The sequence below is a fragment of the Onychostruthus taczanowskii genome, unplaced genomic scaffold (genome assembly GCF_017590055.1).
Source record: "Onychostruthus taczanowskii isolate IOZ18803 unplaced genomic scaffold, ASM1759005v1 scaffold122, whole genome shotgun sequence".
Lineage (NCBI taxonomy): Eukaryota > Metazoa > Chordata > Aves > Passeriformes > Passeridae > Onychostruthus > Onychostruthus taczanowskii.
In genome coordinates this window covers 1-288,358 of record NW_024498374.1, presented here as the reverse complement: position 1 = coordinate 288,358, position 288,358 = coordinate 1, and the positions used below count along the sequence as shown (strand labels likewise).

Below are 288,358 nucleotides of genomic sequence, written 5' to 3'. Positions count from 1 at the left end.
TTATATCCTTCTTCATGCCTTTAACTAGTTTAATCATGAAATACAAGTGCAAAGTAATGAAGTTCTGAGACCATGTTATTCATAAAACATTTTAATTAAAGCCCACAGAGAGACTTTTCCCACTAGAGAGCAAAAAGTGTCTGTGAACCACAAAATTAGAGCTGGCTAATGATATGCTAGAGTACTTAGAATACCTGGAACAACACATGAAAAGCTGATCTAGCTGGCAAGACTCTAATGCTGCCTCTGGTATTACAAACATCCAAGAATCAGTGGAAGTCAAACATTAAAGCAGACTTTTTCAGCTGACAATCTTATTTTAAATTTGTAAAGTTACAGGTGGGCAAGTATTTATTGGATCAGGGTCACTTGGTTTAAAAAACACATACTGGGCACTGTAAATACTTTTAAAAATAATGCATTACACAGACCAGTTTTTAAACATGTTACAGAACTAGAGAGGGGAGTTGTTTACAGCACCACACCAAATAGGTATGGAGAAGTAACATAAAGATGTCTTTTTCTAATACAGGGTATGCAAGAGCTAACTGTCAACATTTTCTCCAGCTGACAGACATTTATGGCTCACACCATAGAAATATTAGCACACTTAACACTTAGACAGCCTGGTTCAAATACTCAATTGAATCAGCAGAAATCTTCTCCTACTTAGGGCTGTACCATCCCACTTCCTTTAGAGCTCTCTACTCCCATTCCCCTGATCCTACTGTACCTTGAAAGACAGACTGTAAGGGTGAAGTCTGGGATGTACCATACACCAGAACATGAAAGTATCAAGCATTGAGGCTCTAGTTCAGAGCACGGAGACAGTTGCATTGCCTCAAATGAAGGCAATGTGACATCTACGAGGGTCAGCATGAAGCCACTGGATAAAATTCTGGTCCCACTGAAGTCAATGGCAAAACTATCACTGACTTCAATGGAGAGAGGATTTCATCCATTGTGTAGGTCTGTAGGGGCTTGAGGTTGGTTGAGGAGAGAAGGGAACTTAACTGCTTCAGAAAGGTCACCTTGGGTTAAGATAAAGAGCTGTGCTTTAAGCCAACTCTTCAAAGAACCAGCTCACCCATCTTTAGTAAATGCCAACTGTCATTTAACAAAAAAAAGAAACACTCCAAACCATGTTTCAAATCTACTTTAAGTCCTCTCACAATGAAAGCTGCTTATTTTGCTTGAAATTTCTCATTTCTGAACTAAGCAAACTGCTTAAAATTTACATCTAAAAGAGAAATCTAATTCTATTTTATTCATGCATATAATTTTAAATAGTCTGCTCAGGTTGTAAGCCTATGCTCTGTCACCACCTTACTAGACTTTTTAATTTTTTTTGTTTTCAAACAGCTCAACTGGAAGGTTTATTGGTTTATTCACAGACTACAATACAATTCAGCATGAAAAAATGATGGTGGAACTTGTTTGGCTGCAGAGGTAGAAGAATGTAGCAGAATCAGAAAGAAAATCTCACGACTTAAAAGTTAAACCAAGACGCTCTTGTTCCATTTCCAGTGGTCTCACCTGTTTAAATCTTGTGGTTGGATCTACTCCTGTTTGCTTCATTGAGTCCATAACAGATTTCATCTCCACAGCCTCCTTTATAAGCTGGTGGTTTTCCATTTGTTTGGCTTTGAAAGTGTCAGACTGAAGCTGCTGCTGGTGATTGGAAAGGATCTGTGATTTGCTTGTCTCCTCACCTTTGTTAGGAACTGACGGCCCTATTTTAGTGTTATTTTTGCTGGACTCTGGAGTTGAAGGGGCCTTTGAAATAGTAGCAGATGGAATATTCTTCTGCTTGTTGTCATCCTTCCCAATCTCTTTTAAGGGGGGGTCATTCTTCCTTTCACAGTCCCTCCCACTTTGTGCCATTTTCTGTTCTGCTAGTCTCTGGTCCTCATAGTATTTTTCATACTGCTGTCTGTAAGCAGGGTTGGAGGCCATTAAGGACTTTTGGTCCATATAGAGCCCATAGGCATACTGTCCATAATAAAGTGACTGAGCAAGTGCAGGGTGTCTTTGAGTTATTACTGACTGATGTTGTGGCTGCAAATTAGAGGAAGTGCTTTCGCTTTTCTTGGCATCTGACAATTCTGCCTTCTCTTTCTTTTCAGCCTCTTCCTCAGACTCTTTTTTAATCTTCAGCCCCTGTGAGGTACCGCTGTTCCCAGCTGCTGGGGCACTGACCTGTCCAGAGTGCAAGTAACTTGGGGAATAGTAAGGATCATAGCCATGGTAATAGGGAGAATGAGACTCTTTTGCTTGAGCTGATTGTGCTGTGGTTGAAGAATGTCCTTTTACAACACCATCTTTATTAGAAATAATATCTGATGGAGAGCTGGCCTTTGACCTCATGCCCTCTGACCTGCTGTCACAGCCACCATCATCAACTGCATCAGAAATATCTGAGTAAGCAGGGCTGTTGGTTTTAGCGGTCGCGCTGTCTGCGCCATTCTGTGTCAACACGTGCAGTGGGGCCATGGCAGATTGTCCATTCACCAAAGTGCTGCATTCCATCCTGGAGGCACTCCCTATGGAAGGGCTGGGCGCATTGTCTGTGAATGTGTAAACTTTATCAGCTTCAGCCTTAATACTTGCCATCCTGCTCTCTTGAGACTCTGACAGTCCATTAGCTAGCACTTCATTCTTGTTGAGATGGTCCTTTAAAAAATGTCCAGATAAGTCTTTTCCAGACCCTTTTGAATCCTCCAGCTTCCCCAGCTTAGAATCCATCTTGGGGCTGCCCGTCTCTTTGCTTTCTTTGTCCTTCAGCTTTCGCTTCTCCTTTTTCTTTTTGTCTTTGAGTGATGTGAGAGCTGGGTTTACAGTGCTTGGCTCTCCCATAATTGTGGGCTTTGGTTGAATGGGTTTCAGTGGAGGGCTCTTTGGTGTAGCCTGAACAATAGTAGTTGTTAGAGAGGGCAGTCCTGGTATTGTCCCTGTAGTGGTGGTTGTAAAGGCTGTAGTAGGTATAGCTATTAACTGGGGAGGAGTTGGTGCTGGTGCTGGGGCAATGGGCCTAGCTGTTTTCAGCTTGGAAAGGTTTTTATCCACTTTGCAATTGTTCGATTTCTTGCCTTTATCACTTAAACTCTTCTTGTCAATTAACCCTTCAGCCTCCAACTTCGGCATTTCGGTTTGCAAATTGCCATCTGTAACTGAGCAATTATCCAGTGTGGCTGCCATGTTAGAAATTACTGGAAGGCTGTTCAATTCACTGTTCAGACCCTTCTTTTTGCCAGAATTCTTGCCAGTTTTGGTACTGATAACTGAACCAGGGCCATTGCTGGTCAGTTCCCTCTTTCCTTTGGGGGTCCCTGGGGTAGCAATGGAGGAAGGAGATGTTGGTGCTTTTAGTGGATCAAAGCCTGGCAAATTTGTGCTTTCCTCACTGCATTCAAGTGCCACATTACTCAGTGCTTCCTCACAGTCTGAAATTTTGTCTTCACTGTCAGGCTCAAACTCCAGTTTGTTTTCTGGGTCTAAGTGTGCATGAGCCTGATGGTAACGTAATCCATTAATGTGCTTGTACTTCTTGTTGCAGTTGGGGTGAGGACAGTCAATCAGCACTGGGGAAGAGCAGCCTTGGTCCAAAAAAGTAGTCTCAGGTTTCCCCTGTGGGGTGGTAGGAGTGCTTCTAGAGTTAGTACGAATGCGTTTTCCGGACTTGTTGTCCTCTGAACTGGAGTTCAAATCCAGCTCCATAGGAGGCTTAGTTTTCCTCTTGTTTGTGGATGAGGGGCTGGCTTTGACTTCATCCATGGCGCAGTTTGGGGGTGTTCTGCGCCCACTTGAGTTAAGGCTGCCCCTCCTGCCCTTCCCATTGGCACCGCCTCGATTTTTATTCTGAAGTCCTCTGGACTCTGCAAAACTTGCATCATTCCCAGGCACAGCCGCAGCCGCAGCGGACCTTGCCCGCTTTCCCCTGCCGCGTCCTCCGCGCATTTCCAGGTCACTTGTTGGCGATTCACAAAACCTGTACAAACAATAGGTTTCATCAGCAGCTGCCAGGAACAGAAAAAATAAAAACCACCACCATGTCCCATAAGAGAACCTTCACACATGTAAAAGGAAAGATGTCCAACAAATAAGAATGTTACAGTGTCAAAGGCAAAGTCATTAGAAAAGGACAAAAATGATAAGGACATATCCACCTGGTTAGAACAATGGAGCAAAAAATTTTCCTGACTTAAAAGAAATGCATTTTGAAATTAACTAGTCTCTGACTGAATCCCATGTATTTCCCCTTCCCTCTCAAAAATACAAAAGTAAAATAGAGAAGAGCTTCCACCCCACGTTTCACTCTGGAAGACAGAACTACTCATTTCACTTGTGCATGCTTTCAATTATAACCGGTTGTGCTTTATTAATCTCTGTACAGTCTCTTGCCTGAGACTGGGTGTTAAAATGCAGCAGAGAAAAAACAGACTCAGAATGTTTACCTACCTAGGAGGGGCCCAGTCATGTTTTGTGCAGTCCAGCAGTGTTCCCACGTAAGTCTTGTTCCTCCATGTAACGTTGACCACCAGGACACCTGTCAGTGAGCAAAAAATAAAGTATTATCACACATTAGAACAATAACTGGGATAGGCTTTTTGTTTTGATCTTTTTTTTTTTTTTTCCTTTTTCCTGCCCTTCACTCACAGAGTATGACATTTACTCTCATTTGCTTTCAAACACTCTGGTCTATATTCTTCCTCTTTTCTGGCTTCAGTGACCTAAAGTTAAAACCGACAGGAAAGACTGCAAACGACAAAGAACAAGAATGTGTGCACACATGTATGTGTGTGTAAGACAGCTTGCCTGTGAGACGGTGTGTGTGTAATCAAGATACAGCTGACAGAAGGAAATGGGTTTTGCCATGTCCTGCTGTAAAACAGCAACACTCACCTCTTAATTTTGTTATTATTGCACATAATTGCTTTCACTTGGCCGCCAGCCAGCATAAACTAAGCACCAGTTACAGTGTTTAAATCAGAAGGTGACTGAGAAGAATAATCTGCTTTGCTTTGAACAATATGATAATGATGCTTCTATTTACTTGAAATTACTCATATCCAAACACACAAACATATACACGTATGTACTGCAAGTTTTATTCAGCAGATATAGCTTGAAGAAATGTATTATTTGCCTTCCTTTTGCTTCTGTGGAAAGTGAGGAACTAGATATGAGACTTCAACCATACCACAGTTAAGGTAGGAGTAATTGCAATATATATTTATATAGGAAGAGGGATCCTTCAAAAAACCTACTGTAATTTAATTGCTTTTCCAGTTATGATTTTTATTAAATGCAAATTTGCCTGCCTAAAGCAGAATTCTAATTTCATTTTATTTGAATTATCCCTGTAAAATTTGTGAGTGTTAAGGTTATTGTAAGTAACAAGAAAATAAATGTGAGGAATGTCATTCAAATGTTTTCAGGTTGCCTTCAAATGCTTCTTCATATAATTTATCATCACGTTTATGGACTAGCCAGCATAATGACCCCTTTAATTCATTAACTGCCACAGATAAACAGAAGGTAGTATTATTGAACCAGACATCTCTTCTCATTAGAACACACACTGAAATAAGAAATACATTTTGTCTAAAAAAGAAAGGCACAATACAAAATGTTCCCAATTTATGAGACGCGTGAAGGCACCAACTCGCAGCTGACAGCCTTGTTTTCCCTCTACACTTCCCTTATTCTATCTGCAGTGACTCTGTAATAGATATGATTGTGGCATTGTGCCAGACTGTTTCCAGCCTATCTTTTTGCTTTGTCTTACCAGTGCAATTTCTAATTTTGCACTACGACCATCCCTCTCTGCTGCACTGAGGTGAAGTTAACACACAAGCAGCAGCTTATTTCCTCAGGGGTCTTTTAGCAGCAGGGAAGTATTTTAAATGTTGTTAGCAGAAGAACCAGGGAAGAAGGGATTTCCTTGAAAATTCTCTGTAACAGATTTGAAATTTATCCTCCATATGGTTTTTCACTGCAATTAGGCAATTGGAATTTTACACACTGGAATGTACTGGTCTGAAGCATGAAAGACAAACTGCGCTTCCAGCCAGTGTCAGTCAGGTCCTAGAGGGACCATGGTGAAGATGTTTAAGGAGAGACTTATGTGGCATTTAGTCCCATGGTCTACTTGACAGGGTGGTGCTGGGTCACAGGTTGGACTCAATAATCTCAGATGTCATTCCCAACCTAACTGATTCTGTGATTCTGTGATCTGGGTTAAAATGCCATGCTGTATTTTTATGACCTATGTAAACTAGGCAGCATGCAAAGACATCAAGGCTGCTTTACATTGCCCCTTGCTTAGGAATGGAGGCAGCCAGGAGGTGCTGGGGTCCAGGGAGGAGGAAGAGGAAGAGGAGAACAACTCAGTACATCCAAGAGAAAAGATCTGTTGGTAGAAATGGGCTTTCTTACAATAGCAACACTATGTTCCCACCTGCCATTCACAGCCTAGAGAAAAGAGATTTTAAAGGTGTTTCTCTGGCAGCCTTGATGCCTTTCTTCCACTATAACAGCTTGTCATCCGTGACTCTGTAAGACTCCAAGTGAAAATCATTAATATTTTCCACTGGTGAATTGTATTATGGCATGCAGACCATCTATCTGCAAGCAGCACAATTGATCCCTCCAGCCCACATACCAGTGCTCCTAAAAGTACCAGGCAAAGACAACTCTCTGATATCCCATGAAGTATTACTGAAGAACTATCTTTGTCATTTATTCTTTCCCAGCTAGTTCACTTTTATCTTTTTTTTTAAGTAATTGTTACTTTGTGGGGATTTTTTGAGTTTCGATTTATTTATTTTTTTTTTTAGAGGGTGTGGTTTGTTTGGTTTTTTTGGGGGGATGTGTTAATAAAGATTTATTCTCACCTATGTCTCCATCTTCCTTGATATTTATAATCCTGCCTATCTCTAAGTGCACTTTATTCATTTATTTATGTACCAGACCTAGGGATAGTTTGTTACCTATTGACAGAAAAGAGGGCAAGGTAGAAGGAATAGAATAGTGAAAATAATAAAAGCCCCTGCAATCAATACCTATTCCAATAATTCTACAAAGGCATTTAAATGACCTTCGCATGCAAGAAAGTCAGTATTTCAAAAGCAAACATAAGTAAGTTTCTCCCTTAAATCTGATACATATAGCATCTAATTAAATTTATTAGGCTTAGTAAAGGTCCTGTGCAAGTAGGAGAGAATATTAATCTCCATGCTGTTTTCGCTGCGGCAAGGAATAGATTTCCTTTCCCCAATGGACAGCACTTTGCTCAGCCACATGTAAGACTCCACAGAACTGGCAGGGAAGGTAACCCATTTACTCTTCTAAGATTATCACAGAAATGGGTGAGGAGAATATAAGTGACATGGGATGTGGGACTGATCTAAGGAAATGTGCAACTGGGAGAGGCTTACTAGGCCAAAGGACCAGAACAAGAAAATGGAGATGACTGAGTTGGTAATCCGTACAATGTACTTGATGCTGTGCTGAAAATAAAGGATTATTCCTCTAAATCAGGGTGTACTGTTTGTCCGGGCACAGCGTTCAAGCTCAAACCAAGAAGCTCTGCTGAGCCTGCTCTGTCCCAGAGGTAATGCTAGAGCAGTGTCCAGCTCACTCCCAGTATCACCTTTGAGTACACTGGCCATGCACTCAGGGATGCACTAGACCTTCTCTGGATCATTCCAGCTCCTCTCTGTGCTACCCCCTTCATATTGTGATGGAACACACCACACATAGGACCAAACCTCTCGGGGGATGTGTCAAATCATAAGAAGTTCCTGTAATGAGACTTCCTATTACATCAGACTACACATAATGTAGCAATAACTTATTTAACTTTGCCTAAACAAGAAAGAAAATGCAAAGACAGTCTGAGGAACCCACAGGCTTCATACTATCTGAAACAAGAGATTAATTTTCACCTTATAAGAAGCCCAAGAGGCTAAACTTTTTAAAATACACATTACTGAAGAATGGGGAAAAAACATCAGGAGCTTGTAATGAAATGTACCTGAGGGTATTTGGACTCTCTAAGATTCTAATTCGGGAGGAAACTTAGACAAATATCTAATTATGTTCTTGTGAGGTTGGATCAAAAACCAGTGAATATATACTATACACATATGCTACTTTGAGCAACTAAAGATGTCATCTCAAAGAGTTTGACCAATTACCAGAGCACAGTTCACAAGAATTGGATGTAACAGAGAAAAAAACAAAATACAGATATAAATTTCTTGGTTTAATTTGGTTGATCATTCAATTTGCAAACTATATAACTATTCACAGTTACAGTATATCCAAAATCAGCAATATTTTCTGCAGTCTTCAGTGTCGTATGTACTACATTAAAGCAAAAAAAAGACTATGAAAATCAAAAGTTCTGAAGTTATCACCCACTCTTTTTCCCCTGTCCCTTCTTCCTCCTTTTCAGTGGCTGCATAACAAAGGCCAGAACCAAAATTTGCTATTTATTATTAACTATGTCTCATAGAATGAAATATGTCATCACAAGTTGGAAATGAAGTAAATAAACCTGTTGCTAAGAAATGCAGATGTGCTATTTTGACATAAAAACATCACAAGCAAAGGCATTTTCACTACCAAGTAAGGGTATTGTTCATATGGGTTCCTCTGGCACTGCACGTTTAGGAGACACATCTACACTCCTGCAGACATTCCTTCAATTTAAGACCAAAAAACCCTGAAGTACCTAGCCTAAAACAAATACTAATTTCTTTGTTTACTTTACTCTGTTTTCTGCAATGATTATAAGAATGTTTATGTTTGTATCTAAAACTTTGAAAATGAGATCATGTGGTGAGGAATCAAATGATCACATCACTACCTTAAATGTGGGCACCAGCCTTTAAAAATACTGTCTTTAGAAAACAAACATGTTCAAATTCCAATACAAATAAGCACTACTCAATTAATCAGATTGGAAAGCCTGAATTAATTTTTACAGCATAGGCTGCTTTTGTGTTCAGATCACAGCAAATGCTACAAAATCCTGGTTTAGTGCGAACTGATTATTTCACCAGAGAACTCAGCAGACCAGTTATGTGAGAGTGTAAGCCTTCATTTTTGCAAAAGGAGCTGCTCCCTCTACTCTTAGTAGAGAATCTGGCCGAAAGTATCTGTAAAATTCTGGAGAAACCAAATCTGCACAAAATCTTTCTGAACACTTTTGTAACTGATTTCTTGAAGAATATTTATATGATCTTTCAAAACTAGGAATGATTTGTCTACTTTTCAGTCATCAGAAGTTATGTATGTTTAAAAAGCCACATATATTTTAAAAATCACAAAAGTCACTTACCCTAAAACATAAGTGGAATCCTCTGCGGTCAAAATTCCAAAAAAAATAGTTCTGCCTAATACCTTTACTATCCTGAGTATCATTTTAAAATAATTTCTCCTGATGTCAGAGGAAGATCTCGAAAGTGGACTACACTTTCCAGAATTATTTTAGTAAGATTACTTCTTTAAAAGGTTAATATGATAAATACTTGTAGCAAAAATCTCTGTGGCATAGTAGTTCTTAAAGGTTGAGATGCAATCCTTGGTATAGAGAAGCATCACATCACTACTGTTACAAGTATTACTTGTAACACTACAGCATAATCAATTCCTTGTATCTTCATGATTAGTGAATCCACAAATATGTTTGCAAGTCAAATTTGATTTGCCTCTTGTCCCTGCCATGCCAAGTACAAATAATACAGACATGCCTGGGATAGCCAAACCATGGCATATCTGTCATCAGTGAGTACACCACCCCCTTTGATTAAACGGTTTTACTCCACATCTGGCACTGCAATTTTTTTGGTCCCACACGTATCTATTTGACGTCACTCTCCAACAATAGCTAAAATATATGAAGTGCAAAAAGCTGAAAGATGAAAATCTATATTCTTAGGATTATCTCAAGAATTTTGTTGCCACTGGTTTAGTAAAAGCAGTACAACTCATTTGCCTCACAACCACCATATCCGCCACATCATCATCTATCCCACATCTACATATACACCTGCAATTCATCCGGACATAAAAACACAGAACAATTTTTATATTAGACTTGCAATGCAAGTGGCTTATTCCTCCCTGATTACTTCCATCCAGAAAGTAATCTAAATTGATCAGTAAACACTCTACGTATGAAGCCACATCTCATACACTGACTGCTGATCTGGGAGATGTACAGGTTGTTTACTACTTTAATCACACTCTCTGTCTTGCATTGCACAAAAACTTAACTACAGCAGGTGCACATGTAACCAGCATCAACATCAGGCAGCCTGAGAATGTAATGATTGTCAGGTGGCCTGGAAATGCAAGACTGGTGGGTTTGCTTTTTTTGTTTTGGTTTGCCAGTGGGATTTTTGGGCCTTTTTTTTTTCTTTTTCTTTTTTTTTTCTTTTTTCCTTTCCAAGAGCCCTATTGCAGCACAGAATGTTTGAAAAGTCAATTTAACCACATCCTGTAATCAGACCATCTGGAGCACAGATCTGCAATTAGTCATCCTGGGCACTGGACTTTATCTGAACAAATACTGTACAGCAGTGAAGATGAGAAGATTGGATAGCATCAAGGAAAAGAAGCATAATGAAGTACTGCTGGTGCAGTCATAAACCACTGAGGTGCTTAGCTGTGGTGTTAATTCTGCATTCTGTACTTTATGAAAGCATAGCAAGTTTAAAGGTTAGATGGCTGAGAGGCTAAAGCCTGCTATTTTAGTTAATGTTGCCCTGATGGTGGTAAAAGCTGGGTTGTAAACTACAGTGGCTTCTATATCAGCCTAACAGAGTAAGATCACATCTGTATGATTTTCAGTAAGTTCTGAGTAATGACAACCCACATTTCATGGATACTTTGTTTGAATGTCATACCCTTTATTTTCTTTTAATTATTAAGTCATCGGTAAAATAAAGACAATATTGAAAGTGAAGGAGCTACCACTTTAGTTTAAAAATAGCTGTTATATAGAACTTATTCCCTGGACTTGCATTACATACCCCCATTTGCATTCAAAAAAAGAAGCCACAATTATACAGTGAGAAGTAGCTCTTGGAAACATGGAGCTGGGTCATCAAGCACACAACTTTTTAATCCCACCTAATAATTACTGTAATAGATTTTCTTAATCTAGAAGTTTATCCCAGTACTTATAAAAGAATAAACACTGCAATAACTGAAGAAATCCTGTTTCCCCATGAGCCCATGTGCTTAATACACAAAAGAACACAAGCTACTTCCATCACTGTCATGTCTCCCGCATCCTTTGTTCTGAAGCCTCATGGGCTGCATTGATTTGGGAAAATCATTGAACTTCTTGGAAAACTAGACTCTAGCTTATTCACCACCATCTATTTCTTTCTCATGAAGACAGCTGGTCAATATTCAGTTGAACGGTCAGTTAAAAGAAGCTCTGGTTTCATTTTTTTTTCCTGCCTCCCTAGCAACATTACCCTTTTCCAGCTTTAGTATAAAAAAACCCCAGCATGTTAGGAAGACATGTAGCTGAGGTTAGCTGAAATGACAGTTTCTCCGGACAAAGCTATGATTGAAATGCTGGGGGCAGGTTGGTTCTGGAAGACAGGACAGTGTCTAATCTAAAAGCCCATGTCCCTTATTAGTTATAATGATAACTGTTGCATTTTTTTCAGTGCATATATTTCTTCTAAAGCTGGTCTGACTAACAAATAACCAGTGACCAAGATATAAATACAAATTGAAACCCAAAAGAAATATGAATGGTCCTAATCAAATATAAGGCTAAATTTCACATTCATTAGAAGACCAGTAAAAGTCTCAATGAAAACTGGGTAATACCCCAGAAATTACATCAGATTGGACCCCAAATGGCTTGTTGATTTGTTGACAACTAAATAGTTTGACTAAAATATGAGCTACTTAGAGTGGTGATTTTGAAAATTATGAAGCCACAGCAACCCACATAATTTCCTCCTGCCAAATTTTTATCAAAGTGATTAGAATTTGGCAGGATTAGGAAAACTTTTGGATAAACTGCTGTTACACCTCTTGAATGTCAGACCACATGATTGCAGTGTTTACAAGAAAATGTGCACTTAATGTTATTATAAACTAACCATAGGCTTCTGACCTCTGGAGTACAACTAAAGAGCTAGTTTTTGTGCAGCCCTTACCTTTTTTTTGGCTGGAGTAACTGAACAACTTCACTGTTTCACTGCAGCTTGAGAATAACACTGCAGTCTTACTTTATTTCAGCTGATACTAAAAATTCAATTTGAAAATAATTTAACATCTGTGTGTTCTGAAGAAAACTGTGTCTGTTTCAGAAATAAAGTATTCTGTTTCTAGCAGGTTTTTTCTTTTTTACTTCAGTAATCATAACTGTGATTCACATACCCTGACACTGAAAAGTGTCATAGACTCAATTTTAGAAGAAGGAAATGCTGTTCTGTAATCCCCTGAGTTTCCACTCACTTCTCAAGGAGTGTTATTTCAGCTCCTATGTTGCTGGCCTGTTGAACACATGGACACTCTTCTGATTTCTTGTGGAGCAAAAGAAAAAGAAGCCCCACAATCCACTGCCTTTGCTCATACTCCAGGACCATATGTCACTTGAGATAAGCAACAGAATACAGGGCTTTTCAACTAATCTGTCACACTTGCTTCCTGCACTTTATATTAATTACAGGAACTCTTCAGCTACTTACTTCTCTCCCAAACTCCTTCTCCCTTAAGAGCAAGTAAATAGCAAAGCAAAACAAGTCTGAAGCATGGGGGAAAGAGCTATTGTTTCAATACAAGAAGTAGGGACAAAAAAAAGGAAAACCAAAACAATTTTTTCTCACCCAGACAAGCACTCAGGAGTTCCTTTTAAGAATTATCTGCCTCATTTCCATTCTTCTTCTCATACACCAGACCACAGAAATACTGTTTGCATCAGCAGACTGTTGAGAAACAGCTGCAGAAATGGGGAAGCTGGTATAAATTTACGTGTATATGCATGTGTGTGTGTATCTATTAGAAAAAAAAAAATCTGACAAAACCCCCAAAACCTCTTAAGGAGCTCAGATCTTTTTTTTTATTTCCTAAGGCAAGTATTAGGGCATCTCAATAGAAGTGTGTTTCCCAGCTCTGAACTCTGCTACTGTAGGAACTTGATGAGTAAATCCCAAGCAAGAAACAGATGCCAAAATGCACCTATAAACCTTCAGGTGTCTTTGGTGATTTGTTTCCCAGCGCTGTGCATCATGGTAAAGAGCTGCCAGGTGTAAATACCGGTACAATTATTTATCAAACAATAGAGTAGCTAATGAAACATAAAGAAACGGAAGACAGAAGAGAGACAATTTATGGAAAAGAAACAGCATGAATAAAGAAACAATTCCAATCCCAAACCATGAAAATTCTTCCAAATCTGTAGACTGCAGATACCAGAGTTGCAGTCGAGCCAGACAGACAATTCTGCTCAACCTCAAAGAGCTGCTGCTGATCCATGTACCTCACTGGGACTGAGAAGCAGAGCCCCTTATAAATTATGATGCTTTATTTAAAGTCAAAACATTTATTTGCTTTTGTGCCAGCTTTGGATCCTTTTCATCTCTAGCTTCCAGGCCCCAGAGAGAACACACTCCTGTAGCTCTGCTGGCAGCCAGCTGTGGGCCTCAGTAAATCATAAAGCCTCCTAACAAGCCATTCTTTACAAAGGCCAACTGCAGTTAGTAGACATGATAACTTCTCTATTATTCCACTCACTAGAATTTAAAACAGCAATTTAAAGCAGTGGCTGAAAACACTGAAATCTACTGAGCTGCATTTTACATCTTTCTCTCTCTCCCTTTGTATTAAGCTTCACTGATTTCATGAAGACTTCATTGTCTTCAGCCTGGGAAAAGGGTAAGTAAACACCTACAACAGACACATCCAAGACAAAGGGGAGGGAAATAAAAGCATCTGGGATTTCATCTGCAGAACTCCCTCAGGTTTTCTTACAACAGCTAACGGAAGACAAATAACTCTTCTTTCATTTAGTGTCACAGGGACACATCCTTTATATTTGGGGATATAAACTGTGTTAAGATTTTATACAGCAATATGCCATCAAGAAACCTCATGGCAAAATACATAAAGATGAAAGTGGTGTATAGTCAAGCATTAGGCGTACACAGCAGTTCTATGAAAACTGCAAGTGTGAAGGATTAATTCTCTTTCTTCTAAATCTTTCCCACTAATGCACCAAAAAGGCATCATTTGGTGTGGCCAGGCCCAGCACTTCCATTTTTCCTCTGTATAAAAAAGAGCAAATAAAGAACCTTACAAATCTCTTCTTCCTACATAATTGCTATGGTTTAGGATTTGGTGTAACCTAATTTTAAGGTATTTTGTTACTATATCTAACAGATTATAAACCAAACTATGCTTGAAACTTCACCTTCTAGATTTGAAAACCATGAAACTACATAATTTTTTGCACTTCTTATACCACAAACTAGTAATTTTCTTTGAAAAATAGTAGGTAGTGCTATCCTTTCTGTTACTAAATTCTTGCAATTTTGTGGTGGAAAATATGCCTCCAGCAGTCAGAAGTGTTTCAGTTACACACTTAAAATACCAGTTCAGTTTTGTAAACAAGCCTAATGAACTGTGACTAATAGTGTTCTCCTTGAGCAGAAGCAAGGTAAAAGGGCTTTTGTTAGCATCAGCTGAAGTGAAGTAGTAATTTTGCCGGGACAGAAAAATAGTGAACTACTTGTCAGCTAACCTATTTCAGTGGTATCAGAATTCTGCAGAGAAGTTCACCATTATTTTCTTTTGTATGTTTTAAATTATCTTCCCAGTGGTTAAACTAGTAAAGCATCTAGTTAACCAGCTGGCTTACTCCAGGTGCTTGACAATACTGATGCAATACAAAGGCAAGGTACCAGCAAAATGAGTACCCACTAGAGATGAGTATACTTTCTGTGAGACTTTCCTTCTCTTGTCAGCAATTGGTTCAACAATTTTCCTGTAAGTATCCTTTGTGCATGCTGTCCCAGCTTCTTCACTTATTAATAGCAGCCTGGATAGTTTACTCAGGCCTGCTGTGATGTATGTCTCTACTACAGCTTCTCTTGGCTTTTTCATGCACTGGAGCTGATCAACCTTTGACCCTCATAGGTCTAGAAACAAAACCATTTAGACACTGAAGACAGCCCAGTGGTGCATAAAATGTAGGCAAAAATGTAGGATGCTAGGAAATCCAAAATAATCAGCTAAAAATCTCTATGTTTCTTTTGGCATAGTAACATCACAAAAAGGATTATCATAGGCATGCTCTCCCTCATCAGAAGTACAACCAGCACAATGACAGAAACGCGTATTTCTATACTGGGAGATTTTTTTCCCATGTCATTAAGGGGTGGGGGAAGGATTGGACTTTCAGACATAACTTAATTATTTCTTTGGTCAGACAAACAGTTTCCAGATAAAGCTTGCTTTAGTCCAGAATCTATACACAAATTTCTGTATAAATTATTGACTGTATTTTGGCCTCATGTGAAATGCTGGCCCCTGAGGCTGATAAGCTCTGACCTCAGGTGACACATCCACCCCTCTCACAAGAGGCAGGAACATTATTGCTTTGCACTGAGGACTGCAGCCCAAGAGCCAATCAATCAAGCTCCCTGACAGCTTTTACAGCCTCCTCACATTAGGCCTAAGTCAAACTCCAGGGCTCCTATTGTTCACATTATTCTTTTCTTCCTCTGCTCTGATGAAGTTAGAGCAAGTCCAAGGCTTCAATGAGAAAGAAAGGCTATTATGAGCAGCTCAAATTTTATTGACTCTGAGCTGTACAACAATGGCCCCAAAGCCTTTTTCTTGAAAGCAACACATTACTAATTGCTCATAATCATAGGTAACAAAGACTAGTCCTTAGACTCAGACTTATGTAAAAGAAAGGTGTAACACTGAAACAGACAGAATTGTCATCTTTAAGAAAGATTTTGGAAGATAATTCTATGCACACCAAGAAGAATAACCTTTCAGTCACACGGAACTGTCATACATATGTTGTCATGTACCATAATATAGCTTGTGTATTAGAAAACCAGTGTCCACAACAGATTTGATTAAAAATATCCCTAGTAAAGTTGTGCTATGCTAAATGTGGACAAATAGATATTTTCTTCTTTAGTTACGCTGTAGTATTTCAAGACCAATATCACATTGTGCTCAAAATGGAAAAACACTTTCAGAACTGATCATGATGTCATTATTTTTCCTAGTGTTGTTCTGAGGTCTGAAGATCTAAGTGGGACTTCTACATGCGTGACATGGAAGAACACTGACTTGTCTTTGAAAACATTTGCCCTTCATTATTACTCTTAATTTTAAATAACTATGATTTCAGCTGCATGCATAAATCTTAATACCACCACCAAGTGCTGTCACCACATACACAAAAACCTTTTTCCTGTAAGAATTTCAACAATTGTGTAACATGACTAGATTTTGCAGTTGGTAAAATCTTCCTTCCTTTTGTGGAAGGGGGTTTTGTGGTGTTTTGTTTTGGTTTTTTTGGGGTGTGGGGTGGAGGCTGTTGTGGTGGTGTGTGGGACTTTTTAAGTTAACTTAGCTATAGCCTTAGATGATTCTGCCATTGTAACTACAGCTTTTAGGAAAGGATCATCTTGTATTAAATTACAGACAAGAAATTGGTAGCTATAAGTGAAGAATTATTTACTTTCTCAAACCTGAACACCAGTACTAAGGCAGTGAGATGTATTTTCAATATACTGTTTCATCCACATATTTTTAGTGCTCCGACTTCACAAGTGCACTGAACTGGTATAAGACCCAGAGAGCTTTCTGGGAAGGTGCTGGCTGAAAGAACAGCAGTTTCCTCCTGCTAAATCCTCTGACACAGCAGCTTGCCTTTTCAGCTGTCATTCAATCCAATGTGGCTTTTCATACAGAACCAGAGGAGATCAAGTGCAGACTAAAAGCTTGTTTCAAATGAAGGATTCCACTGCCTCCCTGGCTTTCAGCTGAAAGCATATTTATGCCCTGAAGAATGAGAAGAACTCATAATTCAGAGTCCATCAAATAGCTTGTTTTCAGATTGTTTCACAGTTATTTTGCTGGACAGTTATGAAGTTTCACAGTTATTTTGCTGGACATCTGAATAAACAGAGCACTGATGGTGCTGGAATAGCATAATAAAAAGTAAAAATATAGCAGACCTTTCAATTTATTTATGCAGACACTGTGGATCAAGCAGTCACAGTATTAGTAACTCAAGTTTTTACCTTTACAAATGTTCTTTTATTTCCTTGCTTTTATATAGTACTGACATTAAATTTCTTGTCCCTACAGGGACATAAAACGTGACTGAAAAAAAGCAGCCAAGCACTGTGAAAAGGTAAGCACTGCAGCACCTGGGACTGTACAGGACTTGTAGTGTGCAAGGATTCCCATTTACAGTGCTGTCAATTAGCTCTCACTCTCAGGCACTGTGTTAGGCTTGAGCGGGTTTTTTTCAGGGAAATGAATGTAATGCTATTCTTGTCAACTTACAAAGCCGACAAGTAATGCTGCTATATTTAAGCTAAATGCTGTTTTTCATGGGTACTCTGAATGATATATAATTTGGAAAAATGACAGTGATTTTGCTGAGCTTTCCAAAATCAACACCCATTTTAGCTGAACAAAACAAAAGGCTGCTGAAGCACATTTATCTCCCTGATGATGTATATTCACTAAATATTGCCCATAACCCACCTACTCAGAGCAGCTTTAGAGAGCTAGCCTCACCTACAGACCCTTGCCATTTAATGAACAATCACAGCCAACAAATCTTTTAACAACAGCCTGATGGCTGTTCTTCATTCATACTCTGGGCCCAAAAGAGAAATTTGTCACAGCTTAAATAAATTTTACAGATGTAATAGGTAAATGCAATAAAGAAAACAGGGCTTTTATGAAACAAAAATTGACAGAGCAGAAAGCTGCTCCTCAAGACTGTGCGCAGGCGCATGGGGCTTCTGCTGAAGTGAAATAGACAATGAAGGTTAGGAAGCATGAAATGACAGCCTTCTTTGCTTTTCAGGGAACGTAAATTTTATTCACAGAACGTAAATCTCAAAGTCATGGTTTTCAATCTGCATGCATGAACACACAAGATTGATTTCAAGGAGATTTGGAAGTATTTAACTCATTGCTCAGAGATGCAAATCCCATCTTGTACAATCATTATTGTAAAAAGAAGAGGAAAAAATGGGTGATGTTTCAAGATCTCTGCCTATACGTTTTCATTTTTCAGATAGTCACAGATCATTAAGCTTCCATTTCAAATATGGACATATCTGTATTGAAGCACGCACATAAAGCTGTGTAAGTTCTGCATGTATTAGGGTAGCTGAAAACTGTTAATGAATAATACAGCTTAAATGAAAGACAATCCTGAATATGTTTGCCCCAATATAAGATGTCCATGACTGAACAGTCCTCCCTAAATGAGCATGAAAACATAGTTCAAATGCTTCAATAAATATGGCAGCAGACCTAATATGGATCCAGTGCTGAAAAATTTTTGGAAATGCAGATAAATATTTTTTGACTTTGGCACGTCTGTTGCAGCTCAGAGTGGTTTTCTTATTATTCAGTACCTCTTTCAAGATACTGCACTGCTTATCATAAAAAAAATCAGGTAGAAAAAACCGTTGTTGCTAAATTAAAAATCCCAAACCACAGATTCTTAAATATGGTGTGTCAAGTTAATATATCATGCTGTTAAAAAATTCTCTGCAGTGCAGCTTTTTCCAACAGAAAACAGATCTATTCTTATACACAGATGAGCTTCCCCTGTGTCAAAAAAAACACACACTGATTCTGTTCAAAACACAGAGGAAACTGGTTAATTTCTATCTCAATAAAATTTATAAAGCAATAAAAACTTTGCCGTACAAGCTGTGTGGTTTGTTTCACTTCCTTTCATGCGAATTAATGAGGAAAATCCTTCCCTTCATTCTGTTATGCAGATTTGTGCTGGTCAGATTTGGTCATACACTGACCAAAAGTCCCAAGGGCCTAATTCTGATTTCCACACCTCACCTGCTACTTCTTCATAAATTTTGGCAAAAAACATGTTCATTTCCCATCTTTGTGATGACAGTGCTTGTAAACTCAATCACCACTACATTGTGAGTGCTTAGTAATGCAGTATAACTGATGGGGGGAGGGGGGAAGGAAAGAAATGTCATGTCTGAACTAGGGTCATACTAGTATTATCCTTCACTCTCTATTTATGATACTGAAAATATCGACAAATTTGAATTTTTGCAACCCCTGCCTGGTAGCAAGAGGGAGGGGGAAACGAACTGAATGCCTGAAAATATATGCCTGTAACAGCAGGAGCAGAAAAGACTGATAAAGACTTTATGTAGAGCATTTAGTCACATTAAGTATAACTCCTCACTCCATGTTTTATTGTCATTTGTGTTCTTTCTGGCCACACAAACAAAGCTGCATCTGACAGGCCACAAAAGCAAGGCTTCTGGGAGTGTTTTGTTCTTTCTCTTCAAATCCTCTAATGCATTAGTTTTCTGATCTCTCTCCTAATATAAAACTACAGCTCACTCCTTACATGATCGTCCTTGTCAGAACAACTTCCACTCAGACAGCAGCTAATCCACTACAGCTAATGGTTTCTGTCAGGATGGAAGCAAGGGAAATGATGCCATCATTTACCACATGGAATAATCTGCATATCTCAAATGGACCTCCTCTTTCATGAAATGCCAGTGTGATATGTCAAATCCTTATAAAATCTACCTCCCTCAGTCCTAACCTGTGAATGCGGTTTCATAAGTACATTTAGCCAATGCATTTTTTCTTATACCCCTGGAGATTGTGGGGGTTCAGTGGGGTAGATATTCACCCTCCTACTGGTTAGGAGACAACTGCATGGTAAGACCGCTCTTCTCCTCTTGGCTCTCCACACTATTTATATAGTTAGGATCTTTCAACTCACCTACCGCCTTATGAAGAGGAGTCTTGTATTTCAGAATTCAAGGTTGCCTGAAGAGATTGGTAATCACCCACCATAAAAAGTTTAACAAGAGAAAGTTCTGGATTCTGCATCTGGGACAGAACAACCCTGGATACAGACAGACTGGGGAATGACAGGCTGGAAAGCAGAAATGAGTGCAGGAAAGGGAACTGGGGATCCTGGTGAATGGCCAGTTGAACAGGAGCCAGCAGTGCCCTGGCAGCCAGGAGGGCCCCGTGCCCGGGGGGCATCAGGCACAGCATCAGAGCCGGGCAAGGGAGGGGATTGTCCTGCTCTGCTCTGCAATGGGGCAGCCTCACCTCCAGTGCTGGGGCAGTTCTGGTGACACAACACAAAAAGGACATTGAGATGTTAGAGAGTGTCCAAAGGAGGGTAACAAGGATGGTGAAGGGCCTTGGGGTGAAGCCATGTGAGGAGTGGCTGAGGTCCCTTGGTCTGTTCAGCCTGCAGAAGAGGAGACTGAGGGGAGACCTCACTGCAGCTACACTTCTTATGAGGGAAAGAGGAGGGGCAGGCACTGATCTCTGCTCTATGCTGACAGTGACAAGACCTGATGGAGTGGCCTGAAGTCGTTTCAGAGGAGGTTTAAGTTCAGTATTAGAAAAAAAGTTAATTCACCCAGAGGTTGGTTGGGCACTGGAACAGGGAGGAGGTCATAGCACCAACCCTGACAGAGTTCAAGAAATATTTGGACAATGCTCTCCGGCATGTGGTGTGATTCTTGGGATGTCCTGCATAAGGCCAGGAGTTGGACTTGATGATCCTTGTGGGTGCCTTCCAACTCAGCATATTCTATGATTTTTATGAAGATGACCCTCTGAAACCACAAAAGTAATCAGCAAAAACTGGTACTGTACTTGCTTTTTGTTCCCTTATGCTTCCTGTGCAATATTCACCATCAGATTAAGGCCACTTAAAAGAAAGGATAAAGTAGAATCTCTCAGATTCAGGGCATTTCATCAGGTAAAAAAACCAGCACTGACAAAGAAAGGGTGGCAATGGGGAAAAAAAAGTGAGACCTCCATATGTCTCCACCCATGAGCTCCCTGTTGATGAACTGCATCTCTGAGCAGTAGACAAGCAAATGCAGTAACAACAGATGCCACAACAAGAAGTTTGTAACACTTCAGGAAGGTGTGAAAGGAATGACAGTTGGCTGCCTTTTTCAAATCTCTGGCAGAAGCCACTCTCCTCACCCAGAAGGCAGCCAAGGCTCTGGCACCTTTTCCTCACAGTTTCACTGTGTTCAGAGGCTCTCTCAATGATCTTTGAGTATTTTATTCAAATAATTGCTTAGATGCTGCATTTCTTCTCACAGACTTTCTCCTGTGACAGAGACAGAGAAGTGTACCAGAGATCAATGTAAGGCCACACATTTGTTTCAAGAATGTAGATATCTTTTGCCTCTTTTGGGAGCTGAACAAAATTAGGACTGGTGTCCACTGGTAAAGGGATGTTTTCTCCTGGAAGACCTTTCCAGTTCTGGTGGAAAACCTTCTATAAATGTCATATTGTGAAAGAAAATTACACTTATCTATGAAAACTCTAAGGAAGGAAGAAACTTGACTTTGAAACGAGGGAGACTAGTGACGATTTGAAGACTGCAGATTTAATAACAAAGATTCTTATTAACAAAGATTTGAAACTACATAAAATGGCTACCAGACTATTAAAAAAACACAAAAAAACACAAAAAACTAGGATTTTAATGTGTTAATGGAATACATTTGTAGAGGGTTTGTCTTTTTCCCTTCACCAATGATATTAGAGACAGCCCAAATCCAGTTAGCATCTTACTTTTGAGAAGCCTTATTTCATTTTGCATAGGCCCATGCAAAATCAGAAATATTTGCTTTTTAGTAGGAAACCTTCTGGGGATAGACAGATGAAAAAACTGTTTAGTGAATTGAACCAGATTCCAAGGAAGAAGGCTGGAGGACACACAAGAGCTATACCAAAAGAAATCCACATCAAGTTGTTGTGATCTCTTACCAGCTAGGGATTGGTAGGTTTGTAGAAAGTTATTACCTTTACCGTTCATTTGGATGTTTTTAAAACAACAGAATTCCATTGAAAAACTCTCTAGGGCAAAGATTCACTGTTGCCCAACAGATGCATTCTAACTTTCCTATAAGATTTGCAAGGTTATATTACTTTGAGTTTCTGTTCTCTGAAAAGGCCCTTTTTTCCCTTGATAAAACTGCCAAGTGACTAAGAACTATTTCTAAGAACACCAGAATCTGCATTTTTTCCATTAGAAATGCAAACTTGACCAAAGAGTACATAAGGACTATATGCATGTTGTTTACACTCATACGACCCTGAAGTATTAAGCACACTCATGAAACAATCTGTATTTCATAAATATCAATTTAACAACTATTCCTTTCAAAAAGTTTAATGTACTTTTTCTGAATTTTTTTATTATTTTTAATCACTTATAGACTAGTCCAAAGACTTGACTCTACTTCAGACAAAAAAAAAAAAAAAGACAAAAGGCAAATGTGGTAAATTTGAAAAACTGGCTATTGGAAGTAAAACATCCTTAAACCAAAAAAACTGCAAAATTACTATCTCAGTAACTAGACTAAGGTAGTTCAGAAATTATTCCATGTAAAATTACATCCACTGAGTTTATTTCAAGTATTTTTAAATTTCACAAGTCAACAGCCAATATTTTAGAAAAATAAGATCTATTTTTTCCTCTGATATGTCTTTCTTAAGGGGTTTAATATACCCACTCTCAGTATCTTTGGGAATTGCTGAAAATGAGCCCATAGACCTCCAAGGATAAGGGGCTGTGCTCTACAGAAGGCTGTCAGAAACACCCAGAAAGTAAAAAGATAATTTATTCTCTCCAATATTTAACCATCATACGGCAGTCAAGGAAGAACACTTCTAGTAAGATTTAAGCCAATTTTGGTCTTTGTGTTTGAAAGCAAAGGCATTTCATAAAGAACCTTCCAAATTTATCGGAATTTCAGAGATTCACAATGATCATAACAATCATTGAGACATAAAGGATGAAATTGTATCTAGATTCTAAACAGCTTTAAACTTACTTTTCTGACTCTACATTTCACCTGTCCTGCCTAGAGAATGCAGCAGGCACAAGTAAAAGCTATGTGCTCATTGCTTAAAGATGGTTTTTTTTTCTTAAAGGTCTTTGCAACGAGAGATTAATAAATTATCTGCCACAGGATTAGAGAAGTATGAGGCTTTCTCTTGATGTCTGTGAGATTACATCCTCTTTCTTTTAGAGAGACTGGACAGAGAGAAATGTAAAGTATTTTAAGCTAGTTGCTCTCTGCCAAGGAGATTCCTGGTTAGATAACAAAATGTCTAATGACCTAACGACTGCTCTTTGACAAAACTATATGGCTGACCATTGAGAAATTAATGAGATACTCAGACTTCCTAAAACTTCAGGAGTGTAAGGGAAGACTAGGGAAAAAACCCTAATGCAGGATGAATCAAAGAGAACATTAGTGGTTGTCTTAGGTAGCAATGCAGGATGTGGCTGGGGGTGTGTATTCTATTACCATTTTTTAGAGGTGGGGTGGTTATCTTCTGTTAATTGGGCAGTTTTCTTTATCTCTTCCACAACCAATCCTCCCTTCAGAAAATATCATCTGTTAATGGGCCATTGAGTCTCACTGCATGACTGACAAAATTACATCATCCCACTGTGAGATGCTCCATCCAGGGGGAGGAGCCAAGCATTCCTACCTAGATATTGTTGGAGATTTGGAAGACCAGGGGAGCCTTTTCCAACTGGATTCCCAGAGGAAGACCAGGCCCATCTACACACCACTGGACCTTCAGAGGAAAACTCCAGCCTTCTACAGGATCACTGCTTGAACAGAACCGCACCAGTCACTGCAGGAGGACTGCAGCCACCATCTAACTGGACTGCTACCAACACCCTGACCCACAGGGTGTCAGGTTGTATTCTGACTCTATCAGTGTTGCTTTGTATTATTGCATTTTTTGGTGTGGTTTTTTTTTTTTCCCTAATAAAGGACTGTTATTCCTTCTCCCATATCTCTGCCTGAGAGTCCCTTAATTTCAAAATTATATTAGTTTGGAGGGAGGGAGTTTACATTTTCCATTTCAAGAGAGGCTCCTGTGTTCCTTAGCAGACACCTGTCTTTTCAAATGAAAACAGTGATAAAGCTCACTATTTACTATATTTCTGTCACAGGGAAATCAGCTACAAGGAAAACAACACGAAACTAGAAAAACATTAAATACTATTACCATGGATGGTAGGAAGAATGAGAAAAATGGGAAGACTAAGAGTGAAACTCTGTCTCTTGAAGGCTGTTTTCCAACTGTCTTATGGACAGCATAAATAAAATAGACTTGGCCATATCTTTGAGACCTTGAGGAGTTGGTTTTTTTTAGCTCTCTCCAAGCAAAACTCAGCATACAACCAATAACTCTTGAAGAAACGAACAAGAACAAAAATGCTAATGAAGAATGGAATGTTTTACTGCTAGAAAACATTCCCTTGAAAATAGTTTGGTAAACTGAAGAAGAGCAGTATATCCTCATTACTTTCCCAGCTGAAACTAATTGGAGATTAGTGTTATTTACGTGCCTCCCTCAGCCTTGAGGGCATTCCTGTATCTCAGTATGCTGTACTATGTTTACAACACTGCCTTCGCTCACTCCTCCTAATACAGCCTAGAAAGATTATGTTGCAAACACAAAGGTTACTGGAGAAACATCCTTCAAAATGATGAGGTATTTACTAGGGAGGTAACTGGTATGAAAAATTAAAGCTGAAGCCAAGCACAGAGGTAACTTCCCAGCAAGGAGTACCTGCACTCACTCCTTATACTTCCTTTAGCTGTATGGATTCAACAGTTGGTCTTCATTAGGCTGTCCATAAGAGAATTGTTCTCTGTTTCATATTTGGTTCCCACGAGCCCTTGATTAATAGCTGTCTGCTATAATTTATATAAAGTCCTCATTTAGGCAGAACAATTTCCTTTTTATGCCCTTTAAAAAATATTTCACTAATGCTGTTCAACTAAGTTTTAATCTAAGGGGAAAAAAAGGGGAAGGTGACACACCATGTCCTGATTTCCTAGGAAATCTCCACGTAAGAAGCAAAAAAACCCAAACCAAAATAATACAATAAAACAAAAAGCCAAAATGAAAACTAGACCCAAAAGTATTATGCTCTCAGAATTTGACTACAGAGAAAAGAGAACTTCAAGAGTTGCCCAGTCCACCCCGCTCCTACTTCTGAAGCAGTATCAGCATCTATCCTGAAAATGTCCATATAGGTTTTTCTTTAATGGAAGACTCCACAAGCTACTACACAATCTACTCCACAGCCTTATTATCCTTGTTGTATCTCTCTTGTTAATACTTAAGATCATTGTTTCCTGTCCTTTCTACCGTGGTCACAAAGAACAGAACAACCTGTGATAAACAAGATCTCATCCAGCTTAATATCCTCTTCAAACCAACTAAAAAAAAAACAACAAAACCCCCCAAAACAACAAAAAACCCAGACATGAAAAAAAACCTAAAAAATCCTATGCCAATAAATACTGTTTTATATTTTCTAACCTATGCTGTGAGGTTCTATTCTAGCCTTTTCCAGTCAAGATTTGAGTTTGAATAGAGCTGAGGGCAAAATGAAACGTATTAAATCCTGTGATTAGAAACGTAATGATATTTACTAGTCTATTTCCACCAAACCATAAATGCACTGTGGCTGACCCAGGCATTCTATCATAAACACGTTGTGTTACAGCAGCAGTTAAGTATTACGTATTTTCCAAAAAGTATTTAAAGTAATGTGTGTGGAGAGTAGGGATGTTTTTAAGGACCAACTAGGAAAGACTATTTTGCATTGCTTGTAATAGAAACCTCTTGTGAGGTCTTCTAAAACAACAATTCAGCAAAACGTGAATGTGAAGACAGAGTCAGCCCCTATAAGCCTCTTTTTTTTTTTTTTTTAAAGGCAGCTTTCAATGAATCCATTTTAAATGATTCTCATTCCCCTTCCCCTGTTATTCTTATATAAAAACTCTGCCTCCCAACCCTTTCTCTTTGGAAATTTGGTAACCATAGTTTCTGTGTCCTGCTGAGACTTGCTATGTGAAGCTGTATTATACCTGCTATTTAGCTGCTGATAGCAGTGTTTCTGTTGCAATTTATGAGAAATGTCAGTTGAAGGCAGAAAGTATTGTACACACTATATTTTCCCAGCAGGATATCTCCGTGAGCAGAAAGCAAAAACATGAATACACATGCACCATACACTTGGGGGAGGGTAGGAAGGCGACTGCAGGGGAAAAAAGGCTGCAGGTTAGATTTGATGTTGGGTGGTCTAAAGAAAATGAGCTTGTCAATGGGAAGGTACATCTAATATTATTAGAGAACACCAGAGGTTTTTAACACAGTCCTTGTTGCTATAGCACCAATGCAAAGACCACACTGTTGACTCCACAGTGTTTTTTTTTCTTTACACATGGGAGTTGTACTGTGGCGTTTTGAAAACAGTCACATTCAACTATCTGCTTCTCTGACTCAGATATGTAGGTTCTTGTGTGATGTTTAGCACAAGGACATTTTAATCCTGAATACAGTTTAGCCACTTGAACAGTATTTATACCTGAGGGTGTTTTGGGGTCTCCCCAGAGAAAAATGAAAACCAAGTCACGAAGCACAGGAAATACAGTTGAGTCTCGTCATGTTCTTCAGTAGTACTTTACTTACTATGATAACAGTGGTATCATATAGCAATATGTTCCCTTGGGAAGCTGTCTTTCCTGGATAACAATGATAGCAATTTTCATGCCACTTCATTGCACTGACAGCTGAAGGTGTTTAGACTTCACAAGAGAGGAACTGAAGTCCAGTTCAGGGAAGAGTAGGGATTAAAGCAAAATGTTGGCTCTGTCTCCCAAAGACATGATGTAAAAATAATTTTTTCTTCACCAGAAAGTACTGAAGATTACAATAGAAGGTATACACCAGAGCTTGCTAGTCTTCAAGCACCGCCTCTCTGAAGATCAGCACTTCATGGCCATGACATTTTCTTGAGAGTGTACTGTATTAAACCAAAGGTTTGCAGGCATATAGTTTTAAAAATCCCATAATTTGTACATAATTCACAGTCCACACAGTACAGAAACACAAATCTGTCAGTAAGGAACTGTTCTAGAAGTAAAAGTCACCAGTAAAGAAAGGACAAATTATTAGAGCAGCAAAATCATTCATTATGGAGCACATGTTGTTCAAACAGTCTACGTGACTTCCTAAACTTTTGGCACTAGCAACTAGCTTCCAAATTTGCAATTAATCTTTGCCATTGCCCAGATCACCTCCTCCATTAGACACACAGAACTGAAAATACGAAAACTCCAAGTCTACTGAAGATAAAATACTCACAGTCGAACTGAGGATAGATCCAATTACCATTTAAATAACAACATTAAATTCTTTGAAGGAAAGGCCTTTTGATCTCAAAGATCCAAATGCTGAGTGAGCAGTAAAAAAACTCAGTTCTTAAAATTTCCAGGGAAAAAGTGATGACAAAAAAAAAAAAAAAAAAAAAAAAGGACTATGACCCAGGCTGTCAGTCATGTGCTTAAATTTCTTTTTAATTTTTTACTGTTAAATGTAGCTCTCTTGGTGTGTAATTAGTGGCTACATCATCATCAATACCAGAGTTAATAAAAGCTTTAGTATCTTTTGTTTGCAGGTTGTTCTGGCGAAGAGGTGTCAAGAGTAGCATGAAGTAGTGAGGGACAGCCAAAAAGTGAAACATGGGTTGTATTTTTCTTCTTTCTCCCTTGCAACTTTAAATTTAGGATATCCAAGTTTTGATCACCTTACACTTGATTATTACCACAGATTTTGAAAATATGAATGACTTGTTAATTTCAAATACAAAACAGTGCAAGGTCAAATGCTATTAAAAATCTCATTTGGGCAGAATTACAAGCCCTGTGCCTTTTGAATGGCAAAGAAAAACAATAAAAGTGTACTGAACTGCAGTTCAAATTTATATCATTTTTTAATTCTTTCTCTGGAGAGCTGTGAATGAACGATGCTTTGAAAAGTGCTTTAGCCTTTGACAGTCTATGGAGTTTGCTGATGTCACTTTTCCTAATTGACACAACACAGGTTCTGCATGGCACACTGCTACAACATTTGTTTTACAAGTGCACGTTTCACAGGAAGCCAGTGATTAATTTCCCAAAGACTTACAGGCATACATTTCTAAAAAGGGAAAAATAAAACTGTTACATATCCATACAAATCAAAATTTACAGAACCATGGCACCTAGCCAGCAAAACCACTCCAGGTCTGCTTCCCCATCTGTTTGGCCTGTTAGCTGAAAGAAAATAAAATCAAATTGCTCCTTCTGTAACTAATTCTCAGAACTCCCAAAAAAACCCAGCTTCCATGACCCAATTTTAATAACTCAGAACACCTTACAACAATCAGTAAACTTTGTAAGCACTGTATAATGTAGACAAAATAGTTCAGAAAGGGCTACTGAGACAAGGAGAGTTCAATCCTCCCCAGTGCTGAAAAGGTGCCGTGCCAAGCCACTACTGCTGGTCACCAGAGTGACCTCTTGACCCTTCCAGTAAACGGTGCCCTCCAGCAGACCAACGTGGCCAAATCCTGGTATAGGGAATGCTACACCCTCCTGTACGTCAGCGCCTGTCCTCTGCTTGAGGCCCTGGACCTTGAAACAGTGAAGGTAGAAGTAAATGTGTGTCAAATGGTAGAAGAAATGGAAGGCAGAAATACATTTGTGTCAGCTCCTTGGTCACCCGCAATCACAGCTTTAATGTAAATGAAACTAGCACTGGCTCACGCAGGTCTGTGAACACGCTGGCACCGGGAGTGCGCCCAGTCCCTGCTGCTGCCTCTGCTAAACAGGAGGCAACTTACACAGATCAACTGGCTGAGCAGCTGAGGTCAACAACGCCTTCAGCTATATGTCTGCTGGAGCCCTGACAAGTGGTTTTCATTTTATGGCAATGTACCACGTCAAAATCATTACTTTTTCCTTTTAATCTTTAATTTATAAATTAAAAACCCGTCGTAAAAACTTGCACAGCTTTTTTCTGTCTACCACTGGAATGGTATACAGTAATTAATATACTACAGGTTTCTACTTCACAGATTAAAAAATAATTTGACTAGGAGCACTTTCAACAGCTGCCCATAAATCAGCCCACTCTCAAGAGTTCAGCTCAAGAGTTATTGTGTCTATTGTGCATCTTAAGGTTCAAAGAGAGATTATTCATGCATTCATTCATAGCCAAGAATGTATCCCAGCAATGAAATTTACCCTTCAAAGCTGACCCAAGCTTAACCACTGGATTGATTAAATAATTTAATTGCTCAATGATGTGATAAATAGGTGTGACAGGGGCCGCGGATTGTGTGAAGAATCCACGGGAATCAGGAGCACCGGGGAACTGTAAGGAAAGTTTCCTGGAAGGGAGCATTCCCCAGGACAGGACCCTGGGAGTGATGATAAAGTTTTGGGATAATTAGGAGTCCCGAAGGGGAAAAAGTAAGCAGAAAATGATTAAGTATTGTATGTTTGAATGGACAAAGGAGATGATCCAACAAGATAATTTATATTGGCCTAAGTTTGGATCATTTGAGGATTGGATTTGTCAGGCTCTGAATATATGTGAATTCAAAGGACTCTGTTAATCAGGAGGAGAGTGAGTATGCTGCCCTGTGGAATTTTAGTGGCAGCAATCCAGGAAGCACAGGCAGCTTTGAACAAGGAGAAATCCTTGGAAAAGAGCAAACAGCGGATTTCAGGTCCTGTTTTTAGAAACACAGGACCAAGGTGCTTTTCCTGCCAAAAGAGGGGACACCTACAAGATTCTTGCCCTACCTCTAAAGGTACAGAACCCACCTGTTTTTATTGTCATAAAAAGGGGCACTTTGTGACCATTTTTTTTTTTTAGAAAGATTTTATGAGTGTGTAAGGATATTCAAATTGGAAAACAAGTCACCCAGGGATGTCTCACCTGTCAAATGTGAATAAAAAGGTGTTGAGAAGCCCTCCCTCTGGGGGACGTAAAACGGCCTATAGGCCATTTGAAAAGATCCAGGTTGGCTTTATAGAATTGCCAAAAGTGGGTCGGTGGAAATACTTATTAGTTATAATAGATCAATTAACTCAGTGAGTTTAAGCAATTCCAGCTGTTCGGGCTACAGCTCAAACAGTAGCTAAAATATTAATAGAACATGTAATTCCAAGATTTGGACTAGTGAGGATAATTTTGGTTTTGGCATATATGATATTAGCTTGGTTCGTATGTGTAACCCAAAGGTGAAATAAAGGACACCTGAGGAAGGGGAGCGGCCTTCATCTGGACGACCCCCAAAGAGTGGTGCGACCCCCTAAAAGATGGTGGCGCATGCGCGGTGAAGATGAAGATGAGGGTGGAGATACCGGAGTGATGAATTGAAAATAGGAGGAGATGCTGATAATAGACAGTATAAAGGGGGGAATTTTGGGCTTGGCAAGCTTGTACGTGAGGTGGCAGGGGTCCCAAGGCCCTCGCACTCTGTACCCCGCGGTAATTTTGCTTATGCGTCATTACCCGAACCAGACTTTATTTTATTATAACCAAATTATACTGCCAATTTATTGAATGTATTCAATTTTATAATTTTCAACTATTTCATTTAAATTTTATTAAAATTATTGTTACATTTAATTTTGTTTGACCTTTTATTTTGTGATTGGATAATTGGGCAAACATAACAATGACGTGCTACATCCCTTTACTGAAGACTGTAGTTTTTAGTGAATTGAGCTAGTTTTGAACCAGTGGTATATTAATGGCACATATTCCAAAAGCGTAAGCAGCTGCTGCCCACCAACAATGCCAAACTGAATAATAGGAATGCAAACAAATCTCCTGGTGCACAGTTAGCTTTTTTTGCAGTACATAAAAATTGTAGTGTTACAAAATTACTTCTGTGAAAGAAAGAGGCAGAAAATAGATGAAAGCAAAGCTGTTATTTACAGAGAGCCTCTAATAACCGAGTAATGTTGCCAGTGCAAGAACATTAGTTCTGTCACCTCCTTTTCATACCCCACAATTTATTTTCCATTCTGCTTAAAAGGGTTTCTGCCACTAGATGCAATGATGAAAAGAACAGCCAGTGTTCTTCTCTCATACTACAAAGTCAAGAGTGCTGGAATAACTTCCCCTCACCTGTTAGGGTAAACTATCTGGTGCAGCTAATTCAGTCAGCATTCCAGCCCTCTTCTAGCCACATTAAGCCAATGCATCTAGACTGAAGATTAAGGGGAAAGGACACAATTACATTGTGTGTTACTGCCAAAGATGCAAGGACTCTAAATCTCCTGGTCGCTGAAAACAAATTAGCAGCTTTGCCCACATCAAGCTGTCTGTCCAAATGGAGATTTCTTTTCACAACAGCATTACTAACTGTGCTTCTCAAAGATAACGCTTTGGGGATACAAAAACATTTTCTCTAAGTTATTTCCTGTCATTTGCTTGTCTAGACCAACAGAATAATTTGTAATGCAATCACCACCTACTGCCTTGAAGCAAAACCAACTACAGATTTACTCCTGCCCCTCAAGAGTCCCTCTTCCCGCTCATTTATACTAATTTCATGTGGCACTTGTGTGGGTAGAATCAAAGTAAAAATAAATGGCATTAGCCTATCCATTCATATTTCATATGAAAATTCATCAGTTATTAAATCTGGACCTCTGTGCTGCCTTTAATCTTTATCTGAGGGAGAAAGGGACTGTCAGTTCTTGCAGAAGTACCTTCAGTTCATCAGTATATGAACTCAAATCACTAAAATGAATAATAAATTCAAACAAATCAATAAATCAAATAAATTACTAAAATGTTATACAAATTCACCACCACTGTCAACAGGAAGGTGTTTGCAGGGGAGGTGCAGTCATTCAAAACCCATATCCAATCAGCTGGCACCTACAGCTTCCCTGTTCAGCAAGTGGCAGTACCTTGGCACAACCGCACAGTGGCTGGGGCCCACAGAAGTTTAGGTGCTGGAAGAAAGAAGGTTCAAGGAAACCAGTTCTGTCCAGCTTTTGGGATACATAAATCCCACTCCCCTGCCCCTCCCCCCCAGTAAAAAAACCAACAAAACCCCCCAAAAACAAAACAAAAAAACCCACCAAAAACCCACCACCATCACCAACAGATATATATATATATATGTATATGTATGTATGTATCTCCAGCAACACTTCCACCACCAACACTGCTGCTGCCTTTTCTCCCACCTCTGAAGTATGTTTGTACATTTTCCCAGACAAATCTGCTTTTAAACAACCTTGACTATGCAGTTTAATGAAAAATAAACTGCTATGTAATTATGTTTCAGACCCCAGATCTTTCACTCCCATCTTAAGTAACCTGCACCCTGAAAGAAATGGGGTCCAGGTGGGGTTTGCAACAAATTTATAAAGTTAAAAAATCTCAGATAATAGATACTGTCAAAGGACTAGATTATTTTTCCATTGAAGAGTCACGTGTGTTTAAAGATACTAAATTTTAAACTTTAATAAGAATATCAAGGATTTTGTTTTCTTTCAGACAATAACAGAAAAATTAAAGACTTTTTCAAATGTCTTCAAACTATGTGGGGATGCCATTCTCTCCAGTGAAAAATAATCTGATTTTCATTAAAGGAATGAACATTAGTAGCATCTATTGGCCTTCTGCCTGGTTATATCACCTTTAAATAAAGGTGTCTGGCTGGAAATTGCTGGAACCCTGAAGCTGTTTTTTGTTTTGTTTTGGGGTTTTTTTAACTTTTTTAATTGCTCAGTCTTGTAACCAGTGGTTATTCCTAGTCTGAAGCTATGTGAATTCTATCAACAGCTAGTGATACTTCTGGATGAAATTGGCCTGGATGCAGACAAACTTGTACTGCTTTCACTGTCAAAGGTGAGAGTGACATTTGAACAAAATTCCTCAATATTAATTCATTGCAAAATTTTCTCTACAGAACCTACAGTCTTAACTTTTAGGACTTTCAGAAAATTGTGGAGAATAACCTAGAAAGTAAGCTTCTTTTTAAAATCTGTAACATACTATAAATCATACTCTGCTAAAAGCTGACATCAGCTTCTCTCTTCTCTGAGGAAAACAGCTCTTTTAGAAACCTGAGACTCTTCTTACTGTTTCTAAATCCTAGCTAGAGCAGGTCACATAGCCTCAGGGCTTTCAAAGATCTACAAAAGCCAGCTCAATATGAATGCAAGGTTAAGAACTACAGGTTCGGCCACTGCAGGGGAAAGTAAACAGGCAGTAAAACATAATTACTTGCTTCAACCGACTTAAACGAAGAAGTTTTAAGTGATGGGGAACACCCTCCCCCCCAGATTAATTGAAAACTGATTTGTAACTACCCCCGCTTGAAACTGATTTTCCACAACACTTATCCTCAGTGTAAGGGGCTGGCAACAGAATTGCCATCTCCTGATAACTAATGTCAGTTCCATTTTATTAACCGAGATCATTATACTGTTAGCTAAATTACTACAGAAATAGCAAATAGCTTGATCTTCCTCTAACACTCCAACAGAAACAACAAAACTCAAACAAAACAAAATCACTTAAATGCACAAAGTACTGATCCAAGTGATGGCCGAGTAAACATCCCAAATAAACTTAACTGACATCTTAAAACAGAAGGAAAGGAAGAAAGTTGGGGAAAAGAAGGTGCTTAAGGCTTTTCTTAAATATTCTTCTTTATTCTGGTTAAATCTTTAACAAGGATGGTAAAAATAATCTGCCCTTAAAAATTAATTCTACAGTCTTTTATTTCCATAGCTATATCCCCTTTAGGTTCTATTAAGATTTAAATTTACAGCTAGTATACTCAAACCAATGCTAATTTTGATGGATGTATGTTTTGCTTTAGTTCATTCTCCTTAAAAAAAAAACCCAAACAAAAACAAAAATCAAACCAACAACAGCAACAACAAAACAACAACAAAATAAAACCAACCCCAAAAACCCAAATTGAAGCAAAATGCTCTAATACTGGTCTTCTGTTTTTCATCCCAGATCTTTCTAGGGGATTTTATTACCCTAAATTTCATAGCACTTGGGGATATAAAATTGATGAACTTCAATTGTGCTTTCCATTGCAACATCAGCTTTTGTAAATCCAGACCTACTTTTTCAGACTAAATCAAGAAAGCTATTTCCCTTGAGCTTTTAATTTTTATATATATTCTTTTTCTTCTCCCTCACCCTCTACATTTTCAACCTCTGTGTTTCCTGTCTTCCTCTTCTAGAACAAAAACATAAGCAGTAATCTTTTATTAACCCTGAAGGTCAAAGGGCTCTTCACTGTTCAAAATTTTTAATTGAGTTTTTCCTTCTGCTTTTTGGATTGCTACTCGCCACCAAAAATTCCAGATTAGTAGCTAATTACTACTACATCAGTAGCAACTAGAAAGAATTACAAATATGCCTCAGGATACCAAAATGCAAGTGTCTACTCTTTCTTTAAAAAATGAAAAGCTGCTTGTTAGGGCAGACACTGATCTGATACTGGAAAATTAGTCCCGATGCCAAAAGCAGCTTTTCATGACGTAGCCTCAAACAGTGGAGAAAAGGGATTATTTTTTAAATTTATATTAATCTGTATTAGTAAAAACATACAATGTTATCAGCCAAGAGAACCTCTCATTCACCACTGCACAAGATTGGAGCCAATTAGGAGTGTAGTAAAACTGGAATACAACAGTTTTTCCTAGCTATTTAAACTATGTACAAAATTAGTACTAACCAAGAGAACATCTTTAAATAAGTGGGTTAATCCCTGAAGCACACCAGCTAAAGATGCCATTACAGTTGTGCTTTCATTCCCTACTCCAATGGTATTTATTTAGTAAGGAAACACTTGGATGCACACACACTTCATTAGCAGTCATCTCTCCCCCTGCTATCTACAGATCCAAACACTGCATGTTCCAAGTATTTTGTACTGGAACAGTCTCACTTCTAAGCAATCTGCTGCTACTGAGATTTTGCTTTTGAGCAATAAATGCTCAAAACTGTTGCTTTTCTTTAAGCAGCTCCTTCAGTGTTCATAACCTCACTGCTTGAGCAGGCTCAGTTTCACATTCAAATAGCTCCAAGCAAATGTTTCCAATCTCAATTATCCTCCTTCCTTTTTCTAGGCACCCTCCCTGCCCCCATATGCTTGTTTGTAAAAGGGATAATTTTCTATGTATGTACAAGCAGCGCAGGGAGTCTTCCTCTGCAGGAGTCTGGCAATATGCAGAGTTTTATGTAAGCACTGTCTGGAATCTGTTAAGTTTTTTCATTCTCTGCTTTGGGTTATACCAAGAGAATTACACCCAGATTCTCACTCAGTTGGAAAATGTGGCATTTGCCAGGTCCCTTTAAACAAGCTGCCTGTTAGTACCCAGGGAAAATATGACAATTCTGATGTTTTTGGTCAGTTATTGGGACTGCATTGTGGCTACACTTTGCTTAACATTACATCAGTATATTAAGAGTGTACCAACAAGAGAAGCACTAGGCAGTACAGAAACCACACATTCCTCCATGCAACAGAGGCATACAGCCTCTGTAAACAAATCTGTAGGACAAGCACTGGTTAGAGCCTGTGGGGTGTTTATGTTCAAGGAGGAATGCTGACATTTAAATACCAAATTAAACATTTAACAGCACAAATTTCCTAAGTGCTTTTCTTCCAATATTGGTCTGCAGTCTTCAAAAATCTGAAGCAATGGTACTGGGAAGAAATGGAAAGGGTGATGAGCTAGCATAATTTCTCTGCTCCACTTAGAAAGCCTGGAAATTAACAAAGGTTCTGTTTTTACCTCTTTTTTTTTTTTTTTTTTTTTTTCCTTTTTACACCTCTTCACTAATCTGTGGTGCTTTACATCACCTAATCAAACAGCTTCAAACTTAAATTTATGTTTTTATGAATGACTAATTGAAATTTTTGGGAAAAGGAGCTCTTTGCAACAGAATCAAATTTAAAAGTCAAGAAACTAAAAAACATCTTCCATCTCCCTTCCTCTGCCAGCAGGGACCATCCATAACCTTTTTTGAATTTCTGCTTCACTGATGTTTATACTGACATGATTTATGTACTGTTTGCTGAGAACAAAGAGCCTGCAAATGTTTGGTTATTGTGACCTAGCTGATTCAGGGCAACTCACTGAAGCAACATCACAACCTGTGCACCTGGTTCATAAACTCAGTCCCAATGGTTTAAAACAAATTGAGGGGCTTCTGTGGATACTCTAAAATTACTATTTGCTTCATTTATTTTAGATGAAAATGGCATAAAACAGGCTACAAGTAGTAGGCACTCCTAACACTAGCCAGCACTCTGTGTTTCAAAGAAGTTCACAATGAACAGTGTAGAAGCAAGTTAGAGGACAGTGCCAGAATTTATGTCCCTAAACAAGTGCATATTCTGATAAGGTCAGACAAACAGCTGAGATGATCAAAATGGCCCCTTCAGACATTACAAATCTTGGTTTAGCTACAGCTAAATCCATCCTGTAGTCTGAATTCTACAACTCTTTAAACTTGTTTCAGACAATATGTGTACATCCCAGATTCCTTCTGTAAAGTAGGTAGAGCTCCCACAAACTACAAACATTTTTATGCAAGACTGTGGCTTTCCATCGTGAGATGCAGAGCATATCTCTTCTGATACAAGTTTCTATGTAACACATAATACCTGTCAGAAGCCAGCTGGAAGTCTATTAAAAATCACATACTTAAGGCTTCCTTAAATCCACTGATTTAATGGGTCTGGCATCACATACAGTAGAAAGAACAAAAATTAAACATAGTATGTAAAAATATAAATACATGTAAAGGCTTTTTCTCGGCAGATGGCATTTTGATAGTGGGTGATGTTCATACTGGGTCAGCAGACGGCCCATGCAGCAGGAGAAAACAAGTGGATTTTAGGTGTTCTGTTAATGTAGCTAGCCCAAAACCCTACTTATCTCCACAGACCACTTCTCTGTAGTGCAGACATAACAAAGCCTGATTTTTGAGCAGTAGTTCTCTTTATGCTTCTGTCATATAAATAGACAATTCTGAATAAAATATGGTGGTTAACAATACCCAACACCTATACCCAGCAAGTCAATGGTCTACATCACACAGAAATGTAAATGCACCCAGTATAAAAGCGAACCTGTTCTTTACAACTGTACCACTTGGTTTAATAAAGGATATGGCCTTTCACAATAAGCCTTGCTTGAGTTCGAGACAAAAGTGTGATTTAACACGTTTCTCTAAATTTCTATGAAGTGTTGTAATGTTCTTTGATAAAAATCTCCAATTGCTACATTTGTTTCCTTACATATTTGACATGGCTTTCACCATTAAAATTTCATTGTTTGATCATGCCTCTGTATTTCTGAAAGTAAGTTGTTAAACCACAAAAACTGCTAACAGGAATAACAGACAGCCAGACTACTCATTCTTCTAATTTTATTTCTGTTGACACATACACACCCTTACTTACACACATGTACAAACACGTATCTAAACAAAGATTTTTAAAACAGACTGTTGTTTTAAAGTAGGCTTTAAAACTAAGATCACATAGTAAGGCAGAGAGGAATCCACATCAGCTCTTGTGCAATAGATAACATTTTCAAAACAAACTATGCATATTAGTTGCAAAAGTGGCAGGCTGGAAATCCGTATACACAGCATGCTTCTTTGTCATCCAAGCCTTCTCCTTTCTACTAAATTTCTCTAAAAATTTTGCAAAATAGTGTCAGAACTGATGTTATGACAAATTTGGAACACCCTAGAAATGATCCCATCAGGTTTCTGAGATTCTCGTTTCTTCTATTTGGCAACCAGTCTCAGGTTATAAAGACCAACAAGCTATCACTGATTAAAAAACACAACTCATTTCCCCATTATTTTCACTGTACAACAGCAGGTTGCACCTGTTCTGCACAAAGAGGAAGAATGTCACCACACGTAGACAGCTTGTTCTGCACACAAAGGCAGCAAGGGCTGTCTCCTACGCAGTTTTCAGGAAAAGAAGACATCATCAGAACTACTGGTTCCCACCTAAAGGCAGACTCTACTACTAGATGCAGAACCAAAACCAGGACGTGACCCAGGGCAACTGCGTGTGAGAAGCTGAACAAAAACGGGAGCTCTAAGCAATTCAGAAAGTTGGTTGGTGGTTTCTCTTTTTTTCTGGGTCATTTTTATTTCCTCAGACAGTAAGAAGCAATTATTGCTCACTTAGAAATTGTTTTCCCAGAAGATAATCACACAATTTAGCAAGTACCTGATTCAAGATAAACTTTTTTCTCAGTATAGCAATAGAGACTTTTAGCAGCTGTTTCCCAGCACATCAGAATAACAAACCAAACCAAAACACACAGGGGAGTTAACATTACCAAGCTGCTCTCTGTGAAGGACTTTTACTACAGATAGCTTCTGGTGTCAAATATCCACATCAGCTGCCAGTTTCAGGTTGACTTATCCACATAATAATTTCTCTTTCCTCTCCCACAGGATAGCCTCAGACAGTTCCTTCAGTGCTCTGTTTCACAGCCATTACCACCACTTGGACACACTTCCAAGTTATATTCGAACAAGGAAGGCTGTGATGCAGATGACAATGCCTATGGCATACATACTAGCAATTAAACACTACACAGCTTAGTGGAGCAACTGAGAAACCCCCATGTGAAAACCATATGATAACTCAGTCAATTTAAGAGTAACCACCTATGGTTGGTTACCATCCCCTGTAATTAAATATCACAGACTTCAGATGCCAGCTGCCCTCTACACCTCTAAAGATTAAAACTCTCTGGGAAAAATGGTTTGTCCGGTTTATTAAATCAAGTCAACTAAATAAAGTGGTGTGGAAGTAATGAAAAGAGCTGTAATAATGCTCTTTTTGATCTTTCAGAATTTTGTCTGAAATCCAGTGTTGCTTTCCTCCCTTGCCCCCATCCTTGAAGTGATTATCTTAAAAATATGACTCAAGCCTGAACATCATCCTTTTTCTGACCTCAAAGAACAAATGCAACAAAATGTGACAACTTGCTCAACATCCACAAAAGAAAACTGGTTACTTCAGACAGCTTCATAACAGGAATTCTCAGTATACACCTTCTCTTTTATGATGTATGTTTTACATTTATGCTAATAATGAGTTCTGCATAAACTATTTGATTTTATCTTTCTTCACTCAGGTTACTATTCTTGTTGTACTAACTGTTGTGATTCACCACATTCTTTCTGTATTTGCATTCCCACAACTGGTTGCTGCAGCACACAAAGGCTGCTCAGCAATATATTTGGCTCCTATGAGTATGCAGCCAGCCTACAGGCCTATCCTTATCACATCACAACTCATTTTACAGAGTGGCTAAACTAGATACAAAATAATTCAAATATCTCAAAACACAAGCCAGGATTAGAAATGCTCATACCTTCCTTAGTTTCTTCAAATTGTTTTACGTTAAGAAGCTACGGGATATATATAGAGACAGACAGAGAAATGTCTGTTTGCATGGGTGTTTTTATTTACTTTTGGAAAGCAGTAAAGGGAGTGAAAACTAAAGAAACACATGAAAATCACAAAAAAAAAAATGTATGTCATCATGAATGTCCAGACAGTTTTAGATGTTCCTAGTTACAAAGACTTTGGTTAAAGTAAGGTGGATTAACACCAGTTCAGGAAATGTTGTGTTCTGCCCTAAAGTCAAAATCGGAACTTGAGAAAATGAGTATCCGATAATTTTTTTTTTCTGTTAAAGGTAAAAAGAAGACCCATCTGTATGTTGTTTCCTAGAATTTGGCAGAAATGGCCCCATGCAAGCTTTTATATAGCTGCTTTCATGAACATGTCATAAAGTTTGAAAACATGTACATATATACTTATATGTGTGCTCCAAACATCAAAATTTAATTAAAATGCAAAAATCATCATTAGTGTTATGAATAAAAAGTTATCTATTTTTGTTTAAGGTTACAGAGCTAAAAACCGGTGGGACCAGTTGCTGTTAAATTAGCTTAATTGTTAAAGAGTTCTTTAATTGCCCGTTAATGGTTGGTGATTTAGCCATTGTCCTCCCTGGTGCTTGCCCCGGAGCTACACCTGGACACGGCAGCCCAGGAGAATAGGAGTGGCCTGAGACCACGTATGCAGATGAGAAATGCACTGCTCCAAAATTTTCCCGTTTTCTAGGAAAACCCCTAAAAACAACGAGCCAATATAGAATTAGGGGACCCTAGGTGATGTCTAAGGATGGGCGTGAAGTCCAGTGCCTGCTTGGATCCTTTTTGCTTCACACCCTGACCTCAAAGGATGTTCACTAAGGAGGGGACCCGGAGCGTTGGACTGAAAAGGAGAAATCTGCGAATCTCCCGTGAGGACGCAGTCCCCAGCTCTGCCTGCAGACCAGCGGACAGAGCTGCATCACCCTCCTCCTCCGTGCCACTCTTGGGGACAGCGGCGGCGTGGGCGCGACCCGTCGATTTCTCCCCACCTGAGCTGAATCTCTTTAATAAAGGCATTAAAAAGGAGAAAGATCTCCTGCCTTATTTATGTCAATTAGGAACTCATTTTTCTTAATACGGTGTTGATTGGGGACTCTGGGATAAACCAGTCAAATTTGTATTATTTTCTTCAGTCAGCAGGCTCTGAAACACTCAAACAGAACATAATACAAACCACACAATATGTCATATCACCTATCTTCAGTTCTTAATCTACACTCTAGCTATATTTCTAGAGTATTTTAGAATCCCATTTTATCCATATTTGTAGTCACTCATAGCTCTGGTGTTCACAAAGAGTGTTTGTAAAGCTATGAAAACAGGTACACTCATAACAGCTTCACTCAAACGTGTCAATTGAGTTGTTTCAGAAAATTGTTTTAGACAAAACTAGGAAAAGGTTAAGGGAGTTCATTTCCATTAACTAACAAGAGTTTTTAAACCATTAGAGTGCTGAGATACTGGTAAATGGAATGTCACCCTGACCAGAATGCACTTTTTTTAATACTTCATTTCTGGTGTCAAACCTTTCGCAAGGAAGGCCTCTTAAATTCAGTGATGGGTCAGAAGTTTAGTTTATTCAGCAAGAATAACACTATTAACAGCTACTGTTCTTTCATGTCAACACAGTTAACACCCACACATTCCAACTCTGGTTAATACAGGCCAGTCAAGAAAGATTGGAGTTGCTAAGGGCAGTCATCTCTGCAGGGATATTTTAAACCAGAATTTATACCGTGCTTTAAAAACAATCTAAAAGGATCAATCTACCTTATGAATCTGCTGTAGACATACACAGAGAGAAAGATGGATGGATGAAAGCATATAAAAGCAAGTAAATCTGACTCTCTCTATTGATTTTTGAGAGGACAGCGTAGAGCACGTTGGTGAGGTCTTATATATCACTGCAAAGGATGAAATGCCATTGTGCATACAGCCTGAACCATGTCAGGATTTATCATGAAGTGCTGCATCACCATATTCTGTCATTATATCATTTTGTAAATAATCATGTTTTCACTGTTGAGGGAGGTAGATCACTAAAAATTAAATAATCCTCAAAAGAAAGATTTTCACACAGCTATAAATGAAAACATCTGCTATTATGAAATGAAAAATTGCAGAAGTTTAGTGTACACATGCAGTATTTTTAGCAGGAAATAGCTGGTATTTTAATAATGAGCTTTTGAAATCCAAAATGGAAAAATCTGCATATCACAGAATAATTATCTTCCTACTTTGTTCTAAATCATAGCAAATCATAGCAAATCAACGTTTAGTGCTCCCCAAAGCTCTCCAGCACTCCTACTTGGACAAATGTCTTCAAAGGATATTAAAGAAATCAATCTGGTTTTGATATCACTTCTTCACCACATGGAATGCTTTTCTTCAAGGCTGAAAGCTTTCCTCTTAAAGTATATTTTAGATAACCAAAAAGCAAAAATAATCATATAAAATTGAATTTTTGCAGGGTCTCTGGGGCCTCTATTGTTATGCAATCGTGGCATTCCTTACCAGCTGAAATATTCAGTTATGTATTCATCTAAACTATTCATACGTCCACTCCCATCACAAAAACACCTCCTCACGATGTACATTTAAACAAGACATTTATGCTATTTTATTAGCAACCTCTTCATATGTTTTTCTTAATATAGCAAGAGGAAACAATGCTATTATTACCTGGCATTACATGGTAGGTCATTTGGAAAACACAGCTGCTTTAAATAATAAAAGACCTGCCATTTGTTTTTAAAATTAAAGCTCACTAGCTGAATTGTAAAGCTGTGACTATCATAGCATATCACGGTGTCCCAACAGATTAGCAAGACTTTAGCTAGCACCCAGGCAGATACAGCATATACCCCCTTGCTGACATAGCTCAGAGACAAACCTAATCGAAAAAACAATTTACCTTCTTCAGTTTCATGCCACACAATTCCTTCCAAGTTCACGCTGGTCCCAGGCTCACAGGGTCCAAGGCATTCGGGTTCTGTTACTACTCCAACCTCGCAAGTATTTACACCCACTGAACGTGTCCGTACCAAAAGCTGCTCGACTGGTGCTGCAATATTGGATGAAGATGGGGAAAAGTAGGAAGGCAGAATCTGAGGTGTGATACTGCTGGAAATCGGAGGTGGAGGTGCAGGCACTGTAAACAGGGGATCAACCTGAAAACAACAGACAAACTTACTATAATGGTGCTGTGAAAGTTAAAAAAATAAAAAATAAAATAATATAAAATAAAATACATAAATAATTTTTAAAAAAGTAATAGAAAGTCCAGTTTGCCAATACTGCATTTCTTTATGTAGGGATTTGGTGTATCATAGGTAATTTCAGTCTTAGTAGTTCAAATTTTTTGACATTAGCTCAAATGCTACCCATGAAAAATTAAGTACAAAAATATCTATCATACATGCTAAACAAGGCAACTTGCCAAGTTTCTACTAGACTATTCCCTTTTGTCATAGACTGTTAGTATGAAGTAATAATAAATTTTTAAAACCAGGATTAAGTTTACTTTTTCTTGGCAATGACAGAGACTAATTTGTAGATGGAAATCAATTTTGTGAACTGGGAACTTCATTTTCTATTTACAGAAAAAGAACTATAAAGACAGGTACAAAGACACAAATGCTATTCTTTCATGTATATCATAGAGTAATCAGTAGTTGGAACAATTCTAATATCCATACGGCAGCAAATATAATCTCTTGTCATCCAATCAGTTAAAATACATTAGGATGACCCACCTAATTCCTTCCAGATAACATTTAGATCTTTCTACTTGGAATAACAGAGAGGAATTTTATAAGAATTGAGCCAAACCATCTAATTTCTCAGGGTTTCCAAAATGCATATTTAGAAGAATGCATCTTGCCAGACAATCAGTCTGAACACAAGACAATTCACAGAGACAATATCAACATATGAACTGAAGAAATTGTCTCTCCTATATGACTTCCAGTCTACTCAGGAGCAGATTTTTGTATGAAGATTTGGTTGAGGGTTGTCAATATTTCACTCTGGCTCTAAGGTCCCTTGTCCCGTAAAGACAGCTAGATAAGGATATGAGTGTGCCCAGTCAACTAGCTAAACCACCTGGAACTCATGTTCATTTGGCCCATTTGATCACAGATACCATGCAAAGAAATCACTCTTCAACCTAATAGTTTGGTTTTTTTTTTTTTTTGTTTTGTTTTTTTTTTTTTTTTTTTGTTTTTGTTTTTTGGTTTTTGGTTTGTTTTTTTTTTAATAGCTGATTTTTAGCTGTGTTGAAATAGAGGATCAGATATCATCATGACTATGCTGTTTTTAATTTTGGACCTCATAGGAAGACTCAGCAGAAAGGACAAAATGACTCACTGTACATTATCTAGGTTTTGCTCAAATGTATATTAACACAAATCAAAGTTAATTTTCCTTCTTGTAAAGCACAATGAGGATACAAATAACAGGATAGACTAAACAGTATTACACATGTATCATATATCAGCTCACTTCATCAGATGGACACTTTTTAATGAGAACATAAAATGACAAATTAGGAAGAACTTTTTAAAAATTGTAACAATTGTTACCATTGGCCTTTGTAACAATTCTGGGGTTTTAGCATTATTCATAGAAACAAACTAAGCACCGAGGCTTTTAATCATGTGTGAAAGCCTTATGTATGCTAAATTATTCTCAATAACTTTGTAAAAAATATTTTGCATGATCTTTGTATGACCAGCGTGGAATCTGATCTCAATTACATTAGAATTAAGCAGGAGAGGGCAAGGACCTATAACCACAGTCTTCTCCAAAGTATTCTTCATCTAAAGGGGACTCTTTTTATTGAGAATGAAATATTCAGGTTAGAGGTAAGTAAAAAAGCAAACAAACAAACCCAATTAACCAAATAAAAACCAGAACAAACAAACAAAACAAAAAACAAACATTTTTTTTAACACCACAGACAAACAACCACAAAAAAAACCCCACAACACCAAAAACAAAGCAAAACATAAATACTGAAAGCATTCCTAAGAAGAAAAAACCTAATAATGACCAGTAGAGTTTTTATGGTAAAGCAGAGTTCCTGTGGCATAGAAAAATGCAATCAAGCAATGATATATTTATTCTTCTCTATGACAATGGAGTTGCAAAGTTAAAGCATAGGCAGAAAGCTTTGCAGAGCAGACTTGAATGCACACAGGAAAGTCAAATATCAACCGACCCCCAGCAGCAGCTGTTACTTGCAGTATCTAATAGCACACATCACACAAAACCACAACTTTGGATGCTGTGCGTGGGGAGACACTGATCCTGTGCTCTGCAGCTCCTGCTGCCTGATGCCAAGTGGAGGCACACGTTTGGATGGCACAGAGCCCCACTCTGGCACTGGCTGTGTAATGGTGCTCTGTCAGTGAAACTGGGTCAGCGTGTACCCCCGCATCATTTAGGCGTTCTTAACATACCTTATTTCAAACCAGAAGAGAACCGGGGTCAGTGACTGGCAGGTAAATGGAGCCTAGCACTTAGGAAAAGCTAAACCACATCCCATTATAAACCCAGAACATGCTGATGAATAGCCTGTTTGATAGTTTACATGGTGTTCTGTAAAGCTGTGTAAAACCTCCTACTACACATGCAACATCATTCTTCCATAAAACAGAGTTATCACAAAACCAGAGGAAAAAAATTCCTAAGTGTTTTCTGTGGTCATACTAAATTAGCCAATGTTTTAAATGTTTTTAGGCTAAATTGACAGATATGTTTTCCGCCTTTGACTATTATAAACAGTGAGGGGGAGCTAACGAAAGCATGGATCTGACAGTGTATCCTATTAAGTTCTTTGTTACAAATATTTGTGCTCAGTTCTGTTTTATTTAGACCTGCTAATAAATGCTCATGTTTTCCACTAGAAACATTCACTCAGGACCGGGCCAAATAGGGGCGGGCGCTTGCACTAAATGGGGCTGTTTCTCTGTGAATTAAAACACTAAACCTAAATTAAATTAATTAAAACACTAAAGCTCAGAAATAAGTGGACACTTACTGTCTCTGAGATACATGTTCCTTGCAGGAGTACGACATTAGCCGCAAGAAAAAAAAAAAAAAAGCTTAAACATTGCTCTAGATTTCCATGTTTTAAAATTATCCCATCTTTTTTTGATAATCATAACAGCACTGCAAAGTGGTGGTTCTTAGAGATTATTGTGGTGACACAATTGTTTTCATGAATTCTCCAAAGGGCACTGATGTAAGCTATTAGAGGCAAAGAGAGAGGCAGGAAGGCCGCCATCTCCAGCGGAAAAAAAAAGGCACATAAGACTAACATCTGGTCATGGCAGTCTGTCAAACTGAGGAAAGTTAATGTCAAGAACAGATGCTCTGCAGTTTCTCACTGTTATTTTTCCATTATTATTCCCAGGTGTTGGCGCATACTGAGCAGTAGCCTTGCTGTTTATCACACAAGAGATTCCAATATGAGACTGAAAATCTGAATCTGAAGAAAGCTATTTACATAGATGCTCTCTTCAGACACACAATCAAAGGAGTACAAAAAATCAGAAATATTCAAGCAATATTTTCCTCACCTAATTCCAAGAGCTTTTGAGAGCTGATTGATGACAAAGGCTACAAAGTTGCAATTTTATTCATGGCTGTTTTCCACTGCCAAGTGTTTGATCCTATCAGGGAGCTATGATGCTTAGTAGCAGAAAGCTCACACAAAATGAAGACCGCCTGCCAAGCAATGCAGTCACTGCTCCTTGGAGCAATCCTTTATCTGAATATTGACCAAAAAAGAAAAAAAAAAAAAAGGTCTGTTTTGGTGGCTGCATAACATTCATTAGTAGGAGGAAGCACACATGGAAGAGAAAGGAACTATCATGTGGATAAGAAATATCTCAAAGAAAACATAGATAATATAGTCTACCTATCTAACACCAAAGTGGTCTTACACTACTGAAGTGTCATCCACCAGGGGAATTTGAAATGTACATGCCAAAAAAACCATTTAATCCATCCACCAAGACAGCCAGGAGAAAGGCAGAGGAGCAGGTTTCAGGCTAAGTACAAGGTCTTCCCAGAAAGCACCACTTTTTAAATGGTGAACAAAAGAAAAATCTACTGTAAGCATTCCCAGTGGGAATGTCTGCCCTAATAGAAAGAATGTGAAAGGAATATCTGAATCCTACTATAGGATCTAACTAAAAAACCAAGCCTGGCCCTTTGTAAACCTAAATCCTCCCACTAGAAGACAGCAACATAAAGACAGAAAGGACTAAGAAACTTCCAGCCTTGAAAATTACATTGACAAGTTCTTTAGAGTTATGAATTAATACATCACAGAATCAGTATATCTGCAAAGTAAAACAGGAAATAAAGGAATTCAGCCCTATCTGGAAGTTCTGAATGCTACAAATTGCTTTTTTTAGATTTTACAGTGAAAAGGAGACTAGCTTGTTTATACATAAAGTATACTTGTCTCTATCCTAATTTTCTAAAGTGACTCCAGAAGACTTCATTGTAATCCCATGCATAGAATCAGAAATCAGAAGCAATTTTAATGAAATTAACCTAACTGCTTTGGAAGAGAACAAATACTGGAGAATGCAACATGAGAAAAAGGTCTATGTGCTCTGAAGCATGTCTGCACTTCCAGATAACTCTCCTCATGCTACAGACCTTGTCCCAGAGAATTTACATATTCAAAACTGAAAGCTATTCCTTCATATTCTACCACGTAACAGGAATTACCACTGTGAAGAATCTCCATTTTGTCTGAAATATCTCAGTTCAGTATTTCTTGCCTGTAAATCATATCAGAGGCCAACTCAGAAGCATTGTGACATCATGTTTAACAGAACTGATATTTTGTTTTCTTTAAATATTCTGCATGAAATTGTTGGGGGAAAAAAGGTCAGTGCCATAAAGCACAGCACAGAAAAAAAGAAATACTGTAAGACATGGATGTAGAAAAGAATTTTTGCCATAGGACAGACATATCTATTACATACTTTCATACTTTACATTCAAGGAGGTCAGAGGTACTAAGAAAATTACTTATTTTGTTGAACTTAGATGAGAATCACAAGAGCTTAAATATAAAAGAATGACAAAGGTGATTCAAACTGCCTAAGTTTCATCCAAATATCACACTTTGAAACCTTTGTTTGATAATAGTATTTTTCTTTAAAAATATTTGTGCTTTACAAATATTGTATTGTGAACAAGAAACCTGACATGTAGTTGTGTTGAACTGAGTAACACAAGTAGCATCTATTTGCAGTTTCGGAGTATTTCCACTCTTAAAATTAACTTCTCCACTTCACTCAGCTGAGTAGTTGGAGAGTTCAAAAAGGCATTAGCAGAACTGTCACTTTTTTTCCTAGAAAAGCAGCAAATCACTCACATCTGGAATGATTTCAATATTCTGAACAGTTCCTATTAAGCAAAAAAAAAAAAAAAAAAAAAAAAAAAAAACCAAAACAAAAGCCACTTACAACTTACTCTGCTACTATGCTTTCAATACAGGTAACAAAGAAGAAAAGTCCCCCTTGTACCGAAGATATTCTTTGTCACTCGCATCAGCTGCATTAACCAGCACAAACTCTGCAAACTCATCTTTTCACAGTTGCATCTTCTTTTTATATGGTGACCTCCAGGCCTCCTCAGACTTTATGTGACTACATGACATTATGGATTTGCAGCACCTCCACAGATATGATAATGCTAGTATTTTATTTTTAGAACAGTGTTAATAAAGACTATGATGAAAAGTCAAAGTTCTGAGCATGGTCTGGTCTAATGCAGCAGAACAGTGCTGAAAAACAGGCAAGGAAACTTCCTTGTCCGCTCTTGGATCTCCTGCTCTAGCTCAGATGAGTGGGATTTCCCAAGCCATTCACCCATTTTACTGTAAGAGACATTAGCATTTGACAGCTGCCAGTGTTAATGTTTTGCCAAGGCTGAGTCTGTGAAAAATTGTATGTCAACTCTAATGCTTGGCAGAGCTCTGGGAGGATGCCCAGACCACCACCTGCAAATTTCTTGTAGAGACATTTCTCCTCATTCATCCTATGTAAATCACATTCGTTGAGATAATTGTCTCTAGAATATCTTACTGTATTCAATCTTGATTTCTCCTGGTCAGTCTGCACTTCCAAACTTTTCTTCAGTCACCCACTAATCTTTTCATACACTGAGGTTTAATACAAAAAGAACAAGTACTAAAATTCACTCAAGATATCTATCCTGTGTAGAGATGTACACTATATCACAATCAATAAAGGACTTTATTCTGAATAATAAAGGAAGAAATTTCTCGGTATTGTCTGGGGCTAGACAGACACTGCATAATGATGTCCAGTATCTGTAAGCATCATGCAACTGAATATGGTAAAAAACAAGGCATGTCCACTTGATGGTGAAGATTAGATACTGCTTTATGCGGTTATATGAGCCTTTAGAAGCTTTTCATTTTAACAATGGCAATCACTTCTTTTTATTCCAAAGTTTCTGCTACACTCAACCTTTCAGGGTTCTGAGCCTGAAAATAGATATGGTATTTGCTTACATAGGTCTCATAGCATTATAAATAAATATTGTCCTCAGTTTTCCTATGTGTATTTCTAATACATGTGAGATTTCAACCTGAGAAAAGAAGCACAGTTGCTCTATGACAAATCAAGACTACAAGACACCAAGGAAAATTTTCTCATTCTCAATTGTATATAAGAAGTTAATGTTTAACTTGATGGCATCATCATTTAACTGCTCCACTGCAAATTTTCATTCTTAATGTCCAAACAAATAATGACCCATGACTCCAAAACAGAAGTTCTCCACTGATGGTTTCAGCTACTTGATGATGCAACCACAGTCTGGTGGAAGAGCTGCCATTTCAGCCATTCCAGAATACAGAAAACATTTAATAAAATGTTTCGACTTTTTCCAGGACTCTAGTACAATATATAATAAAGTGGCAACAAAACTCAGAAGAGTTTTTTGACTTTCTGCATGTCAATAGCCCACTGTTGCCTTTTACCAATTTGCTGATCACACCCTTTGTGAGTGCAAAGTTGCACACATTATGACAGGCTGTTGCTTCCTGAACTCAATAATTTTTTGGTGAGAAAAATCGTCTAAATTAATCAAAAGGTTATGAAGGACCTTCTGTAATCCTCCACAACAGAACTGAAATTCCTTGATGTATACCAAAAGCTTTAACAGGCCTGCCTACATTCTTATGGATAGCATTTTTAGCATGTTCCAAAAATTTACCATTTGACTTAATGGCCCCATATTTATTGGTGTCTACAGACCCTAATTTTTTTTTATTTAAAAAAGCCCTTAGGCTTTTTAGGCAAGACATGTGGGGTTTTGACAAATATATTCCTGTATTATTGCCTCAGAGGCCTCCTTCTTGTGCTTTTTCACATGGTGTCGGAGCCATATCAGTTAGGTTTTTTTCTGTATTCCTTAGACCTTAAATATTCATGGTATGAACTACAAACACTACCAAATGTAGGATATTGTGTCCTAATTTTATTTAAAGAAGAAGACAGTATTATTACTTTCAAAATTTGATTACCTACTTGCCTCAACTCTGAGGCCATTCCGTTTGGGCAGAGAAGAGAAACCCAGATTCAGTGTACTCAGTTCTTTTTCATGAGGGCATCTACACTATCAACACCCAAGTTATCTGACTAGAGGCTACCTAATAGACAGACAAATCTTGCTGTTACAGTGGCTCAGAATTCAGGTCACCTTGAGATCTCTGGTTTTATGTCCCTATCTCAACAACATTTTTACCTGTTGATTTTGCCTTAGTACCTCAAGATCCTCATTAGCTTGCTTTCTAGGAGGGCAAACACAGACAGAAGTTTGTATTTTAGACTTTTAGTAAGGATTTTTCATTCTTGCCCTGCTGACAAGAAAGGGAGGCATGCAAAGGACCTGACTTCATCCAGAAAATCCCAGATGCCTTGTTGAAATGCTTTGTGTTTGTTTGCCTGTGTCTTTTCTTATACTCTCATAGACTATTTTTTATAGTGTATCAGCATGACCAACATATACTACAAACAAAGCTCCCTTTCTGTTCAAGTAAAGCAAAAGAAATTGACAGTCCAAGTATTCCGCTTTTCATGTGTTATTTTCTCCAGTTATTTGCACCTTCCAGGGTGATCTGCCCTAACTGTGCATACCCTACCCACTGCATAATAAGCTTAAAAAAAAGACAAACAGAAAGGAACATATTTGAATGCTTGGTAGAAATTCAAATATCTTGCTCATAAAAATAAACCTAATCTAAGCCGTCATGAAATCATGAAATGGTTCTGGCAGTTGTATCAAACTATATAGACATGTACAGACCCTTTGAAGAAATGAAACTGCACTTTATCAAGTGTGATTTATAAGCAACACTGATTTAGCTGGGAGATAACACTGCTGTCTAATCATTAGTAGTCAGACAACAGCCATGTGAACACATCAATTATGGGCCACTGCCAAAAGCCCTTGAGATCCCAGAGATTAACAGCCAATCCTCTGTTTTACAAGCTCACATCAAAAAGAATATTAATAAGAGGAGGGGCGATGTGAAAGCTTGTCAGAGTAATTCACGCACTAAAACAAGGCATTTTTCCCTTTGCTCTGCCTTGAACTGGTCCATGAAAAAAGCTGGCATTAGCTACAAAGCATGAAGCTGCCAATTTCTCAGAAAATGTTTTTCATTAACATATGTGAAGTTGTGAAAGGCTGGAAAAGCTCTATTTGGTGGACAAAGGCGACAAGTTCTGTGTGTTGCTTTCCTGAATGTATCAATCCTGCAGCTATTATTCAGATATTTGGAATGAACATCCATACACAGAAGTGTTTGATGACTTTTCTCATCCTCAAAATCAGATCTATTTACCATTATATACAAATTAGCCAGACTTCAAGGCATGCATTACTCTGTATTGCTAATAATTTTGAAAAACTGATGTAGAAATACTACCAACACGTTTTCAGGTTTATGTGTACCTTCAAATGTGTGGGGGGAAAAAAATCGACAATTATGCCTTTCTTATTGACTTCTGTGGAGTGTGGTTGAGTAAAGGTTTATTCTTCTTGCATATAAATGAAAGGAAATAAGCCAAGAATGTAACTCCGAAGGGAACAGTTATTCCTCTGTACAAAAGTAAACATACCTATAAAGATGGACCTCAAACAACTTGCTGCTGACATTTTAAATGTATTACTTTTAGCTGGATGGTTTAGTCCCTTAACTGTCCTCCCTCTCTGGACTCTGCTCAAGAGTCTAAAAATAGAGAGGTTCCACAGCATGGCTGCAAATAACCTGAATCTGATCCTGCCAATACTGTGTATTTAAGGGAAGAGAGAATTTATTTGTGGGAATTTTCCAGAGCTACCTTTATAAAAGCTATCTCAGTTACTGCCAGTAATTAACCTCTGAGCAAAGAAGGAGCAAGAAGCAGGAACCTTTTAGACTCTTCACTGTCCCAGAGCCAGTAGCTTTAGGCACAGCTCCAGAATATATATTCTGTTCTGACATGAACCAGCTTTAAAGGTTCCCACTTTGCTGTGGTCTTCCAGACAATCATTCCCTTCATGTTTCTTACATAGATACCACACATCTCATATCCTACCTCAGGATGGCATACTGTTAGTCAAATTGACACAGCTAAGAGGGTCTTAACTACTCGAGGAAGCACATTAAGGCACCAAGTATGTCAAGCAAGAGATTGATATTGTGGAACTCCTCCTTCAGTAAACAGCTGGACTAAGGAGGTATCAGTCCCAGAATGTTTGTTCAGGCAGCTATGGTAATGCTGGCTTCCACAGCTTTACTGCTCCAGGGACACCTATAATGACAATTTTAATTAAGGGTACAGTTCTTCATCTTGTTGAATCGGACCTAAATCCCAAAACTCATCTCATACTTTTGGTGGTATTCATCTTGATGTGTCAGTTCATTGCACAAGGTTCATGAGAAAGCATGGCAGTGACAGCCCAGTCTGAAATCAGCTTCTGCAGAGGTGGAACCACAGTCTCCATGTGAGCCTTGCACCAAAGGGCACAGAGCTCTCTCCCACAATCATTCTGTCAGCACATGCAGATGGCAACTGCTGCTAGAGAAATATAACATTCTAAACTCACTTGAATAAGCATCAGTGAGCTTAGTCACATAGTTTAATATGTTGTGTGAGAGTCCCCTTGTTCACTCAAATTTATACTTACCTTCCCATATCAAAAGCAGTGTCTCTAACACAACAGGCCCTTTAAGGACCTGTAGCTTAATGGCTGACACAATTTTAGAAATATATTGTCCTAGATGTGTTTTTGAAATAGACTGGTTTAAAAAAATTATCTCTGAAATACACCCAAAAAAGAACACCATGCTATGACCTTCACCATAAACATCTCAAGATTTTAATTTCAGTGTGTTCTCTCTTTCTGTCATTCTATGATGTGATCTTGCAATTCAATTGCTTAAAAGCTAAACTGAATGTGACAAAACACTCATCAGGCAGACCTCTTCCAAAGCAGTAACTTTATAACTACAGCATTAAACCAAGAAACTGATTCAACCATTGCAAAGCTGCTAATGACCAAAAAAAATTCAGATTCAAAGTTAAATTTATTAAGAGGTCATGTTTTTGTTAAGCTGTCTGAGACAGTAAATTTGTTTTCCAGGTGTTCTCTAACACTGTCTTCAAATTTGAATGATGAACTAATACAAACTAATACCAAATGTTGACATTAATGCACCAAGTGAAATGAGTTTAGTTTCACAGGAGTGGCCTACCCATATCCAGCAAATTAAAAAGGCAATATTTATCTATTTTTAGACTCTTACAAAAGGGGCCAAGACTTTCTAAATCTCCATCTAAAATACGTCATTTTCAGAAAGAACTCCATGAGCATTCTTTGTGTAAAAATATGGTAATTTTCAGATTAGATCTCTTAAATCATCCCTGAAAATGTTAAGAACATGAACAACTAACAGATCACCTAGATCAATGGGATTCTACCAGAAAAGCAGACTTTAGGTGACCACAGTGACTCTTATATTGCTCAAACTATGCTGCCTAAGTCACTACTAATAAATGCAGGACAAAAGAATAAGTAAAAAGAAACCCTTTTATAAAGTGGAGGGCAGTACTTAATTAAGTTATTTTCGTGGCAGCCCTGTACAAAGTGCTCTGCAGGTTCTACACCGCACCACTCTCAAGGAAGTGTCAAAACAGTATAGACAGGAGTGCTGTTAAACACGGAATGCATTAGAATGGAATAATTGGATGACGGCCCTAATACAGAGCTCCTGATGATGCACAGCAGCACAATCTTTACTCCAAGCAACACTGGTTACTTTTCAAATTTACTATTTAGAAAGGTTTTCAGCACTAACTGTGTCAAGCTCTAAACATTTATTTGCTTTAAGATAGTGTTAATGAGTTGGCTAATCACACAATTTTATAGTTCTATAATGTACTGTGCTGTAAAAATTAAATCAGTGTTTATTACACCTCTGCTGCCTTTCCTTCTCATTGGTCTGACTCTTGGATGGATTAAATTGATTAAAGCAGGAATATAAAAAGTCTGCTGGTTGACAACACTTCTCAGTATGTATGTAAACGGTATTTTAGTTCAAAGGCTACCTGCGAACAAAGTAGTTCAAATACTACTTTCAGATACTGAAACTGAGGACGTTTATTTTTCAGTTTTGAGGCAGCTGCTTCGTTTTTTATTTGCTTCTGAAATTTCCCTCCTCTTGGACTTTAAAACCAACCTGCTCAGCTTTCCTTCCCCCATCTCAAATACAAAAGGCAACATAAAACTGAGTTTGTTTCTTTGCAAAATTACACTTTTTTTGCAAATTCTTTAATGTCAACAGTGTTTCTGTGACAGACCTTGACGCTGAACTGTTAAAACGGCATTGAGAACAAAGCTTCCTTTATCACTGGAGAATCAATATGACTAATGGCCAACGAGAAAAGACTGGATCAAAGACACCTGAGGGTGCATTGCTTGTTTGAGGATAGAAAAAGAAGGCACACACATACAGACATTAGAAAAATCATACACCCAAGATACAGAGGTCGAATTAGTGGATCTTTGAATACAAACAAAGAACTTCATACACATTCTTATATTTCAACCTAACTTCTCCATAGAGGAAAAAATAGCAAAAAGAATTGGATAAACACAACCTTCTCTGATTTCAATAGGTGTGATATCAAAAGTTCCCCTCTCTTACATAGCAAAGAAATACATATTTAAACTACCCTAGACTGAATTAATTTGTGTATTTCCTGAAGACTGACCACTTGCTTTCAGTATTATTTATAATTAGAAGAGAATGATCATGTATTTTATTAAAATTAGTGTCACAGCACTTGAATTCTGATGAGTATTTGTTTACTGCTCCATAGAACAAACAAAGTATCTGTTGTTCTGCCCTCAAACAACTGAAAATTATTTTGTATTCCCAAATCATGGTAAAGAGTCTGGTGATTATACAGGAATGGATACAATCATGTATTGCACTATGGCACGGCATGGCAAATTTTCATGCCATAATGTCAGAACTTGCTTTGTGGTCTTAACACCTAAGAATTCTGAGATCACAGACACAGGTGGTTTGGTCTGTATGTAGGCACCAAAAGCCACCTTTGAAGGAAATATTCAGTATCAAAATATACTGACCATTTTCAATAACTCTATGGTCTCGCCATCTCAATTCCACTGACTACAAAATGAAGATAGCTTTTCCCCCCTTCTTCCTTTCCACAGTGTATTGCAAATCTTATGGCCAGACGGTGTACTTTATTTAATTAGAACTTAAACCCCAGAACTGATGCCAGATTTTCAAGATAGCTCACAAATCAGAACAAGGCACCAGATGTTCGAAAGGACAAAGCACATTGGGTACATGAGCTTTTCCTCAGATCCTTATAATGACAAAAGGAGGTGCTAGCCTTTTCTAAAAAATCTTGACAAAGTTGTAGGTGTTAACCACATTAAAAACCTGCCCTTCATAAATGAAGCCATAATGCTTCCAAATGCAATTTGGTCCTTGGAAGATGAGTGAAATCACCATGCATTGAAATATTTAGACCAAAATCCCACTTTTCATTAAAAAAAAAAAAGAATATTGTGCTTAAACTTCCCTCTGTTTGAGGGCAATTTTAGGGGCAAGGAAGAGACTGTTCTTGACATGTTTTTTTCCTTAGTATCACATAGAAAATTTCGGGTGTTTTTGTTTGGCTTGGTTTTTTGCATGTTTTTTTTTTGTTCTAAACAAAATAAACAAAAGACAACTAAAACTGGAAGAAGATAGGATGCCAGTGGATAACTGATAAATTATGCTGTCTTTCCTTTTGCCTAACACAAGCCTTCAGCTTAGTGCAATACATCACACAAGCACAACAGAGAAGGATGTATTGGATTTTTCTGCTACACTCACATTTGCATGAAAAGGAGCAGTCAAACGAAAATTAAGCACTTAAACAGCTTAAAAAAAGCACTGATTCAGAATACTGTACTTCAATAAAACATTCATTGTTATTCAATGCTTGGCAAATGACATTGCCATCACATACTAGTAGAAGAACCGTGAAGAATAAATGCTGTCTGAAAAAGAGGCTTGTACTTATGCAGCGCTAATGACCATCTAAAAGAGCGATTCTGCATGGTTACATCCTCTTTGAGATTCACAGCTGCAGCTTCACAAGAGCAGTCATACATCATAATCTGCAGCCATTTTAGGCTACCCCTGTGCTTTGGAGAGCAATATGGGAACTAAGGAACTGCTAATCTGTAAAGTTACAATCAAAAACAACTTTGTTCAGCGGTGATGAGTGAATGTGATGACCCACCTTTCCCTCAGGGTGGGTCATCACACTGAGGAGGAGGTGGTATTTAAATTTTAATACTGACAACACCCTTGACTGTAACAGCCGTGACACACAGGGAAAAGAGCTCCACATTTAGTTTCACTAGAGAGAAAACATACTCATTATTAGATTTCGATTTCTAATTCAATATAGCAGTGGCACAGAGCAACACACAAGCCGTTCTTTCAAAAGGTCAGATAACTGCATTTTAAGATTATAACACTCACATTTTAATTAATGTGAAGGATTTGCTTATTGAAGAACATGCTGATCCTATAAACATCATTAATTAACTGAGATGCAGTGACTTTTCAAAAAGTTAACAGCTTGGGAAAAAACCAGTATGTCACCGTACTTTGAAACTGTTAATCAAAGGCTATATTATTATCCCCTAGATTAACCACAGATTTTGCAGACAAACCAGAGACAGCCTCCCTTTCTCTATGCTCAAGATTCGCAGGCACACCCATCCCACGAAAATCTTTCCTGCAATTATGCACACTTCTTTAAGCTTAGTTTTATGGAAGTAACTGTGGCTCTCAGCACAATACATGGTGTATAAAACAACTCTCTGGATCTTTAATTAGGCTAGACAAAGGAGAATCGTCTGGAAGCTACTGTCATTACTAGGATTGTTTGCCCCACACATTAAATACTTTTGTCTCTACAACTACTTAAAGCGCATTTCTCAGATCAGGTTAATCAAGCTAGTCCTCCACTGCCCTGTAAATGGCATCTATCATCATCCTAGTAATTCCGACATATCTGTATGTAGAAATTTGGACGAGGAAGCTCTGGAAGAAATGGGGCTGGTGCCACTTTGCATAGTTAAGAGTTCAACCAGAGGTTAACTGTAACCAGGAAGGAAAGACAACGTTTTGATTTCAGCCATCAGTACTTACACAGTCAATACACATCTCTTGTGTTTCTTAGGCTTCTCTTGATGAAAGTAGCTTGAAATCCAAGTAATTACACACATAAACATCTATCTGGAAATGCTGGCATACTGAAGAAAAAACTAACTCTTGAACAATTAGTGCCATAGCTTTTTCTGCACTGTGAAAACACATCTAAGAGGAAGGAATTTACAAATGTTTGCTGATTTATAATCGTTACTGAGAAGCTACATTTCAGCATTAAACACAGAACCACCAATAGTATCTGGCCTAGGCCACAGAGAGAAATAAGGCAAGAGTCACTTTTGTGCTACAAGATGGGCAACACAGTCAGTGGAGAGACTTTCCCTTGACAAAGGCTTACACTCACTTGCTTCCTATTCCTTTACAAAGAGGTGATTTTTAACTTCCTCATCACTGACTATCTTATGGAAAGCTACCCAACATGTATTAAATGCAGAGCAAAAGAATGTCACACCTGGAGCCTTGCAGTTCTTTGCGCTAGTAACTGTATGCTTACCTATTTCCATAGGTTATCATAAATTAATTCATTGGGTACACAAGACCATCAACAGACCAATGAAGGAGCAACAGACTGTTAAATGTAAAGATGAGACTGTTCCTATCTCAAGCCAGCTACAGCAAATGCTTTCCAGAGTCTGGTGGTATGAAAACAGTGGCCAGAAAACAAAACCACAACAACAAAGACCCAAACAACAACCAAAAAACCCCAAAACCACAACCAAACAACAACAAAAAAATCCCAAACTCCTCATGACCAGATGTTCAATCTCCACGCACTGAAGAACTTAAGTGTGAATTTTCATCTGAGCTTCATTTATATCAAATGATTCAAGTGATTCAGTTCCAGCTTCAACTATTATGCCCAAAAAATCTGTCCTTCTAGCCATCTGTGATATTCTTCCTAGTTATATCCAGCACACCTAGCCATCAGACAGCCAGGTAAGAATTTCAAATGTTGCTAAAGAGGTGATGCTACAGAAATGGAGTGTTCCAAAACAGGACAGCAAACAGAGACAGGGATTTCAGCAATTAGGTTTCTACAAGCATGTCTCTGCAGGTTAATGAAAGCTTTTGAAAAAGGAAAGCCCTGACAAAATGTTCCAGATACACAGCTTACCCTCGAGACTTCTGTGCATTTTTGTGGTTTCACAACACATTTTCCTATTAATTGGGAAATACTTTTCTCAGTAGCCAGCTGATAAGTTCACAGAAACAACAGGGGAGACAGACAGAGTACCACATGGAACCAGAGACTTGACTTCATATACAGCCTGCCAAATGAACAGGGGAGTCTTGAGAAAACTTTTCTTCTTACATTCCACCTCTTCTACTAACACTGCATGTAGAATAAGATGAGATAAATATTAAAAGGCACTACAATGTACAAGGAACAAAAGTATCCCACAAATTCAAGAAAAAGTCCAAATAATAATTCATCTTGTGGGAAAGAGAAGAAAGAATTATACATAAAGTAGTGATGGCTTTCATGAAGAAAGCACGCAATGTAATGCTTCTTTTTAAATAAATTTCTCTGTTTATCCAGGAGATTCCAAACCTCAGACTAAATGCCGAAATAATCTCAATAGATTTAGGTTGCAGTTATATATCCTTTAACAGCTGAGGTTAACAGAAGTGAAGGTATCAAAGCTAGGTACTCATCACCAGCCCCACCACACCTATTCTGGAGATCACTGCCTTTCCCTTCACATTGTCTGCGTACTCTCCCCTTTCACCCTAGTCAACGTGGACACGAGATTAGAAAAAGCACACTACTGTGGATCACCCGGACCTTTTCTCGAAGCAGGCTAGGGATGTTTCACCTTGTAGAAATACTCCTCAGTGGAGTATTGGTAGTATTCTGGGAAGATGCTGTTAGAACCCCACATGGGATTACAGCTCAAGTTTGATTTTCAGAAACCTAACAAAACTGTTCCACTGATACCTGCAGGCTGAGGCATGATCTGGTTATCAGCTTCCAGTTTAGTCCTGGCACTGATCCATTCCTACCCATGCCACATATACAGCTTCACTGCTTAACCAGATGCAAAACTAAGGTACAGCCAAGACCTGTACATACACGAGCAGTGAGCAAAACCTTTTACAGAAGAACTGAGCAAAACCATGACTTTTTGTGTCCAGAACTGAAGAAAACAAGATTTACCATAGATAGCCCACTTTGACAGAGGAAAAGGCAACTGAAGAACTTCTGTAGTGCTGTAAGAGGAGTTAGTCTTGAATATACTGGTTCCTCTAAGTGCAGCCTAACTTAGACCAAACCAAAGGAAATGAGTTTTCCTACTTTAAAGACATGTAATGATGTTTTGCTCTCACCCCAAACCAACAAATGCAGTCATTCAACTCTAAAGTGGCTATAGGTTTGATTTTAAATAAGGCCACAATTTAAAAGGAGATTAATTTGACCTCTAAGTAATATTTCCTCTCTGCTCATAGCCTGGTCTGTTAGCAAAAGCTTTACAAATATAGTAACGATTAAAAAATAAATTAGCCTAATTACTTGACAAACCTGGTATACTGACTTGAAACTTCCACATCAACTAACCTTCTCTAAGTCAAAACACTGAAAATACTGAAAGTACAGGAATGAACAACTGAAGCGTCACACTCCTTATCCGCGGAGCTAATTTTTATTCGCAAAAGCAAACACAGTGACTTATTGTGTAACAATGGCAAGCCAAACAGGACAGAGAAAACTCTGCTCTGGCCTCCACACCTAAACTTAGCAAAGGCTTGTTCCCTACAAAATACTGAAATCTGATAGTGCAAATTACACCACTCACTGCCTATTCAATTTTGAAAGTAATATTGTATTAGCATGGCTCTTCCAGAAAGAATTAAAAGTTGATAAACATAATTATAAGAAAGATGAGCTCTTATGACACCATAAATATTATCCAGAGCTATTGTTATCCTAATGAGCTAAAGTATCGGCAACTCCTTTTTACCAACCCCTTGACTTTCAGTACAAGAACAACAATAACAGAAAAATTAAAACAAATTTCTGTCACATTTCTTCAAATCCTAATATTAAATGATTTCTTTGTCTAACTGTTGATTTAGAATGCAAATTTCCTTTTGAATTTACTGAGACTCGCATTTAGGGCTACATTGCTTAATCACTGGTTTTTACCCTGCCAAGGATACAAACAAGTTTCTTAAGTCTATCAAGTACTTGGTATGGTACTACTGATAAAGAAAAATATGGTCCTACTTCACTACATTGATCAAAAATTAAAGACTTACCCTGGAGTGACTTTGTCTACTGGTAATTAAGCCTTGCATACATACACACACAAAAAAAAAGGTGTCATTTCGTTTTCAAAATTTATGAAACTTTATTTGCTATCTCAATGTTATAATTTTTAACTTGCAGTCTGAAGACCAATAGTGTACCTATTAGAAGCAATAATAGCAAAGAAAATTATATATGTAGTCCTACCACATATAAAAAAATTGCTACCATTTTGCCTTAAATTTTCCTACAGAAAATTTCTTATTACAAACTGGTTTTATAGTTCTGCCAGTCATATTATACAGCTTTTAAAGTACAATGTGAACAAAATCACAATACCATGCACATAATGTAAAGTGCTTTAATAGTCACTAACAACACTGCTTTCAATCACTTCAAATATGTCAATGCTCATTTTACCAAACAGCTATCAGATAACAGCCTGGTTTAATGTTCCCACAGACACAGTCATTTCAGAGCCTAGGGAGTATCCAGAGGGGCAGAAACATAAACAAATATGTTTATAATTAATATATTGCATATAAAATACACAATTCTTACATAACCTCTACAGTAGCATTCTTCTCGCAGAGATGTCAATGCTCACGTTGCTGCTCATTTTAAAGCAATCGGCTTCTATGCCTAAAAATGGGATGGGTGAAGTGGCCTGTTACTAGGGAATGCACTAGGAGCACTTTTCTGTGCACTACCTTTCATTCTTGTGATCAGAAAATGCAACTGAAGCTAAACCTGAAGCAAGAAACGCTATTAAGAATACCTTCCTGGAGGTTGCTACTTAGTAGACTCTAGTTTGAGGGAGATATATTCTTAGTAGCACAACTACTGGCAACACACTCTGCATTTGTTTATACCTAAGCAGAGTGCAACATTTTACATCAGATCAGTGAATTTCAATCAAGCAATATGTAAAGAAACAAGGCACAGAATTGCCGAGCACTTAAAATGTCACACCTGAAGCCCATTAACTTTTTCCTTGTCCCCTTACAAAAATTACACAGTATAATTACACAATAAAAACTCTCCTGTTCTTATACTGGATTTCAAATAAGAACTGAAAAGATTTTTTTTTCCATGCATCTTTTGATTTTTTCTTTACATAAACTTGCCACTAGCCAAAGGAGAAAAATGTCAATTTTAGTATAAAATAAGTCAAACTAAAAATGTATTTTATTACTAGAGATGGCCAGACACAACTTATCAAACTCAGCTATATATCTACTATTTTTCCCATGCAATTTACTACAGCCGTTGAAGACAGAAAATTGAATAATTGTTTTACATAGGCCAAACATATTCTTCAGATGGTTTATAATCTGATCAAATCAAAGCCTATTTCCACACAAATAATCATGACTTGTTTTCTGAAAAAGCTTTGATGACCAAGATAATGACAGCAGGGATATTATGTAAAATAAAATGTTTTGTTTTCTATGACCTATGGACCTATTTCCTTATTTTAATTCTGTACATTCATTTTCACAGCAGTGATGAAGAGAAGAAGTCATAGAAAATTAAACTCAGAAAGTAAGAATTTTGAAAGGCTGTAAATTACTGAAAAAGTGAATTTTAACTGAAGAAGCTTAAACAACATTTACTGCAGAGGTTACTCCATTTCTGCTACAATGCTTTCTTGGCTTTGATCTTTAAACCAATGACTCATGAAAATTATATCTTCAAATTTACAGGCCACCAGTAAGTGGGTCTTTTAAAAAATGTTGTACAACAATAAAACAGGAACCACAAGCACTTCTTAACCATTTGAACTGTCAACTAATTAATTATGATACTGAAACAAAGGTCTATTTTAAAAACTTGCTCTTAAAAAGGAGAGAGGAGAAAAAGCATGACAAGAAAGAAAAAAAAAAAAAAAAAAGGGCGGGGGGGTAGGCCGTTCTAGTGAGCAAACTAAACGGCATATTGGGGAGAGAGGTTCAAGAAAATGTATTATGTTTGCTCAAATTAACAGAAGCATTTTTCCCCACGCCATTCAAAAGGAAAACAAAATAGGGCAGCTCTCTTGCCACAGACTGGTGCCCCTTAGCTGGAAGCAGCTCTAGTTGTCAGGTTCCTGTCAGCACGTAAGTGCACCAACACTTCCCTTCTCCCACTCTTTTGTTCCTACTTAATATGTGTGGTTTGTTCAGCAGTCTTTGCTGTTAAACAATTCATTTTTTTTCCTTGCCTCCTCTCCTTCAGGAGGAGGCAAAAATAGCAGGACTAAGGCACATAATATAAAGCTCATTTCCTGTACCTTAGTGCCTCATTTTTTCACCTCCTTGTCCATCGGATTTAGCTACCAAATAGGTCTTAATCTGTAAACAAATGATTTGCTCTACAATTAAGCCATTCACTTCTTTTTCTTTTGCCTCCCTCTCTTTCTTTGGCTGCTTGGCTGCTGTCCAGTGTGGAGGCTCATAGGTTCTTCTATTATTTAGTGCTGGTTAAAAGGCAGTAAGCTCATTCAGAGTTTATAAAACTATAAGCTATCAACAAAAGCATTTAATGCTTCTCTGAAGCACTGTGATTTTTGCCTGAAAAATTAATAATGTGTGGTTGCATGTTTTTATGTGTGTACACACATGTGGATGATGTGTGGGGGTGTTTTTTTAATGTACTGGCCTGGTAATTCACTCGGCATGTCCTTAAAAAGTCAGTTATTGTAAGCTACAATTTCATATATTTCACTCGAATTTTAATTGACTGTGTACTTTTTTATCAACAGCTGACAATCACAGGAACTGTGATTCACCATGGCTACAACCTGGTTCACAAAGCTGAACCTCAAATACTTTGATGTTGTATGAGAAAAACAAATGCCATGCTACTGCGGTATTTCACAATGTTTGCAAATATAGTTTCTTTATAGAACGATGTTGTGAATCACAGGAGTCCACTAGAATAAGTGAAACCTTCAGGGAAGTAAGTAATATGTTAGCTTTTTCATCTCTGCAGTTAAAAGTCACTGATGTCTCAAGAGAAAATAACATCGAGATAATTTTCCTTTACTTCTATTTTTAAGTTTTTGTTCTTTCTGGAAAATACATTCTCAGGGATTAAAACCTGTATGTATGTATTTGCCTTCATGGAGATGTTTCTATATACAACACAGGATTAGCAGGCTACTGCCTCAACGTGGGATAGTAAAGACAATTAAATATTTTTTTAAAAACTTGTCTGTAAGTTTTTAATACTTAATACTTTAAATAAGATAAGTATTGTAAGTGGATAGATAAATTTACAGGTGTAAATCTCATTTAGAAATGACAGGTACTTAGCCATTTCAATTTCAGCAATATACTTCCAATGAAATTCTGCAAGCCTATTTAAAGTCTATTACAGCTGCTGACATCAATCTGCCAGGCTTTACAGTGCTAATCTCCACTAAAGATTTTCACCTACAAGTTTAGCTACTGGTATATTTGAATTAAATATTCAGTGTTTCTCTGTATAGGCAACCACAGACATGAAGCATTAGAGTTGGATGGGCAATAGGGCAGAATTGACACAGAGCACCTAATGTTAGTATTGTCTGAATAAGGAATGAAGTTCCGACTCCCCTTAGATTCCAGTCCTCTCCTCAGTGTTTTAGTCCTGATTTCCACACTTTGCACTCAAAATCTCATTTCTGCCCCACTGAATATAACATATTCCTACTGTAGCTACTCATAGGAGAATGAACACTGCAGAAAAACCCTTTTGATTTAAGGTATCTATTTCAAATGTACACCCATGCGCTCATGCATACGGATGCATAGACAAGCACAGGTCCATACAAAAGGACACACAAAAAGATTTTAATGAGCTGTACCTATTAAGACCCACCAGAGATCAAATGAGTCTCCGTTCCTCCCCCCAACCGAATGACAACTTCTGAAGTTGCTGATAAGAGGTGGCAGCCAGACAGGTGTCAGGTGTGCATGCTCATCCTGAAAACTACTTAAAGGTTCCAAAAAAATTTTTGCTAACCCTACAGAAAAGAAATGCCTCTTATCCTGAACTGACACAACAATCAAATCTATATTTAAGTGTTAATAATGTGTATTGTTAACTTGTTTATCGCAACACAAGGTACCCTCAATAATTACCAACCAGTTAAAAAGGGTTTGTGAAAATTAAGCAGTAAGAGGCATTTGAAACCTTAAGAAATATTTCACTTTGAGAAAAAATATAAATCTTGGATGTAGTTTGAATGCAGTTGGCAACTTTTCCACCTAGAGTAAATCTGACGGCTCAAAAATAAATATTCAAGAGCATTAATTTGTTTCTAGATGTGTGCGTGCAAGTAAAACAGCAGCCATAATGTGGAAATTTGAGTCACATTTTGCAACTAATTGGAAGCAGATTAGAATTCTGCCTCAGGGGAACATTGTCAAACTAGAAGCTGGAGCAAATGAAGAAAGAGGTGAAAGCATCGTGAAGAGCTGACAGATTTACAGTGCTCAAGGCAATAAACGGGTACTAGATGAAAATGAATGTGCTTCACTGTACCGCATGCAGTTTTCAGTCATATCTCAGCAATAAGAGCATACAGCCATGAAACAATTATTTTCAGAGAGATGGTGAAGGAAGGAGCAAGAATGAACAAAACACTACCCCGGTGGCATGCAAAAAAAACCCTATAAATCATACAGTGGCTCAAGTTGTTACAAGAATAATATAATTGGTCATAGTAGGTCCTGTTCTGCAACCTGGACTTATCTCAAGTAAGGGATTACAGAGACATAACACAAGGAACTACTTACTTGAGTTGAAAAAGGACAGTAAGCCCTTGCTCAGTGTAAATAAGAGGCGAAACATTACGCTCTTAGGAAAAAAAAAAACACATAGATTTTACATTTTTAAAGCTAAGAAAAACACAGAACCCTGCAGACAGATAAATCAGAGGCAGAAGGGGAAAAGCCTTTTTAGGGGGTGATTAGGAAAGGTTGGAAGAGATCATAAAATGAAAATAAAGTGCAGAGGCTAATGTACCAATGCTGTAATGGAAACAGCTGCTAGCTTTCTCCTTCAGTGCTTGGCATCCATTGCAGTGTCACAGGAAAGACTATTAAAAGATCTGGACATGAAATGTAAATAAAACTATTAGCCAAAACTCAGTTGCTGTATTCATAAAACAGTAGCAGCTCTTTTTTGTTGTGTATGTACGTACATGTATGTGTGTGTGTGTGTACATATATATACACACACCTCCAGCATATATGTGAATATCTGTATTGATATATATGTACGCACGTATGTGTTTGCATGACTCTCTCTTTAAACAGCAACTGCTAACATTATTACATAATATTGCATCTTACTATTGGCTGAAGTGGATAAGAACATCAATTTTTGTTTTCAGTAAAACTGGGTGTGGAACAAGCACCCTCATTGTTCTCAAAATGCAGCAATATTTTTCCTTCAAATTCCAGAACTTCAGTGCAATACAACATATAGTGCCTAACATTAAACCCGGAGCAAATTAAATATCAAAACTTTATGTCAAATATGTTCATTATATCCATAAATATTCCTGGAACATTAGATCCTTATAGTCAGGGCAAGCTAACTAAACAAGCGCCTCAACGTTTACTAAATCAGATTTAAAACTCCTACCAGCAAAACAAAGTGCAATGAAGTAACCAGGTCCATTTCTAATTGTATTTGCTTCTAACTATTACCTTTTGTTGAAGAGATACAGATCTAGTTTCATTTCCCTCCTTCAAAAAGAAAGAATTGGCAAGAACATGAAACCCTGAAACATGCAAATACTGCCATTACTTCACTGCTACAAGCCTATAATAAAGCACAGATTTGATAGTACTATCCGTGTAGTGTGGCGAACCGCACTCAAATAAACAGTTCTCCATGAAGAATGAAAACCCAAAGACTAAACCCTTCCAGTTCAAACAGTATTGTTGCTTTTAACATAAGCCATCCACAGAAATCAGGCAAGGAGGTGACAGGAAATCCAAAAATAATTTCGTTTGGCCTCGTGCACTGTGAGAAAGGAGACTGCAGTTTGCTTTTCACTCTTCTTACTGGTTGAGGGAAGTGGTGAAAACTATGAAGGCTATGCTTAAGTAGCAAGCAACGATGGTACCCACAGACCTATTTCTACCAGAGTTCAGCACAGCATCACTGAAATTCATCAATAAAGGTGGCATTTGAATAGCATGAACTTGTGTTGCGGGGCGGTGGGCTTAACAAAACCCCTGAATTAATTAAATGGATAATGCAAATGACTAAATGTGTGCAAAATCAAACTGTCTAGTGAACACAGTTAAAGAGGCCAGATGTGCCTCAAAATTTCCTGGGAAACACAGCCTAAACTTGGCGCTTTCTTTTATCAGAATGAAGAAAGCAAGCTCTCAGAGTTTACCAAAGTGTGACCAATTGGAGCTTAGTCTTCTGTTGCCAATTGAAGAATGTAAAAAAAAAAAAAAAAAAAAAAAAAAAAAAAAAAAAAAAAAAAAAAAAAAAGAAGCTCTAGTTTCTGAGGGCAAACTACAAACATACTTTTTATATTCCAGTGCCACATGATAAAAAACAGAATCAAGCTGACTGGTTGAAATTCGACTGGCAACCAAAGACCAACCTATTATTTCAAACTGTTATGGGAAAGCAATAAAATTGCTACCAGGTCTCCTCATGTTACTCTTCAATAAAAAGAAGCCATCAGGGAAATAAGAGGAAAAGAAAACACATCAAAACCTCTAAAGTTTCTTTAAGTAAAAGTACACTTCTGTGTGTTATGCCATCTACTTCTTGGTTAACATGACAAGATAACTGAGCAACTAGAATGCTAGTGTTTTGAAAACACCAAGCAACCACAATCAATGGATTTTATTTTGCTCTTTTGACTGCAAAAACTTCATTCACATGACAGTATTGGCATATGCTTCGAACATCCTCATGAGGTAATTTTCCTTCCAGTATTATTTGGTGGAGTTTCTCTGGAGACAAACACCTCAAGCTGTGTTTGTGCACAAAAGTGAGATTTCAGCTAGGAAGAATCAGAAGCTGTGAGAAGATAAAGGAATCAAAAGTTTGGTATTTTTTTCTGAAGATCGGCTGGCGAAAATTTATCATAAAGGACGTACAACTGAATGTAGCACAATTAGACTTCAAAGTTAGTGAAACAAAGAGCTTCACATTTAATTCCTAATAGTATTACAGGCAGAATCTAGAGAAGTTGATCCTTTCACCTTGAGATTTAGCAGTATTTGTCAACTTACCATAAAAGCAGACATATTATAAATCTCTGTCACTAAATGCAACTTTCTTACTTGCAGTGTTGGCTTAAGATTTCAGAAAATTTAATCAACACCATAGTGGCCCTAGAGCTGGAAAACCTATCTATACAGACATGATTCCTACTTCATTGCATGCAACTTGCCCTGTACGCTCACTTGAGCTGTTTAATCAAGTAGTGTTACACATATATAAGCATATATATATATATATATATATATATATAATGGAAGCATACATTGCGGCCGGTGTCAGAGCAAACTACCTATTCCACCCCTTGATGTTTCTCTCAGCTTTTCCAAAAGAGAAAAAAAAAATTACAAAGAACCTGCTTGTCAGTCAAGCTGCTCTGAATAGTTTTACAACCTTTCATTCAAATGTAAAGGCTTTGTTCCAATTGCCAAGACCATTTTGTAAGAGTTAAAAGAGAAAGTGCAACAGAGAGTGCTTACTGAAATACTACCGCACAACCAAAAGTCATTCTCTGACCTTCCTCTTTGTCCAAATGGCTACTCATTGCCTTCAGTAAATTGTGGTATTAAGAATGTAACAATAAATTTTAAAATCGTGCTTTTAAATCTCATTTAAAAAAAAACCCTCAAATCAAGCTATAACAACTAGTAATTATATTTATTAAAATTATCACATTTCAAACTTATTTTTAAGCAAATTACGAAATGATAGATTGTGTTATTGTTCACTGTGGTGAAAGGCTGCTCTGACAAAAGCTGCACTGGGCGGAAATAGTGTTACAAAAAGAGAAAAAGAAAGAGGTTTATGAAACAGAATATATATGTATACGAACTTTTCTGATTTTTTTAGAAAGGTATTTACGTTTTGCAATTATGACATCATCAGAAATTTTAACGAAAGACTCTTTTGCTGTCTATCACCCAACTCGAAATATTATGTATAGACCATGTTTGTTTTTTCTTTTTTAATCCATATATATTCTGTGACTGTTAAGAAATAAAAATAGTTCCTTGATATGTAAGCACACTAAAACAAACTCTATTTTTTAGCAAAAAATATGGCCAGCACCTCTGTTGAAGACAATCCACAGATCCACAGGTGTGAGCCTACATGAGGACTTAGGGCAAGATGTATTTCTGTTGTAAAACATGAAGCACACTCAAGAAGTCAGAAAATCTCCAGCCATTCAGAGAACAGAGCAATATATCACCATGTGAATTAGAACATGATATAAGTACAATATAAAGCTGGAACAATGTTAAGAATACTATAAAAATAATAACTTCGTTGTTGGATCATTTGTACAAAGTATCTTAGCTCAGACCACAGTAGACTGGTTACATTCAGCAATTCCAACTGTATACCATGCAACAAATCTGGAACGTGCACTCAAAAAGTGAATTCATTCTTTGAGAAATACGGATCATGTGGCATTAACACAAAACAGCCTAAACTGCTGCAGAAGAAATCCAACCTTTTTCAAGGGTGGGTGACAGAAATCCAAAATATAAATATATCCTTATCCAAAATAGAAGTAAAGGTGAAGGATAGCTGAAATGTTAGTACTTCTGCAACAATACTCCTGATGGGGAACATGCTCAATATCACATGTATCAGTAAGAGTGTAAGAGGTGAAGAAATACAGGAGTTTTTTATTCTTTTAGAAATGCAAATAGCATGGATAACACAGGGCACATAAAGGGGAACCTGCATTCGACGTGCAAAAGATGTGTCCATTTAACAGAAAGCAGACCCCAGGCCCTCCCACTAATGTCAGTACTATGGCAATAACACATTTCTTATACGGTGGAGAAAAAAAAAGGCACTAGTTGGAGCACGCAAAAAACCCTGCAGATTTCAGATTTGTGATTTACTTGTTGTCGATAAAATAGCTTTCCAATTATTAAGGAATGCATTCTGTGTTAATGATCACAACCAGGGGTCCAAGCTTTACCCTTTTGTCAGAACTACAGCAGATCCTCCCCGCAGCTTCACCATTAACATGTCTGTTTCCTGTCAGACCACTCAGAGATAATGTCATTTATCGAAGGGCGGCACAAGACCAGTCATTAGCTTCAGTAAAAGACCTCAAACAAAGGCCGGATGGCGTTTTATCCAGGGCTCATAGGCTGCAGCCAAGAATCTCATTGCCTAACAGTTTAGAACAAGTTATCTTTAAAAGCGTGATTTTGTCCCTATCAAGAATTCTAGAACACTTCTCTGAAGAGCAGTAAAGTCTGTATGGAAAAATTTAGTCAATGGTTTCATCATATGCAATTAAGTGCCTGATAGGAGCTTGCTAAAGTTATCCTTTGGGTGGCTGGGGTGGTTTTTTTTTGGTTGTTGTTGTTGTTGTTGGGGGGGTTGTGGAGATTTTTTTCCAGTCGTTTTACTTCGTAAGGAAAGACAGAGTAAATCAGGTTCTACCTCAATAGCAAGACCTTTGAAGAACTGACCCTTATTGTGTTTGCCTGCAGGAGGTGATTCACTATTATAAATTCTTCAATGACTGAGCTTCTGGAAATCTCTAAATGAAAGTGGAACTGGTTAACTGTATGTACGAACATGTATTTTCACAGTCTCTCTTGTATTATTGCATTTCAGAAAGCTTCTATAAAGTGCCAGGTGAACTTTTTAAAATAATGACAATAATAATTAAAAAAAGAAAGAGTCGGAAAAATACAAGCAAATCTCAGCTTTTCAATTCCTGAGCTTATGCTGAAAACTAGGAACAGATGGTACTTTCCATGTTACTTGAATCTGGTTATTGAACACCTCTATGGTTACAGGAGATTTTGCTTAGCACTTTTAACATACATTTCATTTATTGGACTATAAAATGCTACTTTGGAAAAACAAGTCTTTATATAGCTATAATTAAAACAGTCTTGCAGGAAAGCCCTTTAACATAGAGAACACAGTTAACCTCATGACATCTGGACAATCAGTCCTTTCCTCTTTACTGGGTATTTAAGAAGTTATTAAAATTGTAAAATTACTAATGCCCAAAGTGAAATATTTTCCCGTAGTTCTGAATATGGTTATCAGCTTATCTACTTTGTTTGATAGATGCTCTAGACCAGCCTCCATTGTGCTACACTAACTCTTGCTTTGCACAGGAATTCAATAGAAGATCTGGTCATACATATTGGCAGAGGTCAGCAGGTTCACACGGAAAGCTTTCCTCGGCCAAAGGGCAGCACCTCTTCACCCAGCTCAAAAAGCACCGTCACACTACTAGACAGCACTACAGAACTTTAAGAACCTTGAGCGGTGCTTATTGTTAGACACCCATACTTATCAATGTTTTTAACAGCTAAATCCCTTATGTAGCTTTCAAAACAGTTTGCTGCCAAACAACAATAGACTTTGTTCTTTAATTACAGCAAGTGACCTCCCTGCCCTTTTATTTCACAGTGAATAAACTACACACAAGGCCAGCAAGAAAAGTACATGAAGAGCATATCTCCATAACATCATTAATCAAAGCATGTACTTAAATGATTTACATCAATGGGTAAAATTCACTCAGAGATTCCTGACGGCATAAAAAATACTATCAAATCCTAACACTAAAACACAACAAGGAAAGTGAAGATAAAATAAATAATACTAACCAACATGCTAATTTGCTAAAGACGACTTTCGAATGCGAAATGCAATCTTAAGGAGAAGCATTAAGCTAAAAAAAGAGAAAAATTCCATCCTGGAGTATCACTAGGCTGATACATTTAGAATTATAACTAAACCCTTCTGATTACAGCTTTGTATCTACAGCATTAATTTCATGTAAACATACTGTTTTTCATATACTAAATGAAGTTTTCCCATATATCTCAGAGTAAATTATGACTGAATGAATTCCAAAATCTCCTCACAATGCATACAAAGCAAATTTTGTAGCTATTCTGAACACTTTTCAATGAAACAGCTGTTAAAAAACAAAACAACAAAAAAAAAAAACTTAGCTGAAACAGATGAAGGGTTCATGCTGACAAACAGTCAGTAACTGTGCTAAAAACAGTATGGATAAGAAATGGAAAATGGAGACAGGTTTTAACACCAAAAATTTTAGGAGTGGTTAGCCTACCTGTCAAAGCTACTTATTCAGACATGTCACTGTTGGCTTAGCCATAAAATGGACTGCACAAATATAGCTCAAACATCTTAGAATTACAGCACACTTTGACTTTATCCACATATTAGGGGAGTGGCGACTTTTACAACATACTTGCGGTTTCTGCATAAAAGAGCCAGCAGAACACAGTCATTGATTTAATTAGGCTTCATAAGATCCAATTTATCATGTTTTACATGACTTTCTGCAGCAAGGAAACATAATAAATAGACTAAAAATAGAATTGAAGCATGCTGTGAAAGCTAAACAGTGACTACAACTCCTGGGAATCTGCTCCAAGCTTTTCACAAATAGTAAACAAATGTAGTATTATATTCCATACCACATATAAAAACATGTAGATTTTTAATCAGCAGTCACGAACTCATCTGATTCTAAAAGGAAACTTCCAAATTCATGAGGCATGTCTTGCACAACAGTAAGATAACTGAACATTGATTTCAACATGCAGGCTGAAAATTATGTATTTATCTACAGATACAAGTTGCTTTGTGCAAGTATGGCATATATGTTCTAGAATATAAACAGTCAAAGCAATAACACTTCAACGATCTAAAACCTTTAAAGAATTCTTTCCAATAACGATTAATCATTTGGAGAGAGAAAAAAAAAAAAAAAAAAAAAAAAAAAAAAAAACAGAACAACAAACATAAAACACTCAAATGTTACTAATGTTGCCACTGGCTGGACTTAAAATATCAACCATTATCAGCAACAAGCAACATTATTATTATTATTATAAAAGGCAACATTATTGGCTCAGAAAAACGCTAAGGGACTTTACTTAAGATAGCAAGCAAGCACACCATTGTGCCAGACAATGGCCAAGGCTGCACGACTCTGGTGTGCAGAGCCTGTATTGAAGTCGGTGTGTGCCAACAGCAGCGGCTGTTGCTGGAAATGCAAGCTCCAGACCTCCTCCTGGAGCGACATCTACAACACACAGAGTGTGCCACTGACGCTGAACTCCTCCATACGTGTTTGCTCTGAATTTGCATGCCATCCCATTTACATTGCACCTAAGATTACTCGCACGTATATAGATTCTTCATACAATTTCCTGTGTGACTAGAGAGTTGAAAGAATACAAAAACGGGAGAAACCACACCACCCTCTAATCTCCGTTGCCATGGCAGCAGCCTTTGAGATACTGAAATGTTCAGATTGCCAGCTAAACAAAATTGTTGAATGTGAACATTTGGCTGAGAGATTAAAAGGCTAAGGGGGTTGCAAAAGGGCAGTACCTCCCACATTCCAGGCAGCCACTGAATCCAATCAAATGGCTCTGACTCTTTAACCACAGCCATTGTGAAGACCGGATTAGGGCAATTTATCTAGATAGTTAAAACAGATTAGAGAACTGCAATTTGAAGACTATTGGCAACAGAAGTAAATGCCTACTGTACTAAGATAATAAAGAGACCATGAGATTTTTGGACACCTTTCTGCCGTGAACAGCACTTTTCATAAATCAAAATGCAAACATATACACATGAATTACACAGCAATCTGGTTTTCTCATCTGCATTTAGACAAGGTCATAAGGCTCATTCAAATTCATCGATAGATATGCTATCTTAAAAGCAATAGTATGCATACAATATGAAATTTAATTTGTTCCTTGCCTTGAACAGAATCCCTTGGAATTATATTCCAGTACTAACAAATATCTGCTAGCACAAACACCCAAATCTAATCCTCCATGCGACTTAGTATTACAAAAACTTCACGACTGAAATACAAAAAGCTGGTAGCCAGTCACGAGAAGACATAACTCCCCACTCCCTGAGACCTTCAGCTCTCCCAGACATTTGCAGAGCATACAGTTAACATTGACCCGAAAGTCTCCCCATTGCTGAATGTTCACTCAGGGAAGTTGTAAAAGCAGGTAATTTAGGACAAACAGCTGACAATACAGTCACAATATTAAAACCCTGAGATTGTTCATTTGGAGGATGTTGGTCTGCTTTATTTTTCAGGCAGAGCAGGTTCTCTTTGTTTAACAACCTGTAGCATTTTCCGTACTTGTAATCCTGGGCCAACACTCGCCCTCTGGACCCCCAGAAGACTGCTTCTGCCCTAGGGACAGAACTCCCATCAACACCAGAACATCCTTGAACCAGCAGTTGACAAAAGACGACAATGTCTCACTCCACCTTTCCCAAATAATAGAGTAGCAGCCGTCTATTCATACAGAAAGCATCCAAAATAGAAAGGAATAAAACCACACACTCCCATCCCATCTGATTTCTTTCACACATTTCAACCGCTCAACAAACAAGCACTTCAAATCCAAGAGCCAGCATGGCTCAGAGAGGAAAACTCCTCCAGACAGGAGACAAACTGCTCCACTCTGTTCCAAAAGCTGTTTTGCACACAAGACTCTCAGCACAAGGTGCATTTCCCTCCTCCCAGCATCCTCCTTCCAGGAAGACAAGAGGCATTGCCTGTCTGCTGGCTCCTTCCTCCCAGTTCCCACACCAGCTTCTGGGGCCTCTGGGCTACAGTGCCACGGAAGCCCCCAACACAATAAGCATCCTGCACCTCCACGAAGCACAACGGCGGAGCCCCAGTCTCTGCCCACAGCGCCTGTTTCCTCCCCAAGCACAATCTCAGCTCTAGGCAGAGGTCAGAGAAAGGGAGAGGGGTTCCTTTAGACTTTGGGAGAGGAATGGCCATGAATGCCTGCTGATATTGTGGAAGAGTCAGCACACACAAGACCTGCTGCGCCTGGAGCCTGAGCTGCAGCCCCAGCCTGTGAACACATGCCAACCCACTGGTACTGCTGCTCTCTGCTAAAACTGGGGACAGCTCAGTCAGGGTCATCACTGCATTTCTCCTTCTGGGTAAGTGCAATTAAAACGAACAGACAAAACAGAGACATTCTCCAGGTCTGAAGACAGGAGAGGAAATCACAAGTAAGAGCAGCACACTGGAAACATGGTATCTTCCTCATAGGGAACAGGTCTCTGGGTTGGTTTTGGTTTTTTGGGGTTTTTTTAAGGGAAGGAGGAAGGACATACACATGTCACAAATACACAGCAGAGAGGACAGAGGAGCCAGACATACAGTCATGGGACACTCATGGGACACTTATTATAGACATGGGGAAACACAGAAGAGGTGGAGAGGAGCTTTGTCCTACCTTTTCTGTTTTCAATTTCTTGATTCGCCTGTGGCTCTCCTCCTCCTCCTCCTCTTCCTTCTTTACCAAAACAGAGTTCCCCATTAACCCTGAATCCGGGGTACTTTTGCTCACATCCCCCACAGCAGAGGAGGTGCAGTGGAACTGGCTGCTGCTTCCACCACTGCCTCCCTTGGCCCCGAAGCCATAGAGGTGCCCAGAGGGAATTTGGCTATTGCCACCCCCACTGCCATTGGGGTGGCCCTGCTGCAGGTCATGCTGCTTGTCCTTCCTGGATTTTCCTGCATCCTTATCCCGCTTGGAGCCTCTGCTGCCTGGGGCTTTACCTGGTTTCTCCTCTTTGATTTTCCCACAAGAGGCAACGGTGGTGGTGTTGCTGGTGTTGTTGTTATTGCCGTTTGGGTTACTGCTCACACTTTGACCCAGTGCTGAATTCATGCCAGTTGCCTCTCCAGGGCGCCCTTGGACTTCCTGCCTTTTGCCAGCACTACTGATCTCAGGAATCCCATACAAGGCAGCAGAAGGGAGAGATTTATTAGCATCCTTAGAAGTTTTACTCCTTTTCACTTTTGATTTGCTAGTCTCTTTGTGAGAGGAATTCCCCTGGGGAGCAGAGGGCTGAACAGAAGCGAATTTTAGGCCATCAGCTAAGGCTGAGGTAGCATTAACCCCACTGGAAGCCAGACCCCCGCAATCCTTGGAACTGGTGTTGCTGCTGCTGGTGGTATTAGAATTATTCATCTCAAATTTCTGTCTGTCCTTTTCTAAGTCGGCGTCCAAATCGATTATTAAATTCCCAACACCGATTTCCCAATCATCGCCACTGTCATAAGTGTCAACTGCGTTTGGATCCACACCTTTTCCTGCAGTGGAAGTGTTCAATGACATCCTGAAGATAAGATCTCTAGAGTAAAAATCCGATGAACTTTTCTTTGGAGATGTGGGGACATTCGTTTATCTCCGCTGGGCTCTCTTTTAAGTTCAACTCTTCTTGTCTTCCTCCCCTAGGTGTGCCTAGGCTCACAACCTGCAGTCCACATCCACGTTGTCCTGTGAGGAGGGAAATAGTCAAGTATTTCTTGTCTGGGTGTTACCATGATATAACGTCACTCAATAAAGAGGGGGCAAGGTAGGGGGGAGCAAAAACATTCAGCATTGCCACGTTCTTAAGTTTGTTAAGCCAGAGACAGTGGCTGTGGTGTTTCTATAATGAGCACTTTTAATCTAGTTGTATACCAACATCCACAACCTCACTTTAATAGCCATGTCCATAAAAAAAGAATAAAAAAAAAAAAAAAAGAAAAAAAAGAGGAAGAAAAAAATTTATCTACATTATTTAAATCCACGAAGTGCAGGAAATACAGTCAGAGAAATGGTGCCTAGCTGTTGGAGCACATGTTGTAATCTAACCCCTTGGACCACCACCTAGGCACGAAAAGGAGAAAAGGAAGGACACGGATTCACTCTTCAGTGCATTGCATGGATTTTGTGGCTTTAAACCAGACCCTTGAAGTTTTGTGACTCTCCAGTATTATCTTTTACTCCCCCCCTTTCCACTTAATCTCTTGGGGGGTGGGGGAGGAGAGTGCTAAGGGAAGTGGGAAATCTCATTTTCCCTGCCACAATGCACCTTCTGTTAAAAACAACAACCTACAAACTAAAATGTTTACCTGAAAATATTAAAATCCATAGGCTAAAATATAAAAAAAAAATGTGATAAGAAATTTAAAAAATATCATTTCTTTTAAAAAATATCCTTAAGGTAACAGTTCTAAAAGCAGCTCTAATGTATTCCTAGGTCACACAATTGTTAGGTCTGTTAAATATAGTATTACTGACTGTACAGGAAACTGATTAAGACATACACTTTAAGTGATCTGCACCAAGGTGGCCTCAGTGACCGCAAATGAGTGTGTGTTTGACAAAGCTTAGTTAAAACGATTTTTAAAGGGATGTCTCCCTTTTACCATCGACTGCCGAAATATTTATATATATACGCATAATGCTTACCTTTAATCCTTTATCATTTTTAATTAAACAAGCAAATCAAAATGCTGTTCCCACTCGTCTCAGCAACAACTCTGTGCCTCATTTTACTTAAAGAGCAAGTGATCAAGAAGTAGAAAGCAAGTATCATCTCAGCCAGTATAAATCGGTCAATAACATATCTCCCCCTACTTTGGCACACGGATCAGAAGTCCTTTTTTTTTTTTTTTTTTTTTGTTTTTTTAGGTTTTTTCGTCCTTGCTTAAAGAGAAGCAAAAAAAGAAAAAAAAAAAAAAAAAAAAAAAAAAAAAAAAAAAAAAAAAAAAAAAAAAAAAAAAAAGCTGTGCCTCTCAACTTTACGAGCTGGGAGGTAATATTTCACATTCAGAAGTGAAGCATCAAGGACCAGATTTTTGTTTGTTTGCTTTTCCTGAATAAGCACCGAGAAGTAATAATCACCACAGTAATACTCAACCACAAAAAAAAAAAAAAAAAAAAAAAACAGAGTAAGAAAAAATGTTTCCCCAACTTCACACTCCGTCTTCAGCCCCGGACCTGGGAGCCATCCCGATCAGTAAGTAATGATCCCACGAAACAAACCTACAGGCGCCCGGGTGTTACAAGACAGAATGTGCTAACATCGGGATAAATTAGTGAAAGGGAGGAAGGAAAAAAAGAAGAAAGGACTGAAAATCTGGGCTGGATTCCGCCTGTTAGTTGGGAAGTGGCATTTTTTTCGCCCGTCCTGACAGATCTGATTTCTTGAAGTAACTTGAGGGGAAACGGGCGGGGGAGGCGGGGGGAGGGGGAAGGGGGGGGGCGAGGAAGAGGAGCGGGAGGGGGGAATCACTGATCTGATAAACCGGTTATCAAAACATTTCGTGGGAGTGGAGGAAGGACTGCGTGCTCTCAAACGAACTAAATTTTCCCAGGGGTAAGATTTCGGGGAGGGGGGTGCCTGTCCCCGTCCGTTCGTCTGTCGGTCCCTCCCCCACCAGCCTTAGATCAGCGCTTTTTAAAAATAGGAATTGGGGGGGGGGGGGGGGGAGGAAACCAACAAAAAACAAACCACCAGCATAGGCACGTATCAGTTTCGAATGGCTGTCTCGGGGGCAAAAAAAATAATAACAGCGAAAAACCCGTGAGCTTGTGCTAGTCAGTCATGCGGTAAGTAATTCAGTAATTAGAGTCCGAGGAGATAAAGCAGACGACCTTTTTGTCAGGACAGATCGCTCCCACCTTATTGTCTCAGCAAACCTCGCACTCTACCGTTATCACCCCCTCCCCCTTCCCTATACCTCCCTCCCCAAGTCAGACGGTCTCGGAGCTTTAGCTTAGTATTTTTAATTAGCCGGCGATGGGAAGCTAAAAGCCGTAATGAATTGCCGGTGGCGGGAGGGCGGGGGAGGAGCGGCGGCTCCCGCCGCCCGCGTCACGTGACGCCACCGGGCCCCATTGGCCGCCGCCGAGCGGGGCCGGGGCCGCCCCTCACACACCCGGCGGGGCGGGCCACGCCCGGCCCCGGCCCGCCGCCTGAGCTGGAGTCCCGGAGTGCCCCCCAGCAACGCCTCGCCGAGCCCGCCGCCACCTCCCTGGGTGGGGGGGCCCATTTACCTCAGGGCTTTCCCTTGCCTGCACCTCAGGGCCGGCAGAACGAGACGGCGATGGAAGCGGGCAGCCGCCGAGGGACGAGCCCACCCCCACCCCCCAGCTCCAGCCTCGCGTTTCTGGTGTCTCGGTGTGACATGCGAGGTGCCTCCCGATCTGTCGGTGTCCCATCGCTCCTGCTAACGAGCGCAGTGCTCTAGGGGCCCGGGGGGCGGGGAAGCAATGGAGACTTGGCTGTAATGGTGTCACTTTTGTTCCCCCCCTCCCCCACCCTGGGTTAGTTAAAACCCAAAAAAGGCACTACGCTTTAACGCCCCCCAAGTGCACAGTCAAGTATGATTTGTGTGGCTACAGTGCTTTCACCCTCTTACTTCCCTCAAATAACTCACCCTGTTTGTGGGATTGTTTTGGGGTTTTCTTCCTCTAAAAATCCCCAAGAACTCTAGTAATTTCAACTCCCAAAACTCTTTAACACTCCCGTTAGCAGAGAAAAAAAAAAATCCCCTCTAAGTGCTACAGACACACCACGCAACCGTACTTACGGTCTGTATTGGATCGAGTTGACCTTTTCCTTCTAACTGCATTGAGTGTGTTTTTGTTGCAGCCGCTTTTTATTTTAGGAAAAAAAAAATCTAATGTCTTCAACAGATTTATTGTGTTTGGAGGAAGAGACCACCAGATATCATGAACCTTCCTTTCTTTCTATAAACAAAATTAAAACAACAACGACAAAAAAGGAAAAAAAAAAGAAAAATAAAAAGGAAACCAAAATAAAATAAAAATAAGAACTGGGGAGAGAAGGCAAACCCGGCATGTGTGTCTGTCCCCTCACAGGCTGACGCACAGGGGACAGGGGCGCTGCCCCCACAGCAACGGCCGAGGCGGGGGAGTGGGAGCCTCGCTCCGCGCGGTACCTGAGAGGCACTTTTCTTTGTTCGCGATGCCCTTTCCCTGCCGGCCAATCAACACCCAGCTTTTATGAAACCGGGCCCTGCCATTGGCCCGCCGCTCCTCCTGCCTGCCGGCGAGGGCGAGAGACACAAACACGCACCCGCTCACACCCCCGGCGCCCGCTCGCACTCCCGCCTTGCAGCCCGGCACACGCTGCAGCTCCGCACTCGCTGCAGCCCCGCACACACACCCGCCCGACACCCGCACACACTGCACCCCCGCTCATTATGCACCCCGCAAAAGCAGCACCCCCGCACCCCCGCCCGATGCCCTCAGCCCCGCACACACCCCCGGTAGCCTCGCACCACCCCGCCCCCCCAGGCATTGTACACTCACACGTTCCGCACTCAGGCGCACACGACGCACACGCACGCAGCCCCTCGCTCTGCAGCCCGCAGCCTACACCGAGCCTCCTTGCTGCAGCCAGATACAAAATCGTGTTTCCCATTTCAATTATCCTACATAACATTTAAAGCTGAGGGAGAGGAAAAGAAATGAGGGGAGGGGGAAAAAAAAAAAAAAGAGAGGGGGAGGAGGGGGAAAAAATAGAAAACCAAGGTGGAGTGTAGCTCTGCCAAGACTCACACTTCGGGAGGAAGACTCCCTCATTTCGTTTTAATTTAATTTCAGGGCAATTTTCGAAGCCATGATGAATGATTTTTCTGTGCCGGTTTCAAAGAGGCAATTTAGAATCTCAGTCATAATTTTTAAATGCCCCCTCATTCAAAATTATAACAGCTTGAAGCCAGCGAGAGAGGCTTGCTGATACACATGTGCGATTATTTTCGTGCTTAGTGGAGGAGAAAAGCAAACAGTGTCTGGAGGAAGGGGCTGAGGGGAGCTTCAGGGTAGGGCAGCACCCCCACCTCTGCTTGGGGGTCACCGAGGCGCTGCTCCGCTCTCCGATCAGCCCTCTTTCTTGCATTCACTTTTTCAGCTCCTCATGTATTTTATTACATATCCATTTTTACAATATGGCTTAAGTTAGATAGGTCGGGTTTTATTCTTTCTTTCTTCTTTTTTTTTTTTTTTTTTTCCCTTCCTCTTTTTCGGAAGGAAGGGGAGCAGAAAATAACCCTTTTGTTTCCAGACTGCTGATTTACTGCCGCACGCACTGAAGTGTGAATGCCAGCGACCCTATAACTACCACGTGAACATCCTTTCACAGGAATTAGTAACACAAATCTTCCCTATCGGGCTTTGTGTAGCTCGAAAATATCCCCCTTAATCATTCCTTTTGTTTACGTAGGGAGCCATTATGCTACACCACTGCGTTAAATTGCGTTTAACCCTTCGCGGACGGCGGGGGTGGAATGGGGGCGGCGGCGGCCGCCGCCCGCGGGCTCTGGAGGATCGGGAGGTGGGGGGCACTAGCCCCGCGGACACCCTGTTCCTTTTAATATCCTTAAGCACGATCTACTCTTTGTGTGTGTGTGTGTGTCTTTTTCCTCGCTTTGACTTTTTTCCCCCCCTTCCTTTTCCCCTTGATCTCGCTGGGACTGATCTCCCTGTGAAAATCGATACGGGATGTTTTTCTTGCCAAACGTACGCATCGCCCAAGTCAAGATTTCCGGCAAGAAGTCAAAGCGTGGCATTTACGACGTCCTGCACACCCATGACAGGGTGACAAAATACCTCTTTGGATTTCGTCCAGCTGAGCAAATCACGCGCGTCAGCGTCCCCGCGTTGCAGGCTTCCCAATGAAGGGGCGATTAGTGGAGAGGTGCCAGAGGAGCAAAGCCCCCTCAGACCCGGCTTTGCAGAAGGTGAAACAAGACTAGTGGGGGTAAAAACCGCCCGTGGCGTGGCACTCGATCGCGCTGTGGCCAGCAGGTCACAGCGACGAGGGGCCCCGGGAGAAAAGGCTGCCCTCCAGGTCCAGGAGCCCCTTACGCCGCGGGCACTGGGGTCACCAACACACGCTACCTTGGGAGGCCTTGCGCTGCCCAGTCTGAGACTGCTCCGTTTCTCCTGTGTAAAAATACTTACTTTTCAGGGGCTGATAAAGAAGGGTTTATTAGCAGGGATATGTTCATTGTCAAGGAGGCCCTTGATCACATTAAATGTTTAAGCCATTAGAAAGGGGGGGAAGGAAGCCAAAAAAAACCAAAACAAAACAGCGACAACAACAACAATAAAAAACACCCTCATGGCATGTGTCCAGCACAAACAAGAAATACGGTGAATACATCCCTGTCCCGCCCGGGTGTCGGGACAACGCTGGGATAATCGCGAGGAGGACCTGTGAGCGGCCACTTCCCAGCCGGTGTGGCAGCGGACACGGCTGGAGACACTGCCACACTCCCCCAGGGAGGGGACACTTGTGCCCAGCATGTGCAATTTGTGAAGGAGTGGGCATGCATAATGTTAAGAGGTACCGAAAATCACAGTTTCTCCGGGGTAGCTCTTGAGTGATGTCATTCACTGGTGAGCAAAATTTAAAGATCGGCAACACCAAGCTTTTGGTCTACTTAGTCGTGGATCACTATTCCTGTTTCCTTACAGTATGTATTTTTCAGATTTAGGTAATGGCCCTGAATTTTTCAGTATCGACCTCTGTTTAGACACGTTTCACTTTGGGCTGCTTCTCGTCTGCAAAATTACAGTCATTTTCACATTATTATACAGTGAGTAGCAGACAGTTTGTATTTAGCGCTGGGTGGGGGAAGGGGTATTATGGGAAGTGATCTGCTACGGTCAGCACATAATTTCAGCCCAAAGAAAATTGCTTCTGAATAGATGGTCTGTTAACTAGCCAAGGAACAGTCACTGGGAGAGATTACAAAAATGCCTCTGCTTTATCTGCCTTACACCATCATTTTAATTTTTGAAAGCAGCCATCAGTGGAAGAGCCAGCCACAGAGGGTTACTAACTAGAGAGGCCAACTGATGGGTAAAGTATCCTTAAAAACCTCCTTAGATCACAAATTTCCGAGGGGAGCCTCCCCTCTCGCCCCATTCCCTCCCGGCATTTGTGATGAGTCTAGAGGGAAGGAGCCTGCCCAGCGTACCGCATGGTTGCCGAAGAAGGTTTTATTTATCCACTTCTGTGGCAGAAATTAGAGCAAGGTTGCTCGCCGGCCCGTGGGTGCATCTGCAGCGGCCGATTCCCATGAGTGCACGCAAAAGGACCAGTGAACTCACATTGTCCCGCCACTTTGAGAATGTCGGTATTTCAAAAAGCGGCCCGGGCCCGCTGAGTGATTTCGTGGCTTTTCTGCCTCAATTTATAACTGCTCTCCAAATTAGATTACAACTTTATTTCTGTGCATTTTACAAGACAGACAAAAGGCCAATAAATTAGCGATGTTTGTCTAAAATAGGAAACCCGTACTTAACTGATGCAGCTGCAGACCGCTAGTAATACCAAGAGATCAGCATTCACCCGCCCTGGTCCCTGTCCGATTTTTTTGTTTTGTTTTGTTGGGAGGGTTGTTTGGTTTTTGTCGGTTTTGGTTGGTTTTTTTTTTTAACCTTGCCAGACATATGCATCGCACACGCTAGGAAAAATCACCGCCGAAGGTCTCTTTGTTTGGCGGAGGGCCCGCGAGGCCGCCCTCGCTGCCCCGGGCCGGCCGCAGCCCGCGTCTGCCGTGAGGAGAGGCTCCCGCCGCCCCTCCCGCAGCCGCGCGCTGCCCGCTCCCCCGAGTGCTGAGCGGCCGCCGCCCAATCAGCACGCCAGAAATCGCTTTCGCGGCCCGCCATTGGCCGGCGGCGCGCCGGGCGGGGCGGGGGCCCCCGCGCGGGCCCGGGGGAGCGGCGGCGCCGCGCCTGAGGGGAGCGGGGTGGGCCCCGTCGCTGGGGTTAAACTTGCCGGTCTAAACTGCGGTAATGCCACCTAGGCTTACCGTCGTTTACAGCGAAGCCTTAATTGTCTCCTCTCATGCAGTCTCTCTCCACTTCTCCCCTTGTTCCCGCGTTCCGTGTTGCAGGAGCACAGGTACGGGTCCGTACCTCCGATCTCGGCATTATAGACAGCATGTCTGCAAAGATAAGCCCATCTTTTTCTTTTCAACTTGCACCAAAGAGAGGGCAAAAATCCATTTCTAATCAGGACTTACTTGTCAGACTAATTACATAAACAATGAGTGGCGTTTCTCTCCTGCACAACGTTTTGCACATAAAAGTTTGCTCATAGCAAGCAGTGCACTGGAAATTGTATTGATCCGAAAATTTTGGGTTAGCGCATCCTTAGAACCCTCAGAATATCCCACAGTGTTATGGACAAACTTTCAATTGATATGCACAAACTACTGTCTCTGCAGATTAGTTGTGGGTAATTTATTATAGCATTGCTGACTGCCAGTGATCCCTAGACCAGAGTGTGGGAACTGATGATGCAAACTGCAGAGGAATCATTATACACTTGGCAGATACTTCTGTTAGATACCACTCTCTTTTTTTTTTTTTTTTTTTTTTTTTCTCCCAGAGGAAAACTTCTTCTTTAGAACAGTCCACAGACTCTTTTACATTTATCTGCATATTCACAAGGAGTCTCAGTTTGATACCTAATCTAGAGGTCAGTGTCTCTGATGTTTCAGCATACAAATACAGTTTCTATATGGAAGTAAAGTGCTGCTATGTTGTTTACTGAAGAGCAGCAAAGATGACCTGTCAGCTAGATGGAATGATCTATGAAAGAGCCTCTATATATATATGTATTTATTTGGGAGTACAGAGGGAGTGTAAAAGGTAAACAGGATAAAAACTATCCTTCTGAGAGCACAGAGAAAGAAAACAAAAACGAAGGAAACAAAAGAGAACAAAACAGAAAAAAGTGGGAAAAATGTAGAAGAGAAAAAAAGTAAAGGAAAATAAAAAAAATAAAAGAGGAAAAGAGAAAAGCAACAGTTGAAAATAAATAAGCAAAAATCCTACCAGTGTAATGTGATAATCAGTGAAATAAATACAGAAGAAATAAATGAGAAGGAAGTTCCTAAGTCCCATAGCATAGAACTTGAAAATTAGGCTGGAAAAAGCACTAAAAATAAATAATACGGGTAATTACTACATGTTGGCATTAGAGCGAACTGAATGACCCAGTAAGTCTTTTCTATTTTGTAAATTAACAGCTCTCCAAGGTTCTGCTGTAGAATTTGAATTACAAACCTTTTACCTAGACGTGAGTATAGCCTTCAGTTCATTGTATAGATAGTAAATTTTTCAAGTAATTTAAACAGCATATTTATTTATGTAGTGCTTTGTGTAAACATTCGGAGAACTTTAAAAAGCATTTTTTTCTTTCATAATAAAGAGTTTGTTCTTCAAAACCAGCAATACATGTAGAAATCTGTAACAGTCTTGTCACAGCCTAAGCTTAATGTTTCAGAGTCCATTATAATTTGTAAGAGAAATGATAGATGCAGTTTCAATATTTTAGTAGGACAGCATGTCCATGTTGTAATATTGCTAAGGTGAAAAATGTACAGAAGGCCAGTGGCTGGGTACAATACTTCACATTTTCAGAGAGAACAAGTGAGCATGGGGAAATTAAACTGAGGCTTAGTGAATAGGATTGGATTGCTATTTTAGAGGAAAGGCTAGGAGTCATAGGCCAGGGAGAGGGAAGATGGGTCTTGAAATGGAATTTGCAGAGGAGTAGCCAGTTAGGCATAAGGAGTCTGCAGCAAAAGCAGGTTTGAGAGGGACTTTCCCAATGTGAAAGGAGAGTAAGAAGCATGGTGTTGAATAAGCCAAAGGAATAGGCCAGATATCAGATAGCATATACCAGGAGTAAGATAAAGGTGACTAAAAGTTAGAATGTGCACTGTCTGGTAAAGTGAGGAATGACTCCGAAAGTTTTCAGAGCCAAGGTTAGGTATATCATCCTCACAGGAAGAGTGAAGAAAACATGCTGCTACATTTTTGACAGAAAGGAGCTCAAAGATGAATGACCCTTGAAAATCCACCAGAGAAGAATAAGAGTTGTTTGGGTGTAGGTTTGAACCCAGTAGTTTTAAAAACTGCAGAGGTGTGGAAGGAGAAAACCTATGCTCTGGGACAAGACAAATACCAAAGATTTTGATAACCAGGATGAGAAGCATTTAAATAAACCAAATATGTTAGCTGCTAGAGCTGCAAGTGAAGAGAATAATCCTAAGAACGTCTCTATGTGTACCAGAGCAAGGAACTGTGACCTCTTGCTTTCATGACTGTCCTTGTTGCTCTTTTCTTGTTTCCTTTGCTGTATTGGGGCAGGAGAGAAACACAAAGAAAGCTTTCAACTACACAAGAAGGGACCTGCACTAAAAGCAGCATGAGGAAACAGGAGTGAGACAGTAGGAGAGAAGAAGAGGGGGTGATGAGACCAAGAGAGGGAGACAGTAAAGATGACAATGTAAATGCGAAAAGGGAAGATTAGTACAGAAGATGGGGAACCGGGGCAGTCTGGTATCAGTCTCCCAATCATTATGTGACAGCTTCTGTGATTTGGCCATCTTACCTTGAAATAGTAACTAAACCAACAAGTGAATGTAAAAACACCAGTGATTCCTTTAGCCAAAAGTAACACAGCTATGTTTTTTAGTTGATGGTGACACACAATCAGGTGACACATTACTTATTTCAAGGTTTACATTCTCCATGGAGTTATCTGAAACATTGCTGAATTGCACTATTTACATTTGAAGAGAAAACCCATCCAGCTTTTAGACATTTTCTTCAGAGGTATGATTGCAAAAATTTAATTATAAAAGAAGCCTGGTAAATAAAAGAGAAAATTAAAAACCAAAACAACAAAACCAAACAACAACAAACAACAAAACAAACCAAACAAAACCAAAAACAAACCCCCAAAACTGGAAAAGAAACCCAAAGAACAAACTAACAACAAACCAGACCAAAACTCCAGGGAATGCACCAAGGCAGAAGTAAGGAATATCAAGTAAAAAGGCAAAAAATACTTGCAATGGGAATTTCCCAATAAAGGCAGTAAAACACCTGGGAATCTAGAATATATTATACAACATACAAAATTATCTGAGTTCTTACTCTGTTAGTATGTGGTATGTGTATAACACTCTGATAGACTTGTTATTCACCTTTTTATATACAACTTCGAGGAGCTGTACCACAGCAGGGCCCATGAAACATAGCTGGTGTTGCACACCACAGCTGTGGTACAAGAAAGTAACATAATCATATCTGCTAGATCATTATTTGTATTAAAGGAAGCAAGTTGTGATTGTAGCTATACTAAACACCTCACATCTGTCTGTTTCAGAGCAGTGGTGTGAGCTAAACGTAGCACCGTTTGTGTCAGACAAGAAGGCAGAGGTGGTCTGTTTAGCTGGTGAGCCTCTGCACTGGACTTTGAAACCTGCAGGTCTTCTCATCACAAAGCTTCTGCTTCCTCACTTGTAATTTCGTGTAACAGTGATTACTTCCCTTACAGGGTGCCCTGAGGACTGTGTTTGTTAAGCATATTGAGATCAAGTGTAATGTGATTAAGAACATCTGCATTAGATTTAGACCTGTATTGCAAATAGCTGCTATTAAAGCAGACTTTCCAGTGACTGCAACTGCTCTCTTCTTTGGGACCAGAGAAAAGAAATGCCAAGAATCACACAGGTTTCTCAGTTTTATCTGCCTTATGTAAAGATCCTCTGTGCTTTTAAACCCTTAAGCTGGGATGGAAGCAGGCTTTTTGTCCTGTTCTCTGAACTTCCACTGGGGATGTGGAAAAAATAAAATGTGGTGCACTTTTTGTAATTGTTGTGAAAGAAGTCGTGAGTCCTTAGGAGATGTTTAGGAATTGTTTTGGAGCCTAAGCCTGTGGTGTCCCAGAGCCAGAAGTGCTGTTGCAACTATCTTCCCACAGGTGTACTATAAAATAACCTGGAAGAAATCCTGTGAGGATCACTGCTTCTACAGAGTATATTCTAGCGCATATTCATCAAGAATGCCCAAAAGATTTCTTGTATTTAAACAACAAGGATACTTATGAATTGTTCCATGCTCTGGCCCATGGAATATTATTTTGCAGACTAAATACCTCTCCTTCCTTTTGTCCCCAGATTTGAAATTTAAGAATTAATTATATGTTGCTTGTTATAAAATTTTGCTTTTTCATTTTACAATTTTATAATTTTAAAGACACAAATGTAATGCCCTCAAAAAAAAAAAAAGTATTGATATTTTGCCCAAATCAAAGTTTTATGTTATTTAAACAGATTTGTTCGGTTTTAATTTTAATGGTAATATAAAAAGATATCTGCAAGTATATCAATATTAATCAGGTGTATTAAAGTGCAGTGGCTTTTTATTTGGAGAAATTAATTTATGTGAGCAGTTTCTGGCTCTAAATCTTTTTATCTAGCACTTCATATTTTCCTGGTTAAAAGCATTCCTCTGAGGTCAAATAAAAATTTGTAATGAAATGCAGGCCAACTCTCTCATACTGCTGTTCAAAATGGTGAACTAGATCTGAAATATAATCTGTTAACATATTGTTAATGAAAACATTTGGCACCGAGGTCAAGGCTTTTTGGGGGAGGGGAAAAAAAAAAGTAAAATACACTTTTTTTTCCCCCAGAGAATATTTGCTGTCTAGCCTTCTTAGTTGTTCTTTGTAAAAATACATGGATTACAGTTTAGGGAAAATATTGTTGAGAGGAATGCATTGCAAATGCACAAATTAAGTGGGTAATTGCTTCTTCCCACTTATTATGCTTTTACCCAAAATTATTATTTTGCAAGAAATAAGTATGAGAACTGTCCTGGGGTTGAGCTCTGCCTTTATTGCATCCTTAGGCTTTAGGATGATGAAGAATACCAGTGTGACCTTAAGCAGAAAATATGAAGCCCTAAGTCATAGAGCCCAAAATTTGAATATGTTCACATACTTCATAATGATCAGAAACTTTCATGAATAGTTTGCTACATTCACACCGTGTCCCAACTCAGAATACAGATAATTGTTCCTAAGTTCGGTTATCCAGAAGGTATTTATAGAAAGAGCTTTGAGGAAAATGTGATTGTGTTCCTTTTATTTCTCTCTATTTTAGCCTTATTATAAGGAGAAATTATGCATCTGAAAAGAAAAACATGAAGAGGAGACCCCTTTGCCATTACTTTGGAAGCTGAGATGTGGAGAATGAAAAAGCCATTGGTCTCAGTTTTACTACCACAATGGCCTTTTATGAGAGGGATTAGATACGCCTAGAGCTGGTGCAGCATTCAGTGCTGCCCTGGACAACAATCTGGAAAGAAAGACGATAAAAATCAGTTTGTCATAAGGTTAAATCACTACAGACTAGCTAGATTGGCTTTTCAGATTGTTTTTCATTTGGGGAAACAAGGTAAAAAAAAAAAAAAAACAGCAAGAAAGAGATAAATATGGTTCTAAAGCTGCTTGGGTTGTCTGGTGGTTTTTTTTGGGTTTTTTTTTTTTTTTTTTTTTTCTCCCTTTTTTTTTTTTTTTCTTTCCTGCAAGATGTAGCATTCAGAAAACATGTTGAGCGAGTTGAGGCATTAAAAAGATCAGTCTTTCGTTGCTGAATGAAAGACTGTTGTGCGTGTGACTCACATACTAAACAGAAATCTGCCTTCAAAGCCTATTTTACTGTGTAATTACATATACACAAAATGTAGCTGTCTGCTTCAATCAAATCCTAGGAAAAAGAATAAAACTCCTCTTAAGATGCAATTTTCATGGTTTTTCATAACCTTAGAACACACACTGCTAATGCAAAAGGGGGAAGTACAGCTGGAAGGTCCAGATAAGGCACCAGTCATTGTTTTGTATTTTTTTTTTTTAATTATTACTTTATAAAGACATTATACCTCCTACTCAGAATGAGGAAAATTAGTGTCCTCTCATTATTTTTCCTCTTTATGGGTTGAGTTTTTTTCCTTGAAATCTTGTTATGCATTTCAGGAGCAGCCAGTAGCTATGGAAAAGTGTTTTTTTTTAAAGCAATCTCTGTTAATAGTAGCAAGCTTTGAAGAGAAATCTAGGAATTCCAAACCTATACAAACCTTTGTATTGCACTGAGCACTCCATATGAGCAAAACCAAATGTAGAGTGAAAGAATGCATCATAAAACAAAATAATTGCTGGCAATCAGCTCTCTTGGAAACTTTCAAGCCGGACAACATGTGTGAACCATTTCTTTTGTGAGACACAAAAAAACATGTGCTAGCATAAGTGTGAAACTATATGTATATACATATATATATACACATATATATAGATATATATATATGGGGTTTTTTAACACTACTATTCAGAAGTCTTTTTAAATAACTTTAACTGTAAAGTTTGTTAATTTATGTCTTGTCCTCTTTCAGAAACAAATCATTAAAGTGTTTTTTATGTATGTCTAAATGCACCTTAAAAGTTTCTTACTTGGAAGACATCCCTGGTTGTCTCCCTGGGAGACTGTGGCAGTAGTGACAAACAATGTGCTCCGCAAATAGCTGTGCCAGTGAAGACGTACAGCTCATCATCTGCCTGGGGACAGTACATCATATTCCCTCCACCTGAGCACGCTCTAGATCATTTCAACCAAAATGAGGCAAATTAGCAAAACTATTTTCCCCACTGCTTAAGTAGTCGAATCCATTTCGGCAGAAGTGATTTCGAGGGGGCTCTTCCTGGAAGAGATGCTATTTAGTTACTTCTGGGAGGAGACATGGGAGTGCTGTGATAAACAAGTCACAATAGACTTAGAAAATAACTCTATTTCATCTGCAATGGTTGTTTACAGCCCAATAGTCATATCCTGGAGCTTCCTCTATTGTTGTTAAGCCATTGATTCTTGTAGAATATTCTTGCTAATTACTGAAGGGAATAGGTTAAAACTGGTCACTGAAAATTTAATTCAAACCCACATTTTCTGTCCCAGTCACTGGCATTGCTTGCCTTCACAAAAAGGCTGATCTCTCCAAAACAGGGCAATGTCTGTTAATTACAGAATTAATTAGATGAGGGGCCCGACATGTTCCGCTGTGCAATGTATGTGCATTCAGCCAGAAAAGTTTTCTGGCAAACCTTTCTCCCACCTAATCAATGTCTAGTAATTTGAACTCTGACATAATGCAGCGATGGGGTGAACGGGTGAGATTTAGGATTTCTGGTTGGTGTGGTGAGCTTGCAGGTTTTCTGTATTTCTGAATGCCCTGGCAAATGGGTATCCAGGTCACGTGGATTGTGTCCTCTCTCTCCCGGACTCGTTACAGTGGGGGCTTGTTGGACATAATGACTGTACTTTCGACAGACAATAGGTATGCTAAGGGGATTAGCTGAAGCTACTTCCCTTACCTGCCTGCAGGGAGGGAATTTGGAGAACAAACACAGAACAAAAGAGTTACGGCTCAAGTGAAGTTACTGCAAAGTATGCAGGGGTGTGATTTTACAGCACACTACTGCACACTTTCTCGTATGGGCATCCTTTGTGCACGGTGAGGGTGCAGTTCAGACAGACACTTCAGCTGCTCTAACAGCTTGTTGCTGCCAAGAGAGGAAGTTCCTTTCTCTAAGGCCTGGGTTTCCCACTTTTTCTCCAGCCCTTCAAGTTGTGTGGTCTCATCCTCTCCATTGCACGGATGTGGCAGTCATTTGACCCCTAAGTGAGTTGGTGGAGTTTGTTAAGCCAACAAAAACTGTTGACTGTTTTGTGGGGTTAGTTTGCTGCTGGCTCAGTGAACTGAATGAGCACACTCTGCAGTCAGAGAGGACCAGATGTGTCACCTCTTAAGGGGCTCAGTGGTAGCATACAGTTTAGGTGGGAGTGAGGGTGAGGAAACTGAGGCCTGAACAGCGCAAGACAACCCCTTTTAATTGCAGTAAACTGTGAAATACCATTTCATACCACTGCACCATAAGGAAAGAGACCTACCATCACCAGATATGTGGGTTAAATTGCAAAAAATCCCAAATCCCAAAACAACCATATTTTAGACATAACTCGCTCCCATTCATTTTCCAAGAGCAGGCTAAGGCATACTCATGCAAGCACTTCATTCAGAGGAATAGCTAAAAAGTTTTGGTACCTAGGGATAGAAATCCGTTCCTCTGGCACAGCTGCAGTAAAAAGAAATGATCTGCCTCTGTCCTTAGATCATCAGCATTGTGAGGGATTTAGTGCAGAAGAATGACTGTGCTATAAATTCACAACAGTATACTTTGCAGTAACTTTCTCATTGAAAAGAATATATCAAAGAAATCAAGGTGGAACTTACGGAGACACATGGGAAATCCTAAGCAAATGAAGGGAAGAAATAAACCTGCTTTCGTAGCAGACTAAGGAGGTTTGGCTGTGAGATCAATGTATGCAATAGATGATGAGGTGAGCTGAAGGCTGTAAATGGTTTGAAAGACAAATGATTTAGAAAAGTCGGAGAGAATATTCAGGCTGTTGACTACAAAATAATCTTTCAAATTTCTAAGAAATCTTTGAAATTCAAAGTAAATCTTGTGTGACTTCTTTCAGGTACATGGGCTCAATGGAAAATAACTAGATTTCTTGCTATGTTATACCCACTGGCTTTTTCCAGATCTTTTGGGCAGCCTATGTACCTGTTAATCAGACTTATTCATGAGGAGTATTTTGTATGGTATGTCCCTTGGCATTCAGTGCATCTGTCTGGGAAGTATTTACTGCACATACACAAAGCCACAGTTTTATATTTTTTTCACAAAAGATTTCAACAGTCTTATCTTTACTGTGATTAATTTAACTAACCTAGGACCATTTAGTGGCATTGTTGAAACATTAATTTTGTCTCTTTAGCTCTAAAGTTGAGCACATAATTATCTCTAAGAGGCATCCCTATTTTTAGGACTGGCATAGATTTTCTATTAATTCCAAATCAGTAATAGGGTATCAGGAATTCTTTCAATCTGTCAATCAATTAATTAATCAATCAATCAACAAAAAACAAAATCAACAAACAAAACCACAAAAAAACCCAACAACAACAACAGCAGCAGCAAACAAAAGAAGCCAAAAACAACAACAAAAACCCAAACAACCTCCTTCCAACAAAATAGAAACAAACAAACAAACAAAAAAACAACAACAAACCAAATTTAAAAACATGAAAAAAAATGAAACAAAAAACCAAAAAAGACTCAGAAAAATATTGTCAAGTTGTTATGATGATGAAACCTTAACTGTGTTAATTCTTTTACTCTAGCATAATATTATGGCATCACCTAAGGCTGATGGCACAGGTACTGGTACAAATTGGGGTCCTAGTTGATGACAAGATGAAAAAGAGCTCACAGTGCCCTGGCAGTCAGGAGGGCCCCCTGGTTGTGCCCTGGGGTGCATCAGGCACAGCATCACCAGCTGTGCTTGATGCAAGGGACAATCCCCAAGGGAGGGGATTGTCCTGCTCTGCTCTGCACTGGGGCAGCCTTACCTGGGGTGCTGGGTGCAGTTCTGGTGACCCAACACAAAAAAGACATTGAGCTGTTAGAGAGTGTCCAAAGGAGGCCATGAGGAAGGTGAAGGGCTTTGGGGTGAAGCCGTGTGAGGAGTGGCTGAGGTCCCTTGGTCTGCTCAGGCTGGAGAAGACTGAGGGGAGACCTCACTGCAGCTACAACTTCCCTGTGAGGGGAAGAGGAGGGGCAGGCACTGATCTCTGCTCTGTGGTGACAGTGGCAGGACCTGAGGGAACTGCTCTGCTCTGCACTGGGGCAGCCTTACCTGGGGTGCTGGGTGCAGTTCTGGTGACCCAACACAAAAAAGACATTGAGCTGTTAGAGAGTGTCCAAAGGAGGCCATGAGGAAGGTGAAGGGCTTTGGGGTGAAGCCGTGTGAGGAGTGGCTGAGGTCCCTTGGTCTGCTCAGGCTGGAGAAGACTGAGGGGAGACCTCACTGCAGCTACAACTTCCCTGTGAGGGGAAGAGGAGGGGCAGGCACTGATCTCTGCTCTGTGGTGACAGTGGCAGGACCTGAGGGAACGGCCTGAAGTTGTGTCAGGAGAGATTTAGGCTGGATGTCAGGAAAATTCTTCCCCCAGATGTTGGTTGGGCACTAGAACAGGCTCATCAGGAAAGTGGTCACAGCACCAAGCCTGACAGAGATCAAGAAGCGTTTGGACAATGATCTCAGGCTCATGGTGTGACTCTTTGGGTGTCCTGCATAAGACCAGGAGCTAAATGCAATGATCCTTATGGCTTCCTTCTAATTCAGCATATTCTGTGAGTCTATGAATTTGATCTTGAATAAAGCCAGTGGTAAACTGATTTCTGGGGAAAACATATGCAGTTTGATGAACAACAGACATGTAAGATCCTTTTAGTTTACTTTTAAATTGCAATAATAAAAATTTTTTGAGCAAAAGGCAAAAAGAGAGAGATAAGCGCTTCTTTTGGAATTTTTTTTTAAGTTATCTTAACTTTTATTATATACAAAGAGTTAAAAAAAACCTGAGAAGGTGTGTTAATTTCTCATAAATACTCTTTCAGAATATAAAGCAGAAGCCAAAATATTACAGACACCTACTAGACAAACTGCTAGATAGGCAGGTAGTATGGAGAAGAGCAAGATCAAATGTCATGCGTCACCTCTGTGGCAAAACAGTCAAAATCACTGAATCCCTAGGGTATCAGTTTGGAGAGGACACTGTGAAAGAAATCCCAATCCCTGCCATTGCAGAAAACCTTGTAATAAGTACTTTAGGAGGTTCACAGAATATGTATTCTATATACTGCTGAAACATCAAAGGCCACAGTATTCATTCCCATGTCCTACAGCAAATATGAGACCTATATGAAAATGTAAAAAGACACAGCTATTGTAAGTCCAAGGAGGGAAGCAGATTTTTTATCCTATGTTGTAAGCCTTTGCAGCAGAGAGGAACCTTACACAAAACCACAGGGAGAAGATTAATTCTATGGAAGAACATCAAGAATATAGGCAATTAGATCTGAAGATTGTTTGCAGACATCAGTTTAGCATAAAGTTGTGGCAAACAGACATGACACAGATGTCTCATAAATGTCATTGCTACTAGAAGCATCTCCTGCCTTCAGCTGTGACCATTGCCTCTGATGATCCGCAGGAGGAAGGCTGTTTTCTAAGTGCAGGAAAGCATTAAACTTTCTCACTACTTTCTCTGCTGGTCTAATACAAAAAGCCCACTCTTGCTGAGTGAAGGTTCATAAAGAAGGAGATAAAAGAATGCTGTCATGTCTGAACCCTTGTAGAAACTACAAGGTGCTAGGCGTCCTTTTCCAGAGAGATTTTGCCAAGGTAAAATGCCACTTACCTTTCCTGTAGAATATAGCCTTTCTCTTGAGGACCCTGAGGTGGGGATATTGCTCCTGCTGGTCACAGAAGTCAGGCAGGCGTAGAGAACTTTCCAAGCAGAGAAGGATTGCCTTCAATGCGCAGTCCATCAACCCCCAGCTGGGAGTGTTTTGTGTGTTTGGGTGAGTTGGTGGTGTGAGATCATGTTTTATATGCTTCTGTGACCCTGTACTGCTGTATAAGGACGCAACCGTACGTAGTTGCAGATATGGCAAGCCCAGATTTTGGATGTTGCTGTATGAAAAACTTCCTGTTATCTTTGGAAAAAAAAAGCCCTTGGTATTGAAGGCCATCGCTAAGCCATTGCAGAATGGCAAAATAATGTTAATCTGCTTCCTTTAATTTTATAGTTCAGCAGTTTAGTTCCCATTTATGTTGTTGAATTGCCGAGTTTCCTAATTTTTTTTTAAAACATGAATCTAGTCTTTCTGACATGCCAATATATTCTCAAGACAGAAATAACTGACTGTAAACTTCATGTCACAGCAGGGTTTTCTCCTTGGGGTTTTGAGTGGAAAGTATTTGTCCTTCAATTATCCTTTTATGACTGTGTGACATAAAAAATCAAACAAATGCTTAATGGAAGTTTACAAGAATGGACAAATGAATTCTAACTGTCTACCATGTAGAACATAAAGGCATAGTGTAAAATGCATCTTTTACACTTCCAGCAACATAAGCACAACATGTGAAGCTTTATGGTACTGTTGTGTGTGCACAAACAAAAAGAAGTGCCAACAAAAAGAAGTGCAAACAAAAAGAAATTGATATGAAATACAATTTATTAATTTTTCTATCTGAAAATATCTCATCATTCTACTACCTGTTTATTAAGAATCTCAGAAGCCAAATTTCAGTCACAAAAGAATGCATTAATGCATTTTTAAAATATATGAATGAGTAAAAAAGGGGGGAAAGAATTCCTACAATCTAGAAAGTATTTTAGTGGTTTTATTTAGAACTTCTTAAAAATGGGCTAAATGAAGGAGACAGCCACAAGGCCTTAAATATAGATGAGCTGACAAGAGCATAGGAGGTAAAAATCTAAAATTGTTCTGAAAGCTTGCTACAATACTGCTAGCATATTTTGTTACAGTGCTCTCTTAGTCCTTCCCCAAATGTCTAATTTCAGATCCGTTGCACATGCTTTCCTTGCAGGGTTTAATGTACATGATTAATCTTGACTTGGCTTAATACTGCTAGGAATGTGGCAATGACCTCAGCTGAACACTGGCAAAGTGATTAATGTTACATGAACTGGGATATTTTTTACTCACGATCCTGAATAAACACAGACATGCTGTATTCTGTTACCGACCTTTGCTCAATTGAAAATATACTGTGGTTTCAAAGAGTAATGTTTCAGATGCAATAAACAACGTTAGAGGAAACATGGCTCTTGTTAAAGAAAATGCTGTTTCAGGCTAAAGTCCCAGTGATCATAAAAGATATATGATGCAATAAACAAAATGAACCACAGGCAAGACAGGTCCATTTGATGACTAACCTCTGATTGAATTTTCCAACACTCTTTGACATTCTGTGAGATAAACTATTCAGAAAAGGTCCCTATTAAATATAAGGTTGTAATTTTTTTTAAAAATTTTTTATGGTGAGGTCTAAGAACTGTGTGAATGTCTCCTATTGGTTGTTTGTGTTTTTGAATATTTTATGATATGGGAAGACAGGCAAACAGTTGCTATGATTGTCAAATGTCTTAAATCAAGTAGAGAAAATGCAATAAAACACAGTTTCCATGGCAACACATTGTAACCTAGTACCTCTGGATTATGAACCAGCTCACATCTATGATCATTATTTGTTGACAAGCATAAATTGGGCCTAAAAGCATAAATTTCCGAGATAAAACTGAAAGCTTGAGCTCAGTAATTTAAATATTTCCAAGGTAGTGGCAGCAAATCAAGACTAGTTATGTTGTTATTTGCATAGTGTTAATAAGCTAAATGAAAATGCTTTTATTTTCAAGCCTTTCAGGAAAGATGTAATAAATACATACATCTCCAAACCTGTTAATAGTAACTGATTGTATTCTGTTGTGCCTTGCTGAAGGAATACAATAGGACCAGTAATACAGAATGATACACAACAACACTTTGCAATAAAATACTTTAATTCTGAGTTGCAGTTGTTTGATAAAAACCAGGACCAAAAAAAAAAAAAAAAAGAACAAATATTTGAACACCTGATTGCTCACACCATCTCCTCTTCTTTGCAGTGTTTTCCCTGTTGCCCATTGGATGTTTTTGTAGGTCACCATGACACACTAAAGCAGAAAAAAAGGAAATTAACTTTGCTGGCAGAATTTATGTACATCTTTCATCACGACATACATTTCAAAAGCAGAAAGGTGATCACTTTGTCTGTTTTTCACAACTCAGTAAGAAATGACCAAAACAAAAGGGTAATGAATCTTGTTTCTGAGTGCTCCTCACTCTTTACTGCTCCTGTGCACGATCACCTGAGAGCATGGAGTTGCAGGTCTCCATTCTTAGAAGCTCCAGCAGACAGCGCACAAAGCTCAACCCCAGGAATGCTGGACCTATTGTACAATCTCTGCAAAGCTGCTCAGAAGCCCTGCAGGTCCCTGAAGCTGCCTGGGCAGCAACAATCAGATACAAAGAAATAGAGGGTTGCCCACATACTGGAAGTCTGATCTTTCCACCTCACTGTGCAGTCACAGAAACCATAGCCCAATTATTTGAGATTATCCTGTTTCCACAGAGGATCCAGTTTGTTAGTCTGTGGTTTTTCTACAAGCAAGTTCACTGTTTCAGAAACCTTCTGGTGGCTTATGAGTAGGCAGGAATGGATGTTCATCTTCCTTGCTGAATCAAAATCTTTATGTTTCAGAGACTTCAGCATAACTTTCTTGAAGACTCTGTGTCTTATTGCCTTTATGTGGTTGATGGAGTTTAGGGAAGAGACTTGATAATAAAGGTCCTAAACATAGATCTTTGCTCACATGAACTTGGGACCTTAGTGGTTTGTATAAATAAAATTAATTGTTCCGCTTTGCACTAAAATCTAGACGAGTCTGACCAGCACTGAAAACTGTAATGGGCCAATTCAATAAGTACATGCAGCAGCTTTGGGACCAGTGGAAGCATACAAACACTTACAGCTGTAAAGTCTAGTTATGTGAATGAATAAATCCTTCTTAAAATATAGATTTTTTTTTTTTTTCTGGCTATCTGACAACAAATTTGTAGACATTCCTGCAACGCTTTGTAACAACCTCTTGCCAGTTGCAGAAAGAAGTGATTCACAGAGGTTTTCATAGCAGAACATACCTACTGGGTCTTCACAGGCATTGTCATGTAAATGTCCACTTAAAGACCTTTAAAAATACAAGCTACTTGGGCTTCTTTATGTACGACAATTGCTGTGACATATCTTAATGTGTATAAATAATACAGCAGGCACTCTAACTCTGTCATTATGCCTTTCGGCTTTTGACATTTTCTGTGGCTTAGGGAAAAATGCAGAACTGGCTTTCATACAAATACAGTGGAGCTGGAATTTTATATTCTAAAGATCACAGACATTCCCAGACATTGTCTGGGTACCTGAAGGGCAACACCAGTGCCTTAGGGGATTGAGGGAAAGTTGAAGTACCAAAGCTAGTTTCACCTGGTTTTGGAAAATTTTGTGTGGACTCGATTTTCTTATAAGTTCCTAATTCACTAAATGATGTATTGTGCATGAAAAGGATCTTCAGTACAAAGGGAACAAAATGATGTTTAAAAATCAGAGGCATGTAGTTCTTGTCACTTTATCAGTAGCCTGCCATAAATAAACTCCATGAGGGAATGAAGAATTAGCAATAAATCATTGTCATACTAGTGTGGGCACACTTTTTTTTTTTTCAAATGATATTCAGTAGCACCAGTAGAAGCCAGTGGAAAAGTAAAATATGTTCACAGCACACTGTGCTTGAAGCAAAACCTTTTCCTCCGCATGTCCCTGTGATCTGAACACATTGTCCACATCTTCGTCAATGACTTTTATTCTAAAGTTTTTGACTTTACTTTAGAATAAGGATCCTGCTTGTAGATACTCATACCAGATTGTTCATCCAGTACGAGTATCTACCTTAGAGGCTAGAGGTCCTTAGCTTAGCACTTCTGCACTAAATAATGTCTGAGATGAGACTTGCTCTGTGTTCTCAGACCTTCACCTGTCTTGCATATTGCGTCTTCTCTGTGGTTTGCTAATGATAACGTGACTTAGAAATCAAAGTCAAAAAGCTAGAATTTTTAAATATAATCTGAATTCTGAGTGTTATTTCTGAAGCATATTTCTATATGAATTAGTAACCCCATAACTTGCTATGCTATTTTTCTCAAGACAATGTTCAAGCCCTACAGTGATGGACAAAATGTAAAAAAAACCCATTCAGCTGAGATAGCTATAAATTTTTCTCAATTAAGCTAGCAAAAAAAAGAGTTCATAAGAAAAGTAGCTAGAAATGCTGAACTTGGTAGCATCAAGTGTAGGCTTTCTTCAGAAGGGACTATAGTATTGTAATTTTAAGGTGATTCTTGGGATATATTGGTTGAGGGAGATGCTTGTGATTTCAATTACAGGATCAAGCATTCTTCAATGCTCAACAGGCTTTGCAATCTCAAAGTTTAGTTTTAGTGTCAGTGGCTGAAACATCTCTCAGTAATATGGTGGTCCTTTTGGGGAGGCTGTTTCAGCAGACAGCATAGTTACTTACTGTGTTTTACATCTGGATTTGTTTCCTCCATAGTGGTGTAAATTCTGCTTTTTTTTTTTTTTTCATCAGCAAAGTTCTCTTGGGCCTGTTTCTCTGCCTTTTTATTTTTATTTTAAATTGTGTTCTAACTGTAACTTCCTCAAAGTCAGTAGAGTTATCTAGAATTAAAAGCAGAAGAACATAATTGTGAATTGGAAAAGCACAGGAACATCTATTTAGCTCATTAAATTCCCAATTAAACACATCATTGGTCCAAATCATTTGCAGAGGCCAGCGCAAGGTCATGTAGTTTATGTCAGGCAGAATAGTTTATAGTTGGCTTATCTGTCCTGCTGAGCAGATGATATTCAAATAGGAAATGTCTAAGAATTTTAAGGGGCCCAAGCAAAATCCACAGGAATGCTTTAAGCTGAAGAAACTGTTTAAGGTTTGGCACATAATACATGTTTAGAGGCTGTTTCCTTTGCCTTCCTTACCCCTGCACTTCTTTTCTTTTTTCATTTTTCTTTTTCTCCCCCTTCTTCACCCCCTTCTTTTCTTTCAAATTGCTTATATGCTTCTGTGGATATTCACAACACTTATACATTTATCATGGCTTGTATACTCACAGTTTTATGCTAAAATCACAATGAAAGTTGTAAAACAGAATTGGTGAATATATGACGTGTCCACTTGCTGCATTAGCTATTGTGTTTAAATGATGTAGCTCACTAAGTTCACTGAGAATTTCCACAGAAAACCAAATTAGGACTCCCAAATGAAGTTACATCATACACGAGTTTAAAATTGGGCCGCCTGCATCTTGGCCATTAACACCTGTCTCTCTTTGATTCAAAAGTAGCTTCATCTACATTACAAAGTATTTCCGTTAGAAGGGATAATCTATGTGGAGTTACAGAAGCTTGGAAGTAATAATGCAACATAAAACTCCAGGGTGTTTGTACTGCTGCTTTGTCCAAAACACGCTAGTAGGGATGAATTTCCTAGCGGCAAATTCGTGGGGTTTTGTGGGGTGTTGTAACATGCTGCAGCCTTTTGCTGGTCACTGTGCCCCTTTCCAAAGGCTACGGGAGTGCATTGCTGAGCAGCCCGGGGCTGCAGGACAAACCCCTGCAGCGCAGCCGTGACCTCCGGGCTGAGGTCAAGGCACCGCTCTAGAGCCCTGGCGAGTCTGGCAGGGTAGCTCACGCACTGCTGCTCACAGCCTGGCTGCTGAGCCCCAGGGACACAATAGCAGCTGACAAAACTGTTTGGAAGTCCTCCTTCCTCCACTGTGCAGGCTGCCCCATGAAAGGCACACTGCAACCCTAAAGGCTTATGACGTTTGCATTTACTCTAACGCAAGTATTGCTACTGACTTGCATTTATTAAGATTATGTTGCACTGGGACGAACATTTTTCTAGGGTTTTTTGATTGCACTTCATGCTTCACAGAGAACATTTTTTACTCTACTTTAATTAGTTTGCTCTTCTATTTGGTTTAGGAGGTAAATGGTGTATTTTTCTAGCTGCAAGTATAACTTCTGTATTCCCCACCTTCACAGAATGAAGCAGTAGCTGTCATAGCTAACACACAGCATTTAATTTTTTTCTAAAATTAACTTTGATGGGAGAAAAAAACCGTCAAAACAAACATCAAACAACAAACCTTCTTACCTTGGGAAAAGAAATAAGACCAACCTAAACTTGAGAAAGTTGAAATTATGACCTACTCAGACTAAGTGGGTGAAGGAAAGGCTGCTCTACTGGCATGCCCTTATTCCACCTCCTCTTATCATTAGTAATTCTATTCCATTCTTATCTGATTATGCAGGGACATATTAACTCACTGGCAAATGAATACACTATGGAAAAAACTCCTACAAATGCAAATTAAACAGGAGTTGCTGATACTGAACACAAGGAAGCTTCTTGTACTCCTACCCGTCTGCTGACAAGGAGCTGCCAGCCACTCTTCCTATGAAAATAAGAGCCATAATCTAGCAAATATTGCAGAAATTATGTCTTTCTCATCTCCTTGGATGAAATCTGATATTCAGTAAACCATTAACATTCACCCTTTTTCTTATCTGACATTGTCTTTGAAATGCCACATTCCAACCTTTAAAATAAAGCAAAGAGCAAGAATTAGATTGCTCATTTGCATCAAGCCTAGCTGTTGAACCCATAGACACACTTGGGTCTCAGTAGTGCATAATTTTTCCAGGGGTTTATCATCTCTCCCAGATCAGATCAATGACAACAGTAAAACTCTGGCATCTTACAGTGCAGCGGCGTGGCCTTAAGATACGTCCCGGCTAGCTGTGGCCAGCACCGCCAGCAGCACAGGGGCACTCTCCCGATCCGGGGCTCGGTCAGGGGAGCGCCTAAGGCTTTCGCCTTAAGGGACGAGGATCCGCGGCTAAGAAAGAGTTAAAGGGCTGCTATCCCACAGGAGGAGAAAAAAGAGACGGACTCCAGAGGTGGTGCAATCCGGGTTTAATGCCCAGGGGACCCACAAGCTGGAGACTGACCCAACCGGGCTCCGACCGGGGTTTTTAAAGTGGGGCGGATACAGAGAACAAGGGTGGTCTTCAGCAAATCACCTGAAAGGTGGGAGTGGTGGGAGGATAATAGGCAGGTAGGAAAACCAACGGGGGAAGGGCACGGGAGGAGTCCTGGCCCTTGATCCAGTCACTCGATGCCCAGGGTGGAAAATTCTAGACAAAAGGGCTTAGCACTCTCCTTCAGTACCTCCTCCGGGATATACCACGCTTGGGCGTGCCCATCTCCCCAATCCTCCGTCCCACACGACAGGGCGATCAAGGAGAGAGAGCCAGGGCAGAACCTTTACAACTTACGGGGGTACAAGGAACAAACCAAATCATCATATAATATAACAAAACACAATACAACACATTTCCACCCCTTTTTGGTTGACTTTACAGGGGTTTTGTTTGGATTTCATGAATTAATACCTCATAGACTTCTACATTGTTAAATTCTGCTACATTGTTCTTGCTAATTAATGGTTTTGCCCCCCAGCTTCAAGGCAACCAAAATGAAGTTCATTTTCAAAACAGAGATTTATATAACAGAAGATGCATGAAACCTGGGCAAATTATATAATTTTCTGAAGAGCTAGTGTCTGAATCTGAAGTTCTTTTGGTCAGTTTGCTTTCCTGACCTCCTAAACCACAGGGATCTCAAGGTTCCTAGCATACAGGCTTCTTTTTACTGCAGTTGAAACAAACCTACAGTCTGAGTAAAAAAGGATTAGCGCTTTTACCCAGATTATAGTGAAAAATATCACAGCTTTTTAATTCCTTGCTTTCACAGCCAAGTTTCCTAAATGACTAGAAAGAAATAAAGTAATAAAACTACTAAAATCTAGTGGTCCAGAAGAAGAAACTTTCTGTTTCACTTATTTAGGACAAAGCAACACACCTCCTTCCTCCTTTTATTTTATGTCATCATCCCATGAAGTTTTCATTATGAGGTTTTCAGCAGCTAAAAAACAACAGTTTACAGCTGCAAAACAGACAGTGTACCACAGAAAGTTCACAATGTATTGGCTGTGGGCAAGAAAACACCATTCATCAATATCAGTGCTTTTACAGCATTGATATTAGTGCCTTTTCAATCTTTGAAAAAATTTTTGACACAATTTCAAGGTTTTTCCTATGAATAGACTTCTCTTCAGACACAGCTTTAGGCAGCCATTGCTCTTCTATTTCACTAATAAGTATATTTATGACAACTATAAACACACCTTTGCAAAGCACCAACACATTATGGACCCATAGATGGGCAGTGAGAGAACCACCCTGCATGAAGATTAAAAGAAATCACCAAAAATTGTTGCTAATTTCAACAGGCAGAGGTCCCAGAAGGAATTATATTGCAGTCAAGCATGGCTGCTTTTAGAAAGTAAAAAAAAAAATAAATTGAAATGTTTAGAAAGTTATGTGTTCTGTTACACCAGGTTGCATATGTAGGAACACTGTAATTCAAAATTGTCACCTATTGCTTGCAAACACAGCAGAGACTTTTAAGTTTGTCCACCCATATCCCAACCTTGAGAAATAAATAGTTAAACTCTTAGAGAAACATCCTAGCATGATTTCTGGTTGGTTCTTTACGCCAAGGTGTTTTGACTCTTCATTTTAATTTTGTGCTTTGGCACAGAGGAAGGCCAAGGTATCTAACCTATATATATCCTTATTCAAATTCACCATTCACATGGCAAAATAAGCAAACTGAGAATGCTAGGATGGAGAATTTCCATCTTAGCCACACGAAGATTGAACCAAGTTTGCTTCTGGGACAATTTTACTGGTTTCAAAAGCTGCAAGCACCACATTCCCCCCCACCCCCCAAACCATATTATTAAGCATAAGTGTATACATATGTGCCAAGAATTCTGCCTGGTTTTGATGACTGTGGACAAAATAACGATTTTCCCCTTCTGCTTTATCTATGTAAGACTCACTTAACTCATAATAGCTGCAGAAAAAGGATGGTCTCATAATTATTTTTAGAGATTTAAAGACAGAAGGCATAGCCAGCAAGATACCCATACAGAGCATATTCCCTTGAAAAACATGCAGAATTCATCAAATAGGAGGCTCCCTGCTAGAAATGGTTAGATAACTACAAATATTTCACTAAATAAAATTAAGAATGTAAATGAAAATATAACCTTTGACCTAAAATACTATTTATGCTCATTTACCATCCTGTTGTACCTTCTGCCATCTGTATCACTATTCCTTGCCTAAAGCTCTCTTAGGATGACTTTCAGCATTGTGCAGTAGAACATGCATGTGACTTTTCCCTTTTTTTTTAATGTTTTGTGAAGAAATTACGGATGTCCTGTTAAGTTTTTTCTCCCTCAGTTTTCAGTCTGAGAAGACAGGAGAAGGAAGGATGGTTTGGTTAGATAAGAACGTAATGTGAACAGAGTAGAACATTTCCATAAATGCTTTAATCACAAAGAAGAGATTTTATGGAAATTGTAAAAAAAGCTAAAAAGCAACTGAAGTATGTTATCTAAAGACAAGAAACGAGACCGTATGGAACGGGACAGGTAAGACTAAAAGAACAATTTAAAGAGAAGAATGAAATGGGAGAAGTAGCAATACAACAGCTAAGAGGAATGTTCTACATTTAACTGGAGCACAGTGTAGCAATCAATGCTGAACAGGATGAAGCAAAATCTCAACAGACAATTCTGAGAAAAAGTCACAGCAGAAGCACCATGTGTGATCAATAATAAACTTTTCTGCTAGTAAGCCTGGGCAGAATGGCCTCATGCTTAACAAAACTCAACATTTTTCAAGACAGGAGAAGGAAAACATATTAATTAAAGCAATTAAGAAAGGGAGAGACCTAGTCACCTGTGGAGAATATTATGAGGATAAGTGAAAACAGATACTGCATACAGGTGAAAGCAGAAGAAAATAGATTCATCATTTCTATCCCTAAAACAACTGGGATTTGCACCACTATATTCATTTTCTATGAATAATCTAGCAAATGTTTGCAGCTTAGTGGGGCATCAGTCACTCCTTTTCCCCATGTACGTTTTTTCCTGTAAAGGTTATTACTCTGCCCACTGCATCATAGTTATGTGCTCCAAATAAAATCTCTTTAAATCATCACCTACAAAAACTGTCTAGCTTTTTGGTAATTTGAGACCAGCTATTGCAAAAAAAATAATGGAGCATCCTTGTATAACAGAGAATACTCCTCACACAGAGGAGACAAGGATTCATTGCAGACAGGGCAGAAAACAATAGACTCACTGTTGAAGAAAGGCATAAATAATTGAGAACGTCTGCAAAGGGACTAAGTTCTCACAGGAACTGGCTTTTAGCCACTTGTAAATTAAGTGTGAAGCACACAGAAGTAGGAGGCAAACAAACCAGAAATTATTAGGCAAAAGAACAGCCAAACACAGGTCCCAGTGAGGCAGTCAGCAGATCAGCTCTGTCAGCTCTAGCTGTAGGTAGAGCACAGCAGATCTTTTGTAAGAGTTTTTGAGGTATAGGGCACTACTTTTCATCTCCAGCTGGGCAAAGCTTGGTTCTGTTTAGTGGTACATATCCCACGGGATCTCTATATATAGTTTAGTCTTCCTTCATACATTCAGTGTCCAAACATCATGCAAACCCCACCAGATCTCCCCACAGCCTTTTTCTTCCAAGAGCTGGACTTTGACTGGTCTCTACCACAAGGCACCATTTCCTGTGAGCTTCATCACCATTAGGCTGGATCAAATTTGGGACTGTAATTTCTCCTAGAGCCTGCCTCTTCTGTGGATGTCATGAAAACAAACAAACAAACAAAACCAAACAACCAAGCAACTGTAAACCACTTCTGCATGTCTTAAGAAGATTCCCTCTTAAAAGCAGTGAGCATCACAACACAATTTGTTTCCTCCTCCTTTGAGTGGGCAGTTCCATGAGCAAAGAACCAGAACTCCAGGAATTCCAGTTTACATGCAGGTATATACCCATGCCACCCATGTTTCCCTCTGTCCTTCCAGGACTAAAGATGTTCTGCTAAGAATCACAGACATCTGATGTTGTCCCAGCTGTGAAAGAGCAAGGCTGTGAGAGTCAGAGACTTTGGTCAGCCAGAGCCCATTGCAGGAGTGGTGGTGAGCTCTCACATCTACTAAGAAGGAAGGATACTTCCTTCTTACACCCTTCTCTCAGGTTTCCTAACAAACCCTTACCATCTCACAGAAACTCTCCCAGCTCTAGGGAATCTCACATGGGGTCGGTCAGTTGGTCGGTCGGTCAGTCCGTCAGTCGGTCAGTCACACATCTCCCTTCCTTCCAGCTGGATAATGGTGTATCTTACCCTTTATTTTGAGCATGTTTTTTTTAGTAGAAACCCTTTGTGTCAGCTGGCCCTGTCTTTTAACACTTTTCTGACTAGCAGCTGCTAAAATCAGCTTGAGTGCTAACATGTGCAGGACAAACAGGGGATGAGGCCCAGATAGCTTGGATTTAGGTAAGGTGGGTCCTGCTTGACTGACCTGATCTCCTCCTATGGCAAGGTGATACACCTAGGGGATGAGGGAAGGGCTCTGGAGCTTTCATTAAAGTCTTTGACACCCTTTCCCACAGGATTCTTATGGAGAAATTGGCTGCTCATGAGCTGGAGAGATCAAGTCTTCTCTGGGTAAAGAACTGTCTGATGGCCAAGCCAGAGAGTGGTGGGGAGTGGAGTGACATCCAGCTGGGACTGGGCACCCCTGGGGCTCCTCAGAAGTTTCTACTGGGACCAGCCCTGTTTAATTTCTTCACTGGGGACCAGGATGAGGGGATTGAGGGCCCCTTCAGCCAGCACCAGACTGGGTGGGATGTGGATCTGCTGGAGGCCAGGAGGGCTCTGCGGAGGCTCTAGACAGGCTGGATCCATGGGATGAGGCCAGTGGGGTCAGGGACAACACCATGAAGTGTTGGATCCTGCTCTGGGGTCACAACAACCCCTGCAGCTCTAGGATGGGGGAAAGGGGCTGGAAAGGGCCCTGGGGGGCTGTGACAGCAGCTGGACAGAGTCCAGGGTGCCCAGGTGGCCAAGAGCCGATGGCCCCTGGGCTGTGCCAGCCGTGGGCGGCAGCAGGAGCGGGGCAGTGCCCGTCCCTGTGCCGGCCCTGCTGAGGCCACACTCGAGTGCTGTTTCACCTCTGGAATGGAGGGGCTGGAGCATGGCCAGGGAAGGGAATGGAGCTGGGAAGGGGCTGCAGCCCCAGGAGAGGCTGAGGGAGCTGGGAAGGGCTGAGCCTGGAGAAAAGGAGGCTCAGGGGGGCCCTTGTGGCTCTGCACAGCTCCTGCCAGGAGGGGACAGCCGGGGGGTCGGGCTGTGCTCCCAGGAACAGGGACAGGAGGAGAGGGAACCGCCTCAGGCTGGGCCAGGGGAGGTTTAGCTTGGATAATTAGGGGAAATAGCTGAAAGCATGGTGAGGCACTGGAACATGCTGCCTGGTGAAGTGGTGGAATCACCATTCCTGGAAATGTTCAAAACACGTGGATAAGGCACTTGGGGATACAGTTTAGTGGTGAAAATGGTAGTGCTGAGTTAATGGTCTTTTACAATCTTGACAAGTCCATGAATCTGTAATTCCAAGATATGCCACTTCAGATAAAAGTTTTTATTTTATGTTTTTTCTTTCTTTTCTTCCCTTCTTTTTGCAGGGAAGAAAACACCCTTACTGACATCATAAAGTTGTTGGGTGGTATTTGTGGAGAACTCCAAGCAGGAACTTTTCCTTAAGATAATAAACCTTTAATGTAAGAGGCTTAGCATCCTTTCTTATTAAACCACTTAACAGAGCACAGGCAGTATTGTGCACCTTGTGCATTCTCAACCATCACCACTGCAGACAGGGCGTGGCAGAAAATGCTACCACAGAGAAGACACCCACAAAACCCAATTCAAATAACCATCCATGGTTTGAAAAAAAATCTAACAGTCTCACAGGCTTGTGTTTTTAAAGCTGGTGTATGCTTTAAAGAGTGCTTGGTTAGCTTAAACTCTTCTGCAACAAAAAGAACAGGAAACAGTCTCTCCTCCCCTGAAAAGATACACCCAAAGAAAGAGGAAGCAACCTCTATTCTTTCTAAAACAGTCTGTGTTTTAGAAAGACAGTGCAGGACCTCTGTCACTTCAGCACTCTGCAGATTTTTAGTAAAAAAAATCATAAATAACCAGCAACTCTACTGATGCTGAACTTACCATTTTACCAGAAACCTGCACCAGCAGGTTTCTGGTAAAAAAAAGTAAATTTTTTTCAGTGATGGAGGGGATCTCTCAGTGTAACCAGGTAGCTTCATGTGGTTTCTTTGTCCAGGTGCCTAAGCATCATTACCTGCTCTTGTAAAATGGAAGCTCAGCACCAGTAGAGTTGAATCACTGTTACTCCACACTCTTGTTTTTTGTGTCGGGCATGTCAGATTTGGTACTGTTGTATACCTCTGTTAGTATGTGTGAAATTGATAATTTCTCTTTTCTTTCACTCTGGCTATGCTTCCCTGTCTTTCTGTTGCATTTTTTTTCTCATAACAGAGAATTAACCCGATTCCTAAAAGCATCTTTGAGCAGAGGCCCTCTTCAGGGACATCCAGTACACATCACCCCATCAGGGAGAGGCCTGTGGCAATCATGTACTGCTCCTTAAATTTTGCACCCAGTAAAATGTATGGTTTCAAACCAAGCAGCCTGCTGCCACCACACACAAATTTGCTTTGCACGCTGTCATGCAACTGTTCCATAGCCCGAGTGGTCAGCTTTTCACTCTTTAGCAGATGTTTCTCAAGTGTAACTGACATGATTATCATAATATTTTAATTAATTCATTAATGATGAAAGAAGCCATCTTTATCATCACTACATGAGCAGGACTGCCAGGAAGGGTGATCAAACCAATCTGCATGAGCCAAAGTCTTTTTCCTACATCCTTTCCATGTTATGCCTACTGCCAAGAGTAATTTAGGTCATAGTTACTCTAGCAAGCAACTGTACCAGTTTACACCAGTTGTCCAATTCATTATCGAAACTTGAACTGAAAGGTTAATAAAGTCAGATTTATTGGATTTACTGAAATTGCTGCACTTCTGATGTAATACTTTGGGCTTGAATATGGAATTTTCTGCTCAGGAAAGACTGAAGTTTAGTTAGTCTTGTAAATGTCAGAAGCCGGTAAAGAAATCCTATCTACATGGGAATAATAAATAGCCCATACTTGCAGTCCAGATGTGCCATGATTTGTTTTACACTGTGTAAGGAGAGGCTGAAAACCAAGGAGATCATGAGGAGAAATCTCCCAGTAATAGCACATATATGATCCTCCCATCCTGAACAATGAACACACCTGTGGCAGCAGACACCTGCTGCCTTTGTCCCTGACACTAAGGTTCTCCTTCAAGAATTTTGTTTTGTCTCATCCTCAATGACGCTTAAAAAGACAACAGAAAGCCCAGCATGAACTCAGATTACAGGAAATGAATGTTCAGAGAAAGTGCTGAAATAAATGCACCAAAGCTATTTTCCATGGCACAGCTTTCCTCCCTCCAGAGGTCAGTGGCAGGAGCGAAGTGCCTGCTTTGTCCTCCTGGCTGCTCTGGTGTCCTGTCACAGAATCATGGAATATGCTGGGTTGGAGGAGACCCACAAGGATCCTTGAGTCCAGCTCCTGACCCTTCATCCTCAAGAAACCCCATGTGCCCAAATGCTTCTTGAACTCTTGTCAGTCTGGGGCTGCAACCACTTCTCTGAGGGGCCTGTTCCAGTGTCCAACCACCCTCTGGGGAAAGAACATTTTCCTGATATCCAACCTAAACCTCTCGGACAAAACTTCAGGCCATTCCATGGATGCTGTCCCTGGTCAGCACAGAGCAGAGATCGGTGCCTGCCCCTCCTCTTCCCCTCATGAGGCAGCTGCAGAGCTGCAGTGAGGCCTCCCCACACTCTCCTCCATCTCAATAAACCAAGCGCCCTCAGCTGCTCCTCACGCAGCTTCCCCTCAGGCCCTGCACCATTCCCGTGGCCTCCTCTGTGCACTCTCTGACACTTTAATGCCTTTTTTATGTTGTGATGCCAGAACTGCACCCAGTATTCCAGGTGAGCTCAGAGCGGAGCAGGACAATCCCTTCCTGGCCCGGCCGGCCATGCCAGACCTGTGCCCCCAGGACAGGGATGTCCCTCCTGGCTCCAGGACACTGCTGGCTCATGTCCAGCTGGCCACTGACCAGGATCCCCCCATTTCCCTTCCCAGCCTCTCATTCCCCTTTCTGTCTGTGCATCCAGGCTTGCACCATCCCAGGGCACAATCCGACACCTTCCCTTCTTGAGCTGCACTTGGTCCGCCTTTGCTCAGTCCCCACCTGAGTAATCCCGAACCTGTCCCTGCAGGCCTTCCCTCCCACTCTCTGGGCCAAGTTTTCAAGCTCATCCTTTCACTAGCAATGGGCACTGTGGAGCATGACTCCGATAACAACTGTGAGCCTCCTGGGCCTGATCCAGGCCTGACATGTTTGATTCATGGCACTTCCTGGGCTCAGGAGGATTAAGCAGGCTCTCAGCGCTTTCCTCATAGCCTCGAGAGGAAGGTGTGTGCCTGGCACAGCTGATGCAGTATTGCATAGGCTGTGTCAGCTACTGACTGACAAAACTGCTCCTCGGGGCTCTAGCGGAGAAAATCGAGCCAGTCTAGCTGTGTTTCTGTCCACCAAAGGCGACACCAGTGGTTCACACTACTAGGAAGATGCAAAACAAGTCTTAAATAGCCAATGTTATCCACCTCAGATTCAGTTCAAACTGTGGTAGGCACTAAAGAGGAGGTTCAGGAGCTCCTTAGCTAGATGTTGTTGTAGAAAAGAAAAGAGAAGCCAACACTTCCAAATATATGCCTTAAAATACTTCTGTCTCTGGAGGATAAATCTTGAGTTGTTTAAATATGCTGGCAAGGAAGAATGGGAGTCAGCCATGTCATAACAAGGTCACAGAACAGCCTTTGACATTTACACCAAGTGAGGTGAACACTTCCTCAGGAATCAGCTGGGAAATAGCTGAAGCAACCTCACATATGTTAGCACTGTGTATTCAGTTTTATCAAAGCCTGCCCCAATCCCAAATATAGCCGCAAAGTCAGAATAATTTGTAAACAAAACTGAGTTTTTAAATCCAGCACTGTGATGACTGAAAGTTGGGCAACTTACCAAATTTATAGGCTAGTGATTATATTTTTCAATCCTTACACAATATTCTAAGATAGACAATAATAACACAAAACCCCCCTCACTGAGCATATTTGTTAATTTCAGTTTCAATTTTACATGATCTGATTATTGTGGGTATATCTAGCACCTTCATACATTGCAGATGTGAATTATTATCATTATAACATGGAGAAGAAACACATTAATTAAATGACACATAAATGAGATGAAGTAGATAAATGGATCAGATACAATGGAAATTTTTACATATTGTTTTCCAAGTTACGATGAATATCAAAAGATCTGTTTCATTTATAACTTTTTAACAGCAGGAAAAAGCAAATTACTGGCTATACAACATAACTCAAAGTAGCTGCCTGAATATTACTAACAATGAAGCTATCAAAAGTTTAATACTCATAGGGAAATTATAGTAAGCACTTCAAGTACAGCAGTATGTCTGCCATTACTTGTAATACACAGATTTAATTCTATTTTTAGTGGGAGGGGAGGAGAACAAAAACCACTTCATTCACTAAACACTTTATTACAGTTTTTAAAACCTCACATGCAGAAATCAAATCAGTGTTCATACCAGTACTCACTAAAGGTATTATTATTCTCCTGCTTACACTGTGGCGCTGCCAGCTTTTGGAACATTGAACTGTGAAAAAGTCCATTTTTCCCATCATCCCTCCAGGGCATTCTCCTCTCCCAAAATGGCTTTGACCATTTTGGCTTTATTTTTATGACAGACCTTCTGTAAAGTCTTCTGAAAACTGTATAACCAAACAAAGTCATCTAATGGTTTAGAAGGAGCTGAGACTCTCCTGCTGCCAGGTTAGTCCATCAGCACAAACCCCAGGGATAAATGAACATTTCATGTTCAAGCCTTGACCATCCCATCTGAGCCACCTGAAATGTCTCATTATGGCTGATCCCACAGAATGCTTTTCATCTGCCCCACACACTTGCCAGGCAGGATTATTACAGCAGAAATGGTTTAGCTTGGAGTTAATTTTATACTGTGCCTCAGCACGGCTGAACCAGATATGATAAATAAGGGTGATGCTTCAGAAGAGGGTCAGAGGAAAAACAAGCTGTACTCTGAACTGAATAGCTCTTGGTATGTTACACACGAACAATTTCCACAAATGATGAGCTTTTTTCCCTGTATGACTTTTACTGGCATACTGAAAGATGCAATGAATAGCCTGAAATGGACTCTGCTGCGTGGGGAATAAGTGCACTAATTAACGACAAAATGGAAATAGCTACTTTTACACTTTTTTTTTTTTTTCTTTTCATATTCCATTGAATTTACCATTGCAATGAAGCATCAAATGCTTAGGTCAGCTAAGAGCAAACTGGTTCAATTTTTCCGGGTTAGGGTCTCACATCAAATGTCTGCAGTTGCTCCCTGCCACTTCACCCCTCTGTAATATCCACTGTGTGCAGAGCAGAGTCAGTATTTGCTTCTGACTCTGTTTTTATCATTCCTGCATGCACATACCAGATGAGGTTTTTTGTTTCTTTCCCAAAGTATTTTTCTTTTTGATTCATACTGCTTCTGATACATTCTGACTTAAGTTAGCAGTTTGTACTGTGTGTACTTTCTGGTAGGTCTATGAACATGTCTGCAGTTTATTTATATTCAACTAATAAAAACAATCCAGTAATTATTTCTTTACATTTATCAAGGTGCAAAAGAGCTTGCTTGATCTGGTGTTGAAAGTTGGAAGAAAGGGCTTTTTGTCCTAACAATAGCAGTCAACTCCTTCCAAGTTACACAAAACCATAGTTTTAATTATCAAGCACCCATTGTAAGCCATCGGTTTGTACTGTCCTCAGATTCTATCATCAGGCACAGAGTCCAATTTTGTTTTATTGTGCACAATTCAAAGGAACAGATGCATGGACAAAAAGAACAGAGTCTCAGTGATCACACCTCTACGACAATAACCTCAACAGAAAACACCCTAGTAGCCCCACCATACAAAAGCCCTCCATGATAAACATTTTGGCACTACAAAGAGCAAATCTTGACCATTTCTGAGAAGGCAGGCAATCCTATTTGAAAGAAAAGTGGTGCTTTCATAGGTTTCCTCTTAGGTTTGTACATGTTATGACTTTTGGGTTTGTAATGCTTAGCATGTTCAGCTCTGAATCTGCAGGAGACAGGGTTTAGCTGGCAGGAGGTGCATTTTGTCTGCTAACCACTCTGTGAAAATTCCCCTATGTGCTCTCACCTCCACACCCCCCCTCCCTGATGGGACTGCAATCTCTGAAAACATATTTTACATTCAGTGTGACAGAACCTGAAGCTGAGGACACTCAGACTCAGCCCCACAGAACTAATCTTAGGTGAACTTTACCTATAATGTACCAGTGAAAATCAGATGTGAGCCTGGAAGAAGCAAAGTCAAAATACAGATCCCTACATGCTTGTCTTGATTTTGCAGCTTGAAAGCTATGAAATTGTTCTGGATCAATAAAAACAAAATAAACTTAATTGAATTACATCAACAGCTCACAGGTCATGAACAAACAACACTCTCTTAGCAACTTCTGCTTTCTAGTGTATTTGTTTGGCTATTCATCTTCTTGTATCATCATTCTACTGACATGAGATTTTCTTTTCTATGGAGGGCTTATAGATTTCAAAATAACTTTCCCAGAGAAATAATTAATTTTCACAAGTAATGAGGCAGATGGTGAGTCCTAAGTGAGACAATTTCCATTGACCCTGTTCTCAGATTTGGGAGGGATTTGAGAAATAGGCACCTCTTTCTCTTCCTGTCCTATTCAAAATTTCTGAATGAAAAATGACAAAAAATGACAGCTTTAAAAATATTTCTGTATGTTCTTGTTTTCTCTGGGAAAAGAAAAAAAAAACAAAGAAGGAAAAGGATACTGGGGATACTGGGGATCTGTAGAGGAAAAAGAAAAAAAAAGAGTTCTCTAAAAACTGAGGTATGTGGAACTAGCCTAAACCAATAGAAATCGTTCTTTTTAGAAAAGCTGTTATTCAAATTATGTCTTTCCCTAGATCCATACAATCTAAGCAGAGTGGAGGTGTTGAAACTCTATACCTAGATAAATAAAACCAGGAAATCTGTCCAAAAGTCTCTAGTATACTCAGTATTTGAAATAGATATCAGACAGAGTGAGGAAAACAGCTTCATGATTACTTCTGGGTGGGTTTGCATTTCAGCAGCCACAATGATTTGTCACTAATCCTTGCTCTCAAAAGCTGGCTCCTGAAATGAAAAGGTGTGTAGGCAACACTCAGCAAACCACGACACAGGAGACTGTCCTGTTCTGAGTTGGAAAAGGTCAGTTCTGCCCTGAGTAGCTACATAATACCTTGGCATTTCATAGCTTTAATGTTGCTGGAGACAAAATGGTCTAAACACATCAGGCAGAGCATAGGGAAGCAATACTAGTATGAGGAATATAGTTAGGTATTCAGGTAATTTGAAAGAATTTACCAAATGGCTTTATGAAGGGGAAGTGAACTGTAGATCAGTATCCTTCCAGTATTAAGAAAAGAACTATTCTTGCATGCCCAAAGAGCCACTGAAATTGATTGCAGAAAAGGGCTTTTTATTTGGTGCTTGTATTTATCTCTCTTTTTTTTTTTTTTTTTTTTTTTTTTTTTTTTTTTGGTCGAGGTGTGGTTTGGAACAGATGAAAACTACAAGAAGGATTTGAAAGAGGCTTTAAATAAAAGGAAATATATTGTTTTCCAATTTTCCAGTTTTCCATCACTCAATCATCAATTTATTCTTCTTATACTTCTCCATTAAGAGAAAAAAAATAGACAATTAGGTTACCTGCAATCAGCTCTCTGGTTTTGTAATTTGAAAACTTGTAGATGAAAATTTCAAAGAGAAAAATCCCCCTACTACTTAAATCAGACCATGTGAAAGAAACCCTCCAGAAATTAACCTCCATGACAGCAGACTTCAGGCAGCTGATTGGCCTCCAGTGTGATTGCAAGAAAATGCACTTGGAATGACTGAAGAGTGTTGCTGTGAAAAAGAAACCATAAAGCCAGCAGTGTGCCCTTGTGGTGAAGGCAGGCACGCACATCCTGGGCTCTCCTGCACTTCCAGGGCACTAAGGATTCTCTGTTCTGCACTGGGGAGGGCAAGTCTGCTGAGCTGAGTCTGTGGCTTGATGTGTTTATCAACAACCTCTACTAATGCTGATACTAATGTGCAGACAGAAAAAAAAAAAAAATCCTGTCTTCACCTCTAATGTTGATGTATCCTTTTAATGCTAGCATAACCCACACTTCCCAGACATGTCCCAAGAGAATTAAGAACAAGGACTTTTTACTCTGAGAGTTACATGGGCCTTGGCAGGTGCTATGTGGGGATTATTGTGAACTCTGTATCTTGGATATCCGTACCAAGAGCCTGACAAGGAATCTATCAAGGACTTCTAAATCAGTGTTAAGTGCTGAGACAAAACATGCTGTACCTGGCCTACTAGAAATCTTCTTACTCCACATTTTAGTTGTAAATAATTATTTCGTTAACACATCGGAGACTTCCTGATCTTGATATACTGCTGTATATGGCATTTCTGCTTTATCCTTTTCTTTCAGGCAAGAAGTTTCTCCATCTGTGTCAATATATCTTGAGGATATATTTAGCAAATTGTGGTTCTGTTTATTATTTGTGTGCCTGCTGCTGCGTAACCAGCAACACACACGCCAATCACTGAAATTCCACAGAACTTTATATTGTGCTCAACTCAAACCTTTAATTTTCATTAATCTGTACACAAGCATTATGCTACTTTAATAACAGCAATTTTCTATATGGTCCAGAGAGAAGCTCAGAAAAGCTGAGAGCATTGCATCATATGGTAAATTTATTTGTGTTAAAATAATTGCCAGTGAGATATGTAGGGCCAACATACCAGAGTACCTCAGGGAAATAAGCTGCATTTTTGTGCACAATTCACTTAGGGTTAATGGATGTGATTGCACATTAAAGGAACTGATTTTTCTATGTTTATAGTAAGAAATTACAATGACAAAAAAAAATAATATTGACCAGGTAGCCTGTAAATGACAGGGGAAAGGAAAGATGAAATGAAAATCACAACTCCTCAAGAGATTTAAAACGCTGATTTTATATTTTGTTACCTGGGCCACTGCAGTGTCTTCTTGCTTGATTACATCTGGCAGTGACCCTTCATAGGAGTAGAAAAGCTTTGGCAACAGGCAGACAGAACTGGTAACCCTAAACAGAAGGAAAAACTGCAGGGGAAAAAAAATAGTGCTAAGGCATGAAACTCTACTTATGGCATTCCACTCTGAAATGACAAGGTAGGAGGAGAAAAAAAAATAATTGCCATGTGCTAATCATGTTTAATAAAGAAAAGCAGCAAGGTACAGTGCACAGGCACATTGGATTTCTGGCACCAGGAAATCCAGATGTTAAACAGAGGAGGAATCTCATTTTTACACAACTGCCCCATGCACAGTTATGCTTTGTGGTCACTCCTTTCTGGTTATGCAACTTTGCTTGTAAAAGACAATACACAGAAAATACCAGCAAGATTTTTTTTTTTTTTTTTAGCACAGGGTTAAACTTTGCACAAGTGAGATTTTTTTTTAAATCTATCCAAATTGATTAGAAAGCTTTAATGAAAATATTCTGAAAACCTCAAAATGAGATTCTACAGAAAAAAGGACAATTTTCAAGTTGTAAAAAAACCTGTCCAAAGTAAGAATAAATAAAAAAGCAAAGCAAAAAACCAAAGATTTCATTCTGTTGGCAAAGCCTAACCAAAAATAGTGATAGAATACAGAAGCGGTGCTATCAATGGCATAATATATACATATAAGGCCTGCTTTATGAGACTAAAGTAGCAGCCAAATATCATGAATAAAGATATGTTCTGCTATATCTGAAAGCTTGTGAAAGCATACTGTCACCATGGCAACACTGTGGCATTTATAGGAACTGTTAGAGCTTAACAACCAGTGACGTTGCTCCTAAAAAAAAAGGAAAAAAATTTTGAAATTGACCATACATGTATTAAGCACTTCAACATGGAAAACACTTCACACATTCTGCTTTAGAACTGATTAAAAGCTTTCTTTGTCTCTGCTGCCTTGAGAAAGACCTTTCACTCCTTGATGGTCCTTCTGGACCATGAAGATGATGATGCAGATGTTCAAGGGCATGATGGGGATTGTTCATGGGTGTGCCAAGAGGGGAAAATAGAGAAATTGCTTTGGTGTCAGCTGCTTTTAGAGTAATGTCAACAAAAAAAGAGGAGCCGTGGCAGATTCACATGTTAATGCTGCAGAAATTTCACCAAATCTGTCTATTAAAAGAATCCAAAACTCTGCAGCAGAACCCCAGAAGCACTGAGAACAGGATGTGCAAGGTGGGAAACCAAAAGCTTTATTTTAATGCAGACGACATCAGTGTGAATAGAACATTTGCCATAAGCACAGACATATGACTAAGCATATTTAAATAAACAAGGCTGGGAAAAAAGAATCAGTTTCTGTGTTGAAGAAAATTCAGGTCACTGCCACAATCCCAGTCTTGCTGTAGATCAAAGGTTTTTGTCTTCTTCCATGAGGTTTGTGGGGGTCTGGGGGCTGCTTCTCTGTGGTCATTGACATGGGAATGTTTGTTGATTTTTGAGCCCAATTTAATATAAAGTCCTACCAGACAGTCTCCAGATCAAAGAGGAAGTTATAATTCCTTAGCTAGAGTCCTTGAAGTTATCCCATGAGATCACAACTCATGTGGGTAGGTGTAATACCTCTCTGTAGGGCTCTAAATCTCCAAAATCCTTCTGTACCCATCCCAACAGGCTCACAGGCCAGGCAGCCACGCTTCAGGTACCTCCAGGTCTCCTTTGGGGGCTCTGTGTGATAAAAGATCATTAATTTATGCTTCGTGGGCCACTTTGTCAAAATTAAGCATTACACATTGTCTCAAAGTTCACCGCAGAAAAACTCACAAAAAAACCCAAATAAAACAATTATGTTCACAAAAAAATACAAACAAGAGGACTGTTTTATTAATTCACACAAAATCCTCTTTTGGAGAACATTATTTATGTCCATTCATCCTCACAAACCCCATCTCTGGTTTCTAGAAAAGAAGTTTGCCCTGCTGACAGCTGCGTCAGTCGACTGATGGGTTATTTTTCTCTCCCAGTCAGCTGTTAATGATGGATGCTTCCTTTAAAAGGGAGCCCAGATCCTGCCAGTTGTGTGGCAAGGGAGGGTGCATTTCCCTGAAGGTCCAACACATACCCATCAGTAACCCCTGCGTGGTTCTGGCAGCGAGCTGTGGATTTCTGTGTGCCATTCCTGACACGTGAGCTGCTCTGGAGTCAGCTCATGCCCACACATGTTGCACCCAGACCTTTTGTTGTGTGTGTAAGACAGAGAAGAATCAAATTGCTCTCTCTGCAGGAGAGAAATATGGAACCACGAGTCAAGGTCCTACTGAGGAGACCTGAGAACAAGACAACGCCATAAATCTACCCAAAAAAGTGAGAAGCACAGGAGGATGGCACCATAAATCCACCAAGAAAGGAGATAAAGCAGGAACAAGCAGCTGATGAGGCCAAGCAAGATTTTGGGTGGAACTTTCCTGCTAACCTGTAGCCATTTCATAAAGTTCGCACCCACTGGCTGTAGATGCTCCTTAGTCACATAATCCCCTTCCACACAGAGCATGAGGGATAAAATCAGTGGTATTTAAATGAAGGTGAGAAAATATTTAACCAATGAATGTAGTTCAATATTGTTTTTTCCAGGGGAAATGTTGATCACTCACTGTTGGAAGGGTGCAAAAGTGGGGAGCAGGCATGCAGGGAGGGTGCTGCTCTGTGGATTTACCCTAGCACCCATCTCTGTGCAGGGAGTAAACAAATATTTCTTCTTCATCTATGTATTATCTATCTAAATATCTATTTATCTATCTATCTGCCTGTCTATCTATCTATCTGCTTATCTTGCACTCTGGGTACGACCCATTTTTGGGATAACACTGACTGCAGTACAGAAGCAGCATCAGGGCTGTTCTCCCACACAACCCCAGACGTCACTGAGAACAGAATCCCCTCTCAGTTCCCTGCTGTTAGTCCAGCACTTTCATTTAAAGGTCATGGCTGAGATATACAACTCTTGAAATCCTCACTGGAGTAAAAGAGCTTTGCTCCCTGGTGTCTTCCAATAAAGAGTTGTAGCCTGTCCTCATTTGGCCTTATCTCTCCAGGGTGAGAGTAAACCTTTCACTTGAACTCCTTGTACTGACACAGAGGAAACTTAACATAAATGTGGTACTTAAGAAAAAAAATATATATAGTAAAAAGCACATATTCCCTCCAACTCTGCAGCACGTATAATATATTTGTTTTAATTACATCAAGAAATTTTAGTTCCAAAAAGAATTTGTAAAGGTTGCACAGGATTTTCTACAGAAACTGACAGAATAAACAAAAGCCCACAGCAGAGTGATGCAGAGCTGTCTGAGCACAGCTGCATTAGCACATAAGCCCTCCCTTTCCAATCTTATTAATATTTCAGTCTTTCCAGAGCAAATACATATCATTGTGAGACTAGTGATGTGCCAGAAACTCCTCTGAGGGCTGGAATAATAATCTTTCCATTCAAAGTGTGGTCTGGTTTCTCAAGAGGAGAAAAGAGAAAGTGAAGTGTCACAAGACTGAATCACCATCATGTTTTCAGAAAGCTTCTGCTAGACTTTGGGAGTGTGATGGAAAAATTCTCTGCTGCAGTGGGGGAACTGGTGTGAATTTCCTATCTTTGCTACAGTCAATTTAGCAATATCCACAGATATGCTGGCTTGAAGTGACTGCCCAGCAGTATTAAATTACCCTTAATAGACTGCCTTATCCCAGCGGTTTACAAAAATATCTCCTTAGGATGCTTCCAAACATACCAGAGATGCTGGCCAGCCAAGTTCTCCAAAATAGTCCTCAGTTAGCAACTTCCATACTCTACACAAGAATCAAATTGCTTCACTTGAGCAATTGTTCCACATCTCCTTGATCAGAGTCGTCATCTCCCCCTTTGGGGTGTGATTATAAGGAAACATCTTTCTCTTTTAAAAGAAAACAACATTTATGGAGCCCTCAAATAAACAGAACCTGACAGAGGAGAGAAATCCCAGGCGAGTGGGAGAAACGCTGCTACGGCTCCTGCATAAATATTGTCAACACATGGCTTTGGGCGGCGTTTAGTGAGCCAGCAGGAGCATTTCTTGTACACCACACTGTCACTGCCTTTGGGAAATTATCTGAAAGCTTTGCTTTGTTATGATCTGGGCACCCTGGCACCAACAGAGATGCAGTTAGTGCCAATACCTCCTGGCTTTTGGAGAAGGTGGCTGTGTTCTTGTCCCTTCCTGCCCAGGTTACCTTCTGCCAAAGGTTATCACCCCTGCAGCGAGCTGTGCTCAAATTTCAGCGGTGACAAGTCACAGCCCAGCTCCTTTATGTGAGCTCATCAGGGAGCTGTGTTTGGGGTCTGGCTGCCCTGCTGTGAACTGTGATAGCCACCGCTGAGAGCCACCCCTCCTTTCACTGCCTCTGCTACAAATAGCGGCAACCTTTACCCGATGGACACGGGACATGCAGCAAAGGGAAATAAATAACTCCAAGTGCCACAGCTAGAGCCAGAGCCTCGGCTGGGATGAGTCAGCACAGCCCCAGCTGTACCAGCTACAGGGCTGGCTTTGATTCTCCCCTTGCAGCCTGCCAGCCAAAGCACAAAGGAAAACCTCCCAATGGCTTGGTGTTATTAGAGGATGAGCAAAACAGCTGCATCCAAAACTTTGCCTGAAAACAGGCAGCATGTGCCTTCCCTCCCTACTTCATGATGTTTAAGAAGCCTGGCATCACTGGGAATGTTTTCAAGACCCATCTGTGTGCAGAGTGTGGTTTTTTTTTTTTTTTTTTTTTCCCTCCTGGCAGGACAAGAGATGCTGTTACTGCTATAGTGTTCCAATGCTGCTCAATAATGCTTGCAAATATCCACTTGGACTACAAGTAAATCTACTAAATTTTAAGCAATCTTTAAAAACATTTTTTTCCCTGACCTGTCCTGCAGACAGGTTTTTGTTTACAGTGACTTCCAGGAATGGATCTTCCTCATAGAAATGCTTTCAAAGACGTTTATAGATAAAGGTGTGTGGTGGTTACTTGTGGACTCTTAGCAGCAATGTTTCAGTCATATAAACAGACTCAGTTCACCAAATAAACAGACTGGTGGAAACACAGGGTTTGAAACACGTGCAAGACTGAAATTCATTTGCGTACGCTATTGCAAGAACAAAGCAAAAAAAATCTATCTTAGTAGAAATCAGTTTGGGCAGGAAAAGAAAAGATAGGCCAAAATAATTACATATCTTACTTGCAACAAAGATTACAATGATTTGCTAATATTAATCACTGCTTAATGCTAAGAAAAAGCATCTTATTGAATACATGGGAAAACAGAATTTTTTTCTGGATGTCTTCTAGACCTTTCAATCTTATGGAATGGGACAGTTCCTCACTTGCATTTGGATATAGAGATAGAAGAGCCTTGTGGAGCTTGAAAAGCTAAATTATACCTTATTTTACAGACTGTTGTTAGTGCAAAAAAGGCTGTGCAAAAGATTATATACTCTAGTGTCTCTTAGCTTTTTGTAAGAGATCACATACAGTACATATTCCAATGGATTCTGAAGTGTTCTGCTAACACAAAATTTTATGTTTTTCACAGTGAGAATAGTCATTAATCTGCTTTCAAGAACTTAATTTGCTTTTGTATTTAATTAAAATAATTTTGCAACTCCTGCAATATTTGGAAAAATGTGAAACAGTAAAAAATAATGAGACATCCTGGGATATTTCTTATCAAGGTGCTAAATAAACCTCCATAATTCTAGCCTTTAAGCAAGAGCATTGCAGCAGGATGGATGAACCTCCTCTAAGCTGGTGGGGAGAGGATAAAAAAGCAAATGTAGCTGTGGTTTCATACACAATGACCAAAAATATTTGGATGTGGGATGGACCAGGGTCTGCTGCAGGCTGACAAAATTCATGTGCCCCCCACGATGGAAGGCACCAGCCACTCAGTGCCTGTAGCACTGCAGCATTTATCCAGAGGCATAAATAACTTGTGTTTGAAATAAGAAAAATTTTTGGAAGGATTCTTGAAGTCAAGTAGTAGTTTAGTTCAAGGTCAAACGTTTCCTCTTCTTACTTAAAACCAGAGTCAGGCATACAGACACAGTTAGCAAGAAAATATTTTTTATACCACCAGATCTGCCACATCAAGAGAATTGCCAGGATTTGGGATTCAACTTGGCTGTTTCTAGAGAGCAGAGCATATGCTGTGCTACTGCCTGCCTGGCATGTCTGCTCCCTAAAATGTCTGTCTGGCTGCCTGCCTACCTTTACTTTCTCCTCTCTTGCACATTGGATCTTCCCTCCAGCAGGAAGGAGGAAACTGGATGCTGCAGGCAGTCTGGGCCTGGTCATTGGCGCCTCTGAAATTACCTGCAAATTATTCCCAGGAAAATAAATGCCTCAAAAATGGTCAAAGAACAGGGCTATGTCAGCTGAACATTGTCTTAGGGGTGGGAGGAAGGAAAAGAAATAGAACAAAAAGCAGCCTGAAGCACGGATAGGTGAAACAGTCACAGGATTACAACCACTCTTTCATGGGACTGGGGGCAGTAAAGATTTATAACCCTCAGTAACAACAATGGCTCAGCCACTAACTGATAAAATTGCAGAGCACTGGCTAATATAAGGAGATAAAACTTCAGGAATAATCAGTGTAATTAAGTTTGAGGGTTTTTGGTTTTTTTTTTTTGTTTTTTTTTTTTTTGGGTTTTTTTTTTTTTTTTTTTTTTTGTTTTGTTGTTGTTGTTTTTTTTTGGGTTTGTTTTTTTTTTTTTGTTTTTTGTTTTTTTTTTCCCTGAGGACTCGGTCACCTGGTGAAGGAAATACAGAATTCTGGTGATAAAGAACATTGTTCTTCAAAAAGAGGAAAGATATAAACTGGGACAGTGTACCACTGTGGCCAAAGGTGGTGGTGCCCAATTCTAAAAGACCTCTGGTATTCTGGCTACAGGAAACTTTTCAGCACACACATTATGTCACAGCCTTTAATGTTATTTAAGCATCATACACACATCTTACACAGTTAGAAGTCTTTCTTGAAGCTGCAATCACACAAGACAGTAACTGTGCTTGCTTTCACAGCCCAAGCTGTTTCAGAAAAGGTTTTCCTGGCATTTTTTCCGAGGCATTATCTGGATGCAGTTGACAGCCATGGGAGAAAAGTGCAGCACATGGAAAATCTGTGAGTGCCAGGAAAGATCAGCTTTTGATACACTGGTTTTAAACAGCAAAACTTAGAATACACAAAGTTTTGCACACAATATCTTTCCAGTTTTGAAGAAACCTGATTAAAAAAAGATAAAAGTAGTTAATGACTCAGTGATAAGCATATGTAGTCTGTTATTTTCCTTTTGGGATCAGGCTAAACACCTGAGAGTGATAATAGCTATTCATACTTGTGTATCATTCCAGCCATATTGCTGCAATACACCACACATTTCTCTGAGACATAGAAGCGTTGGAGCTGACCTTCAGCTGCCATAAATTACCTCAATATAATCAGAGGTACACATAGATTAACAATAGTGAGATACTGGTAACTCCAGAAACTGTTGAAGGCATCCAGGCTGAAATGTGGCACACACAATGTATGTGTGCATGAATTCAAGGCAAATATTTTAACTAGAAATATTAACAGTGGACTGGCAGAACCCATTTATTGCTATTTCTTGATAGGGCATTCACTGCACAATGGGCTGTGTAAATTATATGTCAATTATATTAAATTAAGAAATAGATAAACCTCTGAAAAAAGCAAGTTCAAAGGAGGAATGTGATCAGCAGAAAACTATGTGAGGCACTGGGGCCTGCAGTCTTGCTAAGCAGACTGAAATATTCTACCAGTGCAGGTATTTGTATAGCGGGCCTGCAGTCTTGCTAAGCAGACTGAAAATACAAATACCAGTGCAGGTATTTGTATAGTTCTGCTGACTTAACCACTTATACTTTTTGGCCTTTCAAAATTTGGTGGATAAAAATTGCAATTAAGCAATAAACACACCCAAGAAGATCTTCTTCTCTCTCTTTTAAGTTAAGGCCTGGGGACTTCTTTCGCCCTTCTCTTCCACCTGAAGAGAAGAGAGGGATTTGACCAGTCCCGTGACATCCCTGGGTGCTCCACAACACAATCCTGATATGCAGGTATCCTATATTAGTGGAGCAATTGGTTTTCCATTATGAAATATCTCGTGGAATGTAGCAAGCACACAGCTGTGCCAAGACCATGTGCATGATTTTCCTATACCACCCATACTAGTTTCACTGATTACTCACTTCCTTAGCTACAAAAACACATGGCAAGTTTCTTCAGGCTCAAACATCTGTACACAAACTATTTGGGCAAAGATGTTTCCATTCACTCACACCTCCGTTGCTGTGACTAACATTTTAAACCTACCTTCACCAAACAAGACTTGATTACAGAAAACACCAGGCTAACAAATTAAATTACATCCCTCCAAAAGGTATCCTGTACTGTACTTTGCTGCACAGTCTAAATGGGTACACCAGCACTGCCCTTTTCACCTGTGCTTCATCCTTTTCTTCTTGGAAATTTGATATCAGGCTGAAATTGCCCTCCTCCTGCAGGCACATATTCCCCTTCTTTGAACAGCTTTTAAAGACAGATCTCTGTGCAAAAAGAGCCTCTTGGTGCACTATCCAGCTGTTGGCATTGTTAAAGGGAGTTGATTGGTTTAATGTCAATAATAAAACAGAGCTAGAAATGGATCTGTTCTTTTTTTCTGCAGACCTTCCCCAATGCCATTTAACTGAATGCACTGTGGAATGTTTAAAATGCAAACTCCCCTTTAATGTGTAAATGTGCACACAAATTATTTTAAATTCATCTACGTAAGGTGTGTGAGGATGATTTGTACATAAAAAAGAGTAAAAGTTATTCTAAAAGCTTGAATTACTCACTGCATTTTCAGGTACAACAGACACCAGCCCTGCAACCCTTCTCCACAGCAAATACCTTAAATGTGTACTTGTAATAACAAAACCAAAATTGCTAAATCTTTTAGAGGCACCAATATGGCTGACATCCAGATGAATCAGCAAGCTGAAAACTTGTTATCTTACCAGGCATAAATCCACACCAAAACAATATTTGCAGCTGAAAATTTCAATAAATGGGTTTTATACTGAGCTTTTTGGTATCAGTGAAAGATGAACTGTAATATACCTTCCACAACAGAAACAGGGAATGCACAACAAGATAGTCAGTACACATTAATTTAATTATTGCTATTTTTAAGCCTGATGTCAGTATTTTGCTCTCTTATATAGGACATAATAGACAGTTATAGATTTATTAAATAAATGAAGAAAATTAGACAATTTCCCTGAAAGGGGATACCTTCATCTAGTTTTGAAGGAACTTGAACCATCTCCCACAGCAGTTAGAGGCAGTTACAATAATCTTCAGTTTCCATTCTTCTGCACTTATATTTCTAAGCATAAATGATCAGGGACTGTCAAAGGAATGGTGAATGCATAAGTTAAAAATCTGCATTTTTAAGGCTTAGAATTTTGCACAAAAAAAGCCCCACAAATTCAAGTGAAAATCCTCTTTCTGTGTAAAAAGCAATTAGCTCACAGTGCTGTCGTTTTCTTAAAGCAAGGCTATAATTGCAGCCCTGAAGCTTTGCAGAGGATCCTGTTTGGCTGAGTACAGCAGCCACCCTGTCTGAAACATTCTTCAGCAGAATATTAACATTCAAAAGGTGTACCAAAAAAAACCCCAAAACCCACCAACAAAAACAATGAGTAAAAACCCACAGGGTATTCCCATATCTCTGAAAAATCAGAACAAAAAATATCCTTCTCTCTTCTACTCTATTGATTGTTGCCAGTAATCTGTCTGTTTAACTGCAATTAACAAAGCTTGTATCACTCATTCTGAATACTGATGGCAATTTATGGTTTTCAGACAAATTCCCCAATCCCTTACCTTAAAATAGAATGGATGATAGGATGCCAGCAGTGTACTTTATTTAGAAAATTATCTGACCATGCAATGGGAGAGGTATAGTCAGTAACGTTTCCTGTTTAACTCCTGAGCTTCTCTCTAGGTGTTTTTGCCCTGGGACCATTACTTGTTTCCGTGTCCTAAAGCTGCCCTTGATCTAGCTGCTTTTTATTTTGAGGGGAAAATGCATGACTAAAGTAAAAAGGTCCCTGTTTCCCTTTCCCATGAGAAAAATGAAGTCAGTTTTAGAATGTCAGTCTGAGTGATTAAAAAATATGAGGGTTGTTTTTTTTTTTAACTGAGAGTTTCTACTTAAAGGCAGTCAAATAGGTATATTCTCACACAGAGACCCCAAACTATTTTAGGTTAGTGATTTACTTTGTCCTCTTACAGGGAAGTTCAGTTTTCAGATATTCCATATTTTCACGGACCAGAGAAAGAATACGGGATATTATTCTTCTCTCATATTTCTTTCAGACTTCTCCTATGTACAATAGATTTGAAGCTCACCAGAACTATCTTCCTTTTTTCTGAGCCATGAGGATTTTCCCGTGGAGGCATCTTTTATTTTTATCCATCAACTGTGTCAGCTGCGTTGTGGTTGTCAGGGTCAACCTCTCGGAGCGTGGGACTGCGGTTTTGTGCACGTAACAGGACAAATTGTGCTTGCAGAGATGATGCAGAGCTGCCACCCAGGTCACCACAGTGCAGAGATTGTCATTCTGTGGACACCCCTGTGCACCCTCTGGGTGGTCTGGCTTGGGGCCATTCACCACCTGGCTTCTCACGGTTTATGTGATGCTCTAAGATTTTAGCTTTTATATTTTTCAGGTGCTGTGCTGCATCAGTGTATAGCTCTGAACTCCATGTAGAGTGTTCACATTTTGGTCAGACGTATCAATCCTTCCAGACCTGAGAACCAAGGCCACCCTCTGCCTCAGGCCCCAAAAAGTATAAACAAAAGTGAATTGGAGAGGAGCAAACTGGGGGAATGTGACTTCATTACCTGAAGCTATAATGAGAGAATTAACCCAGAAATGCAAATGGACAAAACTGATAATTGTGTGAAAAACTCCTGACCACCATCCAGCTTGGGTGTAGCCTCTGCAAGGCTTTTTCACTGCCTAAGGTGCATCTGTTGAAGGCCTTTAATAAATACCCACTTTATTCTCTTAACTCTGTCTAGCCTCTGTTCTAGGCAACCATTCCAAGGCGTCATGCACAAATATAAACAAGGAGAAAAGCACCTCTTCCTGCTGTCACATAAAAACCTCCATTCATGCCTCCCTCGGAACCTTGTCCTTTGCAGGTAGCCAGAGCAATCCAGGAACACAGGTCTGGCACACTTTCTGAGGGAATGTGACCATTATTTCAGCTGCCTGCACATCTCTTGGCACAGTATTTACAAGAGAACACACCTCAGTAAAATCACAAAGCTGTCTGCTCTATGAATCCATTAATCTCACATCATGGTATGCCTCTGCAGGAAAATGTTTCAGGAAGGATTTTCCAGCTCCTTGTTCTTCTTCCTTGGGATCTGTTTCTCTAGATGAGCTTCACAAAGGGTGTCCCAGGGCCCCTTTGCTACAGGAAGCAATCTCTGGAAGGATAATTCACAAGGTTTGGAAACCCTTCCTTGTCTGGAAGATTCATGATGAGACTTGACAAAAGACGCTGAACTGCATTCCCAGAAGACCTCTGACATAGGTTTCATAATATTGGACAGAAGCTTTATATTTTGACTTTAAGTACTCTCAGATCACACAAGGTGTTACAGACTCAGTAACAAATTTCTACAGCGCTGCTGCTCTGTGATCCAGGCAAGCTGGTGTTCTTCCTAGGAGTACCTTTTTGTCAGGAAGAAACTCGTCATCACACACTTCCCTTTAAACGATCCTCATTGTGAAAAAAAATTGTTATCCACTCAGCTCTAAGAAACCCAGCCAGTCTGCAAAAACAAAATGAATGATTAATCTCTTAGAGGAAAAATTATCCTATAAGAGTGAGAATCTTTAAATCCATAAATCCTATAAATTTAGGAACTCCTAAGGAAAGGGAGGTTGGCTCCTATCACTTTATATGCATTTTATGTTAAGTAAATATTGGATTTTAAAAAAATGAACCAGAAGTAATCCCAGGAGACATTTTATGAACATGTAAAAGCTGGATGCTGCTGCCACACAGTGAGCTGGACCTCAGAGGCAGCAGTGTTTCTGCTAGGAGCTGGTTCCAGGAAGGTCAAAGCAGGAGCCAGGAAATAAGAAGGAAAAACCCTGAGGTGCCTCTGACCAAACTGGGAATCAGGAAAACAGCCCTGTGAATTCCACCAGTCATTAGCCAGGGAGGGTTTGGGATTTCAGGGTTACATTCATATAGTCCCCTTAACGTTGCTCTGGGCATCTAAAGTTTTTGGGTGTGACTTTTGGGTTTCACAGATGCTATAGGGTGAGTTCTAGTAGGGCTTGCAATGAGTGCATCATATCCTGGCTTCCACCCCCAGACATGGCAAACTCCAATACTCTTATTGGACTTGAAAATATTATGCTTCACAAATGCCTTTGTAAGAAAATAATGTAAAATTCTTCAATAAATACCATAAAACATTGGTATTTCAAGTAATTTCCTGCAGCACTGGTAATGGGGTGAATTTGCACCTCCAGGTATTAAACAGAAAAGCTCCTTTAGTGCCCTTCAAAGAAAGCTTTTTTCTGAGCCAATATCATTAAAATATTTTCCATAGCCTTGACTTGCTTTGCTGTGAAGCTGTATCTTACATTTTTGAAAATGGAGACTTGATGATAATTATGTCTAATACTTACGTGTGCTTCAGTTCCAAACTCTAATCCATTTCAAATAGTGTAAATAAAGGCAGCCTTTCAGGAAAAAACACCAATAAAACTAAACAAAAACACCCAACCAAAACCAACAACTAATTTTGATTAAAAGCCATAACTGCAATTCTGAGACATTCACTGCAACTCAAGAGATGCTCCTGCCAGGTTGTTAGTGTGCTTCTATTTTTGTCTGCCCACAGAATCTGTTACTTACATTTGGGTGCTGGAGGTGGGGGCCCTGAATGGCTGCTCCCACGAGAAGAACATGCAGCAGTGTGCCACACACTCTGTACCAGGTGTCCTTCTTGCAGGTCCTCTGCCACCCCACTCAGAGGGGAAACGACCATGGAAACCTGATTTTTCCTGCAGAGGTTCCTCTCACTGATGCTTTTCCTGTTTTGGGAATGTTTCCTTTGGCAGGTGTGTGAAGGTGCATGAAATATCTCCCTTAATACAAACCATTCAAAATGTAATTTAGACATTATCTGAGGGTAGTAAGCAAGCAGTAGGATGCCTAACTTCTCATTTGTAGCACTATCTGGAGCATACCTGGCTCCCCTGTGGCAACCTCAGAAGAAAACATTGAAATGGCACAACCTCTTTCTCTGCCTTGTCTATTCAGCACACTTCTACATTGGAATTTCATCCCTGTGATCCAGATATCAGCCAGCAGCATTTTCCACAACAATTGCTTGTGCTCTCACACTTATGTTCAGTTTGCCAGATTAATTTTTTTTCTTTTTTCTTTTTTTTTCCTTTTTTTTTTTGGTGGGACTGTGTAAAACTGTGAACATTTTAAAAAATGGAGCATTTTTAAAGGATGGCTCAGCCTGGACAGGAAATATGTACCTCTGCCAGGGCAAAGTGAGAAGGATAAATATTGGGGAGGTTAAAAATGTTCAGAAATTTTGTTCAGAAATCTGAAGGAACAGTCACACCATAAATATGGTTTACTTTGGAAACTGTAGCTACCCTTCTCTCCTGTCCTAACATAAGTGATTATCACACTTTTGCATCCACTGCTGTAACTTTGCCTCAGCCTGTGCACAAAGCAGAGAGCCTGGAATCCTGGCTTGGCCAGAGGAAGACGTGAAAGATTTGGTTTTGCACTGAGTGTAAATATAATTAATTATCTGATGATCAACACTGACATGTGTTTATATGATCTCAGTCTAAGGAGACTCCTAAAATCTGCCTAAGAACAAGGTGGAAACAGCAAATGTTGGGGCACAGAAGGCTGTTTTGTCTGTCTGCAGAAGGAAGGAAGAAAAAGAAATAAGGATAAGTTTTAGGGTGACAGCACCTCCTCAAACCATCAATATGATACAGGCAGCTTTAAATCATCTTAACCTACAGGTGGCACTGGATGCACAAGTAGAGTTTGCAAATTATATTGCACTCATATTGATTTATTTTTCCTTCATTTGTATTCTTTAGTGTGCACTGTGATGACACCAAAAACATCCCTAACATCATTTACATAACTCATCATAAAGCCAAGATTTCAGAGTTAATTTTTTTTCTCCATATTTTCCTCTACTTCCCAATTTTGCCTCAATACAGCCTAGATGTGAAATCTAGCACAACATGACAGCAATTCTGTTGCCAAAAATATAAAGGTTTGTAAAAGATTCTGCTTCTCTACCTTCAGCTGGGTTATGCAGGCAGCTGGGTTAAATTTGGGTGGTGTGTACAAGTAAGAGATTACTAGATAGCTGGTGGCTGGCAGCCCTAGAAAAACAGATTTAGACTTATACTTTGCATGGACACAGCAGAATAAGAGTGGGCAGATAGATCTATCTTTAATCCATAGGCTTACTGGTAATTAAACAAGTAATGTGCAATTTTATTGCTATAATTCCAAAGACTGAAGAAGGATGCCTTCCAAAAGGCATTACGCAGGAATTGTGATTTGGTGTGATGCAGTTCAGTAATGTCAGCCAAGACACGTTTTATGTCCAACTCTCATTAAAATAACCCCAGAATAACATCACTGAACAGATTTTAGTAAGAAATTATAACCACTACCTAACCCACATTTGTTAGCTTGCCTTAAAAGTCATCTCAAAACAACATAAAGGCCTTTGGAATAATGAGGATGAAGAGACATGTGAAAGCTTAATGAGCAGGCTGCTGGCTTTCCTGCAGCTTGATTTTGCCCTGATTTTAAATAATTTTGCAGAGCTGAGAGCTGCTGCTGAGAAGTGAGGCAGGATTGTCTCAGCAGAAAGGTTGGCTGTAGCAGCAACACAATTGCTGACCTTCAGAGCAATTTGGAATGATGAGTAGTTTTTTTCCGTTTCAAGAATCCTGCTTCCTCTACCAAAAAAGTGCCCTTTCTCACAATGATGTCATCCTTTGAGAGTGTGTCATGAAAGGAAGAGGTAGCTCCCTTAAGTAAACCCATACAGCTAAAATTTCTCCACAATGTGCTGCAGAGTCCCAGATGAGGAAGCTGGTAACGCCCAAGTGATTGTTACTCACTGTTTTGGTTAAATTGGGGCTTTAAAGAAATTAAAGTCATCCTTCTGGCTAACCCAGAGACACCAAAGGTGGCAGTGCTTTCTCACTGAAACCCACAGAAATTCCATGCTGAATATTTTACACACTCAGCAATGCAACAGCTCACACTGACACAGCCAAATTGGGACATCTCCCCCCACAGTTTGCTGTTGTCACTGATCTAATGTCACACACTGCATTTGGAGCAAAGAAATAACCGAATATAATGTACAGTAATTTAAGAAAATGGTCATAAAAGCAGTTATTCAGTGTAAAGAATACTACCTGAACAAAGGCTGCAAACATTTCAGCTGTTAGCATAAAGATTTCACATGACAAAAGATCAGCTATTCAATTCTCTTTTCCAAATAGAATAGTAACCAGCATATCTTAATGCTAACCACTTAAAGTTCTGACGCATGGAATTTATAATTCTCCAAAAGTAAAACTAGTGTCCTTAATTAAAGCTAAAAGCATGTGAACCCACATAAGGAAACACACACAGACAGAGCTATTTACTACTGCAGTTAATTTACATTCAAGATAAGCTCACATTTTCCATGACTGAGGCAAATGACTTAATTCTGTTTTAAAAGGTAATAACAAATGTAATGGGTTTTATTTTAAAGGCCCACAACACATTAATTAAAATGAATCTGAAGGATTCTGTACTAAATGGAGCATACTCTTGAACTGTGGCAAACAAGGGAAAAGCATGGTACATTGAAAAAGATATTTCAAAACCAGCAAAGCTTCACTGTGTATTACTACATTTTTCCATGTCAAAAAAATCTTTTATTTACTAATAGAAATACACAAAAAAATTATAGCTATTAACTTGAATCATATCATAGGTCAATAAAGTTCATCTACATTCCCATTCTGAAAAGCAATTTGTTAATACAGCCCTCATTTTCTTTAGCCTGATATTTCAAAAATCAGCAATGGTCTCAAATAACACTATTTTTTCTGCCTTTTTCCTTTGCTTTGAAGCATTAACGAAAAGCCTCCAAACCAATAAATAGAACCTAAGCTAAAGTGGAATGCTTTTTGAGAGGAAGCAGGTGAGAAGTTCCACGCCGTTTCCACTCCCTCCTCCAATCTCCACTGGGTTGTCCATATCTTGGTGCTTCCACCCAGGAACTGAGGACATTTTCTGCTGGAAAAATCTGCAGCCAGCCATTCACCTCCCTGCTTCCTGCTTCGAGAAAGGCTTTTCACAGTCCAACAAAGTTGGTGTGTGAGACAGAAACAGGAGAACTCACCCCCATGCCACCTTCCAGCCCCGAAGGCTGCTGCCACTCCCTTTGCATCAGACACAGCTGTTGTGCCACTGCAGCATCAGTCAGGTGTGGAAAATTTACCTGAGGAATTAAAAATGAAGCAAAACAAAGGCATTGTCATCAGACCAGCTAACACCTCGAGAGATGGGCACAGAGGGAGGAAACTGAAGACAGAGGAGCAGGGCTGCCTCTTCCAGCAGAGCAGCTGATATTATTACATTGGCTTTAGGCTGCAGATTGAAAGTGCACCCTAAGCCTTGGTGCAGAGCTGGGGATGAAAATGACTGTGCAGTCATCTCTTCTTAGAAACAAAAGGTTAGAACAGAGGGGAGGATCCAGGTGTGGGAACCACACCTGCAGCAGGACGGGAGCAGAGCCAGGGTAAAAGGGAGCAGACAGACACAGTGATTTCAGCAGTCTCTGAGCATGGAGAGAGGGGAAAAATCAGCTGTGGGAGGGGATAGGGAGAAGATGTAGGAAAAAAGGCTGAAGGCAAGGTAGACTGGGGGACAGAGAATTGCAAAACCATGGTTTCATTTAAGTGCGCGTGAGAACAGGAGAAAAGTCTAATGACTGAAAGGAAGGGGCAGAAGTTTCCTGCATATCAAAACACCTGGAAGAAAGCACGAGAAAATACCAGTTCAGAGGATGTGTGCATACTTGGAGACACTTATTAAGGTGTTAAGGTTGTAATCATGCCATAAACCAAAGGCATATCTGGTAAAGCAGCAGATTATTAATGGCAAACTGCAAGAGTCTCAGCCATCCATACCCATACGTTTTCACACTCACTTCACACCCCCTGACACCACCAGCAGTCACCTTTCTTATGTTCTTGTTATGAGACCATGAGACAAAACAAAGGAAAACTACAGGGCCCAAATTCTGGGGAGTTGCAGACTGAAAAGTGTGATTGCAGTGTGTGTAAATTTAAAAGTGTGCTTTTAAATTTAATGTGATAAAGCTAAAGCTTTAAATGGTCAACCACTTGAATGGCTTAAGCACTTTAAGAAAATAAAAGGACTATTTAAACATCTTCCTTGTGTTATCTATCCCTCTTAAATTATTTTAATAAGAAACAGCAACCATTTCATCTTGAAATAAGACATAATTTTTTCACAGAGAGAACAATAAAACACTGGAACAAACTCCCTACAGACATGGTGGGGTCTCCATCTCTGGAGGTTTTTAAGATGGGATTGGACAAGGTGCTGGATAATCTCCTTGGTGTTGCTTTCCCACAAAAGGGATTTCCAACCTGGCCTATCCTGTGATTCTATGACTCTTTTGATATATCTGATCTGTTAAAATTTAAAAAGAGAGGAGCAATAAGCATTGCTCTGGGAGATCTTGTTAAACATTATAAAGATAAAAAAATGTTTTCATTACTCTTAAATTGTTCTGATTAATCTCAACCACTGATTTTCAAATCTCCTTCCAGTATCTTGACATTCAGCCCTGTTGAAGACAGGTTCAGGAAAGGAACAGGGATGATTTCTAACTAAAGGTTGCAGCACTGAACACTGAAAATGTTACCAAATGAGGGTGTCATTGCTTTCACCAGCACAAGGTTATTTATCAATAAACCTTCCTGATGGTGTTGCATCTTAGTAGTCCTTAAGGCTTTCCACATTATGAAACCAAATTTCACATGAAATGCATGTAAAACTAAGATATAAAAGAATACTGAAACACTTGTGAAATTTAAGAGAGAAGATGGCTTGTCAGAACTGGAGACTCTTCATTTTTGTTTCTCAGGCTTCTCAGTGGTATGACAGATCTTCTCCCTGTTGCCTGCCTAGGTAACTGCTCTGGTTTGGTGGGAGCTAATATTGATTCATTAACTCTAATTCACTCATTTATTGCCAGTCAACTGTAAGATAAAAGAGATATTGTTCAAAATCCTCACTTGACTTCAAATAGAGGCCTCAGGCTTTTTAATAAAAAAAAATAAAATTGGGATATATACTGCAGGGAAATACACAGCAAGCCAATAGGGCTATTATCACTGGTCAGAGAGTTTATTTAACAAATCCAGTTTACCTTTTTCCTACTGACAGACATTATTTGAAATACTTCCTTTTGAAGGGGTGAGCAATAAAAACTCACAGCCCAGCAGTGCCTGTGGATGTGCCACAGCCTCTTCTCCTGTGATCCCAGCACTTGATGGGGCAGAGCTTCCCCCTCCTCAGTCAACTTGCCCTGTCATCAGCCCTCCAAGGAGTTGGCAATTGCTCATTCAAAACACACATATTAACCTTGCTCTCTGCTTTCTCTCCATGCCCAGCCCTTCTGACAATCTGGATGCACAGCCCTCCCTGTCTCACCCTGCTGTCCCACCTCTCCTGCCACCTCAGAAGCCCTGCCTGGCACAGGTCCCATCAGAGGCTGTCACCCTCTGCAGGCTTTCACCACTTCCAACTGCACGTGCTGTCAGCAGAGACACCTCAGCATCCTCTTGTCTGGGCACCTACCAAGGAGCTGTGCCAAAAAGCTGCACTTGAGTCACTTCTCCAAGTCACCCTGGCTTCACAGAGAGCAGCCAAGCTATCCAGAAATGATTGATCAGTCCCTGCTTGTCAGCACTGCATCCAGACCTGCGGGGCACTGAGGGTGCCTGGGATGCAAAGGTGCTGGATTTTCAGCAAGGCAATGCCCTCACACCACAAGGCACAGCCTTGCTTTGTCACTGCTGCAATAATATTAGGAACAGCTGCAAAATCAGCTTTTTCTCCCCTTCATATGCTGCTTGTCTAAGTATATTTCATTGCAGAGAATTCTAAATGGTCACATGAATATTTCGGCTTAAATTTTCTGTCTTCAGCATCCACCTAGTTCTTCATCACAGTTGAGGGGGCACAATATCACACTCTCTTTGATTTTTTCCAGTTTCAGTTCAGAAGAACCTGCTGTCCTGGTACACTGGAATGATTTCATTTTGCTGCACAACATTAACAAATTGTTACACATAGAGGACTTCTTCACTGAGAAAGAAAAGACACTCTCTTTTGATAGATACTTATAATAAACTCTTAATTGTGTAAAAAATTCTCTGAGTTTGCTTTCATTTCAGAAAAATGTTGTCCCCTGCAGAGGATTTTGATCCTGCAGATACTGCATTTTCCAATGAAAGGCATTTCTCTGAAAATTCTCCAAAAATTTTCATATTAAATGACTAAAAATACCAAAGTGACGTCTTCTTTAAAAGATAAAAATAGTGATGAAAATCTCATTGTCCCATTCACAGCCTATTCTTGTCATTACAAACAAAACTTGAAATCAATGTTTTTTCAGTGCACTGTTTGGAGCCAACATAAGTTTTTCCCAGGGCAAAACCAATTACAGCAGAATTACTCTGGTAGATGTTTGTCTGACATCCAACAAAGAATGTTTCTCCTCCTCCTTACTTTGTGAGATGGTTGTGTGTGTGTTTAGGTCCCACTTGCCCTTAAATCCTGCCTTTTGATGGCCAGAATCTTCATTTTTTTTCTCTAAATGGAAACTGAAGTTCTCACGTGGTCACAAGCCAGTAGGAACTGGGTTTTAAGTAAAACATCAAATGGCCGTAATTGAATTTCTGGAGCTGGCAGCACCCCCTGAACTTGCTGAGAGAGAAAAGCAGGCAAGTTTTTGAGTAGCTGTAGGCTCTCAAGTGGAGCTCTGACTCACACAGAGGGAAAACACACGACATTGTTTTGAGAGCTTCTCTGTGCACATTATTCTAATTTGGCAGTCCTGGGGCTCAACTGGTTTTCAGAAGTGTCATAAATCACTGTCATTTCTGTCCTTAGCTACCAAGAAAAACAGGCACCATGTTGTGGGACTTTCTTACACTCCTGGCACAGGTTTGTTTGGAAATGCTTTGAACTCCACATCAAATGCCCCTCATAGTACAAATAAAAACTTCACAGAAATGTTTAAACAAGAACTGTGCACAACTGACCACAAATCACTGAATCTGTGACTGCCTGACTGACTTTAAGGTGCAGTTGTAATGCTGTGATGAAAAAGGCTGTGTTTTCCCTGATAAAATATCTGCCAGACATTTGTGGATAGGTTCTCTGTTCTCCCAGTGATGAACAAAAGTAACAATTGCAAAAGAAAATAACTATGATTTTGAAAATGTATCATCCTTAAAGAAAATGCCATAAATTCTTGGGAATTAGGGCATAAAAGCCCTAGTAAGGAAGGGGCAGCACAAAACAAAGAGCTACCTGAAAAAACTGATTGTCTACATAAGCATATGGAATAAGCTAAAATACTATCAGAGGCTCAGGTGTGACCACAAATACAACTGGAGTCAGCAGCAAACAAGATATGGGCTTGAAGGTCTGATGGAGAAAATCATAAAACTCAACTGCATCCAGGTCTGGGGTCCTCAGTGCAAGAAAGATGTGGAGTTCCTGGAGTGGGTCCAGAGGAGGCCACAAAGATGCTCTGAGGGCTGGAGCCAGGCTGGGAGAGCTGGGGGTGTTGGCCTGGAGAGGAGAAGGCTCCAGGGAGAGCTCAGAGCCCCTTCCAGGGCCTAAATAGGCTTCAGGAGAGCGGGAGGGGAACTTTTTAATAAGAAGATGTAGTAACAGCACATGGGGGAATGGCTTGCACTGCCAGAGGGCTGGGTTAGATGGGATCTTGGGAATTAGGAATTGTTCCCTGGAAGGGTGGGCAGGTGCTGGCACAGCTGCAGCTGCCCCTGGATTCCTGACAGTGCCCAAGGCCAGGTTGGACACTGGGGCTGGAGCAGCCTGGGACAGTGGAAGGTGTCCCTGCCACGGCTGGGGTGGCACTGGATGGGATTTAAGGCCCCTCCCAAACCAGACCATTCCGTGATCCTTCAACTCCGTGATCCTATGATTTTGACAAAACAGAGATCAAGAAAAGAGGAACTGAGCAGGAAAAGGTTTGAGATGGACCACAGCACAAAATGGTCTTTTAAAAGAGGACTTTAAAGTCCTACTGCTACAGCAGAATTTGTGTAACAAATTCTAAGTGTTGTTAGAATTCTAATTCTAAGTGTGTTGTGGAGGACTGACAAAGAAGGTTATCTCCAAGGCACAGAATTTTCTCCCTGGAGGAAAAAGAGCTGAAAGAAGCACAACAGAATGAGTTGTGGCTGGTGGTAAGTTTTTCCTTCTCAATGGGTGAACTGTGTGACACCTTAAGTCTCTTAAACTTAGCTGAAAGATCTGGAAGAACCCAGAAAAAAAATCTAAAGTGATTTTCTGTTTTCAGTTTATGCCCTTAGTAAAGACAAGAGCAAGTACAGCGGCCTTTTGCTGTCTTAGTGTTTGGTAAAGAATAAATCTGGACATTAGCCCTAGGAATAACTTGAGCATGCTGGTACTTTTTTCTCCAGTCTGTATATAGAAGAGAAACAGTGAAAACACAAAAGTTTGAATACACATACAAAATTAAATAGGAGAGGTAAAGCACAAAGATACTTGTGAAAAGAGAACACCTTGTCAAATAAGAAGCGAGTAAACTGGAGGGCACAAATAACTGAAACCTGATTTAATTTTAGAATAGAGACCCCTGCTATGCACACAGGGTCAAATGGAAAACTTCTGTTTCCATTCAAGCTGAGAATTGACTAAAAAGTGAAGGGGAAGACCTGAAAGTATGCGCCTGACCACAAGATGAGTACAAGCACTCCAGATAATGACTTGGAACACTTAAATTAGATTAATTTGATGTGCCTTCATATGGCTATCCATCTCCAGAGACCACAGAAGAAACTCTGAGTCTCATAAGCCCTTGTTGGTCATGGGTGGGCCCAGCAACAAAAGACAGTTCGGATATTTCTGTGAACAATAACATTAACCAATTAAATCCTTACTAATTTCTGTGGGGAAAAAAAGACTTTAAACAAGCGACCAGAAAAAGCTGTGCACTACTAAGTCTTGTCAGATGCTACGCTGATTTTTCATTATTTTCTACTTTGGCAGAATGTCCAGGCAGCCCTGGGAAAACACAGGATGACTGAGTGTAAACATGGCTCTACATGGCTCTGATTTAATAAAGAAGTGCAAGCACAACTTTAACATTAGAAGAGAACCATCCTCTCTGGTTCCCACAGTCTATCCTAGCTGCCTCTGCTTAATAAACTACTTAGTCTGATTTTCCCAGCTTTTACCTACAAATCTGGTTGAAATTCATATTGTTTTATAGTAATATGCAAAAAGTAAGACAACATAAAATTCAAGGTGCAGGATAGTGCACTATTCTAACGTTGTAACTCCTTAAAGCAGTCAGTGAAGGAGAGATGAAAATCTGGCACTGTGAACATGCTGGATTGGTGGGCACGGGTGCTCCCTCTGGGGAAATTTGTTCCCAAGTGGGTGATCACTGTCATTTTTCCTGTAAGGATGGTGGTAGGAACAGGGTTTCCTCACCCTGAGGTCAGGCAGCCTCTCAGCATTCACTGGAGTGGACATGAGGCACACGTTTCCTTGCTGGCTGTGCTGGGACCCAGGTGCTTCCTCTTGTTTCAGTGGCTGCACTGTGGTTTGTGAAGCATAACTTGTATTTCCACAGGAGTAACAGGATGGGAGTTAAATGGCACACAGACGAGTGTCTGATTTTTTTTTTTTTTTTTTTTTTTTTTTTTTTTTTTGTGTTTGTTTGTTTGTTTGTTTGTTTGTTTGTTGTTTGGTGGTGGTGGTGGTTTTTTGTTTTGTTTTGTTTGGTTTTTTGTTTTGTTTTGTTTGTTTTTTGTTTTTGTCTTGTTTCCCAAGAGAGCCTGCCCACTCTGGAGGGAGTGGAGGTTTTGTATCCAGGCATGCATTCCTGAACAGGAATATGCATGGGGTTAATAGGGACAGAAGGAAACCTGACATTTGCTTTTTTATTAGCAGAGAAATAACTAGCCAGGGCTGATGGCGGAGCTCTGAAAAACATCACCACCTACATCTAATCAAGTGAAACATTCAGGCCAAATGCACACTATTATATAAATGTCCTTGCAAAGATCCACAACACTGAGATACTTAACAGGCTTGTATTTTCTCATGTATATTTATTTTTTTAAAAAATGCTGAAAAGTGGTATTCTCATTTCCATTTAGCTGAAAATCCAAGAATAGGAGGTCTCTGCTGTATAAGGGGAAGAATATTTCTGCAAATTAATTAACTTACAGGAGAAGAAGCACTATCAATGCAGCAAGGCTGACATTGATGTAGTTGGGAGTCACAGCTGGAACAGAGAGAGATGATACTTATAAATATGGCTAGTGGAAGTTATGGTCATGAATTTTATCTGCCACAGCTTCTATTGAAGATCTTTTATTAAGCAAGCATTATTTCCAGCATTTTCTCCAGAAGCCTGAAACAATTGGCTAAATACTGCTGGAATTAATTATGCTTCCCAATTTTCATATGCGTTTAAACTACCCAAGGATCTCCAAGGAGTGGGTTACATGTGAAACACAGAGGACTGTTAAAAATAGTTGGTTTTAATTACTTTCTTCTGTTTAAAAATACCTGTCTACCACTGTTGATCCTGTGAGTTTTCCTTTCTTTGGCACTACATGCTAAAAAATCCAAGGGGGAAAAAAAAAAAAGAAAAAAAAAAAAGCAAGATCTTTCTGAGGATGGGAAAAAAAAAAAAAAATTAATGTTTCAATTAAAGAAATATCTTCAGAAAGAACAGGAAGGATAAGAAGTTGAGACGTTTCCTGCAGATGGGAAGGTACATCATCTCAGGGTAATGATTATTTTCGGTTTTTTTATTAGAGTTTTTTGGCTTGTTTATTTCTAAAGCAAAACTGACTAAGCCAATTTTAATTATAATACCTCCACAGTCAGATTAAAATTATCTGCCCAAATACTTTTAGTATTTTCATATCTCTTTTGCCCAAAACATACTTTTTTAACATTTCCTGTAAATTTAAGAGAAACATTCAATAGGATTTTACAACAGTCCCATCAAACTGCACAAGAGTACTTTTTACAAGGAGTTGACCAAACTATTGGAAGCAGACACCTGAGTTATCTCTGAGGTATTGTGTTCAGGGCAACACTTCCAGTGGGAAACAATTTTTGGAACACACCAAAATCTTTTAAGCAGAAGTTACTGCACTGCTAACACTGAAAGCAGCAAAATGCTTTTTTAAAATGACAATTACTGAGCTCTTCCATTCAGATTCATGACTGACCAGGAGAGCTCAGGTTTTCAGACCATGCCTAGCATTTATGTGTCACATGGCAGGCAGATTATCTCCCTTCTGCTGGCTAATTAAAATAATTTTTTCTTCACAGGGCTGGACTCCAGTCCAGTCCACTCTCCCTGACATCCAGTGCCATCATGTGGAGACAAATTGTTACTCTCTGGATGCCTGAGAGGAGCTTTTTCTAGGGGCAAACAATTACACTCACTTAAAATCTTGTATTTGCAATAATGAAACAATTTTTTTTGGGAAAATATCACATTAATAAGGTGTTTGGCAGTGAAAATTTCCTTGGCTATTAAGAACCTCCTCAATGACTCAGATCTGTATTGCTAGCTGCCATGACTTCTCCCTGTATTAAAGTAAAAGAACCTTTTCTAAAACACAGACAGAATCTCTTTTGCTCTAATCTTCTAAAATGGCGTGAAAGCATCATTCACTGGAGTTTATTTTTTGGTACTAAAATTTTCACTGTCTTTCCTCAACGACAAAGTGATCTAAAATGGCGTGAAAGCATCATTCACTGGAGTTTATTTTTTGGTACTAAAGTTTTCACGACAAAGTGGCAGATTCCTTCCTTGAGAAGAAAAAAGAAATCAGTTTTATCTTCCATTCTTATACAAATATACGCACACACACACTTTCATATGCACACATAGACAAAAAAAACCATAAAAATATTTAGCCTTGAGATAGAATATGGGGGAGATGATGGTCTTCTTGTGGTCACCAGATGTTTTCACTGCCCTGAGACAAGAGCTCCTGCCCTGGCAGGTTTCAGACGGAATGGTGGCCTGAAGGCAAATCCATGTGAAGAAGCAGAATTAAAACAGTAAAACAGTTTTTGCTCACTTCCAAATTGTCAGAAGCTGTACATCTGGACAGAAAATACATGTGACAGATGAGTGTCCTATTAGCAAATGTCAGGTGCTGCAATGCACTGACTCCTTTTGCTCCATGTGCTTCCTGCCAGAGAGCAAACACATTTAGCTTTGGCACAGCAAGGTCAAAATTTTGACCTAGGGAGGTCAAAATGGCCTTCAAACAAGCAGGGTATCAGTTCTTCTTCAAAGCAGGTCCACAATGCTTATCAGAATCCATTACTGAGGACAGCCACAGCACATTAACTTTATCCAAAATGCTGCCCTGTGGTCTGTCTCACTGCCCCAGCCCAAACATCCAGTGTGGAGATATAAACCAAAAGAAACAAGTGGTCCTGTTTCACCTTAAGCCTTAAGAGTCTGGGAAGTAACCACAATTAGCTGTTTGACTTTGGCAGGAGCACTTTAATTAAACAGGCAATGAATTGGGATCGGGTCTGTATGTTGGGAGAAATGAAACCTGAAATGAAATTCTGAAATTTTCCCCCAAATGCCTAGAAACCACGATGAAAAGCATGCACAAAAACAAGCAGAGAAGCAGGAATTCTGTATTTGTCTTTGCCTCAGACATGGAAGCACTGACAGCATCTCTCAGGTCTGAAGCAAACAGGTTATCATCCCATACAGCAAAGTCCTAATCAAACCACTGTGACACTTTTAAAGACTCGCTGCACCAAAAATCGTTTTACTAATCTGGATTAGCAAAAGAAAATCACAACAAAGCCAGGTTTCTTTCCCTTTTGCAGAAACTTTTCTTCTTGAAGCCCCTGGCACCATGAATGATTGTATGTTATAGCTTAGAACTGTTCTTGAAATACAGTCCCTTTTCCACAGGTCTTATACTTTTAGAAGGAAAAAAAAAAGGCAAAATATTCAAATGAGGAGGCTGATTTGCTTTCTTTTAACATACACTTTTTAATATACTACAGAAAATACATTATATATTTTAATAATCATGCATATATAACTTCATATACATATATGCATGTGACCAATGTAAAAAATCAGCCAGACTTCTTAATGAGAGCACAATTTCTGCCCTGTTTTGCCTAAGCTTTTATAGGTTGGGCAACTACAGCCTCTTCATTTGGTGGGCCAGTTTAAGCAGGGCCGGTTTAAACCAGGCCAGTAATTACCAGGTCCTCAGGATTGTGTCCATGGTGAATAAACCAGGAAGATTCTTTGTTAAAGAAGCATCAGTAAACTAGTGTCTGGGCAGCACTCAAATCAGAAAACAAGCAGAACTGAGGAAGAGGCTCAAGCACAGCTTACTCAGAGGCGTCACTGGTTTATGCCATCCTGTGCTCTGTCTCATGATTCAGAGGGGCCAAGGTAGAAACCAGAAATTAATCTGCCTACTGCTGCAACAGACAACAAAAATATTTTTACAAATAGCTCAGCATCCAAAGGAGGGCCAAGGAGAATCTTGATTAGATGCAGGGGAAAGCAGTGACACAGGAGCAGGAAAAGGCTGAGGTAGGGTACTCCCATTCATGAAATGGAATGAAGGATGACATAATCCAAGGAGAAGGGGTCAGCAATGTGCTGCATGACTTGTGTTTCACTTGTGGCAACCACAGATCTGTGGGGCTGGATGGGATCCACCCGAGGATCCCGAGGGAGCCAGAGGAAGGCCTCGCTGAGCCACCTTCATCCCTTTACCAGCAGTCCTGGCAACCCAGGAAGGCCCCAGGTGACTGGAAGTTGGCAAACAACTTACCCACCTCCTAAAGGCCCGGAAGAAGGATTTGGGGAAGCAGATAAAAGCCACTGGAGTGAGGGACAGCACCATGAGGTGTTGGATCCTGCCTTCGGGTCACAACAACCCCCTGCAGCTCCAGGATGGAGGAAAGGGGCTGGGACAGGCCCTGGGGGGCTGTGACAGCAGCTGGACAGAGCCCAGGGTGCCCGGGTGGCCAAGAGCCGATGGCCCCTGGGCTGTGCCAGCCGTGGGCGGCAGCAGGAGCGGGGCAGTGCCCGTCCCTGTGCCGGCCCTGCCGAGGCCACACTCGAGTGCTGTGTCACCTCTGGGCCCTCACACGGGAACGGAGGGGCTGGAGCGTGGCCAGGGCAGGGAACGGAGCTGGGAAGGGGCTGCAGCCCCAGGAGAGGCTGAGGGAGCTGGGAAGGGGCTGAGCCTGGAGAAAAGGAGGCTCGGGGGGGCCTTGTGGCTCTGCACAGCTCCTGCCAGGAGGGGACAGCCGGGGGGTCGGGCTGTGCTCCCAGGAACAGGGACAGGAGGAGAGGGAAAGGCCTCAGGCTGGGCCAGGGGAGGTTTAGATCGGATAATTAGGGGAAATTTCTTCACCCAAAGGGTTGTCAGGCCGTGGAACAGGCTTCCTGAGGAAGTCTTGGATCCACCACCCCCAGTGCAAGGAAGTTTTAAAGTCACCACGTTCACCTATTATCTACGTTATCACATGCCTTCTGTTTTTTTTTTTTTTTTAATTTTTAAATTTTTAACAGTTCTGTTTGTGCAATAGCAAAAGAAATGTCCTTGGCTTCAGCTGAAGGAGGACACAGCAGATTTATGCAGGTGTTTGTGCTCAGCAGAGAGAGAGAGACACAGCAGACACACACAGCTGTTCTATCTGCAACCCCTCACACCGGAGTCTGGCACCTCTTGTGATTCCCCTTTCTTGTTTTTTCGCCTCCGTATCCCTCAAGTGGGTAATTACAGGATGGTTTTCAGGGTAGCTCATCTCCCTTTCAGAGAAGCACACAGAAGAAAATACACACTCAAGGATTACACATCCAGAATGTAAAATGCCAAATGATTTCGGCCCAATACATGGCATATGCAACCCATAAAATTAATACAGAATTACAGCACTAAAGCTGATTATGAATAGTGCTAACTGCAAGCACAGAAGAAAGATGTGTAGAAGACACAGTTACATCCTTTGCCAAGAAACATTTCCCTCCTACTATACAAACTTCAGAAAAAGATAGGCACTGAATTGTCATTATTTTATTGGTTTTATTCACACCAGATTATTAAAATTTTCTAGAATTTCCCTGTACAAGCAGGAATTTTCTGAGTAGGTACTTTGAATGGTTTCAAAAAACTGAGCAACAACACGCCTTTCATTAAAAAATTAAATTTAAAGGTTATTAGGCAACTCCACAGTTGAAAGGATGCAGCAGAGGCAGGACATTCTGCTCAAGTCCATCCTGAAAATGTGTGTCAACACTGACTGGAAGAATCTCTCTCACAGAACAGTGTTTATTCAGCTCTTCTTTCACTTCCAGATGAGTTCATCCAGCACCAAGAAGGGTGGGTTTGGTCACAGCCAATGAGCAGACAGATAAATTTTTGGGGAAATCTGAACTCCCAGTTCTCAACACTAAGAGGAATCTGCAATCTTATGTTTCTGTGGGCTTCATTAAACTTTTTTTTTAGATGTGGATTCAAACCCAATTTGTTTGTTTTGCCATGACTCAGAAGTCAAAACAAACTGTGAAGAAAACCCTTTTTTCTCCCTATTCAATTAAGGGAATGGGAGCAATACTTTGGTGTTAGACAGTTCTCCAGATCTTGGAAAAAAAAATCTCTCATGACCTCTGCTGTCTTTAAATGAAATAAAAAAGTTAAAACGTGGAGCTACCTTATCAACCCACATGAACTGCTGTTAAAACACTGATTTAAACTAGCAAAGAACCAGGATTTTGACTAGAACCAGTCATGTTTCATTCAACAAAAAAGTGAAATGTAGGCTTCCTTAGGAAGAAAACAGAGAGCAAATTGTGTATGTGGAATATAAACAGCCTGCAGTGAGAGGAAACTAAGATTAGCAGAGTAAATTAAACAGAAACAAAAATGCAACAGACGTCTTCTGTGGGCAAAAAGATAAAACTTTCTCTTTCACAGCAGGAGAAACTTCACTACTAGAAATGAATCTCAGAGGCAGCACTCCTGCTTTCTTTTTCTAAAAGTGTGCATTCAAACCCATGACTTTATCCAATTAATGTGTGGACTTTGCCAATACTGCTTCATGTGCATCAGATAATGGGACAAATCTTACAATGCTTATTTTATCACAATTACAACTTTCTAAATATTGGGATGTTCAGTTCTGTAAATATTCTGAGGATCACAGACAAAAAGAACAAGGTAACAGTGCAATTACTGATTACAGCAACTCCCATTATGTTAAAAATATTCTCCTGCCCTTTCCTTTTCAGACACAGGTCTTTTGATTTTTAATGTGTTTTATCAAAATAACTAATTTCAGTATCTGCCTTGCATGTGTAATTCTGTTTACCAAGAAACATTTCTCTCCTACTGTACGAACTTGAAAACATATATGCACTGAAAAGTCATTATTTTCTGTTTTATTCATACCAGATTATTAAAAGAGCATTATTATCCAAGAGCAACATCTCAGGTCCACCACAACTAATAGCACAATTAATAATAGTAATAATTATATTAGTAAAAATGTATGTAATGTATAATATACTACACGTTGCATATTATATATTATTAGTGTTATTTTATAATTGATCTGCCTGGGAATTCTTTCTAAGCATGCTGCTGTGCCAGACACTGTTTTTCACTTCTTGCTGGATGGCACAGCTATTCAGAAACCCACTACTGGTCAAAACAGCCACACAAAACTGCACTTTTCCAAGAACCTGCAGAACATTTAGCACTTTGCAATGGCTGCTCCTGCAAAAGTAAGGATTACATAATGAAAATTGCCCCTGGGTGCTGTGTTACTGTAAAAGCAGAGAAAGCAGATGATACTTGAGGAAAGAATAAATTAGGGTCCTTCTCACAGCAGTGAACTCAACTCAATACACAAATATTCAGGCTAAGGCAAGTGAAAACTTTCAAAACTCAGAGAACTCTTGATGGAATACAGCACTAAGCTGAGAGAGGTACTTGACTGAGTGGCTCAATGCATTATTCACAACAAAACTACAGCAGTAGCTAATTTTAAGTTTGATCTTTATCAAAGGCAGGCACTGTTTGCACTGGCCTGATAACAGAGATTAACACAAGTTTGAAAGGTTTGATGTGTAATTTCCAATACCAGATTTTTTATTTAAAAAAAAAAATCACATTCACTTGTGCCATGGAGCATCCTTTAACAGGAAGCATGCTTTTGTGGTCAACACCAGGCATAACACAGAACTCCATGTGACTTTGTTGTAAAACAGCCAACATAATCTTGGAAAACCATCTTACCTGCTTTCTCTTTTACTTCTATGAGGTACTTCCCTATTTTACAGAGGAGGCCACAGCTATATTTGCTCACACGTGTAGAATAGCAAGACAGTTGGAAATAATTTTCTCAACATTAATTTTTTTTCCTGTAATCTTAAAGCTACATCTTCTTTCAATCCAGTAAATGAAAAAAAAAAACTAACAAAAAAAACTGTGTTAGCTCAGAAGCAGCTGTTGAGTGGTTTTGGACCTGTTATTCCTCTGTGTATTCCCAGTTTAGCTGACAGGCCATAGTCTGGCCACTTTGCAGAATCAGCCAAAGCTTTGACAGAATTCTGCACAATGAGATGATAAATCAAACCAATTGGCCCCTTTTTCTTTTAGGAACTTGAAATCCATTCACCATTAGTTTTACAACTTTTTTCCCTGAATTATGTAACTATGGATGGAACAAAGCCATAAAGTCAAAGGCAAATGACTCCAAGATTCAGGATTTCAAAATATGATTCTTGATAGGTTACAAACAGAAATGTTGAAGTTAAAATCTGCATCAGAAAATTAATCAAGTTTGAAGCTATTTTACTCTTGCTTTTAACAACTTTTAACAACTCTTGTTAACAACTTTTCACGGGATACAGAATGTTCTCATTTACGACTTGTTCCTGTGTCTGCTAACAGTAGGAAATTAACAAAACCTTTTTTTTATTTTAAATTTGCTCAGTCAAAATTATTAAAGGTAATTGCAAACTGAACACAAAGAGTTCTGTGGTGAAGAGTGGACACTACTCAGTGATGCCTTACTTTCACCTGCAAAGTTTACTATTATGAAAAAAATGGGAGTACTTTTACTAATATCCTCAAGAACTGTTACAAAAATTTTCATTTTCACAGGTTTATACTTTCAGAAATCCTTCAGAAATCTCCCACTTGAAAAACACCCTCTGAAAAACCTCCCCTATGCTGCATGGAGAGGTAAACATCAAAAGACACTTGTAAACTTCATTAGACAAAGATGGAGAATCACATCTGTGCTAAATATCTCTGCTGCAAGATTTGCATGTTTCTGTTTGTGCTCTTCTAAAGATGGCCAAAATTGGCAATAGGAGTTATTCCATATTCCTGATTTCTCAACTACCCTCTATCACCTCCTGCATTCAGGACTCACCAGACATTCCTATTTCTCTGGCACTCTCCCGATTGCTTTCACATCCTTCCACACTCTGTTCTTTCCCTTGTCCTCTTCTGCCACTCCTTACTGTCTTGCCTAAATTGAGCAGGAGTCTAAAAAAGGTAACTGGTATTATTATTTCTAAAAGCCTTTTGATGAAGGAGAACACTCTGGAAAGTGTATGAGCAGTTATTGAGGCTGTTTTGTTCCTGATTTTGGTCCAAGATGTTCCACCAAGCTGTAATTGCTGCTCCATCAGACCCCACACGCCCCATCCCTTCACAGACATTTAGGGCCAATCTTGAGAGAGAGGCAGCTGGGTGAAAGCTATCAGACTAATTCCAACAGAAATGTGTGGGGAATTTTATATCCATGGTTTTTCTGACAGAGCCATGCTGTTCTGAGCACTGCTGTGATGAAAAACTGAGGCCAGGAACAGAGCAGTAACTTCTCAACAAAAGCAGCAACAACTACAGAACTTTTTCCAGCATTTTACAGAATCTCAGTTTAAGGACCTCATAGATCTTCTTAATGTAATGCAAACTCAAAGAGCATGGTTGGATTTTTTATGTGAAACACAGTTAAAAATGGTAGTATAATAGTAATACAATTAGTAGTTTTTATGATTTCTTCTGACACTCACATCGGAGCAAACTCAGCAGAAATGTCTTCTGCAGCTGCACTTTACCCAGTCACCCCCTGCCAGGATGTGGCAGTTGAGAGTTGCAACAAAAGTTACGTGTCCAAAGTGTCTCTGCTTTTCTACATTGATCAGTGTATAAAGTTAACACCCCTGTTGAGCTTTCTCTCTTATTATTGCCCACAGCACAACCCTGGGGGTGGTAAAAAGCTGAATTCTCCATAATATGGTTCAGAATTTATCCATGTAACTCAGACCCTGAGCAAGGCCTCTAGAAAAATGCAGGAAGCAATTTCCAACTTTTTAGCCTCCCAGATCACAGTCCAGACATTTTTCCTTCCCTTGGCCTCTCAGGGAAGAAGCTGAGCTTGTGGTGTTCCTGTGAGGACGTTGCTTTTCAATACACAAGCAAAAAATGCTCCCCAAAGGGGAAGAACTAATAGGTAGTTGCAAAGCTACACCATTTAAATTCTTTTGGGAGCTGTCAAAAATAAATCACAAGACCTTCATGAGGCAGATAAAAACAATTTCACTTCACCACATCATCTTCCTCTACTCCTCCCACCTCTTAAAAAGTGAAGGCCAGGGGCAGGAAAGGGAGAAAGAAAAGGGTCGTTCCTCTTCAGTTTTAATTTTAAGCCATGCCAGGGCACCTAAACCTCCTGATGACTTCATGTCCTCCTCCTTTGCATCACAGATGCTGCAAGCAGGGGGTAAAACAGCAGCAATCAATTTATTATATGCTGCAAATTGAAATTACAGTAAATGCAAAGATACTTTTGCTGCGTAATGACAAAGAAAACTCTCTGTCACCTTTTTGGTTTAACATGGAAAGAAGCAGTCTCAGTGAGGGACGTCAAGACTGAGAGCTGGATCATGTTTGTTTGTTTAGTATGTGACAAATCTGCAAACTGACCATGCAAATACAACTTCAATAAAGATGTTCATCATCTGTAAAAAAAACCAAGCCTTTACAATAGATGCAATTCTCTAGGGAAAACATTTATTCAACTGCTTTACAGAGTAAGCCAATTAAGGCCAAATATATTACTTGGAAATAGACAGGCTTTCACTGGGTACAAATATGAGCTGGCTTAACAGTATATTGTGTACAAAATGTTTTTTGAAAGCATCTAAGAAAGGTAAAGGCTGAGCAATACAAGCTGAAAAACTGCTTCTTTAAGGCAAACAAAAAGTATTTGTTTCTTTGTTTCTTAAAAAAGTATTGTTACCAAAATATTTTCTTCACAATTACTTCCATATTTCTAAGTAAAGATTTAAGATTGTGTGAGCATAGATGGAAGGTATTTATAGCCACCAAAAAATCAGACACCACTGAAAACTTATATAAAACCAGCGAAACTCATGACATCATGAAAGCTTTCAGACTTAAAAGTGTTTAGAAAACCCAGAATAGCAAAGCAAGTGATACACACATGACCATTTTCCATAATCAAATTACTGACAACTGTAAATACATAGAAAAAATTACATAATTACATATAACAGATGACGTCTGGAAGCACTGGAGTAAATCATGTCATTGAAACTGCTGAGATGATTTCATGTGGGGAGTGCAGTACCTGATCTAAAACCCACTGAAGCAACTTGAAATTTTGTCTGTGGTTCTTCAGCTGGCCACGAATTACTGTTACGTTATATAAAAAGCAGAAAGACGCAGCATAGAAAATGAGAAATCAGAATTATTTAGCAACGACTTCAACTAACAGGACATGGATTTGTGCTCTTCTTCAGCAGCTCACTCTCAGGTGCTGTGGAGACTACTGGGCATCACTCCTGAGAACTACATACAGACACCAACCCAAGGAGGTGATAAGTATCCCCTGAACACATGCCCCAAAAACCACATGTAATACAGAAGGTAGTCTCTCTGGACTGAAATCCATATATAACATACATGTTATGCTGTCAACATGTTTATATTACTAATATAATAGAAATAGCTAAACAAATATCCCCTTTAGAAAGAATACTAACTGTCTCAGCAAATGGCTGGTAAGGTGTCACACCACAGCACATTCCAGTTAAAAAACTGCAATGCTGCCTGTAGCAGTCATAAATACATGTTTGTTTTATGAATCATACTGGAAATCACACACTAGCTAAGAACTGCAATTGCTCACTTCCACTCCTGGAAATCACCTTCACTTCTCAAGAAGCAGAGACAGCTTAGAGTAAAAATCACAAATCTGCCTTGCGGAGGATGGGAACACAGGGCTTTCACTTCGATCCTAGAATCAAACCCAGCATTCCTGGTGTGAGGGTGTCCCCGCTGTCACATGGTCCTGGGTGGCAGCTGCTGTTTGTACATCCCTGCCAGGGCCTTGGCCGCGCTGTAGATCATCTGCCGGCGGGACATGCCCGTGAACACCGCGTGCCAGTCCGTCCTGCTCACGTTCAGCACGCTCTTCTCCAGCACCTCGCCCACCGTCACCAGCAGCCCTGACCACCTCAGGCTGTAGTCCTGAGGGGTGAGACTCTTGGCCTGCGTGTAAAAGTTTGGGAAGTGATTACTGAAACAGTCTGGAATTAGTAGATTTGCGTCTGACGTCAGATTTAACCAACTTTTACAAGGAATCATTCTTGTATCAACAGAGCTGGCAAATTAAAGGGTGTGAGAATCAAATTTCAGCTATTCAAAAATTGGTGCTACTGAAAAAAGCCCCTAAGTTACTATTTGCTCTCCCAAAACAAAATCTGAATATCAAACCCCAAACAGTTCTGGTTATAAATTCTTCATGGAAACATTTATTTTAAAAGAATTTTCAGGCCAGAGTTAACTAAAGAATGACTCATATCTGCTGTCAGGCAACATGCAGTGACTGGAGTCTGTGCCCAAAGAAAAATAAACCACCTCCAGAAAAACTTCTTTTGGTGGTATTTCAGAACTGCACACTACTGCAGTTCATTCCATTATTTCCACTCAAACGAACCAAGGTATTTCCAATATTTAAATATTTTGATTTCAGAATTGTACATCCTTGCCATGTGTCAAAATAGCACATTTGAAATCAGCCTTGTCTTTTAGGTGGGACTCTGTGTTCATCAGGGACTTAAGTACAACTATTGATCTGGAAAATGGGAATGTTTTGTTTTTAGGAAAGAGTTTTCAGAGAGTATAGCATGCTGCCTGCTTGATTAGTATTTCTTGTTCTTAAACAGAAGAGTAAAACTTGTGCTCCAAAGTGACAGATATTGCAGAATGAGACTCTTGACTAAGAAAAGCTTTACTATAAAGCTTTTCTTTGCCTAAAGATTAATTCGTAAACATGGTGCAAAAATATTTTGTATCCTCATTTCATAAATGAAAATATTTAAGTGTAGGAACTTCCAGTAAGAACTAACAGCATAACTAAAATTAAAACTTCAGTCTTATGTCTCAGCTGTTAATTGGTAAGAAAACTGAAAAAGTTTCTCACCTGCTGAACATATTGCAAAGGCACTGGTGTTGCTTGGGTGAATGCTTCCAGGTGAATTCCATGAATTGGATCCTCAATAATCAGACATCCAATGTCAAACCACCTGCAGTGATGTGCAAATTGTTTTATTTCTGAGTACTGAGTAACACTCTGTTGAAAACCAACATGCTAAAAGTTGAATTATGAACATTTTACAAGCTGTATTGCAGCTGTAGTAATAATTTAATAATGAAACTCATCAAACAGTTGTGGTATTTTGCAAGTGAAATGTGCATGTTGTCATTTTCCATCTATCCATCCATCCATCCTTCCATCTATCTATCTATCTATCTATCTATCTATCTATCTATCTATCTATCTATCTATCTATCACAACAGTGCATGTGTATGCATGTAAAATGCATAATACAAAGAAATACAAACTACCCGAAACTTACAAATCAAAATAAAAAAACCCAAAAACTGGAGGGGTGGGTGTGTGGGCAGACATAATCCCTTGGCCACAGGTATTCTGCTACAGTTTTCATTCAATCTTTCAAGAAACATTTCTCATTAAAATAACCTTCCCTAACAATTTTTAAGAAAATTGTCTATTTATCATTCATGTTCTACATATGGAAGATTTTTTAGAAAGTCGAATACTATAGCAGTAATTTAAATTATTTATTCAGGGAAACATTTCTGCCTGTCTGGGCCACATAAGCCTCATGGTAAGAGTTTAGTGGAGCCAGACAGGAAGAAGCAGTTCCATCATCTTTGTAGCGGGGAATAGAGCACTGGAATGCTTTGACTGGCAACTATTAAAGACTGCTGAGAAAGCCTCATGGTTAAATATAACTTGTTTCCAATTAATAGCAAAGCTATTGGTATTTTTTGTCTTCTAATGTTTGCATTTTTATCCATGTGATGGGCTTTATTTTTATGACAGATACTCTCCTTTTGCTCTATTTTTTCATTTACTATTTTTAGTGCAATATGAATGAGGAATTTTATAAAGTAAATAGAAGTAGGAAGAAGTTTTAATTTTCGTTCAGCATTTATTTCTGTCTAGTCTGATTTAGACATTTTATTGTCTTTTCAAAGAGGATTAAGTATGACATACATCATTAGTAGTGTGGGTGATTACTTGAAACTCCTCACCTTTGGACATGTACAAACATGGTAAACAGTGGAAGAAAACTATTTAAGTTTGTATTAAGAGGAACACAGCATTGTCCCTAATATTTTGAAATTTGATTATAAAGGTGCTTCAAGATCTGTCTGTCAAACAACATGTTACAAAATCAGGATGCAATGCATTTTGAAACAGCATTTTTATGTCTATGCAGTGCAAGTTAGATGCAATAATACATTCTCAGTGAAAGGAAAACAGAAAATACATTATTTGATAAAATCATATTGTTCTAAATGCTGGAATATCTCCCAACAGCTCTTCTGATACAATTTCAGAGGGAGAAAGCAAGATGCACACAACAATGCAGAAATTATTAGCCAGATTCCAAATTTTACAGCTCCTTAATTTTTTTCAGCTCGCTTCACCGTGTTTTTACATTGTCAATCTACAAAAGCTGACAAGGATTTCTTTATATTAAGGTCTCAAGATGCCTGACAAAAAGCTGAACATCATCACCAAAACCAAGCCTGGCAAAATACTTCAGACAAGTCTTCTCCTTCTTCTTTATCCTTCCTTCTCCTTCTTCCTTCTCCTCATTCTCCTTCCCCCTCTCCCTCACAAACTGCCACCAGCTCCTTACAGGCTTTGAGTCAACAAGGAATATTCCCAACTTGTCCCCACCCTCCTGGAATAAATTCAAGGCTCTCACTTGTCAGGAAGCAGTTCCTCAATGAAGTTTTCCACTGACACAGCAGGCTGCTTCTCATGGATGACTCCAGTCCGGCGCAGGCTGTCTATCCTCTCCTGGGCTCCCTGGGTGGCAACACAAGCTCTTAGACAAAACTCTGAACCACAGCTTGGTGCTGTGCTTGCAGATCAATCCCAAAAACACTTTTCAAAATGACTCAATAGGAAAAAACCCAACAACCCAAAGGAGTGAAAGGCCAGGAATCCCAAACAGTAACAAAACCTATGATAAAGCTAATTCAATTTTTTAAGGGTTTTTTACATTCCAAGAAAAATACCCAGCGTAGCATGCAAAGAATTCCTAATCTGTGACAAGAATTCCTAACCTGTGATGGTTTTAACTCTCAGTTAAAGCATCAGTTTGTATTTGTGGTTTTTGACATTTCTACAACATAAAACTTCTTGGGTTCAGAGACTTTAAGAGCTTTGGACCAGCTTTGTAAGAGCAAGGGAAAGAATCCATTTGTTGTGTTACATTTCAAACTAACACAAAGGAATTTTTCTCCTCAAAACTGTTATCACTCTGAAGTTGTAACAGAAATATACAATACATTGCAGGAGATAAACAAATAAAGGAACACATTATTCTGCTTTACATCAATATAAAATTGCATCAGATAATACACTGCTATGAGGACAGGCTTCACTCTGCAAACACTGCCACAACAGTTAGGGGGAAAGGCTTCCTTTTTCACTAACTTGCTTATATTTAGTAAAGAGAGTATGAAACAGCTGTTTTCAGGATTTTCACTTATTGGCCAGAACTGGTGAAACAACCTTTGCTAACCCTTCCTCTGGAGTGGCACAGCAGTTGGCAAGGCTGCACAGGGAATTCTTATTTTTCAAAGAGAACACAGATCTGTTCAGGAAGATCAACTGTTGATCAAACTGTCTTTGATCTACAGAATCTGTGTGGAGGAAAATCACTCTTGGAGACTTTTAATTTCTAACATTTCCAACGTGATGTGCTGGTAACAGACTATTCAAAAAATGCCTAATATACTTTGAAACCACAGGAACAATGTATGCAAGATGTGATGGCAATCAATGACAGTACAAGAAAATTGACATAATACACGGACAAAGGTACTCTGCACTTGCTGCAAATGTGTTTGCAAGAAACCCAGAAAATATTTCAAAGAGGAAACTTTGGATCTAATGATCCAAACTGAGGGAAAAAAGAGAAAAAAACCCCTAAACTCCTTAACCCCCAAATAACAAAACTAACCAACCACCCACCAAAAAAAACCCAACCCTGAACAATATAAAACAAAAAATACACAAACAAAACAATAAAAAACCCATAAAAACCCAAACAAAAAAACACACCAACAAACAAACAGCAACAAAAAACTGAATACCAAAAAAATCCCCCAAGAAAATGTTTACTTATCCCAGAAACTGAACTTCATTTTACAGAAAATGAGATCCTCCAGGTGACTTTCTCTTTGCTACTGCTATATATCCACTTACCTTTAAGCCTGCAGCATAGCCCACAGGCTGTGGTGCAATGTTGGACTGTGCAGCCTCTCCAGTCACAACAGCCATCCCAAAGACTTCTTGAAAAGCATCCCGAATTGCTGCAACTTTCACCTCTTTATTAGAAGTGACCACTATGTCCAGCTCTCCCCCAGTTCCTGCAAAATAATTTTGTAAAGAAATCTGTAAAAAAAACATCCACACATGGAATATTCCTCCTTCCCACTGCTGGATAGTTCAAACACACTTCTACACCTTCTTCAGCTGCTTTTTTTTTTCTTTCTCATGCACTGGACAATAATTCTTCCATGAAGCAGAAGTCATTTAAGTTAGGAATTGAAATTCAGATGAATAACTAAGGGATACAAGGGTGAAAGACAGGCAGCAGGAACTGACCTATTTTCAGGTTCAGCACCCGAAAAAAAATCATACCAGTAATTCAAGATGACAATTCACAGAGCTTTAGGAAAATAACTCAGAAACATCCATTTCAAAGGATGTTTTGGTGTTCTGTGAAGCATCAAGGAATACTGCAAACTCTTATGAATGGGATGAAGAACACTAATGCAGGTCATAAAATCCAGTGAACAGCAACCAAATTACACAATATTTAAAAGAAAGACTCCCATTACTTTTTAGCTGTCCTTGGAATGTGAACTTCAGTGTCATTTTATTGCTCTATTTAGATATTAAATACCTATGGAACCAAAAAGCTTGTATACACTTCTAAACATTTTCCATAGGGTTGTATCTCCATAAAGAAGCACGAGCTTTCACTGAACCTTTTCAGAATGAAACAAAACAATTTATTAATGAAATCTAAAACTACTATGTAAGACTTAATAACACCTCACGTCTGTCTGTCACAGCTGTTCACTTTTATTGTGTAGAATCACATAATAAAACTCATCCCTGCTATGAGAAGCTTTCTCAAGAGCAGCTGCATCTTTCCTCAAAAGTGGAATACGACATCAGAGAAAGCTGCTGAAGTAAACTGCATCAACCACAGGAGCTTACAGAATTTGCAGTATTTATCCTGATTCAAGAGAAACTCCCCCACTGATAAGGGTAAACCCAAATCTTAAATTTTAATGAAAAAAAAACAATTAACTTTTTGGCTCATATTACTCAGCAGACCTCAGTAACAGGAATAACCTTATTTTTATGAATAAACACCAGATAGGCTACAACAGTAGCAAAACCTACTATTTTGGGGGTTTGGGGTAATTTTTTATAATTTTATTTACCAATTGCTCTGCTGAATGGAATTAGGTGTACAGATCACTGAACTTGGAGCAATTGTTTTAAATGCTGTGCAAGTACTGGACTAAAAATAATTCAGAGTTATCTTTTTCATTGATTCCTTCTTTATATAAATCAATTTAACATAATTAAACAAGTGCTTAAAATTGATTGCAGGCTTTTACTGAAGTTAGCCTTGTCTGATTGCTCAGGAACAGAAATACTGTTCAACAGCTTTTAATGAAGTTAAAAACTAATCCAAAACGTATCTAGTAAATTACTGCCTAACAGTTTTAAGAATGGCAACTGTGACTCATGTCTGGTTGCAAAATACAGAATATGTTATTTTGTATTATGGATCATCAAATATCAAAAGCACCTATTTTTTCATCAGAGATACTACAGAACTTAAACAAAGATATTACATAGGTTAAAAAAAAACCATTTGTGACAGAATCTAGTAAAATGGAAACCTAAAATGTAAAAACTAGATAAACTGGTAAACTCAGGGCAGAACTCTTACATCAAGTTAAGCTCGGACACCTGAATGTGAAATTTCATTGTACCTTGTGCATTATAAACTGAAATGACAGTTCCATATTTAAGATTCCCTGCTGTCTTTTGTTGTAGAAGTACTGTTTATGCTTATGAGGTGACCATTTCCTGTCTAGATAGAAATTGTTCCAGGACTGCAGCTCAGATAACATTTTCACCATGTGCCAATGAAAACAGTTCAGCTCTTTTCAAGAAAGAGATTACAGAAATACTATTTGCTCAGAAGAGGAAAAAAAAAAAAGATTTTAACCATCTCATCCAGAAGCTTTCTAATTACAGGTTTTGGCAAGGGGAACATGAAAATTCCTTTGGCATTGTAGTAATGGAGGGAGAGCAGACAGAAGTGGGGATATTGTTGAGGACACAATTCTTGTGGAATACATTTCTACAAGGAAGTACAGGTTAAGTTTACAAACCTCTGCCCCATTTTCACAACCTGAACTACAAAACCAATGCAGTATATAAATGGCCAAAAGGAATACAGATGCTCCCCCTTCTAACAGGACTTTATAGAGAGTTTAGAGGTAACCATTGACTTAGTTTACTCAACCTAAATCCTACAAACCAAGCATTGTATTAGTATTACTTCCTCCTCCAGATAAAGATGTTCTGTCAATAAACACTGGGTCAAACTCTCCAGGATACCAACAGATCCTGTTTCTAAAAAGGGACAGTGATGACTGCAATAGAAACCTTAAATACACTTTGTCAAATTGTGCATAAGTCAACATTTACTGTAGCTTTGCCCTGAATCCTGCTACTCTTCTCAAATACCTTTAGAAGGCATTGCTGGCTGGCCTCACTGGTTTTATTCCCACTCCCTCCTCAATAGACAGCTGCTGGGAAATTTTCCCTTAAATGTAAGACAATTAACTACTACTCAATAATTAGGTCATCTTCCCCTGTCCTCTGCACTAGTACAGAAGTGCAGCAGTAGTGAGCTGGGTCAGCTAATAGGTTCAGTTGAAAAAAAAAAAAATCTCAGGATAAAATAATAAAAAAATCATTTCAATGGTTTCTTCTTAGTCTTAGCTGTTTCCTGACCAGCTTTTTTCATAGGCAGAACAAGGTCAGTACCAGCACACCTAGGATGGAGAGCAGCTTATCAGCAGTTTAAAAAAAAAAAAAAACCATGCCAAAAAATATCAAAACCAAACCACCACCCTGGACAACTGGTGCCTTTTGCTTGCTTATTTTACTCTCAGGTCAGTGACACACAGTGTCCTCCAGTAAAAGAAAAAATGGTGAATAGCACAAAGCTTTTCTTTCCTGTTAATTTTCAACCTGTAACTGAAATGCTTTTACACTTCAAGTGCAGAAGTAGTGGCTATTGCCAGGATTTGCAAGCAATACTTGATGGTTTATCATAAACACTCACGGATATATGGAACCATGCCAGGATCCAGCGTTGTGATCATGGTCTCCACTGAATGCTTGGTTTTATCAAGAACAGACTTCACCATGGGATTCTCAGCTACACCCTAAATTTAAGCAAATACATTTCCATATTATTTTCTGGGTTGTTTTTTTTTTTTTTCTTCTCAAGAAATTCAAAATGTTACAGAATTAAAAAAACAACAAAAAATTAAGCTGTTCTGTAACATCTGCTGTGCATTACTCAGCACAAACACTGCAGAATATGACTATCAGTGCATGGCTTTTCTGTTACTACCTCAGGTTTAAATATTACCTTCCTCATTAATGCAGAAACAGCCAGGCAATGCTTCTCCAGCATCCTGGCTACCTAACTAATATAAAGTCATTATACAGATGGTTCCTGAACACTCAGACTGCTTCTACCTGTGGAAGATGCCCTTATGTATTCATCTGCCTAGCACGAAGAGGGTGAAATAATCCACGTTTTTATACCAATCCCAAACATTAAGTTATTCCAACAATTATGTGGAAATCAATCTTGGAACTGCAATGGGTCTACTCAGGCATCTTTGAATGCCTGAAGAAAGTGAAACAGTCCCACCTGATTCCAGACTATTAATCTGTCAATTTTAGATTGTCATAGTTTTCAGTATTACTGAGCTTGAAGGAAATCTGAAAGGAAGGTGTATGATTTTTTACAACACCAGAGGAAAAAGGGTATATCAAATTACTTCAACAACAGAAATAAATATAAGTGCGGCAACAACTGCATGAGCTCCTCAACAGGAAATTCAGGATGCATTCCTGTAAAAATTCCCACTACATCTCCCAGAGTCTAGCTCACCTTTATAAAGCACAGACTCTGATGTGGGTTTACATACATCAAAAACTTGATGGTGTCAGTATAATTAATGATTCCTCATTATTTCATTTAAGAAATTCTCAAGAAGTAGTTACTGAACACACCAAGCACATGGAATGCTTGATACTTCAACCAAAGTCTTTATTACTGCAGTCAGTAATACAGACTATTAATGCTCCATAAATAGAAACAGGACCCTTCTAGATTCTAGTGACAGCACTAAAATGTGGACGAGATTGGCTTTTCAATTAATTTGCAATTGAAAGCTCTGGTACTCTAAGAAGGGCTAAAGAATCATGTTACAAATAAAATGTTTTCTTCTAGAACACTGCCACCTACTGCAAATATGAGGAGGAATGTAAGGACGGAAAGGAAAACATTGTTACTTAAAGGAAGGAAGAAAATGTGTTTTTATGATCATGAGGAGACATTTCTCCCTGAAAACGGCAGCATGACCACTCTGCTCTCAGCAGTGCACTGATGGAGATTTAGTCCTCCTCTTTAAGACTGTGTCACTGGAGAAACAGAGGGTTCAGTCTGCCATGTCACACACAGCTTCTTCTGCCAGGTTTTCATGCTTAAAAGGGATCAAAACCCAAAATTCTTCAAGTGCACTGGGACAATAATCTTCTTTATTCCTCGTTCACACTGAGTGTGAGATGGCACAGAATGTGGTGCGGCTCTTGAAGACAGTGCAGTGCTGATGTACACCCCTCAGATCTTTAGATCTTTCAGCCCTCAGATCTGGTAATTCCTCATGAAGGCAGCAAACCCCCTACCTTTATAAACCCCCAGAGTCCTCCAGCAGGGGCTCCACTCTGGGCAGTAGATACTCTGGGATCTTCATGCTCCTCAGGAAAAGTGATTGCTGAACCACTCCCAGTAGACAAAGATAAAGTTGCCTGTTGAGTAATGGGGTCTGCCAAAACACCTGTAAGGGAGAAATATAAAACACAAAGGTTTAATTTGTTATATTGAAGCAACATGTAATTGTTTAACAGGAAAATAGCAGGAAGAATAAAACAATTCCAGGCAAATTCACCTCACTTCTTGGAGGCACAAGAACAATTCTGTTTGTTAAAGGCTAGCAGATCTAATGAATGCAATCATATTTGCTAAGAAAATTGAGACTGCTTGCACATTATGTACAAAGTTAAACAATTATTCTTTTTCTTATCACATTAATTTAAAAGCTGTCCTTTTTATTGTATTCAAATTTTCATAATAAACTCTCAGTAAAGAGAGGGACAAGTGTTAGTCTCTGAACAACAGCATAGGAATGTTCTCATACAATAGGAAAAGTAAATTTTCCAACACAAAGTACTGGAAATTTATAGTAGTAGAAAAAAGAGGAAGCTTTACATATTTTGAAGGAAAACAAACTAAAACAGTGGAAAAATAAAGTGAGACCCTTTGTCCCATTACTCAAGCTTATTTTAACAGATTTTCCAACACTAGCCTTAACTGAAAGTTATTTTTGTTTTATGCCGCACAACTGATAGCTCTTTTTAGACATCTTCTTAATACAGACTACTTGAAAGAGATATCACCAGTAATAATAAAAGCTTGGCCCAACTGCAGCTGAGGAGAGAAGTTTCCATTCCACAAGCTGAAAATTACATCAGTTCAGCAACCACAGCAACTGCCTGCATGGCGGGTATGTATTATTATGTATTTTCAGCTATCCCAATGCAATTTTGTGGCTGCAAACAAGAAAATAGAAGCTGGTGTCATGTGACAGACAGCTTGTTAAGAGACAGATTTTCAGAAGAAAACCCTGAAAATTATGAGTTTACAGCCTGTGATTGTCATTCTGGGGAAACATAATGGTTGAAGGTGGCTCTCTGAGCTGAAGAAAAGCTGGGCTTTGGTGTGCAAGGCAACAAAAATAAAAGTTCTCAAACAAAAGAACCTGAACACCACCAGAACTTAAAGTGGATTCTGTTCTGGACCATGAGCGTATTTTAAAGGCTATTTCCTCTGAGTAGCGCTACATTAATGAAGAGTATTATCCCTTCTTCTAAATACAACTAATTAATTAAGAATACCCAAAAGAATAATAAGCCACCAAGGAGATCCTCAGCCTGTCCCACAAACAGCACAGCACATAAACAGTTACCTGTGACAGGAGGTGCAGAAAATGAAGGCATCAGTGGGCTCTGAGGTGCTCGGCCAGCATGACCTCTGGTGATATCATAGGTGGAAGACATGGAAAACCCTGAAATGGGGGGACCAGTGGGAGGTGCAGGAAGGCTGGTGCTAGCAGCAGAGCTCAGAGGAGAAGGAGAAGCAGAGAACTGGGACACGGGGATGCTGAAAGCTGCAGGGGCAGCAGGAGGTGAGACAGGGCTTTGGGATGGTGAAATTGTAGAAACAGTTGCAGAAGGCACAAGTGGAAGAGAGGCCGAGGTCATCATGGGAGGAGGAACTGGGGACACTCCAGCTGGCAAGGGCGGTGAGTAGGCAGGAGAAGATGGCATGCTTGGTGTGGCAAGGGGGCTGGAAAAAGCTACAAAAATAAGGGGGGGGGGGAAAAAGAGAGAAAAAAAGAATTTTAGAAGCCTTAATCTCAGACATTGAGTTATATAATTGTTCAGACACTTCACAAATAATTTTTTAACCAGTCAGGGTTTTTTTTTTTTCCAATTCAAAGTGAATTTGAAACTTCTGCTTGAGTTTTCACACAGCACCAATGGCACTTAATCCTTGGTGACAGTATCTTGTAGGAACATCTCTTCCTGCATGACCCTACTTGTCATTAGCTTAAAAAGACAAGTCAGCATTTGACTACCGAGTTTACAGCAGCTGAAACCTGCCTCAGAAATTTCTAGCTAGCTCTGTTACTCCTGAGTGACTGCTGCATCAACTGAGGTTGCAGGAAGTGCTCATCTTCAGGAATGAAACACACATTCCTAATATCTGGGAGGGTGGGAGTTGTTTTAGAGGTGTGGCACTGGAAAATGGACTGAACCTACGGCAGCTCTCTCTTCTCTGGCACTCATCTCCCTGATCTCTCTGCTTTCCCTGTTTCAGGTGATCCTTGGATAAGCCAATTTTCCTGTCTACAACCAAATTAAGCCAGGAAATTAAGCCCTGATCTCTCTGCTTTCCCTGTTTCAGGTGATCCTTGGATAAGTCAATTTTCCAAATTAAGCCAGGAAATTAAGTCAGAAAAACAGAAATTGCCTTTTTTGATGGCAGTAACATGCAAACCAGCTTAAGCATCCCACTGGCCTCAGCCTAAACACCACATTCAAATGATATGCAAATCACACTAATGCCATGGTCTCGAAACTTGGTCACACACACCCATCAGTAAAAAAAAACTTAAGCATCCATTCCCCCATGTAAAATCTATTTATATATTGTTTACATGCACCACTGTGCCAGTATGGCGTGTATATTACAACACATTCACAACAAAAATGTTAAAATTATGAGATAAAGACAAATGAAAAAAAATTCCTAAGAGTACAAAACATCTTCTGTTTACACTGGGAATTGTTTTGATAATATACTATCAATATAATAATATAGTCAATTAATAATGGCTAACATACTATATAACACAATCATTGATAGTAACTTTTTAGGGTGAGCAGTGCAACTGAAGAAACTTCAGTGATTTTTACATCTTGATTTAACACCTCATGGTGCAGGAACTTAAAGATCTGGTTCTACATTCAGACAATTCTGATGCTTGGGTTTAAGGGCTGAAGAAAATACCTCACAGAGATCCACATGGAGGAATTGCCTCCTTGGCTGTGCTTGCTCTACCATACTATTAGTTTCCCACTTCCACCCATAAACCATGCATTTCCTTGGAATTTAGCTGGCAAATTTTCATCTTCCCTCATATCCAGCAATTGCCCTTGCAAGATGAACATGCTGAATTTTTATATTTTTAGTAAGTGTGTTCAAATTCCATAGAAAACAGTCTGGAAGATGTTCACACAGGTCAGGAAATTCTCTTTGCAGGTTGATGCCTAAAGATCTGACAGTTTTTATGTAACACTTGCATTGGTTTTGGCTGCAGGAATGAATAATGATGGAAGTTATTTCCAAATATCAGTTTTGGAAATGGTTTCTCAAAAACATGACTTTCTTAAGAAAGTACTTCCTCTATGACTCCTTGTTAAAATGTCACCTTTACCTGGATGGGACAAATTATGAGTGCATATTTTTTTGAAAATATCAGCTAGGTAGTACACTGCTGACAGCCTCTTATCACCACAGAAAACATCAGCAAATCTGAGACTTTTTGTTAAAAAAAGTTCATGTCTGCGTTAATTTCAACAACTCTTTTAACTGGTTGCCAGCAAATCTCTGTGCCACAGAAAAAAAATATTAAATCTTTCATGGTCACTCCCTATGTAAGTAGAAAATTGTCGCTATAGGACACAAGACAACACGACACAAACACATTGTTGTTTTTAGGCTAGGAAGAGAGAGATTTATTTTCTGACTCTTATTTTTATAGATTTCCAAAGGTGACATAGGATTGGAGGGTGAAAGTGTCACCTCTTCAGGGACACTGGACAAACGAACAGTCTATCTAGTTTCTCCTCTTCCATAAAGGAATGCGAAACAATAAGTTGTTTACAGAAAGTGTGTGAGAAAGTTTGATACAAGAATGCAAACATCAGAAGGCTTAAAAAAATCTTAAGAAAGCAGGGCGACATCAAATACTGCCAAAACCATGGTATTTAAAGACCATTTTTATAGAATTAACTTTATTGATGACATCCTGTAGCACTTTATGCACTTCTGGCTCTGGTTTCTTTGCTTGTATATGAATGAGGCAGTGAGTACATTTTGTATGTGGTAACATCTCTGCAAGCCTTCTCCAGAATCCATTTTCATCCTAGCTAAAACAACTGCTCCATCATAGGTTACATTTCCACAGTTTTAATTTTAAAAAATTGCTTTTATTATATAACTCATGTAATGTCGTGGGTTGAGATCTTCTCAGTATACTCCTCCTTTAGCATATGACAAGAGAGACTGCACAAGTCTGACTCAACAATACCACATCTGCCAAAAAATTCAGTATCTGGTATTCAAATATGGTGCTCAGAATCTTGCAAAGGTCTGAAAAAGCGCTCTGATTACCCTCCACAAGTGAGACCTTACAGTACCCAAAGGGGCTACAAGACAGATGGAGGGACTTTTTACAAAGAGGTGGAGTGACAGGACAGGGGAAATGGTTTTAAACTGGATGAGGGCAGATTTAAATTATTAGGAAGAATTCTTCCCTGTGAGGGTGGGGTTTGGAGCAGCCTGGGACAGTGTCCCTGCCCTGGCAGGAGTGGAACAAAATGGTCTTCAAGTCCTTTTCCACCCAAACCATTCTGGGATTCTATCAGTATTACAACACAAGTGATTACTCAGATTTACCAGTAACCCCTAAAGGACTGTAAATCTGTTTGAACTCCCTTCTATGCTGCTCATCTAACTGTGGACTGTAGTGGAAGGTATTATTTCCCTGGCTCTGCATCCTTAAAAAATACAAGTGCATCCACATCACTTCCTACAACAATTTCAAGAATTAAAAAAAACCTGCTAAAAATATTCTGTGTGATATCAGATGCATTACAGATAAAGCACCCACTTCCAGATCAAGAAACAATTTAAATCCTTCCAATTAGCCTGGAGAAGAGAACTGCAATTATGCTGATTGCAACTGGCTTTGTAGTGCTTCAAAATACTGAATAAAGGTTTCTGTACCTAAAGTGACAGGTGCGGCAGCAGCAGCCTCCCCTGCTGTGCTTGGAGGGGGTGTGCCAGGCGGAGTCGTCTCTATCCCACTCTCTTCCATCATCTTCCTTCAGCTACAAAAAGCTGTGAGAGGAAAAAATATATATATATAAAGTGCTCTTCCATCATCTTCCTTCAGCTACAAAAAGCTGTGAGAGGGAAAAAAATATAAGTGCATCTTGAGAAACAAGGGAAAAGATTTTAAATTTGAATGCAAAGGTGACAACACAGTTATTTGCATTCCTGAACAGAGCAGGTAATTCAAATACCAACTCTAGGAAAAAAAAAGAAAACTACTGACTTGTCTCAAGTACAAAATTACCCAGTTTGTTCCCCTTCTCCTGTATCTTACCTTTATTTTTAGCATTGTGATAATACCTCAAACTCCCAGACTCTTTCTAAAAGCCTTACTGTGCCTACCCAGCTACTGCTCCCAAAATATACTGGTGGTACTTGGAGTAGTAATAATAGAGAAGTAATTACACATCATAAAACCCATACCCCATTGCAAGAAAAGCTTAACTACAGGGTACAGTTCTGCTGCATTGTTGAGCTGTAATAATGCAATCCAGGACCTGTTACTTCCAGCATGATTAAAAATATACTGACACCAAGTTTTCCAGTATAGTCAATTCCTGTAAAATCCTTACACCACACTTCTCTGGTGATGTTAACAGAAGTGGCAGTAATTAAAGGCTTTTGTTTTTATTTTGAAGGCCAGAAGAATCTTTTGACATATCTGAATAAACATTTAAGATGTACTACTTCTAAAAAAAGTAGTTTAACAATATTAATGTAAAAGGTCTTAGAAAAGTGGAAAAATTAAGATTTTCATGAACACCAGGAGATTTTCCATGCTTCAGTGCAGCAGCATCTTACAAAAAATCTTGCTTCTTCACAAGTCTGGTAAACTACCTGTACCACTCCCTAAGGCAGCAGTTCTTAAGGAACTTCTACTAAAATAAAAGTCTTGTATAAAGTAATTATATATATAAAAAATAGGCTCAAAACATTTTCCACCATATCCATTACATCGGTGACTGCCAGCTTATTCCCTTCCAGAATTCACAGAGGAAAAGGCTTAGATACTATGCTGAATAAAAATACTCACATACATATATATATATAAAAGAGCTCCACTCACAAAAACACAGGAGCTTTCCTCTGTTTAAAAAACAAAAGTAAAAATTCCACATTCTCTCATCACTGTTTCAAAGGTATATACAACTCTTAGTTTAATGTGAAAGAAAAATTACTACTATTACCAAACTGAAAAATCCAGACAGCAGGACATCAAAGTCAGTCTTGACAAGCACTAAGAGTTTCCAAAACAAATGAAAGCATCAAAATCACACACTAGAAGCCACAGATCCTCTGACAAATTAGTGTGATCTGCATTAAGTGATTCAGGATTAAATGCTTCCGCCCAGCCATGGAAAGCAAGTCAGCGTGGCTTATGTGTAACACTCTTCAACAAATTCTTATGACAGATGGATTTTGGGTTGTGAGCATCTCTAATTTACTTAAAGGCTTCTCTTCAGATGGGATGAAAGGGTCAGAACTGCCTGGTGGGGAACAGACTGTCCTTGCAAAGTCCATCTCATCATCCCGTAACAAAGAAATGCAAACTCTTCCATTAAACTTTACTAAGGGCAGTAATTTGAAATTTAAAATTTTTTGTATTTTAATCAGTCTACAGGAGTTTACATTCCTCTGCACAGGAGTATTTTTAAAGTTATTCTTCCAGTTATACTCTGCAAAGCATGAAAGAATTTTCCATGGTGCAATTAAAGTAATTGCTGACCAAAACCTAGAAACGTTTTTTGAGGCTCTTGCAATCTGCTGCTTGATTTCACCCAATGCCATGATTAAAAGCTGCTGAGAGGTGCTTGCTACTTAAAATAAATTCTGTGGCCATGCAGAATGACTGGTAAAGTTCCACAGAGCAGCTTTCCAAAAAGTATGTGCAAGGATTTTTCAGATTTTCAGAGACTTACTACAGTAGTAGTGCTGGGGGGTGGGAGAAAGGGCAACTCCCCAAAAAGCTACCTGACATCTGGAAAGTCAGGAATTAGTAGAAATACAAATAACTCTGTACCTGGTTTTTGCTATCAACTTCACAATAAAAAAGAAGTAGAACAGAAACAGTAATCCCAAATGTGAAAAAAAATCAATTGCTGAAATATGATAAAAATCCCATATGGAACTGACTTCAGTGATGTCTTGACTACAATGGAGCCTGCATAAACAACAGCTTTCTGTACACTGATTTTTCAACTTGATCCAGATGTGGTTTGCAGGCACTACATTATGAAGAAAGTAAATAATTTAAAGAAAAAAATTAAGGGTAAAGACCAGGCACAGGAATAGGCAAAGGAAAGCAGAAAGCACAATGGGTAACTTAAAGTTAATAGCTCACAGCGTTGTAACTCAGCACCACAGATTACTGAAATGATCCTACAGAATATTTATGAACATAACTGGCATACCCAAACCCACTGGCATGTGAGCAATAGATGGAAAGAGAAAACCATGGAAAAAAGGACCCAAGAAACCCATTAGCACTATTCAGCCCTCAATGAAAATCCCAGAGGGGGTTCCCAACTTCCCTCAGAGGAGATGCAGGACAAAAGTTTCCCAGTAGGATCAGCCTACAATTCCTTAATGACTGCTGGGTGCAGAACTGGTGACTAGAGAAAAAACCTGTAAGTTATTATTATAACTCTTCATAATCCAAGCCACAAACACACAATTTGCAACAGGGAGCACCTGGAAACTCAGCCTAACTTCTGAAGGAAGTGACTTCTGTGCATTCTTGCAAACCAGAATGTTTTGGTTTACTAAACTGAAGGGGCAAAGGAGAAACCCAGAGACAGGGAAAGTGAAGCACATGGAATTTAGGTGAAAACAGTATCAGTACTGCCATCTAGTGATTTGTGACCAGAAACTGCAAATTCCATAATGCCATGTCTTTCTAGGAGGAAATCCTAGTTCGTTTCTATATGGAAATTAGAAGTAGATATGGTGATGAGAAATAGAGGAAAATGTATTTTCAGTGACCAGCTATCCTTTAGGAAGTAGAAGCATGAATTTTTTTTTATCAACTATTTTCTTTTAAAAAAAAACCTTTTCAGTACAATGAAGACACTATAGGGATGATGCTTAAACCCTCATATTACACAAAGGAAATACAGTACACCCACAAAGTCTGTCTCTAGAACTGATTCTCACTAGCTGAACATCAGCCATTAACCTAAAACCAAATCTCAGCCATTACCCTAATTCCCAACTAGAGAATTGGGCTGTGCATACTGAATGGAAAACCAGGCTAAAACTCTGTCATGGACTGACTCTGGCACAGTGCCAGTGCCCCTATGAAAGGTGTATTCCCCAAAATGGTTACTGTGAGATGTGACCCGGGAACAGAACAAAGCAGGCTCTAACTTGGGAATGGAGGGAAAAGACAACATTTTATTAATCTACACAGACACGAAAAGGAAGGGGAAAACTACACACACAACAATCCACAATAGAACACTTTCAAAACACTCCTCCTCCTCCCCCCAGTCCTCTAACATTCAAATCCCCTCTAACATATTAATTCTCACTCCAATACCCTCCTTTCACACAATCTCCCCCCAGTCCATCAGGAGAGAGATAAGCCTCCCTCTTGCACCGCAGGCTGCCCGCGGAAACACAGTAGAACTTCTGTGCTTCCATGTCACACATGGCAGCTGCTCCAAGAGAAATCTGCCATGGTGACCATCTTCCTTCCATGTCCAGTGCTCTCACCACTGTCCATGGATCCAAACTACTTCCTTAGGTTTTTTTAAGAATGCTTTTTGCCCAGTTCCAAGACGTGGCCGCCTCCTACCATTTGGGACACCTGTGCCCCCCATATTCACTCCCCTGGGGCCTGGGGCTCAGGAACAGAGATCCTTCGCTGAAGGCCGAGGGTTCTAACACACTCTCCCTCTCAGTCTCTGTTCCCTCTATTTCTCCTCATGGCCTTATCATTCCTGGCGTCTGGCCAACCGCCTCTCCCAAGGTGCAGTCTCTGCATTAACGGAAGAACCTGGCTTCGCCCCTGGCTATGTAAGAGGAAAAGTCCGGCCCAAAGCCACTCCAATCATCTCCTCCATCTCGGGTGCTCTATCTGCTGGCATTCCTTCACTTACTCAAACCTTCTTCATCTTTCCCATCCTCCATCCCTTCTCAATTTCCAGCTGAGGAGGATCAGTGTTTTTGCAGCTTCTATTGTTTCAACACTAAAAGGGTTAAAAGCACAGCCTGGTCTGGCAGCGGCTGGGCACCTTGCCCACCCCTTCTCCTCCTGACCGCTTATCCTTCTCTCTGGGGGGGCTGCCCAAACCATCCCAGGAACTCCTCCACCCCTGCATCTAGCAAGGCTCCGGCTTCCCTCTCTCTCTCTCTCTCTCTCTCAGGCCGCACGGCGTCCCCCACCCAGACACAGCTGGGCAGGGGAGAGGATCCGATCTGCTCACCTGCCAGACTCCAAAAGAGAAAGTCTCTCTGGGAATGCTCTGCTTTTAACCCCTGTGTGTTCTCAGAAGCGTATCCAAGTCCCCAGTGGCCACACCAGGTGCCAATCTGAAATTTGGCCACTGACTGGTTTGACCATAACTTCCCAAAACCTCTCTTCCAGGTCAAACCTTGACAAACTCTGACTGAAATTTTTAACAGGGCTTGTGCTAAAAGCAGGAAGTAAATAATTTGATTTGGAGAGTAGAATGGCAAATTATTCATCGTTTCACTTTAGTTTAATAGAAAATAATTACATCTGTGCTAATATTTTGCAATAATTTTAACGACTTAACCACATTTCAAAAGCGTTCTTCAGGTTATTACTCTAAAATACAGACATGCACAGCTAATGATAAGATTACCAACAAATGGAGATTAGCAAATTTCATGTGGATAAAAACACGTTATCCAGAATCAGCTATACTTCAGAGGTTGCAATGAGGTATATTTTCACTCATCTTTAATTGATCCCGTCTTCTGTTTCAATAGGTGCTCCTGCTAATAAAAAAGCAAAAACCCCACACAAACAAAAAAGCAAAATAAAAAACAAACACCCCCACCCCCCGCCAAAAAACCCACAAAAAGAAACCCCAATATATTTAAGCACACTAAGAGAGGAAACTGCTCTCTAGATAGAGCCTAAAATGAAACATAACCACTAAGCAGGAACAATGAATTGAAATGCCACTAAACATTTTGACTTTAATCACAGTAGGCATAACTTTTAATTAAGTTTTCACATGCTGCAGACACTGCTCGTGGCTAAGCACACGCTGACAACTGTCCAGAATAAGGTGCAGCTAACACCAAGAAAATGACAACACTCTTCAAAAACCAGAATTGGACCCTGAGTACGTTTAAAACTTTCATCTGAAAAGTTCCTCGTGTTTTGGGTTTTTTTTTCCCCCCATCACTTTAAAAAGGGAGAGCACTAAGGAGATCACTTTTCTCTGTGCAGAGAAAGTGCACAGAGAGGCCATCAGTTTAATCCCCTCGTGTGAACGACTTGTTCCAAAGTCCGAAGTCTTAAAGACAGGCAATTAGGAGAGGGGATAAACAACACAAAAAACCCCAACAAACCAACCCCCCCCCCCGAACTCTCCTGTACCTGATTTCTGAGACTTTGGGCTCTTTACTGATGTCATACCTCGAACAATGCACCTGTGTGTGAGGTGATCCCTTGACTTGAAACTGAGGTGGCAGATAATTTTTCATGATTAAGGCCCTAGAGGAGGAGTTGACTAAAGCTAAGTCAACTTTCCTCCCAATTCAGAATGAAGCTGATTGCACCAGGTAAACACTCCTGTGCACTTATTATTTTGGGGCTCTGTTTAAGTTGTGCTTCCTCCAAGTTAACATGGGCACTTCAAAGATGTGACGTAAGGCAGAAAACCCACAAATGAAATAACTGTGCAATGTGCTAGTTTACATGTTTTGGGGTATAGCTTAATGTAGAATCTGACGTGCTGAACTATCAGCAGGTAGTGAAAAACATTCAAACTAAAAGAGAGTAGGTTTAGGCCAGATATTAGGAAGGAATCCTTGACTGTGCGGGTGGGCAGGCCCTGGCACAGGGTGTCCAGAGAAGTTGTGGATCCCTGTAAGTGTCCAAGGCCAGGATGGACAGGGCTTGGAGTAACCTGGGATAGTGGAAATTGTCCCTGCCCATGGCATGGGGTGGAATAAAATTATCTTCAAGGCCCCTTCGGTGACCTTGCATTCATCACTGAAGTTATGTTAACCACAACACCTGCACAACTTTTTCACCTTAAAAGAAACCCCAAGAACAACACCAGAGAAGCCTTTTCATCAGTGTGCATGAGAACTAACACACACCAGGACAGCTGTAAACACCAGGCATGACAGCAAGGGCTGCTGGCCTTCCCTTGTCACTAGAGCAGACAGGAGTCCACAGACACCATAAACCCAGCTGGCTCCATTTTTCCAAAGGTTGCCTGCCCTTACCAGAATCATCAGAATTCCACTTATTTAATTTCACCCATTTTCACGCCACTGCCAGCCCTCAGGATTTGCAGCAGACAACACCCCCTGCGTCTCCTGCCTTTGCTATCAAATATTTCGGTGTCGCAAAACCCTCTCGAAACCCCACACAGCGGTGAAGGCTGCAGCAAGAGAACTACTAAAAACTACCATATAACACCATGGAATAACAGCACCAAAGAAACAGCCAGACCCAGCCCATTCCGACAACCCGCACCCAGCGTTTTTCCAGGGTATGGATATCACGGGATGCGGTGCCAACAGCTCCAGCACTTTCACAGGTATTCTCCCAAAAGAAGTGATGTGTTTTTTTTCCGTACGATAATAAAACCAAGTCAGTCATACAAAGAGCAAATTATGCCTAGGGAAACACCACAATAAAACCATAAGTGAAGCACCATTTCCATCCGGCATTAACAGATTCCCGAGGGTGAAGAATGAACCCGCAGGCATTTTACCAGGACCAGCACTCCCATTTCTCGCTGCAGGGCTGGAATTCGGTGCCCCGAGGCTCCCAACAACCCGGCACCCAGATTCTCCACGCAGGAGGAAACCCGGCCTGAGGCAGCAGCAGGACGGCACCGGTGAACCCAGCGGAGCGCCGGGATAAATCCCACCGGGAATTCTACGCAGTGCTGCTCCCCGACCCTCACCTCACAGCGAGCCTCGGAGCCCGGCAGCCCTCGGAGCGCAGGAGCCGCGGCAGCCCTGCAAGGACGCGCCGGGTCAGAACACGAGGAGCGAGCCCCGCACCTCCCGCAGCCGCTCTGGGCCACGGCACCGCCCGGCCCAGCCCTCCGGCCGCTCCTCCCCGCCGCCGGGAACGACGGGTCACAACACGGCGCTTCCTCCCGCCGCCAAAAGCGCCCTCACCGTGACCGGTCCCCCCGTCCCGTGCTGTCTCTTCCCGGCCTTTTCCGTCCCAGGGATACACGAAAGAAGGCCACGGTCGGCGCCGTCTCGGACTTCAACTCCCAGCGTCCTCCGCGCCGCCGCAGCCGCGCCATGCCACGTCTCTCACGGCCGGGTCCAACGGCCCCTGGCGGGGGGGGGTCGCACCCCCGTATTGGTCCCTCAGCTTGGTTCGCTCCGCACGCATATAATGACGGCGGCGCGGGCGGGGTCTCAGCAGCGCCACGTTGGCGGTGTGAGAGGGCGGCGGGGAAAATCGTGGGTCTGAATTACGTAGTGCCTTTAAATCTGAGCCTTAAAACGACAGCCTTAAGACACCATCGGGCACTCTGTGTAGATCTTTGTGGAGATTTGAAGTACGTCTCAGTTGAAGTGATTTTTGTTCACAGAGTGAATTAGGTTGGGAAAGGTCTCTGAGGTTGCGGAGTCCAATCTGTGACCAGCTCCCTCAGCCTCTCCTGGGGCAGCAGCCCCTTCCCAGCTCCGTTCCCTGCCCTGGCCATGCTCCAGCCCTTCCATTCCCCGTGTGAGGGCCCAGAGGTGACGCAGCACTCGAGTGTGGCCTCAGCAGGGCCGGCACAGGGACGGGCACTGCCCCGCTCCTGCTGCCGCCCACGGCTGCACAGCCCAGGGGCCATCAGCCTTCTCAGCTGCCTGGGCACCAGCGCCACCATGGGCATGAGTAGCCCCTCTGATGTCTTTCCCTGCCTACAAGAAAACAAAAAGCTACCTCGTTAATCAAGCCATGCCAGCTTGACACTGTATTAGGCGCCCATTCCAGCTGATACAAGACTTTGGAGTGTATCTCAGTTGAGGCCTGAAAAGTCAGACCTGAGACATACACTCCCACTTGAGTCTATGTGTGATATTAAGGAAAACTCAGCAAAACTAAGTACCTTAGAATTAGACAAACTTCCAAGATTTTTTTCATGAGGTGGTTTTCTCTGTGGTATTTGCATTTTGCAGTAAAATACAAGGTTAGAGAAACAACAGTTAAGAGGGAATGTGAGGAACAGAAGCTGAAGCTGTTCTACAACCTCTGACTTTACTCAAATTGTGTTATTTCAGTGACAAAAAAACATCCTCAGCCTTGATGGCATTTCAGATCTTGCTTGGAAAGCAGCAGAGTATGGGAGAATCCAGAGCCTGTAATACACTCTTGAAACTGTGTCCTTATGAAGAATAAATTTCTACACTCACTACATGCACTCTGAGAGAAACACACATCAAAATACTGCCAGAATTCTTTGCGATACTCAAATCCAATTGGTTTACAAGTTTAAGTGTGCAGCTCTTCAATGCGTTCCCAGATGTAGTTTAATTTAGAATTCCTTGTTAGAGGGATGCTGTGAGTGAAGTGCCTCTAGAGTAAATGAACTCTCACGCTGTGTGTGCCTGGAAATGTCGGCTGGAACAAATAGCTGTCTTTTGTTCCTCTAGACTGTGGTAAAACAAATGGAAGCATCCATTGTATTGTGGAGTAGTTGTTACACTATTTGCTGCTCCCTGCAGCTGGCAGAGCCATGCTTCCTTCTCCTGACCAGCCTATAGTGAGCAGAACCAGAACCAGGCCTGCTGCAGTGATCCAAAGAAGGGCATGGCTGATGCAGTGCAGAAGAGAGCAGTGTTTCTCTGGTGCCATTGCTCCCCCAATCTCCTGCAGGAGCCAGGGTGGAGGGGGCTGATGGCTGGTCTGTGAGCTAAAAGACTGAGTTAATGAAGAAGTAGGTGAGATGAGTGTTTACCCTTGAAAGAAAGAAGACAAGGTCATGAACTGAGAGAACAGAGATAAACAGAGGATATTTGCACTTTGAGAAGCAGAAGGAATACGTGCCTTCAGATTTTTTGTAAAGGCTTGCCAAATATGTAGATGCACTTTGCTTTATACCAATGAGAACGATGAGCTGTTTTATTGTGGTCAGTGATTTAATTATATGCTTTGATAGGGAATGTATGGGAAGAAAACATGCAGCAATAATTAACAAAAATCTAAGGTTGGAGAAATGAGTATTAAGGGGGAATGTAAGTGAGGAACAAAAGCTGAAGTTTTTCTGTGACCTCTGGCTTTTCCAAAGCTGTGTTACTCCAGTGACAAAAAAAGTCCTCAGCCTTGATGACACATTCTATGTTGCTTAGAAAACAGCAGAGTACGTGAGAACCCATAGTAAAGGGGGCTCAGTTCATCTGGCTGGGAGGGAGTAGGGACTTGGGGCACCTGAAGATGTCCTCAAATCCTCTCTGGTCGCATGCCAGCAGTGAACCCCCATTCCCCCAGCCCCAGAGCCATGTTCTGAGCAGTTCCCACAGGCAGAGCAAGCTGGCAGGGTTGCAGCCACACTCCTGGTGTGTGGTTTGACAGTTTGCTTTCGCTCCTGCTCAGACAGAATACTCAGATCCTTTGCAGTCTTGCGTTGCTGGGATTCTTGCTAGTGCCTTCATTTCAAGCCGAGCCCTTTGCTGCACTCTGCCAGCCCAAGTGAGGCACCCTCTGAGCTCTTTGCACCAAGTGGACACTGTGCTGCTTGCACCCCATGTGATGCCCGTGCTGACCATTGGTATATTGGCTAAGAAATCCTAACCAAAACTTCTACATGGAGATATTCCTGGCACTCCTGCATCTGCTTAACTGCATCCTTGTCAAGTTGAAGTAAAACTATGACACATCTTCAGCCCAGTATTAGTGGCTAACAGGGCCAGGATGAAGGCCAGTATTGGAGACATGACCTGGTGGGAGAAAGGGGGCTGCACACATCTGTTCACGAGGGAGCAGGAACCTGGGGCACCTGGAATTGTCCCCAGGGCTGCTCTGGGCTTCTGCCACACTGGGAGGACTGAGCCCCCCGCATTCCTCTAGCCCTGAGAACCATGTTCTGTGCGGTTCCCACAAGCAGGGCAAGCTGGTAGGGTTGCAGCCACACTCCTGGTGTGTAGTTTAAGACAGCTTGCCTTCGCTCCTGGTCAGACAGAAAACTGGGATGCTTTGCAGTCTTGCGTTGCTGGGATTCTTGCTAGTGCCTTCATTCCAAGCCGAGCCCTTTTCTGCACTGTGCCAGCCCAAGTGAGCTCTTCACACCAAGTGGACACTGCGCTGCTCGCACACCAGGCTTTGATCAGTCTCAAAATACTCACTTTCTCTCCTCAATTATTTTTGCAGAACTCATTCTGATAAGAGAAGGGCTCCCATTTCGGGACTGCACCTCTCCTACCCTGGGATGTAACCAGGGTGATGTGAGGGAGGGCATCTGGTTCCGGGTTCTGGTTTCCCAGCTCCCCGCACCTCCAGTCCCCATAGTGCGGGAACCAGAAGGAGGGGCGTGGGAACTGGAAGGAATGCCCAGGAGGAGGGGTTGGGGGCAGAGCAGCTTGGGGGGGTGGGTGCCTTTCCTGGGTTTGCCAAGGGGTGGAGCCAGGGCAGAGAAGGAGGAGCCCAGAGGGAAAGGAAATGGGGGAGGGTCTGAAGGGAGTAAAGTATTGGAAAAGATGGGAAGAAAGGGATTCTGGGAAGAAGGAGCACAACTGGGGTGCCATGTGGCCACTCTCCATCTTGTGCCCTTTGGGGGCAATTTTGTGGATTATCAGGGCAGAAGGAAAAGGTGCAGCAGACTACAGGACACTCTGGGACATGAGGATGGGGCAGGGAAGGGGTGTGGACTGGAACTTCAAAGCTAACAACTTCAGGAGTTGAAACTGGGGTAATGGGCTTGAGGGAAAGGTCCCTGACAACAAGGCCCTTGCTGCCAGGGCTAGGGAGCTGAGATGGTTGCGGGGAGCCAGAGAGGCTAAGGTGAACCTGGCTGCTCTGCGTGTCATGGGCTGCTCTGCACAAACCCCTCAGTGTAAGGGAAGGCATTTGGGGAGACGGGGAAGTGGTAACAGGGGTAGAACTGGCTTGTGGCTATTTCCCTGCTTTCCCCTTCTCAACTAAGGCACTCCTGATTAGCCAAATTAAAGGATGAAATTTTGATACTGAGGTGTATCCGTGGTTTAAGAGACATGAAGCCTTTGCTCCCACTCTGTCCCAGAAGGGGACAGAGCGTCCAAAGGAGACACCTGGTGGAAGCAAAGAAACAGCCACCTAATCAACTTCTTCAACACCCCCTTAGAAAAATATTTCCCTCCACCCTTCAGGATTTCCCTAACCTGCAAATAGATCCCCTTTTGTTGTGTGGACAGGCGAGCACCCATGTTCTGCCACACAACCCTTCACCCACACCAAAAGGAAAACTTAAAAGAAGGGTCTAAGGAGCAGTCTGGAAGAACACCACTTTCACACAGGGTCCCTCCAGTCACAGACACTCTGTCCCCCCACTCGGAGGGATAGTCATCTGCTCAAAGGACAAATGTGGTATGAATGTCGTCCCAGTCTTGGAGACGATCCCTAGTGCTGCACGGGTTGCCGTCTCCGTCCCTGGGAGCGCTGCCAGCTAAAATGTGGCCTGCTGCAACCAGGGTAGCCACCATCCAACGACTTCGGCTGGCTCCCTCAGAGGAAGTCAGAGTCCTTCTGGGGGTCTCAGACCTTGAGGGAGACCTCACGTTGGGCACCAGCTGACACTGCCTACCAGAGGCTGGACTAACTCTATTATTCCGAAGCAGTGACGAGAGTGGAGAACTGCCCTGGCTGGCGTGAAGCCACAGGCAGAACCTTCGAGCTAGCAAAGCTCTAATCAGAGAAGCAGTGCTCTGTTGCCTCTGCTGAGGCAGGGCGACCTGGTTCGAGAACGGCACGGCAGCCACCTCAGGCTGCTCGGGCCAATCACTCACAGACACCAACATGGAGGATGGTAAATGGCATTTATTCCGTGGTTGCACAGCCTTATATAACCTTTGTCTGCTTATGCAACGAACCGGAAGAAAGGGGAGGGCCCTATCTTTCCGTCCAGCGCGAGATCGCCTGTCCTTATCTTCCCATGCTTCTCTATCCTCCCACACTTCCCCCCTTCTCCATGGTTAAGAAAATGCAGTAACGTCAGCTGAATAAACGTGGTTAGTCTTAACATTGTTAAGAGGTAACCGAGATCAGGGCTATTAAACTTGTTAGTGTGAACGTCAACTGTTTAAAATGTTTAGCATGTTCTGCCTAAAGCAACTGCCGACGTTGGACTAACATAATGTTAACCGAATCTAAGTGATTCCTAACAGAGGACACCAACTTATATAGGATGCAGGGTCTGAACATTAGTGCCAGAAGCAACATAACACAAGGGCCTATAAGGGTCGAAATCAGGGTAGTAAGCCATGGAGACTTATTGAACCATGACTCAAACAGTCCTTGTTGGCTCTCTCGCTCTCTTTTTCTCGAGGCCAACCTTTCCCTTCTGCCATTGAGTCTCGCACGACTCCCGCGTGATTTGTATTTGCGTAGGAGCAGCACTCTTCCCTTAGAGCGACGCATAGACCTCCCTGCTGCATGAGCAAGAGATCTAGACCACGTCTGTTCTGCAGGGCGACCTCTGAAAGGGAGGAGAGGGACTTTTCCAAAAGGGAAATAGACTCTTCTATTTTCTGCAAGTCTTGGTCAATGGTTGCTTGCAACCGAGAGAGTCCCTGCTGCTGGGTCACAAGGGCTGTGTCCTGGTTTAGGACAAATTGGGTAATCGCCTCTCTCTTGCGAAGCTGGTGTGAGTTGTCAGAAAGGAGATGTATTTCTTCCTCTTGATTATGTAAGACCCTGGGAACGATAAGAACTTGGGCACAAAAATCAACCGAGGAATTGAAATGATCGAGATAAACGCAAGGGCTGACTCCTGATTGACGGCACACTCACATTCCTGGCTTAGCTGGGATCACCCGTTTGCTTGCTTTGGGGTTGTGTGATTTCCTCGCGAAGGATGCCGTCTTGTTTGGCTGCGTCTGATCTGCCTAAGCACTTGCCTCGACCCGTGACCTGACTCAGAGTGATCCCTTGTCGGGGTGTGTCCCACCTACACTGGGGTGGACTCTGTTGTGTTGAGAAATTGAAGGAGATATTTAAAGCAACACCTTCATAAAAAGGAAGTTTGGGGCCGTAGCAAAGCCAGCAGGACTTGGTGAGATCTGGATTTGACTGGTTTAGGGATAGGAAGGTAGCATTGAGCATGTCAAAGAATGGGTCATGGGAGGCCAATTCAGGTGCTTTGGGGCATAGGGTTGGAACCGAGTCATATGTAGCTTTAGCCTCAAACTTGTTTTCTGCGAGGAGGGGATTGGGTCCGAGGGAAAGGGTGTTTACCTGTGGGAATGGGTGTAGAAGGCACGAACGAACACTGACCAAACTTTACCAGTGGCCCAACTTTTGTGTGTTGGTTGCAGGATGGTCATGGTATAGCCTTTGCAGGTGTGACGTAGTCCATTTGGGGGATCATAAACTGTTTTGTCAAGCGCGAAGAGAGGTTCGTGACAGCCCTTAGGGGCATAGTTAACTTGCAAAAATTTGTTGGGTCGCTCTGGCGACCATCTGTTACTTGTCATGATGGTCTCACATCCCCAGTACCCACAGTAGCCATACCCTGGGTAATTGCAGTAACTCTTGCCTGGATTAGAGGCTGGACACCATTAAGTCTGGTACATTTCTGACTCCCTAAAGCTAGGAAATCCCATTTGAGAGGGAAACAAATCCTTTAGCTTAAATTCAAAGGAAGGACCACCTGGCATTGTTGTTTCTCTGATTGCCTCATCATCTGAAAGGAGATGCAAAACTCACCTGAATGGCTGATAAGGGTAATGTTCCACATTGCACATGCTGACGAAACCTGAAGAAACGTGTTTCCTGGGCTGTTGGGGTCCACTCCGGCTAGCTATAGACCCTTGCCCACACGATACTTCATAGACAAAGGTAAAAGATTAGAGAAGCGCTCTCCTCCATGTGGGAAATGTTTTCCTTTATTCCAAGACACACATCAGGCGGACAAAACCCATGGGAGAAAAAGAGGACGTTCCCTGGCAGCAGGGAGCTTTTATACCCCCTGGGATGGGGACAGAGGGAGACGTCCACAGCCAATGGGACGCCAGTGAGGCGTGGTGAGAGGAGGGGTAACCCAGGGGAGGTACCACCAGGTGGTACCTGTACAGGTGAGGGAAAGACCATGTGATGGGGAAACGGGGTGACAAACCACGTGATATAAAATAAGCTATACAGTGCGATGCAAAACTATTCTGTGCAAATTCCCAATCACCCAGTGCAAGAGAACAACTAATCTGGTGCACCACAACACAAACCCATCAGCAAAAGGATGCAAAGGTATCGTTGCCATTTCCCTTTCATCTGCGCAGAGCTTTCAGGTGTTGTTGGGCTGTCCAATGGTTTGCCGCAGTTTTTTGGTTGTTGGAGACGAGGGCGATCACAGATCCAGTCCTGTAAAGAGAAACTCACAGCTTTCATTAGATTGATTCCACAGCTCTGGCTTGATTAACTGCAGCTGGTGTATCCTCGCCCCATGAGAACTATCCTCCATCCCTGTTACCAGTCCCCGAATTTGTTTCTGACCACGACTGGCAGGCCCTCCTCTAAAGCTTTGGTGGTCCAATGTTTTTGAGGTGGACTTTTTGTCTCATCACCCCTAGAAAATTGATTTAGCGCTAGCATTACAGTGGCTAGCAACCGTGTCTGGTCATCTGGAGGAATAGCACCTGTGAAACCCTCTGCTTTGGCTAAAGTTTCTAGCTTGCTTTTCAGTGTATGATTTGCTCGCTCAGCTATGGCTTGCCCTGTGGTATTGTAGGGAATGCCATGTACTAAGGCAATATTCCACCTGGAGACAAATGCTTGGAGTGGCTTGGAGACAAAGTTGGGACCGTTGTCTGTCTTTATTTGATTAGGGATGTCGAGCCATGCCATAGCCGTCAGCCAATTCTGAATAGCCGCCTTGGAATTGCTTGTTGAGTGTTGGGTGGCTACAATCATTCCGCTGTACTTGTCCACAGTCACTGCTAGCCATGCTCGGGGCTTTAACAGTTGGCAAAGGGTGAAATCTGTTTGCCACACCTCTGAGGCTTTAAGTCCCCTAGGATTGATTCCGCTAGACCACAAAGGAGGTTTTTGACAATGTGGACGTGTGGCTACTACGTGTCTGGCGTCAGTAATAGGGATTCCACATTTTTTTGCTAGTGCTTTTGCCCCAATGTGAAGGGTTTCGTGCAGCTGACGGGCATCTCTATGCGTCCATAGTCCTTTTGCAGTGGCATACGCTTTATCGTTGCAGAGTTGGAAGAACCCTTTGATTGGATCATGACTGCTGATGTGGATGACCGATATGGTCCCCTCTCGAGAGTGGAGTGCTTCCTCAATTTTCGCTGCTGTGGTTGACGTTGACGGACCTGGTCTGGACATAGCTAAGCTGAGCTTGGCAACGAACATTGAGTCTGTCACCACGTTGAGCTGTTCTGCTGTGAACAGTCCACATGCCAATACCAGGGCTGCTGCTTCCAGTTGTTGAACTGAAAGCATGTGGTCGGTCATTTTAACGCAGTGCCATTGCTCCCCAGCTTGCCACACCGCTGCTGCTGTAGAAATCGTTGAGGATGCATCGGTGAAAACCGTCGATCCTGGCAGAGGTCGGTCTATCACTTTCTATGGAAGATCGATGTCCATGGTCTTCAGCAACTTAATCCACAGAGGTTTCGTGGCGTACCAAAGCTCGCCCGCAAACCCAAGGAATGCTACGGCTAGGTGCTCTGACATTGCCATTGATTGAGCAGAAAGCTGCTTGCAGAAAGGTAGATGTATCCTTGCAGGCTTAACACCCAAGTGGCTCAGGGTGAGTTTTCTGCCTTTAATAATGAGGTTTCCGAGGCATTCGACTCCCGGGGAAAAGGCACGCAACGGCTTTCCCAAGACGACCCACTGTATAGGCTTGGCTTCTTTGGGAGGCCCTTGAGCTAGTGCTCCCACTCCCCCTCCTTCTGTAAAATGGACATACAGATGGAGCGGTGTGCTTGGATTCCATCTCGAGAGCGAGCTCGAGGACATCTGATGCTCGATGAATTCCAGCGAACTTGTTGCTTCTGGGGTGAGAGACTTTTCTTCCCATGGCTGTTTCCCTTGTAAGAAGAGGTATAACTGGGACATAATTTCTGGAGGAATCAGAACAATGTTACGAAGCCACTGTAATGACCCTACTAGCTGCTGGGCGTCATGCAGTGTTCTAATGTTCCTATGAATTTTCATTTGAGGAGAGGTTACATAGGATCCTGTAATTTGTACCCCCAAAAAGGTCACAGAGGGTCCCTTATTTTGGTGTCTGCAATTTTGAGCCCATTCGCTTGTAAGGCTCATGAAACTGATTGTACTAGTCGATCTACCTGACCTGGTGTTGGTGTGGCAATCAGGATGTCGTCCATGTATTGGATGATGGTAGCAGTGTGATCTTCATTCCGGACTGATTCTAATGCTCTGTCCACTGTAATCTGGCAAATGGTAGGAGAGTTGACCATGCCCTGGGGTAGTACTGTCCACTGGAAGCGCAAATTTGGGCGCTGGCCGTTTGGGAACACAACAGAGAAGGCAAACCGTTCTTTGTCCTCGCTGTGCAGTGGTATCGAGAAGAATCTTGTTTAAAAACGATCATTCCTGCCCCATCAAAAATCATCCTACATGTGTGTTTTATATCAATGGGAGCATGTAATCCTTTAATCCTTTCCAAAAACGCTGTCAATAAGGGTGGAAACCATAGCGGAGTTAATCCCTTTATCTGCAATCGCTTTAACGATCACTTGCACGTCTTTGGGGTTCACCGGAGTGTAAGCCCTTTGTCCCCCCGTCTGTAACCCGAACCGGGAATGCTAAAGCAGTAGGCTGGACCCAATCGGCACAAGCAATTTGTATTTTCTTCCAGTCTGTAAGTGGAGTACCCTTCATGTGTCCCCTTTTTGTTCGTGCGAGAAAGCTACCACCTTTAGTTTTATTTGTATTAACTTCCTTATGCCCTGAGTCTGAGTCGGTAGCAGACCAGCTGTCTGACCACTCGGCCTAGCTGGTGTCTGACTCAGAGGCAGAAGTCAACTGACTAGAGAGTTCCGGGCTCCAGTGCCTTTTTGTTGCGCTCCGCCCCCGCTCTTTCTTGGGCTGGGTGGGTCGATCCCTCCCCCTGTGGTCACTCCACCCCTTACGCTCGGAGGGCTTTACTGTATAAAGACATGCTCTCCTGTGTGCATCTTGATTGGGCTTATCGCCTTTTTTCGAAGTCTCTACCCTTCCAAAACCACCTCCTTTGCCCTCCTCTTCTCCAACGTTCTCTTTATTCCGCTCGCCCGCGCTCCATGGTTTCCCTTTTTGCCTAACCGCAGTGTCTGCACTCTGCCCCTCAACCCGCTGCTCGGCGCCGCTTTTAGGAGCATAAGGCAGAGGTCTGTCCCAAACTTCCCCCAGTTCTAAGTTGACCGCCACGTTTCTAACCTCATCAAGTAACTCATCCCACAAAGATTTTTGCTGTCCCGCCAATGGTGACTTGCGAGTAGAGCCAGGTGGGCAAGGCAAAAATGGGCGATTGTCTCGCTCTAGCAAGGCGCTGGCCCCGGTTAAAAGATCGCCTTCTGAGGTCTGCGTGGTCGTGCCAATCCCGGGTTTGGGAACAGCAAGCAGGCAGTCTTGGGCGGCTTTCCAGGTTTCCTGCTCTTGTAAAGCGGTCCGCAGAGCCTGCACAACTTTGCCCCATGACTTGAGACATTTCCCACTACTGCAGGACATAGTGTCCTCTGCCAAAGCTTTCGTGCACTTATCCCATATGTCCAAGTGGAGTACGTCCAGTGGGCGATCAATAACCCCTATCTGTAAGAGCCTAATAATGGCAATAGTAAATTTTTTGGGCCTACAAACAATGCCCCACTGCTTATGCAATTGTAATATGACCTTAGTGAGGGCTTCCATCCTTCTCCTGGTCCGGGACCGTCCTCCCCGCTGGGCTGGTCCCGCCGCTCTGGCCGCTGTTCACTCATCCAGACGAAATCCCGTCCCCCGGAATTCATATCTCCCAGGTTTCGGCACCACTTGTTGCCTCTGCTGAGGCAGGGCGATCTGGTTCGAGAACGGCACGGCAGCCACCTCAGGCTGCTCGGGCCAATCACTCACAGCACCAATATGGAGGATGGTAAGTGGCGTTTATGCCCTGGTTACACAGCCGTATATTACCTTAGTCTGCTTACGCAACCAACTGGGAGAAAGGGGAGGTCCCTATCTTTCTGTCCAGTGCAAGATCTTCCAATAGCCTGTCCTTATCTTCCCACGCTTCTCTATCCTCCCACAGTGCTCCTATGTGGTGTAAGGAATAAAACCGCAAAGACGCAAACTCTTGATTAAGGTGTTAGTTTACTATTGAGTATTAAATGTGTATAAGCTCTTAATTAAAATGTTAGTTTGCTAGTGAATGTTAAATGATAAAATTCTAAATTTGCCTTTTGTTGTCATTGTTAAGTGTTAATATTCCTTGATAAGTTATATGTCCTTCCCATCACTTACCCCGTGTCCATTTCCATTTCTGTCAAGAACCACTTCCGCTGCTCCCAAAAGAACTTGCGCACGAACCGCATGCAAATGAAGGGCCTTGAGTAAAATTCAGAACCCCAAAACAACAAACCAGCATATAACAAAAGAGTAAAAACCATAACTATAGCCCAGCAGAACCACAGAAAATCATGTGTCATCAACTAGAGCCCGGTACTATCCTGTCACCATAACTTTGACAGTCCTCAGTCTAAATGACACCCCTAGACCATAAGCCAGCAAACACCTTCCTAGGGATCCTCACAAGGATGGAAACCCCAGCTCTGCCGGGAGACAAAGCTGTGCACCTCCTCCTCAGCGTCCTCCAGCGGTAGCAGCAGAGGTGTGCGCGACCCCACAGGCTCCCCGCCCAGAGCTGTCTTTAATAAAGGTGTGTACAGAGGAGCTGGTTTCCTGGCCTGTTCCTTAGACGTGGCAAAACAGGGCCTGGATGAAGAAGCAAGAGGAAACTCTCTGGTCTTCAAGCTGAAACTGTAATAACGTTGGAGGGGCCAGGATGAGGAGAGCCCCCAGTACCTCAGTGCACAGTGTTTTAAAGCATAGCAAAATGGGGTGGATACAAAGGGATAACAAATAGGCTGACACTCGAGGTGGAGTTTTGGGGTAACAAGCAACCAGGATGGGGGAGGAGAGAAGGTTCAGTTGGGGTTGGTTCAGGGAATGAATGGCAGGGAATGTTCAAGAACAAGGGGCAGGGATCCCTTGATAGGTAGGGAAGAAGGGGCAGGGTTGCCTTGATAGGCCGGGAAGGATCTGGAGCAAGGGGAGGGGACAGAGCAAGGGGACCTTGAGGGACAGCTGGAAGGGAGGGCACAACTAAGGAAGAAGCCAATTTGGGGAAAATATTGGACCATTTAACAATGAACTTAATAAAATAAACATAAAACATGAACTGCAGCAAGTGCCAACTGTCCAAAGCTTACCAACAGGCCGTGGTGGGGACCTGACACTTGCTGGTAAGTGTCTTTTCTATCCAATTTGATGACGAGTTTGTGTATCAAATACCAACAGGGAAATTTGGATCTTCTGATGGGCTGAGAGACATTTTAATCACTGGATTCTCTCAATGGACTGGACAATTGACACGTACTCCCAGAAGTCCTGACTGTAGGAACGAGGGATGAAATCACTTTTATTGTCGTGGGTCTGGATCCACCTTAGCATACCACCCTCCCACTCACATGGAAGACTAATGAGCCAGTCTGGGTGGGTCAGTGGCCCCTTCCAGAAGTGAAGTTAAGGGTGCTCGGTGTCCAAGGGCCACATTTTACCATCTAATAGCCCTTGGAACACCCCTGTCTTTGTCATAATAAAACCCAGCAGAGACAAGTGGTGGCTCCTGCACAACCTCCATAAGATCAATGAGGTCACTGAGGACATGGGTGCCCTGCAGCCCAGGCTGCCCTCATCCTCCATGCTCCTCAGACACTGGAGATTGGTGGTGATTGATATTAAAGACTGATTTTTCAACATTTCTCTCCATCCCAGAGATGCCCCAACGTTCTCATTCTCAGTCCCATCCCTGAGCAGGCCTGTCCCTCTTAAGTGGTACCACTGGCATGTTCTCTCAAACAGATGAAGAAGTGTCCATCTGTTGGCCAGTTACTTGTCGCCCACATTCTTTAACCCATTTGGAGGGAATTTCCTGACATTGTAATACTCCATTATACAGATGATATTGTAATATGTACTTTGATTCATATTAGAAACCATGTTTGAGAACACCATCCAAGCCACTAAAGAAGCAGGATTTGAAGTGACAACTGAAAAGATCCAGCAAACCTGCCCATGGACCTACCTTGGACTCCAGATTGGCAAGCGAACCATTGTGCCCCAGCAGCTCACCGTCAGAGATGACCTGAAGACCCTCAGGGATCTTCACTGATTATGTGGAAGCATCAGCTGGGTCCCACCACTGGTGGAAGTCAAAACTGAGAACCTTGCGCCGCTCTTGAACCTCCTGTGAGGCTCCGAGAACCTCAACTTGCCGCGAGCCATCATGGTGGAGGCCAGGGTAGCTATTGAAAGGGTTTTGGAAGTATCGTCCACAAGGCAGGCCCACTGTGCTGGCCTGACACTACCTTTTCAGTTTGCTGTCTTAGGTAAGTTAACCAAGTTTCATGGACTTATCTTTCAGTGGGACTCCACTCAGAAAGACCAACTCCTTATAATAGAGTGGGTGTTCCAATCCCACCAACCTGTGAAAACTATCACTACACCTGAAGAGCTGATGGCTCAGCTGATGATGGGTTCCCTGTCCTCAGGTCAGAGTGTATATATTGCTGTGTTTCCCATATTTTGGGGTCTTTGGAGGAAACCCTGTATTGTGTGCGGCTTATTTCCTTTTGTTTGCTTGTTACTAAAGTTTATTTTTCTGGGCTACTCCATTGTTCTCGTCCCTATTTAATTTTGCCACTCCTGGCTGATCTGGTCTTGGGTTGCACTTGCCATTTGAGGCAAGTGGCACCTGAACAGGGATGCTGATATTCAGGGTAGTGTTAGGATCGGATCAGCGGGAAGTGCTGACCAGTAGACCATCCCTTTCCAAAGTTGGAGTTTTGGAAGCCAGGCCTAGCAATGATGGCATACCTCGACCAAAAGGGGAGAATTTGATGAGGAAAAGCATGTGTGACAGACTGCAGGTAAACGGAAGGTGGGGACATTGACCCATCATTACTGAGTTTTATAAAAGGGTGGCACAAGTTTACATCTTAAGTTTACAGTTTATGGGTTTATTGGAGTACCCAAAAAGTGAAGCTACGATTTGATTTGCCGCTCCAATAGCAAAGCTCATTAATTAGCAGGAGCAAAAATGGCTTTGAGGATGTTTCCAACTGTAGAGGGACATACATGGACAGGTTAAAGTACTTTTAGTTAATCACGGGAAAGAAGTCCAGAAGCAGGAACTTAAAACTATCTTAAAGTGGATTTTTGATTATTTCCCCAATGCCACAGACACACATCTTTACAACGGATTTCTGGGAACTCGGTGGGTGTAAAGATTTACAATCTGACTATTAAAAGAGAATCTGTGGCACCCTGCATGCTCCCTGTTGCAGCATGTTTTTTCTTTAATGCTTTGTTTCTTTCATTTTATATTGTTAGTTTATTCCTAAGTTATATCCTCCCCTTCAATTGTCAGTCTTGTCCCAATTCTGCCCCCTGTTCTCAAATGTTCCCTGTCACTCCACCTACCCAGCTGTCAGTCCCTCCTTGTGCCAACCCCCTGCTTGGACCATGCCTTTGGAAATCCCCTAATCTTTGAGGAGGCTGCATTTGTTTATTTTAATTGTTTCCCTCCCATTGTGACCCCCCATTGGCTTAAGTATTGTAAACCCTGCCTGCTGCTCTTCCCAATCCATCTCCTTATTGGTTAAGAATTGTACCCTCCCCCTGAGATGTCTCCCATGTATAAGTTCATGTACAGCTTTGTTCAGTGTCTTTTGTTCCTAGATCCTCCAGAAAACAAACCTCTTTGGAACCTACACAAAAGACTCCTCCCTCATCTTTGCCTCTGCCCTCGATGCCTCTTGATCAGTGCCTCAGAGGAATCCCTCTAAGCTGTATTCCCATGGGTTTTGAGGAACAGCCCTCTCTTGGCCCGGTGCCAGGAGCTAGCAGGCAGACTCTGGCACCGCATCACTCCCCATTTCTGTGGTGTTCTAGAAGCACTGAAATCAGAGGAAAAGTGTCATGGTCCTAGATCCACTACCACTTTTACCCAACCTCTTTCTCCTACTTCTCCCTTGGCCTGCCCTGGGTGTAGGACATGGGATAAACCTGTAAAGAGACGAGGAGGAGTTACGATGACTCTGCTATCCTGTGTGCTCCTCCGCCTCCTCCACCTGGGGCCCAAAATGGTGATGGCCACAACATCTTGGACCTTAAGCTGCTCTGCCCTACGGGTCCCGGTGCTTTCTCCTCAACCTCCTTCCTCCACCAACCGCTATTTTGTCATGCCATCATCCTATGCTGCCATTTTACTTCAAGGCTCCTTCCTCAGCTCCACCCCTTCTTCTTTGGGCCACACCCTTCTGGGGGAAAATGGAACCACGCCCACCATGGTTCCAGAACTTCCACCCTCCAGTGTGGTGTGGGAGTTGGGCAGCCAAAGTTGGACAGCAGGCTGACCCTGGTTGACAACACAGAAAACATAAATCTAAGGCGGTGAGAAACATCTGTTTAAGTTATAGAGAGGAAGATGAAATTATAGACAGAGTTATGCTGATGTGTTTAAGCCAAACAAGGTTATGTTCTGAGTTTCTGGTAATGAATGGTTGGTTGTGTTTTAGATATGGTTACATTATTGTTCATTGGTTCGCTGCCCTCTGGCAGTTCTGTATCAGTTGTTGTGTTCACCCATTTTTGGGATCTTCAGAGGACATTCTATACTGTGTGCGTCTTACATTTTTTTTTTGCTCCTTTATTGAAGTTATTTTCCGGGCTGCCTCATCAATCCTGTCCCTGTATATTTCATTCTTTGCCACCGTGGCTGGTCCAAGGATTGTCGCAGCGCCGGCGACAACGTGGTGGTGTCCATGCAGGCCATACCAATGGCAATGGCAGAGGCCAAACACCATCATTAATACCCTGTTAATAATAAAGTTGTATTTGTCTCAAAGTCATTCCTTCTCAGAAGAAAACCTAAGTCCTTCTAGATCTGGTGACTCCAAAGACCCTTGGGAGAGGATCCAGACAGCGGCAGTCAAGGAAGGGGATTGGGAAATGGCATTGAAGTTTATAGTAGCTCTGGTATGGTACAGAGAGGGGGGGATATGAATCCAAGATCAGAGTCATTGTCTTATGGGGAAGTAAAGGAAGTGTGTAAAGCAGCAAAGGACTACGGGAGGGAATCACCTTATTTTAAGAATTTAGCACTTAGCTCAGGCTGTCCTCACCACTCAGGTTTTGATGCCACATTACATGAAGTACATGATGACTATGTTGTTTGTTATCCCCCACAAAATACAGCCTGTGGGAAGGGGGGTGGAAAAGATTATTAAATTAGTTGATTGTGGAAGATGCTGATGTTGGGGTTGAATAAAGATACCAGGGTAGAACAAAAGCGAGTGGGAAAATCCACCCTAGTTAGAGTGAGCAAAGTAGTCCACTCCCAGTATCCCCTGTATATGTATGTTAATTGTCTCCGAAAATTTCCTTGTTCTTTGTTAGACTATTGTTATTGTTACAGTTTTACATATTCCTAATCCCTCTTCTGTATTGGACCCTCACTCTCTGACTCCCCTGCTACCCTACCTTATGTAAATTCTATTTACCCTGGCCCTTGGCCCTTTTGGTGCACCCCTTTGTACCATGTTCGCCTTTGATCAGTTTGTTATTTTTGCATTAATCAGCGATTTTTGGGTCACCAATTTGTGCCTGTTCCTCATCTGTCAGTGCAGAATTTGGGGATCTCTCCCCAATCTCTAGGGGTCTGTCCATCCGAGCCAGACCCTGAGTGACCGCACGCTGGTTATCAAGCCCTGACAGCACTAAAAATCAATCACTTTGAGGATGAAGGGGTGCAAAGCCAACCTGTTGATCAGGCTGCACACCTCCTGCGACCTGTATTAGATGATACCAAACATGCAGCCAGAAAAGCACTCATGCAGGTGTTTGATGGCAACAGACTGGCACTTGATTTTGTGGGTGTAAGACAAGGGCCCAATAACCACTGAATGCAATTCATTGACTGCCTTAAGCAAGCCCTTGGAAAACAAGTTAAAGATGAAGGGGCAAAAGACAACTTACTGAGAACACTGGGAATTTCAAACACCAACCCTGAATGCAAAAAGGTGTTTTGTGCTCTTCCACCAGAGCCTGAGCCAGCATTGATGCAAATGATTGAGGCTTGTAATCACCTTGGAACACGGGAACACTCAGCTACTTTACAAGCACAGGCAGTAGGACAAGGGATTGCAGAGGCTTTAGCTGCAATGTGAGTCATCCCTCGAGGGCAACAGCAGGGTCTGAGACCATGGTAGGAATGTGGCAATATAGGATATTTTGTAAAGGACTGCCCCCAGCAAGGAGCGAAACTCGCTCCTAGGACCTGTGGGTGCATAAGGGATTACCAACACACTAACTACATTTGCCCTAAATGGGAAGGTTGTAGCAGGCTGCTGCTGGGGAAGCTTCCATTGGAGCACAGGACAGCCCCATGCAATGACACTAGTGTCCCAACCATCCATGACTGCAAGCACCCAAGGCCAGGTGGCCCAGAACTTCAGCATCTCGTGACAGAGCTACCAACAACCTTGCCTCCACGTGCCAGGCTGGACTTGGCAAGTGCCAAGCTGGTAATACTGAGTGACTTCTCCACTCATAACTGCATCAACAGGACAGCTTGGGCCCAAAGACCAGCCCCCGTGAGCTGTTAATTCTTGGGAATTGGAAGTTGGAAACTGAGGGATTTTTTGTTTTACCATTGGTGCTGTCTTGAATATCTCAACAGGAAATTACAGTGTTAGCAATGTGTCCTGATCCACCTTGTTTAATTCCTCAAGGATTTATAATCACACAAGTGATTTTACTCCCTCATTTAACCAATGACAGCACGCCAGAGTCCTTACTCATGTGGATGCACGTAATCAGCTGCAGTTGACCTCAGCTGACATTCATACTAAAACTTTTAACACCAAAATAATTGTGCTTTCAGGACTTGTAGACATGTCAATCATCTCGTGGTCTGAGTAGCCCCTTGACTGGGCTCTTGCTCCTGCTCTGGGAACTCTGTCAATGATTGGAGGTGACAGCACCTGCCTCAGAAGCATGGAGCTAATGGAATTTGAAGGATCCAAACACTGTGTGGCCACCACCAGACCCTTTGTGGTAAGTGCCCCGGTAAGTTTGTGGGTTAGAGATGTTTTATCTCAGTGGGGAGTACACCTAGAGACAAATTTTTAACTGGGGCCATTTAGCAGCACAGCACCCTAAAACTGACTTGGAAGTCAGACGTGCCTGTGTGGGTAGATGAATGGCCCCTCCCTGAGGAAAAACTGGTTGTGCCTCAGTCTCTGGTACAAGAACAGCTTCAAAAGGAGCACATCACACCAACCACACGTGGGTGGAACACTCTGATCTTTGCCCTCCAACAACAAAACAAGGGCAGGTGGCGACTTTTACAGGCCCTGCGTAAGAACAGTGAGGTCAAGGAGTGTCTCTGTCTCTCTGGAGCCTCTCAGGAACCCTGGCCAGCCCCGGGTCGGCTGACAGCGGGGGGACACTCTCTGGTGCCCCAAGGGTTCTGAGGGCAGCTGGGCTAGTCACCTTTGCAGCAGAAAAGACACTGGAGACATGGGTAGAGGATAAAAGGTGACTCTCAGCAGGGGCCAGTCCAAGGTTTATTCGGAGCTCCTCAGGGGGCCCCACCTCAGTGGTGTACCCGGCTCAGAGTAAAACAAAAGGAATCTCAAGGTCACATTTAAAGCGGGGGAGGAAACCGAGGGTAGATACATTTGCTGACCAATGAAGGCCCACCAGGGATGCAACCTCAGGGATGGACATTTGGGATAGTGTATAAAATAATACTTGGGGGTCTGACTCCTGGCCTTGGACTAATCACTCGACAGCTTGGACCGAAAGTTCTAGATAGAGGGGATGGGATGCTCAGTGACAGACAGAGAGCCAGGGTGGGGATTTGGGGATGATCTCAACACAGGAGAATGGTTACACAGGTAGAGGGAGGGGGTACAAAAAGGGGTACACCATTTGGGGAAAATAAGGAGATAAAAAACAAAGCTATTCCAAACTATAAAAGCACACTAAACCAGTGGAGGATATAGGCACATTACAACCTGGCCTCCTGTCGCTTGTCATGATTCCTAGGAAATGGAAATTAATAGTTAGTGATTGAAAGGATTGTTTTTTGACATACCCCTTCATCCTGACGGTGCTCCTCGATTTGCTTTTTCAGTCTGGAGCATTAACAGACAAGCACCTCTTCAAAAGTATCTCTGGGAAGTACTACCCCTGTAGTAGCAACAAAACTTTATAGGCATTGGAATAAAGGAAAAAGAATAGCAATCTCAGTAATTGGCACCTTGGGTTGCTGCAGAAAAAACATTAAAACAGTTGGATAGTTTTAGAGTGTTGGCTGAGTAAGCAAACCAGTGCTACATTCCTTGCATTGAGTAAACTGCTAACAGGTGTTGACAGTGTTAGTATTGGGCATGCTACACTGCAAAATACAGCTGCAATTTTGATTTCCTACTGCTGGCCCAAGGACATAGCTGCCAAGTCTTTGATGGACTATGCTGTATGAATTTGTCGGGCCACAGTGAGTTCATACATTGGGGCATTCAGGTCCTCAAGGATGGAGTCAAGAAACTTCCAAGTTGAAAATGAAATGGACTGGTATAATGGACTGGTTAAAAGTTTGGGTTTACCAAGCTGGTTGTTGTCTTTAATTAAGATGGGAATGCTATTTCTTGTTGTTTTTATAGTTGTATTGATGTTATTGCTGTGTTTAAGAGGTTGGTTGTTTAGGATTTTAAGGAAGTCTTTGAAGTCCGTATTTGTTTAAAAGAGAAGGGATGAGATGTGGGATTTCAACTAGTTGGGATGCGTGGTGAGCTAGCCTTCATTACCACAGGCTTACATCTTAAGGCTGTGGGAAATGGGATGCTAAGAGGGAAATTGTGTATCTAAGTTATGGTGAGAAGAATGGGATCATGGGAGTGGTTATGTTAATGTTGTTCCATATAAGGTTACGTTTCTAGTTCTTGATTGGTTTGTAGCATGTTACATATCAGGCAATGTTCTTAGTCCCCATTAATGATTGGTTCCCTGCCCTCAGATCAGAGTGTATATTTTGCTGTATTTACCCCACTTTGGGGTCTTTGGAGGAAACCCTATATTGTGCGCGGCTTATTTCCTTTTGTTTGCTCATTATTAAAGTTTATTTTTCTGGGTGACTCCATCGTTCCTGTCCCTATTTAATTTTGTCCCTATTTAATTTTGCCACTCCTGGCTGGTCTGGTCTCGGGTCGCACCCACTGATTGTGACACAAGGACATGTGTGAGGAGCTGCCTTGTTCCCAAAGTTGTTCCTTGTGGTGGTATGTTTTTTCTTTACAACTTCTAATGGTTTGTTCCAGTGCCCCTATGCAGGTGGTTTACCCCGAGTTACCTCCTCCCACCTCCCTTGTCCATCTTCCCAAAGGTCTGCCCTCTATTCCAGCTCTTTCCATGTCCATCATTGTAACCCTGCCCTTCTCCCTTGCCGCTCAGGATGGCCCCGCCTTTGTTTCCAGCACCTTCCCTGTCATTTGTGCCTCCCCTGAGACCTCATTGTTTTGGTTAAACTGTTCTCCTCCCCTGTAATCCCCGACTGGTCTGGATATCACCAGGAGACTCCCTGGGCTGATTCAGCTCTCTGTATTTTACCCACTGCTGGTTGTCCAGGCTGGCAGGGAAGTTGAAAAGAAGAGCACCAGGGTAGTTAAAAAGGTCTTCAAGGCTCTGAGTCACTTGGTTGGTGGGGCAGTGTGGGAAATAGATTTGTATAAATTGTAAAAAAAAAAATTATACATAAGGTTCACAGAGTATACATCTGTATGTAAATTTTGAGATAAGAAATGCTGATTTAAAAATGTTACGGAATAAGACAGGCATTGTTGAAAGAGAAATAGAAATAGAAACGAGTTTCAAAGGATGGCCTTGCAGAAAAGACTAGATACTTTAGAGAGACAAACTATGAAAGATGCATTATGTAAACACCCATGAGGAGTAATTTTAGAAGATTAGCTTTAAATCTTTTGTAGTCTAGTGCAGCAAAAGCTGATAGGCCAAGAAATGCTTATAGTGTGTTGTAATTAAGAAATAGTTGACTTAAAATTGTAATAGTGTGAATTATAACATCTGTATTGTCTCACCTTTCACATCAGAGTGAAAGTAGAGTGAAAGTTTTTAAAATGCCTCTTGGTTGCCCCATCTCTAAATCAGAAAATAACTCAACAGGGCAGGAGCTCTGGAAGTGTTCTGCTTGGTTCCTTCAGTTTGAGGGAAGAGTGATGAACAGGAGAAGCCACATTATCAATAAATTATTTAAGGGCTGGTGCCATCAGTGGAATTCGAGGCAACTTCTGCAGCACCAGGCCTGCTGGAGGCAGATGGGCTCCCTCTGTGTAACTAGGAGTTTTGAAGGAACTAAGGGAAAACAAGAATGTGGGTTACCTTTGGAAAGAGAGGCAAGTAACTCAGGAAATGTTTAAGGTGTATAGAAAAACCCAGAGAGGTAAAAGCCCAATTGGAATGTACCGGTCTCTGCTGTGAAGGATAACAAAAAATATTTTTATAAATACATTTACTGGGAAAAGCATGGGTAAGGACAACATCCATTCTTTATTGGATGTGGGAAGGAATTTGGTAACCAAAGATGGGGAAAAGATGGGGGTACTTAAACACCTTCTTTGCCTTAGTTTTCAGCAGGAAGACAGGTGATTCTCAGGACGAGTGTCCTCCTGGGCTGGTGGGTGGGGACAGGGAGCAGAACAACCCCCCTGCAATCCAGGAGGAAGCAGTCACAGGCCTGCGGAGTCACTTTGGTACTCACAGGTGTGCGGGATCGATGGGATCCATCCCAGGGGGATGAGGGGGCTGGTGGATGAGCTCCCCAAGCTGCTCTCCATCATTTACCATCAGTCCTGGCTCACTGGGGAGGTCCCAGAGGGCTGGAGGTGCCAATGTGAGCCCATCCCCAAGAAGGGCTGGAAGGAGGATCTGGGCAGCTCCAGGCCTGTCAGCCTGACCTGGGTGCCCGGCATGGTTATGGAACAGATCACCTGGAGTGCCATCACAGGGAACCCACAGGATGGCCGAGGGATCAGAGCCAGCCATCGTGGATTCACATCCTAAATCAGGTCTGACCAGCCTGGTCTCCTTCCATGACCAGGTGATCCTCCTGCTTGATGCAGGAAAGGCTGTGGATGTTGTGTGGACTCCAGCCAGGCCTTTGGCACTGTCTCCCACAGCATTCCCTGGAAAAGCTGCAGCCCAGGGCTGGGACAGGAGCACTCTGTGCTGGGCTCAGACCCGGCTGCATGGCCGGCCCAGAGAGTGCTGCTGAGCGCTGCTGCATCCAGCTGGGCCAGGCTCCAGGGGTGTCCCTCAGGGCCCTGTGCAGGCCCAGCTCTGTTCAGTGTTTGCACTGACCACAGGGATGAGGGCATTGAGCCTTTCCTCAGTAAATCTGCAGACAACACCGAGCTGGGAGCTGTGTCCATCTGTGGAAGGTAGGAGGGCTCTGCAGGGAGACCTGGAATGGTTGGAGGGATGGGCAGAGTCCAGTAACATGAAGTTTAATAAGTCCAAGTGCCCGGTCCTGCATTTTGGCCACAATAGCCCCTGCAATGCCCTGGGTTGGGGACGGTGTGGCAGGACAGGGCCCAGGCAGAAAGGGACCTGGGGTTGCTGGCTGACACTGGCTGGACATGAGCCAGCAGTGTGCCCTGGTGGCCAAGAAGGCCAATGGCTCCTGGCCTGGATCAGGAATGGTGTGGCCAGCAGGAGCAGGGAGGTCACCCTTGCCCTGTGCTCAGCACTGTCACCATCATATTTTCTTAAAATTCTTCTCCTGCGAAGCTGAGAGACCTCAGAGAAAAATGTAAATAGTAATTATCTGATTCGCTTCTCCTGTTTTGGTGCTTTGGAACGTGGTAGGTGATTGTTTCATTGGTTTCTTGTGAATTGTTTTAACTTAATCACCAATCACCATCCAGCTGTGTTGGGACTCTGGAAGGAGTCATGGGTTTTCATTATCATTCTTGTTAAGCCTTCTGTCTGTATCCTTTCTGTATGGTTTAGTATAGTTTAGTATAGCATTAAATATAATATATAATATAATATAATATATAATATTCTTCTAAGAACATGGAGTCAGATTCATCAATTCCTCCTCTGTCCTGGAGACCCCAGAAACCACCCCAGAAACAGCCCTGGTGAGGCCGCACCTCAAGTGCTGTGTCCAGTTCCAGGCCCCTCAATTTGGATAGGGATAATTTAGTTGATAAAATGGTGTTAGGTCACAGCTTGGGACTTGGTGATCTCCACCTTCTTTCCCAACCCTGACTGATTCTGTGATTCTGTGAAATGTCCCAACTCTTTTTTTCCTTATGCGGAATCATGACTCTGTATGGAGAACACTAATTTCTAACCAGTGACTATTTACCCAGTGTAATTAATCTGGATCAGTCTTTGTTACTGTTTTATTAATAAGATGGCTATTTGAATGTAAAACAAGTCAGTTACTTAGCATTACGTCCCATTTCAACAGCATTGAAGCAATACTGAGTTTCTCAGATTTGCACAGAAAAGCCTGGAAAGTAGAACTATGCTTTCACAGTACTGGGTTGTAGCTTCTTAAATCTCAAACATTAGACATCTATGATGAATTTTTCTGTTTTAGTATTGAAATCAGTACTAGTAAATTGACTTTAATTTATTTATTTATTTATTTTTAATTTTATTTTCTTCCAGTTATTAAACTGTTCTTATTTCAACCTACAGAGTTTCGTTTTCTCTACTCCTCCCTGGAGCACTGAGTAACTACCCACGTGGTACCCAGCTGCCAGCTGGGATTAAACCATGAGAGCAAAAATGACATTTCACACGTTTCCTGTGCTATATCAAGATATCTCCTGTAGGCAAATGAAAAACAAAGTAAAAACAATCAAAGCACTTCTCATCTTTCATTAGAAACTTTTATTGTATTAACCTACAGGGATGTGAAGTGAAATATATGGTAGTGAAAGGGAGAATGATGAACAGCAGTCATCTTTGGAAAATATATATATGTTTTCACAACAAAACACCTTTTGTGTTACAGCTAAAGAAAAAAAGAAAAGTCAGGCATACTTGATAGGTTTTCTTTAAAAATATAATACAGTTCAATCATATCAAAGTGAAGTCTTATGGACTAAAAAACTGAAAAGCTATGTTCAGTGGTCTAGCACTAGGAAGAGTGTATCAAATGACAAGGTTTTCTCTACAGTAATTGATAAACATACACTCATTTCTTTCAGTAATTTCAGATACTGTATATACAATCTTTAATATAAAGCATTTTTTGTCAAAACTAGCTCTGTGATCTTCAGTCTGGACTTTGGAGCTTCAGTGTAAGAATTACTATTTGGACACATATTGGATAAAAAAATTTGTTGTTAGTGTATTTGAAAATCCAATATGTTTAGAGTAACACATTCCTTGGTTTTGATTTTATCCTAACTTCACTTCAGTATGAACTTGCAGATTGTCTCAGCAGAAAGTGTGAGCACAATGAAATCTTCCTTCCTGTAATCTGCTTGTGCATCTCCAATTAAAAGTTAATGGAAGTTCTCTGGGTAGATCAAGACAAGGACATATTTTTTGTGTAACAGTGTGCTGTGATTAACATCTTGGACACAGCAGAAAGCTGTGGGGTTTGTTATGCTTCTAAGTGGCCTGAATTAATAATGCCTACAGTGTTTAAAGCCTAAAGTTTATATTCACTACTTGAAAGTCAGCTATTAACTCGGTGCAGCCTTTGATTACAATGGTGACACGTTGCTAGGAGAGAGCTACCTCCCTTTTTGTCACTATTGTAATGTGAATATAGAGAGGCAAGGCATCCCTTTCCATTCCTGTCTGTGGTGAAGCGAGGCCCGTTCTCTGAGTGTTTGCTGGAGTTTCTCCATCACCTGGCCCATTCAGCCTCCTCCTGCTGCAGAAAGCACCCTCAGAAGTATCGGAATCGTGTGAAGACCACAGAGGGATCTGCAGGCAGAGCTGTCTGGCAGCCACCAGGGCTGAGCTGAGAGCAGAGTGCACTCCAGGAAATCAGTGTTCTGAGCGCCAGGAATCATTCTCTGAAGTCAACTCACAAGCCACTTGCTTGCCCTGCGTGTCCTGCAGGTGCAGCTCAGATTTATGCAGATGTTGCTGCTGCTGACTGCACCGGAGTTTCACACACACGCAGGCAGGCAGACCTCAGCCACGTGCACATTTAGAACACACACAATCAGCAAAATGACAGTAAACTCATCTATTTTTGTTAATATTTGACTGAATGTTTCACTTGAGGATATGTGACATACTGGAAGTTTTAAAAACCTCCCAACACTCATTCAGCTCTTCCCTTTTCCATGTTAAAAGAATTGTTTTTGTGATGAAGATAATTCACGTAGTGGTCTTCAAAAAGAGCAAGAAGCTTTCATGAGCATCCAGTTGTTAAATGCAGCATTTTCTATTTTTTAGAGAAGAAAGGTTTTATTTTAAAGTCTGCTTCACACAATACAAAAACATTGTATATACCAGTAGCTCTACATTTTATCTAGATGCATACAAACCCAGTCAATACTTCATTTTAGACAGGGATTAAATGGCAAGGAGCCTTAGAAGTCTCCCAGCTAGTATCTGTACTTCCAAATCCAAAGGTAACAATTCTTTATTCCAAGGATGTACTAGAAATGCCCAGGGAACTGCCAAACAGCCAGGATCCTTCTCCCCATCCATCAGTGACACACCAGCCCTCAGGACCAGGTGCTACAAAGGCACTGCCAGGTCATGTTAAACGCTGGCACCTCACTCTTAGCTTCCCAAAAATATCTTTTCAGTGAAAGAGGATACCTAGTCTATAACAACCATGTTATCTTCAGGTTGACGTGTTTGGGGAAAATTCTGTCCAATGGACAGATCCCTTGGTGAATTTAATTTCCACTGCACCATGCAGCTTGTAATAGACTATTTTGGAATGACTGAAAGCCTCTTTTGGGAAAAAGGGGCTGTTTTGGGAAGATGGTCTGCATCCACATGATCAAGAGAATAAGATAAATTTTAAGGAGGAGCTGTTTTTTACTTTACTTCTGCATTCTTGTTGTCATTGTCAACAAAAAACACCTTGATTCCCCTGAATTAATGAATTAATCTGAACTGTTAGGTATCATTTTAATCACCCCTGATAGACATCACTGTGAATTCTTACTTTCATCCTCTTGCTCTGCCCAGAGGTCCCTTGAACCTGACAAACAAAAGGCCAGTTGGCAAAAATGCAAAAGAAATGGACACACACACACACTAGAATATTTTTTCAGTTACAACCTAGTTCACTAAAAACACAGACACACAGCGTAAAAATGGAGAGAGAAGTTAATGAAGGTGAGGGGGGGTACATGTGTCACATTATTAGCAATGCAAAAGACCAGCTTAAGCATGTGTTTCCCTACATCAACTATAAAAAAAGAAAAGGTGCCTTTTTAGCAAGTATGCACAGAGTTTGCTTAGTTATTTCGAAGAAAAAAAAAGTCAGAACACTTGACTATCCTATATTACAGTCATTATTACTACCTTTTTATAAAATGTAAACCCTTCCTTGCAGTTAAGATTTACAGAAGTCATCACCTTTGTCCACTCCTTACGTAATCAGTCCGTGGTGACAAAAATAAACTGATTCAATTTACGTTTTTTTTTTTTAAGTAATAACTGATATGTTGTGGATTATTAGTTTGTGTGTGGCAGAAATAGTGGTCAGAACTGCAACGTATGAAGTTGAACTGTAGCAAAATACTTGCTGAAGACTGGTGCTACAGTACTAAGAGATCTTGAAGCATCATGTAAATATTGATGTATGCAATTATTTTATCTCCAGAAGTATTCAAGCCAACTACATCCACCACCTGCAATGGACAGCAAAGCCTGAGGGTGGATTTCCCAAACAACTGCAACACTGTGCTTCCTTATCCCCATCAGATCTTTTTTCTTGTAATATGTCTTGACTAAAGATAAGAATGGAAGGTAAAATTTGGCAAGGCAGTTTTCCTTCTACTAGTGAGTAACTGGTGAATCAGATCACCTGTACAAAGTGGTATTTGGTAAATTGCACTGTCCTGGGAGTATTACTACTCTGAAACATGACAGACATGAAGCCTATATTTTGAAGTTGCTAAAATGTGATGTTATCAAGACTAATCTGCAAACTACTACTTTTTAAGCCAGTATATTACAGTATAAATGTGTTGCATACCTGTTTCTATAAAACTTACTGCCATGAAAAAAAAAAAAATAATCAGGATCCCCAGAGTGTGGCATTTGTCCATCTGTCACTTGTATATGCAATACAGACCTCGTGCTGAGATTCTGCTTAAGGTACAGCAATTATCTGCAGGACAGATCAGGAGCCAGGAGAGATGGTAAACGAGAGAGGAGGGAGCACGACCGTGCCACTCTGCCCCTTGAGAGTCCCAGGGCTGCAGGCATCTGCTCCTTGCGGGGTCATTTGCTGCTGACCCCCTCTGTGGAGGGCGTGGGGCTCTCCCTGACGGGAAGCAGGTCGTAGTGGCAGGGAATGTGGCTGTTTTTTGGGAGGTCGTAGGGATCCTGGCCGAGGCGCCCGCCGCCGCTGCCGTCGAACGCGCCCTGGACAACGCTCACCGTGGGCTCTGTGAGGAGAGAGAGCAAGCACTCAGCTCCAGGGAAAACACTGGTACTTTATTTCAGTTTCTGCTCCAGCTGGGAAATTCCTCATCGTGCTGAGTCCTGAAATGCAGCTGTAGAAACACAGGTTGGTGTTTTTGCTTCACACTTGCAGCAGGGCCCTGCCATGAGTGTCTTTATTGACAGAAACAAGAGAGCATCTCTTCTTTACATGTCTTTAATTTCAGCAAATTAAATCAAAACAGCAACCTGAATTTGAGGGTTTTAATTAAGAATTTGTAACGGTCCTTAAATGCAGAATGGGTCTGTTGATGGATTTTAGTGACCTCTAATTGCATGCAGAAAAGGAAAATACATCCTGTGACACTGGACACAATTTATTACAGCCCAGAGATGATCAGGATAGCTACCACTCCACAGGACCCCAAAGTTTTCTATAACTAAAGAAATATGGTAACTAGGTAGGGTCCATATAAGTGGAATAGTATGTGGTTGAAGATGCCATTTTATCTTTTATCTATTTTATCTCTCTTATCAAGAGAAGGAAACAGAACTTCAGCCCTCCCATGCATAACTCAGCTGCATTCAGTCTGACCTAGAGCTAAACTACATTGCAGTCAAATGCTAAACTTAAGCTGTTGGTTAAAGGAAGGCTTTCACACCAGGGCAGTTCAGAGGTATCTGTAGGTGACAGAACAAAGCTGAAGGTACTTCAAACCCTGTTTGTGTGAATTACAGCAAAAGAGTAAAAACGCTGTTGTTACACCTTTTGAGCAGAACACAGAATCTGAACGCGTAATTTTGTTTCCCCAGTGGTTTTCACCTGTTTTGATGAAACTGAATGAAAGGATAAAAAAGCCCTGTGCTCTCTGTCCCTAACCCCCAGCATCCAGGGGTGGGTTTTGCACCTACCAACTTCGTACACGTTCTTGCTGGCTGTGGCAGAGCCGGCGATCTCGGCGTAGGGGGAGTCGCGACGTGCCGGGGACTTCATTTCCACGTAGCCACATTCTGAGCTCTTTGGCACTAGGGCTGGTGGGTCTTTGATAGTAGCATAGGGGTTCTCAGAGCTGCTCAGTGAGCAATTACTTAAATTGTACTCCGAGTTCTTCACCAGATCTACAAAAAGAAAACATTTTACTGTCTTGATCACGCTGCCTGCTATGCAGACTGCTACCAAAAATAAAAAGGTTTTGTTTCCTTCTGAGTTCTAAAAAGTCATTCAGAAGTGAATATTTAAATGGAAACTAGTTGTAGCACTTCAAAATTATTTACAACAATCAATGAAAGCATCTCAGCTGCTATGCACTTTAATAGATTTCATCTTGCCATCAGCAAATTACTGTTGAAAAATCTGAGCATCTTCAATTCTGGTTAAAATGGTGCCTAGCACTATACAGAGATACGCTGTAGAATCAGTTTCTAACAAGCACTTCATAACACTTTCTTCCCCTCCAGGTGTAGAACTCAGGACACTTAAAAGGAATCTATATGAGACTGCTCCCAAGAGCAGTGTCTGGGCAAATGGCAGCATGATTTATTTCTAGGGATGGCTTGGGTGGTGCAAAGTTTGGGTATCTGAGTACACAAAAAAGAATAACCAGCTTCTTCTAAGTTCCTGTAATGCACATGCAGGAGAACTGGCAAGGAAACATCAGGTGGCTTGTGATGTCAGGATTTAACTGAAGGATGAATAACTGGTTTCAGAGATGTATTTGCTTGTGCTGGGAAGTGATTTTGTGGTGTTTGTGTTACTTTGTTCTCTGTGTTGCTCTGTGATATAATGTGGTATTTAACATGAGACTTCCTTAGCCCATTCCTGACTCCATACCCAACATGAGACTGAGCTTGGTGGACCTGTCAGTGGATGGGTGCTCATGATTTTGTGATTCATTTGAACTGGGCTTTCTGTAACCACAGAAGTGGAGAATTGTTTAGGTTATAAAAGACCTTTCAGGTCACTGAGTCCAACCATTTATGTAACACTGCCAAATCCATCCCTTAACCACGTTCCCAAGTGCGACATCTTCACATCTTTTAAATCCCCCTGGGGATGGTGACTCCACCACTGCCCTGGACAGCCTGTGCCAATGCCTGACAACGCTTTTAGCAAGGGATTTTTCATGATATGCAATGTCTCCATGTTTGTCTTGTTGCGAGGGGCCCAGAGCTGCCCCCAGGATTTGAGGTGTGGCCTCAGCACAGGGGACAGGCACTGCCCTGCTTCTTCTGCCACCCCATGGCTGGGACTGGCCACTGGCCTCTTGCCCACCTGGGCACCCCTGGGCTCTGTCCAGCTGCTGTCACAGCACCCCCAGGGCCTTTTCCAGCTTTCCAGCTCCTCTGTTCCAGCCTGGAGCTGCAGGTGTGCCCCAAGGGCAGGAAAACCCGGGTGTGATAAATCACTGTGCCAGTTTAATTGTGCCCTGGTACTGACAGGACAAACCAGCTGCTGTCAGTGTGTTTAACTCATCTTTCTTACATCACTGTGCCAGTTTAATTGTGCCCTGGTACTGATGGGACAAACCAGCTGCTCTCTGTCAGTGTGTTTAACACATCATTCTTATGGACTTTGCTACACCTTTTCCAGTGCTTGGATATCCAGGCACCCTTGGCATGCCCTGATCAGGGACCACAAACACTGACACACGGCGGGGTGGCACAGTGTAGAGTCTTGTGAGAAAACTGGGTAACTCAGAAGATCAAAATACCAGATCACTACCTTGAATTTCGGAAGCCTTTCATTCCTGTCTTTGTCTCTGTATTTTGATATCCTTTCCAAGGGCCTGCAGTGGATGTGGGGAAGGTCTGTGGTCATGCAAACCATGCCAGCTGCAGCTGGAATTGCCTTTTAAAGCCTTTCAGCAGAGGCAGCATGTGTTCTGCAGTCTAGGATTGAGCTGTGTTGTGACTCAAGACTGACAAAAACCATTTGATCTGTGACACACAGGGGACTTAAAATGGCTTGGTTTGTGGTTTTAATGGTTTAAAAAAAATTCCAACAATCTCCCTTCAAAAAAGATAAAAAACCCACACCAGCAAACAAACCAATCATGCATTGATTCAGTGTCTAGGAATGATTTTTTGTATTCTCTTCACCTAGAAACCAAAGGTAATCTGGAAGAATAAAAGGCATGTTTATGTAGTTTCATCTAAATACATCAGAAAACAACCTCACCTTTCAGGGACTTGCCCACATATCCCCTATCAAGTCCAAAAGCACCTGAGGAGAAAATGATACAAAAAAAATGGAGTAGTTTTAAAATCAAAGAAAACAAGTGATTAGACAACAGCTTGTAAATGTTTAAGCCTTGGGACTAATTTCTGCCCCAGCTGAATAATTCTCTCACAAGAACTGTGTAACTGCCCAGGATGGGGGTACAGATCACTTGAACTATTTGCTTGGACATTTTCCAACAGGAACAGGGGAGGTGGGTCATAAGGGACCATTAAATTATCAAATTTCACCTCACCTAATGCCAGTTACTCACTCTTGAATAATCCTAGTAAGTGCTGTTGGACTAAAGCTTTGGGTGGTTTTTTTGGTTTGTTTTTTGTTTTTTTTTTTTTTGTTTGTTTGTTTTTGTTTTTGTTTTTGTTTTGTTTTGTTTTGGGGTTTTGTTGGGGGTTTTTTTTGTTTGCTTGGGTTTTTTTTGGTTTTGAGTTTTTTTGTGTGGTTTTTTTTTGTTTTGTTCTTGTTTTTGTTGGGTTTTTTGTTTGTTTCTTTGGGGTTTTTGTTTGTTTTTGTTTTTGGTGGGGTTTTTTGGTGGTTTGGTGGGGGTTTTTTGGTTTTTTTATGGGTTGCTTGTTTTGTTCTTTTGGTTTTTTTGCTTTTTTGTTTTTTTGGTTTTTTTTTTTTTTTTGTATTTTTTTTGTTTGTTTTTTAGTTTTAGTTTTTGTTTGGTTTTTTGGTCTGACTAAACCCTACCTACAAGAAAGGCATCCCATCCAATCTCAGGGTATGCAGAGCTTGCTCCAGTTCTCATTTCTCTGCTTCCAAATTTAATCACTCCCAAATCAGGGTCACCCTGTTCCAGCCCCAGTGGCCTGGACACCTTGCACCTGAATCTACAGCTCTGCAATTACCTGTTACTCGCTGATTTCTCTCAGTACAAGTAAACAGCAGAGCACAACAGCTGTCTTCACAGTCCTGGCACTTTCCTGGTTACTGATCTATTCAAATAGCTTTTACTGATATTGTGGAGAGCTCATTTTTAATTAGGCTGTGTTGTGCTACTATGTTACAAAAGCATTATAAAAGCCTAAAATGATTTTATCTATGCACTGTCTAAACAAAACGAGTAGTTTTCAAGAGGGAAGTGGTATTATTTTAAGGAGACCTTAACATAATTAATTTTATTCCTACCCCACCTTTATTTATTAGATCTCATGTCAGCTGTGCTGTTGTTTTCATGTTTAATGCTCAGGTCACCAGCCTCGAGTTAGCAAAGTAATCCTCTTTTATTTTCTAGCAAACAGACACAATATCAGCATTCATCCAGGCCTCTGGAACCTCCCTGATGCTCAGTATCTCCTGCCTGGGGTTAACCACAGCAAGTGTCTCTCAGGAGCATTCAGTGCAAGTTCAAATGCTCTAAGAAAATGTAAAGGTGAATATTGAGCATTGTGACTGAAATACTTTCCTGAAAAAAAAACAAACCAAAAACCACCACGAAAACAAATCCCAAACCAAACTCAACAGATCTGAGCCTGAATTGTGGTTTGACCAAGGCTGGGGAAGAGCAGGGGAAAAAAAAACCCCAGTGCTGCATACTGAATCTGAATCCCAGGGTCTGATATATGTAAGTACCAGAAATGAAGGAAATTACATTTTCTGAATTATACTGCCACTGAAAGTCCTTTTTAAGGCTTTCACTGGGCAGTGCAATCCAGCCTTTTTGGAATGCATGAGAGTGGAAAAGGGAGAAAAGACAGCATAAAACAGGATACAGCAACTCTCACCATTTCTTGGGAATTTATCTTCTTAAAGACAATGCTCTTTTAGCAAACGGGAGGCATAGCTGGGAAGGTCTGCTATTTACACCTGAAGTGGCTCAGGTAATGAAAAAATACTGTTTAACCCACTGATTGCATTTTGTGGTGATTAAAAAAAAAATAATATATGCAACCTTTCATTTATTTGGTAAGAATTTGTAATTTTGTCCAAGCAGACCCTTACTGTAAAAAATCCATTGTTCTATGAAACTAATCAATAAGCAAATCTTTAAAAAAAATGACATATTTTACACATCATGTCTGCACTGGGCATCAAAAACTGTTCCACCATTCCTTACAAGGGGTCACTTCTTTATCTCTTCCTGCCTTAAGAGATGCATCCCACATACAGTGAATAACATTCCCATTCTCCTCCTTTCTTTCTTTTGTTTTTTCCATACCAAGCTCATTGAGGTAGCCACCGTGTTTCCAGTCTGCTGGCAGTGTTCCTGTGTAGTCCATGACAGCACTTCGTTTTCCAGGCTCCATATTTTTCAGGTTCACAAACAGCTGGCTGGTTTTTGCCTGTTTCAAAGAAAGAGGTAATAAAACTGAAAAATTGCAGGGAAGGTGCTGAATTTCCAGGCCGTAATCAGGAAGAGCAAAAATAAGCCAAATAGGAGAGATCAGGGAAAAATGTAAAATAAACTAAAGACTGTCAGAGAAGTTTTTCTGCTTTACCTTTGCCAAGGTTAGTCTCTCCATGTTGGTGACATGAGGTGGGCTGGAGCACTGAGTCAGAGTGTGGTAACTGGGGTTAGAGAAATAGTGGCTGTTGACATTTCCACCATTGGTATGAGGGATGGTTTCTGGAGAGAAAAAAAAAGGAAAATGAACAATGGAAAGTAACACGGAATTTCTTTATTAGGATACATTTTTGAGAGTGCTGCTCTGATTTCCAAACCTGACCTAGAGTTTCAAAAAAAAACAAAACCCCTAACAAACAAAAACCTAAGCATCTTTTATTCATTCCAAAAAACGAGAGATACAGGGCAGTAAGTGACAAGTCATGTACCTTTTGGCAAAAAGCATTCTCAAGTGTAACCTGCTACCTTAACTCCCCTCTCTGCTGTGGTCACTTGCTCTGTTTTTTCCTTTCTAGTCATCATTACAGTCACTTATACCATTAAACCTGCACCAACATTTTCTGGTGCTTCAAGAACACCAGGACTTTTGCTGATTTGCTTTTTCTTTACTCTTAACAAGTCTCCCTGGTGCCTTCTTCAGCTGCTGCTTTCCTTGACAGTGGTGTTCAGAAGGCACAATTGTCTCAAGTTTCATGTACCCACTGAATCCCAACTCACAGACACTATAATAGGTCAAAAACTCCTGTTTGTTTCATTGCTCCTTCCCTTAGTCAGTTTCAAACCTTTTGCTGTTTGTTTCTCTGCAGAATCTTGCTACAGATAATATGAAATCCTGATTTCCTACACTCTTCCTCTATTCAAGCTGTTGGCATTGAATTTAAAGCCCCTTGTAGAAACCAGATTTTGCCACACTCTTAACAGTATTATAAAAGCAGGCACATAGGATAGAAATGTCCATTTAATGCAGAAAAAAAGTTTAAGGATGTAAAATGTTGCAGAGGAAAAGTGAAGTATAGTCACTTCTCTTTATATTTAAGACATTTTGCCAGGGTGTGCCACCTTCATGGTATCAAGAAGCAGAAATATGTGAATTCAAACCCTGTTAGGAGCAGATCTGAGCAGAAAGCCAAGAAATGGAGGGGGAAAAAAAAAGTATTCTAAACATGACGTACCTGAAATGGTGTAATCTGCATTGATGACCCTCATAGCAGGGGTGTAAGTCACGGTGGGCATGTGTGTCTCCTTCCCTTTCTGTTTCTGCCTGTAAATGATGAACAGCACCAGCAGGAAGAGCACAACCAGGACAAGAATGATGATGCCAGCTATGGCTCCTATCTGGTAGGAGTCAGCAGGGAGGGCAGTGCTGGTACGGCTCAGGCTGTTCAGGTTTCCCACTATAATTACACCAGCTGGAATAGAAGAAGAAATGAAGATAAGTGGCATAAACCAAGGGGGGGTCACCTGTCAAGAGCAGGAGACAAAATTTCACTTCTAAATCTAACTGTTTAGTAAGGCCAGAATAGAACTCTGCCAGAAGCCAATCCTAAGTTTAAGGAAGAATACTTAGAATCTTCATAGAAAGGAAAAACACTCAGGATTTTCACAGAAAACAGATGTTTTCATGAATTTGAAAAAGTAAGAACATTGTTTGGGTTAAAAAAATGGGGGCAGGTAAGCCCATGCTGCATCAGCACCTTTGAGCAGCACTGCCCTGCATATTTCAAGCAAATCCACACTCCACTAACTTTGCTCCAGTTAATTATCACTAATTGAATTTAAGGCTTCCAAAACTTACACGAATTAACAGAATGGGCTACTTAAAAAAAAAAATCCCACCTGTCAGATTTATTTAACGAATGACACAGAGATGGTGTTCAATAGGTGCAGCCAGTTTCTGTGTGAAAAGATGACATTAAATGTGATTATGTCTGGGCTTTACCTTGATCACACCTGGCCCCTTTCCAGCCTGGGCTGCAGTAGCAGGTGCCTGTGATGTGGTCACAGGTGGAGTTGTTGAGGCAGTCACAGATCTGGCGGCATCCATACCCGTAAGTGCCCTGGGGACACTCTGCACAGGACAAAAAGCAAGCAAAATCTCATTAAAGGCTTTGGAGCTACAGGCCTGCAGCACCACAGGAGGCCAGCCCCACACGTTCCTGTCCGTGGGCAGCAGGTGGCAATGTCTCATCAGCATTGGATCTCTCCTGGAAATGCTCCTAAGAGGAGCATCCTCCTCGGAGTGCGGGAGAGAAACTGTGCTCAGATGTGTATTCCTCCTTCACCTGCAATGCCACCAAGGCAGTGCAGCGAGGAATCAAGGGCACAAAAAAAAAAAAAGGCAGAAAAAGGTAATTTTTTAGACATTAGAAGGCAGTGAAGAAATGGGCAAGGTGTGAATAAAGAGCCAGAAGACTCAGATTCTCAGTGCCTGAAAAATCTCGTTACCACAGAGGTGGAGCCAGACACCTGGATGGTGTCCTGTGGTGTGACAGGAGTGCTGGTGTAAAACAGAAAAAGGAAAGGGTCCTAACAGTGAGTCTAAAATCCACCACACTTTTACAGAGAAATAAAACTGCTGCCCACTGCATGCTCTGATACTCTACTGTGTACACTGAGAAACTACCAGGAGAAAAATGCTAAATTATGGAGAATAAGGTAACTGGGGAAGTTGTACTCAATTACTTGAATATATACCTAATTACTGATCAAAGTGTCTCCTACCTCATGTATGTATCCTGGCAGGGAATTACCCTATACTGATAAAAATAATTTCTTTTATACTGCCACCTCTTGGTACTGTGTGGCCTGGCACATTACAGTAGTTCTGATGGTTTTAGCAAGTGTTGTATTTCTTCACTTTTTCTGAAATTTCTCGAGAGTTCTTCAACTATATTTACTTCCTTTTATCTTTTTAAAATAATTTAACTCATTTTTCATGCATTCCTCATTTGGAATAATTAAAAAAATAAAGTAGCACAATGGGTGCCAGAGAATGGTCTTGCAGTCTTGACAAATCCCAACTCAAGTGAAAAACTTTGTGTTTATGTACCTCCTCCTTCTCTTGATTACACTCAATAAAACAAGATTATAAATACTGAGGTAAAGGGGTGGGCAGAACCCATCAAGTTGTAATATATTTTTGCCTTTCAAGATCTGAATTACAATGAATACCAAAACATGTAGATTAACGTTGCCAAATTATTATTATCAACTTGTAGGATAAAATACAAACTCTGTAACAGAGTTAGATTTGCCAAATTATTCAAAGTGATGTTTTGACATCAAGAGATTATCTTAGTAAGTTATCTTTTCCTGAACATTAGTGATGTTTTGAGGAAAAACATAGATGTCATTTGAATGGACAAATTTGGGAGCAGAGCCCCGTGAAGTCAGCAAAGGTTGGATAAACAGTCCTGTGCTCACGAGCCTGATTATTCTTTTAGTGCTGTACAACATTACAGCACCAGTGATGTCAGTGGTGTTATCCCTGATCTTCCTGAGGAGAGAACCACACAAGTGTGTGAGAGCATGAAAACAAAACGCCACCTACAACGCTTTTACAAACCAGCTGTAAAACCACACTGCGAAGGTTAATTTCATCCACCAGCACTGATGTGTTAGTTCTTATCTCCAGTTTTCCAACCATTAGCTGTCACTGTGGTTTATACTAATGGATACATCTTGTTGCTTTCACTGGATGCTAATGACAATTCCTTGGATTCATTTTGTTGCTTTTACATGGTGGAGTAATTGTGTGTCCTTTTACCGCTACGCCCAAAGCGACTAAAACGCAGTGCAAAGAAACGGAAACCACAATTGTGACAGCTTAATTCTGTCGGGTTCTAAACTGTTTGGAAAAGCCTGTGGCCAGCTCTGTGCCCATCAGAGGTGGCCCTGGAGGGCAGAGGCCGTGTCCCAAGGCAGAGGGAGGGGTGTGCTCACTGTGCTCGCAATGCCGCCCCATGAAGCCCGTCCGGCACGTGCACTGCCCGCTGATGTGGTCGCAGTCAGCTCCGTTCTGGCACTGGCAGATCAAGGCACAGTCCTTCCCAAAAAACCCCAGGGGACACCCTGCAACACAAGCAGAGGGAGGGGGGAGAGGGGTGAAACAGCTGCTCTGGGAGCGGAAGAGAAAACATTCTGGTTCAGTGTTACTGAGGGTTGCTCCTGCAGCTCCTGAGAGTTCTGTCAGCGCAAGGGACCGAGACCTGCCTCATGTGGAGTGGGTTAAAACACACATCAGGCAAAAATGAGGGTGGGAAACGGTGCTGGCAGCAGCAGAGGTTCTGAAAAGACAGCTCCTTGAAGGAAAGGGCTTCCAAAGAGATTTGAGGGCACTTTGGGAGTCTGCCCATCAGTCAGTGACTCTCTGGACATATTTCCTTTGTGGTTTGTACTGAAGCATTAAAAAAGCCAAAACAACAACATATTGTACCTGAGCTACTCACAGAGAAACCATTTCAGTATGAAGAAGACACATCACTGCAAAGAGATCATTATTCACCAGCAGGAAGCAGAAAACCCCTGATAGTTGACAGCTGAACCAGCATAGTGAATGTCTCCCAGAACTGCATCCATATGGTCCCGTAATGTATCTGTTATTTCCTGCCACTATGACATTACTCATTTGAAACAGCAAAGTTCTGATTTTATGAAAAACATGTATTTGAACACTGAATGCAAAACACAGTCAGGAGTCCTATTTTTCTTGAGGTCGAATACAGGGGCTGTGGCCAGGATCACAGTCAGTGAGGCAACTTGAACTGAAGGTAAACCAAGACGAAAGTGTAATACAAAAAAGATACAAAGTCAGCTTTACCCATATTTATTTCTAACAAATGCTTATTTCTCAAACTTTGTATGAACTCTTACACGTGATGAAGCCTGCACGTGATGAATGACACATGTCTACACCCAGTCACTGCACAGCTATTTTACTTTAACAGAAGCTCTTAGGGAAAAAAAATCAATGTTAATGTATTATTAGATGAAGAAACTTCCCAAGGAAATTATGATGTTACAGTCTAGTGAAATAATCTTTCAAGGTTCTAAATAAAAACAGCTTCTTTATCAGGTTCAAGCTGTTCTGGAGAACAACTGTGTCACTGATATTCAGACTAAGGATGAACACAAAATCCACTTACTCTGTGTGCAGTAAAGGCCAGTCCAGCCCGGGGTGCACTTGCACTCCCCATCGTAGGCACTGCAGAAAGCTCCATTGTGGCAGTTGCACGTGTGGATGCAGTTTGGTCCCCAGTGGGAAGGTGGGCAAGCTGCAACAACCCAGAGCAATTAATTAACCTCAGATGACAAAGGTTCCTTGATGCACATGAATAGAGCTGCTTCCATTCACACATGAGCACCGCTTTGTTTGCTGCTCGCTGTTTTTCTCCCGAGTTCATGTTTTGGGCTGCTCTGTTCTGAGCAAAACAGCCATAGATTTATTCATTTATTTCAACTAAAGCATCATTTTAGTCCAGGTAAAAAGGGCTGAAAAATATTAAATGGGTGAAAAATGCATATTTGATACTCAGTAAATAGGACATTCACAGCAGCTTTCTCATAGGGAAAGCCATTAGGTTCCTTTCTTCACTTATTTTTTACTCTGCAAACAGTCAGGGTGATACAGCTTTTAAACCTCAAAAAGACTGAAGGAAAACAGAGAAGGTGGAAACTCCTATATACCCTAGAGCTTTAGATCCAATACTGAGACTGCTTCTTGTGCTTCCACTGTTAAATTTCATGTATTTGCCTAAATGTGGTGAAGATAATCAGGTCTGCACCTTAATCTGGTTAGCTTAGTTGCTTCCGTGGATCCAATAATCAATATAATATTTCCAAACACCAAGTAATTATCCACAGAATGGAGATTATTTTGTGCACAATCATTTAGGCTCGTTATGAGACAGAATTTACTGGCTGCTTTGGAAATGTCATGATGGATGAATCTGATGCTATGTGCTGCCACTAGAACTGCAAAGTGGTTCCAAAATACTAATTACTATTCAGAGACAGCAAAAGATGATTTTCTTCATGGTAGAATATCACTATGTGAAGAGGGTACTCTAAGAATAGACCCTTTCTGTGGAGTAGGATTCTCATCTTGAGAAGTTTCTTTCCTTTAGTGAAGAAAACAGTACTTTAAGTAGTAGTTAGTATTTTAAAAATAAATAGTAAAAGAAATAATTCTTTAGTACTTTAAAAATACTTTTATGGAAGTACAGTGTCAGTGTTTCATAGGAGAGAAGCAAGAGGTCAGACAGTGAAGCCTTGGTTTTATTCCTGTGGCAATTTAAAAGGGTAACTCTTTATTGTTTTGTACTGATCTGGTTGCCTGAGACCAAAAAACTCTCAAATCCTTTAAACATTTGCATAATCATTCATGCATAAGTGGGCTGTACTTTTCCAAAGTATCACCTTTTCCCCAAAATTTCAGTTCATTAAAAATTATATTGTGATGAATTTAAAAACCCACTAAGTTTGTTTTTTTATTACTTTCACTCCAGTTGTGCCTTGTAATTATTTTTTTTTGTTACTGTTTTGTGTTTGAAATTAGTGGTCAGCTAGGAAGGAATGTAAATCACATACAGGCAAAAGGTTAGAAGTTTAAAAAAGGTCGCTGATTCTGAAAGAAATTAATGGAATCATTATTTTCCATGTGAACGAAAGGCCTTTATACAAAGCAAATAAACTTCCTCTGTTATGGTCTGTGAGCACAGCCTCAATAAACACTTCCATTCATATTGCTGGCACCATTTTCTTGATATTGATGCAATAAGTCCCTCCTCCTCCTAAATACCCCTATTCTGCTACTCTTCCAACTACCTACTTATTTTACCATAAAAACAGGGACCTTTGTAGCCACTGGCTTGCACAGGAGTGGGCCCAAGATTTATTTTGGTATCATACAGGGCTGTGCATGCTAATCACTTCACAGAATTTAGCCAGGAAAGTTGTTTTTTGGGTTCTTTTCCCAAACTGACCAGCTGTCACCCTGCACTTGTGCAGAGCCTGTTCACCTGGGCCAGTCAAACCGTAAATGATGTAAAGCAATGAGCCATGTTATTAAAAAATGCACTTCCCTGGAAACCCCAGCACAATGTCTGACATTTCAGGGTATGGTGCAGCTTCTTTTAGTCACAAAAGTGGGCTGAGTGAAATTTTGGCATGTGTGTGTGTGTTTCAGACTGTGTGGATTTTAGCACTTTATGGGATTGGATATGCTTCTTGTGAGAGCTTTCCTTAAAACAATTATTTCCTCTAATTAGTAAATCTCATAGACCCATCCAGGCATATGGGGAGTGACCTTTTAATAAAGTAACTTTACAAAAAATAGTAAAATTAAGACCTTCCCTTCTCCTTTTTAAGGCAGTAATGAAGAGTCCAGTGAGTTCAGCACAGCAAGACAATAGTCATTGAGTGAGGCAGAATGACACTAAAAATGTGTTTCTGTGAAAACACTTACAAAAGGAAGAAAGAGGAAAACCCATCACAGAGATACAAGCATTTAAAAAAAAGGCATAGTGTAAAATTTCTTAACAAAATGTTCAAATGCTTAGTGGGAACAAGGATGCAGCCAGAGCACTAACTTATGTCTGAGAAAATTTCAGCTTTGTTCTTGGCCTGGCCAGAGAAGTTTAGCATCTCTCAATTATTTACCATGAAGTCCTAGTTTCTGACTTAAGACAACATTTGTTTACACACACAAAAAACAAACAGAAAAAAAAACCCAACAAAAAATTATTTTAAATAGCTGCACCCTGATTATTTGTTCTAAAATTAAAGGTGAAAAAAACTCCTGGTACTTACGCTGAGAGCAGTCACTACCAATCCATCCAGGGTAGCACTGACAGGATCTGTCAATGGGATTACAAGTCCCATTATTGGTGCAGGTGCATATTCCAGCACAGTTCTTCCCAAATCTGCCACTGGGACATACTGAGAAGACATTGTCAGAGTTACAACTCCTTAGTGATCAGAACAAGATTTCATTTTCTTCATTTCAGGAGAAAACAACCAACATTTGGATTGAGAGAGGTATTGCTTATTATAAGGGTAAAGTGAGGTATTATAAACCACAGTGAGCACAATATCCATATTCACTACACAAATAATGCAGAACTGAGAATACAGAAGGTTTCACACTGAAGGATGAAACAACCCTGAGACTTCTGATTGATAAAGTGGACATTCCACGACAGAAAGCATCTTTGGTTTCACTTCCCCAAGTGCTGGAATGGGAATCACCCCATGGGGACACTGTGGCCAGCTGTACCTTCATTGCAGAGGGCTCCTGTGAATCCAGGCAGGCAGTCACACAGGCCAGTGATGTGGTGGCAGGGGCCACTGCTGTGCACGCACTGGGGGCAGGTCTGGCTGCAGCGGTGGCCGTAGAACCCCGGCGAGCAGACTGGAACCAGAGGGGACAAATTGTCACTGCTGCTGTCCTGCCATCAGCCACCCTGCTCCTGGCTTGGAGCTGGCCCTGCTTTCCAGCCCCAGAGGTGGATGTTGTTATTTGTGCAGCTCGGTGATCTGCACGCCCAAAAGGAGATCTGCTGCCTCTCCTCGAGGATTTGGTGTGTTCTGGTTCACCACGACCTTGTTGACATTCCATTACATGTCAAGCCACCCTGAACTTGGATGATGTTTGGAATGCATGCGTACTTTTTATTTGGCTAAACAAGGACATCTTTTGAAGCACATCTGAAGTAACAGCAAGAATAGTTTTATCTCTAGATGAGCAAGGTCATCTTAGACCTTGATTCCTGATGTGTTTTCTAACTTGGAATTCCAGCAGCCACAACCTCACTGGATAAAAAGCACAGATGTTTTCCAATCAACCTTTCTTTTACAGAGAAGGCTCTTTTAAAGAGTCACTTTAACTTTCAGAGAACCTGAGACCAGAAATACAGAGTTGTGCAGTTAATTGTGATGCTAAAAGCACGAGTTTCTCAAGAAGAAAAAGAGAAAAAGGGGAGGAAAAAAGGCCGCTTCTGCCTCTTTGTTGATCTAATCCCTTTTGGCATTTATTTCCTGATAAATTAGAATATTAGGTAAGAGATCAAGAGAAATACCTGAACAGCTGCAATTAGCAGTGACTAAACTACCTTGGAATCTTTTCAATATTTCAATTTCATTCAAGATTCAGTCTTTTAATTACACACTTGATACAAGTTATATGGCCAGGATCTCTCCAGAAGAGATTAACTTCTCCAAGTGAAACAGTGCCAAAAGGTCTTCCTGTTTACTGAAAAGGCAGTTTCTGACCAGGATCCAAATTATTCCTATGACCTTTGTCTTCCCAGCCTGCAGACCATGCCTCAGAGGGGCACTGGACTGGGAGCCTCTTGTCCAGGTTATAGGCACAGTTCCAAAACACCAGGGAACATTTTTTACATGGCAGTGTTACACTTTGGATGCACTGATTGACTGCAGGGCCCTTAGAGATTAGATAGTGAGAATAATTAGTGCTCACAGTCAGAAGTGCTCAAGGAATACTAATGCCACACTGATGTGGGAGTTAGCACTGCCATCTCACAGCCTTCAGCTGGAAATGTTGCCATTCCCGGACTGACAGAACTTCACCTTCCTCTGGTTCTCCTCCTCCCTGACAGTGACTATTTCAGGTCATCTCCTGCCTTTTAAGCCTCTTTTGGAAGAGCCAGGAGCATCTTTGCTTCTCCCTAACCCACCTGCTCCTGGATTCTGTTTCTGGGAGACCTACTCTGGAAACTGGGCTCCCCTCCAGTTCCAGACAAGTCACACTTCTCGTCCCTGAACACCTTTCCCTCACAGCTTCAGTGATTCAAACTGAAGACAGCTGGACTGCTGGCAAAATGTGATAAATCTTGGGAGGGCAGACTTATTATTTTCCTCCTTGATTCTGCCATGATTTTCTTTAGTTCATCTCTATCTCTCTTCATGCAAATTGCATTTTACCCAGACAAGCTTTTCAAAAGGAGCCATGGGTACATTTGACATCCTCTGCTTACTGTGGGGCCTGATCCCACTGACTGTTCTTACAAAAAAAGTGCTAAAAATATTAGCAAATAGCCCGAAATATTAACTAAGCTAATGGTCCTTAGCAGACATTGGGAAGGCTTTTTTTTTTTTCCAAAACTCAAGTACGTTTTATTTACCTGTATAAAAAAACTTAACACTCATCAATCACGTTTGGAAATGCTTTAGAATGGAATCCCCTATGACATGTCTTGCAAAGTCATGCTCATAGCAGTGCCACAGGACAGAGAGTGAATAAAAGGAAAAGAAAAGCTGTACCCTAACAAGAAGAGCACTACTAGGTGAAAACTTTTGTTCCTTTCAGGTGACCCTTTTTTTCCTGTATTTTGACAAAACGTCCAATCAATTAGTGCTTTCTAGCCTTTCAGATTACAATTAGCAAAGCATTAGGATGCTGTATGATGTTTTCCAAGCAACTGAGGGAGAAACAGAGATTTTTAAAGCATTTATGTTGTCCTTACTTCTCTGGCAAGTGGTGCCTCTGTATCCTGGTGCACACTCACAGATCCCATCATCTGGAGAGCAGGATGCTCCGTTTTTGCAGTAACAAGGCAAGGAGCAATTTGGACCCCACTGTCCCTCAGCACACACACTGTCACAGTGAATACCTGCAACCACAAAGAAACAAGACATCTGTGAAGAGCTCTTGTGCACAAGTTAGGTCAAACCTTTGCTGAAATTTGAAACACAGCTCACAGAACCTGTTTATCAAAACATCACTAACATCAGGAGAGTACAGCAAGATAAACCTGCATCTCTGTTCCTGCCTTCCCCAGAACAGTGAATACCTGCAACCACAAAGAAACAAGACATCCGTGAAGAGCTCTTGTGCACAGTTAGGTCAAACCTTTGCTGAACTTTGAAACACAGCTCACACAACCTGTTTATCAAAACGTCACTAACATCAGGAGAGTATAAACCTGCAAGATAAACCAGCAAGATAAACCTGCATCTCTGTTCCTGCCTTCCCCAGAACAGTGAATGAATTTCTCTCATATTCCAGTTTTGGTGAGAGGCACATAAATGGCTTTTGCTTCCTCCTTAATGGCTGTTTCAAAACAGCAGAAGGTTTTTGGTTTCAGATTTTATGTTTGGGAAATGCACGACAGAAGGTACTGCAGGAACTTTCCCCTCTGAGCATTCTTTGTGTCTGATATAACTTGTGTATAATAATGGGGTGCAGGACACGGAATGATTTCTAATTAGTGGTGAGCTGATTACTGCTCAGCCTTGTACTGAACGGAAAAATGTAGTGCACACAAAGGGTTTCCAAACACAACCATGTGAGCATTCCAAAATGCTTAGCTGCCACAGTGTTAAGGATGCTGGTCAGTCAGTGTTTTGTTTAACCTGTTTCAGTATAAAATTGATTGTAAAGTGGCCCACAACCTGAATCTCCACACACAGATCCTAATACACACCACCCATTAAAATCATCCAATCACAGTTTGTTTGCTGGGTTCTTTTGTTTGTTTGCTTGTCGTTTTTCTTCACAATGCAGCAGCACTAAATATAATTTCCCTGCTTTTTAAGAAGCACTGTGCATGTTAAAAGCCAGCAGGCACCACCGTGGAACTCAGACCGTATTGTGTCTGCAGCACTTTGCATTAACAATCAAGTTTTATTGTAATGACTCTACTGAATGAACCCTCCACTAAGGGAAAAGTGGACTGGATCCAACCACAAGCATGTCTTGCTTTGTAAGTATTTCCAGCAAAATATGCCACAGGTTCAATGGCTGCCAGAATCCTAAAAAAAGCAAAACAATTTTACATGTGACAAAGAAAAAAAACCCAAAACTTTTAACTTTGAACACTAGAACCCACTGCTTGTAAAAATCCTGAGAAATAATTACATGGTTTGCTGATAGATCAGACTAAGAGGTGACTCCTCAACACCCCCAGCATGTGCCTTGCAAAAGCTGCCCATAACTAAAAACCAATTCTCTAATCAAAGGAAAGGTAGAACTCCAGACTCTTGAACTGTTTTTCTCTGCAGGACAATCAACAGACTGAAGAATCAAATGTCTGTTTCAACAGATTGCACCAAACTGTGCCAGCACGACAGAAGAACACCTGACTTTAAAAATCCAGATACTGACAGACAGTACCCAGGCCACCTCAAAGCCCTGACTGCACAATGATCATCAGTACTGACCTAAAACAAACGTATTCTCAGAAAAAGAAAGGCTGCTTACATCATTCCTTTTTTACTTTCTGCCTGCCTAGACAGTGTCGTTCTCCTGTCCCCATCTACATTTGAGAGGCAGTGCTGACTTGTTTCTCAGCAGTCTAGTTCAAACTTTTCATTAACCCATTTAATCAAATTAAAGAGAGAGGTTTGATTTTGAGAGATGCTGGTGTACAAGAGCAGTATGACATCACTGCATTTCAATTATTTTTTTTTTTTTCCCCAGAAACAAGACCACTTCTTCCAGCTGCTGCTTTTCCTGGTGCTCCCAAACTTGAGAATTTGGGTCTCTAAGTCTGTGAAAACACAGGCAGAGCACCTCAGAGGGTTATCTGCCATACCACACATAGCTGCACTCGGTGCACCCTGCTGCAGAAAAGACATTTTTCACAGCCTCAATGGGTGTCAGCGGTGCTCAGTGTATAATGGTCACTATTAACAAGCCAGTGGTTGCCAAGAGCTACCAAAGTGCATTATCTGAGATTATGTAGACCAGTGACATACAATAACACCAGGCTCAATTATACTGCCTTGATCTGTGCACAGAGGATGCTTTATGACAGCAGAGTGTCCGAGGGTGATGTGGGCACGCTGGGATGGGGAAGACAATGGGTCCCATGCTGCACAGAGCCACGGGGCTTAAAACAGCCAGGAACTACCACTAAAAATGAAAAAAAAGGGGGGAAAAAAGGCTCCTTTTTCCCCTTGATGTGGGTACACATCAGGGAAAATCATCCCTTAGGGAAACTGAAAAAACCTGCCTTTTATTTCCCACTCTCATTCCTTATGAGGAAGTGAAGAATGGCATAATTCTACTTAGCAAATAAACACTGTGCACTAAATGTCACTGGGTAACAATGATGACAACATAACACACTGAAAGACTGGTGAACACGACTCTGTTTCACTGTAATTTTATTATAATCACTCTTGATCATTAGGAAAATCAATTTTACTCCTCTGAGTGTAAAGAACAAATGCAGCAAGGCCCAAATCATTTAGTTATTTACTGCATCTCCACTTATTAAAACAGTTTTCAGTCTCACTCACTATTTATTTACTTTGGTAAGTTGACAAGGCACCTAAAAATAACAAGTTGAGTTTCCTATCTTATAGTTGGAAAAACTAAATGTGTATTTTTGAGAAAGAACAGCTTAGAAATACTAAAGGGGTTTTAAAAAATAAAAAAATTAATTTCCAGAGTGATGCTTTTTATGAAATCTCAGCAAAGAAAGCCATGCTTTGATAGAAAAGCCAGAAATTATTCAGGAAAAAGAAGCGTTTTTACTAGAACTTGCAAAGCAAGATCAGACTCAGCTTTTACAACAGTGTTACCAACTGGTTGATGATTGCCACAGTTTCATGCAAGTATTAATCTCTTACACAATAAAATTGTTTTTATTGAGTTTTCATGTTGGTTCTGATACTGATAAGGATATCTGCGAGAAAATGTTTTTGCCAGAGCTATGGACAAAGAGCTCTTTGATGGCCTTCACAAGTTGCTAGGCAATAGCTGAATGGTCATGATAAACTTCAGCTAAGCTGCTCTGAAGAAATGCTCGTGCATTTAATGCCCAGTGCTTTATGCTGGGGGCCTCACATCCAAATCAGCATTCCCCCAGCATTCGTAATTGCATGAATGAAGTGAAGAATTCTTCAGGGGTACCACTCCTTCTGCCCATGCTAGCAGAGTATTTGCACACTCCCTATGCTGTATTTTTAAGTTGAGACTCAGTGATCCACCCGAGTCAGATCAACAAAGAGCTTATTTGTTTTAGCATTTGAAAGGGGGGGGTGGGAAATATTTACCAATTATTTCTTACTATCTTCCCAGGCAAATTTACTCTTGGAGTAAGTGCTGTTTTACACCTTATTATGTTTCCATTAGTCTGATAAAAGGTTAGGCAAACTTTAAGAAGAATATATATTTTTTTTTGTAAAGAACATGTGTTTGCTGTGCCATTTATGTTAACACACATGGAACTTTCCAGTATAACCCCTCAGCATTAAAACCTATTTATACACTGGTGTACTTCCCATGTGTCAGTGCAAAACTGGATATACAGCAGCCCAAACTAAAGAAGGAAGAAGACCTTTAAAGGCTGGAGGAATCTTGGTGTCATTGAAGCTAATGATGCTTTCTTACTATGGTCCAACAGCTTGCCCTTCATATTTGAGAAAAACTAACATTTCTGTTAAAGGCAGCTGCAACTTCTAGTGGTGAGAATTACTTTCCTAATTTCTCTGTCAAATAACGAGCAGCCCAAAGAAAGGGAGGCAGTGAAAAATGTCACAGACACTATTTTTAAGTACCCTCACTGTCTTTGAGGGAGGGTGGTACCTTACTCCACTGCTGAAGGTAGCCAGAGGAATTAATTTAAGTTTCCTAAATTGAGGAGCTAATGAGAGGATCAGAGATTTTTCTGTAGAAGTTCAGATTTCAGCTGCTTCCCTGCAGCAACAGGAGAGCCATGGCTGGAAATTTTGGTAGGAAGCTAGCTAGAAAAGACTGTCAACAAGGACATCTGAGTTTGAAGGCAGACATCCTTATCTGCAGATTTTAGTGGTAGAATCCCTTTTGATATACTTGCAGTATCCCTCTGAAGGCCATACTCTTGCTACATACTGCTGTCCACTCCTGAAGTGCCTTTCTTTTTATCTATCAATCCCTAGGTAGCCACCAGCAAAGAAGACTTCTCCCTTTTAAAACTTCTTTTTAGGCAGAAAACAGGTACCCCTAATCACTGGTTTAAAGCTTTTTTTTTTTTTTAAATAAAAGAGTGGTATTTCTTCCACATTAAGATCCACCACAGCACAGAGAGGACACACAGACACAGCGAAATCCAGGTGTAGGGTGCGGCCAAACCTCTTATTGGAGAACTTCTCTCCCCAAGCTTGAAAAGCAGATTTGTCATTTATCACAAGAGAGTGCTCAGATATAATTTCATTTTGCAGCTCACTGAGTATTCCTCCCTATGGGGCCTCATCCTTCCAGAGGCCAGACAGAACTGGTGGGAGTAAAGGGAAAACTATGTTTTTACAAGAGAATCTTGGCTTGGGTGCACTGGTGCTACAGCAGCAGCTCATTTTTGCTCCAGAGCTGAGCAAGACCCACGACAACACCCTTCCAATTCTGTTTTTTTGCTTTGTAGGATAGGGAAAAATGCATTCTCATGGAAAGCTGAGGGTGAAGGCAGAGCTGCAGCCTCCCAGCAGAGCTGGGTGTTTCCACCAGCGGGGTGGGTGTCAGGTGGCAGACCTCCCCTTTATAATCCAGCAACAAATGTGCCTCTCTGAGACACTGTCAGAGACACATGGAAGGACACAGAAACAACACATCTGGTGATGGGTAAGCTGAGTAATGCCAGCAGGTGTCCAGCACAGAAAAAGTCACCGACACCCCTCCTGCTGCAGCCTGTGGGTGAACGCCTCTGCCCGCTGGTGAAATGTGGGCTGGTATTACTGCATCTGTCTTTTCCACAAACCACTGCCATTGTTTTGGTACAGATAGCAGACTGGTGGTATTTCATAATCCCTGGCATCACATAGCCTTTAAATCGATTTTGAGAGTAACAAATGTCGCGCCACCCTGACGTGACATCTCCTTGCAAATGCAAAGGTACAGCAGAGCAGTGATGTGTGATCAGCAACACCCACACCACTGCAATTACATTAATAAACTGTCTGCAGGGCAAAACCTTTTGCCATTCTAATTAGTTAATCATATTGCTTTACTTAATTTTAATTGATTAATGCTTTAACCTCTGTTTGCAAGAATGTGTGTTCCCTAATCTTTCAGGAAATTTGGGAGAAATTTATTTTGACAGCTGCTTGCAGAACAGTTAAGATTAAGGGATGAGACTATCATGGTGCTTGCTTTGTTGCTTGCTGAGAGAACTGTTAGATGTACCTTTATAATGGAAGCTAACCCAAAGTTTTGGTGTAATTTAATAAGAGAATTACCATTAACTATCAGGAGAGTATATTTTCTGTGAGTTTCTTCTGTTTTCTATTTTAATAGTTCTTGCTCTTTTCCACTCTCTGGCTACTGAGAAATGAAAAAGAATTTTCCCTCCAAATGAAAAAGAAGTTATTTATAAGACACAGTGAAAATGTCAAGGGATGAGGGAGTTTGGGGCAGACATCATCCTCTGTGTGGGCGGATGTTTCTCATTTGTGCCATCCTGTCATGTGGCCCCTGGAACGTGACGGAATGGTCAGACTGCCAGGAAAAAAACATCACTCTTAACTCCTCCTTCCCTAAACAGAATTAAGCTGCTGCAGAGGGAAAACATTTTGCAAACTATAAAAGAGCACAGGATTTCTAACAGAGGTCCTGTAAACCTAAGTCGCTTTTGATTAGCTTGAAACAGAGCCCAAACTAAAACCAGCAACCCCAAATAAAAACAGAGATCTGATGAAAGTTAATTTTAACTATTTCTTGACTCTTTTAACACAACAATGAAAACTGAACTTTTACTCCTCAGCAGAACCTAGTTAGGAAAAGAGACCACCCTGCTCAAAAACAAACTAAAAACTAATTAACAGAACTAAACCTTAGAGCATCTCGCTGTTGACCCAGTGGGGAGCTGCAGCTCTGTCTGGAGGCTGAGTCCAGGCCCTTGGGCCCACGTCAGCAGCCCAGAGCTCCCTCACACCCCGAGGTCACTGACCCACCCTCCCCATGCAGAGTTTCCTGCTCCCCAGCCTTGTGGGACAACTGTGTCACTCCTTCACTTGCTTCTGAAAAGTTACATAAACTATTCCCTCTGATGAAACTCCCCGTTTCAGAGTGCAGATAACTGTTCTGTTCACAGGGCTGAGGAAAATGCTGTGTTTGAAGTACCTTCTTGGAAAGTCTGTGTTGTTTTGATGGCATCAAAACAATTTGGGAAGTTCACCTTGGCGTCATGGATTTATTTGTGCTTAAAACCAAAAAATACTCACAAGTTCACATTTTTAAGCTCCCTCAAAATGTATTTATTTTTAAAACTGGTTTAACACCAATGGTTTTAAACAACTAAATCCTTCATTTGGGTTAGATAAGCATTAAACTGATCCAAAATCTGGTTTTCACTCTCTTTGTTTTTCAACTAGGTAGGTAGCACTACCCACCCAAAACTAGGACGTGTGATGGTTACTTTCACAAATCCAACACCAAAAAAAAAAAAAAAAGGCAACTAAGCCACATAATTTATTTCATTCTAGAAGCTCCTGTATTTTCCACACATCCACCTGCTTCTCCACACAACTCTATGCACAACCTCCTCCTTAATCCCACAATCTTCTGCTATTCCTGCAATGCACTGTTACAGCACAGCTATTTGAGAGCCCTTTCCTGAAGTATTCCCTCCTTTTTTTTAATCATTCCAAATATAAGCATCTGCACAAAGCCTGGATTCCTCTCTGGGTATTGCTCTGACATGTGAAGTGTGGGAGGAGGATTTTTCCAGACACTGAGTATAAAGTGAGCTATGCTGTGGATGTTGTAAAGTGTGTCTAGACATCACCAACATGTCAAAACTAGTCTGTCACACACATGCTGTGCTGGTGACATCATCCAGGGATGGAGGGTTCAATTTTATCAATAATTAGGCCTCAAGTCTCTTTCTTGTGAAGTATTTTTCCTTTTAAGAACAAAGGTGAAGACTTCACAAAGTTACTGTATTATGTCTTTATCTTATTATATATTATACAATCTATATTACTGATATATTTTCCTTTCCCATACCTGAATCCCAGCACAGTCAAGGTCTGTGCTGAACTTGAAGCCTCTGTCACACCCTGGTTAGTTATATCACACCAGCCATGTAATTTTTACAACCTGTTATAAAAAATGCTGCTAGATTTTTAATCTGGCCTTTCAAAACTGCCTGTTTTAACCTGGATCCATTCATTAACACATTTTGACCCTGATTTGTCTGTCTCAATTTTAGAAGACTCACGGGATGTATTTCAGGCTGTGCCTTTAGGACTTGTGAACAGTTCTACCAACCTGCACCATTAACATCAGCAACTCTTCGCATGTTTTTATGGTGGGTGTTCTTTGATTAATACATTTAGTAATTTATCAGATCACATTTTGAGCAGATTCAAATATAAGTGTGTGGAAATGTGCCCAAACACACACACAATTACCTGAAAACTACCTACCTGAAAGTTAAGGACATTAGCATCATACCAAAATAAACATGAAGTAGTGTCAGGAAAAACAGCAATAGCTGGTATAAGGCTAATAATATTTTTTCATAATTCATCAGGTAGCTTCTACTATCTTCTGCACTCCTGAGGCGTCTGAGTGGCTGATGGCAAAGTCACACTGCAGTTTGTGAGAAGAGAATTGAAACAAAAAAGTCCTGCCTCAGTTAGGTGAGTGCTGGCTCTTAAAGATCCTGTCACTCACACTAAGAGGAAATGGTGAGACAGGCCTTATCAAAGAGATAATAAACAGAAAAAATGAGTAAACAGACAGGTTTGGTCTTCCAGAGCAAAGCAGGAACTCTTTGTGCCTGTGTATCTGTATCCCCTAGAGATTTCCACTTCCTACCCCCAATGATCATTAAAGTCATGCTCATCCAAACAGAAAGTAGAAAAAACAGCAGGTAAGCTGTAATCAGCTACAGTTAATCAACCTGGATTTTAGACACCAAGTATTATGTACTTCAAACAAGATGCTGGCAATCCATCCACAGAGCTAGGAAGAAAGAGCATACAAAAATAAAGGTTTGGGAAAAAAAAACCCCAAAATAGTAAGACTGTACCTATCTGAGGAGATTATAAACTCACCTCCACCTACTTTGTCTAAAAACACCATAGAAAAAAAGAAAACAATTCTATCATGAAGCTACAAGTCAGTCAGGCTAAACATTAGTTTACAGAAGAGTGGAGTATGTCTAAAATCACAAATAAAATACAAATCACTGATTTTCAGAGCAAAAACATGCTTTGCTCATTTAAGGTTTGTTTTTCACGCTGATTCCTCATTATTAAATGGAAGAAGCCCACACAGACAGGTGATGTGAGACCTGTGTGATCCTTGCAACACTGCAGCATCACAGAGAGGCAGCTGGAATACTCAAAGAGGGGCAAACCTACAGTGTTAATTAAACTTTACAGAAGATCAAAGAGCTCTTCCAAATTTAAAGCTTAGAAATCCTTGTGAGACCTAGAACTCCCTCCTAGAGATAAAGGGAACATTTCATGATAGCTGTCTTTCTGCACAGTTCCACCAAGTTTCCAAAAAACCTTGCTCTCCACTAGCAAGAGGCTGCAACAACAGTGCCCAACACAAATTTTGGTAAATGATTCAACTGACATAGTCCTTAAAATCACAATGTTAAAAAAATAAATAAAAAGAAAAAAAAAAGTTGTGAGAGAATTTTTGTACAGGACAAAGTATCTGCAGAGAAACTTAAAAAAGGTTTGAGACACTGAAATGGCAGCACAGTTGTCTTGGTTTGAGACAAGTTAGGAGGTTTGACAAGTTAGGACAATGGTTCATCCTTCTGGCTGCCTGAACGAAGCTTCCTGAGCTCCTGGACATGATGCTTTACCCGAGAGCTGCCAGAACAAACTTGGATATTTACAGCTGATCACCACTTTTGTAAGGAATTGTGTAGTGGAGGTGCCCAAGCTTTAAAATTTCCATTCCCATTTTTCTGCAGATCGTACCGGGAAGCTTCCCCACCTGTGAGTCACAGGAGGGACACAGCAGCCACAGAACAGGACTCTTTGCCCTTCCAACCCCACCACCAACTCTTCCTTTGCCCACAAAACCAAGTCCCACTGTGGGGGGAAGCTCTGTTTTTGTGTTCCCAAGGGTGTCTCCTGTACCTGACCATCCCGGGAGGCAGCGGCAGTAGCCCGTGGTGGGGTGGCAGCCGTCCGCGTGGCTGCAGTCGCAGCGCTCGGCGCAGTCCAGGCCGTAGGTACCATCCTGTGGCAACAAAAAACACAACAGCCTGGAGATGGTGGCAGCTGGGAGTTGGAGGAGAGACAGGTTAGGGTCAGCACAGCCTCAAAGAGCAGCCACAGATCTCTCCTGAATCTCCAGGCTGTTATTAATGTAAAATGCTTGCGGCGTTTGGAACGTGTCAGCATCCTACACTTTCATTCTTTCATTAGGAAGGGGAAGATAAAGAATGAATTATGCCCTCTTGAAAAATTCCAGACTAAAGCAATTTAGTCTCCCTTCTGCATCAAACTCTGAGATCTCTGCTTATGGGTCAAAATGGTACCACGCAGCGGCATAATTTTAAAGAAAATGAGTGAAAACCATTAAATTACAAGATACTTTCAGTGTGAGGTTCACTGCATAAATAAAGCAAACTATCACTTTCTTTTGATTAGAAACATTTCTCTTGATTAAAAATATTTCTCTCTGCACTACAACATATACTCCATCAAAAAGAGATAATCTTTGGCTATGGAACAGTGCACAAAACAAAACCTTTATTTTTACCTATGCAACATTTTTTGAACCAGATTCAAGAGATTGAAGTCACAAGCTGAACCACCCTGTTGGTGTATTTATTTTTTCATGGCAAACAGCTAAACATTTAAATTTCCTTTTCCTGCTGCTTCCATAGAAGCAGATTTGTGGATAATTTCACACAAAATCAACCCAAGAAACTGAGAAGAGCAGATTCTTTACAATCTCCAAACAATGAAAAATATAACAGTCAACTGATCTTGAATAAAAAGTGGCAGAACCAAATTAAAAAAAAAGAGCAAGGAAAAAAGGCCAGTATAATTTACAGTAATGGTTCATCAGGGTTACCCACGGCAGAGGCAAAAAAGGAGAAAGACATGTCAGGTTTAAACCTCAATAATTTACATTCAAAGCGAAAAGTTGGTTGTCAGTCACATTAAAAATCTGAATAAAACCTATATGAAAATTAATCTGCTGTACTTTGATGTTCATGCATACATTCCAACCGAGTGCCACAGGATTTAGCTATTCAACTGCCAGTCTTTCAGGCCTAAAGTAGAACAAAATCTTGCATTACTTCAGTGTAAGGAGCCTTTCACTCATCTCAACAATACATTTTTATATACCGAAAAAGAAAAGATTAAGCATTTCCTTTGCATATAATCAGATTTGGAATGAAAGGAAATCCTCAAAAATGCTGTTGAAAAGCAGTATTTTTAGCCTGCTACATACTTGGACTGAAGTCCAAACTGTAGTTAAAATCTTGAACAACAATATGAGCAGGGATAATAATGTTCTAAAGTTACTGAAACAAATTGAAATACACTGATTTAAATAAAATCTCTGGTCAGACACAAAAACATTTCAGACAAGTGGAAGTATCTGAACTATTTTTAAATAAATTATTATATTTATTATTATTTGAATAAACAATTTCTCTTTATTCCCCTGCTCTGGAATGTTGACGCAGTATTTGCATTTGAAATAGGTAAATGCTTACGGACATTGTTTGATTGAGATGGAGAGAGGAAGAGAAAGACAACAAGCATGGACATGCTAAATTATCTGATAAACAAATGCTTTTAAGCTTTATTTTACTAAGTTTGGGATAGTGGTGCAACTGACTTTTTTAAATGTCAGTTTTGGAGGAGCTAATGCAGCTTGGGAGGTCTCATCACCCTTCAGAATCAGGCACTAAGTGATAAACAAAGCTGCTTGAGGAAACAGAAAAATCAGTCTTCTGATGGAGATGCATTGCTGGAAACACTGCACAGGTGGTACTGCCATCAGCCTTCCAGAATATATTCCATTTTCTTTGCCACTTTACTCACTACAGGAGTGCTTCAACTTAAAACCAAAAGCAAAGACCCAAAAAATCACTCCTGAGTGTTGCTAGTGCAGTTCAGCAGAAAAAATTTTCATTGAAATCGAGGTGATTTCCAGTTTTCTGCTGTAGTTCAGCTACTCCCATCATGTCATTGCTCAGTAGAGCTTGTCCAAACTGAAAGAAGCTTAAATATAGTATTCACAGGGTGTGTGTTTACTTTAGGTGATTCCTTTGCAGTTATATCAAACCAACAAACTGCTCTGCAGATATATTGCAAAAGGTAACAATTGGCAGGGGAAGGGAAAAGAAGGGCAGAGAGCAGTTTATTGTAATTATTAGTTTGGTTAAAAGTTTTCCAGAAAGTTGATGTCCATCACTGAAAACAGTGGACCCTGGAAAAACCCACTTTTTGTAAAATATTTCTCTTTTTCTTTTCAGTGTATAAAATATATTTGAAACCAAACAGTTACAAAACAAATCCACTTGAAATGTTACAATTTAAAAACCTCTGAAATCATGTCTTTGAATTTACGTATTTTATTTCCCCAAAGCTTCAGATTACAAGGTGGAACAGAACTGATAAGGAGCATGCCACTGTCCTCACAATGATTTCTGATTTTCCAAAGTCTGGGAGAGAGTAAAAGCCAAAGCCCCAGCAGAAAAGCAAAGACCTGTCATGGAACTGGGTGGCAAGAGCAACTTCTCACTTTTGACTGAGAAGGAATGAAAATTCTTTATTCATATTGTAACACTGACACAAGGAAAAAAATAATTAAAATGTCATTATTTCATTTGGGGTGTATTTTTTGTATTTTTCTCTCATTATTTACACTTAAAAGTAGCTGAACAGTTTGATAACATTTGATGAAGAAAAGTTAGAAGAATTTTTAGTGCCTGCCCCTGACCCTGCACCCCATCCTGTGTGCTCCACAGGGACTCATCCCCATGGAGACAAAGAATGACAGATGCCTCTCCCTGCCCAATATTCTCCTGCAAAAATTCAAAATTTAGTGGAATTATTAAAGTACCTGGCAAGGGAGTTCACATTTCTCTCCCCTCCATCCTGGGGCACAGGTACAGGTTCCATCCAGAGCATTGCAAGCCCCTCCATTGAGACACTGGCAGGTCAGGTTACAGCCCAGTCCCCATGTGCCACTGGGGCAATTTATGGAGCAATCCACACCATGCCAACCTGCCAAAAATAAAAGGGATTAAAGTCAGAAATTAACCAGTTTTTCCCCATTTCTCTCAGAGGATGTTTCATGTCTCTGAGATGGGCAATACTGGGGTAAAATTCACTGCAGGATTAATCAGCTGCTTCAGCTGAGGGTCTGTCCAGGTTGGAACAAAGGTGTTCAAGGGCACCTTGTAACATCTGTGCACAGCACACATCTGCAGATTGGTGCCAAGGAGCAAAAGATGGAAGATCTGAAATGGAAATAGAGACACCTTGACATTTCACTGAGAAGCTCTAAACTACAGTGAGAGTGTTAAGGTGTAGCCTGAAAATAATTAGGAGTATTTTCCCTAGGCTCAGGCTGCTGCTTTCGTAATGGTTCCACCAGCACACCAGCATTCAACTCAGGCAGCCCTGCAACATGGTTTTAACATGTATCTAACAAAAACAAACAAACAAACAAACAAATAAAAGTATTGCATAAACTGGATTCTCTGAGGAAACACAGAGGACTTTTTAGATGATATCCGTACTTCTGTCCAAATACAAAAAGGAATGTAATGGAAAATAGCTCTAAAATTCAGCATCCTTCACCACTGACCATGCCTGATAGCAATGGTTTGCAGACTGGATAGGCTGGGATGTGAATAGATTTTTTAAAATGTGATCATTCATTGGATTCAAGAGGAACAGTGTGAGGCAGTCAGTCACATATTACCATCACCAGTGACACAGGCCAAGTTTCTAATTTTGTACCTTGTTTACAGTAAGTGGAGGGAAAAAAAATTCTGCACTGAGACTGATCAATAGGCTATGCAAAACACATGCACAGAAATCAGGCTGCCTCGTGCTTCATTGATAACTTCACACTTAGGGGTCACTTCAGGAAAAAAATTATTTTTTGTAATTTGACTAGGGAACTGAGACACTCTCCCTCAACTGATTTCCCAGGATTTATTATCTTCCTTTGTTTATATGACAAGTACTTAGGTTCAGTTTAATTTTACTTTTTGCTGTCCTCTTTCACTGTAGTATGATCAAAATTGCATGGGCTACAGGAAGCTAGGATTCTGCAGTGCCCAAGGAATATTTTTATCCTCACGACCTAGCTGCTTTGCAGTATCAAGCTGAACAGGGTTAAATTAGCCATACTGTCTCTAGAAAAGAGTAGAAGTTTCACATTTGCTGCATAACTGATTTAACAGTGCCACTCGCTGAAAAATTTAGTGGCAATTTGTCTAGCAAACTCTGCTTAGATGGGATATTGGGAATGGGGAATTGTTCCCTGGCAGGGTGGGCAGGCCCTGGCACAGGGTGCCCAGAGCAGCTGGGGCTGCCCCTGGATCCCTGGCAGTGCCCAAGGCCAGGCTGGACACTGGGGCTGGAGCAGCCTGGGACAGTGGGAGGTGTCCCTGCCATGGCTGGGGTGGAACAAAATGATCTTACAGGTTCCTTCCAACCCAAACTTTTACCAAATCCTCCAAAATCCTTGGTATAAATAAACCCCTCTGTCTCTTCTGTAATAACACTGTCTCTTCTGTGTCAGCAAGTCAGGCATTAGTTTATTCCTGGTCAGGGTCTCTGTGTGTGTGTGGCTGACAAAATTCTGGCCTCCACACAGATGCAGGCACAAAACTTTTTCACTTATTTATCCATTTTTAGCAAATAAAGAAATTATTATTCATTGGTTCTAAATAATGTAATTTTCTTTCATTACATAGCATTCAATCCTTTATTGGTAATTGATTCCTCACTTAGTATGTATTTTTTACTCTTTTTATTATCTTTTCCATGGTAGGGAGTTTCCAACATGCATACATGGAGTCTTTGTTATCTTGTCTTCCTCATCTTCAGGTTTCTGCAAAATGTCTTTGTAGCCCATAAATTCTGCACTTCTTGTATTCATTTTAAATAACACATCTCTCTCTGTCCCTCCCCCAGGCTTTGTTCATTGAAGCATATCAAAATTAGCTAAGGAGAACTTGAAGTTTCAGTGACTTTTCCCAAGTTTTCCCACAACAGCTGCTTATGACAAACTTTGTTAAATTGTGGCTAAAAGTGATTCAAAACTAACATGCTGCTTATAGTCAACATACGGGTTAGGATTGATTAAAAACAGATTATTAAAAGTTAATGAAAACAATTCATTAACATAATAATAGAAAAGTTATGTAATTCCAGCAAAACACTTCTAGGATTCTGTATGATTTTGATTAGGAATGCTGACATCATGGTGACATCCCACAGACCTCCTGACAGAGCAGAGAACAAGTTTTCTTCCCTGAGAACACGTTTTCCTTATTTTCACCTCCTGGAGCAGCAGAAGCATCAAGTGTCTGCTTCTCATTAAGTTTCCTCTTCTCTGCTTCAAAAACCCAATTTTACTCTATGGTTACAGGGAAATAAAATCCATCTGAGGAGACACTTACCTGCTTTGCAGGCACAAGAGCCATCCACAGGTGAACAGCTGGCCCCGTTTTTGCAGCTGCACACGGAGGAGCAGTTCACTCCATATGTCCCAGGGAGACAAGGGGTACCACAAGATGCACCCTGAATTATAAAAAAATAAGAGTCTAAAAACCAGCTGAGGAGGCTCAGACAATACAACTGACTCAAGTGATACAAAAGCCAGAAAAAATACAGCCCATGCATGTCCTAGGCTGTCACTAAATTAATTTAGGAGAGAGGAACACCTTCATGCTTTTGAAATATTTTTAAGTCTTTTTAAGTATTAGTTTTCTATGATCTGCTCTGAGAGCTCAGGTCCCATAGCACCTGGTTAGATCAGGTGGATCAGGGGACAGTAATAAAGAAGCTCTTTATCAAGTCAAAACACAGTAAGAAAGCAGTCTTATGGTAAATTATGTGGGTATGTAAAATATTTTTAAGAGCTAATTTGGCTGACGTTTTCAGTTATTACTTTCACAAGAACAGTCATACTGTGAAATGTTAGATTAGCATCCAAAGCACATGTAACAGCAAATGTGTGTAAAAGTTGCAGAATAATCTGTCCTGAAGTATAAAAAGAAGTGCTTTTGGCTGGAGTTTCTGTGGATGGAGCACGAGGAGTTGATGACTGAAACCCATCATTCCTGCCTTTACTTACACCTCAACAGCACACCCTCATTCTTACCAACATCTCATAAAGCAAGTAACTTCTCCTTCTAAAAATGCCTTCATTTTAGGAGTGAGAACCCACCAGAAATGCTGTTTTTTCAGGCTCCTACAGCACAAGCAGTGCTACCCAAACACCCTGACTTCCCTTCTATCGCGGACGAGGTGGCACCCTGAAGAATCTGTTGCACAACTGGGGCCGAAAACTGCGGAACTGTGAAAGTGAGACCTCTTTTACCTTAAATCCAGGGGCACAGGTGCACTTCCCAGTGACGCTGTCGCAGTCAGCCCCGTTCTGGCAGCTGCAGATCTGCTGACACGACTCCCCGTAGAAGCCCGGGGAACACGTCTCGTTGCAGTACAGCCCAGACCAGCCTGGCTTGCAGGAGCATTCCCCAGACATGGGGTGACAGCTGCCACGGGTGGGGGAGGAAAGGTTAACTCAGTAACTCAAGACTAAACATGGCATAAGTGTTATTTTCTTTCCACCGGATCAAAAAAAACCCCAAAACCTTAGAAAAACCAAAAAAAGCCCCCCCCCCAAAAACGACCAAAAAAACCCAAACCACCAAAAAAAAACCTCCCAAAACACCAAACAAAACAAACAAAACAAAACAAAAAAACCCCACCCAAACAACCCCCCTGTTGCAGATGAGTTGTGTGAAGAGACTTGTGTGAGATGATTTTACTTCCCACAATTTGGTGGTTTTATATAAAAATATGTTGCAATTAAGATAGGAAATGTAATTTTATACAACATACAGACATTTTGGGAGGACATGGAAAGAAATGAAGTGGTATAATTTTTCTCTATTTTAACAGAAAAAACCTTGCTGAAACACAATTTTTACCGTAAGACAGACATCCACGGATACAAATACTAAGAGGATGAAACCATTAAATTCCCCAACTTTTGTTGTTACATTCCCACTCTAACAGGACCATCTTCCTAACCCTGCCGAAGCTCAGCAGCACATTGTCTGAGAAACATGATCAAGAAAAACAGCCTGGCATCCAACAGGAAATAAAAACACAGCACCCCATCAGCAAAGCAAGAACGTTCTCTTCATTACATTGGTTTGGAAGGGGACAACTGAGAATGGTAAAAAATCATCAGCACTGGGCAGAAGCCAGCTATAGCATGAGAGCAGTGACCTTTTGGGGAGTATCTCCCCTCTCTGCTGGCCATACCTGGTGGCAGAGCAGCTGCCTCTATACCTGGAACAGCAGTTTCATTGAAGGGCCACGCAGGCAGCTGCTGCCTTGTAACAAATGGACATCATCAGCTGTGCAAGGATATATAGGCTGGGAGAGGGGACACAATGGGGTGCTCTGTAGCGCTCTGGCAGACAAAGCATTTGCTTAATTCTCACCAAAGGGAAGCCTTAGTATCCAAATCCAATATATTTACAATGGGAAGACTGTTTGGAGATATTTGCCTCCCACTGATTGAAGTGAAGCTCCTTTAAGAGTGCTGGAAGGACAGGGAGAAAAAAAAAAAGAGCCTTCCTCCAGACAAATTAAATGACCCATGACAAGAGCCTGGTTTTGCAAGACTTGCTGACTTTGTGTGTGGGGGTGTATTGGAAACTGAGTATTTTTCTGACCATTTGAAAGTCTGAAAAAATACCTACTGCACTTTTAGATGCTGTAACGTTACAACAGCAATCTTTGAAAGAGCTGCAGTGTAACATGGGAACACAAAATTAGTTACAACTGCTCTTGGACTTGAGGGCTGCCCTTGTCCAAGTAAGAGTTTAAAATTGCTGAAAACAACCATTGCTAATCAGGGAAGGCATGGATTGTAAAAACTGGAACAGCACGATGTATTCTGCTTTCTGCGTGTTTAATGTGCAAGCTGTGGCACCATAAAAACTTGTGGGTCTTCAGGACATTAAAACACCTTTGACAGCATTGACAAAAAGTGAGAGGAAATGCCTTTTCATACAGAAATGGTTCAAAACTCATGGTGCTCATACTGAACAGCCCTGGTTATTTGTTAGTTATGTGCATACCAGCCATGAAACAAGAATGAAATTGAGCTATTGTCATACAAAACACAGGCAAAATTATGAAGATACATGATGCAGCAAGATAATCAGGTTTGTCTCCTGTCCTGAATTCCTACAGGATCCCAAGCTCTCATCAGTGGAAGAATACAGAGCAAGGAAAATTAAAAAAAAAAATAAAAATCAATCCACAACTAGATAGTTGTTAGGATAAGAACCAGAATATATTCATAACATAAATTCAGTAGCACTGGCACTTTACATCATAGACCTCAGCGTTCACGGAATCCTGTAAATTCCCGATTGGAAGTGTGGTTTGCTGTTGGGCTTTTATTTTTTTTTTTTCTTCCCTTTTCCAGGAGAGGGGGGGCCCACATGCATGAGAAAGCACTGGGTATGAGGCAGAGGCATTGATATTCTGTGCCCCCCAGTGAGTGTCACTGAGGCGCCCTTGCCCTCGTATCGATTGACGCTGAAATTAGTATTCCGTGATTTGTAATTAGATGTAGGAAGCCCAAGCACTTCTGGAGGTTTTTGATGGGTTCTCACGCAGTTATCTTAATTGGCAATAATGTTTAAATATTAAGGTAGGGATATAAAGAGATGCTGAGAGATATACTGGCAGTATATCCTCTTTTATTCCTGGTTGTCCGTTCACACTTGCTGGAAATACAACCCTACTCTGTACAGAGGCAAAAAAAAAATTACTGTGGGTAGTCCGTATTATATATTTGAAGGATTTAGGTGAAAATATTGATTTTTATATGCTTCATTTACGTGTTTTGCTTTTAAAGTACCCAACCAAATTGTGTAGCACCCTAAAAATTAAATATAAACATAAATATGAATAAATACAAAATTTCCATTAAAAGCTCTTGCAGCTGTACATACAGGCCTATTAGAAAAATTAAAAATTAAAAAGCCCTAATCTTTACTTTAAAAACAGAGCCAAACTTACATGAACCAAACATGAATTCCACCAATAAAACTGCAATCAATCCTACACAGGTATCTCAGAAAGGGCATGAGACAAGAAAAAAAAACAAACCACTAGCGCTCATGTCATGAATAAATCTTAATTGCAGGCAAAGGGTGTCGGTACAGAAAGGTTTTTACCTCTTGCTGTCCTCTGGGCCCCTCAAACAGATTAAAATCTCTCAAGTATAGCTATTTTTATGCTCTACAGAGCATTTAATAAAGGCTGCTGGTACAACCAAGAACAAGGAATGGCTTGCCTTTCATCTCCAGGAGCTGCCATCAACCAACAGCAGCAGCAAAATCCCTACAGCTCAGCCTACCCAAAATGCAAGCAATGAATTATTGTCAGAGGTGTTTTGACGCAATTTTTGTCAATCATAAAACAGTAATAAAAAACAAAGAATGTGCATTTTTCAACTGTATATGTGGAGAAGTATGTGAAAAAAACATAGTTGTAATCTGGAACTTACATACACTTTCTTTAGAGTAGTATTTTTTGGAGTTAAGCTTTTTTTTTTTTTTTAAATTAACCTTTCTGTTAATTTCTGTATTGATTAATACAAATAACCTAGAACTTTAAGCCCACCAACACATCCTCTTTGAGGATATCTAAACAAGTGATCACATCCAGATGGAAAAAGCTGTCATGGTATCAAGGACCTCCAAAACAGAACTCCAGACCTGCAGACACACAAAGTTTATTTGCAGAAGGAATTCCACCCCTTTTTCTTTTTTCTTTCGCATGCCCTGAGATTACTTTGCTGCTAAATGAATTAGTGCAGTGCTTGTGGCAGGCAAGGGAGGGTCGAGGGTATTCCCTGACATGATTAAAGAGTTGCCTCGTGGCTGGCTGACATCAAGAAGCGAGGACAACCAGACACAACTCTCTTCTAAAAAGATTTTCAAAGGATACTCCAAAGCCTCAAGTGCCCACAGGGAGTTTTGTCTTTTACATCATTACCTTGATTCCGGTTATTGATGGTCTTGGGCACATCCTGACCCAAGTGGAACCAGCTTACACATATGTAAAACATACTCGTGAAGCAATGAACATATTTGTTTTTCTCACACATCATGATGTTCTGGCAAATATGCTCCAGCACCTTCAGTGCCTTTGGATTTGTCATTCAGGGGGGGAAATGTCAAAAAAAAAAAAAAAAAAAAAAAAAAAAAAAAAAAAAAAAAAAAAAGACCAGCCAAATGCTGTTGTTTACTTGTGAACATTTGTGATCTGATTTGACCACGAGCTGTCTCTTCCAGTGGTATAAATGAAGGAACAGCTGTGTGGAACATGAATCAGAAGTAATCCCTGTAATATTAGAAATGCTATACAGTGCAATGCATTCCTGTCAAACCAGGCTGCTGCAACAGTCTGCAGACAGATTTTCTGTAGGGAAGTAGCTAACTATAATTCATAACACAATAGTGTTTGGTCTGCTAGCCTAATCTGAGGGCTCTGCATTATAATGCCATTTATTCCTGAACACACTGCCCAAATAATAAATTGCTTGATTTTACATCAAAACAACTCTGTATTTTTTTTCAAGGTATTCAGGCAAATGGGATGAGCAGAAGCACAAGTACACAACTGTAAAAGTATATGACTGGAAGAGGAAAATTACTCAGTTTGTTGTCACACAGTTTGTCAACAAAAGGTGTGATGGACAAGTCCAACAAAACACAAAATTTTTCACAGAGAATTAACAGAGCAGATATTTCCATGCATAGATTTAACATCACTGCTAAATACTGACTAAAGGCTTTTGTCTATGAGAAAAAGTGCCTCTTATATTAATATAGAGCAGCATTCTGTGTGACACTCAGTAGCTCCTGTAAATTCCCCTCACAGCTACTTTGAAGAGCAAAAAATTTAGATTGTTGTCACAAACCTTCTCCAAGGTACTGTTATTAGTAATGCAATTAAGTGTAAGTGAATGCACAGTGACCATAGTATCTAATCAGAAGAACTGTTTTGTAACAAGAGAAAGCTGTCCAAAACTGTTCTATAAATATGCTGGCTCGCCTCAACTGACATCTGACATCCCCCCCTCACAGGTGAAACTGTCTGCAAATAACTAGATTTTATGTTTTCATAACAATATGCTCAAATGCTGACAAAATCCACAAAAAGTCAAAAAACAGGGCTCATCACTTCCTGAATGAGGAGAGATGCGTAAAAGTTAAGCTAATGGGAAAACTATTGTCATTTGATTTCCAGGGATTGGATTTTACCTGCTCACTCAAAAAAGCTCTTAAATGACAAAAAATGTACTTTTCCCAGATTTACAATAGGTAAGGCTTTTGAAATTTTGTACGGAAATAAGTCACCCACAGAAATTCTTATATAAAGAGACTGAGAGAAATGTCCAAGCTTCTCATGCCCTGATCAGAAGACTTTAAACATCCATTGATTTCAATTCAGTTATTTCTCATCTACAGCAAACCAGAGTGTGTAAGAGGCAGCCCATGTGCACTGACTTTATCCATTCACACGGAACAAGATAATGATTTATTCAGGTGGCAAACATAGATAAAGGTCATGCTTTGTCTTAATATTTATTTCATGGGTGAGAGACCAAACACAGCAGTGAATATTACGATCAAATGTGCTTGGAAGTAATAATTCAAAGCATCTTTTGGGTTGGTATTTTTTTTCTCATTGTAGTCAGAGAATACCAAGCCTTCAGCTGCTTCAGTTTGCATTGAAGTATTAAAAAAAATCAGGAAATACCCTTTTTCAGGTTACATTAGGATTTCTGTGTTCAGTTTAGGAAAAAACAGAGCAGGGTAGAGGGCGCAAAGCCTACCTCCAGGTGTTGGGCATGTGGCAGGGACACTTTTTATCACACTTGAGGCCATAAATCCCCTCGGGGCAGAGCCTGGTTTCACAGTGCTGCCCGGTGTAGCCTGGCTCACAGAGGCAGGCACCACTGATGTGGTAGCACTTCCCACCATTCACACACTTGCAGGTCTCTGCACAAAGCAGCCCGTAGCTCCCCACCGGGCACTCATCCTGGCACCTGTGAGGCAAAAAAACAAACCAAACAACCGATAAACAAACAAACAAATTGTTATATTTCCCATAAGTGGCAGCTTCTGGAGGTTTAAAGAAAATATGGTTTATGTGGAAGGTCTTCTATTGGTCAAAACCACCATTTAAATAAGATCAAAAATCTGTGTGACTTGCAAAAACCTTTAGGAGATCAAACCGCTTCTTTTCATCTCATTTTTCTGACAGATGAAAATGAAAATCAGTAAAGATGTGAGTTTAAACCACATGGGGAAGTAGCAATGATTTTTGTTGCTGCTTAAGGAAAATATATCTTAAGAAAGACACTTCTTCACCAAACTCTTCCTCTCTCATTGACAAAGTTTTGAGAAGATAGACACTTTAGCCAACAGATTAATTTTCTTAATTTTTCATAGATGGAACACATTGTTTAACCTAAAGATCAGTCTGTATCTTTAACCTGACTACTAGAAAATAAAATTTCAGTATCCTGCTTCTGAAATTTGCAACTCATACACTCATGATTTTCTGGACAGCAATTTCATTTGTCTATGTCTTATGAATTTGATGTTTTCAGCTTTGAATTTCCTCTGTTCTAAAAAAGAAATTGTTAAATTCTGAATGCCAGTCAAGTTACGGGTTAAAAAAATACTACTTGATAATATAACACATTATTAATGGTTCTATTTCTTTTTAGTTCTTCCTCTTTTTTTTTTTTTTTTTTTCTTCTTCTGTTTTCCTTATAGATTTGGCTTTTTTGTTTTGGTATGTTTCCAGGTATCACTAGTGGTTCATTACATGAGAATTTCAAAGACACATGATACAAGGCACTGCAAAATGTAACAGAAATTAGCAAAGCCCACTGAGGTAAAATGGGTAGACATATTTGTTTCATGTTTCTACATTATTTTTCTCAATCTGATGAGCATGTCCAGAAATTTCAAGGTATTTGTAACTCTGTCCCAACTTTTTATTAATAAAATCTTCTTTCCTGCTGAGGTGTAGCATAATAGTAGAGCTAACAGCATAATAACAGAGCTAATTACCCTGTATCAATGCGCCCTGATGAAGTTATAAAAATAAAGCTGTGGAAGAATTTTCTTCAAATGGCAACCAGGAACCTAAGCCAAAGTAGACAAAATTTAACTCAGGTTTTGTTTTTTTTTTTTTTAATTTAACTTGCAAAAACCAACTCTTTGGAGGTGGTGTGTATGGGTTACCTCAGACAATGCCCACACAGTTCTCTCACATGAAATAAGGACCAGGTCTACAGCCTTGCCACTGACTCCTTCCTGCCCTTGGAACCACCTCAAAAAATGAAAGAATTGAAAATACAGCCTCTTTTGCAGGAAAAGAGGGAATCTATGATCTGCAAAAGTGATCAAAATGCTGCAAACTGTAAGGCATTTCAGATGAAAGTCAGATTTAAATTATTACAATACCAAAAATTTAATTACTTTTAGAAACACCAGTGCAGAGCAGTGTGTAGACACTTGTGTGTTTACTCCTTTGATTTTCCCTGGAGCCCCTGTCTATGTCTGCCTAAATGCATCCACCACCTTCTGCACTGTTTCTTCACAGACACAAATATAACTTTGGCATGAATGGCTTTGGGTAATTGTTTCTCTTCTTCTTGAGGTCTTTTTCCACATTATGTCTGGCAGAGCACTTCCCACGTCCTGTGAACGCTGGTGTGGGGAGTGCACATGGTTACAAAACCCACAGCTGCTGGCATGGATCCCCTGGACTGATCCCAGTGATCAAGCTGCTGCTGAATCCTGAAAATGAATCCTAAAATTTGAGTTGTGTGCTGCTTAAAATACACGCAGGAAAACATTCTTTCATTGCTTTCCACTGCCTTCAAAAGTGATGTCTCACTCTACTATCTATCCAATCTGCCAAAGCTGACTTACAGCCATCACAAAATGAAATGTTTCATTTCATCTGAGCGGAGCATTTTTAGGAGACAACTCTCCAGCCTACAGCCTTTGAAGAGGGATTGAACAAGCCTCCCTCGCTGCTGCGAGCGCCAGACATCTGCACAAACCCACGAGCCTCCCTCCTCACCCCTCCACCAAAGCCCAGGACGCACCATTCTGCAGGACACTCCAAGGGAGGAAGACTCACAAGAAGTGCCAGAGCACAGCAGGGAAACAGTGAAACCCAGCAGTTCCTTCACAGCAAGTGCTCTTTCACATGGATTTTCAGCTGGCAACCCGGCATCAGCTGAGTGACACGGCAAACATGTCATCACCAAAATCAGCACTTTCAATCATATCTCAGATGCTTCCACTGCTCTTTCCACCAGTTTCTGAAGTTCCCCTGCTGTAGCAGAGCCCTCCAGGCTGAGCAGCCTGGCAGGAATGGGTTTTCCTTACCGTTCCCCTGTGTAGCCTGGGCTGCAGTGGCAGTGGCCCGTCGCCGAGTCACAGGTGCCTCCGTTGTGGCACTGGCACTCCTGGGAGCAGTTCTTCCCATATCGACCCTCAGGACAAGGCTGACCACAGACCATGCCCTGGGAGGGCAGAAGAGAAATCTTAGAGTGGAGACTGCAGCTTAAATGGACAAGGAAGAAATGAAGGAAGATCAAGGACATGCTGTATTACTGTCCCAGTGCTGATCTGGGAGATGCCAGACCCTTCTCCAGCTTTAAATGTTCCAGCACTGGAGGAATAACCTCCTAGGATTTGCACGCTGGAAGTAAAACACTCATGAAAAACACTCTCTCTAAGCCCCTGTGGAAACACTTGTACATAAAAGACTAACTGATGTCAATCTCTTCCCAATTTATTTACCAGGAGTACTATGTATCAATATACCCAGGAATTCCCTCCAGTGAATAGAGGTGTAAGAATCAGCAGCTGCTGTAATGCCCCAATTATTCTACTTTATGGTAAGTTGGGGGTTTTTTGATGAATGAAAAAGCTGTTTGCAATTTCACTTAAAGCAGCACACCATAAAAGCTTAAGTAGCATGATTGCTCCTTTCAATGGGTTTTGAATTTCTGCACTGCCTTTTACATCCTTGGAATTAATTGCACCTGGGTGGTGAGGGAAACATCAGAACCTAAGACTTTTAAGAAAAAGGTATTTACAGGCATTTAATCACACAAAAGACATCCAGGTATTTCATTTAATGTAAGACACTGTAGAATTTGCACCTGGCTACCTTAAACCTCCCTTACAAAAAAAAAAGAAAAAAAAAAAGGTTACACTGACAAAATAGTGTTTCATGAAACAGAAAGCTCTAAAATTAGAACTTATACTTAAATAATTACTTGGAATGGAAAATTATTTGAAGGTCTAAATAGTCATGTATTACTTAACACACATACTAGCATAAAGTTTTCCTCACTGCTTTTTGTGCTATATCTCATTTCTAGTAGCTGTGTTTAGGCAGATAAAGGGAGTCAAGAATTTATGCAAACATCTTTATTCCACAACCAATAATTTTGCTATTCTAGCATGAACTGCAATAGAAAGTAAAAATGGCCATATTCCAAGCTAGGTAGTCAGGTGTGCTACACAATCTCACAACCAGAAATTGAATTTTATAGCATGCTCTCTAGTTGGTGAAAAACTGGCCTCTGCCACAGGTTACTCTCAGTATAATATAATATAATCACAAGGTAATAAAATGACCGGTAAATGTGAATTTTCACACAAAAGAAACATTTAGATGGAAAATATTATCAAATGCTCATGATCCATATTATCAGCAAATGTACTTAAAAAATTTATTTGGGCCTTGATCACCTTCCAACTGCATTATCTGCCAACTCAGAGCAGGCAGCCTGATAGTAAGGGAAGGTAATTTGCAGCTCCAAGGTCAGGTCTTAATTCCCTACCCTCTGATAAAAGGGAAGGAAGCCTAAAGATAATGTCAAAGACCTGATGTCCCATCTCCTCCCTAACAGTGAACACACTAGGCAAAGCTTTTGGGCTTTTTTCCATGCATACTGGACATACAAACGTAGGCACAAGCCCCACTATAAATAAACACAATGGTGTCATCTCCCTATAATATCAACCTACACACAGAAACCAATGACTCCCAGGCAAGACCTAAAGGATATTGCCTTGTCACAGCACAGCTCATGTCTTTTGCTTCCCAGAATGTGATACAGTTAAAAAGGCAGTGCAGAACTGGAGCATGTTCAGTAACAGATGGTTTCGCAAGCATTTTATTTCAGTCCCTTATGCTAAAATATGTTTCTCATTACTCCTGGCTACAAGCAGACCACATTTGCTATCCTCGTTTGCTACCCGGATTTTTTTTCCCCTGTTGAGATGTACAAATACGGACGTTTTGGGGGGGTTGTGGGGGTTTCAGAGAGCATTTTTTTACCATCCATCCCGGCGGGCAGGAGCACTCCCCGGTGATGTGGTGACAGACGCCTCCATTCTGGCACGGACACCTCTCCTCGCACTGCGGGCCGTGCTTCCCGGGGGGACACAGGTCCTCACAGCTGTGCACAGGGTGGGGACAGCACAGACACCCATTACCACAGGCCACAGCTTTGTTTCCAGTGCTATCATCATCAGCCAAAAGCATGGAGCACAGAGCAGCGTGACGCAGAGAAATGCGCCCCGAGTGTTGTGCAGCACCCACACAACGGATCTAAGGAAACAGATCTGGAATTCTAGGAATTACTCCTTCCCAAGGCATCTCTTTACATGCAGTTTGGCACTCACTCCCTGCTGGTCACACAGTTCTGGATGACCAAGGCCAAACAACTCCATGTTTCAATGCCATTTCCCAAACCTGTGGCCAAACTGCGATGGCCACGAAGAAACTCCCGCTGCTCCTTTTTGTGCGTTTTTACCCATCTGGCTCAAGGCTTTTTTCCTCCTGGCCACACATCTGAATGCACCCTCCAGCATGGCTTTGCCCAAACCTGCCAGCTCAGAACAGAAGCCCATCTAAACTCCTCAAAACCCCGCCAGCCCAAAAAAAAAGAATAAGACAAGCATGCTTACAAGGCACCGGTGTATCCGGGGGGACACCTGCACTCTCCGGTGACGTGGTCGCAGGTGGCTCTGTTCTGGCACTGGCATTTCTGGTGGCAGTCGTTGCCGTAGGAGCCGGGGTCGCAGCGCTCCTCGCAGCGCCAGCCCTTGAAGCCTGCAGAGCAGTGGCAGGCCCCCGTGATGGGGTTGCACAGGGCCCCGTTCTTGCACTGGCAGCGGCTGCTGCAGTGGGGACCCCAGTGGTCGCTGTCGCACGCTGGGCGGGCAGAGGGAGAAAAGTTTTAGAGGAATTTTTGTGGTTGCAGCACCGGAGGTGCTGCGAGTCGGCCGTGCAGCAGCAAGAAAGAAGTTATGGGAGGGAAGTAGTTATTCCTTCTTAGTCCTTAAGGATTGCGGTAGGCAGATCAGACTTTGCTTATGCGATTTATGCAATTGATTCTTCCCGAGAAAAGACAACATTATAGACACTAGGCTGAAAACTAAACAGGACTTCAAATCTCTTAATTTTCAAAACTCTTCTGTGGCATTCATATTTTCTGAAAAATCCCTTTGTGTTGGGGTGCATGAGACAGAGAGAACTTTGGACCCTATTAGCATAAGAGATGTGATAGACAAAATGCCTTGGCAAAAGCAAATGGAACTTTGAAAATTAGATCTAGATAGCAAGAAGATTTAATCAGACAGGTTTACCGGAAAAATAAAGTCCTATTAAACTCTGCAAGCAAGAGATGTTGTTATATGCATAATTTTGTGTATATGATTTTAACCTAATCATTGTTGTACACATTACTAGTCTCCCTAAAATAGCATATTAAGTGTTTGTATCCCACAATAAAATTGGATTCTGATCACTGAGTCAGTCTCACCGTCTCTCTCCATCACCAACACCTTTGCCCAGGACTTTCCTCCTGGGAAGCTGAGAAGCCTCAGAGAAAAAAAGGAAAACAATTATTATCTCATTTGCTTCTCCTGTGTTTTGCTCCTTTGGAATGTGTTTGGATATTTTTTACCAACAGGTGGTTGTTTCATTGGGTTTCTGCTGTGAGTTATTTTGACTTATTGGCCAATCAGGGTCAAGCTGTGTCAGACTCTGGAAAGAGAGTCGCGAGTTTCATTATTATCTTTTTAGCATTCTGTAAGTATCCTTTCTGTATTCTTTAGTACAGTTTAGTATAGTATTCTTTAGATAGTATCATAAAGTAATAAATTAGCCTTCTGAGAACATGGAGTCAGATTCATCATTGCTTCCTTCATCTGGGCACCCCACAAATACAACACTCTTCATTATAACTCTCCACCATCAAGCCATGAGCTTCCCTTTACAGAGAGAAGTCTTGCTAACTAAAAAAATGTAGTCTAAATCCACAAACAACTATCTTAATCCCACCAGGATGTTGCAAAGCTTGCTCAGTGTACACTTATGATTTTGGGCAAATCAAAGAATTCCTACTTGTTCACATAATTGCAAATATTTCCTTTGCAATCTTGCATTATACTGATAGGGCAAAAGAAAACACAAGAAGCACTTCACCAAGAAATAGGAAATTAACAACTACATGGTTAAACTTAATCTGGATGTTACAAATTTGATTATCCAATGCATCTTTACAATCATTCAAATCCATCTTTTCTTGTCTGCCCCAATGCATCCCATTAAAGCCCTATAAGTAAACCATTCAGAGGGTATTTCAGCATCAAAAGAAGAACTCAGTGTTAAGGAAGAAATTTTACTCTAAGAAACACAGGAGTTTTGTAAAGAGCCAGAAGATTAGGGTCACCTGGAGTTCAACAGGAATGTGTTAATCATATGGTCAAATGATCTGATTTTATTTTTATGTTCTGTTGATAACAGCAGCACAATGGGAAAGCTTCAATTGCAGCGACTGTAAGCCCAGGCTCTCCTCTTGGAGACTGACAACCATTGTTCTCCCAGTCTTCTCCTGGGGCAAAAAAGCCAGGCAGAGAACAGGCACACTTTCCTAGACTAATGCAAAGTAATTCAAGAATGCTCCTCAGGGTAGGAATTATTCAGCTGTAAGAGCTGTTCACCCAGGCTACACTAATAAAAAGGAATTAGGGTCTTTTCAAGAATCTACTCCTTAAGGTTGCTGCTTGGTTTTTTTTTCCCAGTATAGGTCACTAGAACATGCATCCATAAATGGAGATACTGTGAGCACTTACACACAATAGAACAGAGAGCAACAGAAAGTAGTGTTATGTGTTATAAACACCCAGCAGTGCTGCTGGGCTGTTAAGAACAACTGCCCAGCTTATTATTGGTCTCTCTCTTTAAAGATGTGTGGGTATTGCCTTTTGCCATGATAACTTTCACCATTTTCAACATGTCTGCACAGAGTAGAATGTGTAATCCTCCTGCTCAACCGGGCAGGAAACTAGCTATTTTGGGATAGAAAAAATACAAGTATGGCTGTCAAGATGCCTGAGACAGTCACATGTTCTATCATGACAGAGCAGAAACCTCTGAATTTTTATATATATATTTTTTAACATATTAGTCGGACAGTCACATGTTCTATCATGACAGAGGTTTAACATATTAGTCTACATTCAGATGAAAGTCCTCTTCGTTTCAGACAAAATTTCAGTTTTTGCCATTCCTCATGGAAATATTAATTAATAAATCAAACAAGTAATAATAATAATAACAAAAAAAAAAAAAAAAAACACCAAAAAAAAAAAAAAACCCACAAAAAACCAAAAAAAAAACACTACACAAAAAAAAAACCAACCAAAACCCAAAAATGTCCAGACATGTCTAATAAACAGGAGATTTTAGACTGATTGCCACATCACAACTGTTCCAGTGCAGAGCTCAGGCAAGGATGGAAGCAGCCAGAATGTGCCTTTGCTACAAAGACGGGACTGGCAAGAGATTTATTCTTGGTTGGTAAGTGAGAGGTGGTATTCTTTTACCAGCTGCTAGGGATGGAGTATTTGGTGCGGGCAGCAATATTCCTGCAGTTTCCTGAAGACCCAGTGCAAGGAGTGTAAGAGCCACAGGGCCCAGAAACTGCTCCTACCAAGCATTTGCCACTGCATCCAGCACCCAGCCTCATTTTGGAAGGATGCACTGCCCAGTGCATAACTATTAATTAGTTTCCAGGCAAGACCTTCTCATTACGTTTGCAGGAAATCATTAAAATAAAAGCACATCCTATGGCTGGCAAACACCCAGCCTCAGGACCATTCTCCCAGGAGTGACCAGGTGAATAACAAATACTGACTTTGCAACCTTTCACTACATTCCAGTGGTGGCCCCAGCACGGTGCAGTTTTCCACAACCTTTCACACAAGGTCTGTCACCAGCCTTCCATCCACCTGTGACTTATGGGCAGAACTGTGCAGAAATGTGCAGGATTAAGGGGAATAAATAATAATACCAAACAATATGGATAAATAATGTATTTTACCTCTGTGTCCCCTGACTGATCATCAGTAAAATTCTCCATAGGAAATCAGATTTGTCAGAAACTGATGCTCAGTTTACTACTAGAAAAGAAGGCAAAGGGTAGAAATATTTCCTATGGTGAGTTTGGATTACTTTTATACAACTGTTACATCAGGCTATTTCTAGGATTCAAACACTGAGAAAGCTGGGCACAGATGTGTGTGAAAGAAGTCACACACATCTGCTAATTTGGTGGAATGGGATATTCTTGGAGCTAATGACTACTGTAAAGTTACAGAGTGTCTGCAGGAGTTTAATGAGCAGAGCTGTGCTGGCTGCACCCAGGTCACAGGCACACATGCACAGGGCACACACCACAAGCAGGCACCTGCAAAATCCTCACACACTGATTTTCTGAACAGATCCTGAGCTGTGATACCATCTCTCTCAGCACAAGGGGAAAGGGGAGCAATGCACAGAGAGGAGAGAATGTTCAGAATGGTTTCAGCACAAGGATGGTGCCTCAGCCCCAGTCCAAGTCTGAAACACTCAGAGGTGCCAAACCCAGCCAGGAAGCAGTATTAATTTTCTGTGTTGATCCTAGAGAACTGGTTTATTGTTGCTCTGTCTTACACAGAACACCTGCTTCACAAAAGGCCCTCTTTGCCATTCTCCCAGGAGTGACCAGGTGAATAACAAATACTGACTTTGCAACCTTTCACTACATTCCAGTGGTGGCCCCAGCACGGTGCAGTTTTCCACAACCTTTCACACAAGGTCTGTCACCAGCCTTCCATCCACCTGTGACTTATGGGCAGAACTGTGCAGAAATGTGCAGGATTAAGGGGAATAAATAATAATACCAAACAAGATGGATAAATAATGTATTTTACCTCTGTGTCCCCTGACTGATCATCAATAAAATTCTCCATAGGAAATCAGATTTGTCAGAAACTGATGCTCAGTTTACTACCAGAAAAGAAGGCAAAGGGTAGAAATATTTCCTATGGTGAGTTTGGATTACTTTTATTCAATTATTACATCAGGCTATTTCTAGGATTCAAACACTGAGAAAGCTGGGCTGGAAGTCACACACATCTGCTAATTTGGTGGAATGGGATATTCTTGGAGCTAATGACTACTGTAAAGTTACAGAGTATCTGCAAGAGTTTAATGAACAGAGCTGTGCTGGCTGCACCCAGGTCACAGGCACACATGCACAGGGCACACACCACAAGCAGGCACCTGCAAAATCCTCACACACTGATTTTCTGAACAGATCCTGAGCTGTGATACCATCTCTCTCAGCACAAGGGGAAAGGGGAGCAATGCACAGAGAGGAGAGAATGTTCAGAATGGTTTCAGCACAAGGATGGTGCCTCAGCCCCAGTCCAAGTCTGAAACACTCAGAGGTGCCAAACCCAGCCAGGAAGCAGTATTAATTTTCTGTGTTGATCCTAGAGAACTGGTTTATTGTTGCTCTGTCTTACACAGAACACCTGCTTCACAAAAGGCCCTCTTTGCCTATCACACACTATATTTACCCTCAGGTTTTTTTATGTTTTAAACAAAAGAATGAGTTAGTCTCCCTGTCAGCTTTAGTATCAGATTACAGGGTCCTTTCTGCCTTCACCTTATGCTGTAGGGGAAAAAACAAAATACACATAAACACCACTTTTAACACTGTGCTATTAATGTCATATCTTCTTATAATATTTTCCTTTTATTATTCATCTGGAAATATCTTTTTTTTTGTCACAACAGTATGCACTGTGCACATCACACAATGCCACAGACACAGGAAGGAGAACTTTGCTCTCTGCAAAGCTCTCTGCTTTGTTCAGCAAAAGCAGGAATTGTAATAGAGCACTGCACTGCATAAATTCTATTTCACAAGAGCACTGTGGTAAGAATCTCCAAGACTATGCAGGTCTACCATGACAAAAATTCTTGCTGACACTGAGGGCCAAGTGATTCAAGAAACAGGGAGAAGCTTGAGGACTCAACGGTAAAAGAACCACCTTTGAGAAGAAATTGAAAACTGTGATGGAAACTGCTGCCAATTTGGGGCTTTCTGTAGGATCCTTGAAGATGTAAAGTTCTCCTGTACAGCATATGATTTCCTTGTAAAATGACTGTGATGCACATTGTTATTGTGCTGGGCTAAATGTGGTTTTGTGCAAATGGTTTTTGTGATTTACGAACAGGGTGGTGGGAGCCCTGATATTTTAACTTATTTTCTTAAATGATTTTTTCTAAAAATCTGGAACACATGGGTAGAATTTGGCAACTACTTCATTGTTCTTTATAAACAAAAATTACTTTTAACTGAATATGGTCATATGCTTGTGAAGTTTTTTCCTGCTTTTTAAAAATGTTGATTAAAGGGCAACAAAAAAATGCAAACAATTCCTAGTTCATTCCTGATAAACCTACCTTGATTACCTAAAACTCTGCACTTCTCTAAAGGTTGACCTATAATGAACAAATAAGGCTATCAGATCAAGCCAAAGAACAGTTCACAAGAAAGACCTCCTTAGAAACTCTAACTTGCAACTACCTTTTAACTACGCCACAATTTCCCTTATAACTTCATACTCAACCCAGACAATGCTTATTGCAATGCTATTTTTAAAGATCACTTATTTTTGTGCCATTGGGGAGGGAGAAGATCTACAGCAAAACCAGGATTTACAGTCCTTGCTGTCAGTTTCTTGCAGGTGTCTCATATGTAGCACCGAGACAACTAAATGAGATTTTAGTCTATCTTACCCATCTTTCTGCAAGACACATTGCAGTGTGTTCCTGGAAATACATACCACTGTTTGAAAACAGAGGAGATTCTTATCACTTCATTAGCCTTATGTATTTTTATGGTCTTTAAAAAAAACTGAAAACAAAATTCCCAACCACAGACAGCAGGGAGTAAATACTCCCTCCCTTGGAATGCAATATTGTGAAGTATAAATTTAAAATAACCTAACACTGGCACATACACATATTGCTATCTGTCTGTCCTCAAAACTCCCAACACAGTTTCTTCAGAAAGTTTCAAGCAATTACAGACTTCAGTAAGTGAAAGGTGATTTCCCTTGCTTCAGCATGTAAAACAAACTGAAGCTGCCAGCTTCAACATCATTCCCTGTTCTTCCCTTCTCTGTTCTTCCCTTCAGCCAACCATAGACAGTGTGGGTGAAAAAAGGACAGTATTGAGAAAACTTTGATTTATCCAACGGAGTACTCCACTGACAGTCTTGTTGCTACAAACAAGATTGCTAATCCCTGGACATGCCCCAGGGTGTGACTTCCAGGAGTCAACAGAAGGGAAATCCATTGATTTTCTAAGCAAAAAAATGACAAAATATGGATTTGTTATCACTGATCTATACTCACATCACACCTACTGGAAAGTTTAGAGAGTGTTCTTGAAACTACTCTCTGCTATTTCCACCTGCAGATCTAAATGGATTGCACTTGCTTCCCTTAGGATATTTCTGCAGGGTAAGAAACAGATAGTAATTATCCTAACTGGAATTTAAGCCAAGCCAAGTAAAAGTAAATTCCTGCTGATTTTGAAAGCTATAAATACTCAAAGTGTGTTTTAAATTTGACAAGATGTATTAAGACCCCAGTGACATCAGCCTGCCTGTCAGCCTGGACAGCAAATGTGGAACATGGCAAACAGAAACTTCACAGATGAGTCAAAAGAGCCAGGAAACAAAGCCAGCTACTCTGAAAACTAGAATAAAAACATCCTGTAGAAAACCTTCAAAGTATTATTACATAAAACCATGGATTATTCTCCATATTTTTTTTTATTTTGCTCTGTTCTAGCAATCTCAAAATGCTATGAAAATGGCACATGCATATTAATAAAAAACCCTTTTTCCTTCAGAGCATCACTCATAATAATTATAAAATGCCAACGTCTTTTAGTAAAAGACCTACTTTACCTACGTCCCAGACACAAAAATGCATGGAATTTTTTTTTCCCCAGAACGACATTTCTATTGGATCTGGAATTTTCTTTCAGTCCTTTGTTTCTCTCTGATTGTATTTGTTATACTGTAGGCCTTTTACCCTGTGGCGTATTTTTCATTGTTACTTTTTGTTTTGTGTGTAAGAAAGGATTTTTATTCAAAATGCTAAGCTTAAACTTAATTCAGGGTTTTTTTCTTGTTTACTTTATAAAAGCCTTTTGATCCGTGAAGTGGAAGAACAATGAAAATGTGTTTTTCAGATCCTATGCAAGACTGGAACTATATGCCTTTCACATGCCATAAATTTCCAAGACTCTTTAAAGTGCTTTGGACAGCAGAACACAAGGATGGATAATTGATAAGGAAAACACACACAGATGGTTGTTGGTGTTCATTTTATCATGTTACTGAGATAAAACCTGTTTAAAATAATTATTATTATAGGAAAGATTTTAAGACCCTGCTTGTACTACATCCTTCCCATGACCCTGATTTTGCACAGATATCGTAAGATAGCTTTTCTCCTTTTTTTTTTTTTTTTTTTTTTTTTTTGCAATGACTGGAAGGTCATCTTAATTGTTTTTAATTGGCCACAAATGGTATCCCTCATATCCTTGACAACCTACTAAGTGAGCCACTGAAAATATATCAGCCTGCCACTATATAAGGCAGATTGAAAAATCAGCACTAAAAATACTTAGCAACTGTTAGGAGGAGGAAAAAAAAACCCAACACAGACCTTAGTCAAAAAATCAGCTTAGGCAAACAGTACAAATTACTGGGTTTCCAAAACAGTGAAAAGCAGAAATGAAAAGTTTCTCTGGTCCAGAAAAAATTTACAAAGCAATAAAACTATCGCAATTTACTGGAATGCCTTCCTTTAAGTAAATCTCAAATAAGTAAATTTAATAATTCTGTTTTGTAGAAAGCAATTTTTTTTTTGTTTCTACTTTTGCTTAAAGAGTGATACTGTAATTAAGCAAAATTCTGACACATGGCCATAAAATCTATTAATTTCCTTAGTACTTCCAAACCAAAATGGTTTATAGCACCAAAGATATACTAAACATAAGAATATTATTATTTCAAATGCATAGTTGTACTGAACCTCCAGACAAGCAGAGGTGCTATGTAGCCCTGGAAATTTTGATGCCACCTATGACAGTGACGCTGCAGTGACTGTTAAAAATGAAGGTGATGGCAACTTCCATTAATATCTGTTTTTCCTATTTGCACCTCATCTGACTAGCTGGTGGGTTAGTTTCTCAACTCAAAGATATTCAGCCTTGTTAGAGGGGAAAATGAAGTGTTCAGCTGGAAAAACTGAGGACAAGTCAGTCAGGGAAGTTACAGCAGCAATAATTACAGAAGAATTATGGGCAGTGAACATAGGGAAGGCACATTAAATACGAACCGTTTAAATTTAAGATTGTTTATGACCTGCTGTCACTTTTGTTTGGGAGCCGGGCTGGGGGCAGTTCTGCATTACTTGAATCTCTACATTTTCCATAAAAGCAAAATAGCTGTCTGCCAGGACACTCTGCAGTTTTGCCTGTGTGTTTTACCAGCTCCCCAGTTCTGGGAACCAAGCCTTCCTAACGCAAGGATGTGGTTAAAACCAGAACTTATTTCTGCAGCCTGCTGGATGGCCTGGAAAACTCAGGGATGAGCTAACTCCCTAAGCATATCTTGCAAGCTGCATTAGCCAAAAAAAAAAAAAAAAAAAAAAAAGGGAAGTAATGCCCTGGCCCAGAAAAAGCTCAGTTTAGGAGGACTCTGTGCCATCAAAGTGTGCAAGGTGGTTCCAAGCAGGTTCCACGGGGGCTGTCTCACTGGAGAAGTCACACATCCAGCTCTGCAGGGTTAAAGGAAATCCAGGGCTGCACTGGGAAGCTGGCACTGCCCGAGGCTCACGTGAGTGTCTCACACACAGCAGTGCCAAGGGATCCAGTTTCTGCCACGGCCTGCATCTGCCAAGTCCCATGAAGAAAACAGCGAGATTTTCACGGAATTTGCGAACTTTACAAAACACCCACGGCTGCGAAGGAAATCTGATAGGAGCAGAGCTACTGTAGTTTAAAAGGTACCTTAATAAGGCCATTTAAAGGTAAAGTTTCTCTGAGGTGCAAGCCTTAGACCTGCAGCTTAATGTATTAAGGAAAAATCCAATTTTCTTCTCATGCTTTACAAAACCCTGGAGACAAATTATGCCTTCATGCCACTTTTTCTACTCCCATGACTTCAGACTATAGTCCCAATAAAGCTCTACTAATCACCAACAGAATCAAATTGCAAATTAAAACCCAGTGATTCAAACAAATCTCAAGATTACTTCATCACAATAAAAATGGAGGATTCCCACTCCCATTTTCACAAACATGCTTTGGTCATGAACCAAAGACATGTCATTCCCTTTTTTGCTTTGCCACTCATGCCAGCTGGGGAGGATCACAAGAATATAACCATTTCAGAACAGTCACTGTAATATTGATTTTTGCCTCTGCTCCAGCTTATACAGAAAGCGTCCTATTGATTTTGAAGGAATTATCTGTGGACTGCTAGGCATGAGAAGAAAAACAAAGTGGATGTCCTGGTTGTGGACAGGACACCCACTGAACTGCACACCCATTCAGAATTGGCAATCAGGTTTATGTATATCCTTTATAATATACGTAATAATATAAATTTTATATATATATATATATATAAAATATAAATAAATAAAATTTATAAACAGTTATAAAGGAAACCTATCTGAACTGCACACCCACTCACAACCAGGTTCATGTATTATCCATTATAACACAGATAATAATATAAACATAAATAATATTATATAAATACATAAAAATAATATAAATAAATAACATTTATAAATCAATATAAAGCAGTGTTGCAGGAGTGTGAGCAAAAAACAGGAAGAAAACATAAATTACAAACGTGCAACAGGGTTTGATCATCTCCACAGGCACCTATCAGCATAACTTCTACAGAAGACTATTCTATTCTCAACCTGTACTCAAAAGCTTTCTTAAAAACAACCCAATCTGACACATGCCAGTTAAATTTTTGATAAAACAGTAATTTAGTCCAGGAGGGAAAAGTTGTGTCAGTTTGTTTGTTCTTCAATAAAATCTCTTTGTTTAACCTCTATTTAGCACTCTATGCACTTTTGTTAATATTGCATTTGTCCCTAGCCCAAAACTATCCAACTTATATTCCTGGAATTCACAAGTATTTCTTCAAAGGGGAACTGACAGCTTATGGATTGTGCTCATTCACTTGCTTCTCTCACTCAACACATCTTCTGTCCACTCCTTTGTCCTGACTATTGTGTTCAGCCAATAAATCTGTATCAGAACAAATTGTTTTGCATGACTGTCATCTCTCCCACCAGAATGCAATGTTCTACAAAGGAATGATCTCTTGATCCAAGCAGTGTTTCCTCTCAGATACATCCACATTATTATCACCTTCTTCATCCACCTCACAGTGACTTTCACTGCAAGCAAGCTCTGCCTAATACACTCTATTTCCTTTAAATAAAAATAAAATACCTGGAGAAAAATTACACCTTGTGCAGGAAATGTTCCCCAAGGAAACATTATCTAATTAACAAAACTGATAGACCACAACTCAGGTTTTCCTTGCTGAAGAACAGATCCAATCCTCTTTCCCACTCAGCTGGGATGTAATTTTCTCAGAAAGGCAGAGGATGTGGTGAGGAGCAGAGTTATAGTCTGGGTTAGAATTGAGCACTGAAAAAAGACAGGCTCAGCACTCTGGTCAAACCTGAGGCCTCCTCTCCCTAAACTGAGAGCAGCCACTAACCTAAACCATTCAGGAATTGGCAAGGAGTCATAGCAATAAGGAGGTAATATCTGCTACAAAAGGAAATGGGAGTCACCCAAAAAATTTATTCCCTCCTGAGAAACAACAGATAAAAATCAGTCTGGGGGGTTGGCAGATGAACAGATGCTGTAACAGGACTAAATCTGTTCTCAGATACTTCCAGATAAAATTCCTTTGTAAGGAGAATAAACAATTCCAATAGAGATAGGACAGCAGTTTGGAAGAAAATGTTTAGTTTTGCAGTTTTACAAAATGTTTGGTCCCTAGGTAGAACAGTTCCTTCCCATATGTGTGAATCCATGACAATGAACAGACAACTACATCTGGAAGTTGGCCTAATACCTCACCCTTTGAGGATAATATCTCCTTTTGAGACAGGACATTTTATCTGGTCATCAGCAGCCATAAAATCCCTGAACCCATGCCTGACAAAGACAATGGCCTGTCTTTCAAATATGGTTCCACCATTCAGTTAAGTAATGAAAATGATTATTTGATGGACATTATTACAGTAGGGCAATATATATGCATATATTCCTACTGAATGAATAACTTGCTATATAAAAGTATTATTTAAAAAAGCACAGATGTTTATTTGGTACCATTGTGCCTTTCTGTGACTAAAGCTAAAACCAAGTTGGGGATCGTGCAGAAAATACAACTAAAGGCAGAGCATCAGAATCTTTTATGTAGGGCAAACAACAAGAAAGCTCAGAAAGCCAAGCCCCTCTCCCTTTCTGTTATTTCCAACACTATCCACTATTCCTCAATTCAGTTTGACCTGTGCTGTAGCTCTTCAGATAAGGAAATCATGGACAGATAGCAGCAAACGTCAGCTCTCAAGCTCTGAAGGACAAACGAGTGAAGTCAGCAACTTTCTTAGGTCTGTCCACGCAGAAGGGGATAAATCCCAGAACAAATGTTCCTGTAGCACATGCACAGAAACATCCCCTCCCTCAGCCTACCCCCCTTCTCCTATGGCTACTCCAGTAATCCCAGGCAAATTCTGGCAGTTCCAGGTAGCCCTAACATCACCCAGGAGCCTTTAGGGGATCACCAGCCTCTCCAGAGGTCACTGTTTGATGGTACACAAAAGGCAACCAGCTGAGGAAGAAGCAGAGGAAAAGAGCTGCACGTGTACTCAGAGTGAATTATACCAGACAGAAATCCTGTGAGAGGAAGGGTTATTTCCAAAGGCAGATTTAGAGGTTCCTCTCTCATCTAAAGCACACTTTCAGGCTTGACAATCTCAGTAAATAACAGTATTTTTGCAATCTGTGCTGTCTAATGATTCACATTCCTTCAGCATGTTTGATTAGTTACAGAAGAGCTTAATGCATAAGGTTTTCAGAAAGAAAGAGAGCATGTTTTGACAATTTATTGTGACAATTCAATACATTAGATTAAGACCAGTCTTACAGCCAGTCTTACAGTGTTCTTTCACTCTGTTGTGAAAGAACAATGGCTCTTTCAGTTTTATGCCTTATGCAAAACTTGGGCGTTTCTTTGGATCTATATATGACTCCCATGTAAGCATACACAAAAACTACACAACAAATGTAGTAGTTAATTTTAAAACAGTTAAATTCTTCCTCATGCCAACAAATATGCTGCTGGAACAACAGATCAGTTCCAGATGAACTGAGTTATGATAGCAACACGTTTGAAAATCGAAGAAAATAACATTTCCCTTTTTTTTTAAAGAAAGATAGAGTTCTTAATTTTATAGGAATATTGTACTAAGTAAATTAGCAGTGTAATTGCAATTTATTTGTTAGAGATTTACAAGGTCTATGGACTTTAACTTGTAAATACAGTTGTTTTTATTGTTGGCTAAAATACATTTCTTTCAACTGGACAATCACTAGCAGAGACCCACCTTGAACTTGATTGTAACAAAATATGTGGTTTTATGTTAGCCTCAAAAATACATTTTTAAAGACCTTAAAAAGATACCTACGAGGCTGGAATAAATAAAGAATTATAAATAATTGGAAAATTACTTTGAGAAACTGTATTTCAGCCAAAGGGAAGAAAAGATAATGATTTGTGTGTTGCACAGTTCTGCTCTCCTCATCCTCTGCACATGCTCTTATGGCAAAGGAGAAGGAAATGGGAGAAATTTGACCAGAGTACAATGGAAAGACATTGAGAGTTCAGGCAGTGAAGAGAAGGAAAAAATGGTTGAGTCAGTGGCAGAGCGAAAAAGGAGGGCAGAGTTACTAGGAAGGCTTTCCTAATAGCTTTCAAATGTGACCTGGCAGCATCAACTTTGCACATTAGTAAAATAAAAACTGGTATTTTCTTACATGTAAAATAAAATCATGTCTTTACTCAGATGCTGTGCTATCTGCATGTTTCTGAGCACAAAAAAAAAAAAAAAAAAAAAAAAGCTCATTAGTGCTGCTATGTGGGAACAGTGTTTGCAAGTAAATGAAGTAAAATCAGGTTACACAGAGTAACCTGATAACTCAGAAAAAAGCCCTGATCAGAGAGCAGAAGCTCAAGCACAGAACTGATGATTATCTGCCTAAAAGAGAGGACAACACCATGGAGAGATTACAAGACAGGCAGAAGCAGGTGAAAACTCACCACTGGAGCAGTTGGGTCCTCCCCAGCCAGGCTCACACTGACAGGTGTTGGGAGCAATGCAACGGCCATGGACACATTTATCAGCACAGTGAGCTGTCAGAAAAGGGAATAAAAAAACCAAACAATTACAGAACTCCTACTGCTAGGAAAAATCGTCTTTAAAATACTCTAAAATAGTCCTCACCCCGTTCTTTTGTGTCTCGAGTACCTCTTAAAAGCAAAATAAATACCAGTGTATTTGATGGCATCTATTAACAATATATTTCACTTCAGTCTCTTCTATTTCTCTTAAGTTTGATGACTCCAGCTAAAAATGTGTTAGTATTACTCAAATACTTCTGAGGAAATGGTCCAAATCTAATGAAAAAAGAGTCAAAGTATGATCCAGGTCGGGAACCCATCGGACCATGGTCCTGGGCAAGAGGCTCTGGTTGGCCCTGCCTGAAATTTGGATGGGATGACTTCCACAGGTCCCTTCCAACCTCAACCATCCTGTGACTCTCTGCAGCAAACCCTCATGCCAAGGAAAAGAGGGGAACTTCAGCAGGCATCCAAAGAAATTGCAACAGCATGGATAAAATATGATTTGCTACACACCGGTATTTTACGGCCAACTTTTCCAAGTGATTCCACAGTTCAGTTGAACAATAAACAAACAGTGACAGTGATTGAAGTAAAGCATGACATATAAACCTTATGAATCACTGCAACCTTTATTCTAAGTGCTAAACAGGGCTGCCTTAATTTTTTTTAAATGATTCACAAACATGTTTCTAAGCTAAGTCTTACTTTGAAACAGACCTTTTGTTGAAAACATCTAAGAAAAAATTGAAATGGCTTTGATATCCAGCATTATCAATGTACACCCAAGAGGAAAAATTTCTGACCGGAGCATATTAATCACAAAATCCCCCTAACTTTCCAAAAAACATACCATGTAATAATTTCCTTCTACTCTAAACAACAATATAACTTAGAAAATGTGCACAGGATGAGATTTTTCTTTGTACCAACATTTTCAGAGAAATGAAATCTGATTGCTATACAAATGAATATAAAGTTATCAAGGGGAAAAAGACAAAGTGGATGTTAAAAAGAAGTTTAATGCGTCTACATATGAATCACTCCGGTTCTAAATGACTGAAAATGTTCTAGAGTAATTAGGTATTTAGGTAAAATACTTAAAACTGTTCTGGGTTTTTTTTCAATTATAGATGATGAAGCATATTGGACACCTTTACATTTAGTGTGTCCAAGAAAAAGAAAAACCACACAAAGATCAATAAAATAAAAATTTTTGATTATATGGGATCCCAGCCATTAAATGCTTGTTTTTACAGCCTTTAGTTTTCATTCTCAACTATTTCTAACAAGCTACTTTCCAGATGTGCATTAAAATATCTTCATTAGAAATCAACAGGGAGAATAATAATTTTTCAACATTTGATGAAGCAAGGCATTAACACAGAGCACTGTTGCCTATTTATGTGTTATGGAAGGACTGAGTTTAAATAATACATCACAGTTTTCCATTAGTCTTGTAACTTGACGTGAATCACTTGTATCTTTGAAGATTCCTTCCTTGTTAGGGCTGCCTTGGGCACTGAGGCTCTCCACAAACCAAATGTGTGAAAAACCTTGTCAGCAAGGCGTGAGGCAACAGCAGGTCACTGTAAATACGCAGAGTGAGCACTTGTAGGAATAACCCAGGGAATGCAAACATGCTCGGCCCAAATTTCTGAGCACTGAGCCTTAAATACAACAAGGGAATGCTCCACCACCTCCTCTGTGAGACAGCTGGAGCAGAACAGAAAAATAAAGAAGTTGCAAGAAACCAGACCTATCTCCTTGCACTGCCCCTCATGCCACGCTCAGAACATGATCCACATTCTGGATATACATAAAAATCTATTCCCTAACCACAAGAAATTATTCTCCAGACACCTTCTGGGCTAACTGATTCTTGGCAAGTGAATCCTACATCTGTAAAAGACAGCACATGTTAAAAAAAAAATACTGCAGTGGATACGGGGATGAGAGAACCAAAATTTACTACACAGAGCTACAAAGAGGTGAGGACAAAATAATCACCTAGAAGAAGCTGAAAAGACATGAATGACACCAGGAACAGATAAACTACTTTCTCTTGGCTTTCTATGGGATTGTTTGGCATGGTATTAACAAAAATACTTATTTGCAGGGGAAAAACTTAACATGAATGGTCTTTTTTTTACTGACCAGTGCAAAGAAGCACCAAAAACTCCCTGGCAGCAATTGTCATGTCTTCTTTTTTTGCAAGGGAAACCTCAATTATTGTATGAAAAGTAATCTGTGTTTACTCTTGCACATTTGCTTTTACATCTCAATTGCCCTTCTCTTTTGTGCCTTATTGTTTTTTCAGGATCTCTTCTACACTCTTGCCTTCATTATCTGAAAACTTGAAGAAATGTATTTTTATCTTTGATGTAAGCTTATGCATGCACTTTAAGATCTGTTGCTTTTTCACTTCGAAAAGCCAGCCATAAACCAGTTAACATAAAATTGAAACAGTTAGGCTGTAATTATGCACATAAATTAAATGGCTGCAAGGTTTAATGCCAACTTCCTCCAAATTAATTGAAACAAGCATTTGTCGTGGGAAAAAATAAATTATCTCTTAAACTACATTATAAACATGGTTTTTTTCAAATAAATCCTTCACTTTTACATTGTATGCTAGAACATACCCCTTGTTTGATCCTTTTTTCCTGTGCTTGATGGCTATTTGCTAGTAAAGTGAGTGGTATCCAGTTATACCTTAAAATGAATGGTGCATTTTCTATTTCATGTTTCGGGGAAATTCAACAGGCATAGCTCTCAATTAAAGTTCTTAGAAATGTACTACAATGTTAGAAATTAAGTGAGGTAAATGTTCAAGCTGCCAGGAACAATCAACCTTTGCTTGTGTGTCCATCTACAAGAAAGCCACTAGAAAATGTCTTAAAACCTTTGAAAGATCTTTCTTTTCAGAAATATGCTAAAAAAAAAAAAAAAAGAATTTTGGAAAAAGTTTCTAGCCTAGTATTCACATGCCAAATCTCCTAGGGATTGCCACTGATAGTAGCAGACAAGTGGCAGGAAATTCTGTGGAATAAATGAAATTTAGTCAATCACTCAGCCTGGGGTGGAGCTGCCAGGAGTAAGCTCCTTAATACAGCTTCACAGAATTACTGTTCTGCCTTTGTATCTGCATATAAACTACATTTAGATTATCTCAGAAAGTGCATCAGGTCTAAACATAAGAGTAGAAATAACAGCTTGAGGTCCAGTTAACCTGCTGTTCTACAGAGGTGCTGGCAATAGCGAAGACAGAGGTGGGAAATTTGTACATTATTTATATCCTCTATAAACAGGAGTTTCATGAGGACAGCAAAAAGCACTTTTTTTAGTGCAAGTGAATTAGTACTTACTAACAACATATCTACACTCCTATAAACAGTCCGAATACCAGCCCCATATAATGTTGGATTTAAAATCAAAATACACTTTCTTATCAACCCACCTAAAGACAAAATGACAGATTCCTATTATTTTTGAGAAGCAGCAATGAAATTTCAATTCATGCAATGTTGAGTCATACCAAAACCATCTAACAGTAGACTTTTCTAATTTACTTTTCTAAGTTGAGAAGTCACATAAAGTAACAAACGAACAACAAAATATCAACAACAACACAAGGATTTTAGCTTTTTAGAGGCATCTTACATCCTTCCATTAGGTAAACAAAACAATCCACACAGCATGGAAATAAAATTGCAGTAATGGAAATGCTGCAGCTGGAGATCATGAAGACTGAAGGTCTCTCTCTTTCTTCCAAGGTCAAATAAATGCAAACTCAGCTACACTGAAGGATCTGTATTTTCACATAAAGTCTAAGGCATTCCACAATCATTTCAGAAGTCAGAGCAGGTATGTTCTGAGTATCATTATCAGGAACATTTCTACGTAATAACAGGAAAAATTAGTATGTCCAATGGCATTTGAGTTTTTCAGGTTCTGAATATCATTGTGTTAACACAATGAATTTACTACATATGCTACAGCTATGTAAAAGATGTTGTCATATAAGAGAATCACCATCACACCTGTCATCACATCATGAGTCAAACTGTAACACACTTCAAAAAGTATTCTACCTAATAAAAAAATTAAATATCATTATTCACACATGCTGTATAATAACCAAATGCAGTCACAAGTTCGTTCTTGTCAGTCTAATATATATATGTTACAAAAAAAAGCTAAAATCATTGCCAATCTGATATCAGATTTATTAGCTTTCTAAAAAATATTTTGACCTTGCTTTTGAACAAGGAGAAAATGTTTTGAATCAAAGCTTTTTTTTTTTTCAAATTCCAGGATATAAAACATGTTCTTATCAAATACCATTTTAAGACCTCCCTAGATGTGCACAAGGCCAAATGAGAGAGAAAGAACTGAGCCAAGGTTGCCTCCAGACCTTCCAGACACAAATTTTCCCAATTTTGGGTTAGATCAGGAGATAGGGGTGTGTGCCACCCAGAAAAGGTGCTGAGACCTCCAAAGAGCTGTTACAGACCTCTGTGTGTCCAAGAGAGGTCCAGCATGAGGATCTGCTGGCGTCTATTCCAAGGAGAAAACACTTCCATGTCCCTCGTGGTTTTAAACCTTGTGTTTATTTACTGTGCTGGAGGACACACTGATGCTGTGAAAACACACAGTGCTTTTTCCCATGAGCTAGAACCACATGAAGGCACTTAAGACATCTGAAATCCAGCCATCCTCTCCCCTGCATGTGCTCAGCCCCAGCTGGCTCCATGTATCATGGTGGGCAACTCAGCTCCAGCTGGCGTCTATTCCAAGGAGAAAACACTTCCATGTCCCTTGTGGTTTAAACCTTGTGTTTATTTACTGTGCTGGAGGACACACTGATGCTGTGAAAACACACAGTGCTTTTTCCCATGAGCTAGAACCACATGAAGGCACTTAAGACATCTGAAATCCAGCCATCCTCTCCCCTGCATGTGCTCAGCCCCAGCTGGCTCCAACAAGAGCTGCCCATGCATCATTGGTGAGCAACTCAGCTCCTGCAACTTGGCCTCCACAAGGCACCCATCAGGGGGGAGTCACACCAGCACAGCGAGGGGTGTATGGAGTTTCAAAGCCAAAAAGATAATAAAAAAAAGGCTGAACTTACGGACACACATTTCCCTGCTTTCATAGAACCCAGGGCAGCACTGGGATTTGCGCCTGTACATCGTTTTCTCACCGTGTCTGTAGGCAGTACGGTAACTGATCCTGAAGAGAGGAATGAGTGTTTGTCACATACCTTGGTTCAGAAGCACGACAGGATGTATTCATACACATTTTAAAAAACATTCAGGTGTCATAAGAAAAGAAAAAATGCTCCAAGTTGTCTTGATTTATCTGTTGCCAATTTCAAGAGTCCAAGGGCTTTCCTGACATGCCTTAGGTTCATGGGTGGTCAGAAAGCAGGGAAAGAATGGGGGCTTTTCACTTGTGATGTTTTGTACTTATGGCCATATTCCTCTGAGGAAAATGCTCTTTACAGATGTCACTAGTTTTTAATCATTCAACCCTTGCTTGCTTTCTGCTTGCCCAGGAAGTTTCCTTTAACAAATCCTTTTACTTTTCTTTCAAGAAGCACACACTTCCCTCAGAACACAACACTGCAAGCAACAAGGGTTCCCTGTGATATTTTTGAACAAATACACCTTGCAGGGTCTGGAGAATTTAGTTTTTCCCAAGATGTTTGCTTTCTTTTAGCACTCCATGGGATGGTACAACCCAACCTGCTAATAAAATTTATGTGACATTGCTTGGACAGGCATTTTCCAGCTGACACAGATCACAGCAATTAGACAGGCTGGGCACTACAGCTAAAAAATCCTACATATCATGCTTGATTTTGAGTCAAGATTCTTAACAATATCAGCAAATTGACAATATTAGGATTTATACATCACCTGTGTCGTGTGCACTTGAACCAGTTTAGGATGTCAGTACAACTGGTATAGTAAATCTGATCAAAAGGATGTGGATATGACTCTTGCACCGTAACTGAGTAACTGGGGAGAGACAGAGAGAAAAAAGGGAAATCATCAAGCAAGTCTTTTAGTACAGTCACATTTAATTAGGTCTTTTACAGAATCCTGTTACAGAATGGAATAAATATAACAAAATACTCATGTCTAAAAAAAATGAGACAGAAAGCTTGCAAAGAAAAATAAGCATGCAGAGAGTCATCATGTTTATACTGCGTAACACATTTGATGAAATTCCATTTGACATTTAAAGAAATATAATGTCAGCCTAATTTTTTTTAAAACCAGAACACCTGTATCTCAAATAGGCAGCAAATGGAAGTAGTGCATATTAGGTGTTCTCCTGTGGAAACTTTTATTAATGCAACTGGATAACTGAACAACTAGCTAAGGAGACAAAAAATGAGGTTTCTTCTATTATCACTCAAAATAGAAAAAAACAAGACTTTCTGAGAAATTTTTTGTAAAAATTTGATCCGAGCCTATAGGAAGACATGAAGTGCATTTAGATACAAAGTGAATGTTAACACAGAAATACGCCTGAGTAGTAATTACTGAAAAATTACACTACAGGCATACCACCAACCAGTCTATTGAGCAATCAGAAATTAATGAATACCCAACACCATACTTTCTTTTGCTTACTGGGTAGTTTTTAACAGAGAACCACCCAGACCACACCACACCCCCAGAAATACTATACGAAATCCTACTGTTATTTTTTGCCAAATTACACAGTTATACAGTGTCCTAGAAACAAACCCACGCTGAGAGCCTCCAAAGCTGTCAGTAGGACAAGAGGAGCAGAGCCCTGCCGCAAAAGGGGAAAATATTGAATCATCCTAGAAAACTCTTTGAGAGGCTGTTTGTGCTGGCAGCCAGTCCTGGATTGCACAAGAGAGCTTGAAAATACAGGAATGCGTGGCAAGCTCCTGCAGCAGGATGATTCCCAGGACCAGCCAAAACACTCAACAGCCTGACCAGCTCTCCCTCTCTTCCACTCACACCCTCTCCGAGCCCTGAGCCCCCACGGCAGGGTGACAGCCACAGTCTCCTCATCCTGCTGTCACCATCGATGCCAAGGGGAAGCACATCCAGAGGCACTCGCCCCTAAATGCACACACCCTACTCCATGTTTTCCTGCATGAAGGCAAGCTGCCCTAACCCACCCAGCTGTCCCAAATTTCAGCGGGATGCTGGACCTTGCCTGAGGCTCTGTGCTCTTACCCTGAGGGCACTCTCTATTCCTTCTCACAGTTTGTTTGTAAAGACCATTTTAGTACTGACTGAGGTATATTTTTATTTAAAGCATACAACAGTGACAGTGGCAGTCAAGAGCTTCTGTCGGGGGCTTTGCCCTTGCATGCTTCTGTCCCTTTGTCACCTGCTTTGGGCAGCAGCGTGAACACTAAGTTTATTTATTTGCAGCTCTGCCCTGTTTCTGAGACAGCACAAGAAGGAAAAAAAGTTCATGCAACAAAGTGGGCATGCTTGCTAAATGCATCTTTCAGTATGTTTTTCCTTCTGCAGACTTTGATTAGCTTGTTTTAAATTATATTATGTAAGTGTAAGTAGTTATATTCAGGATTTCTTTCCCATTTTGCTTTCACTACGTTGTAGCTTTCACCAAAACCACTTCTACCTACAAAAACTGTGAACAAAGCACACACAGCATAGGACAGTGCCCAGTAACACTGTAGACAAATGCCTGACTACTATGAACAGGTATTAAATATGGTGACTACTTCATACACACATTGTTGCATGAACTGTACACAGCAGCAGAAGCAGAGGTGGCAAATCCTTTACATGGAGCTGAAGTAAATTCCCAAGGCATGTTCTTACATATTGAGTTGTTTTTGTTTTTTAATAGAGAGATTTTATAAAAAAGTAAATACAAGTTTCAGTGTTCTTTGTAAAGATTCAGCTGTAACAATCACAAATAAATGTACAGTGGCTCAGCAGCACTCTCCATGACTAAGCATACAACACAGTTTACATTAAGTGCAGGAAATACTGATGTCCTCAAGTGAACTGTGAAAATTAAGACTTCCTCATGGACCAGCTGATCAATTACAGGCACAACAGTTATAATGAGACCAGAAGTCTTGTTTTCACTATCATAACCTTTACATAAGGAAAGAAGTTCAGCAGATGCTGGAGGCTCAACCTCTCCAACTCATTGTGGCTTTTTGCAATTCACATGAAATTGGATGAACAAACAGACCAACTACATTGATAATGAATTTCATTTTGCATGTTATAAATTTTTGAACCTCATCAAAATAATTAAACAACAAATCTTAATTCAGATCCTGTGAGTGCTGAATAGGAAGGAATCAGCATAATCAAATTTGGCCAAATTCCAATATGGTTAATTATATTTTGCATATGTAAAACTCCTTTTCACCTAAATTGGAAAGAGCTATTTTTACTCACTTCTAGTACCCAGATGGTTGTGTAACATTGATAGAACTACTGTAGTGGTTTTTTGCATCCTAACCCCTAATGCAAAGATGCATTTCAGCCCACTGTTAAACAGCCTTTACTTATCTATGAACTCACCTGCCCATGCAGTAAAGTGATTTTTTCCCTTTTTTTTTTTAAACTCAGCTAAAAGCCTTCAATATTTTGAAGCACGCCAAGCAAAATTATTACATCACAATTTATGTCACTTATTTTTCCCAAAAGGCAAAAAAAGTATTACCTTTCCCAGTGGCTACACACATTGGGATCTTCCAGATTCAAAGACACAGCTGAACCCATCCAGTGGTACAGCAGTATGACAGGGAAGCCAAAAAGGGAGCCGAAATGGAGAACCATCTTTCCAAAGAGATGACTGCGAGGAAAAAAAAAAAAAAGATACAGCACATTAGTGATACCATACAGAATATGAAGCAGCTAATAATGTTGACCCATCTATAACAAATGTAAACACACACTGCTTGCCCAGCAGCAGCAGCACCATGCCTGTGCTGGAAGAGGAGCCCAAATGGAGCCCTTTCCCACGAGGTCAGCTGTGGACAAACTGCATCTCAGAGGTCCTGCTGTCCCCTCCAGCTGCAGCCACCCAGGCTGGGTGTGCTCAGCCAGGCTCTGCCCACTCCAAGAGCCAGAGCTGAGGTCTGGAATAAAGGCTGGCACTTGCTCAAGACCACAAGGGTGGAGAGGCTCAGCTGTGACACAGCACCAGGATGTCCCTCATGTACAGGGGACCTCCCCATGCCTCCCCACGGCCAGCACAGCCCCACATGTCACCCTGCACTGTCACTGCTCTTTAAACTTGAATCCCCAAAATTTGATTCACCCTCCTCAGCCAGCTGTACAGTTTCCAAACAGAAAAAAAAAAAAAACATTCATTAAAAAAAGCTGTTGTAGTAACATGAAGGTCTGAAAAGATTATCCTAACACTTTCACTAAGCAAATTATTTTAATTTGCATGCTGAAACACTCTTAATCCAACTGGTCATTAATCCACAAATGCCAGAATGAATGCTATTAACATGTAATTTATTTGTAATGACTTAAGCTACATTTCTGTTTCAGTGAACATTTGACCTTATTTCCTCACTTACACACTGATTCTAACATTATGGGCTACAGAGATAACAAAAAATGAGATTCTTGAGTCTAATCTGTAGTATAATGAGAAAATAATTTCTAATAAATATGTTTTATTTAGTAAAAATCTTTTTAACACAGTAAATTAATCCAGAAATAGCAATTTCCTACTTTAAATATTATGGAACAGAATAAAGCAAATTATATCAATCACCTTATTATATGAGAAAGAAGGCCACAGGACCACGGGTCTTACTTAACTCTTAGTTCAGAAGCCAACACAAAAAAGGTCATAACACGAAACTATTGTATTTAAAGTATCTTAGGATGAGATGATCCTATTTTGCTGAACTGTTCTTGAAAAATCAGGCTGCTGAAATATTTTTCATGGTCTGTAAGTATTTCTCTGAATGCAGCAAAGCAGTCAATGTGCAGTTATTTCAACAGCAGCTGTATTTTCACCTATTAATTGCAATGAAGTTGTGATTTCATTGAAAATATTCACTCTGATTAAGCAGACTGTAAATGGTATTTCCCTTTTTTCTTTCTTTTATCCTCGACTTCAGCAACTTTCCTTTTGCAGGATACATTTAACAAAATTAAAAAAAAATAATTTGCATGAACCCCCTAGAGTAAAACTTGATTGCATTCCAGATCTTTTGCTTAATTATTAAGGAAAATCAAAACAGAAAATCAGTACAGCTGATTAGCATTGCTGAAGTGTTGATATTAGCAATAAAAGATGTAGATGACTCATTTAACTCTTGCTGCCTATGGTTTGCACCAAGAACAACTGTTCAGAGATTCACTTTTCATACCATATATCACTCAAATTATCTCACCCAATAACATGTGAGTATTTCAATTATCTACACGTACACAGAACCTGTAGTTTAAGTACTGAAAATGCTAATTTTGAGGAATGTCTTCCCTGTGCAAATTAGTACATACATGAGACAGAAAAAAACCCCAACAAATTTAAGATAATCCTTGGTGTTTCATCACCAGGACTTCCTTCCACAACAGAACACTAAAATCTTACTGCCTGTTATTTTTTTCTAAAGCATTTGAGGCAAAATCTCTCGTTGACAAAGCTGTATCTTTGTTCCTACTTTAGGCAGGAGCTTTAAGGCAGTACCAGTGTCTGTTCAGGTCAGACTTCTCTGTTTTCCTCAACTTTAATCCATGCCCATGATTTAAAAATTTTAACAGGACAGCAGTGCAGCTGCATGAAACAACTGTAGAGTACTACCTTAATCTCTGTAAGCTAATTAAGGAAATTAAACTTGTTATATATTTACATTATAAAAATCAGATAATCAATAACAGAAATTTTAAAAAATAAACCTGATCACCCCAAGGTCTATTGTTATTACTAACAAGCTTATTTTAAAATGGTGTAAAAATTGTACAAAATATACTCCCATAAATTACAGGTACTCCCCTAAAATACATTTAAACTTGAGCAACTACATGAAATGTATTTGTCTCACTAGTAAGCTGAGGAAAAGTCCTGTACATGCACTATATAAACACAGACAGCTAGCCATTAACACCCAATATCTGAGATTTTTAGACACTTTCTCTGCCACTAGTAACTGTGTTGACAGTTTTTATTTGGTTTGGGTTTTTTTTTTCCCCATGGAGAGTTCAGATTCAAAACCTGAAACAGAGAAAGTGCAGATAACTAAAGAAAAGAGAAAAAAAAAAGCTTTTTCTTTAGGAGGTGAAAATTACAACATGCTTACAAATTAATCCCTCCACCCAGCCAGAGCAGAGCCACAGGCAAAGATGTGGATGCACAGCTTTCCCTTGGATTTCTTGTAATAAAAGGTAAATAAATACAGGTGGAGCTGAGGAGGGCAGGGAAGTTATGATGGACACTGTAAAAGAAGTGAAGGTTGCTCAAGGCTGCAAACAAACATTTTTTGGTCAGCAAAATCAAGTGCTGCCAGAGAATTAACCAGGATTAGAAGTGCATGAGCAACAGAGAATAGAACGACACAGTTGCTAACATGACATAATGGACCCAAGACCAAGGGAAATGCTGATGCAGCTTTCCCATTACTGTGGCAAAAGCATTTTTACCATTGAAACATGAAAAATGCAGCAGGAACAGGCCATTTAGTTAGAAGACAAACTCCAGAGCAGTGAGAACCTTTTGTACTCTGTCGTGGCATCTCAAAGGTTTTACAGCACCCCGTCCTGCCTTTCTGCAGTGATAGGGCACAGGGACATCAAATTGTTTTCTGAGCTGCAAACCCATAATTGCACTGACATGGCATCAATCTGCATGTAGAGCAAGTGCTAATTCAAAAATAATCTTCTCTCTGTCCGTCATAGTTTTCTTCAAATTTCAGACTGAATTGTAAGCCACACAGTAATCTGTGCAGAGCCCCTTGCAGGTGTCCTTGCTCTCACTCTCTCCAGAGCACCCCACACAGACTTGGAGCCTGCAACTGGAAATTACAGCTCCACGTGAGATAAAAAGAGTTTTTCCAACCATTTTTGGGTGAAGACTTGTTTGGTCTTTCACTTCCTATAGAGTATTTTTCATAACACTCTTCACTCCTGAAGCTCAGCTCCTCTACCAGGGACACAATTTGTTATAAAAACAAATCTCTCTCACAACTGATGTCAGGCAGAGCAAAATTTGAATCTGACCTAATCTTGTCAATGATGATTAATCCCATGTTAGCTTCTGTGAAAAAAAAAAATCCACAACTGATTGCTTTTATCGATTACATTAGAGAATTAATGGATGAAGAGCAGAAGGCGTTTTCCCTTTGGAAATCAGTAAATCAGTTTGACACCTTGTCACATGAAATCTCGCTCATAAAGCAAATACAAAATTACCTGAATTAGGAGCATTATCACACAGACCCTAGGCTGGCTGAAGATGTACAGTCACAGCAAATGGAAAATGACTGGTCCTTTCCCAAATTCTCCAAACATATCACTCCAAAGGCAGCATTGATTGTCACTGTCACGAGGAGCTCAGGACAGACCAAGCTGGCAGGGCTAAGACTGCCTGACAGAAAATGTGTGGGATCTGTACAGCCAGCATGAGAGTTTGCTAAAGGATAAAACAATTGTGCCCTAAACTGAAGGGCCCTAAACTTTCACACCCTCCATCATCAGAGATGGTAAGAGCCCCTCTTGATGCAGCTTAATCAGATCTGACCCTCTTCACCAGGGCTGCTTTACTTTCAAACCTCACTGTGAAACAGAATGACACATTTGGAGAGTCCAAAGGTGTTGAAGATGGGCTAAGCATGGATGTGGGGAAAAACAACTCATTTAGACTGGTGTCTGAAGAATAACCAAATCAAAGGCTGAGTGAACTCGAACAAGGCTCCTTGATGGAGACAGATATGCTGCTACTTTTTCAAGTTACATTGCTAGGAAAAATAAATCAGTAATCAATGACCATTTTTCTTTGGTGATTAGATGAGATCATTTTTATTTTTCAGTCTCTCTTTAATTATCAGAGGCTTCTAAGAAAATGAGGTTTATGTAATACCAGTGTTTGTCTGTGTGTTCTGGCCTCATGCCCAATAACTTGTAAATTTATTAGTCACTTACACTGGAAGCAAGAGAGGGAAAGAAGTCCTGAATTGTGGAGTTCCAGAGAATCCAGTGATAATGTACAAGTCTGGAGGAGACCAGGCTTTATTTGTCCCTAAGTGATGAAGTTACCAGTTTTGAAAGCTACAGCATCACTGTCCTTTATTTCATGATAATGCTATAATTTCACAGAATGTATCTCTCTACCATTCCTACTAAATATATATATGGAATAATACATGAACTGATCTTAAATAACAGAGAGCAGCCTTCAAACTGTATTAAAACTGTAAACTGGAGTAAATTTTGGAGTTAAACTTTTTTTTTCCTACTTAAATATTTTCTGGTGGAAACCTGGAGAGGTTGGGAGCTGTCACACTGCACATGGTTTTGTAAGCATCAAACAACCTTTTGTATTGTAATTACAAGCACAGAATGAAATAAGGTAACTGCAAACATGAAAGGAAACAGGAAACTTTATCACCCAGCAAATATGTGGATTTGCACTAGTAATGCCACACGTTTCCAGATGCAATGGGTGTCTGGATAGCATGGATCATGCTGCAGCACAGACCCAAAAGCATGGGAATATTGCAACAAGGTCCTCAAGGACTCTGTCCTTCCCTGCAGCTGTATCTCTTACAAGACCCGTTCTTACTGCAAAAGATCATGAGAGTTTCCTCTAGGAATTGTCCTCTTGAAAAGCAAGATTGTCTTTGGCCCACTGACTTCACTCACTGCCATTCAGTGAGAGTTTCTGAAGCTGCTAAGCTGGCAGGGACCATATATCCACTTATCAGTCCTCTTCTCCCTCAAATTAGCATTAAAAGGGCAGGAAAAGACAGTTCAGCCCAAGTCAAGTCTGCACAAGGCATGGAGGCATGGTAAAGACAAATGCCAGCATGCCAGATATTCTGCAGATGGACTCATTATTATTCCTCAGAGGAAGGCTGCCAAACATCACAACCATGGGGTCACTTCACTGTAGCTGTCATTGTCTGATAAATTAGGGGCCTTTCACTTGAAAGCATTTCCTTTTTTTTCAAGCAGATAACAAGTATAGGTGTTGAACCATTAATGTTACCTATAGCCCACGGTATTGTATGTTTAAAGAATATTTCCATGGGGACCCAGCAGGATGAGCTGTTAACAAAAATCTTCTGACTAAATATGCTGCCTTTTTTTTTTCCACCCAAAAGAAAATTTACCAAATAAAGACAGTTAAAACTGTGTAGAATCCAAACCGAAGTTTCTGAAAAACTCACTTTAAGAAGATGAAACAGCACCTTGAACATAAATCCTGATTTGCTTGTTTGACACAAGACATTTCAGGTGAAACATAAAAAACTATGTCAGATCCATACACAGATGGCCCCTCTCAGCCCTAGGCATCTTTCCCAGGGTGGATGTTGGGAGTTAACAGTTAGTTCTCAACAGAAAAGGCAGATAACATAATTTAATAGTCTATACAGTATAGGCTTGAGACAAAATCATATCCCACTCCGTTCCCCTCCCCTTTCTTTTTTTAATTAATATATTTTAAAATATTTTTTTCAAATAATGTATTCCTTACTGAAACATCTCTTTATTTTAACCCCAAGTGTATTTTAATAGTACAGGGCTAGAAGACTATAGGATTAAGTAAAAACAGCTAAATGCATGTGTTTAAGGAGAATTATTTCTGAAATTAGGTATTACTGGCATGTATGAAAGCTTTATTACAGGAGTTACATGACAAAGACATCTCTATCAAACTTTTGTCATAATCCCTGAGCCATACAGCATATAGATTTCTGACTTTTTTTTTTTTTTTCCCTAATGCAAATTAAAAAAAAAAAAGGAATTGCACTCATGGATGTAACCGTGAAAACTTTGTGGCTGCTGACAAGTTGCCTGGGACAATCCTGTGGTTCCCTAAATAGACCAATGCCCTGGTTCCACCACTGTGGAAATTATCATTCATGGTTTTACCCTCTCTTGAACAAAGTTTCTGTGACCCCTCTTTTCCTATTACCACCCTCCCAGACACCGTGTCACTTCCAGTTTATTGCCAGGATATAAAAGAGCACAGTCAAAGGACTCAGATAATTACTTCAGCTTCCTATGCAATTTAGGATCAATTTCAAATGTGCCCACCTTCCTTTAAAAGTCTTCTGCTTTTCAGCCCTCTTCAAAGAGAGCCTCTGTTTCCTTCCCTCCCCCATCACATGCATGTTCTCTTTTTCCACATACATTTTCACCATACATTAGATTCTTCCCTTTCCTAGACACAGCCTCTGTTATCACTGGCAAAATTCTTCAGTCTGCAGCTCCCTGCACTTGTCACAGCCTTTCACTGGACCCTTTCATTACGAATATCAGACATATGAACTCCGGCATTTGTTTACAGCTTCTGGCTGCTAACAAGATGGTATAGTTTGTGAAAAAATTTGCTGGCAACTCTGCTTCAGTACCTTTGTCCTTGTAAATCATCTCATGAAATGCCATTTTGCGTGTAACACCCAGCAGAAAATAAAGTTGTCTTTCCAGCTAGCTCCTGTTTTCATGATTTACACCAAGCATTACACTTCTGTAAATCTTTATCGCAGCTTAAAAACTTCACGTTTCAAATGATCTGTTTGAAAAACCAAAATTAATTAATCCTGATGCCATTTTCTGTTAACAGCTTCTGAAACATTTCAATGCATTACGGATCAGTTTTTCCACCTCCAGCAATCAAAGCATCTGTGATTCATTGCACAAAGCCTCACACGCCACCACCACCACCCTACAAAGAAAATTCAAAACATTTTAGCAGAAGAATGGGGAATGCAAAAGTATTTCCTTTGACAGTTCATCCACTCGGTTCCATCTTTTATTTTGGTGATTTGCAGAGGTTGGAATGGATGTAGTACTCCTGAACTCAAAGGGGAAAATGGAAGAACATAATTCAAAACCAAAAGTGACTGGTTAACTCTATTTTTTTTAACAAACCCACAATTAAAGGGGTAAGTCCTATCTTTAAGTCTTGAAGAACTTCTGCCTTGAAGAACGTGAGCAGCACTTACAACACAACCTCAAGAGGCCTATAGAGTGAGCAGCATGCAAAATATGTGGTTTTCATTTGGCTTAAACACATTGCATCCTCTGTAAACATTAATACAAATTTAAAACCATGTTTGCAGTTGTGTAATTCTAGTACTTAGTACAAGCACTAAGTACCCTAGTACTCCCTATCTGCCAGCAGAAGAACAAATAATTCCTGGGGAGAAATTCAGCTTTGCCAGGTGCCAGTGGTGTCTGCAAGTTTTCTGCACACTGAGGATATATAAACATGCAGGTGAATGTACACAGGCACAAATTGCTTCAATACACCCCTAGAGTATCAGTTGCAGCTGTAGGACAAGATGCTGTGTGCTTCAGTGAATAAATAAAACCTCCAAGAAATAAAACTGCTACCGACACCTGTGGCAGGCAGTAAAAAAGCAGATTCTTTCTAAGAATGATCAAGTAAACAACTTTGTAATTTTATGCCTTTTATACTAACAGAGTAATTTCATATCAAAGCTTCCTGTTCTGATTTATATCCGTTCAGTCTTCTCTAAACATATATTTTAGAGCACCTCAATTCATTAAATTCTTTAATTAACTTCGTCTAAGATGAATCAGAGGCCTTTTTAAAAAGAGTGCCCAATACATCAGTAGAAGAAACTAATGATAGCAAATGCCTTAGAAGCTCCAACAATCAGAAGACAACTTTTTTAGGCTGCAATGAATACTGTTCATCAAGAAAATTTCTCTTACTTTAATATGTTAATTTACCTGTGTTACAGATTATCTGAAATCTTTTTAAGTGCCTGCTGCTGATTTCGGTTGAGGGCAGTGTAATTTGAACCCAGAAGAATCAAGACCATGTTTTTTGCTAACTTGAACACAAGGCCCTAAATCCCACAAAACATTATCCTTCAGGACACATGCTGACTTCTTAAGGCTGTACCTCTGCAGTGTGCAAAAGGACAGAAGTAGCACAAGTACATATTTGTCGTACAAAAAATGTTCATATCATTGTCTGACAAAGCACCTTTCATAACAAGGCACCCTATTCAGAGATCTAATTTTTGCAGATATTTGTATGCCAAACTAAAAAAAAGAAAAACAACTCTATGATGCTGGGTTTAATGAGGTACTCTGTTATTCTCTATAATAAAAATTAAACGAGAGACAGAATTCTTCAGCTTAATTGCCACATCTGTTATTAGGCACTTTACTTTGATTGACTGGAGTGTATGTGTCAGGGACTGTGCCAGAAAACAGGCAAACTTTGTAAAGTAGACTTATAACTTATAGCCCAACTGGCACTAGCAGCATCTCTGTTACAGCTTCTGCTGCCTCTCAGTTAAAACTACAGGAACGTTGGCCTTGGTTCAGTCATTCATTAAAAGTTAAAGTAAGGATTGCAAATTGTGCCTCCTTTTTTTCTTTTTTCTTTTCCTTTCTTAAAGATAAGTTAAAAGCAGTCCCTATTTTCAGAAGGAAGAGCAGTGGTTACCTGAATGTATGAATGTGTCATCTCTCATTAATGGATGAGAACAGCCCAGAATTTGGAAATTGCACCACATGAAATTTCACATTCAGTGGTGCATCTGCTGCCTTATTTTGCCAGCAGATGAGCACAGGGCTGAGGGGACAGTGACAAACAGCACAGCATTTGCAGAGGGACTGGACAATCAGTGAGGGAGCTCCAAGGAAGAGCAAAAACAGAAAGGACACTCTCCTCTGATCTGCATGGAAGCAGGATGAAACCTGAGCTCAGGAACTGCCTTTCTCTGAAATCCACATATCATGACACCTGGTAAAAATCCCAGCTATCTTGAGCTGGTCAATAACTGGTTTTATGGCCAGCTGATCTTCTTTTGGCTCTAGAACCCAAACTCTTATCATCTACTGTCCTGACATAGCAAAATGTCCTTTCTCCCTCGGCTAACTTCTTTTTTCCAATTTCACACAGGCTTTCCACCAAGAGCACAGAAATGTATGTTGCTATTGTAAGTAGTAAGATAGACAGGCCAGCTGCAGTATTGCTGAAAACTACTTTTCACCCACTTCATCCAGTAAGGAGCAAGGGATTATTTGACCTCCCTTAGCAATTTTCTCTGCTGCTCCAGAGAGTGCAAAGAAAGGTAAAAGTAGGTGTGGAAGAGCAACAAAAACTACACCAATACCCATTGCATCCACTCCTGAAAGGCAGAAGGATGCTTCTGTGCTGGAAGCTGCAGCAAAGCTGTGCACCATGGGCTGGGCAAGCGATGGGCACTCGGCCTGACCCAATCTGTCAGCTGCCCACTGAACTAATCCATGTATAAATCTTTCTTCTCTCTGGAGGGCAGATTGGGACACTCAGATTTTCCCCCTCCAGGAGAGCAAGTGACTGTTTTTTGGAAGGAGTCTGCCCCAATGGGTGAGACAAGCCAGGGCAGATGCTCTTTGTCACTGTTTGAAGGTTTTTGTTGTGCTGTCAGGAGTTCAAGGCTGCTCCATGCTACATGAGGGTACAGAAAGTTTCCATATGGCACTCTACTTTGAGATCTCTTTTCTTTAGCAAATTACTGTTTTCTCTCAACCTAGTGAATACAGCAAACGATTGCATCACTTAAGCACATTTATTTTTGATACACATCATGTAATAATCTCACATACTGTTGCAGCGCCCAGAGAGACGGAGACAACATACAAAATTTTAATTGACATAATTCCCTACAAGATCCACAACGCTTCTTCTAACACTGCAAGGCCTTTCATTCTCGAGGCTACTCTTAATAACCACACTGTACATGGAAAGTATTTGGCTCCAGTCTGTCTAAGTGTTTAATCTTGTTTCACAAAACAAGTCAACAGCCGGGCTGAAAACAGAATTTAGGTCTGCTAGTCTCCATTTTCAACCCACGCCTGGGATCCATGCCTCCAGTTTGATATCCTGCCTTGATGGCAATGACACAAGCATTGTGCTTATGGTACTAACTGGGTGTAGCAAATCACAAAATACAGACTTCTGGGTCCTAAACATTTACAAAGGAACCACCATACCCAATGTCACCACTGAGAGAATTTTTTTTACAGATTTGGATCACCTCTGAAGAGGCCAATAATGCCCTCTTGTCAGTCTGGTTATTTGCTTGTTTTTCCCACTGGTGTTCTTGTTGGAAACAGCAATGAAGAAAAAACACACACATACACCTAAGAGAAAACATCAGTGTACTAAAGCTTTGCTATTTCCCTGAAAATAGGCAGGGTACAACAGAAAGCAGGGTAATTTTCAAAAGTCTATTGAGAGACTCCCACAGGAGAAGAAGATAAAAGTTTAAAGTGTGTATCTAGAAGGTAGACTCCAGAAACACTACTCAGCGGCACAAGACGTTTTTGGAGTGACTGCAATGGATTTCTACTTAATTCAAAAAAAAACCCCTTGTGCAGACCAAGAGGCAGCAGCAGCTACTTCAGGCTTTCTGCACAACTTGTCTCATTGCTAGATGAGAAAGGGCATTTCCTCCCTGCATCCCTACTGCACTACTTCAGCAAATGAGCCAAGCAAAAATCTCTTTTCTGAAGTTGATACGCTGTCAAAATACGCACAGAAAGTTTGGCAATCTGCAAAAGCACAAAAAAATAAAAATCTCCTGCATATCAGTGGTGCGGACCAGAACCCCAAACCACTGCCTCCTTTGAGGTTCACTTACCATGAATGCATATCCTGGCTGTCATTATTCATACATAATGCAAATTGGCATGAACTAGCGTTCAGTAAGAAAGAATGGAGCATTTCTAAAAAGTGCATTAAAGTTGCAGAAGAACAATATTGTGCCAGAGATGAGACTAAGTCTCACAGGTCTCTGAAATGGGTTATGGAGATGGAAAAATCTACTGACAAGCAGTGGAGGTACTTTAAACAAGGAAGCTTCTCTCTTGTGTTTTTGTTTTACTCTTTCAACAACTACTCACCCTATCTTCTTATTCAATAATTAAAAACTCAGTCTTTTGTGGGTTCAGAGTTTAAACAAGTTCCCTGGAAGTAGCAATTTTTTTTTTAGGACCATCTTCTTTTTAAAGTGATGGAGGCCTGTGCATACCTGCATAGCAGAATCTGTAAGTGCCTTTAATCCAAACCAACCCCAAAGCACAAAGAGCACCGTATGCACTCTCAGCAGAGTCCATCGCAGTGCTGGCAGTTCCGCTTTTTTCTAAAAGAAAATTTAATTATCTATTAAAAGAGGCCAGTTGTTCTGGCTTTGGTGGAGGCAGCTTCGGTACATTTGGATGACACAGATGTGTGTGTCTTCCCAGATGCTAAAATGCACAAACAGTGGGTCTGGCATCATTAACTTCACCTCAATTACTGTGATCTCACTTTAGTCACTCCTGGTTTACTCAATGCAAGTAAGAAAACGGAACTCTCAGCCTCTGTACACTATGCCTTTTATTTTAAAAGAAATTAAACTAGCTAAAATTAATTTATTAAAAAAAAAAACATACAGAAACTACATTCTTTGCAGGATGATAAAATCTTCACGAATTGTACCCCTCAATTTAAAACACACATTTCAATCTCACTGGCAGGTACCCTTCAGAAACAGTTATCTGCAATAATATCAGCCTGGGGAAGGGGGGAAAAAAAGAAAAAGAAGACTAAGGAAAAAAAAAAAAGAAAAGATTAAAAGATCAAGTTACTCTTCACTTCCAAACAAGCCCAGCCACAGCTGTACATCAGCTTCCGAGCAACTGCTCTACAAACACACAACAGGGCTTCTGTCTTCCCACAGGGTTTGCTCGGGTCACCCGCATGTGGCGCGGATTAAAAAGGCAGGAACGCTCCATTATGGAGTGAGCAGAGCCACGAGTTAAACGGGGGAGCTGCTGGTAAATATCCTGTCCAGTGCTCCGTCCCAAGGGGGCTCCCCCAGATCCGGAAGAGCCCACACACAGCTCTGGAAAAAGGAGCCCAAATCGTCATTCTGCTTTCATATTTTCACTGCCTAAGCAGGAGGAAGTTGGGAGGGAAGGAGACCAGAGAGTTAAGCAGGGTTTTCACAGGCAAGAAGAGGATATGAAAGAGACAGCCTCTGATTTTTGGTGGTGACAGAGTGATGGATTCAGGCAGCCTGTGCAGATTGTGAAATTTTTCTTTTGGTAGGAAAACAGTAAAAAGGAAAAGTGACATACAACAGTAGTCAGGGAATAAGGCCAAACCTCTTTGCAGGGTGTGATCACCAGTAACTCTGGCCATCATCAGATACCACCTCCCATGCGCTGGAGAAATCAATCCAGCCCTCAAGGTTACAGAGGCAAACCAGTTGTTTTTAAACAAATACCTTTCTAATTGAAGAGCTTTCCACTCCAGCTGCTGTATCCTATTTACTCAGTAGATTTCCAGCCGTGCTGCCTTTGGGACCAAGCCTGCCATAGCTCACAACTCATCAGGGTCATTTCTTCATGTATCAAGTGCACTTGAACCCTTTGAAAAGGGTTTATAAGACACCAAACAGATGCTTCCCACAAACACACATAGCCATTATTTGTGCTTAAGTTCCAGTGATCGTGAGATGTGTGTACTGACAGACCAATGTGGTCCAAAATTTTGTAAACACTTCAGAGGAAACGAAAACTCAGCTACACATGCTCAAAAGCACACAGAAGGAAGCAATGGAGCAAAGAAGCAAAGGAAATGGAAGATCCACTTGGCCTGTTAGCATACTCCATCTTATTCCCACTATGTCTGCTCTCAATACTATGTTACATATTTCTTGCTGATTACTGACAGCAGCTTCCAAAAAAACAAATAAACCAATTACGTAATTTTGTACTTAAAACTTAACCAGGCCTTGGCATGCACACACACAAACACACATGTCTTTATATATATATATATATATTTTAACACGCAAGTGCTTCCAGTGTGTTCACATTCTCAGGGTGATCAAGCTTGGTCTGACTATTGGCTTTTGGAGGATCTGATGCCAGTCAGCCGTGCATAATGGCCTCTTTGTCTCACTGTCACATGAGCAGCATTGTGTTACAATCATTGTCACTCTGGGCTCAAACTGCAAGGCATGCTTTCACACAAAACACTCACTTTGGGGGCTCCTTTTGGCAGAGCCCTGTGATCGAAACTCTTTTGCTGCTCTTTAGTTCATCGGCCCAGCAACGCTGAAACTTTAAAAGTCAGGATTCAAAAGCTCTCATCCAAATCAACCGATTATGAAGTTTCTCTATGGGCCACATGAAGAGCAGGGCAAGTAATGTAACATAGCCATCATTTATTTACATCACTTTGAATCACTTTTCCTAAGCCCTATGACAGCAGAGAATTGTGCTCCAAATAAAAGTGGGGGATGGGGAAAAAAACTCCCCACAAGTCCAAGATATCTCCACCTTGAATATTAGTCTGCAAGATAAAATCAAAACATTTCCAAAGAACAAAGACAAGTAACTTGCCAGGGGACAACGTTATTTTACTACTTGCACTGTAAATCTTTTTAATTCACCAAGAACACCCAACCCCTTCCCCTGCCAAAAAAATATTCTGAAAAATAGATAGAGATGACTTCTGTATAGGAGAAACTTCAAAAGTTGCTTTAAACATGCTGAACTCATTGAAACCCTGTACGGATGTCTCTGTTTTCGTTAATGAAAAGTAGTCTCACAGAGCTGAGACCAAACCATATTAAGAAAAACATCCTCCTGCCCATACTGTCTCTTGAATAATTTTGTACTGGAAACTTTTGTCTTGCACTACTCTTGAAATACAGCACTACTCACTCTGAAGAGGACTTACAGGACCTACCCGTGAAAAAACAGGCACTGTGTGGGAAGAATTCATGACATAATGCCTGTGATGTGCAGAAAACTTTGGGAAGCAGTGGCTCCTTCCTGAAAAGAAATGGGGTTGTGCATGGAACAGCAAACTACCAGCTCATGTACCATCTTCTGTCCATTCTTCTTTCCTTTGCAGTCCATCAAAGTAATGTAACTTCTCCTGAGCCCTGGTTTCATGTTCCACCCTGGTACTGCTCATAAACGTGTCAGGTGCCCTAAACACATATTACCATTCTCTGGATCATTTTTCTTTATTAAGCAGCCTGAGCCAGCCTTCCTCCTTCTCTACAGCCTCTGCTGCTGCTTTTAGCAGACCCTTCCAGATGAGCACTGCCCCAGAGAAACACCACCACGATGGGTCAGGGCCACCCTGACTCTTGCCTGGACAATTCTACCCAGACCACAAACCCCTGCTGGTGTCCTCTTGTCCAGCCTGACATATTCACCCTCTGCATCATCCTAAGGTCATGACTTCTCTGAGATGCCCCTTGCCTTTCATGGTCTTTTCCCATGCCCAGCATTCCCAGTACTTTAGAAGATGTTGGCCCTTTGTTTGGTGAGGCCTTGGTTCCAGCCATCATTGGCAATATACTGGTATTACAGAGAAATAGTTCTTCACCTGTCTCCTATTTGAAGACTCTCATCTAAAAAAAGAGCTAGTGTTAATTCCTTTAAATGTATGAATTTCCGCTGACTTTTGGTGAAAAATAACATGACTTTAGCTTGACACCTGTCTTCATTATTTCATTGTCTCTCCTTACTTCATCTTGCCTTTTGTCTTGGGGTGTAGATTATAAAAGGCAGGATAATTTTTTGCTATTGTTCTTGTGGTGTTGTACATCTCCTGTGGCTTCAGTGGTGGACACTAGAGCCATACAAGCTGCAGCTCTTTGTGCCAGTGATCCTAAGTCTAAAATGACACACTAATATGAAGTCTTTGCACTTCTTTGAAAAAATGATTTTGCACACACTTGCACCTCTATGTATTGAACAAAAAAGATCTGGTAGGCTGAGAAGGGTGTTCTTTAACAGCAACAGAAAAATAATTTAATTTCTTTCCTGAAGTCACACAGCAAGTCAATGTCAAAGCTAAAATTATGTTTTCTGCTATATGTTCTCATTGTCTTGCACATCAAAAGAGCTCAGAATCAGTATCTCACTGCTGACTATAGGCTAATTTCTCTGACAATCAGATACAAAACACTGATAAAACTGGAAGAGACGGCTGTCCACATTTTAATATAAACTTAATGTGTACATCCAAAGGCATGAACCACAAATCCTTACACAGGCAAAACATCAATTATAGACCAGACAGTTTGAATGGGTTAATTAACATGAATGCTGACACAATCAATAAAGCTATTCCAGTAAAGCAAATCCCACCCCAGAATATTTCTCCTAGTTTTCTGACAGATGGCTTTAGATGATACATACTCTTTTCACAAGTAAAAAAAAACCCCAACATTTGGAATATCAAGACAGATTTTTCTCACAGATGAAAAAATACTGTACTTGTATCTACGTTTATGCTATGCTGACTGGAGCATATGAAGTCAGTACTAATTACTGACAAACTAATCTGTTAGTATTAAAAATCAAGGACCAAATTCCTGGCAGTGAGTCAGTAACATAACTGCTACATACTGAAATCTGATTCTACTGGCATCATTCATCAAGGAAGACACCACTTAACAAGAGTAAGGCTGTAAGAACTTTGTCACTTTTTCACTACACCATTCCTGTCCCTACCTAAAGAAACACTACTCATCTACACTGTGTTTCATTAAAATAAATTTTTTAAAAAATACGATCACATCCATCTTCCAGTACTATCTACTCTGGGTTTTTTAAACCAACACATCTTTCATTAGACTAAAACTGTGGCACATACACAGAGAATCTGGTTTTTACCTTCCTCAAAAGCCACTTGCTTTCCCTAAAAAGAAATGAAAATGCCTAGATAAGAAAAAGCAACATACAGAAACCATGCAAAACTCCTGCCAAATAATCTGAATATAAATTCAAGGGATCCTTACCAGCTGCAGTCAAAAGCCCACTCCAAACTCTGCTAGATGTTAATCAAACTTAAGTATGGTAATGCACAGTTCCTGTGTTCTTTGCATAGATGAATTAATTGCTTTTGTTAACTGCACTTGCTTCCTTAGTGGGGGTGGGTGTACCCATACAGCTGAACAGCTGATTGTGGAAAACATGGTTATGCAAGTCACCAAAGGACTGTTCACTTGGTCATACCCTTCTGCTCACCTCAGAACAGTTAATTTAACACTGTAACCCCTGGACAGGTCCTCCAGGTGCCCCCGCCCACCCTACCAGTTGTATTCAAAATTTCCAAGTTTTAAGCAGACATCCAAATGGTGAAATTTATATACAAAGGGCAAAGGCATCTTCCCCTAATGCAAGGGTAGTAGACTTTCCATCTGTCAGGACTGAAACCTGGCATGGCCAGCTGTGAGGCATGGAAAGCTGTGCCACCTCTGGACCGTATTGCCACCTGATACACCAGAAAAGGGGAACTCTATTTCCAGGGAAATTAAGTAGACACAGCCAGCTGACTTCACACAGGTCACTGAGCTGCCTGCAGTTTAGAATTTTTTTTTTTTTTTGCCCGATAAGGAGTATGATCAGTGAGCAAGGACACAAATTTAATAGCCTGTCCTGTGAACTGCTCTGTCAGAGATTTGTAACACTCCGGACTTTAAACCACACACTAAGGAACCAAGCACAAAGCCATGGCACCACCACAGTACACTGTCAATACTAATATGACACCACTGATTCACCCACTGTGGCAGCAACACACATTTAAATTCGATTGTATGACAAGGCCACATGGTTGGCTGTATAAGAAAATTTAAATAAAGTTTGTTACATAAGGTGCCATATATTGATGCTGCACAGGTACATGAGTTACACATGCAAACAAGTAAAAACTTGGTCCTAAATTAGAGTTTGTCCAGCTCATTAAAAATCTGGAGCACACCTGCCCAGAGGAGCTGGTTTTTCTGATTTGAGATGGGAAATCAAACTAGACGTGCCAATACTATTTCATTTGCAGGGCCAGTAACTAACAAGCAATAATTATTTGGCCTAAATAGGTATTTGGCTAAATTCTGTCTCCAGCTCAGATAGTTGCACCCCCACTCCTTCCACTTCAAGAAGAACACACATACCTAGTTACATATGCTTTCCTCTAAGTATTGTACTGTTGGGCACAAATACCATTTAGGGATGTTGACAAGGCAACTGAAGCCAGCTTTCAGTTTCAGTCTCACATCAGACATGCTGCTCAATCAAAGAATCTAAGACTTTTCAGCAAAGGTCTGCAGCTTATCTGCTGGGAAACAAATGCTACTCTCCAGACTTGTCTTTTTAGCTTTTTTTTCCTTTGTTCTTCCAAGATGCTGGATAAAAACATTTTTCCTATATAGAATCATTATGTTAATCAGCTTTCTAAAACACTGCTGCCAAAGCTCAGTTACCAACTTGATAAAACAAGCTATGAAGCATCTTCTATACCAATGACACGTTCCAAGTGAGGTTTTAAACTCACTCTATAGTGAGAAGCTGGTACTTTGGAAAAACTTCAGAGCTGTACGCGATTCTAGGAAATGCATGTTCACTTTGACTACATTTCAGTACTCAAGGACTGGCAGCAACGTTTAAGTAATTAATAAGATTACCAAAAGCTGTCCATTCCCAGCTCATTCGAGGAAAAGCAGCTGCGTATTTTTCCTAATTGATTTGTGCCTACATTTCCAGACTGAACCTACTCCTTGGCTGAGAGACAAAATAGGAAACGTTTACGCTACTGCTACTGTCGCCAAAAGAAAATCTGTACAGGATACCACACAACTGAGAATTTCTCTAGGCAGCTTCTGCTGAGGAACATATGCTGGAACGAAATCAAGGTATTAAACAGATGTGCATTTTCACGTGCGGGTCATGCTAATTTACATCTATACACAAGCATCCCTCTATTCCAGTGCATACACTTGCTCCAGTCTCTGCTCAGAACTGCCAAAAGCCTTCCACGGAAAAGAAGGATAACCTTTAAAAACAGGCACTTTGCGGGAGAAAAATTAAATAAATAAAAGTCTCTGAGGAGACCCTAAACAGACTCGTCCAGGCTCGGGACCGCAGGAGCGCTCCCGTATCCCGTCCCACCATCCCGGTCCCCCCTCACGAACGCAGGGACAAACACGCCTGGATGCTCTGCAAAGGCGGAGGCGCCGCGGGCAGCCCCGCATCCCACCCGCTCCCCGGAGGATGCTTCGGCCGAGGGCAAACCCCGCTCCGGGAGCGATGCCGCCTCACCCCCGCTTCTTCCCCGAGGCTGCCGCACTCGGCACCTGCGGGACGGGACGGGACGGGTCCGGTCAGTGCCTACCTGTCCCGCGGGCGCCCTCCCCGTCCGACCGGCCACCGGGAGCCGCCGCCGGGAACCTCCGCCGCCGGGAGTTGAGCGAGGGGCGGTGTGAGCGGCGGGGCCGGCGGGGATCAGCCCCTCCTCCGCCTGTCCCGGACCGCCCCCGGGCAGACCCACAGACATTTTTAACCACTTACCGGCGTTCCCGGCGCCAGTTTCTCTCGGGGCGCGGTCACGGGCGGGCGCTGTTTTCTCTCAGCAGCAGGCTCGCCGCCCTTCACTCACTTGCGGCCCAAGTACGAGCTACATAGGGGCCTCAGAGGTCGTTTTATTCGGCCTAGTGAAAGATAGGGACCTAGCCAGCAGGTGACCGAGGAGAGAGATCGTCTTTTCAAACGACTGAATGCTTAGGTCCCGCAATGAGGGGTTGATCCTCAGCCCCGTCAGGAGGCGCGTTTTTACAGAAAAGGAAACGTCATGTGCCCCTCTCCAGGGCTGCTACGGAGAGGAAGGGCACGGTGACTTTTGCACTTAAATACTTTAAAGTGTATTGAAGATTTTTACTCTGCAAGAAGCATTGCTTCTTAATTTTTTTTACTTTTTTTTTCCATATTCGAACATAGTGCTGCAGAGGCGTTAATAAGGTCGCTGCTTAGCTCTGTGTTGGCCAGCAGCGGGCCCGTCCGGAAGCCGGCGCCGTTGGCCCTGTGGGGCAGGGAGGAACATTCCAGCATCTTCTCAAAAAAGCTATATCCGTAGTCCTTCACGTTGTTAGACCCGACCATGCCGCCCCAGACAGCTTTTCCCCCATGCCCATGAGGCATGGGGGTGCTGAGGGTGATGTGCCCGGGCGATGTGGGGTTCCTGAGTACCGGGCTTGCTCCAGCCAGGGCTGTGGGGGTGCCGAGTGCCTGCGGCCGCGGGTGCTGCCGCAGGGCTGTGAGTGTTCTCCGTGTGGGTACCTGGGCGCTGCTGCCGCTCACGGTCCCCGTCCCCTTCAGGCTGGGTGGGCACTGCTCGTACGGCATGGGGGCGCAGGAGGAGAGGCAGCGGCGCTGACACCTGAGGAGGCACAGGCGGGGATCGGAGGTGGCACTTGAGCGGCTCCAGGCGGGCCTGCGTAAAGGGGACTCCAGCGCTGGGAGTCGGTCACCGTGGCGGGAGCTCACAGGGTGCCGGCGGTGCCTGACAGGAGCTGGGCTATCCATGGCTGGTGCTGGGGATGAGGTGCTGGGTGCTCCTTTCTGGTGCCAGGGTGTGCATCAACGGGCAGAGCCTGCAGCAGCTCTCGGGAGTTTATCTGGGGCAGAGTAAGCTGGTGCGGTGTCAAGGGAGATCATGGCAGCCGTGCCATGGAGATGTGGGGACACCAAGTGGCCAGAGGGACTGCATGGGTTTGTAATGGCTGTGGGGTTCAGTTGGCACTGAAGTCCTGCATTTGAGGGGATTGCAGGGACACAGGGATGTTGAGGAAGGTGTTCTGAAACGGGTTGTAGGTCCCTTCTGGGGGTAAGGGGGCTGTAGGTCCCTAAGATTTCTTGCAAGGCTTGGGGAGATTTTCTGAGGCCAGGTGTTATTGGGGATCGTGAGTCCCAATGGCCCTGAGATGGAGATCTGACCACTGAGTACACATTTGTAGATCAGCTGGTGACTGCTGCACCCCCAGACTCCATTTCTGATGGATTTCTATCCTGAGGTAACTGACTCTTGTATGGCATTACTGTTCCAAATGACTCAGATGCCAAGTCAGAGCAAGTTACAAAGGTTTTACTGAGAGCTAACAAAAATTCTGCAAAGCAAAAGGGACAGTGCTGGAGGCGTGACTGACCACCAGAGGCTTGTCCAGAAAATGGCTGTTCCATCTTCTGTAACTCTGGTTTTCGCATCAGCCTTTAAGGATTTCATTAAATTAAATGTGGTTTGTGTGGCAGTCAGAGTTGCTGGTGTGCCTCACCCCGCATTTGAAGGATCCTGCCTTTGCTTTGAGGTCCTCCACCTCCATTTTCTGTGTCCACAGCCCCACTGTAACTGGCAGCTATTCTGTATTAGAGTATCCCGTTTTTTTTGTGCTCACCAGGCCCATTTTGGGTTCAGCATCACAGCAGTGTGCGAGATGAGCCTGGAGCAAAGTGCTGAGCAGCTTTTTGCTGCTTCGGAGCTGGCTTAGGGATTTATGTTCCTGGTTTGGGTATCTATGTGGCAGTTCTTTGAGGTCATTGAATGTCAGAGATGGGTTTGCGGGCCTTTATGGGTTTGGAGGTGGCTGACAAGTTGCTGGTCTGTTGGCTGCTGCTATATTTGGGGAAGATGTAAGGGGTTTGTGGGTGTTTCTGTGTGTGTCAGGTGTAAAGTGAGTTAAGTGAGAACTCTGACTCCTGTATGGAGTCAGGCTTTGCTGTGGGGACCAGCTGGGGCATCTGTGGCTGTCTTGCTGTGCCCTTGAGCCAGCTTGGCAGGGACAGAGCGTGGTCTTGGGGTGATCCTGCATGGACACTTGCCCAGCCCTGCACGGGAGCTCATGGCTGTGGCACTTGGCTCTGTTGTTTTCTGTGTGCCCCCAGTGTGTGTGAATGTGTTGGGGGGCAGAGGTGGATGTGGATATTAGTGGGTGCACAGGCCAGAGGCACAAGTTCTGTGTCCACACCTCCTGCCTGGTGAGTTGTCGTGGGGCTCCCTGCAGCTTTGTGTTGCCAGAGGGAGCCGGAGGCAGCAGGCGGGTTTGGGGCAGTGCTGTGGCAGTGCCCCGTGGCTGGCCCATTGTGGAGCCGTGGGGTGGCCAGGCAGCCCCGAGGGTGCTGCCGAGGGGCTGCAGTGGTGTGTCCAGCGCTGCTTCGTTTGCTGCAAGATGGGGTTGCTGTGACCTGTGTGTAGATAAGGGAGAATGAAGGGGAGTAAAGATTTGGTGCAACTGTAGTGGGAGTGTAGGTGTAGAAGGGAATGGAATATCAGTTTTTTACACAGCCCTTCAAGTATTAGCAATGACACTGAAAGCGATACGAGCTCCTGTGGACAAGCAAAGGTCCCTGGCCACTCTGAGTGTGCTCTTGGC

General features: G+C 40.7%; 3 protein-coding genes across 7 annotated transcripts in view; all 3 read right to left on the bottom strand.

The window, feature by feature from the left end:
- Positions 1 to 79,991, bottom strand: part of ZNF608 (zinc finger protein 608) — an 86,842-nt gene extending 6,851 nt beyond the window's left edge. For 3 of the 4 annotated variants that reach the window (XM_041395970.1, XM_041395968.1, XM_041395972.1), the window contains exons 1-5: positions 78,837 to 78,949; positions 75,237 to 76,286; positions 42,576 to 42,831; positions 4,459 to 4,546; positions 1,537 to 3,988 (exon numbers count right to left, since the gene is read on the bottom strand). In XM_041395970.1, the coding sequence (XP_041251904.1) occupies positions 1,537 to 3,988; positions 4,459 to 4,546; positions 42,576 to 42,831; positions 75,237 to 76,124 (3,684 nt within the window). In that variant the 5' untranslated portion in view covers positions 76,125 to 76,286; positions 78,837 to 78,949. Of the gene's footprint in view, positions 1 to 1,536; positions 3,989 to 4,458; positions 4,547 to 42,575; positions 42,832 to 75,236; positions 76,287 to 78,836; positions 78,950 to 79,372 lie in introns of those variants that run through there. The other variant, XM_041395969.1, reaches the window with a different exon arrangement.
- A 70,294-nt stretch (positions 79,992 to 150,285) lies between these two features.
- Positions 150,286 to 173,422, bottom strand: PRRC1 (proline rich coiled-coil 1). 2 transcript variants are annotated; one of them, XM_041395987.1, is made up of 9 exons: positions 173,297 to 173,422; positions 165,848 to 165,961; positions 162,240 to 162,629; positions 160,900 to 161,051; positions 159,260 to 159,362; positions 156,079 to 156,242; positions 154,568 to 154,671; positions 152,745 to 152,847; positions 150,286 to 151,810 (listed from the first exon to the last, which is right to left on the bottom strand). In XM_041395987.1, the coding sequence occupies exons 2-9, from the start codon at positions 165,939 to 165,941 to the stop codon at positions 151,601 to 151,603; spliced, it is 1,320 nt and encodes a 439-aa protein (XP_041251921.1). In that variant the 5' UTR covers positions 165,942 to 165,961; positions 173,297 to 173,422; the 3' UTR covers positions 150,286 to 151,600. The 2 variants fall into 2 exon arrangements, with proteins under 2 accessions (XP_041251921.1, XP_041251922.1); XM_041395988.1 differs by lacking the exon at positions 173,297 to 173,422 and adding an exon at positions 173,077 to 173,289.
- Positions 173,423 to 197,490: 24,068 nt separating this feature from the next.
- On the bottom strand, positions 197,491 to 285,385 carry MEGF10 (multiple EGF like domains 10). The gene is made up of 25 exons (XM_041395976.1): positions 285,331 to 285,385; positions 266,653 to 266,784; positions 263,868 to 263,969; positions 263,078 to 263,178; positions 257,863 to 257,955; positions 244,039 to 244,285; positions 243,407 to 243,527; positions 241,438 to 241,574; positions 238,857 to 239,069; positions 233,301 to 233,475; positions 232,378 to 232,498; positions 229,800 to 229,963; positions 226,847 to 226,949; positions 217,285 to 217,431; positions 215,076 to 215,210; positions 214,610 to 214,738; positions 211,945 to 212,073; positions 210,743 to 210,871; positions 208,740 to 208,868; positions 207,973 to 208,209; positions 206,895 to 207,022; positions 206,615 to 206,738; positions 204,397 to 204,441; positions 202,131 to 202,337; positions 197,491 to 201,223 (listed from the first exon to the last, which is right to left on the bottom strand). The coding sequence occupies exons 2-25, from the start codon at positions 266,766 to 266,768 to the stop codon at positions 201,057 to 201,059; spliced, it is 3,399 nt and encodes a 1,132-aa protein (XP_041251910.1). The 5' UTR covers positions 266,769 to 266,784; positions 285,331 to 285,385; the 3' UTR covers positions 197,491 to 201,056.
- Between the last annotated feature and the right edge of the window lie 2,973 nt (positions 285,386 to 288,358).

Excerpts from the sequence above, each read along its gene's own strand:
- PRRC1 (XM_041395987.1), bottom strand. The coding sequence starts at position 165,941 with ATGATGGAAGAGAGTGGGATAGAGACGACTCCGCCTGGCACACCCCCT. Across the intron at positions 159,363-160,899 it reads GACTCTGGGGGTTTATAAAG|GGTGTAGCTGAGAATCCCAT; the intron begins GTAGGGGGTTTG and ends GCTTAAATTTAG. Across the intron at positions 152,848-154,567 it reads GAGGAACTGCTTCCTGACAA|GTGGTTTGACATTGGATGTC; the intron begins GTGAGAGCCTTG and ends ACATCACTGCAG.
- MEGF10 (XM_041395976.1), bottom strand. The coding sequence starts at position 266,768 with ATGGTTCTCCATTTCGGCTCCCTTTTTGGCTTCCCTGTCATACTGCTG. Across the intron at positions 239,070-241,437 it reads CCAGGCTACACAGGGGAACG|GTGCCAGGATGAGTGCCCGG; the intron begins GTAAGGAAAACC and ends TTTGCCTCACAG. Across the intron at positions 208,210-208,739 it reads AGGGGCCAGGTGTGATCAAG|CTGGTGTAATTATAGTGGGA; the intron begins GTAAAGCCCAGA and ends CTTCTATTCCAG.